General features: G+C 57.9%; 11 protein-coding genes across 14 annotated transcripts; 7 read left to right on the top strand and 4 right to left on the bottom strand.

Annotated features, from left to right (window-relative positions):
* Positions 1-2,980: 2,980 nt before the first annotated feature.
* Positions 2,981-58,590, bottom strand: ACSF3 (acyl-CoA synthetase family member 3). The gene is made up of 10 exons (XM_084294680.1): positions 58,369-58,590; positions 55,748-56,479; positions 54,200-54,355; positions 44,698-44,852; positions 44,036-44,181; positions 38,393-38,505; positions 28,007-28,133; positions 7,085-7,219; positions 6,298-6,409; positions 2,981-4,186 (listed from the first exon to the last, which is right to left on the bottom strand). The coding sequence occupies exons 2-10, from the start codon at positions 56,447-56,449 to the stop codon at positions 4,069-4,071; spliced, it is 1,764 nt and encodes a 587-aa protein (XP_084150806.1). The 5' UTR covers positions 56,450-56,479; positions 58,369-58,590; the 3' UTR covers positions 2,981-4,068.
* Positions 58,591-80,233: 21,643 nt separating this feature from the next.
* Positions 80,234-103,081, top strand: CBFA2T3 (CBFA2/RUNX1 partner transcriptional co-repressor 3). Of its 3 annotated transcripts, none has more exons than XM_084294677.1 (12): positions 80,234-80,423; positions 96,351-96,497; positions 97,402-97,479; positions 98,292-98,533; positions 98,934-99,023; positions 100,034-100,215; positions 100,365-100,615; positions 100,724-100,809; positions 101,029-101,224; positions 101,382-101,450; positions 101,590-101,780; positions 102,389-103,081. In XM_084294677.1, exons 1-12 carry the CDS (start codon positions 80,354-80,356, stop codon positions 102,677-102,679), a joined length of 1,893 nt encoding a protein of 630 aa, XP_084150803.1. In that variant the 5' UTR covers positions 80,234-80,353; the 3' UTR covers positions 102,680-103,081. The 3 variants fall into 3 exon arrangements, with proteins under 3 accessions (XP_084150803.1, XP_084150804.1, XP_084150805.1); XM_084294678.1 differs by having other exon boundaries at positions 101,593-101,780; XM_084294679.1 differs by lacking the exon at positions 80,234-80,423 and adding an exon at positions 87,108-87,299.
* A 3,504-nt stretch (positions 103,082-106,585) lies between these two features.
* PABPN1L (PABPN1 like, cytoplasmic) lies at positions 106,586-109,492 on the top strand (the record flags this gene model as incomplete). Its single annotated transcript, XM_084294812.1, has 8 exons — positions 106,586-106,605; positions 107,094-107,268; positions 107,425-107,533; positions 107,883-107,947; positions 108,430-108,536; positions 108,917-109,004; positions 109,089-109,234; positions 109,453-109,492. 8 exons carry the CDS (start codon positions 106,586-106,588, stop codon positions 109,490-109,492), a joined length of 750 nt encoding a protein of 249 aa, XP_084150938.1.
* A 3,108-nt stretch (positions 109,493-112,600) lies between these two features.
* Positions 112,601-115,845, bottom strand: TRAPPC2L (trafficking protein particle complex subunit 2L). Its single transcript, XM_084294801.1, has 5 exons — positions 115,791-115,845; positions 114,732-114,904; positions 113,649-113,736; positions 113,449-113,528; positions 112,601-112,776 (listed from the first exon to the last, which is right to left on the bottom strand). The coding sequence occupies exons 1-5, from the start codon at positions 115,821-115,823 to the stop codon at positions 112,731-112,733; spliced, it is 420 nt and encodes a 139-aa protein (XP_084150927.1). The 5' UTR covers positions 115,824-115,845; the 3' UTR covers positions 112,601-112,730.
* Positions 115,846-115,887: 42 nt separating this feature from the next.
* GALNS (galactosamine (N-acetyl)-6-sulfatase) lies at positions 115,888-160,232 on the top strand. Its single transcript, XM_084294439.1, has 14 exons — positions 115,888-115,992; positions 118,609-118,732; positions 119,935-120,009; positions 121,051-121,153; positions 123,870-124,013; positions 125,483-125,549; positions 125,669-125,796; positions 126,619-126,758; positions 127,983-128,086; positions 134,142-134,278; positions 136,918-137,020; positions 145,280-145,401; positions 155,208-155,325; positions 157,785-160,232. Exons 1-14 carry the CDS (start codon positions 115,903-115,905, stop codon positions 157,869-157,871), a joined length of 1,542 nt encoding a protein of 513 aa, XP_084150565.1. The 5' UTR covers positions 115,888-115,902; the 3' UTR covers positions 157,872-160,232.
* A 5,316-nt stretch (positions 160,233-165,548) lies between these two features.
* On the top strand, positions 165,549-169,225 carry APRT (adenine phosphoribosyltransferase). Its single transcript, XM_084294399.1, has 5 exons — positions 165,549-165,642; positions 166,307-166,410; positions 167,261-167,394; positions 168,042-168,120; positions 168,407-169,225. The coding sequence occupies exons 1-5, from the start codon at positions 165,566-165,568 to the stop codon at positions 168,547-168,549; spliced, it is 537 nt and encodes a 178-aa protein (XP_084150525.1). The 5' UTR covers positions 165,549-165,565; the 3' UTR covers positions 168,550-169,225.
* Positions 169,226-170,722: 1,497 nt separating this feature from the next.
* Positions 170,723-174,646, bottom strand: CDT1 (chromatin licensing and DNA replication factor 1; the record flags this gene model as incomplete). Its single annotated transcript, XM_084294613.1, has 10 exons — positions 170,723-171,215; positions 171,332-171,533; positions 171,637-171,771; positions 172,157-172,345; positions 172,571-172,674; positions 172,794-172,939; positions 173,237-173,434; positions 173,752-173,963; positions 174,088-174,195; positions 174,323-174,646. 10 exons carry the CDS (start codon positions 174,644-174,646, stop codon positions 171,052-171,054), a joined length of 1,782 nt encoding a protein of 593 aa, XP_084150739.1. The 3' UTR covers positions 170,723-171,051.
* Positions 174,647-176,483: 1,837 nt separating this feature from the next.
* On the top strand, positions 176,484-199,805 carry PIEZO1 (piezo type mechanosensitive ion channel component 1 (Er blood group)). 2 transcript variants are annotated; one of them, XM_084294597.1, is made up of 51 exons: positions 176,484-176,661; positions 182,399-182,494; positions 183,542-183,655; positions 183,897-183,939; positions 184,036-184,198; positions 185,132-185,270; positions 185,419-185,632; positions 185,870-186,035; positions 186,162-186,254; positions 186,344-186,428; positions 186,528-186,619; positions 186,714-186,974; positions 187,053-187,164; positions 187,269-187,447; positions 187,517-187,665; positions 187,825-188,004; positions 188,079-188,173; positions 188,945-189,102; positions 189,190-189,366; positions 189,449-189,574; positions 189,672-189,872; positions 190,483-190,687; positions 190,780-190,884; positions 191,346-191,499; positions 192,035-192,278; positions 192,368-192,464; positions 192,581-192,749; positions 192,831-192,920; positions 193,050-193,132; positions 193,391-193,462; positions 193,766-193,875; positions 193,946-194,039; positions 194,325-194,408; positions 194,507-194,679; positions 194,758-194,882; positions 194,970-195,131; positions 195,215-195,473; positions 195,569-195,757; positions 195,890-196,178; positions 196,311-196,425; positions 196,510-196,657; positions 196,747-196,961; positions 197,117-197,275; positions 197,364-197,511; positions 197,601-197,789; positions 197,874-197,966; positions 198,056-198,228; positions 198,300-198,422; positions 198,504-198,583; positions 198,678-198,876; positions 198,960-199,805. In XM_084294597.1, the coding sequence occupies exons 1-51, from the start codon at positions 176,598-176,600 to the stop codon at positions 199,207-199,209; spliced, it is 7,503 nt and encodes a 2,500-aa protein (XP_084150723.1). In that variant the 5' UTR covers positions 176,484-176,597; the 3' UTR covers positions 199,210-199,805. The 2 variants fall into 2 exon arrangements, with proteins under 2 accessions (XP_084150723.1, XP_084150722.1); XM_084294596.1 differs by having other exon boundaries at positions 186,344-186,619.
* A 206-nt stretch (positions 199,806-200,011) lies between these two features.
* CTU2 (cytosolic thiouridylase subunit 2) lies at positions 200,012-203,602 on the bottom strand. The gene is made up of 15 exons (XM_084294566.1): positions 203,510-203,602; positions 202,930-203,004; positions 202,370-202,448; positions 202,233-202,292; positions 202,091-202,151; positions 201,883-201,992; positions 201,498-201,781; positions 201,285-201,420; positions 201,059-201,190; positions 200,859-200,950; positions 200,689-200,780; positions 200,550-200,601; positions 200,369-200,435; positions 200,210-200,268; positions 200,012-200,124 (listed from the first exon to the last, which is right to left on the bottom strand). The coding sequence occupies exons 1-15, from the start codon at positions 203,599-203,601 to the stop codon at positions 200,055-200,057; spliced, it is 1,461 nt and encodes a 486-aa protein (XP_084150692.1). The 5' UTR covers position 203,602; the 3' UTR covers positions 200,012-200,054.
* Positions 203,603-203,716: 114 nt separating this feature from the next.
* On the top strand, positions 203,717-207,709 carry RNF166 (ring finger protein 166; the record flags this gene model as incomplete). The annotated part of the gene is given in 7 exon segments (XM_084294941.1): positions 203,717-203,763; positions 203,765-203,923; positions 205,113-205,269; positions 205,903-206,015; positions 206,236-206,350; positions 206,781-206,888; positions 207,574-207,709. Coding segments are annotated over 7 exon segments (765 nt in total). The 3' UTR covers positions 207,640-207,709.
* A 3,226-nt stretch (positions 207,710-210,935) lies between these two features.
* Positions 210,936-212,316, top strand: SNAI3 (snail family transcriptional repressor 3; the record flags this gene model as incomplete). Its single annotated transcript, XM_084294813.1, has 3 exons — positions 210,936-211,110; positions 211,552-211,938; positions 212,135-212,316. The coding sequence occupies 3 exons, from the start codon at positions 210,936-210,938 to the stop codon at positions 212,314-212,316; spliced, it is 744 nt and encodes a 247-aa protein (XP_084150939.1).
* Between the last annotated feature and the right edge of the window lie 1,419 nt (positions 212,317-213,735).

A 213,735-nucleotide genomic window follows, 5' to 3' on the forward strand; every position in this document is an offset into this window, starting at 1 on the left:
GCTGCGAGGGGGGGGCAGCGGCAAGGCTGGGGCCAGCACCAGCCCAGCACAGTCCCAGCCCCATCCTCATCTCACCCCATACAGCTCCAACCCCATCCCATCCCATCCCCATCCCATATCCCCATCCCATCCCATCCCATCCCCATCCCATATCCCCATCCCATCCCATCCCATCCCATCCCCATCCCATATCCCCATCCCATCCCATCCCATCCCATCCCATCCCATCCCATCCCCATCCCATATCCCCATCCCATCCCATCCCATCCCATCCCCATCCCATATCCCCATCCCATCCCATCCCATCCCATATCCCCATCCCCATCCCATTCCATCCCCATCCCATCCCATATCCCCATCCCCATCCCATCCCCATCCCATATCCCAATCCCATCCCATCCCATCCCATCCCATCCCCATCCCATCCCATCCCCATCCCATATCCCCATCCCATCCCATCCCATCCCATCCCATCCCATATCCCCATCCCCATCCCATTCCATCCCCATCCCATCCCATATCCCCATCCCCATCCCATCCCCATCCCATATCCCAATCCCATCCCATCCCATCCCATCCCATCCCCATCCCATATCCCCATCCCATCCCATCCCATCCCCATCCCATCCCATCCCCATCCCCATCCCCATCCCATCCCATCCCCTCCCGCAGCACCAGGGGGCAGCATCGCCCCGGCCACCGGCTCCGTGTCCCCGCACCCCGGGGGCCGCACCGGGGAGCGGCCGGGGGGGGGGCCGGGCTGCAGCGGGTGCCTCCCCCCCCACCCCATCCAGCCCCGTTCCCATCCCTGGGGACCCCCCGGTTCCCTCCCGCGCACAGCATCTGGAGAGCGCTGCGGGGCTGCTGCAGGGGGGGCAGCCCAAAGGAAATAAGGCTGGGGGACACAGGGGGTCTTCTGCCCCCCCCCAGCTCCTCACCGAAGCCAAGTGGTGGCAGGGCTTCAGGTGGCCAGGGGACAGCAGAGGGGACATGGAGCCGTGCCACGAGTGGGTGAGCGTCGGGCACCGGTGACCCCACGGCACAGCTCAGCCCTGTCCCCATCCGTCTGCCCGACCCCATTTATCCGCCCATCCTCCTGCCCTGCCACCCCACATCAGTGTCACAGCGGGGAGCAGCCCCGGTGGCTGTGGCTGGGGGTCCTGGCAGCTGACCCTGACCCTAATGCGCCGTGGCAGCGGGGCGGCCGAGCAGATGTTCCCTGCCACTGGCACCGCGGCGCGGGGGCACGGGGCGCAGACGTGATGGGCTCTGACAAGGTGCCAGCACCAGGCCGTGGGCTCATCCTGGTGGCACGGCTCCATTCCCAGCAGGGCAGCACAGCCCCTGACCCCCCAGCCCCCAAAACCTGCCCCTCAAACCCAGCCCAGCACAAGAGTTTTGGGGCTTGTGCCCAGCTGCGTCCCCAGTGCGGCACTGGGACCAGTCCTGCCCTAACGTGGGTGCAGTGGGGGAGCGAGCAGCCGGGAGCGTGGCGCTGAGCAGCGAGGTGCCAAATGCCGGCGCAGCAGCCATAAAGCCACCGGAGCTTCGGTTTTATACGGCCATAAAAGATAATGTCAGCCATAAAGCGTGAGCGTGGGGCCCGGCGTGCCGAGCCGTGCTGAGCCCAGGGCAGGGATGAGCGGATGGGAGCACCCAGGGGACGGCCCCCAGCTCCCCGGGGACACCCCAACAAGGGGTGACCGGCACCGCAGGGTGCTGGCAGCTCGGGGCAGTGGGCCCATGGGTGCCCCGGGGTGGCTCCGGGCAGGGGGAGGCTGCAGCGGGGTCGGGGACGCTGCGGGATGGCCCCGTTGGTGGTGCCCGAGTTGGGTGGCGGGGCGGGCGCATTAAGGAGGCTACTTTGGGTTGTTGTTGTTGTTTTAATGGTTTTATTGCACGGTGCCGGGCCGGGCCTGGCAGGCCTTAATGAAGGAGATTGATGGCTTAATAGCCTGTAGCCATTACGGGGTAATTGAATGGTTGTGTACATATGATCAGACCGTCAGCGCGGACGTGGCTCGCAAGCAAAGTGACTGGAGCATCCCCGACGGATGTGGCACAGGGGGAGCAGAGCCCATGGCCTTGGGGACCCCCATTCTGTCCCCAATGTCCGGGCTGTGCTGGTGTCCCAGGGCCACATCCAGCAGCGAGGGGAAGCAGCGGGGTCTCCAGGTTCCTCCAGCGGCACCAAGGCACCCAAATCTGTCCCTGGCCAACACAGCTCCAACCTGGGGCGTGGGGCACGGTGACCAGGTGCTTTAACGAGGCTCTTAATAAACTGCTGCCATCTGTAGGGAGAAACAAGCTGGAGGGGCTGGGAGCCAGAGGCTGATCCCAAAGCCGGGGGTGCCGTGGCCACCGACCACCCTCCCTGCAGCAGCCACCCCCGGGGAGGAGACCCAGCGGTGTCGCAGCCAGTCCTGCGCCGGGGTGCGAGTCACACTACTCATTTCAGTGTGTGACAGCCAGGTGTTTTACAGTATTTGCTACCTGTGATCATCCATCAAAGCAATCGATAGCGTTCCTGCAGAGTTTTATTAATGATCTTGTCACCAGGCTGGTGCTGGGTGCCTGGGGTTGTCGAGAATGATAGATCATTAAGAGCTTTTGCTGCTATTTATTCTCCAGTGACCTTGTCTCTCTCCATTGTTGCTTGCTTAAGAGTTATGAATGTGAGACATGATAATTTGATATTGATCTATTTGCTAAGTTAAAAAATTTACTGCATCGGTGATGTTTTAACAAAGGATCCGCTCGGTCCCTCCGCGGACCGGCGAGGGCTGACGGAGCTGGGCTCTGACACCGCAGCGCACGCTGATCGCCCTCCCAGGTGCTCGGGGCTCCGCCGACCCTAACGAAGATATTTAATCAATTACCCACGCTCCCCATCCCTCCCACCCTTCCTGGTGCCCCATGGCTGGCAGGATGAGCTGCGTCCCCCGCCCCGTGCCGGGGATGGAGCCGCAGGGCACGGCCGTCAGCCCCCGCGGTGACATCGATCCGGCAAAGCGTGCGTGAAGTCAAACAGGGACAAAGCTCCGTTTATGAAGGTAGGATCTATCAATACTGCCCGTCCTCCAGGAAATCGATGACCTTCAGACATGGGCGTGCACACACAGGCGTGCACATGCAGTGTGATTTGTGCCGCAGCTGCTCCCCACTGCCTCCTGCTCCCTGTCCCCACAAGCGGTGGTGCCAGCACCCCGTAATCGCCCCGTGCTGGGACCCGGCTGCTGTGGAAGCACCTTTGTGGTAGAGATGCTGTGGGTTATTCAGCATGCCCTGTATTTATTTGTGCTTCTTATTACTGCTTCAGTTCTGTGGGGAAGCGGGAGGCAGCATTTGTTGGAGGCTGGAGGCACGGGGCGCTCGCTCGCAGCGGGTTATGGGGTGTCCCAGGGCACCCAGCCCCTCCAGCTCCCCCTCTGTGAGCCAAAGTTGGTGAGCCCGTGGGAAAGGGCAGAGAGGGAGGCAAAATCACCAGGCACTGCCACAGCTGGCTGAGGACAGGGGTTTAATGTGAGGAGTGATTTCAGCTGGTGATGAGCAGCACGTGGCCCGAGGCAGGGCTACAGCAGGAATGGGGACGAGCACCCAGCAGAGGTAACGGGGAGCCTGGAGCCCTCCCAGCCAGGGTTTGGGGTGTCTATGGTGCAGAGAACTGAGCCCCACGCTCAGCCCTCACCTTTCTGCTTCTCACCTGTCCTACACGTGTGTTAAATGGAGCAGCTCTGTCCTGCGAGTGCCTGCTGGCAGCACTCAGACAAGGGGGGCACTCCTGGCCTAGGAACCCCCCCAAATTCACCCCATTTCACTTCTACGGGCAGGACAGCCCTGGTCCTCCTGCACGAGGAGTGAGCCCTGCAGCTCTTCAGCCAAGGAGAAGAGCAGGCAGGGTGAATCTCGCATTTATTGGGCTTGGTTTCATGGGCAGGAGCGCAGAGAGCCCAGACCTGCCCCCTGCTGATCCCTGCTGGCACCCCACCAGCACCATTTCAGCCCTGGAAGTGAGGTGGCAGTGAGTGGAGCACCCCCAGGCTCCTGGTCCTGTCCCGAGGCCGTGTGCTAGGCCGGGTAAAAGCGCTGCAGCAGCTCCTTCTTGTTGACTTTTCCCATCTGGTTGCGTGGGATCTCCTCCACCACGATCAGCTCTGTGGGGATGGTGTACGGTGCCATGGTGTCCCTGCAACACGGAGGTGCAGGCCATCAGAGCCGACCGAAATCTGTGCTTCCAGCCCCTCCTGAGGCCTCACAAACGCTGCTGGACCCACAGGGGATCTGCTCCGAGGCTTTGCATCCTGCCTGCTGCATCCAGCCCCGTCGGCGTGGGTAACCCCTGTGCTGGGTTGCCCTTGGTGCTCGCACCCTGCCCATGCCCCAGGACACAGCGGGTACCACGCACCCCAGCAGCACCCCAAAACCCTGCTCACCCCTCACAGGGTGCAGGAGAGCCTCCAGCAAGGAGGCAGTGCTGTTAACGGGGACTCCTCAACCCTCCCCATTAGATGTGGCAGGGGAAAACAGCACCGTGGCACTAAATTGCTGAAACCGTGCCTGTCCCTGGTCCTGTCCCCGGTCCTGTCTCCGCACAAAGCCCCCCAGGGGCCAGCTCTGGGCCGTGCTGGTGGCAGGGTGCCAGGCTGTGTGACAGCCCACAGGGCTCTGCCTGCTGCAGGAGGGAGGCTGAGTTCGGCGTGCCATCCCCGTGCCCTTTGTGGCACGCAGGGGGAGGCTCTCCTGCCTTCTGTGCCATGTGTCACCAGCCTGGGGCCGTGCCCAGCCCCAGCACCGCGCTGGCAGCGGCTCTAAGGCGAGGTGCCAAGTCTGCAGAGCCCTCTCCCGCTGCCACCAGCACCCCCAGTACTCCCAGTACCCCTGGCCAGATGGATGTCTCCAGCTCGGGGTGGTGCCGGCAAGCGCGGCTGGGGGCCAGAGCTGTGAAATGAGTCACGCTGAAGGGGGACATGTGTCTCCTGCCAGGATGTACGAGAAAAGGGCCAGGCAAATGTTAAGTGGCATGAAAAATAAAGGGGAGAGACAGGGAGAGAGGGAGAGGCAGACGGGGAGAGCTGGAGAAGTGCCTGCAGGGAGTAGGGCTAGGGCTGGGCACCCAGCGCTGTGGTCACCTCCTCGTAGCCTCGAGTGGGTTTTGCTTAAAGGGCTCTGGGGACTGCCACAGCTCCAAGGGTAATGAGGGCCATGGCCACAGAGTGGGGATGAAGGATCTGCCGGAGACCCCAGCGTCCTTGCTGTGAAGCTCAGGGGTGAGCAGCCACCGTGGGCGCCGCATGGAGAGGCCACGGTGGCATCCACACCAACCCAGACAGACCGAGCCTGGCCACGAAGGGGAATCTCTGCTTGCAGGAGGACATCAGCGTGAAGAAACAAAAGCTGCTGCTGGATTTGGCTGCCTTGGAGGAGCAGGAGCCCCGGAGAGCCAGCAGCCAGAGGGTTAAGGCGTGCACAGCACGCAGGGGTGGCAGCAGGAGGGACGCCCGGTGGGGTCCTGGCCCCTCTGCCCAAGCAGCGCGGGCGCAGGTTTGGTTTCTTTGTTCGCCTCTCTTCCCCCCACCACGCAACTGTTTAATCAGAGCAGCAGCCGGCCAGCCAGCATCTTCCCTGCATTTGCTAAATCGCAGTCCCCCAACTGTGATTTTTGCAAATCCAGGGGAAATCTTTAATTGGCTGGCTGTGCAGCCCCTGATGAAACAAGTGCTCCTGCCGCTTGCAAAATAGCGCCAGCCTCGCCAAAAATATCCGCAGCCTGGAGGAGGGAGTTGCCAGGAAAAGAAAGAATCTGCTATTAAATATTTTGCTAATGGAATATTAGCGATAAACCTGGCGATTCTGCTTCCTGGCTCCAGCTTGTGCTCTCCTCCTCCTGCAGCTGATGCCCCAGACCTCGTAGCTCTCGGACTGGTGAGCAATGGGGTGTGCCGGCTGACACCGTGCCGCATGGCCAGCTGCTGTCTGTGCCCTGCTCTCCAGAAAGGCTCCGTGCAAGGCCAGTGAGCCCCAGTGTCCCCCCCATCTCCAGGACCATGGGAGGGGTTTCTGAGGTTAGCTGGGGCCCATTTATTCCCATTATCTCCCATGCTTTGCAGCCTCCTGGTAGAAGCTGCATTTCTCCCGTTCCCAGGACCCAAGGCACAGCGTCACTGCTGCCACCCCTTGTTCCTCCTCTGACACGTCCCCAGGTGAGGGTGCTGAGCCCTGAGGTGCTGTCCTGGCCCTGCTGCCTGCCCCAGCCCTGCCTGCAGTGCCCTTGCTGTGCACGGCCCCGCTGCCTCTCACCTGGCCCACTCCTTCAGGGCGCTCACCGAGAGCATCTCGCCCCTGCGCAGCTGCACCACGGCGCTCACCCGCTGGCCCCAGACCATGTCTGGGGGCCCGATCACAGCCACGTCTGCAGAGAGAGCACAGGACTCGAGGTGAGGAGCACGAGCAGGTCCTGGGGGCAGGAGGGGGCTCAGCACCATGGTGTGCTGGAGGAGCAGCGTGTGGAGGAGGATGGCACGGGATGCTGCGGCAGGAAAACACCAGGGGCTCCTCTGCTGCTGCCATTTCCAGGAGCAGAGCTTTGCCCCATGGAAAGGCAAGAAGCCTCAAGAAAACCAAGAAGCCTCAAGAAAACCAAGAAGCCCCATAGAAAGGCAAGAAGCCCCACGGAAAGGCAGGAAGCCCCAGGGTTGGAGTGATTTGGAGTCAGCAGGGGGATGCGATGCACGCAGCGGTGTTGAGCCAGGGGCACTGCTTCCACCCCCTCGCGCAGGGTCAGGCACAAGGTCAGCACAGATTTAATTACAGCCTCATTTCCAACCTCAGATGAGAGCTGCTGCTGACTTGGCACCCAGCGGTGAGCTGCGTGGCTTCAGCCCCGAGAGATGACTGGGGGCGGGTTTCAAATCCCGCCTGCTCCTCGCCCAGACACAGGACTAATGATGGGAAGGCAGGGCAGCAGCCTCGGGGCACGAGCCCTGGGGTGGCCCCATGCCAGCACCTCGGGGCCAGGACCCCACACAGCCCCGTGCTCCTCATGGGGCACAGCCCCGGGACTGTCCCACGGGGCCCCCACACGTACCTGTGATGTGCGGGTGCGCGAGCAGCTGCCGCTCCACCTCCAGAGCGCTGATTTTGAACCCTCCGTTTTTGATGATGTCCACCGAGGTGCGGCCCTTGATCCAGTACACGCCGTCTTGGTAGGCTGCTGTGTCCCCTGGGAAACAAAAGGGGCTGTGTCAGGACCGTGCCACCACCTGCCCCCTGTTTCTGTCACCTCCCCATCCCGCACCCCAGGCTCAGATGGTGGCACCGCGCACAGGAATCGCGCTCAGCATCTGCAGAGCCCCCCAGGGTGGGTGCCAGCCTTCCCACCCAACAGCCTGCACCCCGGGATGCACGGAGGGGAGCGGGCATTACTTTTTTTGCTGGGGGAAAGGGAAGAATAAGGCTGTGCAGCCACAAATCCTTTAAGATGGAAGCAAAAAAGGAGCCACCACCGCAGGCGGACACACGTCCCAGCGCGCTCAGCACGGCGCACAGCAGCAGGATCAGACTGTCCCCAGCTTCTGCCCGGCTGCTGGTGACACAAAATAGGGTGGGGGACGGTGTCAGGAAGAAGAGAGGGCCCGAAGTGAGACTTTGTCCTTCCTGCGGGGCGGGAGGTGGGGGAGAAGGCGCGTGGCAGGTGTGCTCCGGTAATTAGCCGCTTGCGCCGAGGCTGGGAAGATTGAGGAGAGAGGTCATGTCAGCACAACCTGGCTAAATGCTTAACAAGCTGTTGCACTTTGATAGCTACTTAAGATGATTACTCACATCCTGCTAATAGAGCCTTTGCCAACCGGGGGGAGGTGGGGGGGGGGGCTCGGGACCTCGCATTTCAATTTCAGAGCCTTGATGGCAGCGCCGGGGGGGCCCTCGGCACTACCCCGCGCAGCCTGCGTGCCCTAATGACATGCACCACCTCTGTGTCCATGCACCCGGCATGCTTCCCTTCTGCAGCTTTGAGTGCTGCTGGCTGGGGCGTGCAGGCACGGCGACGGCTCTGGCAGTGGGAAAAGAGCTCCCAGCAAAGGGTCTGTGGGCACCACAGGGCTGCGGCGCTCACCCCGGAGCTGTGGGTGCTGCAGGGGGGCACCGAGCCTGAAGGACCCCTGAGGCTCTGGTTAGGGTGCACAGCAGATCACTGGGTGGGCTCCAGGGCAGTCGAGACCCGGGGACTTTGTTGGGTAGCCCAGGGAAAAGCCTCCCCAGTGCCCTCCTGCTCCCTGAGCCCTGCTTGCTCCCCAGTCCCCCTCTCTCAGAGATGAGCTCCCCTCTCCTCTGGGGCCTCACGGTGTCACCCCGCAGGTGATGCAGGTGCCCACTGGCTGTGCAGCTTTACAAATCTGGCTCCCAGCTCATCTCTGACACTCCACGAGGACTGCACGTGGTGCACGCAGAGGCAGCGAACGCTTGGAGATCTGCGGTGGCAGGGCAATGAAAAATCACAATCAGTTCTGAAATTTGGGCCGTTCCCCAAAAGTTGTGTCCCCATTCAGCTGGCACATGCCAACTGCTGAGCAGCTCCTCTCGCTCAGGTCAGCCAGGAAATGATTAATTGTTCGTGTAGTTGCCTGCCTTCCTCTTGGCACTCACGCAGCCGTGGATGTTGGGAGCTGTCTGGAATATTTTAAAGTTGTGGGAGAGTTCGAAACCAGGACTCTCTGGGTATTTGGCTGCTTGGGGTTGAAAGGAATTCGTGACTGCTGTGATAAACTGCCCTCTGTGTCCGGTATCACTGTGGCATGTGTGACTGACACAGGGCTGGAGAGCGAGCATTAATTAAAACGTGGGACGGGGGAGCCACAAGCTTTCAGCAGCGAGCTCGGGAGCTGCTTATGCATGCAGAGGAGACAGGGAGAGGAGAGGGAATTCAGCGCTGCTTCAATGACATACAGTGCCCGTGCTGCTCTTCAATATTTAAGCACACCAAAGCTGCCACATTTGCATTTTTCTCCGTGTCAGGATGGGGAGAACGGCCCAAGCAGCGGGCTGGGCGCACGGGCGGTGGAGGTGTCCCCACACCAACCGCTGTGGCTACCCGGGTGGCTCACTCCCTCACCTTTCCTTACACCCAAATTCACGGCTGCACGCCCTTGAGGGGGTGGTCTGTAGGTGAGGTGTCAGCCATGGCTGATTTCTCTGCTTTTTAAAGCAAGCTGCTGCGGGAGCAGCTCAGGCACCAGTGTGGCAAACATCTGGGGCCGTGCGTTTCACCGCACAAAGCGGCACGCGCGACCCCGCGCACCGCCTGCTTCAGGCACTATTTCCAGCTCGGGAAGTCTCTGTGTTTTGCTCACAGCAGAGGGACCCCGGCAGGATTTTGGGGCACGTCAGCACCACAGCAAAACCCCGAGCTGGCAGCAGCCCGAGCTCCCAGCCCCGCGGACTACCTGCGCCGGCTGTGCCGCGCGAGGCGGGCGCTGTGCCAGGGGTGGCGCAGGAGCAGGCTCGCTGTGCCGGGCGCCGTGCCAGGCTGGCTCAGCTGGGCAGCAGCTGGCTCCGGGCTGGCTGATGCCAGCGTCCCCGCATGGCTGTCCCCTGCTGTCCCTGGCACGAGCATGGGCAGGGGTTGGTGGCAGCTGCCCCCGGAGGTGTGTGCCCTGTGCTAGAGGTGTGCCGCTGCCGACTGCAAAATGTGCTCCCTGTGCGCTCCCCAAGCTGTCACATCCCCCCCAAATGTTCACTGTGCAGCGAGGGGAGGTGACAGGTGACAGGTGATGGTCACTTCAGATGGAACATGGGAAGGGGGAGCTCAGCTCCCATCTCACCTTGGTCCCTGTGCCCCCCCAAACGTGGATGCCCTCCAGCCCCATCTGCAGCACTCCCAGCCCTCAGTGCACGGCAGGCGCCTCGTATCATTACCGTGCTCACGGGGAGCTCCTGGATGAGCTCTGTAACCCCCCCGTCTCTCGTTTTCTGTCTCCTCTCTCCTGCCCTCCGAGCGCCAGGGCCCTGCTGTCAGTCCTGGCACTGACAGGAGGGAGCTGGCTGCGCGTGGCGCCGCAGGGGCCGCCGTCCGCCGAGGACAGCCCCATTACCCTCTGCCCTGCACCATCTGCCACCAGCCGAGCACACCAGGACGGCTCCAGCGCTGCGCAGCCGGAGCGACAGAGCTTCCAGGCCAGCAGGGACCTCCCGTGCCAGCCAGACTGGTTAAAAGGATGCTGCTGTTTGCTTAATGGCTCTCCCCCACGTGCTGCCTCTGAACGGGGTGAAGAGCAGCGTTTCCAAGCCCGATGCTGCTCCAAAGTGCCGTGGCAGGAGCTGCTCGCTCCCCCCAGGTGTCTCCGTGCCCGGCGTGCCCAGCCCTTGCTGCCAGCATCGTGCTCTGTCCCCACGGCTCCCCGCATTATTCTGCTCCATTATGCAGGCTCCTGGCTCTGCAGGGCTGCAGCTTGCTGCTTCTCACCCTGCAGCCTCCAGGCGTTGTGTGGGTACCTCCTCCCGGGCTGGTGGGGGACACCGGAGGGGACGGGTGGCGTTTCTGAGCGCAGGATGGAGCTCTCCTGTCGTGAGACAACACCGCCTTCCAAACCACCTTTCTGCTGACCCTGCTTTCCAGCTTGCCATGCCTGTGGCTCCCAGCACGGGGACATGAGGGGCATGTGGACATGGTTGTTAAAACACCAGGCTCAATACCTGCGTGGTCCTGCTCCTGAGCCACCCGTCACCTCTGTGCCCATGCGGCTGAACTGCTCCCAGATCCTCTCCTTTTCCCCCAGCCCTGCACAGGGATCACCCCGAGCAGCACCCAAACATCCCCATGCCCAGAACCCCCCCAGCAGGGACACAGCAGCAGCCAGCTGCACAGGGAAGGAGCTTTTGGGTGACAAGAAGGCTGCAGCCTGTGACACCACCACGTCTCCACCTCTGCTCCCCCGGGACACCTCCACCAGGCCCCTTCCACCCAACAAAGCAGCAGCAGGAGCCTCTGTGCGCCGTGCAGTGCCAGCACCCGGGCGCAGCTGATGCTGGCGAGGCCACGGGATTATTGTTTCCCTGACAGCAGCCGTCACTGCTACCTTTGGATGTGTTTCAAGACGCCCAGCGGGCATCTGTTCCGCGAGATGTTAAAGGCTGCGCCGAGCTGCATGCTGAGGAGGCTCCTGCACCAGTTGAGCCGTGGCGGGTGCCGTGGCGGGGCAGTCAGAGGGTGCTGTGTGTCACAGGCTGCAGGGCTGGGAGCCACCGGGAGGGACGTGCCCGCTGGCACGCTCAGGAGCCAGCCGTGGACATCCCCACCAGCCCACAGCCCGCGCTGTGACCACCTCGCACCGGCACGGCTCAGCCCCTGGGGGCCACAGTCCGGCACAAACCATGCCACTGGTGCTGAGAGGCCTTTCCCAGACTGCCTTTGTCTTAAAAACGAGGCTTTTGGGTAAAGCATTTCTATTTATAGGGAAGGGCTGGCTACGGAGAGTCACTTGGAAATGTTCCTGCACTTCAGATATGTGCCTTGCCCAGGCAAACTCTCCGAAGTGGCTGAGCTGCAATGAGGACCCTATTTCCCAACCCCAGCCCCAGAGATTTCTGCAGCGTTCCTTCAAGTTGCAAAATCCTTGTTGCAAAGACAAAAGAGCCCCTGTGGCCCTGCCAGCAGCGTCCCTACAGCCTTCGGTCTGCTCACCTCCTCCTCCTCAGAGCAGAGAGGTCTCAGTGGCTGACCCGGAGCCCGGGCAGCCTCCCCAGGACACGCTGAACAAAGGCTTTTTGCTCCCAGGAGAGGAGCTACAGCAGCAAACGCTCCCCAGAGTTTCTGTGCTAACACCTTGGCACGCTGGTCAGCTTGTTCCTGGCAAACACCGCACCGCTTCTACATCAAAGGTGTCCAGAACAAACATTTGGACTAACTATTGACCAGGAGAACGCTCGGAGCAATGAAACACTTAGCGACCTGGAGGAGTTCTGAGAGCAGGAATGCACAGAAAAAAAATGAGAGGCTTCAGGTTAACACGGAGGACGGCGATTTAAACCCATGCTGGATGCAGAGCCAGGACTGTGCTGGGAAAAAAACCTGATGCTGAGGCACAGGCACTGCAGAACAGCGGTGGCATTGCCCTCGTAAGGGGTCAGGCTCCGGAGAGGAGAGGTGCTTGGCAGATCTCAGCCCTGCAGGTGGGTGCACAGAGCCCCTGGGGACAGGAGAGTGACCAGGGTGAGGAGGGTCTGTGACGCCCCTGCCCCTCCTGCTCGCCATGCCGTGGCGCTTTGCAGATCAAGGGCAGCCCTCTGTAACCCATCAGGAAACAGCAAAAGGTTTTGAAAGGGGATTTTATTTTGCTGAGGAACCAGAAGTGGGTTATTTCACCCTCCTGCCACGGGGAGCTGCAGAGCCTTGATCAGCTGCCACCGAGCGTCCCCCTGCGTGGGGCACAGCCCTCGCCCCGAGCAAATTGTGCTCCACGGGCCTCCTCCTCCCACCCCATGGTACCTGCAAAGTGATTTGCTCCTGGTGGAAGGTGCCTGCTGACCCAGCAGGTCGGAGCTGCTTGTTTAACAGTTTCCTGGCTGCCGGAGTGGCTCCTCCAGCTTGCAGAAGTGGCTGCACGCAGACGGCAGCGTGGAGAGCCCGGGAGGAAAGCAACGCCTGCAGGACCCCGGGGGTGCGGGGAGGGGGCTGGCAGGCTCTTCCCTGCCAGCAGGAGAGCGGGGTTTGAGCACTTTCTAATATTAATTAGACCTTTTCCTGTTAAGGAATCATGGCAGGTTTTGCAAATTAGCCTCGCCTTGCTGACACTTTGTGAAGAGCCCGGGCTGGTGCTCCTCGGAGAGCCAGGCTGGAGCGCGGGGACTTCCCAAAGCCACTTTCCATGAGCCACAGGGACACAGAAGGGATGGGGACAGCCCCCACACAGTGCCCCTGGATGGGGTGGGATTGGGACACCCCGCTGCTAGGGGCGAGGAGTTTGCTGGGCTGGTGGCAGGGCTGCTCCTGCCCGAGGGCTGCCCGCACAGCCGGGCTCAGGTCCCAATGCCAGCTGCTCTTCAATCCACTCCCGCTCTTCAAGGAGCCTTTCAGCCTTTTTTTTTCCAATCCAAGGGAGGAATCCCCTGCCTCTCCTGCACAGCAACTCCTGATCCTGAGAGAAGAAGGGCAGAAGGAGGCACTCTGCCCCCTGCATCCCCCTGCACAGCCCCGTGCCTGCAGAGCCGCCGTGCCACAGGGACGGGCAGGGGCCAGGCTGCAGCCCCTTGGGAAGCTTGTGTCGAGGCAGGCAGAATAAGCAGTCTTTGCCCTTCTCTGGTGCCTTTCAGCCGAGGTTAATTAGGCAGAAACGGCACAGCTGGCAGGACAGCGGCAGGATGGGGGGAGCAGCCCTGCTCCCGCGCTTCTCAGGGTTGTGCATCGGCTCTGCTCTGCCTCGGAGTATCTCCCGCGTGTCTCTCCCTCCCCAGAATGGCTGTCGATGCTCCTGGTACATCCCAGGCCAAGGCAGAGCTCACTCTCTGGCAGCCATACATCAGGGATTAACCCGATGATTTATTTTCCAGGCAGCGAAGAGCCCGAGCTCTAATCCTGACACCCTCATCGGTTTGGAGAGCAGAGCAAAACCTGTGGGCTCACATCCCCTTGGCCTGAGCCGTGCCTTGCAGGCAGGCAGCATGGAGCTCTGCCCCAGGGCAGGACTTTCAGCAGAATGAATGCAGCCAAACGTGCACAGAGGCACGAAGGGGCACAGCCAAGGCTGTCGTGGCCATCCTGCAGCCGTGGGAGCAGAGCTGGCAGGCAGGGTGCTGCCTCTGGGCACAGCTCTTCTGGAGAAGCTGGGCAGGATCAGGCTCCTGCCCATGGATCAGGTCCATCCATGCTCCTTCCCTCTCCGACCACCAAGCTCCTGGCTTTGGGAGCATCCTGCAGCAACGAGGTCCATGCGCTCCTCGTGGACAAGCATTTCTTTTCTCAGGTTTCAGGTTTCCCTGCTCTTCCCAGGGCAGCTCAGCGTCTCCCAAATTCACACAAAATGTTTATGTAGGTAAGGAAGCTGCAGAGCACGCAGTGACACCCCCCAGCCTTTGTGCCATGTGCCAAGGAGAGGCAGGAGGGATCCTTCCAGCCCTGCCGGCACGAGCAGCCTGCACAGCTCCAGCCCCAAATGCTCCGAGAAATGGTGTCTTCCCTCTGCTGCAGGCTTCCCGTGGTTGGGAGAAGCCGTGGGAGGAGATACGGGGTGGACAAACACGTAGAAGGAGAGTGCTGAAGGACATCTATAGGCATTAGACAACCCGTCCTCCCTGCAGCGAAGCGCCCACCTTGAGGGACAGGGGGGAGGCTGCACGAGACGCGTGCGTTGCGGACACAAACCCTTCCCTCCCCTCCACACAATGAAAACCGCATCAATAGATCCCCCATCTGCTCACATACATCACACACTTCACTCCAGTTTATTAGCTGGAATAAATCATAAATATTTCATTATACATCAACGACGCTCGACTCCGGGAAGGCGCAATCCATCACCTCGACACTCCTTGCGACCTGCCGCCATGCAATAAGCTTTCCAGTCTATTAAACAAGATTGATACAGTGTGCTGGGATGGACTAGGGGAATTTATTTATGGAGCGCTGGGAGAGGGAGGGCACCGAGCGCCTGGTGCCGCACGGACAAGCAGGAACCGCTGCCGTTAACCGCTTGGACCTGGGCAAGGGTGGGGAGCCGAAAATCTGCCCCCTAAAATCTCTGCTCAGCACCACCACGACATCAGCATGGTGAGAAAGGCAGTTCCTGCTTTTCTGTGGCAGTGCATGGGTTTTTCAGTATTACAAGGGCTGTGTGTGCCCAGAAATACTTCCTGTAGTGCCAGGGTTTTGCTGCTCTGTGTGGCCTCTGGCTCCTTTTAATGCCACCCCTTCTCCTTTACTTATATGTGAAAATGAGATGTTCAACAGCTCCGTGAAAGCCAACAGCAAGCAGAGCAAAGAGCAACCAGGAGCAAGCCCCTCTCGGCCTCAAATACAACCTGAACACAACCAAGCCTTCCCTTCCCTATGTGCTGCTGCTGTTTCCATGCTGGCGCTCACGGAAAGCCCAGCACCAGCCCCGCAGAAACCTTCCCTGATACGCACCTTGCGTGCAGCTGCGGGTCAGCCCCCACTCTGGGGACTTTTGGGGACTCAGTCCGATCTACCCGGGGGAGATCTCCCCTCTCTGAGCCTCACCTGCCCTGGGGAGCAGCAGCAGCAGCCGTGGCCGTGAGGCCGTGGCAGAGGCTGACGGATGCTCGGCACGGCGCTGCCTCGACGCGCGGCGAATCCCCAGCCCCTCGGCGGCACGCCACGCTGCTGGGATTGATCGGAGGCAGCCTTCCTCCTGAGGGGGATTGACACAGCCTCAGCAAGGATGATGTATGCGTGCGTATCTATTTAATGAAATGCTAAATGATAGGCTAAATAACGGAGGCAACTTTAGCGTGATTTATTGCGGGGGGATGGATAACGTTTGTCACTGCTGACAGCCATCTTGGCTAGGAGCAGGCTGCTCCCGAGGTCACGAGCGCAAATTGTAGCTAATTAACGGCAATTAGCACTCCTGAAATTCTGGATTTTGGCCCGGTTTGCCTGCTGAGCAGCAGTGTGTGTCCTGTCTCACGCAGGTATCGGCCGTGGGTGCAGAGGGCTCTCCGCTCACAGCCCTTACACCCGCTGGGCCAGCAGGCACGGCAGAGCATGGACAGAGCCCTGCAGCATCCTGCCCTTCCAAATGCGGAGCAGAACTGCCAAAAGATCAGCAACTGCAGCGGAGAAGAACTGGAGGATTGAGATAAAGCACCCCAAAAGCCAAGCAAAGAGAAGCCAAACCACCAAAGCCAACCACAACCAACGCCCATCCCTACTCTCACCGTTGTTTCCTTAGGTCCTTGGACACTCTCTTGAGCTATAAGAGGCCTCCAAAAGTTCCTGTTCAGCCTGATCCCCTGTGCGAAGTTCAAATCTCTCACTTCTGCTTTTTGCACACATTTTCCACCCTGCGCAGAGCTGCTGAGTTCCCGGGGTGCGGCTCGCCGCAGCTGCGGGTGGCTGTGCGGAGCTGGCCGAGCCCATTTATCCTCACCCCTTTGCTTCAGCTGGTGAAACGCCTTCCCCATGACCAAAAATAAATGAGCTGCCTCTGCACGAGGACTTGGCGAGCTCCAAGGCACCGCTCTCGCCTCAGCGTACCGAGGGCAGCGCTGGGTTTGCGCCGCCGTCATTAATAAAGCTTCAAATCAGCCAGGGGGGGCACGGAGGGAAGACAGAGATGAAGAGGGAGAGTTTGCAACTTCTTTAAAAAACACATGCATATTAACAAAGCACCAATTATTCATGAGGAAGCCATCTCCCCTCCCCAACACCTCCCAGGGCTCCCGTTTGCCTGGGCGAGGCACGAAGCCGTCGCACCGGGAGCAGGTTTCCGCAGGGAGAAGTGCCGGCACCGTGCTCCTCCGACCACAAACCCTGGGGGTGGCACAAAATCTGCAGTCAGGAGCAGCATCTCTGCTGGCACCGGCAGCCCTGACAGCCTCAGCGCGCTGGCTGGCAGCAGCCCTACCTATTTACCATCCTTTTCGCTGCCAAAAACCTCCGGCGGACCCGCAGAGCGGAAGAAAGGAGGGCAGAGCAGCAGCTGCAGCCCGGAGATACGTTTCTGTGGTTGAGAGCAGGAGAAGCAGCTTTCAGGAGCTGGCTGCTCCACTGCAGGTCCTGACCATAGGTACACGGTGTCGGGGAGCCCCAGCACTGGTGCTCTGGACACCCCCTTGATGGATCTCCTTGCAAAACCCATCCCAGAGCCTCCTCCAGGTCCAGAGCAAATCCTGAAGCTCTGCTTCACCCCCCTGCAGGCTTCATCCCCTGCTCGGAGGAGCTGCCCTGAGGGGTCTGGATGGAGACTCCTTTTCCAGAGGTGGCTTTCACGTTCCCCAAGCTCAGCCCAGCACCAGGAGGCTGCTGCCTGTATTGCAAGCAGGATCTGGCAGAGTGATGGTGGGAGCCCTGGCGCAAGGGGTAGACATCCAAGGTTGTCCTTAAACCTGGAGCACGATGCAGGCTGCTCACAGCCTCCCCCCGAAGCAATATCTGAGAGTAAGAGGTGGCTGTCACGCTTTGCAGGCCACTGTCCGCTGAGGCAGAGCGAGATTTCGATGCTGCTACAGCTTTGTACCTGCATGAAATCTGGAGGTAATTTAATGGCTCACAAGAAAGGAAATAAATCTATTAGAACGGAATCGCTGTTTGTTTACGTATCTTGCCATGAACATCACCACGAGCAGCAGCAGCAGCAGGTGTATGTGCAAGCACCATTTATTTACATAATAAAATTGCCAAGTAGATTTGTAGCTCAGGGGCATCCTTGCCTCTCCGTGCACGCGCCTAACTCCCATTAGCACTAATGGCAGCCGCTGTGTGCTCAGCAAGCCGAGCACAGACCCTCCGACTGCCCTAACGGCTCGTTCGAAGAGATGTAAGGCTGCAGACGTCTCGATGTGTGGGCTCCTCTCCCCCTGACTCTGCCAGGTGATGGGAATTGTGAAGCAGCTCGGAGCTGCTTCGTGGTCCTCCCCATCTGTGAGAGCTGGCAGGGCCGCTGCCGAGCTGCATGTCCCGGGAGAGGAGAGGTTAAGCAAGCGCTTCCCCTCTCTCAAAACTTCTGCAGAGACCCCTGGAGCATCCAGCGCTGGGGAAAAAAAAAAAAAAAAAAAAGAAAACCAGAAAAAAAAAAAAGAAAAAAAAGCCTGGAATGAATTCCTGTCATGCTCTGCACAGGGAAGTTTGTTTGTATTCCGCACGCAGCAGAGCTGAGCCTGCTGTCAGAGCCACGCTGGGAGAAAGGGCAAAACCCTGCCGAGATGAAAGAATGCGAAGCACTGGTACAGCCTCCCCTGGCATTTACACCTGGAAAAAAAAATCACTCAAGGGCATCTCACAAAGAGCTGTGCTAATAAGGCACCGCTCGCTGACGTGCTGGGTGGCTGTGCAGCACGAACGGAGCTGTAGCGGTGCGGGGAACACCGGCAGCATCTCCAGGTACCTGGGAGGCAAAAGCTGCAGATAAGACAAATTTGATTTCCAACCAGAAATCCTGAGCCGTGCTCTCCCCCACGCTGCTCCCAGCCAGGGGCAGGGGGAGTCGGGGACCTGCTGTCGGACCGACAAGGAGCGCAGCTACTCCTTGTCTTGGCTGATAAATCAGCGATACCTTCACCTCTTGGCTGGGTTTTTAAAGGCTTCCTGAGCTTAATGCATCTCCCTGGCAGCAGGGCGAGAAGCCAGGATGATGCTCAGTGACCCTGTCAGGGTATCCTTGTACATCTCAGCTCCTTCACTGTCCTGAAGCCCATTCACTGCCAGTTACCCCTTGTGCCGTGCCCTACAGCCCCAACCCAACTGCAGGTAGTGTGCCTTGTGCCATCATGCAGATCTGCCTCTGCTCACCTGGGGACTTTTCTCCTGGAGCACCTGATTGATTAGAGCACCCTGCTTGGCACAGGAGAGAAAGAAAGACAAAGGAGAAGAAAGAAAGACAAAGGAGAAGAAAGAAAGACAATATTTGCAGGCAGGGGCGGACTGACCTGTGGTGTCACCGAGTCCTGTGGCACCACGCCTCCACAGGATTCACCCCCAGGGTGCATTTTCTGGTAACTCTATTTTGAAAGAGCAGATGTTCCGAGGAGAAAAAAGCACAGGAAAGATGCAGGTCAATTTTTGTCCACTTTGAGTGAAAATCGGCTCTAAGCCCAGCTGTGGGACTGCGCCCAGGTGGACATACAAGGTGGACCCCGGGTTGTACACCCAAGTGTGAAGCCTCGGGCTGTGCACTGGTAAGTCGAGGCTGTAGGAGGGTTGCTGATGGCTCTCACCAGAAATGCTCCTCACGCCCACGCTGACCGCAATGGGCAGGGGATGGGCGCAGCACTCACATGCACCATCCTTCTTTGTGCCCCGCAGTGCTCACCCGCTCCCAGCACCACCTCGTGTTTGCTGATGGACTCAGGGGACTCTCGGTAAACTCGCCAGGCTCATCTGAGGCTGGCAGCTCTCTAAAACCCGCAGATGAATAGACCCAGCAGCTTCAGCTTCAGCTGCAGACACGCTAATGGAGCTTGGAAAGCATCACCCACTGCACCTCCTCCAAATTCAAAACCCTCTCCCCCCCATTGAGATGGGCACCCCAGCGGCTCCAAATGGCCAGCGGGCTTTGGCTGGGGAACACAAAGGCCCATCTCCAGACTGTTGTTTTGGGGCCTTGGGGACTGCTGCATATGGTCCCCTTTCCAGCCTTGGGCTGGCATCCGACCTCGTTACACGACATATGCCAGCAGACAAAGTCCTGGGCACCAGCTTTCGGCAGGGAGAGGAGAGCACCAAAAGGATTAGCAGGAAAGCCAGAGCTCAGCGGGGTCTGGTGGCCTTCTGAGGCCCATCTGCCCCTTCTCATTTCTGGGCCTTCCATGCCTGACTGCCTCAAATAAGGGGAGCAGTTTTGGGAGGGTTTTGGGGCTGGGACCAGGATGGGTGCACACAAGCACAGTGCTCCTGAGCGCACGGGAGCCCGAACACACCGATGGGCCTCACCAAGACACCCACGATGGTCCCAGTTTTGGGTGGTGAGACATTTCTAGTGCTTGGACCTACTGAAGGGACTTGTCCACGCTGCCCAGCTCCATCAGCTGGTCCCCAAAGACCTCACTGCTTGTTCTCTCCACCCTGCTGTGGCTCTCGCACCACCACCACCAGACCGCGGCTGCACGCCCTGCTCAGAGGGCACCACATCTCCGGGACAGAAAGCAGCAGATAAAACAGCCAAACCTCTGAATGCTCCCACAAGCCAGACAGCCAAGACTTTGTAGGTTCACTCGTCATTAGCAGGAACTCATGGGTGACTGATATGACACAAGTAGGCTGGGCGGAGGGAGCCCCCCCGCTGCTTGCAGCCAGAATTACTGCAGATGGGTTTGCCCAGAGGACAAGCCAGAAAAGAAAATGGGTAAGTAAAAATGAAAAACGTTTTTTTTTTTTTTTTTCACATTAGCATTTAAATATTTATAGAAATCCCTGCAGACAACAAGATGAAAAAGAAAACTCAAAGAGTAATAAATAAGTAAGTGCTCCAAGGTGTGGCAGCCCCGCTGAACACGGCTGCCACTCAGCTGGTGGAACTTTGAAGAGCACGGCAGCCATGCGTGCATGGCTAAAAATAATAATTGTAATAATGAAAACCTTAGACTAAACCCCTTTGCTTTGGCTTCTGCCCTCTGCAGAACAGCTGAGGGATCAATTACACCTCAGCCAAAGACAGTGCTACCTCTTCTTCTCAGCGCGGTGACCCGTCCCAGTCTCTCGTGAGACGAATTATTAAATAAAGCGGAGATAACGATGGGAGGATGTTGACTAAGAGAGGCAGTGGTGGGATACGGGGAAGGATATCTGCCTTAAATTGTTTGCTTAACTATCCAGGAGCCCATAATTTTGCTTACAGCATGATGCCATTAGTCGTAAGTAAATATGCTCTCAGTCGTCTCGAGCGAAACTCACAGGGATGACTTGTGGAAAGGAAAGAGCCCGGAGCGATCACGTCCTAGGATGCTCTGTCCCGGCTAACAGAGCGGGTGCAGAGCAGCAGGAGCCAGAGATGCTCAAAGAAAAGATGCTCAGCCCTTCTTCAAGCGTTACGGCCAGCCTGAAGTACAAACACCGACAAAAACATCACCACTTAGCAGAACCTGGGCTTGGGTCGTGCTGAAAATGAGCCCTCGCTTTCCTGGGCTGGGGAAAGAAGGAAATCGGGCCGCTGACTGCCCGGCTCACCCTGTAATCAGTTTGTGTGATTCCACCACCCTGCTCTGTGCTCTGCCGACGGCGAGGCTGGGGTATGTAAATCAAAGGCCAAAAGTGTTCAGCAAGCTAAACAGACTGCGTGGGCACCAGCAGAGTGCCTCAAGCAACAGGAAACAAGACAAACGAGGGGCGAGAGAAGGCCGGGGACACAAATCAGGCTGAAAAATGATAGATGGGCCGGGTGGAAGGAAGGTGTGTTTTCAACAAGCTTTTGAAGGGCAATTCCACCTCTGCACGCACCGCCAGCTCTCCTCGGCAGCACGGAGTGGCCAGGCTGCCCTCTGCAAACCTGAAAAGAGTTTGGATTTGGGGTGATCGCTTCAAAATCTTGTCTGTGTTTTACTCCTTTCCTACCCCGATGCTCTCCACTGGAGTTCTGTAAATCCACCCCCTCGGTCAGCTCTGCAGACAGCTCGGCAGCGTTCACCCTTCCTGCTGAAGGACTTCCCAAAGCCCTGTGGTCACGGCTCGGTGTGACAGTGAAGACACAACAAACCCTCCTCTCCCTGTGCCTGAACCATGAGCACGGATCCAGTGAAAATCCCTGCGGCCCCGTTCCAGCCACGCTCAAGACGAGAGGGGTTTTGACACCGCCTGTAATAGGACCACGTCCCGACCTCTGCCGACTGCTCGGGGATCTCACTCAGATGCTTTGACGCTGACCTTTCCCTACGGGGTTTTTAATTTGCCCCGGAGGAGACACGCTATTTATACAGCAGTAAGTAGCCACTCGAACAAAAGCTTTGCCAATGAGCCAGGAGGGTCTGCCAAGTGCCACGAGGAAGATGATTGTTCAGCCCATTTCTTCCCCACGTCCTGTGCTCTCTCCTGCTGCCACAGACTTCCCCTCTTCGCCCCCTGGCAAGCCTGCAGTCCTCTTGCAGGAACCTGCTGTTCCCACGGACTTTCAGGTGGGGTGCAATCGCTCCACGCCGCTGGAAATCGGACTCGGTGCACTGGAGGTTCTCTAAAAAGTGCAGGGTTGGCATCCACGATGTTTGATAAAACTGGAGCAGGGCTTTGTAGGAGAGTAAACAAATTCTGTGCCAAAAGCTGCTCTCATTTACAGCTACAAAAATCCAAAGTCACTCCGAGCTGCTGAAAACATCGGTCTTGCGAGCAGTCAAGGAATTACACGGGCTGTGTTTCACTGTGTTCGAATGATGCTTTGACTTCCAACCATCAGACAAAACTGACAACGTTGTCTCCTTATTGCTCAAGAAGAAGGAATAAATATCTTTACGCTTTTACTTACAGAAACACCTTTTAAATGAGGACTGGGTGGATGTGATCCCACCTCGCTGCTGGCCTGACTTCACTGGGCAGCACGAGGCTATCCCGTGGGTGCCTGCAGCCTCTGGCCCCATCCCATGCAGACCCAGGGGGATATCCTAAATCAGCACAGAGAGATGTGTTTGGGGTAGGTTTGGGTTTTTTTTTTTTGGTGTCCTTTCATGTCCCTTCATTTGTGGATCCATCACTGAAAAGAGGAGATGGAGCCTCGCACGCCTGACTCACGGGCTTAAACTACAGCACGGCTTAAAAAGAAGCTCCTTAAACCCAGCCTCAGAGGGAGCCAGCGCTTCATCCGATGGGCTTACCGAACTGATAAGTCACATCATCTGCAGCACATTATAATTAAGGCATCGTTTTTTTTAAAAATAGAATTTGCATTAACTGAATTTATGACTAGGAGAGACACTGCAAACAAACAGAAAACCTGCAGATTAGGATGCTAATGAGATGCATTTCTATTTATAACCTGCCTTGATCAGGCTAAAGTATTTCTGTTTCAGGTGTCAGTGCTACTCCCACAAATGTAAGCAATTCCCTTGGCAGGGAAACACCTGCTTGTCTCTGGAGACAGGCAAGTGCCAGGTACAAAAGTCGGTGCCAGAGGGATGGGGTGGGAGCTGCTCGCTGCTGCTCCTGCCCCTCTCCTTGCAACCTGAGGGCAGGAATGGGTCTGGCCATCAGCTGCCCAGGGGGTTTACTACAAACACCAGATTTCTTTGGGTGTTCCCCTCTGCCCATGGGGAGCTCAGCCTGAAAGCAGACACGAGCAGGTCCCTGCAGCCAGCCCGAGAGCTGCTGGGCTTCTTTGCCTGCTTCGAGGGCTTCGATGCTGCAGCAGGAGCAGCACCGCAAGCTGCAGCACTCCGCACGATGCTCCCAGCTACACCAAGGCTTTTCCTGGCTGCTTGAGCTTGTAGAGCATGGCTGAGAGGCCTGAGCTGAGAGAAAGGTGTCTGCAGCAAGCACACACACGCAGCGTGCTGCTGCCCAAGCCTGGCAGCATTTGAAAAGCTGGCAGGACTGATGGGCGCTTCTCGTTTCTCCTGGTGATGTCTTACTCCAGATCTCCAGATGAATTTCTCTTTCTTTCTTTCTTTCTTTTTTTTTTTTCTTTTTTCTTTTTTTTTTTTTTTTTCCCTAGATCTCCCTCTTTCACTGCAGAAATCCAGAAGGAATAAAGATACAGAAATAAAGGTCTACCCTGCTCTTCAGCCTTCGACACTGCCATGTGGGAAGTCTTTGGGGCAGTAGGGATTCTGGTTAAAGTGAGCCTGGAGGTTTCGTGACCTGCACAAGGGGATCTAGCCCAAATTCAGTGATAAAACAGAACTCAGCAATGGGAAAAACAGCCACAAAGTTGTTGTTTTAAATGTGTCTTAAAGAAAGAAACTTAAAAGACATGAGTCATCATTTTGAAGTGTGCATCAAACAAGTTAAATAACTCTTACTTTCTTAACGACATATTAATCAAAGTGCATTGATTCCTGAATCAGATGCTGTGACCAACAAGCTTTCTATCTTCTCCATCCTGATGCATGCATTAAGAGAGTTTTACTCTGACAGATACAATATAGCAATCAATAAAATCTTATTATATGGGGCTGAGATACATGGATTTGTTGCAGGATTTATGCACTGCTTTCAAGCCTGGTGCTATTTCATGTCTCAGCCTTAACCTGTAATTGAAAATAAATCTCCCTGAATACACCAGATTCTAATTTTCTGGATGTGTGGGCAAACGTGAATGGAAGCTGGCCTTCCCTGGGGGAGCAGGCTGCTCTCTGAGCCTGTCGTTCCCTGCTGAGCACAGCACCGTGCTGCCAGATTCCTCTGCAGGCAATGCTCAGGATCCCAAATCCTCTGTCCCCTTGCTCACAGCTACAAGCAGCTCGCTGCCTCTTGGGCAGGAAAAACTCAAAACCTGCCAGCACCAGAGCCTGGCAATATGATGGGACAGAAGGACAAAGATTGGGGATTGGGATGACCGCGGTGCTGGGAGCTGGTGTTTGTCTGCTGCCTTCCTCCAGCTCCCGGGGTGTGCTCGGTGATGCCTCAGGGGCACCCAGGTTTGCTCTGAGATCGCCTCCTGCCTCGCAGGGCAGCTGCAAAGGGGTCTCAGCACAGCAGACAGACGGCTGCAGGCGTTTCTCCTCCGGGTCTGCCTCACCCTCGGTGCTGCGGAGATGCACGACAGCAGGTGGATACCCAGCAGTCTCCCTGGAAATGGCCGGAGGGGACTTTGATCCAAGCAGCTCTGTCAACAGCGTTAATACAATAAAAATAATCAAATTCACTCGAATGGAAATGAGAGCCACGGAGAGATAGGCAGACGACGGTGCGAACCCAAGGAAATAAAGGGGAAGGGAGCAACAGTCAATCACCGATGCCACACCAGGAGCTCGGGTGCTTCTGAGAAGAGCTGAGATCTTGAATTCATCAAAAGGTCACGGCAGCACCATGCTGCTTTTCTTCCTGTAACACACACACACATATTTGGTCCTCCTCCAACTGCAGGCACGGAGCAGGCACATTGGCAAAGGGATCTCTGCACAGGCTCCCTGCTCGAGGCACACGTGGTGTTTGCCTCTGGTCCCCAGGGGGAGGAAACAGGTCTGTGATTGTTTCACTGAGCTCCTCGTCTCTCCCAGATTTCCCCAGAAGCACAGCAGGGTGTGAGTGCTGGTGGCCAGAGCCTGCCCCGTTCATTTTTCCTCCTGTCACGGGGGGGAACGGCCATCCCCAGTGCTCAACCTGATGTCGCTTCCTTTGGTAAGACGGTTTCGTGGGAGAAAAAGAGATTTTAATAAAAGAGCTGTCAATCGAAAAGGAAAATGACTGCTGCCATGCGAGTGTTGGGTCTTTTTTTATTTTGGTTCATGTATTTTCTGAAACAACACTCGATGGCTTGATTTACAGGAACTGCAACCAGAAACAGAACTGGCCTGAGGAAGGTACCGGGAAATAGATGGTCTGCAGCCAGAGAGGACTTAAAAATGAAAGATCCCTTTGTGAGTCTGAAGCTGCAGAAGGCAGCCTGGAAAATGACCTGATGGAACACTTCAGGTGGTTCGCAAGTTTTGAGCATGACCTGTCACTGCGGGAGCACGCCTGGAAGGGGAGGAAGAGGCGATGGGGGAGGCAGGGAACGAGCTCTGGTGATGCATTCTTGGCTCTGTGTGTGTGCAAACTCTGAGTGGAGGTGCCCCAGGGTGCTGACCCTCAGGAAAAGCAGTAATACGTGCCCCAGGTGTGGCCCTGGACCTTCCCAGATGCTGGGCACCCTGCCCTCATGCCCCGTCTCCATGCGGTGCCACAGCAGCCAGCAGCCTTTCTGGTGGCACAGGCACCACGAGGCGCAGCACGAGCAGCGCTCGTGGTTCCCTTGCGGTAATTACTCTTCATTTGCTGACCCGCTGCTTTTTCGGAGTGCCATTAGCAATCAGCAGAGTGCTAAATTCCAGCTGGGGAGTTACCCACGCTGCCTCCAAGCTCGCTCTCTCCAAATCTCGTCCCTGGTGCTGAGCGCGCACCTCTCTGTCCTTGGGGAGCGCAGGGGACCTGCACCCTGCCAGCTTGGTCCCCTCTCCAAAATTAACCACCTGAAGGCTGCCAGCAGGGCTGGGGGCAGGCAGGGCGAGCTGGCGGGTTTCTCTCAGCACCACCAGCCTTTTTTTCTTGGAATAAAACAGCCCTGACGGCCTGGCAGTGAGGAAAGATGGAACAAGCAGTCAGGAGAGAGGGGAAAAAAAAAAGAAAGAAAGGCAAAAAGAGGGGGAATAGGGTGGGGAAGAGAATGAAGAGGCTGTCCTCCTCCCGAGGCTGCTACCAGGGGTACCAGAGGCTGCCTGCATGGGGGCTGCTGCCTGTGGTGTGTCCTCAGCACCCTCCGACCTGGTCCCAGCCCCAGGCGAGTGCCTCCGCTCTCCTCTTTATCCCCAGCTCTGCGTCTCCGCTCGGCGAGTGAAAGGGTTAAGTTTAATTTATACTGATTTCTATTTAATATCATTCTCTCCCCGTAGGAGCCGGCAGCTGTGAGCTGATTGTACTCTCTCATTATGCAGTCTGTATCACTAATGGCCTGTGACAAAGGCATGCCATCTTCCAGGCCTTACCCCCGAGAGCCAATTAAACACACATACTCCCTTCCTGTTTGCAGCGCATTACAATGAAATTAAACTGAATTTCAAAATCATTTTCTCCTAAAGACATCTCTTTGCAATAATTAATGCATGCTATTCCTTTGCATCTGAAATATTCATCAGGAGCGTTGACTACAAAAATTTTTAGAGCTGATTGCCCCGCACCCGGCGCTGTCTGCCCCTGCTCCGGCACCAAACGTGGCCCTGGCCTGGGATCAGGACCTGCGGTGACACCCCCGGCAGGGCAGCCCTGTGTCTGGTTCAGAGCAGCCGTGGTAATAAATCACGGCGTTATCACAAATTCTCAATAAATACGATTACAGAGCGGGCATCAGAAATCCACCCCGGTGCCCCTGGCTCGATGGCACCGCTAACACGGGGTAAAAGGGGAATGGGAATGTCAGGGCTGCTTGTCCGTGAGGGCTAGGCGGACAGCAGGCATCCCACCCTCCTGCACTGCCAAGATTAGGGGACGGTTGGGCTCAGCACCACCAGACAAACGCGCTGCGGGAGTTTATCCCAGCGTCCAAACCGCTCGTGGCCAGTGGCAGAGGTGGCAGGAAGAAGGGTGGCCAGAGATACGAACCGACCGCTCAAACGCTGGGACCAGAGCCTGCAGAGCCATCTCAGGGCACCGCCGTGCTCGCTGTGGGCACGGGGCTAGTTTATAATTTAATCCGACTCGCAGAGCTGTCCTGGGGGACTGGAACCTCTGCCCGAGGAGGCCAAGCTCTAGCGCTGCGTGCGGCGCGCTGCGCGCAGAGCGGGAGGCGTAGATCGAAGCACATCACTTATTCATGGTCTGTCACGTCTGTTCCGCTTGGGAAAAGCCTTCAGCACAGTATCCTCCTGAATTTGTTATCCCACATTACGGACAGGATCAGCCTCCAGAGTTCCCCTTCGAGGCCTTGCTGCCCCAGCCAAGGCTGCTGCAGGTAGGGGCAGTCGGGGCTACACCCGCTGCTAGCAGAGCTTGGGCATAACAGGATGTTTTTTTTTTTCTGTTTGCAAGCATTAGATAAAATCTACCAAGGTGTGCCACAATGCATATTATTGCTATCTGGATATTATCTTCTGGTGAAATCTGGTGAAATTTGATCCGAAGGAATCGAACACCAGAGGTGTTCCCGTTCCTGGAAACGTTAAATGTCTCAAAACCATTCCTTATTCCCAGTCCAAAGGGAAAGGCAAATCCCAGGAACATCCAGGAAAATAAATAAATGAATAGATAGATAGATAGATAGATAGATAGATAGATAGATAAATAAATAAATAAATTATTTTCCTTTGCAATTCGGAAACATACCATGTAAAATAAAATGAGCCCCAGATTCAAAACAGAAGGTCTCTATTTGGAAGCCGCAGACCTTTCACTCAGAAAACTTTCAGAAGGCGACATCCTGGCAGTTCTGACACCTTCCCAAACTGTTCCCCAGTTGGGGACACTCACCGTGATTCTCCTCCAAAAAGCTCATTTAAACTGGGCCACACCACGACCTGTTATCAGGTGCTGAGGCCGCAGGGCTCAAGCCCCCAGGAAGTGTGGTGCCACTGAGCTGCATTTCCAGCAGCAGCCCCGAACATCCCCCCTTCCTTGGCTGAATAATTAGGGCCAGTGCACATGAAGAAGCGAGGTGAACCCAGATCCCGTTCTCCAGACCCAGCACAGAAAACAACCCACCTCCCTGGTCCGGGCAGGGCAGCACAGTACCTGTTTTGAACCAGCCATCGGGCGTGAAAGCGTCTTTTGTTTCCTGGGGTCTGTTCCAGTACTCGCGGAACACCGAGGGCCCCCGGACGAGCAGCTCCCCTTCTTGGCCTTCAAGACCTGGAGTCACCTGCAACAAAGCAGGAGGGAATGTGAGGGAATTCCGCCAGGGAAATCAACCCATGTGGCAGCCCTAAAAATCCCCTGTCCCTGCTCACTGCCCTGGAGCCCAGCGTGGTGCAACGAGAGGGATGCTGGCAGGGGATCAGGGTGGAGGGCAGGGGATCACTCCAGGCTCCCTGTTTGGGGCATGCACCCCATTGGGAGCCCTGTGGCCATCTCAGTGGCAAGACTGTCCCTTCCCGTGGCAATTAGGATGAGAGAAAGTCACAGAGGTTTCATCCTGAAAGGCTCCCACGTCCCAGACAAGGACACGTCCCGTCCCCAGAGCTCTGCTGCCCCCCAGGCGTGTAGCTCCAGCCGTGACAGCAGCAAGCCAAGGGTTAGTGGCCGGCTCAGCCTTGGGAGTAGCAGCCACAGGGGACGTGGCCACCAGCTGCAGCACTTGGCCCTTGCAGCAACCTGTGGCCGGGCTGGCAGCGGGGACAACCCCTGCCCTCCCCGGGGGAGGCAGCACAAATAGATCCCCTGCTGCAGAAACGGGCTGCGGCGTGGCGAGGGGAGGGCAAAGCCAGGCAGAGCTCCAAAGCGAAGCCAAAACTGAGCTTCCCGGGGAGCTGCTTCACCAGCTGAGGGAGGGTTTGGCCTCCCCAGCTCTTCTAGAAATATAAAATGGGCTAAAAATGGGCTACAGGCTCAAAGTCACGGCTTTCCCGCAGCAGCTGGGAGATCGGGTGCTGGTGGTGGCAGCATGAGCTCCTCGTGCCCCTCGCGGCTCAGCACCGTGCTCCTGCAGGCAGGAGGAGGCAGCAGGACGAGGCACAGCTTCTGCTGTGTTGATAGAAACCTTCGCTTCCCCAAACTGTCAATCTGACACTATTTATTTATTTTTTTCCCGAGGAGGTGGCAGGAAACACCATCTGATTTGTTCTCCGGGACGCGCGGCTTCTTTCGGGCGCACTGCGAGGCGGCGGCTTCTAGTGACAGCTCAGCACCCTGCAAACCTGCACGGGGAGGTTTTCTATGGCAACAGGACCGAATCTCCTGCTGTTATGGAAACTAGAGAACCACGGGGAGGTCGCAGACCTGCCTGACATGGCACGGTGTTCCTCCCTCCTGCACGTACGCTGCTCTGCAGTTCCCAGGCTGGGAGACGAGGCAGTAGCGGCGCGGGTGTAGCAGCGCCCGTGGGACCGTGTTAAGCTCAGGTCCTTTGCAGGGAAGATGTGCAGAAACCCCGCTGTGAGAGGAGGTCACTGCCAGAGCTGCTGCAGCCCCTCGTGGAGCAGGCACCTAGCGGCAGCTCCCTGCCCCTCTGCACTGGGGCTGCTGCAGCACCGAGGTTCCTCTGGGACCCCGGAGTGAGCGGTGCCAAAAACGCGGCCACGAGGGAAAGCAGTAACAGCAGTGCTGGAACACCAAGCGGAACCACGGAGCAGGGCAGGCTTTGTATCTCCGCAGTCTTGGATGGGAACAAAGCTTTCCTAACAGAAAATGTTCAGAAAGCTGCTTTTAAGGCACCGTTTGTGCTTTAAGTCACGTCGTCCTGATGTGCTGTCTTGGAGGACGCGGTGACACGGGGCTTTCTGCACCAACAGCCCGGGCACTCTGCGGAGCTGCCACCTCCTTAAATGCCAGGAGCTGGACCAAGCCCCCAGAGTCCTCGCTGGGTTTTATTTCCACCACCGAGGAGATGCTGCGGGATAAAAAGCCTGCTACTGCTGACGAGGGGAGCTCAGCTGAAATATGGCAAGCTGCGGATGGTGCCGGACCGGGGAGCCCCAGGGGACCTTGGAGAGGGAGCCTGAAGACCAGATGATGCACGAGCACAAAATCACTTGGGGTCTGGAGAGCCCAGGGCCAAACCTCAGCACCTGCATTGGCAAAGGGGTGCGAGGCACAAAGCCTGTGCCCAGGGAACTTGCAGGAGCCGCAGTGGATGGGGCACGCCAGCTGTTTTGCCACGTGGCCCTCCTTTTCCTGCTGGCCTGACCATGGCACCACAAACCAAGCAGCTTCCCTGAGCAATTCCGTGAGCTCAGTGCCACCGGTTTCAGCTTTTCCCCCTTGGGAAGCACACCTGGGGAGCACTCCCCAGGCCAATCCCACCCCGTGCGCCCTCCAGCAAGCCCCACTGCACCCCACTCACTGCACCCCAGCTGGAGAGGACACACTTAAATCCTCCTCACACCGCAGGCATTTTAATCACCAGTGTGAGCTCCAGCACCATTCCCTGGAGCCCTCAGCCTGCCTCCAGCTCCCCAGAAAGGGCTGGGAAGGGGGGCAGCAGAGGTAAGCACCCACGAGGACCTGCCGACAGCTGCCTCGGATTCCTCCACATGCCCTGCCAGATTTGATGTCTCGCTGAAGGCGAGCAGGGATGTGAACGTGGCCATGCCAAACACCTCCGTGCCCCCAAGGCAGGGCACGGCACCACCACTGCCCCGGGGACCAATCCTGCACGGCGTTTACCTGCCCGCCGCCGCTTCTGCTGTGAATCAAACCTTGAACGAGCTCCAAATTCCCTGTCAGATCTACTCGAATTTTGGCAGAGGCTCAACCCACGTCTTATCTAGAGCAGAGCTCCTTGGCAGCAGGCACCTCCCTGTTGTGTAATTTAATGATGTTATGGCTGGCTTGCAAACAGTAAAACAGAAAGGCCGTGACGTTATCTTAATAGGATTTTGCTCGCTGAACTCCGAATGTCACTGGCGTTGCTCCCCGGCGTAGCGGAGAGGACACAAACCGCCCCAGTGCCAGCAGCCCGGCTTGCCTGAAAACAGCATCGGTAAAAATTCAGGGTTCGAGGCACTTTTCTGCTACTTTTACTTCTCTCACCCCTGCTAGGACCACGGGTACGCCCCCAGCCAGCCGGCTGCATGGCAGGGAAGCGGGCGTTTCGGCGGCAGCGGCGTGGCTAGCTGGTTTGTTTCCTTTCTCCTCCAAATCTCAGCGGTCCCCGTTGTTGATACACTGCAACCGCGTCACAAGCAGCTGCTGAAAAGCATCAGCTTGCTAATTGCACTGATATCCTGGTCTCCGAGTGCCACATCGCAATGCACGTTTCGACTGCTTCCATGCACTCGAGCAACTTTAACAGGGAGCCCCCACCCCCGTGCCCCCGGCAGGCTGCTGCTGCCCCAGAGCTTTCCGCTGCAAAATGCACCCGGCGAGCTGAGCCGGGCCAGCCGGCGTGCCGGATAAGATTACATTTTCCACGCACGAAAATAAAAGGTTGTAATAAACCCTTTGAAGGGATAAATCCGGGCGATTATGAACTGCAGGTTTTCGCCGCTTCCATTTTACCTCTTCATTAGCAGGAAGCGAGGGTGGCTGGTAAATAGCTGGGAATCCCCACTTGGCAAGCAGCCCTGCGATTTGTTCAAAGTGGCCATTTGTTTTCTTGTGGTCTCTGATCTGTGCTGTGCCCCTCTCCTCCGGGAGCTGCAGGAGAGGAGTTTCTAATGGACGGTAATGGAATTAGTAGCTTTTATGGAGGCAGACGTACGGCAGCACGGCTTTCGCTGGGAAGGAGGGGAGGCACGGCAGATGCCTGAGCAGAAACATGTGGGAGACAAAGCGAAAGTTGAAAGGCAGGTCTGGAAGGAGAGGTAATAACTTTTTATTAGACTGATAGAGCAGGGAGGAAGACAGACACGCTCGTAGGGAAAAAGAAAAAACAAAAACAAAAACCCTTCTGCGGGCTGGAAACAGCAGCAGGATGCCACCGGTCGGCGTCTGGAGGAAACGGCCAACTTCCACCAGACCTCTCCTTCCCCCCAGCCCCAAAATAATTACCTAAGCCTCTTCCCTGGGTGAGCACGGAAGGCTCAGGGCTGCAGATGAGAGCACCTGCTCTTAGGGGTGCCCACCAGGGATGGCACAGCCCTCACCGAGGGGAAGCACGGGGCTGAGTGGGGTGGGGGCAGGATGGCAGCGCACGGGGACCCTTCATGCCCTGAGGGTCTTGCATCATTTTCCTTTCATTCCTCCCTGCTTTTCCTTCTATCCTTGGGTCTCCATTCCATGTTTCACCCCTCCTACCCAGCCAGAGCCTGGTTTTCCTTCACAGCCCTCTTCCTCCACCAGCAGGGCTGCCAGAGCAGGAGGGAAGAGCCCAGCGCGCACGGGCTGGGCACCGTCACTGACACCAGGAGGAAAAGCAAAATCATGGACATTTGGGGGGAAAAATTGCTTTTGCAACGCTGCCTCCTCTGCCACAGCCGGTACCGTGCTCCTCAGCTTGGAAATACTTGGCGCTTTCCCCACCTTATAAATAAGTGATTACTGTAATCAAAATAATTAAGCAACCCAGCCTTTTAAGTGACTAATAGAAGACAATAATTTATACGTGCGAGGTTTATGGAAGTGATGGAGCCCTTTCAGCAGTTCTCACAGAGCAGTAACTTTTTTAAAAGCAAACAAGCAAACAAAAACCACACCAAAGCATGGAAAATAGGGGAACAAATCCCAGAGGAGCAGCAGGAGATGGTCTCACCCGGGGGCACGCTTGGCACCAACTGCTCCCATTTTCGTGGCCACTTCTGCCTGCTCAGCTCGATGCTGGCAGCCTGGGGAGCGATGCCTGTCCACAAGCCATAGCTTCACGAACCCACATCCTATTTTTTCCCTGTCTTTCGCCACGCTCAGCCAAATCAACCGCAGCGCTCGTGCACGGCTGGGGAAGGCGGAGGATGGATGCCGTGCCATGTCTTGCCGCCTCCGAAGCCACCAGAAACATTTCCAGATGTTCTCTGTCCCTCCGAAGACCCCTCACTCGCTCCCTGGGGATTTTGGTGGCCACGAGAGTCCTGGTGACACAGCAGAGCCTTGCCACAGCGCAGCCTCCAGCAGCTCAGCCCCCATAAACCAAATGAACCAGGGGAGCTCCTGCTGGGACCCTGCTTCTCCAGCACAGGGGCTGGTGCTGTGCCAGTCCGGGCCTCTGGGACCAGGGAAGTGAGGATGTGTTTACCTGCCTCCCAAAAGGAGGCTGGAGACCAATAATCTGCTCGACACCCCCTTTTAATCGCTGTCTCCCTGGGTCACATTTGTATGGATGTCCTCGAGGTGCGAGGCTTGCTAGCGCACTACCAAATTACCAGGCAATCTGATCTCTCATGCACATTCATAATTAAAAATTCCCTGCTAAGTTGCATGTTTTTGTAAAAGCATTATCTTTCCTATGAGCTCTGTGTCCTGCAGCATCCTGCAGAAGGCAAGCAGGAGGCAATTTAGACACAGAGCAATTTTCCTCCTGCTGGAAAAAGGCAGATTTCTGCTCCTCAGGGACACGGCGCAGCGCAAGAAAAATAAAAGCAAAAAACAAAAACCCCAAGCCCAGACTGTAATCTACAAGGCCACATTGCACATCTGTTTTTGTAACGTTAACTTTTATAAAAGGGCTGGGAATAACACAATCAATTTACTTTTCATTTTGGAAGGTTATAAATTTAAAAGCAAGGCTGGTGCACGGCGGAGCTGGAACGCTGAAAGTTATTCTCAAAAAACCCAACCCTCTACTTACAGCAAATGCTGCTCCACTGAAAATGAAACTGACTGTATATATTTTGGGGCAACACTGATTTTTAAAAGTTACCACGCTGATTAAGTCCAGATGATTCCAAAAGAACCATGGAAAGCAACCCAAGTTTGGGAGAGGTCAGTCCTCCCTGCCGTTGCTCCACGGACCCCAGACTTCTTGCTCTATATTCACACCATAAATTAGCAGCGTAACGCCATTCCAGAAATGCCAACAGCTCTCCACTCTGCTGCTCTCATCCCTCTTGTTTGCAGGCCCCAGAAGATAATAAACGAGGCGAGATGTCAGCACATCTTCCCACTCTCTCGGCTCTGTTCATTAGAGGCAGGCTCCCGACGTGCACTCGCAGCGCCCGCTCTGATTCCGGGCTCGGGGGCAGGCAGGGTACCAGGCAGGGATTCAATTAGTGTCCCACCTCTGCTTCGTTTCTCATAAACCTCACTCAAAAGTCGAGGTCAGCGAGGCTGTGACGTGCTCAGACTGCAGACAGCCGTGCTGCCCAGCAGCCTCTAATTGCTTCCTGGTGCTAAGCAGCCCCGAGGCGGCCGCTGCCTCTCCTCCTCCTCGGCTGGAAGCTCTCTGGGGCACAGGCTGCCCCTTCTGCTGGGCTTCTTCAGCATCTCCCCCACCTCGTCCTTCAGCAGATGTCCCCAAGATGTGCTACAGCAGCTGCAGCCTCTGCAACCTGATGGAGAAATACAGCACGGGACGAGGCAGGAGCGCAGCCCCTTAGCACGTGGCTGAGCCCACAGAGCAGAGGGATTCGGGGGTGAGGCTGCAAAAAGGGAGCAGAAACAGGCAAGGGGCTGCACGGGCAGAGCTGCTTCCATCCCACGTCTCACAGCATGGGAACAGGAGCTCCCCAGCTTCCCAGGCTGGCCCAGTGGCAGACGGCTCTGATACAGAGAGAGAGAGAAGGGCTGAAGGCCAAAAACAGCCACGATGGGAACAGAGAGGAAACCAGCCCTCATCCTTCATGCTGGGACAAGCAGGGTGCCAGCCTGGTGGAGGGGACCAAGGAGACATCCCAAGGCAGTGGGAAGCCAGGGGGAAGTCCTTCTCCCCCTGCAAGGGGGAACGGATGCATAAAATGGTAATAAAGAGATTAATGGACAGCTTGAGGGTGCTGGGACCAAGGTTAGCCCAAAGGAAGCACTCGTGGAAGGAGGGTTGTTCTTGACAGATGGACTCAATTTGAATGCAGGAGGAAACAGCCTCCTGGGATGGAAGCTGCTCCTGTGATAAGAGGCTTTCAGCTGAGAAACGCAGGGACGTGGTGCTAGCGTCATCTCTACCTCCACCTTTACCACCAGGAAAAAGAAAAATACAGCTGTGGCCTCAAAAAAAAAAACCATCAGACAGACAGGGAGGAGGCAGGAGTATAAATACCAGCAGGAAGGCAGTCACCGACTGTGTTGACTAAGGAACTGGATGTGGTCAGTAAGGAGCAGCTCAGATGTTTACGCAGTACTGAAAGCAGCCCGGGTAACCAAACGGACACTGGGGGGATGAGAGGAACACGGGGAAACAGAAATCATGGCTGGAGTATACAAAACAAGCAGTGTCCAACGCTCGGAGGGCTCTGGAAGGAGTTTTTGGAATAAATAAGGGCAAATGGAAAACAGGATAAATGTAGTGCTTGTTTACCTAAGGTGGATTGTGCCAACGACCTGAGGACTGATGTTCCAGCTGGAGGAAAAGCAGCAGACCTAATCCCAGCTGCCTTCCACAACGTGTTCCCCACACCGCCTGCCTGGGAGGTGGTTCCTGGTGGCAGAGATCACGACCTGAGGGCACGGTTTGTCAAAATGGCAAAGCCCTAGGCGGGGAGGACAAAGCCTGAAGCATCCTGCGAGCCCCCGTGGTGGCGAGGCAGCCTCGCCAGCCACTGTCTGCAGCTCAGCCTGAATTTCACCCAAGTCCCACGCAACAATTTGACCCTTGGTGCAAGCATCCTGCAAGGCTTCGGCACCGTACAGCCCATCCTGCACGGGCAGCAGCAAGCCCCCGATGGGAGATGGAGGTGGGGTGCTGGAGGTGATGCCCAGCACCTTGGAGCAAGCCTGACTTTCCCTGCACCTCGGTGGTGACCACGCACCTCCCTGCTGGTTCTAGGAAGGTCTCAGCAAACCGTGAGCGAGGTGGAGCCGCTCCTGGTGCCCTCTCCAGAGGATCCGCAGCATCTCAGAGCCCTGGCTCTGGTATAGGGTGAGGGACTGGCTGTCCCCATGCCGTCGGTGGCACGGAGGGGCTGGCGAGCAGCAGAGAGCTGCTGGCAGATGGCGGAGACGCGGGGGGCACGGGAAGGAGGGGCAGGGAGATGCTGGTGGCTGCGGGGAGGAACGGCCGCAGCAGAGCCGGTTCCCGTCCAGGACGACAGCTTGCATATGGATAAACAACGAGATAATTACAACCTTGAAGGAGGGGGATGAGGGAGGGGGGGGGGGTGGAGAAAAGCCCGTGGCTGCAGCGTCCTCCTGCTGCCAGCTCCTGCAGCCCATACGTCCTGCACGGCTCCCCTCGCAGCCTCGGCGCAAGGAAATTACTCGCCATAAAAGCCCTGGCTGGAGCACGGCATCAGATACAGCTGTGAAACCATTTATCTATTGACAGACCCCTATTGTCGGGGACTGGGGCTTGGCTTTCGTGCGAGCGAGCAATTTGGAAAAGCGAAACATAAATAAATAAATAAATAAATAAATAAATAAATAAAAAATCCAACAAAAATGACAACCCCCCCCAAAAAAAAACCTAGCAGCCAACAAACAAACAAATAAAGAAGGAGAGAGAGACAATACCCAACAGCTCGCAGGGTTTGCAGGCCTCTGCCAGCTGGGAAGCTAAGCGTATGAAATATGCATCGCACTGAACAAAGCGAACTGAAACGCTCAGCGCCGGGAAGCTGTAACCCTTTCCTGCGTGCAGGAGCTGGGCACAAGGTCCTGAGCTGGAGCTGGGATTCCAAAAAGTGAAGGGGAAAAAAGGTGAAAGGCATCGGGGTGGTGGATAAAGAGGGGCGCTGATACCTTGCTGCGCTCAGGCTCTGGGGTTAAATACTTACTGGGGTGCCTTTATGGTCAGGTTTGGTGTTTAGGGACTGCTTCTTAGTGAGCTGGGGTGGCTCCGAGCAGGCGAAGCTGCTGCTGTCCCCTGATGCCTGCTCCCACACCTCCCAGCTCCCCGGGGAAGCAGGGGAGGAAACGCTTCTCCGAGCACTTGAAGAATGGGATCTCATCTCCCCAGGGGACCTCGCTCTGCACTGAACACCCCAGAGCTGCTCTCAGACTGAGGTGCAGCAATAATAAGCAGGTATTTGGCATGGCAGCACCTAAAAAAGCTGAGCAAACTGGGAGTGAGCGAGCACGGGGCTCCTGGGTGCTGCAGGGAGATGGGAGGGCTGGAGCACGTGGGTGGGAGGCATCCAGCACTCTAATCAAGGGATGGGGAAAAAAAAAAAAACAACAAATTGAGGCGCAAAGAGCTCCAGCAAACTTTCAGCTAAGTAGATTATTGATCTTCGGGGCGTGCCAGGAGCCAGCTCTGCAAATTGCACCAGTCCCCTGCCGCGAGCTCGCGCAGTTACCGGATGGTGGGGCACAAAACGCTCCCCGCCTCGCCACCGCCACGTCCCCGGGGTCCTGTCTGCACCTGGCTGTGCAGGATGGCGACGTGCCCCAGGGGTGGCACGTAATGGCAAGCAGAGCTGTCCCAGTGCTTAACGGGAAAGGCGGCGTGAGCAGCTCGGAGCGGGTCTGTTGTGTGCTGCTGTCAGGAGGGAGCAGGAGGCTGGAGCCTCAGCCCAACGCGAGCGGGGAAGGCGCTGACCTTGTGAGGCTCTCGCTACAGCTAAGCAAATAATTTCCTTGGCAAACGCAGGCGCTCGCAGGAAGAGGAGGGGGGTTTCTGGCTCCTCGCAGCCCAGGCGAGGTGTGAACGCCTCGCAGATTGCCCTGACAATGTGCCTGACCCCGTCGCCGAGATCAGCTCCTCGTCACCGAGATCAGCTCCTCGCGGGAGCCGCAGGGATGCTGCGAAGAGACAGCTCAGAGCTCAGCTCTTGGCAAGGTGCTCAGCTCCTCACCGCATCCCGCAGGTCCCACCACACTCCTCAGGGATGGCCTGCCCCAGGGCATGGCCCCGTGTCCCCCCCCACGGCCAGGACCTGCTCGGTGCTGGCAGTTTCGTTATTATCTGGGCAGGAGGAGCACAGATGTGCACCGCGCTCCCTGTGTACGGAGAGAGGTCCCTGCCCTGAAAGTGGTGTAATTGAAGCAGACGGCAGGCGTTTATTGCGCCGGCCAGGCTGCTGGGAGGTGTTTATTTCCTACAGGGGAACCAGCAAGCCATTACGTGACATTTGGTAATTTTTCATATCGTCGCTACCAAACCACACAGAAATGCCCGGAGCAGGGACACAGCCACAGACACGCTTATTGCAGGGCTGTGTACGTCCTGCCCCGACCCTGCTGCCACCTTCCTTCTTCCACCAGGACCCTTCTTCCATGGCAAGTCCACACTGCAGCTCTCACAACCTCAACCACTGAGCTTTAAGCCTTGGAGCCCTCCTGCAGCGGAGGTATGACACGGTGTGAACTTCTTACACCATCACCCACCGCCCTTGCACCATTGCCCTCACCTCCCACCCTGTGCGGGGAGCTGGAGCACTTCAAAGGCTGGGGAGGAGGGAACTTTTTGTGACACGAGCAGAGAACACGGCTGAGCACTACCTGTGTGCCGTCTTCATCTCCCCGAGCATGGACGGTGTAGGAGCGACCGCCACTCCTCAAAGTCTCGGTGGCAATGCACACCTCCACGCCGGGCAGCGGGGTCCCCACGGAACCTGTGAAGGCAACGGAACACGAGTGAAGCAGTGGACGGCCCCTGGGGAGCAAAAAGGATGCAAAAGAGCAGCTGCTCTTCTATCCATGGCATCTGCAGCCTGCGCTGGCACTAGAGAACTCCCTAGCAGGGGTTACCCTTCAGGAAGGCTTCGATCACATCGTATGTCTGCATGCAAATGTCACAGCGCTGCAATCCTCTGTTTGGTCGCTGAGCAGGCAGTACTGGAAATGCCTAGGAAAACAAATGTGTCTCCAGCCCTGAACAGTCTCTCTTGGCCAGCCTTTGAAGACATGAGCACAGTTTCGTAGCTCAGTAATGAAGCTGTCTTTAAATAAATAAATAAAGAAAAGAGCACCGTGAAACCTACACAAAGATGAGAAAAGAAAGAACACAATGATTGCTACAGTGGCTCACTGCTTCCCTATAGCCAGGACCTGACAGAGAAGGCAAAGGCTTAACGGGGTAAGAATTGCAAGGGATTATCTCAGTTTTATGAGGCATCAATACACTGTATAGAAAACATCACAGGAAGAAAGCAGAGATCAAAGCCACCACATTCTTCCACTGGGTTCAATTCTCAAAGCCAGGGTATCTGACACGGTGGCACAAACAACTGCTATTAAGCTCCAAGACAGTACTGTGACCACAGGCTCCCAAACCTGCATCCTGCAGGGCTTCCACCCTTGCTTTCATGTATGCTCCTCGTAGTAGGCATCTGAAGACCCAGCCCAAGGGGCAGCTTTGTTCCTGCCACCTCTGTGTGCCAGGGGGCTCCAGGCACAGCAGCAGCCAAGAGTCTTGGGCATCTGCTGGCTCAGCAGGTTTCACTCTGCATCTCCATGGCACAAGGTGGCTCTCGTGGCAAGATGAGGCTCGTGGCACTCATCCCTGTGAGCTCAGCCCCAGTGAGTGTGCAAACCCGCACTGGGCACAGAGCATCAGCACCGAGCAACCTGTGGCTTGGGAGGGCTGGACAGGTTAAACTGGGAAGTGTGCTCTTTATTTTGAAATGATCAATGTTTCCATCTGCTTTCTAACTCTGCTCATCAGGCAGCATGCTCAGCCCAACACAGCGTGGTTGGGATGTCCCTAGAGCAAGGTGAGCAGGACCTGGAGCCTGGCACTGCCTGCCCCTCGTTACCTGCATTTAAGGTGTTTGGGCTCAAGGGGCATTTTCCGTGTCCTGGTCTCGTTCTCCCATTCAGGCCCTGGAGGTCTGGTGTCTGACATCATGGTTTAGTGTTTGCTACATTGGTCAGTTGCCATGGAAATAGATGTGTCGTCGTAGCCCAGATTTATGGCATCCCTGCAGGATCAGCTAAGAGCAGATGGGCTATGAGGGAGTGAGATTTTATTGCAGCGAAACTACCCTAACAATTAGCAAATCTGGCAAGAAATAAACAGAAGCTACATGGCAGTTCCGTGATGTGTGTCTGTTCAGCTCGAGCTTGCCTTCAGCATTTGGGTCAGCTAACACGGACGGCCAGGTCCTTCCCCTGCCGTGAGCCTCACTCAGGCTGCTCTAGTACAGCCAGAATTGCTGCCAAAAGTCCAAGACAGGCAACTGCAGCAGAGCAGGGAGGGAGAGTGGGCTACATTCTTCTCACCAGGAGTTAAGTGCCACCTGAGGTGCCGTGGAGAGGTATTTATGTATTTTAAAGAGTCTGGTACCAGCCATGAGACTCCAGGACGACTCCAAGCGAGTTATAATTCATGGAAAACGAGCCAAATGTTTGCACGTCGAGCTTGCCAGAGCCACCTTCTAGAATTCTATGGGAACATTTTCTCCAGTGTGAAAAATACCTTGTGCTGACAGCCTCAAACCTAGATGAAAGACGCGGCAAGGGACAGCAGGCAGACACGGCAAGTAAATGAAGTCAGGCTTACAAGGCGCGTGGAGGGGAGCAATAGCCAGCGCAGTGAACTGCCACAGATTTGGCAGCTCTGGAAGCCTTCAGATCATGATCAGATAGATGCAGCATCCTTCTTCACTGTATGCAGCTATCCTCCTCAGTGCAGAAAGGTGATGGGCAGCACTGCTAAACCATCAGTGACCGCTGCTGGTCTTGGTCGTTGAGAATCAAACGTCAAAGATCAGCCAATGCTTTCAAACACATCTGAAGCCACAGAGAAGTCAACATATCCCCCATACAGCGCAGGGCTTTGGATCGCATTTACAAGTACAGCTCCATCAATTCATTTCTTATTTGGCTAAAGTAAAACCAACATGTAAAATAAGCCCCTCGTGGGGAGCTGTTTCCTTATGTTCTGTCTGGAGAAGTCTTTTCGGTAGTTAGGAAAAATGACAAACTTGGAAATTGACATCTGTAAAGGCTGAAAATGCTCACAGCATTGACTAGAGCTACACGAGCCTGACAGTATTAATAAAAACTGTGCAAAGGCAACGACTAGAGCTCCTCAAGACCTCTGACACATTAAAACACACTCCACGCTGACTCCAACAGGTCGGTGCTTGGCTGAGCGGGTCCCAAAGGCACAGCCCCAGAGCTCCTGTCTTTCTTGAGACCTGAATCAGAACGGGGTCAGAACTCAGCCCTGCCTTCCTTCTGTCAGCAGCCACAATTCAGGGGGGGGGGGAACTGGGGAGAAATCCCTGCTTTCTCCTCTGGCTCCCTCCCCCTGCCCTTCCAGCTCCCTCCAATTTGCGCGCTGCCGAATGTTAAGAAATGCTGGCGGCGTGCCCACGGTGTCAGCTCAGCCAGCCTCCGCCGGGCTGCAGTCAGCAAGGAGTGACACTATTATTCTTCCACCGGTTCTCCTCTGTTTAAAAAAGTTGTCAGCTCTTCCCAGATAAATTTAATTGGCCCTGCGGTCTGTGTCCTTCGGTATCGGGGGACCTCGATGCTGTTATGTGCGGTGGTGTCCTGGGAGAATTGAAACAGGCCAACGATAAGGCACTCAACGATCTCACTGTCAACAATACACGGAGTCCCCGCTGTAGGAGCTATTAGCCGCCTCTGATCTAAACCTCCAATTAAAGTGGTGATTAGGCCCAGCGAGGCATTCTCTGTCCATGAATTATTCATCTCCCTTCACAGTAACAGCACCAGGGGGATTAGAATGAGAGCTGGTGAAAACAGAGGCATTTTAAGCAGGGTTTTAACCGTATACAAGCAAACATTTATCTTTCGAATCTTTCATCTTTTCTTCTTCTGGAAATTAAAGGCTCCCACCCTGCCCTGCTCCTTCAGATCCGTGCTCCAGTAGTGCCCCGTTGTCCCGTGGGGACGCGGGCGGGCGCTGAGGCCTCTGCCCTTCCCCAGCCACACCGAGTGGGTGTAAGAGGACAACGGAGGCCCTGGACCTCTCCTCGGAGGCAGGAGCTCACGAAGGAGAGGAGCAGGACCATGAGAAGACGTGAAGAAGAGATCACTTCTGCTCTGAGTGTGAGGATCTTTACCCTGAGACCTGCCTCTGCAGGCCGGGATGGATCACCGCTGGGACAGGCACTTGGAGCACAGCCACGTTAACTGCTTGGGCTGCTCGGTGACAGGCAGTGTCATCGTTCTGAGACAAATTTCTGAGCTGTCCACAGTCATCCCCGTCAATTTCATTATCTATTTGCTGGCCCCTTCAGCATGGTTTAAGGCACTGACGGCTGCTGAGGCCCAGCCTCCACCACGGTGAGCTGCTGGCGGAGAGGGGCAGCCACCAGGCTGCTGCAAACGAGGACTCCTCTGCTGCTTAGCCACATTTATGGCATTATTTTTTTTTTAAATAAAGCTTTGGGCAGCGCGTGGGGCTGCGGTCAGCCACTGGCTAGCAACTTTCCTGTAACACTCAGTGTTGTCTGAGGTCTTTTTTGCAGTAAGCTGTCTGTTCCTCCTGCTCCAGGCGCTGTCCCCAGCCGACTGCTGTATTTCTCAGCTGAGTCGTTCACACTGGGTACTCTGCTGTACCTGGTGACCTTACATCCTAGTCTCTAATGGGGTACTATATCAAAAGCTTTTCACAGCTCTGGTAAATTATGCCTCAGCTTCACCCATCTGCTTCCCAACTGACAATTCCTGAAATAAATTAATCAAGCCTATTCAATTATAGCCTTCTGCCTGTAAGGTCTCTGGCTGATCCACACCTTTGTCAGATTCTTCCCTCTCCCTTCTGAAGGAAGGGCAGCCTTTATACGAAGCCCCTCTGCTCACAGCTCTATCAGGTTATTTGTCCCCAAGTCCCCTGCAGACCCCAGTACTGCCAGAAACTATGCACTGGCTTTGCTTGGGAGCACATGGACCCAGCTCCAGAATAAAGAATTTCCTGCCCTTCCTTCATTTCTGACTTGCCACCTTCAGTCTTATTTGCTTTCTTCCTTTGTCTCCTGGGAAATGTATAGAGCCTCTACTCATTGCCCCTACTAAAGATAAAGAAAAAGCAAACATCACCAGGCTGTGGGGACGTTTGAATGATCTCAAACCACACCATGACCCTGCAGCATGGGGTCACAGAGCTCATGCAGGTAGGAATTGAATTTTACCTGTCTGCTGCCTTCTCCAGCCTGCAGCAAGCATTGGCTGGGCTGGGGTGGGAGCGTTACAGTCACTCTGCAGAAGTTTACAGTTCATATTTCATGCTGCCCCCAAGCTGTTCTCAGGTTCAGAGCCAGTGCTGGGCGAAGCTCTGGCTTCTCCTCACCCTGTGCAATCCCTTCAGGGGCACAGGTGCCACAAGCAGTCAGGACAGGGGTGCTGTGGGAAGCCACAAGGCACAGGACAGGCCCCCCGGGTAACAACAGTCCCCTGAGAGACCAAAACGATGCATATGGTGCCATGCGTGTGCAGACAGCATGTGGGGAGGAGAAGGTGGCATAGTGGTGGGCTGGGTTGCTTGGCAGACAGATGGCCACGTATTTAACCAAAGGGAGGGTGGGGGCATTTTATATTTTTAATGTTTTAGATCAATTTATTTCTAGGTTACATAAAACTACAGATATTGAGGAGTCACCAAGTGTAGCTAGGAGAAGTGAGGGAAGACAAGGAGAGAACAGAGCCAGGGTGTACAACGAGGTGTGACAATTTCTAATTCTTGAAGAGTTAAGGCACTTGCACTAAAATAAGAGTGAGCAGACATCCTATTTTAAATGTTCAGTACTGATTGGTAGGACATGAGCTGCTCTGTGGAGAACCCTGTGTCAACACCCCACACAGATACAACTTCATAAAGCAGAAGCTGAAGATGCAGACCCATCACCGTGCTTGAACTCACGAAGACTTTGGAAATCGTAAAGCATCCAATATGGACCCTGCTTCTAGAACAGACCTAGCCTGGCTGGTTGGGCCGACTTCCACCACTGTGAGCTCTGCACGCACAGCTTTGCCAATGCACCATGGGCAGTAATCCCAGGGAAAGCTGCCAGCTGCTTCCCACACACTCATGGCCTCTCCTGGCTTCCCAATGCCAGCTCCTCTACCAGCACCATTGTTCATACCATAGCCCACTCCTGAATTATGGTAAATGGTGAATAATTCACAGCAAAACACCTCTGAACTGAGTCACCCTCTTGAGACTCCTACCTGGGACACGGACTCCATGCAAAGGGTTAGAAAGCGCCATCCCAATCTCCGTCATCCCATACCTCTCCAGCAGCGTGTGCCCAGTGATGCTCTTCCACTTCTCCAGGACAGGCACAGGCAGGGCTGCAGAGCCCGATACCATCAACCTGCACAAGAAACACCACATAAGAAAGCATCCAAGATGACCTTTGCTCCAGGGAATTTGCGTTCGAACACAAGGCTACATGAAGAACACTCCTACATAAAACCTTAAGACACAAGTTCCCAAAGCCTTTAACCAGTACCAAAGACATTCCCCACATACAGAAGATTCTCTGTCTGATATGGATTTTAAATTTAGATGGGACTGACTCCTAAAAGAGATGCTGCAGCACAAGCTTGGTTTGCGGGATGAAGTCCTTACTTCTGTGTTACATAGGGTGACACATACAGTAAGCATGCAGACCCCTTCTGGCTTTATCATGCACGAGTGGCTCATAATTAAATAATGTCACCCCCGTTCTTGTCAGGGAGACACTAAAGCACTCCAACCTGCCTGGAAGTGCAGAGAGGTAAAGCCAAAGAGAAAATTTGTAGACCCCCTGGTACTACAGCCACCAGCAGCCCCTGCCGGGTGCAGAGCTGAGAGGTGGAGGTGGTGCAGAGGGGCAGCGCTCACCTACCTGATGTTCTCCTGGCAAAAGGCACGCACAAAGTCCTGGACCTGTGGCTGAGAGAAATGCTTGTCGTAATACTCTATCAGCTTTGCATAGATGGTGGGCACTGCCATGAAGACGTTGACACGGGGAGCTTGGGTGCTTAGGAACTTCTTCCAAACCTAGAAAGGAAGCAAAGACATATAAAAAATGCACCTCGATGTAAAATGCAGAGGGAAGTGATGGTCATGGTGATTCCCATTTCATGGGAAATGAAATACAGGAATGAACAGACTTGTCCACAGTAAAGCCACCCCGAGCTGGTCAGAAACAGCCAAACCTCTAACCCAGGATGCTGCCAAGGGATTCTGGCAAGTACAAACATCTGTGCCAGGCACCTCACCCACATCCAGAACAAAAGGAACCATTCCCAAAAGGGAGCGTCCCTGTAGGACTAGTTCCCCAGCTACAGCTCCTGCTAAACCTGCAGGAACCATAAACTGGGTCAAATTCCAGGAGCCAGCTCTGCTGGAGAGGAATGAAGAACCAGTGACCCCTGGCCCCTGCGCTGGCTGAGCAGCTCCACCTGGGAGCAGTCAGCAGCAGGGAGCGGGCATAAATATTGCAATCAGGCCCATTTCTTCCACACACCGTCGCTCTTCCCCCTAGGTAAGCTCTCCCCAGGACAGGAACGCTGCAAAGCCATCAATAAATAAAAGACTACGGCCCACTCAGCCTCAGTGCTGGCTGCCTCCTTCCCTTCTCCCTGCTCCTGCCCCGCTGGTGACAAATGTATTTCCTAACCGCTCCTGACACCGCGGCCGCCTCTCTCCTCCCTCCCGGCGCACGCTCAGCTGCACACAGGCACGTGCGGCGGTGGAAAAAAGCCTGAATTGATTGAAGGTGAACAAGTGCTTCTCCTTCATGCTGTCACCCTGGCTGCTGGTGCGCTCTGCCCCTTTCCCCTCCGTCCTGCTCGCTCGGGCTCCATTTCATCGCTTTCTACTCCACCGCGCCGGCGCCTCCTCTCCCCGCGCGCCCTCTCTCCCCGTCGTCTCTCACTTGGCTGCTTCAGAACAATCAGCTCCTGTGGAAACCCGCCAGCACCACGGTGTTATTCTTAATGCAGCAGGACACGTCCAACAAAGGCACCATCCCACCCAAGAGGGGAGCGCCTGCTGCCTCCCAGCCCAGCCAGCCCCTGACGGGACCAAATGGCACGGGTTGGGAACCCGCCAGGCACAAAGGGTTGTGACCTAAGGGCACCTCCAGCCCCTTCCAGAGTCCCAGGAGCTGGGACACAAGTGGTGTAAGCCCCGCTTGGTGTCAGGGAAAGCAGAAGAGGGATGCAATTTGCCCAGGTTGATGGGATGGCGTGCCCAGAGGGGAACATCGCACTCCGTGTTGGAGACGCATTGGCGCAGCCGTGCCCTGACACTGCAGTGCTCCCGAGCTGGGAGCTGTGGGATCTTCAGTGCAGAGCACCATGGGCTGTGGTCCTGAGCTCCAGCAGCAAGGCCTGCTGCTTTTCTTGCTCTGGGAACCCAGAAGGATGGTGCCAGGCAGTGCGTTTCAGAGCGTGAGAGCAGCTGAGAGTGGCTGGTGCTGGCAGTGGGCTTGAAAATACCCCACCTCCCCAAAACATCCCCTAAAGCAAGGCAGAACAGGCAAAGTTGCATTTAGAAGGATCCAACGCCTGCTATATTCCTTCCAGCCTGTTTCCCCAAAGATGTTTTTCTCTTCAATCCCCCTGGTATTTCTCCCATCTGAGGCAGCAGTACGGACAAGGACATCTCCAAAGCGGGGATCTGAACCCGGGGACCCGCTCCGCTCCCCCTGGTGGTCCCGAGAGCCTTGCCTCGGGCAGGGAGAGACAGGTGATGGCAAGCAGGGATCAGGACCGTGCCAAAGGGAGACAGACACTTGGGGCTGTTCGATCCTCACCGTGTGATTTGCCTTCAGAAGCTCAGAGCAGCTGTGGGGAGAGCGGGCAGCCTTCCAGGCTGCCTGGCCACGCAGCAGAATTATTTTCGCATGCGTTTGGATTTAAAAAAAAAAAAACAACAAAAAACACACAAAACCACACACAAAAACATCACTCCAAAATACGGCAGACCTCTCCTGCACCCCAGAACTCCCTGTCCTCGCACATCTGCTCAGCTCCTGCCCCAGATAAAATCCTCTGTAGGCCCCCCCAGCCATGGGAGCAGCTCCTTCTGTGTCAGTCCGGCTCGCCCCAGCAACAGCCCCTTCCTGAGGATAAGCAGCTGCCTTTGGATTCGTGCCACCAGCCACTGCTGGGGCGATCTGCTGACAGCCAAACATCTCCACCTGTTCTGCTGCTGCTCAGCCAAATCTGGATCCCAAGCATGTGTTTTAACGGCACTAATCACCACGCCGCGGTACAAAGCTGGCACTCCCGAGCCCTCCGCAGACCCAGAGGCGTCCAGAGGGCTTGTCGCTGCCCAGCCAGCTGAAACAGCTATTTCTGTTTTATAACTATAACTTCACGGTTTAAGGGAAGGATCTGGGAAAGCCTCGTTACCTGGGACTAATCAATCAAGCCTGGGACTTGGACGGCCTCCAGCGAGAGGCCAGCTCTGCCCTCCCCGCACGCGGCACCCTCCGACGCTGTCAGGTCTGGAGCAGCACGCTCCATCTCTCCCTCTCCGTTACCCTACGTGTCACTGTCACCACATCCATTACCTGTGGATGGGATATTGGCAGCCCATCACTCTGTTTTTTTTTGCTCACCTGATACTGTCTGCTCAGAAATGCCAGCTCCAGCTGGATGCCCACCAGCCTGGGACCGGGCACAGCTCAGCGGGGTTGGGACCGGGGCTGCAGCTTGGCAGAGTCCTCTGGGCTAATGCTGAGCCTTCAAAACCATCAGGAGAGCCCGATGTGCAAGGGAAGCACCAACCTTCAGATGGAGGATGTTCAGGAGATGGTGCAGAGCAGACCAGAACTCTTTTTATAGTTAAAACGGGCTATAAAACAAAATGTTTCTCACTGCAATAAAGGGAATAGCTCTCTATCAGCAATAACAGGAGCAAAAGCCCAAGGCAGGCACACAGCACTGTTGGCTCACAGGTCAGGGCTGCCCGAGCCAGCAAAGAAGCAGAGGACCTTCTGTTCCCAAGAGCCTCCTGACATTCCTGATTTTCCTCCCCTCCCACTGCACAAAAGCATATCTGGGCGATTCCATGGGCTGGCCAGCGGGATTTTGCCATCAGTAAGTGAAAAAAAAAAAAAAAAAAAAAAAGAGAGAGAGAAAATGACACCAGCGGGTACAAAACAATCCCAGGGAGGCGAAGCTGCAAGATTTTCCCACGTATTTCTTACAGCACGCAGATGGCACGATGGTGAGTGAGGCCGGAGGAGCAGGCAAGCTGCTGCTCCAAGAGATCGCCCTTCCCTACAGCAGCCTCCCAAACCTGCGTCCAGATCTGCCAGCACCACCTGAAGGAAGAGATGCAAACAGGGTAGAAAAGGAAGAAAATAATTTTCTCTTCCTTTCCAGAGCCCTTGCCTTCAGAGAGAAATGTGCAAGCACAAACTAGCCAGAAAGCACCAAATCTGTCAGTACCTGGGCACCTTCTAATGGTGGCAATGACCGTAAAACGTGCTAAATCCAGCCAGACTTTGCCTGGTACAGGGCTCCAGAAGCAGCTGGCAGAGATTCACACAAAAATGCCTAAAAGCTGCAAAGAAAGTGACTATCAGCATGGATTTTCCCATCAACCCCAAGCAGATATCAGACAACGTGTGCCACTACCTCTATTGACACAAACGGCAGCTCCCCTTCTATAAAATTACAGTATCATTTTCAGTTGTTATCGGATTTTTTTTTAAACCTTTTCAGGAGTAACAATATCCCTAATGCAAGGTTCAATCGTCCCTTTGCTTCCCTCTCGAGCTGGGAGCTGGCTCTGTGCTCCGCATCGATCCGTGCCGCGCCAGCCCACACCCACATCCACGGGACCCCGGCCCTAATACCGGGGGCACAGAGCTCCCCCCCGAGCCTGCAGGGGCACGGGGAAAGGAAAGCAGGGCTGCACACCCCCATCCGACACCGCTTTCCCCCGAGTGGAGGGCAGGCAGATGCAGCAGAAGCCCGCAGAGCAGCGGTGGGAGCTCTGCCTTCTCCCCGCCGCCGCCACCCGGGCTGCGCAGGAGCAAGGTGCAGAACGGGAAACGTTCCTCTCTTCAAAGGGAAATTGGGCCCTCGGTGGCTTCAGCTCCTGTTTGTTATAACCCCGAACTGTTTGCGCTCCGCATGACTCTGGTTTTAATCATTTATTCATCAGCGTGGCTTGATGGCCCCTCTGCATTCCAGTCTGAGGCTTTTAAACCCTCGCTACGCTGTAGGCATACTGAGAGGAGCAAGTGCTTTCCCTGGGACCCGGGAATATAAGTAAATATGACAGGCTCTGGTTCCATTTTTTTTATTTTTCCCCACACACATCAAAAGACATTACTCCGTAACAGATGCTGAGGACAGACGGCAGATCTGGGGAGACGTGAAGAAAAACTATAACTTTTTAAAGCCAGGTCTGCGCAAAGCGATCAAACATAATCCGTTCACCAGTGACCCGCTCCTCCCTCCACCTACTCCTCTTTGAGTCTGCAATAAAATTACTCTTCTGAAGCCTCCGATTAATGGATGAAAAGACAATTGCCTTCCTCCAGCTGAAGCAGGAGGGAAAGCACAACCCCCAGCGCCCCGAGAGCACCACCTTTTCCGTGCTTGGTTACTGGAGACGGGCGTCCTGTGCTCGGATTTTTTTTGCCTTGATTTTAAAAATAGACTCGGGAGGGCTGATGCTTGCAGAAGTGACAGATCCGGGGGAGAGGCTCGGTGCTGTGCTGTGTGCTTCTCCCTGCAGGCGACGGTGACTGCCGTGCTCAGGATGTCCCCGCGCAGCCCAGAGAGGCTTCCCCTAATCTGGTTGGCACGGATAGCAGCAGCTAGAGGGGCAGCACCCTGCTCACAGCTGTACCAACCCGCTGGGCTTCAGGAGGAAGTCTGCAGGTGTCCGAGACAGGGCGTAACCCTACAGTGCTCCAGTGACCCCGCACACAACGCAAAGCCTCAGGGCATCGGGGCTGCAGCACCCTCCCACCGCGTGCAGGAGCTGCCACACATGAACGCGTCGCGGGGGACGCAGCCCCAAACCGAATTCACAGGAAAGATGCACGATTTTGGTAGCTTTGCATGTGCCAGCGAAAAGCAGGACAGGATTTTCAGAGGGCTCGTTCCTTGGAGGCGCCTTAAGTCAGACGTGCCGTGGTGCTGGCACCGAACCAACAGCCCCTCTTGGAACTGCAGGGCGAGAAATCTGCATCCCGGCACGTTTACCAGCCCAGTGGCTGCGGGGCACAGCCACGGTTGTCATCCTGCAGGAGGCACATTGCAGCTCAGAACCTGCCCAGCAGAGCCCAACGGGCAGCCCACACCACCACGAGGTCACGCAGAGTTGAGGTTTGTAGAAGCTCACTGGAGTATGCTTTTTTTTTTTTTTTTTTTTTTTTTTTTCCGTCGTGGTTTTGAAGATTTTTATTCCACCCCTACGCCGAAGACTGAAAAGAGCCACCAGGAGCTGAACTCGTGTTCAGCACAAATTCCTCCGAGGCTGACTCAGAGGTGGCCCAAGGCAAAGACAAAAAGTTTCTGTTGTCCAAACCCGGGATGGATCCTGCAGAGCAGCAGCTGCAGGATCTGGGGGGGGGATCTCTGGGGAAGTGGTGCCCTGGTGCCTGCCGGGTGCAAACCCTGAGTGCAGAGAGGTCTCCAAGGAAGAGTGCGTGCTCATGGCCCTCCTCTGCTGCCCGGTGGACAGTGGGCTTGTGGAGAACCCATTCCTTCAGCACAGACATCAGTAACCTCCCTGCTCCTCTGGCCACCAGTTCAGACACACACAGAAATATCACTGCCTTTAAATTTTCTAGCCCTGCACAACACAAACGAGGCAGGCCTTTGAAAGTGGGAAACGCCGGCTGCCTGCAAACAGCACGGTGCAGCTGGAGGAGTAAATTCAGCCTGGAAGCCAGTTCTGACGGGAGGGAGGACCTTTTAGGGCCGCTCAGGCTGCAGCCCTGGCTTCAAAGCGCGTTTCTGCCCTCCCGGTTCTCACGCTTTGCCGAAAACAAAAATAACATCAGAGCTGCCTCTGCCCCACACAGCTGCTGGGAGGAACGAGCTCTCAGAAGCCGCTCTCCTGCCTGCTGCCAGTCCACGAGCCCACGGCAGCAGAGACGTGGCCGTGCTCTGTGATTTTGGGTGATTTTGGGGTCGGGGCTGCCCTTTTTGAGCAGCAGACATGCTCCGGGAGCACTGAGTGCTGCTCCCACGGCCCCAGGGGGCACCCAGCAGAGGCACGCTGCAGCCTGAGCAGCACCAGAGGACTTGTGCACCACGTATGAGACTGTTGGAAATTAAGGGTCCATTTACAAGCCCGTTATTAATAAATGATTAATAGATGCCGCCGTATTTTTTAATAACTTACAATAAAAAGATGCTGCAAAAAGCTTAAGCAAGACAGTCCTAACAGATGGTGCTATAAAGTGAATTATAACATGTACAGTAGCTAGTGCAAAGTAATGGATGTCCTCATTTAATAAAAAGAATCTGATTTTATGCAGCAACTTTCACGCTTGAGGCATCTCAATACGCTTTAATGAGCCCTCGTGGCCTCGGCAATAGCTCGCATGCAGCCTTGGACATCAGGTGCTGTTTTAGCACGAGAGCGGCTGTTGGTCAGGACTCGGGGGTTATTCTGCAGTCTTGCTTTTTAACCTTTCCTTGGACGGCTCCCAAAAGCAGCCGGGACTGCCTGAAAGATGCCACCTCCTAACACTGCGCTGCAGGGGACGACAAACAAGCCTCGGTCCGGGGCTCGCAACGCCTTCCAACTGAGAAAAAAAAAAAAGAGCGCTGTTACTGCCACCGAAACCAGACTGGCATCTGTATCTGCCTATAAGGCACGCCACAAATTATGTAATTTAATAAACACTGTAATAATAAAGTATTTATTTTGTATAATGAAGTGTTAGTGATTAGAAACCAAACACACATTGGGCATGCTGCTGCGGTTTCTCTTGAACCCATGCCAGTATCACTCAAGGCTAAATATGTCTGCAGCAGGTTGAGAGTAAGTTCCTAGCCTTGTTTTGATCAGCCTGTCAAGTGTTTTAGCTGCCATTCGGGTTTCTTTATATCACACTATAATTGGCTGCTTTCTCAAGGTGCAACGAAGAGAAAAAGCACACAGCAAAACTCGGGCTCCTTTTGCAAAATCCTCCACTGAAACTCCGCTGCCTTTCTGAAAGCTGATTTCGGCAGCAAAGGGCATTTTGTAAACAGCTGGTGGAAATAGACTGCAACTGAAAGGCAGCTTGCATTAAACTCCACAAGAAAGCCTTATTTACCCTCGTGTGCTTTCTTTGTAGTGCCGATCAAACCACTTTCGGCTCCCAGGGGAGGCCCTCGGAAAAAAAATAAAGGGAATAAAAAAAAATAGAAAAGCAAGTGACGTCCTTCAGAGCTCGGACGCACCCAAGAGCCCTCGGCACGCTGCGGCGGGGGCGCTTACCCTGTGCCCTCCCTGCCCAAGTTCATCCCCCAGGGCCAGCCGGGCTCCCTCCAGCTCTGTCCTCGCTCGCCCTTGGCTGTGGGTCCGGCGGAGATGCTTTGATCAGAGGCAGCTCACATGCATCCCGCTCCCCATCAGGCACCTGAACCCATCCTTCAACGTCAGCTCATTGATTCGCGGATGTCAGGGAGAGAGCAGAGAAAAACACAAGGGGTGGAAGGGACAATCCATCACCGGTGGCACAGGACGTGGAGAAACGCGCCCTCCAGAGGGCTTGGCTTTGCTTCCAGGCTATCGGCACGCTCCTCCGCCACCACACCAGCTGCCTCCGAGCATCGCCGGGGGTGGACAAGGCTCTGAGCGCTGGGTTTGGAGGGGCACACACACCTCCCTGCTGCACCCCGGGCTGCGAGCACGGGCAGGGCTTCTTGGGCTGACACCCTAAAGATGAGGGAAGGTAAATGTGGCGGTGATTATCGAACAGAGTGCACTGGCTGGGGCTGCCAGGAGACCTTGCTGCCCTTCTCTACAACAGCATCCTACCCAAAAAAACATAAATGTAGGGCTGCCCCTCAGGGATCCTGGGGCTGCTCTCCTCAGAAGGACCGCTGCTCAGCCAGCGGTGGGGTTTTCAGGTGTCAGGGCCATCTTGCAGCGAGAAGGGAAGCATGCCTTTTCTGTGGTTGCTTCTCTGAGAGGCAGAAATAAGCAACCAAGAATCACGTGGCCCTGCAGCCGCTCAGATCAGAGCCTGGGCTCGCTGTAGAGCAGCATCAAAGGCTTCTGGGTGTATCCTTCACACTTGCACTTTGTCCCTTTGGCGTGACAAGGCTGCCTGGCACATGAATAAATGTGAACAGGTAAAGCAGCCTGTTGAGTCACAAAGCACGGGATCTTCTCACTTTTCCAAGCAGTTCTGTACCAACAAAGGCTTCCTTTCTGCTGCGAGGTGGCATCAGCACCTAAAAACCCAACTGCTCACCTGTGACACCGCTCAGCTCGGAGCAAACTCCAGCATCTCTCACCACCATCAGCACCAGGAGACACAGCGCCAGATCCCAGGGGCCAGCAGCTGTAAAAGCTGTTCCCCTTCGCTGTCGGCTGCCCTGTTTCCAGTCCCACTTCATCCTCTCTTTAGCTCAGCTATCTGCTGCCGTGGGCAAGGAACAGAAGGGAAGGAGAGCACCAAGCCTGGAGTTTCCTGCCTCAGCTGGAGAACATTCAGTGCAGCACAGGCGTGCTTATACGTAAGGTTTCCCTCCTGCCACCTTTCCTTCAAAGCTGCAAGCAGCTCTCAATTTGCAAACTCACACTTCCATTGCCATGCCTAAATTGACAGATCTGTTAACACTTGTACCTCTGTAGATGAAGAGCAACATTTCTACGTTGACAAGTATTAGTATTTCTCTTACCTGGGCTGCAAGAAATTCTAAAGCCCGCGTGCTGTCATGTAAAGTAATACAAACATCGAGGACAGAAGATTGGAATGGAAAACGCAAGCTACTAAAAATGAAATATCCAACAAACAGCATAGCTCCAGGCAGCACGGTGCCAACATGCAGGGGAAAAATCCAATATTTCCACCTTTCTTCTCGGTGCTAGAAAATTAACAAGCCCTATTCCAGGTGCTGATGCTCTTAGCGGGTGTCTGGAAGTGCCCCCCCACGACCCAAGACCCCCAGCACATCGAGGACGGGCAGCGCGGCGTTACCATGACGTATGTCACACTCAGACAACTTGTAACCTCCAAAGAGCGCGTTTACCCCAGACCGAGCATCCAACTGAAAGTGGTTTTTAACAGTTTGTGAACCGCATGCAGCCGGTAGCTAAAGAGGCTGGAATTGTTTAGGAACTTATCTCCAAAGTTGCTCTAATTACAATGCATGGGGTCTTGCTGCTGAATCTCAAAGACAACACAATCCCTCCAGGCTTACCATCTGTGCGCTGAATTCGGGTAACATGATGCATGTCGCTCCCACCCAGAGAGGACAGAGCAGCTTATTGATCACCCCGTGGACATGATGTAAAGGCAGCACGTGCAGAATCACATCCTCCTTCTTCCACTCCCATTTTTCAACCAGCCCCGTGGTCTGCAGAAGAAGACATACAAAGCAGCGTCAGGGCAGGACAGCCTCTCACAGCCACGATCCCCCGTACGCAGCTGGTGGCAGAAACCCCAGAACAAGGCTTAGGCACAGAGATTTATTCGTTAGGGTCAGCAGGAGCAAAATTACCACCACAAACAGAACACCAGAGGAACAGCTTCTGCATCTTTTTGTTATATGTGTTAATTTACATCGATGGCCTTCCTTGCTGCTGAGGAAGATAAGTTGTAAATGTGTAGGACCCACAAAATTATTAGCCTGCTGCTGCACAGCCAAGGATGGCAGAAACATTAACCCAAAACCTAAGTTTTCCAGAAGGCAGCTGACATGGTTTGGACACTGATGACACTGCTCTTCTAGCATGTGTAAGGGATAACTAGTGGGAGCAGGAAACCAGTGTCTCAAAGAGAAAATAGGCTCCGTGTTAGTAAAATAATAATAAATCAAACGTCTAGATAATTATCCCTTCATAACAGGGCATTTTAAAGTGTTAGGCCTCACGCTTCTGCGTAGAACAACGTCCTTCAGAGCCCAACATCAGCAACTGGAGAGCTTATTTCCAGCTCTCTAAAAATAAAAAAAGCATTCAAAGGGTGGAATTCAGCCATGCCATTCACAGCCCTCTCCCACAGGGCAGGGAGCAGGTTTCAGCCTCTCCACGAGGCAGCACAAAAGACAGCTCTCGCTTCGGCTGCCTCCCAGATGATCAGCATATTTGTGAGGGAAGGGATTCTTCGCCCAATATAGCCGAGTGCTGCCTCTATCCATCAAGGCTCTCCCACCACGCCCGGCGCTGCAGTATCTGCATCCGGAACGGCGCGAGCTCGAGGACGTGTCCGTGAGGCCCGGTGTATTCCCTGCCCTTTTTCCCTAATGGCATGAGCCTCTCTGTTGCAGGCAGCGATAACAAACTGGTGAGGCAGTCAGCAGGCTCGTTCAAACTTTTAATTCCTCTTGGCTCGGAGAGCTAATGGATTTTTTTTGCCTTGGGGATATATAGCTAAATAATGCACAGACTTCACGCGGTACGGTGCTGGGCTGGGCTAAGTTATACCCCAATTATGGGCAAAGATACTTTCTTAGTCACAGGGAAGAAAAGAAAATTGCAAAGAAAGCAGTCCTTCTACAACAGGTCTCACCCCTTCTGCTTTCCAGGAAAGGAGGGAGGCCTGCCCCTGGCTGCAGCACGAGGGTCAGAGCCTCAGGCACCAAGCTGCGTGTGCTTACACCAAAAGCATTAAGGACTTTGAAGACACAGCCCCTGTGCAGAAATTAGGTCACACTCGGGTGTTTTGTGCCTCACAGCCCCAAATCACCTGTGAGGGCCAAGGCCTCTGCAACTCAGCATGAGCACTGCAGAGAGAAAGCAGCACTCACCACGGCCTGCACGTTCTCATGGGTGCTGAGGACCCCTTTCGGTCTTCCCGTGGTCCCACTTGTGTAGATTATCATGGCTCCCCTGTCTTTCCAGGAGGCACAGGACGCCAAGGGCACGTCTTCCACCGCTGCGTGACTTGCAGACCCATCGCCACCAGCCTTAGGAAGTGGCAGAAGTGGGACTCCCAGCTTCTCTGCACTGGGGGCTATTTTCCCCACGTATTCCTCTGCTGCGATGACGAGAGCGCTCTGCGAGTCCTGGATCACGTACTCCAGCTCCTGCACGGGGTGCTTCTTGTAAAGGGGCACGGCTATGCCTCCGCTCATCCAGGAAGCCCACTGGGCAACCACGTACGAGGCATCATTGGGGCACAGAAACGAGATCCTCTCCTCCTCCAAGTCTCTGCTGGAGCACCCCAGGACCCGACAGATCTCCTGCGACAGGCGCAGGCTCTGGCGGAAGAGGTCCCTGTAAGTGTGCTCACCGTGTTGGTCAACGATGGCGATTTTATCACCAAAAGTCAAAGCCCTAGTGAAGACGGGGGCAGTGTCACGGCTGCTGGCTGCCCGTGAGGTTCGCAGCCCCCGGTGGGGACAGGCAGCCCCCTTCTGCCCACGCAGCCACCACCGGCACCGCTGCAAGTCACGGCCGAGGCGTCGGACGGGCCAGCTCGCCGGGGGGAAGAGCAGGGAGCCCAGCATCCTGCCAGCAGCGCTTGTTTTGAAGTGATCCTGCAGAAAGCAATTATAGGAACAGATAAGTCTGAGCAGCAATTACCCAGGGGTTCATTCCCACCGAGGAAAAGTGGCAGCCTTCATTTGAATAATACCCACTGTATTATTAATGCTTCTGCTTCAGCCTGCTGGATCCCCAGCGTGCTAGGCCCTGCCCAGATGGAGCAGCAGGCAGAGCCCCGTCCCTCCGCAGCCTCCACATCCCCAAGAAACACTTTAACTTAAATTATGAAGCAGTTTTCATCAATCAGTAATATCAGAACACTGAATAATGGCTACTTGAGGTGCCGTCCTAACTCGATTTCACCAACATTTAAGGAAATTAAATTACAGGATTAATCAGCTCTCAATTTGCACTTTTCATTGTTTTAGTAAACCAATGCCCAGCTCAAGTCCAGCAGCACAGAGCCAGAGACAAAATCCAAACCTCCTAAATTCTAGCAAGTGGAAACTTGCTGCCCTCAATTCACACCGAGGAACAGGCGAGCGCTCGAGCCCTGCGACCTGACAGCTCATCCATCACAAACGCCGCTTCAGCTCGGGAGCTTTCTTACCCAACAGTCCAACCAAGAGGTTAAATTCACGGGCAGCAGGAGCCCTCGCCACGCAGCTGGTGTTCCCAGCAAGCAGCAGCTGCAGGTTTGTCACCGCGCTGCTCACTGTGCAAGACTTGTGGCATTTGGAGCCAGGCTGAGCATCGGGACAAGCTCAGCCACGGCACCAGCTCCAGCCAGAGCTCGACCCAGGCACCCAGCCTGGCCTCTGAGCCACAGCAAGATTTATCAGTGGCGAAAATCCCCAGAAGTTAACTGGAGGGAGAACCGGTGCTGTTAGAGGCTGATCTTTATTAGAGGCCTTCCTTACAGGAAGATCAGGGGCTGGCACAAGCGCTGTGCGTCCTGCCTTTGTGCAGAGGCATCGATCTGCTCGTGAGAGATGGTGTAACTGGGGAGAAGCGCTCGAAACCTGCTCTTCACCTCTCTTTTCACCATCCCCTCCCTTTCCAAGGGAAAAGTCTGCAATAGCATCAAGTTATTGAGCGACAGAGGGCTGAGGAGCTGCCTCAGAAGAATCTCAAATACCCTCTGCACAGGGCCTGGAGCTCACCCAGAGCAAGCAGAATAATTCGTTTTAGCTAACACATCTTCACCGTACAGAGACTGTCACCACCACCAGCAGGGGAGCAGAGAAGGGGAAAAGCAGGGCCGGAGCAGAGGTTTTACTCCGTTGTTTGTCCAGTGGCTACAATTAAACTCCACCACTGAAGTATATCTCGAGAGGTGCTACGAGGAAATAGCCAAGGACAACAGCTTCTCCTTCCACGGACGCCCTGGTGACAGTACGTGGTGTTTCCTTGGTGCTGCCAATCGTGACTTGATTTTCATAAAATTTTGATAAATATCTGTTAGCGAAATGGCTCGACTCGAACAGCCTCCCAGCTCAGCTTCCCACCATGGGGAGGAGCTGAAACAAAAAGGATTCAGAGAGCCGGCAGCTCCTCAGGGAAGAGCTGGGCGCAGCTTTGCTGAGCTCAGGCTGCTCGGATGCCTCCGCTGACAGCAACAAGTGTTGGCTTGTGCAGAGACGTAGCCGTGAGACCCGCAGACTCTCCCATCCACGTTCAGAGCATTTCTCCCATCGGAAACTGCTCTGCACGTATTTTCTTTTGCATATCAACCTCAATTTCTGCTTCTGCAAAAGAAACTTGTGATTTACTGCGGAAACGTGGGGGGAAAAGCTTTAAACCCAGAGGGTGTTAACCGTGTGTACTCATGACTTGTACCACCAGGATGGAAAAAAACAAAAAGGTCATGACAAAGCTAGCATGACATCTTTCCATTTCTCTGCAGAGACTAAAATATAAAATAGAGAACACGGCCTGAAACCTCAACCGAGTCACCTCCACCCAAGCTGTGCCCAGGGCTGGCTCGCTGGCGAGACGTTCACGTCCCGGACGTTTAAGAGGGGCACTAATGGGAAGTGACCGAGTGCCAGGACCGCGCCGTGCTCCAGGCCAGCGCAGCTAAGTGCACTTGGCACGCTCGCTTTTCCTCGCCAGGCTCCAGAGCAGGTGTTAGCTGCTGCTGCTTCAGAACGGCGGCTTCCAAAAATTGCATTATCCCTGTTCCACCGCAGCGCCAGTCCAGATTTAATGGAACAATAAACGGCAGCGCCTTCAGCCGGGCCTGGGCATTTAGGGGCTTCGCAGAAGTGGTGCTGACTGCGTGTGTGTGCACAGCGACAGGCGCTCGGGATGGCACGAGGAAGGTCGCACTGGGCCTTCTTTCTTCACTCTGCTCAGCAATAATCAGCAGCACAAACGTTCCCTGGCTGTGAATATGTGAATTAGGCACCTGCCACAGATGGCAGAGGATGGCTGTAGCACAGCAGACGGGCGTTTGCTGCCCTAAAGAAGTCGGCTCAGCCCCAATCCCTCTGGGGTGAGGGCAGGGTGGGGAGCTCACAGCACCGTGCAGCCGCTGCTGGGAGCTGTGCTGGTCTCCAGGCTCTGGAGGCAGCAGGGCTGGGAATAAAACCCAAACCCTCCTCCAGGAGGGGAGCACATTACACCTCCTGCACCCCGATGACGACCTCTTCCAGCACTCTGGGAGAACCCCCCCACCTTGCCCCACAGTTCTCCAAGAGCAGAGAGGGGGGGAATGAAATCCCACCGCACACAGCCAGGACCAGCACAGGGCCCGGCCTCACCCCATGGGAAGCCCTGAGCTGCAGGCAGGGATGGGGGCGGTCGTCACGGTGCCATTAATGCCCTGCCAGCGGCAACGCTGTGCCCGCAGCCACTTCCCGAGCGGCACCGGTGCACCCCCGCCTGCAGGCCCCGACCAGGCCCGGGCCCTGTGCTGCAGAGCGGGGCCGTGCCGTACCGGGCCATACTGGGCCATACTGGGCCGTACTGGGCCATACTGGGCTGTCCCCCCGTCCCCCCGCAGCCCCTGCGAGGCCTCACCTGGAGGCTGCGGCCCCGCGCCCCGGGGGAGCGGTCCGGTAACGAACGGGCGCCGGCGGAAACGCCGCGCCGCAACCCGCTCGTTCCGCACTTCAAACGTTCCCCCCTCCTCCCGCCCCGCACCCGTTTTATGACGATTTGACCCCAAAATATCCCCGGGGGGGGTGTCACAGCGGGGCTCTGACGGCACCATGTCACCCAGTGTTATCAGCACGGGGCGCGTGATGTCATGGCGGGGCCGTGACGTTGCGGCCTACAGGCGCCATTTTGTGCAGGCCGCGAGAGGGCTGGGGCTGGGGAGCAGGAGCGGGGCTGGGGTGTGGGGTGGCGTCGGCGGGGGCCCTGCAGCTCCCCCCTGGGGCCTTCCCCTGCGCCACGGGGCCGTAGCGGGCAGCGGGGCCGACCCCCGCCCACCCCCAGGTGTGTTTCCACCCGGGGGCCGCAGCGGAAGCCGGGCTCCCAGTGCTCGGCTCCTCATCACCACACCAGTCATCACCACACCACCATTTGTCACCACACCAGTTGTCACCACACCAGTTGTCACCACACCAGTCACTCCTTTTTGCACAGCCCCTTCCCCGCTGCACGGCTCCCTCCTCGCCGTGCGGCCCCCTGCCCGCTGCGTAGCCCTGGCCCCACTGCACGGCGCCATCCCCGCTGCACGGCTCGCTCCACGCAGCGTGGCTTCACATCACGCAGCTCCTGAGGGAAAAATCCCTGCCTATTGCACAGCTCCCCATTGCAGGTCACCTTCCCCAGTGCACTGCTCTCCGTTGCACGGCTCCCCAGTGCACGTTTCCCTATTGCACGGCTCCATAGTGCGCAGTTCCGCATCGCACAGCTCCCCATCGCACGGTTCCGCATTGCACGGGTCTGCTTTGCACATCTCTCATTCCGTTGCAAAGCTCTGCCTTGCACAGCTCCACGTTGCATGGCCCCATGTTGCACAGCTCCCCATGGCACAGCTCCCCATGGCACAGCTCCCTTCCCATTGCATGGCTCCACGTTGCATGGCTCCACGTTGCACAGCTCCCCATCGCACAGCTCCCTTCCCATTGCACAGCTCCGTGTTGCACGGCTCCACGTTGCACATCTCCCCATCTCACAGCCCCCCCTGTGCAGCGATGCTGCTGGGGGGCCCCAGTCACCTTCCCCCCCCGGAGGGCTCACAGCCACCATGCCCACGTGCCTCCCTGCAGCTGCACCCGCTCCCCACCACCCCGGCCCTGCCGCCTTGCCTTCATTCTCCTTTCTGTACTCACCATCTGTCACTGCCTTCCCTCGGTCCCCAGCCACTGCACGCTGCAAGGATTAACCCCCCCGACCCAGGGGAACAAAGGGAGGGCTCTGATGGCACCGGGGTGCTGCTGGCCCCAACATCCCCACGATGGCACGGACAGGGTGCACAGCACGGGGACAGACCTGTGGCAGCCGTGGGGATGTGCACGGGGCAGGATGTTCCTCTGCCCCTCTGGTTTGTGCAGGGACCCCAATTCAGGGTGGGGGGACACAGCCAGCTGCCCACACGCACAGCAGATGTCCACCCCGCGCCACCCTCTGCTGCTCCGTCCCCCGGCACCTGCTGGCCACCAGCCATCTGGACCCCCAAGTCCCTGGGGACGATGCTCAGCGCTGTCCACCCACCTCCACCCCCACTGGGGGCCCCGTGGGACATGTGGGGATTTTCAGGGACCGGCCGTGTCCCCACGCAGCTCCGTGTCCCCAGGCAGGCGTCCCCGAGGCCACCACGGTTCTCCCCACCCTCCCCGCGGTGGCTGGGGCTGAGCCGCGCACCCCGCGCCAGCGGGAGCATCCTCCCCATCGCATTAAGCAGCTTGCTGATTAATTATGGATCCAGCAGAAAGCTTTTATTACATTAGAGTTTACTTGTGGCAACATCCGTATTTATTAAAAAAAAAAAAAAAGGAAGAAAAAAAAAAAAAAAAGGAACGTAATTACTAATGTGGTGTAAACAGCACTATTTTACGGGGAGGTTAATGCCTGGGGGGAGCTCTGCGGGCGGTGCTGGCTCCAGCCCGGTGCCCTGCGGTGGGGACGGGGACATGGGGGCACAGGGGGCTGCCACCTCAGTGGTGCTGGGGGTGAGGACGAGCTGCCCCAGCTAAAATATGGAGAGGAGGGGGTCAGACACACATCCCACCTCGCTGGGATGCCCTGCGGCCACGGGCACTGTGTCCCCAACCCGCGGGGGGATGCCCACGAGTGCCAGCGGGGCTCCCTGGGGACGGGAGCAGCGCGGAGCCACTCGGCGTGAAGTGCAGCCGTAAGTGCCTCCCGCGTCACGTGGAGAGGATAAGTGCAAAATGGCCCTATTATGATAATTGTGCGAAATTATGATTGATGGAGATTAGCTGCTTATTTGAGGAAATGGCAGGCGCACGTGTGGCGTGGCCGGGCTGCAGGGTGGGAGCCGGGCCCGGCAGGCACCGGTGATGGGGACACGGGGAGGGGGGGTGCAGGGACGGCCCCTGGGGCTCTGCCTGTGGGATGCCCCGGCCCCACCATCCCAGAGCTGCTGTGTCTGTGTCCGGTGGTTCTCACCACCTCGTTAAATACATCCCCAATTAGAGGGAGAACCCGTTCAATGGGGATGGCACGCGGGAGCTGTGCTGCGGGGCTGTACCAGGGGGATCTGCAAGAGTAGAGGGCAGCGGGGCAGTCCCAGCACCTCCATGGCCCCCAGTATACAGGAGCTCCCAGTAAAGGTGGCTCTCAATAAATGCTATTTTCCATGAAGCCAACCAGGGAGCTGTGCTGGTGCTGGGCTCCCAGCCCATCCCTGCCCGGGTGTCCCCGAGCGCGCCCCTCAGCCTCGCGTGCTGAAGCCACGCTCCCACTTGAGCCTCATCTCTCTTCAAAACTACACCAAGAGTAGGAAATTAGGGAAGAAAATCAAAAGCGGAGAGGCGTGAAGGGCTGCAATGCCATCTCCTGCCCTGCCGAGGGCCGGGCTGTCCATCCCAGCTGGGGCACAGCTCGGTGCCACTCGGGGAGCGGCGTGGGGACTCCACATCACACCAGGCCGCGGTGGCCGTGCAGGAAGGCACACGGCCAAGGGGACCCCAAAGCTGCCCACCCCTCGGCACCGAGTCCCTCCTCCGCTCTCCCCTTCCCAATTTCCTGGGCCCCCCTCTCGCAGCAGGCGGATGCTGGGTAAGAGGTGTGTCTGCAGGATCCATGCTCGCCACGCAGCATCGCCGTGCCGGGGCTGCCGGCATCGCCCCCCGCTCCTCGGGAAGGGCTCGCCCGCATGGGATGGGGATGCGGGTGGGGACACGGGGACAGACGGGGCCCAGCCTCCCCACGAGGAGCAGCAGGGCCGCAGCAGGGCCCCCGCACCCTCCACCAAGCGACGAGGACGTGGCAAAAGGAAGGGTCGCCAGCGGGTCCCCCATGGCCGGTGATGGCGGCGCCGCCAGATCCTTTCTCTGCCTTTTTTTTTTTTTTCCCCTTTTCATCCCCCCCTCGTTTGGCTTTTGGCAGCGGTGCTGGGGAGGGCTGGCGAGCGGCAGCAGCCCCCCGCCGCCCCGGCCCCGTGCCAGGGCGGGTGATGGCAGAGGGGCTCCGCTCAGCTGCGGGAACGTCCCCGCGCCGCGCTCGCTGCCAATTTCCCTGCGAGCTGGCACCGCAGGCGGCTCCGGAGGCAGCGGCGCAGAGGCTGGGGATGGATTGTGAAAGGGAGCGAGGAGGAAAGGAAAAAAAAAAAAAAAAAAAAAAAAAAATGGACACATGCCATCGCTGGAGCGGCGAAGCTGCCAAAATGCCAGCAGGCAGCGTGGGGCCGAAACCCGCCGGAGGGGAGAGGAGGGTCTGAAGCCCGTCCCGGCGCGGGTGGCGGTGCATGGAGGACGGGCAGAACGGCGGAGGCGCCGCGTGGCCGGGGCAGGACAGGTGTTGGACGGTGAAGCTGGCGAGGAAAAAGGTATTTGCCTTCATTTTAAAGACTGCTCGGTGCATGCGTGAGGGGCTGGGGTGCCGTGCGGGCTGCCCGCGGCCTCGCCGCCCGTCCTGCGGCGCTGCCTGCACCGTGTGCCTCCCGGTGCCTACGGAGGCAGGCGAGGGGCCCCGGGTGCCGGGGGATGGCTGCAGGATTTGTCATCCCCTGGCCGTGCAGGCGGGGAAGCTGCCCAGGGGCCAGGGCTGCGGCTTTGTCTGGTTGGGCTTTGTCTGCCGGGATGGAGGCGGCAGGGCTGGGACACACGAGGGGCTGGCTGGATCCTGCCTGGCCGGGAGCAGGGCACGACAGGAGGCAGGAGGCTTTCCCTGAGACGTTTGGGAAGGGGGAGCAGGGCGGTGAGACCCCCTCGGCCCCGAGAAATGCAGCCCGAAGGGTCTCTGGCACCCAGCGAAGCTCTGGGCATCGCGGAGGCAGCGAGTCGGAGCCGGCTGCTGGGAGCAGGGCAGCACGTGCCCGCTGTCCTGTGGGAGCTGTCCCCAGTTCCCAAACTGGGAGCAGGCTCAGGAGGGAACTGGAGAGCAGAGCTATGAGCCCTGGCAGAGCAGAGCAGAGCCGTGGGGATGAGGCTGAGGTCCCCAGCCCAAAGGGGACAGTGGCCAGGGCACTGCCCTCACCCCCTGGCCAGGCTGGGTTTGGGGCCACGGGGTGGACGTGTCAGGGCTGTGGGTGCGTGTTTTGGGGTGCGGGCTGCGTGCCGGGGAGGGGGCTGTAGCACCGATGCTGCCTGGTGCTGAACCCCTCGCTCCACCCTGGCTCTGCCTGATGCTCTGCACCCACGAAGGACCCTGGCTCTGTCCCCTCCGCTCACACCCCACCAGGACAACCTCCTTCAGGGTCCCCAGCCCCGAGGATGCCCCATGCGAGCCTTACGGGGCCATTGTTCACAGCAGGATGAGGCTGCGAGCCGCCACCACGGGGCTGAATCGCGCCCCATGCTGCGGGACGCCTCCCCCGTGCCCCCCTCTCCCTCGTTTTCCTCCATATTTCACAGTTCCTGCTTCCTGCACAAGCCGGGGGTCTCCAGGGACTCCAGCCAGATGTTCTCTGCAGCACACCACATTGCTTTCCTAATGAAATATTCATGCAGCCTCGCCGCCTTTTGCCATGAAAGCCTTCAACAGCTCCCAGCCGTGGAAGCCCGGGGCAGGCAGCGCTCCTGCCACGTCCCCGGCTCGGCGCTGGCCCCTTGCTTCATCCCCTCCATCCTCTTCCTCCTCCACCTCGGGCTGAGCCTGCTGGCACAGGGGCTTCACCCCTGCTCCCCTGAGACCTTGCAGCAGGACATCACCAAGGGCACTCTGCCGTGGGGACAGCGGTGTCCCCAGCCGGGGTGGCCCTGGTGCCGGGTCCCCGTGGTGGTCACCAGCCATGGGGCAGGGTGTGGGGGTGCCCCGGGGTGAAAAGGTGGCAAAAAAGTGGCAAAATGGTGGCAAAAGGGGGGAGCCAGCGCCTTGTCTGCCCCTGCAGCTCCCCGCCAGCCCGCAGCATTAGCGATGCCGTGCGCTACAATCCAATCAGGGTGTTTATGCAAACAATCAGGTTTTATGTTTGGGTTAAAAGCTTAAATAACCTTAATCAAAGGGGAAGAGCTGATATTGTCACCGGCGGGGTCTGCAGCTTGTCAGGACACCCTGACCTGCCTGCTCCCCACTCCCCAAGGGGCTCAGCCCCGGCCAGCACTGGGGGCACGGTGCTGGGCCCCCCCTGCCCGCAGCCACCCATGCAGCGAGCCTGGCACGCCTGCCCCTTCCTTCCCCTTGTCCAGAGATAATTAACTGAAACTCCAGAAGCGTTAATCAGCTGCGGATGAGCAGGTCTGCCCTCCTATCTGTCGGCACCCAGGCAGGGCCGTTAGCAGCGTGGTCATTGTGGCTCCCATCGCCCAGGGAATAATCACCAGAGCAGGGAAAGGGCCCGGCGGGGAGCATCCCTCTGCGCCCAGCACGCCAGAGGAGCAGCCTGCAGCTCTCGGGGACACCATCCAGAGACACATTCACCCACAACCTCCCCGCACGGTGCCCAAGGGCTCATCAGCACCCCCATCCCGTGCCTTGCGCCATGCCACGCCGCCCTCCTCCGCTGCGCCCTCCCCAAATTCCTTCTTGGAGAGCTCCCAGCGCCGCCACCATCCTGCCTCGTGCCACCATCTGGGCTGGACCCACGGCACCAGAGCCTCCTGGTGCTGGGAGAAAATCCCCGCAGCTCCAGCTGGTGCCTCGGGGGCTGTGCCATGCCCCGGGGGCTGTGCTGTGCCATGGGGTCTGTGCCATGCCACGCTGTCCCTGCGCCTTGCTCTGGAGGGCCGTGCCCGCCGGCGCTGCCTCCCCGCACACCCCGAGTTTGTCGCGGAGTAATAAGCTATGCATGTAGTGTAGAAATAAAACATGTTCTGCAGAACAAATGATGTTAATTTGCTGAGAGGCTCTGAAGCTGAGTATTAGCGAAATGCCTTGAGGGAGAGAGCGGCAGCTGTGCTGGAATTAATGGCAACGTGCCGAATTAGCACCGCTATGCATCATAGTCAGAGGGAAAAATTACCAGAGAGAGGGGGAAAACAGCCCCCCCTGCACACCAGCCTGGACCCTGCGAGTGCCACCGAGTGGAACCAGCCCCAGTGGTCCCGGTGCTCGCGGTCTGCCCTTGTCCCCAGCCCACCCAGCACCACCGGACCCGACAGCCTGGCCCAGGGAACCAGCAGTGAGCTCCTGCTTGCTCTGAGCTCCTCAGCTCCTCTGTGAAGGTGTTGTCAGGAGCTCTCAGCATCCCAAGGGATGTGCAACATCCCCCCGGGGTGCTCAGCATCCCTCTGGACCAAACCGAGCCATTGCACCCTCCCCAAGGGACCATCCCCAGCAGGGGCTGCACCTCTGCTGCTCCCCCACCCCTTCCCCTCCTTCCTGGGGAGCTGTTTCCTTCTATTCCTCATCTATTTCCTTCTATTTATTCCTGGGGGCTGAGCACCCAAGGTCTGTAGGTCCCCACTGATCACTAAGAGCACATCTGGCTCGTGGAGCTGCTGCAGCTCCTCCAGGCCATCCGTCTTCCGTCCGCCCGGCGTGCCCCGGCTACCAGGAGCACGCTGCAAATTGTGCATTACCTCCTAATGGACGGTTCCAGTAAAATCCACGCCTCTGATGAATATTTAACACCCACATCCGCCTCTGCTGCCCGGCAGGGGTTTTGCTTCGGATATTCCCTCCGCGGCTGCCAGCCCGGGGCTGCAGAACTGGGTGCCAGGAGCACCCCAGAGCCGCTGTGCCCACGCTCCTGGGGGTCTCATGGGGATACCGGGCTGAGGGAGGGGAAAGTCCCCATGTACCCGCTGTGCCAAGCCCCTCTCCTGCACCACCACCTGGGTGTATCCCCTGCAGAGCTGAGCTGCAGCCCGTGTGTGTCCAGCTGTGAGCCTTTGGCCAGGTGGACACCGGGGCTGGTGACATCCCCTATAAACCACCTGTGTCCATCACAGCCGCACGATGCTCATCCCCAGCAGCTCAATAAATTCTTGCCCTGTTTTTGTCACCCTGACCCTTTTCTTTCTGCTTTTTGGTCCGCAGATCCCCAGCCCCATGGGCACCGCCTCCTGTGGATGAGCCCCGCTGGATGCAAGAGCCACATCCTGGCCCTGGATGCCACCGTGCCACCAGCCCCGCTGCAGCCCTGGGGTGGGACATTTCCAGGGCAGGGGCTTGTGTCCCCTTGTCTGTGTGTCCCCCAGCCCGAACAGCAGCAGCAGCATCACCCGGCCATGCGAAGGACCACGGAATATGATGGAAGTGCCACCAGTCTGGCTCTTGCTGGGACGTGCCAGCAGCCACCCGTCACCAAACACGCTGGGACCCGGTGACAGCAACTGGAGGTCCCCTGCCATGAGCTCATCGGGTTTCAGCATCCCCAGGAGCGTGTCTGGACAGAAGGAGAGGCTCACCCACCCACCACGCATGGAGCTTTACCACGCATGGCTGTCTTGGCACAAGGATTTGTCCTGGGGACGATGCCAACAGGAGCGTGGAGGCTGAGAGCAGCATCCCCCAGCGCGACCAGCCCGAGAGACTCCTACCCCGTGTCCCGGTGATGCTCGGGGGTGGCCGCCCCATCCCCACCTCACCCAGGAGCTCGTCGTGCTCAGCTCCACGGCACCGGGGCCATCCCGACCCCGTACATCCCAGGACGGGGCTGGAAAACCCTGCGGCCCCGTGTGGAGGCTGGTGGGGCGCGGGGCGCCCGGCCGTGGGGGCTGCCGGTCACTGCCAGGTTACATCTGCCGGGGCACGCAAGAGTGACTCCAGATGCATTAGAAGTGCCGTGCTCGAATTTCAATTTCATCGTCTCACAATCATTTTCAGGCTCCTCTTAGTGCCACATTAACGAAGCCTGCTCGTTTGAATGCATAATTAGCCCGAGCATTCTACCTCGCTAATTTCGAAGCAGGAGCAGAGAGTGAGGGGGGGGGGGGGGGAGGAGAGGGGGGGGGGAATTTGCATATTAATTTAGCAGAGGGAGAGAAAAATTGTTTACCACTTGCTTCTTGCTGTTGATCACAGCGGACTTAACTCTTTCCCGGGTGCCATCTGGAGCTGCGGAGCCGGGCGCCCGGCCGGCACGTGGGACGGGACGCAAAGGTCATGCAGCAGCAATTAATTAAATCCTCCCCGCGGCGCCGTGGCCGCCTGGACCACCCTGGCTGCTCTTGCTACTGGGAGCCAACTGGGAGCACTGGGGCTGCAGCCTGGCTGCTCCTGGAGAGGTGGCTGGGATGGAGGTGCGAGCTCCAAGCTGCGCCCCAGCACTCCTCCCGGTGCAGCTCTGGGGGGGAAAGCGTCATTGTCACCTCCCCAGGAGCACCAGGGAGGTGACAATGTCCCTGCTGTCCTCAGCACGGTGCTGGGCACACACAGGGGTGCCCAACAGCAGCACCCATCCTGCCAAGGGTGGCTGGGTCTTGGTCTGCGCCACGGACACCCTGTCACCTTCATCGTGTCCCCTCAAGGGGATGGCTCTGTCCTCGTTTTTTAGCATCACCCACGCCGAGCACGGAGCTGGATGCTCACAGCTGCTGCAGGCCATCCCCAAAACGTGGATCTGCCCTGTGGGTATCTCCATGCCCGTGGGTATCACACCCACAGCCTGCACACCCATGGGGCACCCACGGCACGGGGGGAGCACCCTCGCCGAGCGCGGACAGCTCGCTGCACCGCCGCGGGCTGCCTTTGTTCGGAGTCTGTGGGCGTCTTGAGCCGGGGCTGGAGGTAATTTGTCTGTCTCCTGCAGCGGGGCTGTCATCTCGCATCTGCGAGCCGGTTCCATTTGCACTGCCATTAAAAAATCGCAGGTCTGACAGGTAGCAAAAAAATAAAACAGGGAAGAAAAACCTAAAAAAAAAAAAAAAACAAACAAAAAAAAAACAAACAAACAAAAAAAAACAACAAGAGCATTGTGGTCTCGCTATATCTGGAAACAACCTCAAATCCAGGTATCGCTGGATTTGAGGATAGTCCCAGGTGTGGCAAGCCATCCTCTGCTCCTTGGGTCCGTGTCCCCATTCCACCTGGGCTCTCCAGAAGGGTTTGGCCACCCCAGAAGGGTTTGGTCACCCCAGAAGGGTTTGGTCACCCCTGGAGAGCCGCTGCCCAGGCCATCCATGTGCTGTCTGACCACACGGAGCCCTCCCAGTACATCCCATTTGGGGAACACCCTCCACCACTGGCATCGGGTCTGGCTCCAGCAGCACTGCACGGGGAGGCACTCGTGGGGATCACCCCACCGAGGCCAGGGGACGCCCTCACCATGGGCGTGGGGTCCCTCGGTGTCCTTGTGGGGTCTCCTGGTGTCCGTGTGGGGTCTCCTGGTGTCCGTGACGCCGTGCTGGTGAGTCCCACATCGCGTGGGGCCGGCCCGCAGAGGGTTAACAGCTGATTACAGCCTTTGTCTCTGCATCAGTGTACATAATGCGCCCCGCATTTGCATACTGCAGTGTGCGCTCAATTAAAATGAACTTTTAATTTCTTCTAAGTAAATTACTTCTTCCCGGTACGTGACGCGCACAAATGTCAGAATAATGGGAGAGCCTTAATGAGCTGGGAATGAGGGGTGGGGAGGGGAGCGCGGGGCCCCGGCCCCCCGGGCCATGCTGCAGCCCGTGGTGTCCCCGAGGATGAGGATGGGATCGGATCCTGCTGGGGGACGGGGCCTTCCTCTGCCTCCCGGGGCCATCCCTGCTGCCACCACGTCCCCAGGCAGGGCAGGCCCCGGGTGTCCACCTCCTCAGCATCCCTGCAAGGCTGACCTCGGGGTCCTGCTTCCCTCGTGGTGCATGCTCACCCTGGAGCATCCCCAAAATGTTCCCCTGGGCAGTTTCTACACGGGGTACCCCCAGTGTGTGTGCCCCTGACCCCTCTGCCCTCACCACCATGGCTCGGGGGATGCTCGGGGTGATGCTTGGGGTGGTGCTTGGGGCATTGCTTGGGGGGATGCTTGGATTGATGCTGGGGGGATGCTCAGGGAGGGACACCAGAGCCCTGCATCCTGCCCCTGCCCCCTGCACGGCTGCGGGTCCATCCTCCCGTGTCCGAGGGCCGCAGACGCAGGGCCATATGGCAGGCGAGATTACTGGAATTTGATTTTCAGATAAATCACAAACCTGGATGAGCGAGCGCTGCTCCAGATGCATTATCCATAATCCCCTGGAAGGGAACCCTTTTGGAGGAGACGGTCCCGGGGCCAGCTTGGGAGCAGCTGGGTAATCCCAGCGAGGGATGCGGGGCTCTCCGCGTACACCCCGGTGTCACCGCGCTCGCCTCGACCCACATTTGGTCCTGCCGAGCCCGGGAGGGAGCAGATGGGGCCAGATGGAGTCACACCAGGAGCAGGCGGGCAGCAGGGCCAGCCCGTGCCGGGGCGCCCACGGGGCTCCGTGCTGCTGGAGGAGGCAGGAACGGGGCTGGGGGAGGCAGGGGGGTGCTGACAGAGGCCCTCCTGCTGCCAGCAGTGCCCGGAGCATCCCCACGCTGGCCCTTTTGGGGATGTGGGCACCATGGGGAGCCCTTTGGAGCATCCCCACTGTGCCTGCACGTCAAGCCAGAGACACCTTTCTGCTTGCTGCACCTATTAATGCCTGGGCTTGGTGCACTTGCTGTCCTGGATCCATGCCCTGGGGGCACGCTGAGCTTTTGGGGGTCTGCAGCTTTCCCAAACCCCAGGACTCCTCCTCGCCTTCAGAAGCAGCCCCCTGGAGCTCCCCTTATCCTGCAGAAATGCAAATTTAGGGACCACCCAACTTCTGCAAATAAACACCCCCCCTTGCTGGGGGAAGACGCGGAGCCCCCTCATCCCCACTGTTTGGGTACGAAGCCACCTATTCCCCCGTGCTGCTGCTGACCCCGATTTCCAGCCGCAGCACCGGGTCGCGCTGGCCCCAGCCGGGCCATCCATCACGGCTGCACCACGGTGGAGAGCGAGCTTAACCAGGGGCTGGTGCCGATCGATAGGCGCATTAACCTGCGCCCGCGCTCCTCCTCCCCGGGGGCCGAAGGTGGCCGGGGCAGGCAGCAAATATTAATTCCTCCCCGGCTCCCGGAGGAAGGGGAGATGGGGAGAGCGAAGCTTTGTCTGGCCGGGCACTGCTGACCCAGTGCCGCTCCTCCGAGGCCACGAATTTCCCCCCACGGTGCCTCCCCCGGGGCTCGGGGCTCCCCCCGGCCCCTGCTGCTGGCGTGGGAGCACGCGGGAGGCGAGCGGAGCCGCGCGTTCCCCCAGCGCTGAAATTTACATTGAGCCACAAATTAATTTCATAATTTTTTCCTCTCTAATTATGCCAACATCTGCTGCGAGGCCCAAGCTGTGCACATGCATTTTAATACATCCCTCCCCCCCCTGCCCACCCCCCGAACCCCCCCCCGTGTCTCTCCCAGCACTGAACTTTTCGGTAATTATCGGCAGGAGAAGGGCTCCATCCGCGGGAGGGCGAGGCAGAGCGCGGGGAAGGCTGCGCCCTGCCCTGCTCCAAAGGCTTTGGGGCTCCTGCGTGCCATGGTGCAGGGAGCTGCAGCTTTTTAGGGGCTTTTCCTGCTTGTTAGGGGCTGTTTCCATGGCTGGGAGAGGGGAGGAGGAGGAGGAGGGGGTGGCAAGGGGAGGCAGCCCTCGGCACGCTGAGCCCCGAGGATGCTCCAAGGCAAGGAGCCCCGTGGCCACTTGTCCCCTTCCCCTCGGGATGCACCAGGACACCTCGGTCCTGTTCTCACCCAAATACCTCCAGCTGTGCAGCGGGGTCATGGGGTGGCCCCCCCTTTACCTGCAGCACCCTGGGGAGGTGCCTGGGGGCTGGGGGTGTCCCCATGCGCAGCCCCCTGTGCTCTGTCCTTGTCACCGGCCGGTCTGGGTGACCCCAAAGCCCTGGCAGCCCCCTCCTCGTCCCGCTGCACGTCTGCTCCCACTCGGGGAGACATCTCACGGCCTTGCCAGCAGGTGCAAAAGGTCACTGGGATACCGAGTAATTAAAACCTGGCAATTACCAATTTCCAGCAGCGAGCTCCTGGCCCGCCGAGCGCTCAGACCATCCCCTGCGAGCTGCAGGGGGAACACGGGGGGGAAGGGGGGACACGGGGCAGGCACCGGGGAGGGGACACGGGGATGCTGGGGCTTCACCTCCAGCACAAGCAGCTCGGGGACACCACCAGAGAGCTCCTCACGCCTTGCCTACGAGGCAGGGGCTGTGCGTGACATTTCGGGGCGCAAAGCCCCCGCGCACCCCAACCCGTTTGGGGACCCACGCAGCCGAGCTCCCCCCTGGGAGCTTCCCCTTCCCGCAGCGAGCCCGCGGGTGGCGGCTCTCGCAGCAGCCCAGGTGTGACAGCAGGAGTGGGGCCGCGTCAGCCCCGTTAGGCTGCTGCCGCCCGCCTGACTCGCAGCCGGGAACAGATGGCAGGCGACAGAAGCTGCCGATGAATAATCCGCGGCTGATGAGCGCCGCTCCCAGCCGCCCGCGCTCCCCGCGCTGCCCCGCGCGCTCCATCTGCGCCCAACGCCTCGCTCGGGGCCCCACGGAGGGCGCCCCGGCCACCCATGGGTGCTGCCCCATAGCCGGGGCACCTCATCATGCTCCTAGCACCCATGGGTGCTGCCTTGTACTCAGGGCACCTCGCCATGCGCGTGGCACTCATGGGTGCCGCCCCATACTGGGATGCCACCCCCTACATGTATGGCACCCGTGGGTGCTGCCCGTATGGGGATGTTCCCAGCACCTGCACGCCCCCACGCTGGGGTTGTCCCCAGTGCCCCGTGGGTGCTGGGGCAGCAGGGTGGCCGGGGAGGGTGCTGGACCCACCCATGGGGGATCCAGGCTGGGAAGGGGCTGCGCTGTCCCACAGGACCCTGGTGTCCCCGTTGTATTGGTGCAGGTGACTCAGGGCGGTGTGGTGAAGGAGAGGGGCTTCCCTCCTCGTCTCACTGATGAGGTCCCGGCTAATTAGGGCTCAAGGGGGGCTGCTGCTGGGAAGGCAGCATCCCTTGGAGCCCCGAGCTCGCTCCTGGTGAGCAGCACGTGGACAAAGTCCCCATCGCCCCTCTCCTGGGATGCTCCCGTGCCAGCTCCACAGGCCCTGTGCCCCCAAACCCCGGTGCCCAGCCTGGTCCCCGACCACCAGCACCATCCTGCAGCTCTGAGCCACCCCGGTCCTGCCGGGAAGGGGAGGAGGAGGCCAGAAAACAAAACGGTGATGGATGGCAAAGCTATTGAAGCGCCGGCGAGTAAACTCCATATTTTTAACGGCATTTAAATGCCTCCAAGCAGATTAATAAGGTCTAGGTAATAGCAGAACCAGTCTATATTTATTCTATCTTAAACGCCAGTTTGTCAGGCTGTATTAATATTGATGGTAAGGCTTGGATTGAGGACAGTAAACGCTGGGACTTCACTTTATCTCTCCCAAACAGGCTGCCTCAGACCCTTTATCAGGGCTGCGGCTGCCGCAGCAGCTGCCTCTTCAAGGGCTCAGCGCATCCCCTCTCCTCCCCCCGCTCTCTCTTTTTAATCAGAGGAGGAGAAGTTGCTGGCTTGATCGTTCCATTTTTATCTCTTTTATTTACTCCATTTTCATGTCTTTCAGTGCATATTTTATTCCCATCAAGGCAGGACCATTGATAGCTTAAGCTGTCCCCCCCCACACACTCCTCCCCACACGGTGTGACAGGGAAGGACGAGGGGGAATCACGGGGGACTCGCCCCTCTGCCCTCCCCTCCTGCCCCTTGGAGCATCCCAGACCCACTGCCTGATGTCCCCAAGCACCCAGGACCACTTCCACCACCCATTCCAACCCCCCAGCACAGCACGGGGCACGCAGGCACCCCAAAAAGTGCTCGGCAAGGAGCTGCAGCCCCGCGGGGCGCACCCACTGTGCGCGGTGGTGGCGATGGGACGAGGGGAGGCTGACAGGGGCCTTTCCTTGTGCATTCCCCAAAGCCCAGACTCCTGCCTGGCTGTTCCCTGGCAGCATTTGAAATTCAGGGCTTGCTCTGCCTCGATTATTTATACAAACCACCCAGCTGGGCGGCCGAGGGCAGCGGTGCCTCCCCGCTCGCAGCCCCGCGCGTGCACCTCGCCCGCCGCGCACGGCACGGGGGAAATCTGCACGTCGGCTCTCAGCTCCGCTGGTAATGAATGCTAAACTATCACAATAAATGCTAATCGCACGAGGAGGGCTGCAGCCTGCCACAGGTTTGGTGAGGATGTTCTGTAAAATGGTGTGGTGCTGGGGGGCTCCGTCCTGCTCCCCGGTCCTCACCCCATGCCGGCGCCCGCAGCCCCTCGCCCGCCGCAGTGCCCGGGAGCAGCCAGCAGCCCTGCCAGCATCAAAGGGCCCCTCTGCTGGAAAATGAAAATCCTCATTAACTAATAAAAAGCCCATCGCTCGCTCTGCCTTTAATATAATTAACGGCAGCCAAGACTTCAATTAAGGTTTTATCCAAACTTCAAGACGCCACTCTCGCTCCGTAATTACGCCGGGCGGGCGCAGCCGCTGCAGCCTTTACTGGGGCTCCCCGGCTGTGCCCACGAGCACCGGGGCTGCACGGAGCTGCTCGTCCCAAATAGGAAATGTTTGTGTGATCTCTCCTTGGCAGGACTCGGCCGCTTTGCCGGGCGGCTCTGACTTCAGCAGGGAAATATGCTGCCGGCGAGGGGAGGTGGCGCGGGGTGCTGGGAACGGGCCCGTTCTCACCGCCCTTGGGGCCGGGTGGGAAGGGCGAGGGGCTGGGAGATGTGGTCCCGAGGCAGAAGCAGCCCCAAATTTCCCAAAATGAGCAGCAGGGTTTGGCTGTACGGGGTTGAGCTCCTGGTGCCCGCAGGAGGATGCTGTGGTAGGGTCAGTGCCTGGCTGGGGCTAACGGCATCGCCTTCGTTAACACGGTGGGCAAGGGGAGCACTGGGGGGGGTGGGAAGTGCTGGGGGGCTCAGCCTGTTCCCTCCCTCCCATCCATTTTCTTCCTAAGGTGGCACCTCTCAGGGCGAAGAGCAGGGGCTCTGTGGCTGTGGCACCAAGCAAGCCCCCAGCCCACACCCTCACACCCTGCCCGGCTCTGTGCCAGCGCTGCCATGGCCGCGGTGTCCTTTTCCGTCTTTATTGACCCCAAAAAAGCATCCCTGGGTTTCCCTTTTGCAGCACGAGGCATTGCCACGCTACTCCCCCAGCCCCGCACCGGTGCCACAGGCTGTGATTTGCGGTGCACGGGACCCTGGGCTGTTTTTAGGGCAGGATCCGGGAACCTCACCCATTTTCCCCACGCAATGGCCTCAGCGCATCTCCGGGGATGCCAGGAGCCCCGGGGACGTGCAGGGATGCTGGGCACTGTGCGGTGAGCAGGACAGCACGGCTCCTGCCCCACATGGCCACGGGCCCCTGAGATCAGTGCCACTGCCCCGGTGCTGGCCGCAGGCGAGGGAGAAGCCGGGCCAGGAGACGGCCACGCAGATGGCAGCGCTCTTGGAGAGCCGGGGACGGTAATCCTCCCTCCGGGCCCCATTATCATCCCTATCTGGTGAAAAAACTCCCGTCCTGGATGCATCTAATCCTAATCGCTCCCTATCGCACGGGGCCACTTCAGATGGGCCAGACGGGCAGACGAAGCCCCCCGGCCCCGCATATCTGCACAGGCAGCCCGCGGCCGGCCGGGGGGGGAGAGGCCACCCCTCTGCTCCTAATCCCTCCGCGAGGGCTTCATTTAAAAGGGGATTTGCTGCTTATTCCCTCCGCGGGCTGAGCGATCATTACAGGGGTCAGCATCTGATCTGGGCGAGCCTTGTTAAAAAATAATAACGGCACGTTAATTTGGGGGGGGGGGGGATGGGGGAAATGCACCGGCGAGTTTCCAAGCGCAGAGGTTTTCCTTCCCGAGAGCGTGGCTGGGGCTGCACGAAGGGCTCCCTGGGGCTGGGGGCGCTCCCCAGGACACACATTTCCCCCCCCTGCAAGCGTCCCCACCTGCACGTTTTGCTCAGACCTCTCCGTGTTTATGGGGGAAGCCAACGGGGCCGGCACGGGGAGGTCTCCCGGCCCCGCCGGGTGCCTGGGGCTGCTGGGGGCTGGCTGGGATTAAATCCAGCAGGGAAAATATCCTGCAGCAGGTGCAGCTTGCGACAGGTCTGAACGGCTGCCAGCCGGCACTGAAATCCCGAGCACATCTGCGCTCCTCACTTGGACACCAGATGGGCCCCGCTTCGTATTTTTGGGACGGGGTTGGCTCCAGGGGGGGTGCTGGGGCGACGATGGGGTCCGGCTGCCCCAGGACAGCAGCAGGGCGCGTCCTGGGACGCTCACACACCGCCGGCATTCCCGGGTATTCTTAGCCCTGTATTTTTAGCCTGTTTTGCCAGCTGGAAGCCAGACACTGGCTCGGGGAGTGGGGCAGCTCGGGGCTGCACCACAGAGCCCAGCGATCCCTGCCAGCCTCTGGGTTCCCCTGAGCCCCGAGGGCACCCCACATCCCACCCATATCCTCACCCGGATGGGGTCTCGCCGGGCTGAGAGCTGCAAACCCTGCAAAAGGCCTGAGTCAACCCAACCCTCTGCACCCCAACCCCGTGAACCACAGCCCCGTGCACCCCAACCCCAATGACCCCAGTCCCACAGGGGACCCCCCAGCCAGCAGCCAGCCCGCGGCTGCTCCGCTCCCTGCCCGCTCCCCGGCGCAGCAGACGCTGCTCGCCAGCCTCCCAGCTCCCAGCTATTTTTAGGAGCCTGTCGGTGGCTAAATCTGGCACCATGTGGGCCCGGGGCAGCCCCGGAGGCGTGACGGCTGCCGCCCTGCTCTCTCGGGGCACGGTGTTTCCCGGGGTTGAAGAGCAAGCCCTGACACTAAGCATGGGCTTGACCAAATTTTGCTGCAGGGTATTACCCCACCTGGGACTTGCACACCACGAGGAGAGGACGAGGAGGAAAAGGAGGAGGAGGAGGAGTTGCCTTCCCCCAGCCCTACCCATACCCAACAGGGCTGAGCAGATAAGCCATAGGAATACAAGGGGCCTGCTCCCTACATCACCCTCCATTCCCACTGCCCACACTGACACAACCCTAATGCTGGTACCCATCCCCATCCCATCCCATCCCATCCCATCCCATCCCATCCCATCCCATCCCATCCCATCCCATCCCATCCCATCCCATCCCATCCCATCCCCATCCCCATCCCCATCCCACCCCATCCCATCCCCATCCCCATCCCCATCCCCCTGCCTGTCCCTGTCCCCATCCCCAGCTCTTTTCCCTGTCCCAAAGCCCCACAGACCCCAGCGCAGCCCCTGGGGACGCTCAGGGTCGGTCTGTCCCAGGCGCAGAGCCCATCCCAGCACCCCGGCTCAGGGTGGCTGTGCATCCCCAGGGCTCACGGCAGCGTTTCTTCTCCTCGTTCCCCCTCCCCTCTCTCCCCCTTTCTGAAAATTGATAATTAACCTTTTGTCCATGTGGCTGTTGTGTTTATTTGGTGCAGGCGGCTGCAGGACGCTGATATGGAAATCGCAGCCGGCAGGCAGCTCCGCGTCCTCTGCGCAATCTGCAGCCGCGCACAGCCGTTGGGCAGAGATAAGCAGGTGCTTATTCACAGCCCTGCAGCTGCCTGCGAGGGCAGCCCTACCTGATCACTCCAATCTCAGTGAAAAACTACTTGAGGTTAGGCTACCGTGATGGAGAGAGCCGATAGGGACCGCGCGAGACAGCTCCCCCGGCTCCCCGACTTCGCCTCCGCCTGCGCCTCCTGCCTCCCGCTCCCCGCGTCCTCTCCACTCCGTGCGTCTCACTGCTCTGTCTTCCTCTTATCTCCCTCTCCACATCCCTTTGATTTTTTATTTTTTCTTAAAGAATTCGTCTTTGTGTTTCATGTGAACTCTCGGCGGCTCCCTTCTCCCCAGCTCGGCCGCGGCTCTCCCTTTCATTCCCAGCTCCCTGCCTCGGCTCTCGCTTCCCCTTCCTCCCGTCCTGCACCCGCGTTTCCTCGGGGTGGAAGAGGCCGATACGGGCACGGGGGGGCACGCCAAAAAGCCCCATCCCCTCACCCCCCTGCTGTGCCCACCCCAGGAAACGGCTGCATCCGGAGAGCGCGCGCCCATGGCCCCGCGCACCCTGTGCCACCCGCCTTGGGACGCAATCACCGCCTTGGGGTTGAGAAGATGTTATTATTTTGCTCATGGGTTATGGCTGCGGCTTCCTCTGACCTCGGGTTTCCCAGCCGGGGTGGCCCCATCGCCCCCGCTGTGTGTCACACCGAGGGGACAGCGTGCCGTGCCGTGCCGTGCCGTGCCGTGGGGGTTTCTTGCTTCCCTTCTCACTCCTGCTCTGAGTGTCGGGGCGGGGAGCGCCGCGCCTGCTTCTCCTTTACCACACGGGAAGTTTCTTCTCGGCCCCAAAAGCTCAGCTCTGACTCAGACAGAAAGCACCCAGCAGCACCGTGAGGCTCCACGGGAAGGGGTCACCTGCGCCGGGCACAGCCCAGGACCCCCGGGGTTCCCCCGGGTGGGGGCAGACCCCACGGCCCCGCGTTGGGGCATTCCCCACGCTGCTGCCCCACGGCCCCTGCAGCTGCCCAGCAGGTGCCTGCTGGAGAAAACTCTGCTGCTGCAGGTGACGTGGGGGACACGGGGCCGCAGCTGGCGGGGATTTTTCTTGCTGGCCCTGAAAGCCTCTGGCTTTGACTCAGTGCCCCGGCACGCGCCCCGGGAGCAGCCCCTGCTGTGTGATCTCCTGCACGCTTTCGGTCTCTCTTTGCCTGTGCCCTGCCGCAGGGCGCCTTGGCAAACCCCCCGGGCTGCTGATGCCGAGCCCACCTGGGGCCACAGGAAATAAAAGGGGAAGAAGTGGGAGCCCGAGAAGGGGAGGGAAACCCTCCGGCCCCAGCATCGTGCCCCACGCAGCCCCACACCACCGAAACCTCAGGCAGCCCTCAGTCCCCACGAGGTGACTGCGCTGTCCCTCCTGGCAGACCGTGGGCATCCGGGGGGGAGCAGGATGGAGCTGAGCCCCCCGAAATCATGGGATGTGGGTCCGGGGCTGAGGCTGTGTCCCCCTGAGAGGCAGCAGGCTGGGTGCACGCCGTCCTGCCTGCCATGGAGCTGTGTGTCCCCTTGGCCCCATGCTGGGGCTTCCCCTCACCCCCCAGCAGCACGCAGAGCCACATGCACCATCCCCTGGGGCGCCCAGCACCGCAGAGCTCAGCCCTCCCCGCCCCGCTGGCAGTGATGCTGCAAACCAGTGGCTTCCCCTTCACCCTGCTCTGTGCAGCCCCAGCATCCTCCTCCCCGTTTGCACCCCACCGTCCCCTCCCCGTCCCCCCCCCCCCGGCGGCCCCAGGGCTGAGGGGAACGGAGCGGGGAGCCCCGGGAGCCATCTGCGGGAGCCCAGGTGGCCGCCGAGACACGCCATCTGCTGAGCCACCTTCGGGGACCGTGCAGGCGCTGCTGTATTTTTAGGACACGTTTCCTCCCTCCCACCTGCAGCCCGGAGCAGCCTCTCGGTTTTCTAACAAGTCGCTTCTCTCGCTTGCGGCTGCTCTGCCCGAGAGCGGCTGTTGGAGAGCCCCAACCCCAGCACTGGGGGGGCTGGCCTGGGGGTGCACGGATCCACGGCGCTGAAAGGGGGCTCAGCACCCACTGGGGGGGTCGTCCTGTGCAGAGAGCAGGCAGGGAAGTGCGTGGAGCAGGCACCAGGATAGAGCAGGCACCAGGATAGAGCAGCCAAGGGAGATCCCTGTCCCCACAGCCAGGCAAAGTGAGCAGTGTGCTGCAAGGGGGTGAGCCCCTCGTGCCACAGCGTGCACTGGGCATGCCGTGCCGGGCTGCACCACGCTGTGCTGGGCTACACGACGCCGTGCCAGGCTGCACCGTGCCATGCCGGGCTGCGCCACGCCGTGCCAGGCTGCACCACGCTGCCTGTGCCGCCGTGCACCTTGCTGGCCGTGCCGTGCCACACTGTGCCATGCTGTGCCGTGCCTCGCCACCCTGCTGCGGTGCTGCCCATGCCGAGCTGCACCGCGCTGGCCCCTCGCAGTGAGGAAGTGAAGCCGGCGCGAAGGGGAAGTTGTTGGAAAGTCAGACCGGAATGGCTGATAGGGAAGGCAGAGCTGGGCTTGGTCGCAGATGGTTCCTGTTGGGGAAGGACACGGGCGCAGCTGCCCGGCCTCCCCCCACCCGCCGCATTATCACTGCCCGGCAGCTGTTCACCTTCCCCCTCGCCATGGGACACGGCGCTGCTGCCACCCCGGCCCCGGCAGTCACATGAACGGCCCTCACGGCAGGGCAGGCACCGTTCGGGCAGGACGCCCCGCACCTCACCGCGCCGCACCGAGCACGACGGTGCTCAGCATCCTCTTCCCCGGTGCAGAGACTCGTGCCTGCACCAGGAGCGGGCTGGCTGTGCTGGGCACCGCTGATCCTGCACCCCTGGGATGCCCGGGGGTCCCCCCAAGCCCGACAGCCACCCCTCCAGCACCAGGGCACCGGGCAGGACCGGCCAAGGTAAGGCCGAGGCAGCGGTGGGAGCAGGGAGGCGGGGGGCTGTGGGCGACCCACGTGCACGTGGCGCGGTGCAGGTGACTTGTCCCGATGTCACACGCAGCCCTGGGGCCAGGCAGGTGCTGCCCGAGTGGTGCGTGGGGGTCCCCAGTGGGGTGTCCCCATGGGGCCGGTTGGAGCTGGCAATAGGGCAGGGGGTTGGGGCACAGCCGAGCTCGTAGCACCAGCAGGATGGGGCACGGGGACCCGTCCGCAGCCCGCTCTGCAATTAACCTTTCTGTAATGAGCAATCAGCCGCGATTAGGTTTTATTTGCAGGGCTTAAATCCCCTGTTTACCCAGTGCTTTCTTTCATTATTGGGTCAGCAGCTCACGTGTGGCTCGGGAGCACATTCCCACGCTCGCTCCCCGGCAGCAGCCAGACCCTGCCCGCAGCAGCTCCATCCCACCACGGTCAGGATGCGGCCCCGAGGGCTCCCCAGCTGCTTCTGCTGCTCCCTTGCAGCGTGACAGCATTGGGGCCAGCTCCGGGGGCTGGGACATCCCCATGCCTTGTGCTGGGCATCCCTCAGCACCCCGTGCAGGGACCCGGTGGGGCCGTGCCGGGCGCGGGAAGGAAAGCGGCGGCCGGCTGAGTCACCGGCGTTTGTCTGCCCCGAGCGAACAATGCTGGCCCTCTGCCGTGCTTCCCCTCACACACCCCTTCCCCCGGTGGCTGCGAGCCCTGCGGCACCATGCACCGGGCACAGCACCCTGCCCCGCTGCCCGGCCCTAATATCCACCGTGCCGGATGGGGATGCGGCCGGCTTGGGTTTGAGGACAGGGTTTGGGCAGCGTGGGGACCTCCCAGGTCCCCATCCCGGCTCCATCCCTTGGCAAAGGTGGCGTGGCCGGGGGTCAGGATGAAGCCCTCACTGCTGAGCCTGCACGCTGGGCTGGGGACAGGGACATGGGGTGCTCCCAAGCTCCTTCTCCTGGGTGCTGCATCACTGTGTGAGCACAGCAGGTGCCAGCGCTGCGCCCATCTGATGGGACACCAGCACCCGAGCTCCTATTTGAGGCAGAGACACCCAAAATGCTGAAGCCTGGGAGTGATCCCCTTGTGGGAGCAATGGGGACACCGGTCCCTACCCCGTGCCAGCACACAGCACCCCGCTGATGCCCCCAGCCCCACAGGGTGAGGGGAACCCCCCGATAACACGCGGGGCCAGCGGGCGCCGTTGACCGGAGGGGCGCAGCGAGCGGAGCCGTGCAGATTGCTGCGGGCTGGCGGAGGTGCCGGTTAGGTGCTTGGCAGGAGAAACGTTTATTTTGTTGGCCAAATATCTCGGCAAACTTCCTGATTTACTTGCAGCCAGCGAGGCAGCGATAGGGTTGGTGAGGCCGTTGCCTGCTCCTCGCTCCGGCTTCAGCGCGGAGAGCTGTTATCTCAGATGCACAGCGGGCAGGGAAGAGGTGGAGAAAGGGAAATGAAATACAACAGAGGTGGCACATTTTTTGCTCTTGATAACGAGCCCTGCTTTTAGCCTGGGAACTTGGAAACGATGCAGGTGGCCAGAGGCAGCCGCAACGTCCCCTGCTGCCACAGTGCATCTGGACCTTGTAACGAATCCCAGACCTCTGGGATGGCCCCGCCACGAGGCTGGGGCTCCCCATGGCACGGCGCGGCACGGCATGGCACGGCACAGCACCAACACCCTCCTGGTGCTGCTGTGCTGTCCTGGACAGAGCTGGAGCAGGGGCAGGCCGTGCTGGCCCAACTCCTGCTCGTTCCTATTGATTTTTGCAGGGACCCAAGGTGCTGGAAGAGCAGTGCAAACTAATTAAATTCCCACCGTTAAAGAGCACGGCGCAGGCAGCTGCAGCCCGTCAGGCGGGGAGCTCTGGCAGGCAGCCGGTACCTGCAGCTCAGCCAGGGGAGCAGGAGCTGCACAGAGCTGGAGATGGGAGGGCAGCCGTGGAGCTTCAGCAGGGCCAGGAGATGCTTTCAGCTCCCCGGGCCCCTCTGCTGCAGGGGGGTCTCGCAGGGAGCGCAGGGACCCCACAAGAAGGACGGGGCTCTCGGGGAGGCTCAGCTGGGGACGTCACCGGGACAGGGAGTGGAGGAGCTGAGGGATCCTGTGCTGTGCTCCCAGTGTGCTGCGTGTGCTGGGCACCTGCTGGGGTTCTGCTCAGCACCTCTGGCACCTTCCCTCAGGCCAAGAAGGGGACGTGCTGCTGGCTGAAAGCTGCTTACACCAGGGTGGCAGCGGTGTCTCCGTGCACCCCCAGGCACCAGGAGGCAAGGGGCACGAGACCATCTCCACTTAGGACAGTTTTCAGGCACCCCATGGCAAAGAAAAGCTGCGAACACGGCCCCAGCAGCCCCAAAACCTGGAATTTTAAAGCATCCAGAGAGACGGTGACATATCCCAAAGCCTCCCAGTGTCTAAGCCAGGACGGAGATTTTTTGGAGGCTGCGGTGCAGGGCGCGCCGGGATGATAAGCAGTAGGGCCCGGTTTCCCTTTGAAAGGGAAGCAGGAACGAATCTGTCAGCCAGGAAAACATGATTTTTTTTTCTTTTCATGTTCATGGAAGTTGTGCAGAAGCCGCAAAGCCCTCAGCTCACTCCCCACAGGCAGTGACAGGCAGGGGCTGCTCCCACCAGCCTTCATCCCAGCAGCAGCGAGGGCCGGGGCAGCAGCGGGGCGGGGGGCTGCGACGCCGGGAGCCCCCGCGAGCGGGCGCAGGGGGAAGCCAGGCACAAACGAAGCCCCTTTCTTAAGAAAAGCTGGCGAGAGGCGCTTCCTGAGCAGCAGATGTCCCCACGGCGGATGCAGCTGCGGCGGGCGATAGCCGGCGCGCGGGCGAGCTGTCTTCCCCGGCCGCTGGCTCCCCACCAGCCCCTTATCTCCCCCGCGCATTCCCTGCCAAATTGCCCTGCGGGGAAGGGGAGCACCAGCCTGGGCTCCAGCTGCAAGCAAAATGCCAAGGGGAGAGCGCTAGGGGCTGCAGGGGATGGATTTAGGAGCTGGGATTAAGGCCACCACCTCCGTGCACGCAGCCAGGGTGAGGGGCTCTGCATCACCAAGGGCTCACTTGGTGCTGCGCCGGGCTGGCAGCCCTGGCACGGCCAAAGCACCGCAGAGAGGCACCCGGGGATGCTCAGCTCCCTGTGAGGCTGCGTGTAGAGACGGAGAGACCCAGACGGGCAGCCAGACTCCTGGGGGTGACACAGGAAACCTGCGGCACGCCGGGGCTGAGCGCGGGCACGGCTCGGTGCCTTCGCCCCCAGATGAGCCCCGGCGCGGCGGAGCAGGTCTGCGCGGTGGCACGGGGATGACTCACGGCACGGCGAGGGGGAAGGTGCGAGAAACCAGCAGCGAGGGCTCTCTTACAAGGCTTGAGGCTTGGGAAGGGGGGACATCCTCCTCTGTGCACCCACAGCGGGCAGCACCTGCGAGCAGAAGCGGTGCCCTGCGGTGCCATCACCGCCCCAGGGGGCCACGGCACCTGGAGGGCAGCGCTGGTGGGCACAGGGCTGGTGCTCAGCAGCAGGAGATGCCATCTCCTCGCCACAAAGGGAGCACAAATTGACACAACACGTGCGCTTCATCCCCACGCCAGCCGGCTGCACGCAGGTCTTGGGCTGCTGTGGGACCCACGCGTGTCCGTGGGGTGCGTGGCAGCGGCGGGGAGGGCTCCGGAGTGGGCTAAGGGGCACGAAGGGGTTAAGGCGGGGAAGTTTGCTCACTCTCGGCAGTGATTTAAACCAGACAGAAAGGTTCTGTCATCCATCACGCTAACAGCCAGATCATTGTGTTTTAAAGTGTCTGTAATTGCAGCAATACAGAGACTGGGAGGAAGATAAAGGCTGGGAAGATGCAAATGCGGAGGGGAAAGCACCAGCCCCCAGCGCCAGCACCCAGCACCCGCTGCGAGGGGAACCCAGCCAGGGACAGGGCAGCCCTGCGCAGGGTTGGGGCTGGATCGGAGCACCTGGGGGTCACCTCGGTGCCCCCCTGCCCTCGCTGGGGACAGTGCAGCCCAGGGAGCACCCAAAAAAGTACACACACTGACCCAGGGATGAGCGCAACGCTTTTGGACATGCCGCAGGTTTCATCCCCAAAATATCGCATTTTTTTGAGCTGGCCTCGCCGCCAGCTCCATCGTCATCCCTGGTGTAGCACAAGGTGACACTTCCCTACCCATCTCCTGTCTGCTGGGCTCCAGGGATGGCACAGGACGGCAGGTGACAGCCTGCTGCAGGCGAGGAGGTGGCACGGGCACGGCCGCGGGTGCCCGGGTCTGTCCCGGCGGCCGAGGCCACGTGCGAGCGCGCCGGCAGGGCATTATTAACATTCAGACGAGGCCCGCCGAATAAAGCGAGCTAACACAAATGTTTATTTTCTCAGCGGTGAATTATGACTTCAATAGACCAAAATTACAGGCTGCGCGCGCGGAATAGAAACGAGGCAGACCCTGCCACCCAAACGCCGCCGGGGGGGACGCGGCAGGGTCCCCCCCCTGCCCACGGTGCCCCGTGCACGTCGTGGTGCCGCTGCCACCGGCTCGTCCCACCACGGGACTCAATAGCATCCTGCATCTACACCCAAAATGAACCAAAGCTGGCAAGGTTGCAGCTGGTACCTGCAGGTCGCTGGGTGCGGAGCCAGCGCTGGTCACCCTTGGGTTCTGGCTGGGCTTCACCCGCTGGACATTTACTGGTGGGTTTCAGCATGAATTTAGCAGCTTGCAGGGCGTGGGGCGCACATGCCCGACAGCATATTTGGCTGAGAGCGTGGCCACCCCAACAGCTCCCTCCTGAAATTGGGGTTCAGCCTCGGGAAGCGCTCTCGGGATGCCTGGGTGCTCCAAGAACTGGGGACGTGTGCGCCAGGGGGGGTTGCACCATGCACCACGTGCCCAAATTCACCCACGCCGTTGCATTTGCATGTGCCAGCCGGGGCTGCTGCTGCACGGCGTGCAGCTGTGCGCGGGGGCGGATGGTGCTGCGCCCGCGGGGCCTCGATGGTGGGGCCGTGGTGCTTCCAGTGAGGGGCTCCTGGGGCAACCCCAGCGCTCGGGGCAGGGAGATGCAGGGCAGGAGGAGGGCTCCATGCACGGCAGCAGGAGCTGAGAGAGGGTGACCCTGCCAGCACCTTGGGGTGGGATGAGGCACCATCCTGTGACCCGAGGTGATGCAGGTGGGAGCTTGGACACGCAGTGGTTGTTTACTGGCCATGCAGCATTATTTACTAGCCACACAGCGGCCATTTAGTGGCCACGCAATGGTCATTTGGCAATTGCACAACGGCCACGCAGCGACCATGCAACGTGCACGCCGTGCAGTGCCTGTGCCCTCTGCAGAGGTGGTGCCATGAGTGCCCCGGCAGTGGTGGTGCCCCAGTGGAGCCCCATTGCCCGGCAGGGCCCTGCCGTGGTCCCCAGCGCCCCGCGCCCCGGGGAGAGCAGCGGATGAGTAATGCAACAAGCACCCGGGCGCAGGGGCTCCTGGCGGCAACTCGCAGAGGGAAGGCAGCTGCCAAGCCGAGTAATTACGCAAAGAGGCAGGGCTTCAGCTCGCAGGGAAATTAGCAGGGCTTGCGCTAGCCAGCAACAACATCGTAGTAGGGTTTGGGGGGTGGGGAGGGACACTTTTAGTGCCCCCCCAGCCGGCACAGGGCACGCAGGATGGGTGCGCTGGGCACCCAGCGTGGGCAGGGGGCCACCTCCGTGGGTATCCCCGTGGTGCCGGTGCTGTGCGGCCACCCGGGGCAGCCTGGATGAGGCCGTGTGGGGTGGGGGGACCCCGAGGCCAGGCTGCGTGGGTTGCGGGGTGCCCGTGGGGCTCGCCCTACACAGATGTTGCAGCCACACGTGGGGCTGCTCCCACTGCAACCCCGGCCCGTGGGCATCCCCGGGGCAGCCGGGGACGGAAGCAAAGCGAGCACAGCCCCAGCCCCTCGCAGCCCCCCCAGTTCTTGGGGTGCCAGCCCCCTGCCAGCCCAAGCCCCACGCTGACACCTCCCAAACCCTGCAAACCCCCAGCCCCTTGTTGCCCCCAGAATCATTTACACCCCCCAACCCTCATCAAACCCCAAACCTTTTGCACCCCCAACCCTCATCAACCCCCCAACCTTTCCCACCCCCCAACCCTCGGCATCCCCCCAACCTTCCCCACCCCCCCGCAGCCCCCAACCCCCGCGCACCCCCCCCCACCCCCACCCCCACCACATCCCCGTGTCCCCGCGCAACCCCCTCTCCCTTGTCCCCCCTCCCTCCCCCTAACCCCGGCTCCCACCGCCCCCTCCCCGACCGCGCACCGGGGGCGCTCCCCCCCCCTTCTCCGGCGGCGGCGGCGGGGCGCCCCCTGCCGGGATCGGCTGCGGCTCGGTGTAAGGCGGCGGCGGGGGCGGGCGGCGCTCACTCCGGGGCGGGCGGGCGGCGGGGCGGCAGCGGGGGCTGCGGGCGGCCCGGCCCGGCACGGAGCTCGGCCGCGGGCGCCCCGGGGCCGGGGCGCGGCGCCGGGGGATGCGCAGGGGGTGAAGCGACCCCCGCGGCTCTCCCCCGGGCTTCTCCGCCCTCCCCCTTCCCGGCGGCGCCCCCCCTTCCTTCCCTTCCCTTCCCTTCCCCTCCCCTTCCATACCCACCCCTTGGTGTCCGTCCCCGGGGGGGGGCAGCGCCCCGACCCCCCGGGCTGGCGGCCCCCGGCGGCGGTGGCGAGGGGCGGCGGGCAGGTGCCGGGGGCGGCAGCCGCCGCCGAGGGGCCGCGCTCCGGTTCTGCCGGCCTTAACGGGGCCGGGGCCGTCGCCGCCGCCGGGGGCCGCCGCCGGTTCTGCCCGCACCGCTCGGCTCTGCCTCGGGACTTAGCGCACGCCGCCGCCGCGCCTCAGCACGGTAAGGGCCGGGCACGGGGCGCCGGGGGCGCGGGGAGAGGAGAGCGGGGGGCTGCCGGTGGTGTTAGGGGGCTGCCGGTACCCGGGGGATGCTGCTGGTACTCGGGGATGCTGCTGGTATTCGGGGGTGCTGCCGGTACCGGGAGGTGCTGCCGGTGCGCGGGGGACCGGGATGCTGTCGGTACCCGGGGGTGCTGTCGGTGTCGGGGCGCTGCCGCCGCCTGCAGAAAGCCCCCGGTGCGCAGCGCTCGGGGGATGCTGCCGGTGCCCCGGGGGTGCTGCTGGTACCCGGGGAACGCTCCCGGAGCCCGGGGGTGCTGCCGGTGCCCGGGGAACGCTCCCGGTGCGCAGCGGTCGGGGACGGGGACGGTGCCGGGGAGGCTCCCGGTGCCCCAGCCCGCTCCGGTCCCTGGCAGGGCAGCGGGGCCCGGCCCGGTTCCCCCTCCCCGGAGGCGACAGCAGCCGGGGCGAGGGCGCACCGGAGCCTCCAGCCGTGCCCGGGGGCGCTCCCCGGGGGCAGGGGGCGGGCGGGGGGCGAGGGTCGGCGTTGCCCCGCTGCGAGCTGCCCCCGGGGGTCCGGGGGGAACGGGGAGGCTGCAGCTCGCCCGCCGCGCCCAGGGCTCCCCCCGCGCTGCCCCCGTTCGGCTGCTCACGGGCACCTTTTGCTGGATTTTTCTTTTTTTATTATTATTATTTTTTTATTATTTTTTTTTCCCGTTAGCCGAGAAAAACTTTGCAACTTCCCTTCGGTGCCGGAGAGCTGCCGCCGCTGCTGCCGGGTTTCATTTTGTTTTTTTAATTCGGGGTCACGTGCGCCTTGACAGTGCCTTTGGATCTAAGCGATGGTCTCGTCTCTCGCTTAGAAAGGAGCTCCGGAGCTCTTCCCTCTGTTGTTTTCTCTCTGTTCAGGAACAAAGAGATTTTTCTGCCTTTAATTAAAAGGAATATTAATCCCGCGCTCCTTTGTCGAGCGCCTCGAAGACGCTCTGCAGCCGTTCGCCTGCTCGGCACCTCGGCGGGGTGAGCTCTGCTGCGTTGCACGGAGGCAGCCGGGGCACGGAGATGCTGGGGATCCATCCCGAAAGCGCACAGCGAGTGCAGAGCAGCAGCCGGGCAGGATGCTGAGGGCCCCGGCGCCCACCGCCCCGCGCTGGTGCTCGGGTGAGGAGCTGCTCGTGGCCCCGCGGAGCCCTGAGGCGCACGGAGAAGTTTAGGGGCTTGCTTTTGGGGAGCCTTGGGAAGGAGACCGGAGATGTGCTGGGCTGTGTGCGGCTTTTTCCCCTCCTGCAGCCTCCCGGCAGGCCCAGCTGTATGGGAGACGCGTGGCTGCGGGCGTTGGGGTGTAGGGAGGAAAAGCCTGGGGGGCGCGGGCAGCAGGGGCCGTGCTCCCGTGGTGCTGGGTGCTGGCGCGGGGCTGGCCGCTTGTTTTGGGTGCGGTAGCAGCCAGGCCTCGCGTGGATGCAGGATTTGCCTCTTACAGCGAGGACTTGCAGGGTGAAGGATGCAAAAACGCTCTGGTGTTGTGTAGGTTCCGTGGGTTCGGAGGGTCGAGCAAGCTCCAGGCTCTGCCTGTTTCTGTGGCACGCGTGGGAAGGGGGCTCGGGGCTGCGCTGGCAGCTCGGGGACCCCGCGGCGTGGCTGGGGTGGGCTGCGTGCGCCCGTCCTGGGTTTGCCGTGGAAATGGGCTCTCGGCTCCGCTCGCTGCATGCAGGCAGCTCAAATCCCCCTCGGGCTCTCGGGGTGGTGCGGCTCCCTGCCTGCAGCCGTGCAGCCTCCCTGCGCCCCGGGGAAGAGGTGCGGGGTGCTGTGAGACCCCCAGGGGTGAGAGGCACCCCGTAAACCATTAAACATCTCCTAACGGGTTCAGGGCATTGCTGGCGAGCTGGACCCGGAGCACAGGGATACTGGCGAGGTGTAAGCGTGTGCTGGCAGCGGGATGTGTGCTCCTGTCCCCACGGCACAAGGGACACCAACCACAGCCACCAGCACTGGTTCTGCCCCCGGCTGTGCTGGCACCGTCGCGGGGTGCGCAGCATTCGGGCAGATCAGGGCCTGATCCTGCAGCCGGGCTGGGAAGGAGCAGGGAGCTCGGTGCAAAGACGGGGTGAAATGGGGCGACCCGAAGTGGGGGCACTCAGTGGGGGCTTTGTGATGGACTGGGCAGGGCAAGGCCAGGCTGGGGCACAGAGGTGAGAGCCCACCGGGTGCCGAGCTGGCGTTAGTGCCCCTGCCCGGCTCTGGGCTTATTTTTAGATTTCCTGAAGCTTGTTTTCTGCCTTCCCTCCCCGCTCGCTCAGCCTCCCCAGAGGCAACCCCACCTTGACAAGCCCACAGCTTTCCTTCGGAAGATGCTGACCAATGTTTCCAGAAAGCATCCGAAGGATTTCCTGTTTATTTTTCAAAATTCTCATTAATATTTTTTTTATTATTTTTTTTTTGTCTCCTGCGTTATTGCATTAAATCTCGCACGGGCAAAATTGCCTTGAAATGGAGCCTGTGGTTAAAAAGAGACAAAGAGTCAGCGACGCAGCAGCCCGGAGGCTGTGGGGATGCACCGCTGGATTCGGCACCCCCTCGGAGCCGTCACCGTCCTGGCGCCTCCAGGGCAGGATCTGGCCCGGCGTCCCCCGGGAGCCGGCGGTGCCTCGGCGTTCCCACGCTGCAGGGACCTGCACGGAGCTCCCCGCCAGCTTTCGGAGAGGGACTGCTTCCCTTCCCAACTGCTCCGTGCCTCTGAAGTGCCCCCAGCCCCCTTGCTGCTCGTGCCACTTGTCCCTGCTCGAGGCCACCTCCGGACACAAGTGTCCCTGTGCATACGTGGCTGCAAAAATGTCATGGAGCGTTTCAGCCCGGGGCTCTGCCTGTTTGAGGAGCGCGTGGCTCTGCAGCTTGTGCAGGAGCCTGGTTTTGGGGTGCCTCTCCTGCAGCTCGTCACCAGATCGGTCGCCCTTTCGGCACGGACGCCGTGGCCTGGTGGCCTCATGGCACGCCGCTCGCTGCTGCAAGGAGGATGTGTGCGCAGAGCAGGGCAGCCCCGAGCCTCGCGCCGCCCTGTGTGCCCACGCAAAGCCTGGTGCTCAAGCCCTCTGTTTGCTCGCCGTGTTTGGAGAGCATATTTAATTTCCAGGTGCGCGGGACAGCTGGGGAGCAGCGAGGGCGTGTGCGTGCCCACCTCCTCCCGCGCCCACGAGCTGCTGGTGGGACGGGGCAGGCACAAAGCTCATGGTCGTGGATCCATCCTGTGCTCCCCCAGCACCTGGGGAGCGAGTCCCACACTCAGAAAGATGTAGAGGGGACGTGGGGACCCCACTCGTGGCTTTTCTCCCTCATGCTGCCCGGTGGTGTTGTCCCACGCCGCCGTCGGCTCTTGCGCCCCGGCGCTCGGTCCCGAGACGGTTTTACAGGCAAGGCTGAACTGCACAAAATGTTCGACTTGTAAAATATGTAGCGTGAGAAAATAGCCTTTTCTGCTCTCCTCCTCGCCGCCGCGGCTCCCCCTGCCCCATCTGCTTGCTTGGAAAGCTTCCCGCAGCCGGGGAAAGAGGGAGGGGGGGGGGGGGTGCGAGGCCGGCGCAGCTGACGGCACGAGGGTCACCCGGCGATCGCTGCCGGGACGGCCGGGCTGCAGGATGGTGCTCGCCCCGTGGGCATCGTGGGGACACCCAGGGTGTGTTTGGTCCACGATGCGCGGGCAGTGAGTCCTCTGCAAGTGGCCGTGTGGCTCCGGGGGCTGCTGTCCCCCGGGGATGCGCCGTGGGGACGGCACCGGGAGAGGTGGCCGGGCTGTGCCGCGGTCCCGGAGCGATGCAGGCACCTCTGGTGGGGTTCCCAAAATGGGGGGCGTCACGGGGAGGGCAACGGGAAATACCCCTGTGAGGCGCCCGGCCGGGGGGCGGGGAGGGAGCCGAAATCCCCGGAGCTGGCGACGAGCCATTGTTTTCACCAGCCACCTTAATCCATCATTATCTGGGCATATTTCGGATCCTTGCCAAGAGCAAGGTGGGAAGGGGGGGGGGGGGGGCTGTAAGCATGCTTTCCCTATTCCCCTGCCATCCTTTTTGCTGCCTGTGTGTAATTAACAGAGTAATTAAAAACAGGATGAGTTAATTGGTATTCATTTATGTGGCAGATGTTTTTAATTGAGATACGAAACAATTTACCTGTTTACATAAACAATAGCAAATGAAGGCTTGTAAAACAGAGAGGGCTTTTTTTTTTTTCCTTTTTTTTTTCTTCTTTTTTTTTTTTGAGGAAAATCAGAATAACCTCCCTCTCCCTCCCTCTCCCTCTACCCTGGCTCCAGCTGACCGGCAGCTGATGGCTGTGGCCCTGGGGGGGCTGCAGGTCCCCGGGGGGCTCCTCAGGGCAGCGGGCAGGGCTCCGGGGTCCCTGAATCCCCGGGGAGCACGGGCACCTCTGCGGTGCCCACCCAGCCAGGGGCTGCAGGGAAAGGGAAGGAAATTGGGATGTGCCAAAGGGAAACCCACCGTGCTCCCCGCGTGGGGTGGCTGAAAGTGTCCCAGGTTAGGGCACGGCTCAGGGCACCCATGGGTGAGGGCTGCCCAAATCCACCGGCTGCGTGGCGTGGTGCATGGCGTGGATTTTGGGGGAGCAGGGAGTGTGCTGCCCGTGGTGTGAGCATCTCTGAGAGCAGGGGATGCCCGAGCACCATGGGGTGCCCGCAGTGCCGGGTGCGTCTGTGTGCTGCCCGGCTTCCTGGCGGCGGTGGCTCTGCAGCCACAGCTCCCCGTTTGCAGGGCGCCTGCAAGTGCCTCGCCGGGCCTGGAGCTGCCAGAGGCCAGGTTTCGTTTACATCTTCTGCAGAGGCTTTAATTAATTTGATTTCCTTTTAAAAGGCTTCATTTGTGCTGACTGGTGCTGGGGCTTGCATCGCTTCCCCGCTTCCCCCCCCCCACCCTCAACTCCTCCCGCACCCTGCAGCCCGGCTCCCCAAAATGTGCTGCTTCAGGGAAACCTCAGAAAGTTGTCAGAGCGAGGAGGAGACACCGGTGCCACCTGTGTGGGGTGGTGGGAGCCGTGGGGGGTCCCCGTTTCCTCCTGCACCCCTCGGCTCTGCCTGGATCCAGCCCTTGGCAGAGCAGCCTTCCCTCAGCCGGGCACCGCCAGCACCTCGCCGTGGGGTTCCCCATGGGTCCAGCGCCCCAGCCCCCACTGCTGCTCCTTCTCCACCCCGTCACCTCTTTGCAAAGCCCCCTGGGGACATGGGACACCCCAGCCGTGGCTGTGTGATAGGCCTGGGGGTGCGCAGCATCCTTCTGGCACACCACCATCCTGTTTCCCTTCCCTTCATGCGCAATTTGGGGTGAGCCACGTCCTCCCCGACCGTGTTCCTGACATCGTCACCATGTCCCAGGGGTGGGGACCTTTCCCCACGCTGGGGCTGTCCCCAGGAGCCGACAGCAGGGTGCTGGGGAGGGTTTGTCCCGTGCGCCATGGCCTCGGGCGTACGGCTCCGGCTGCTCCTTGGGGTGCCCACGCTGGGATTTGGGGCATGGGCACCCCCACAACACCCCCGTTCTCTGCTCCAGGAAGGCACCGGGGTGGCTGGCGCTGCGTGCGCCCACCCTGGGGTGCTGGATGGAGCTCGGGGGCGCCGGCGCCCTGTGGTTTTCCCCCACCCGTGCCCGGCTCGCACACGTGGGAGTGCGGCCGCCCGGCTGCCGGCGCGGAGCGCTGCCCTAACGCGGTCCAGATGGAGCGGCTCCGGCCCTCGCGATCTTATCGGGGAGTTGTTCTTGGCCCCCGTGGCACCAGCAGCTGAGCAGCAGGAATGCTTTCCTTTGTTTGGGAGGCAGCCTGGCTTCGGGGAGACGTCGCCTCCAGCATCTGGATTTCATTTGTGGCCATTTGGAGAGCATGAAGGATGCTGTTCTTTTAATTCCCTTTTAACCCCTTCCTCGATGGCAGAGCCTCGCTGGGAGGCTCGCAGGCAGCCGGAGCTTTCCGACAGCCTCTGCTGCACCGGGATGGCTCCGTGCCCACGGGAGCAGAGCGGGCACTGCCTTTGGGTGCCACGCAGCCACCCTAGTGCTAGCATGTCCCTGTCCTTGTCCCCAGCCACCCCAAGGCCTGGCTAAAGGGTTCAGAGAGCAAGGGGCACAGCAGGGGGATTTGCACCCCCAGGCTTGGGAAGCTGGCTGGCGCACGTGGTGCCCTGCTTTGGCACCCGCAGGGGTGGCAGTGGTCACGGTTGTGGCCGTGTGGCACCAGTGGGCACCATCCCCAGCCAGCACGTGGGGGGTTAAGGCCTCCGGTGTGACAAATCGGGGTCGGGGGGTGCGTGGGGTTCGGCATCTGATTCCCACCGGGAGGCAGGGCGGGGTACGGCCCCGCTCCGGCCAGCGGAGGAGAAAATACTAATCCTTTTATTTTTATATTATTACTTATTCATCTGGGCTGCACAGGCCTAATGGAAACCAGATGTAGGAAAACAGACACAGCCCCGAGCGGCTGGGACAAATTACCCCAAAGAAAAAGAAAAAAGAAAAAAAAAAAAAAGGGAAAAAAAAAAAAAAAAGGATTCCAGTGGAGTTTGAGCGGTGCCGGGGAATTGGTGCCACGCTCGGAGGCGCTGCCAGAGGGGGCAGAGCCTGGCCACGGGTTGGCGACCGCCTGCCACCGACGGGGAGGGAAGGACGGACAGAGGGACACGTGGCAGGACAGCAGGACACGGCCAGGCTGCTTTCACCGGTGCTTCAGAGCCTCACAGGAGCTTCGTGGGGCTGGAGGCAAAAGCTGGGGTTTCCAGGGTGGTTTGGCGAAGCGAGGGGCAGCGCCCTGCTGCTGGCACGTGTGACGCCGCGGGGACGGTGCCACCGGGGCGCACGGGTGTCCCAGCAGCCTGGCTCTGTTTGCTTTGGGCTTTTCTGGGCTTCGGCACCGAGAAATCCGGCACTTCGGGGGCTGCCTCCTGCTCCTGTGCCCGCGCGGTGGTGTTTGGATTGCAAACGCAGCAGGAAAAACTTATGGCTTCAAGAGATGGAGGAGGAAAAAAAAAAAAAAAAAAAAGTGAGAGAGAGAGAAATAACACACCCAGACGCAGTTTCCCCTGGTGTTTGTTCAGCTTCGTGGAGACTTTCCTCCTGATGGGAAGCTGCGGAGCAGCCGTGCCGGCGCCAGGATGAGCGGATTTGTGCTTTTTCCCCCAAGCCCAGGCAGAGCCAGGCCCCTCTGCTGCAGCCCCTTGGAGCCGGATCCGTGCCGGGAGCGTGGGGCAGGTGCCGTGGCACAGGGTCCCCAGGGTGCCACCTCCTCACCTTCTCCTCCAGCTGGATGAGCCCCTGGCCTCAGTGCCGTGCCCCTGCTTGGGGGGACGCTGGCCAAGGGGAAGGATGCCCGGATCCGTGCTTTGCCAAGGGGCAGAGGGTGATGTCCAGGGGTGCTGAGCCGAGAAGGGTTTGGCTGTGCCCTGTTGCATGCTTTATGGATGAAGGGACTGGCTGTGCTCACACCCACCTCGTGGTGGGCTCGTGGGGGCCACGTGGACGGCAGCCCCCCGGCCGTGCCAGGGCTCCCCCCCATCTCCATGCATCCTGGGGACACTCAGCAGGGGCTGGGCTTGGCAGCATGAGGGCACCCGTGGGATGTGGGCTGCAGGCCGACCTCTCCTTGTCGCCCTTTTTGGCCTCGGGGCCGGATCCTGCTCTGCTGGTTGGCACAAAACCCGTGCTCTGCGTCCCTTCTGGTGCTGGAGCCTCGTGAGCCTGCGGACACATCTCCATGCGGGCAGCCAGAGCTGGTTCCAGTCCGAAGCACTGGACCCACCACCTCTCGTGCCTCCCCCACGCCGGGGCTGTCCCTGGGGCTGTTACACCTGACGTAAAGCTGCAGAGCCACACAACGGGCCCAGGAGGTGGGAGGGAGGCTGCAGGTCGGGGTGCGAGCCAGGCACCTCGCGGCATCGTTCCCAAACCCCCAGCATCTTCCAACAAGTCCCTTCTGTCCTGCCTGCAGGAGCCGTTCCCGAACCCCGTGGCAAGGAAAAGCAGAGGTGTTTTTCAAAGCATCCCGTTTATTTTGGCAGAGCCCGCAAACAAACTGCTGCTCCGTGGCAGAGGTGCTGTTTAGCCTTGGGGTTTCTCCTGTGGCTGGAGAAGGGAGAAGGGGGCGCAGAAAGGCAAAGCCCAGCACGCAGTGCCAGGGTGGCCCTGCACACCAGCCAAGGACACTCACGCGGTGCCAGGGATGCCGTGGGACCGCGGTGGTGACCTCCAGCCCTCCTGGCTCCCCGCTCCTCCCCACGTGGCATCAGCTGCAGGATGAGCCCTGCTAGCATCTTGCTTGGGACGAGGCCCCGGTTTTATTTAGCCCGGACCACGTGCTCTCGCCGGGCTCGATTAATCTCCCGACAGTTGCAGCGGATTAGGCGTGCGCGTTAGATGAGCGGGTAGCAGCCGTGCCTGGTGGCGAGCCCGCTGCGTGCAGCGGGGACCCTGGCCAGGATGGTGACAGACCTGTGCAGCTGGCGTGCTCGTGGCCACCTGGCACAGCACGGCATGGCATGGCACAGCATGGCACAGCAGCCTCTGGGCTGTGGGTGACACAGGGAGCAGCATCGTGTGCCACCCGTCGTGCACCCAGGATTTGCTGCCCGTGCGCAATCCCTGCCCGGCGCCACGATGCCCGCAATCGCCCTGGGGCTGGCGAGGTGCTAGCGGGCAGCCTGGGCACGGGATCCCCGAGGTAGCTGCTGGCAGGCGGGTGGCTTTGCAGGGATGGCAGCTGTGATAATGCTGTGATAATGTGCCCAGGCTGTGCTGTGTGCAAGGTGTGGAGCTCACGTGGCACAGGGCAGTGCCTACAGAGCCGTGCCCTGTCCCTTCTCCAGTGCCACACATCCGTGGAGGATTCAGGGCACCGTCCCCACCACCCCACAGCGACACAGGGCACCGGGCACCATCCCCGCTTGTCCCTGCGCTCCCACTCCACCTGGGGACCGGCGACACCCGAGGTCCCCGAGGCCTTGACCCGCCGGGTAGGGGCTGTCCCCCGCGGCGCTGCCCCGCTCACCGCGCGCGCCCTGTCCCCGCAGATCCCGCGGCGAAGCGGGCCGCCACCATGCCCGACTCGCCGGCCGACGTCAAGACGCAGCCCAGGTCCACGCCGCCCAGCATGCCGCCACCGCCGCCGGCTGTCACGCAGGGAGCCACGCGCCACCCCTCCTTCACGCCCAGCACCAGTGAGTACGGGGACGGGGAGGGGACGGCGGGCAGGGGGGCTGCCCGGCTCCCTCGGCCACGCGCTGCCTTCGGGATCCGTCGCGACCTCGTTGCGCTGCGCGGTGCTGGCCGTGCCGTGGGGTGGTGATCCTTGTTGGTGTGCTGGAGAAGGGATTTGGGCTGCGTGTGGGCTCTGCCTGTCCCCAGCGAGGTGCTTGGGGACAGGGACACCCTGGTTTCCTGATGCGTGGTCACCAAACGGGAGCACGGAGCAGCTGGAGGAGGCTGCAGGGCTCGGAGCTGGGCACGGCCACGTGGGTGCGTGTGGCACCGGGCGGTGCGGGGCAGTGTCACGGCTGGCTGTGGTGGTGGGGACCTGCTGGCTGTGCCCAGGTGACAGAGTGGTGGCATCAAGGTGCTCTGTAGGGACTGCAGCTCTCTGCACGCTGGCTGCCGCGGCCCTGCTGCACTCCCAAGCAGATGTTCTCTAATTAGAAATCGGATTGTGCTCTCTGCGCTCTGATGGGTTTTGCTTTTTAATCCGAGCCCTGCAGCGGATGCAGGGCTCTGGGATCCGTGTGCGGGGCTGGTGCGGGCGTCCCCATCCCGCCGGTGTGGGGACCGCGTGGGCAGCCTGCTGCCAGCCCCACCAGGGCTCGGGACGGAGTTTCGGTTGTTCTTGGTCTCGAGGAATTTCCACAAGCTGCCCCTCCAGCTGGGGCTGGGCAGGGACTGTACGAGGAGGGGGGCATCCTCGGAGCCTTTCCGTGGGCTGCGTGGGGTCGATGGACCCGGTTCCATCCCCGGTATGTCGGGCTCCACGCGGCTTCGCCTGCAGGACGAGCGGGCCGTGCCCAACGGGACCCCCGGCCGAGAGCTGCCGCCTCTGCTCTCTCATCATAGCGTGTTTTATTTTGCTTGCAGATCGAGACGCTGGCCCTCCGACGTTTCTGCCTCGCGGCCGTTTTCATGGTTGCTTGAAATGGTCGATGGTCTGTCTTTGTAAGTAAAATGAAACGTACGCTCTAATGAGAGACCCGAGACGCAGCCTGAGCCCCCCTGGCCGGTGCCCCGGGCAGGGCTCTGCCCCCCCAGCCCCTCTCCTTGCCCCGTCCCAAGGATGCAAACCCCGTCCCCGGCCCGGCCGAGGGACACGTGCGGCGTCTAACTTAGTCACCACCTGTCGTGGGAATAAAAGCAGTTGTGGCCGGGGGTTATTTTCGGCACCTCTTTAGCGGGCGGCTGGGACCGGCCGGCCGGAGAGCGAGGGGGGAGCCTGTGGAAGCAGCCAGGGCAGGCAGGGCTGCAGCACCCCGCAGCACCAGTACCAAAAGGTCAGGGCGATGGTGGGAGCAGCACGGTGCGTGCCCGGGTGCTGGCGGAGGGGTTCGAGGCTGTTCTGCACAGGGGGGGACGGGCTGCAGGGTGCTGTCACCCGTGCTGCCCACGGAGAGGTCGCTGTGCCGAGGGCTGGCACGGGAAGGGGGTGCGCCCTGCTGTGCGCCGGGGTCCTGCCCACCCCCTGGCGCTGGGTGCTGTGGGCAGCATCCAGGTGAAGGCTCCTGGATGGGCAGCGTGGGGAGCGCACAGCTTCTGGCAGCTCGTGGCTGCCGGGATGGCAAGGAGCAGGATCAGGCCCTCATCACAACCCATCCACCACCCCTGCGTCTGCCCCAGGGGCGCAGCAGCACCCCCGGGCACCCCAGGCCGTGGGAGGACGCTGGTTTCTCGGTGCCTAGCAGGATGCTCGGGTCCCCCCAGCCCAGCGCCATCCCCGCAGCGCCGTTCTCACCTCCCCTCCTCTCCGCTCGCAGTGATGAACGGCAGCAGCCACTCACCCACCGCCATCAACGGGGCCCCATCCACCCCAAACGGCTTCAGCAACGGGCCGGCCACCTCCTCCACCGCCTCCCTCTCCACCCACCAGCTCCCACCGGCCTGCGGTGCCCGCCAGCTCAGCAAGCTCAAGCGCTTCCTCACCACCCTGCAGCAGTTTGGCAACGACATCTCGCCCGAGATCGGGGAGCGGGTGCGCACCCTCGTCCTGGGGCTCGTGGTACGTTCGCCGGGCGCGGGGAACAGTTTTGGGGAACCCCTGGGGCTGGCGGGTGATGCTCCAGCCGTGTCGCCGAGCGGGGGGCTCCTGGTTTTTAATTTGGGGATGGAGGTGATGCTAAATGGGGAAGAGGAGCCTCTTGGCGCTGGGTTGACTTAAATTCGGGAAAAACGGGGGCGTCTTGCAGGGTCTGCATGGTTCCCAGGGTGGGAGATGGATGGAGGGGATGCCACCAGCGTGGTTGTGGTGTGGGGCTGGGTCCCCAATGTTGGCACCACCAGCAAACCCTGCGGGGTTTTCCCAGAGCCGGTGGGGAGCAGAGCAAGGGAGCAGCACCAGGGGGCACAGGGTGGGCTGGGGGCTGCGTGCGGCCGGCGCTGAGCCCGGGCTGTCCCCGCAGAACTCCACGCTCACCATCGAGGAGTTCCACGCCAAGCTCCAGGAGGCCACCAACTTCCCACTGCGGCCCTTCGTCATCCCCTTCCTGAAGGTGGGTGCCCTGCACGGCCCCGGGGCGCATAAATCCCCCCCCCCACGGGCAGTCCCGTCAGGCCGAGGCGCTCGTGGAGCTGTTTGCAATAACGCACGGGGTTAGGCCCATCTGGAAACCATTTGCAATTCATTAAAAATCTCCCCCCCCCCCCTTTTTTTTTTTTTTTCTTTAATTTTCCTTCTGATTTCGTGCTGACTCTGCACTGCCACCCTGCTCCGGAGGGATTCGCTGACTGCTGGCAGTCCTGGCACCACGGGCACGGGTGGCAGATGTTTGAGCCTGGCATCGCTCACCCCTCGTTAGCAGAGGAGTAAAAAAAAAAACGTTCCCCCAGCCACCTTTGCAGCCCTTGCAGCAGGAAGCCACCCCGCAGGGAAGGCAGAACCGAGCAGGGCTGATCAGGGGGGGCACGGAGCCCCCCACCCCCTCGCCAGAGGGTGTCCCCGAGGCCAGCAGCACTCCCCGTGCCGCCGGCCGCCCCGGCACCCTGCTCCAGCTGCTTCCACCTTGGGCTCCAGCTGCTTCTCATTACCCTAAGTGCAAGCAGCCGGGCGCGGCGTGCTTCCCAGACTCAGGGGCTTTTTTGGTTTTCGGGGTCGTTCCCTCAGCCGGGGAAGGGGCGGGAGCTGCAGCGTGCCTCTCCTCCCCGAGCGCTAACGCGTCCAACAGATGGGGCCTTGGCTGCCGATCAGCTGCCTAAAGAGAAAAGCAGAGCTGGCAGCAGCAGGGCCCGGGCAGAAATGTGTTTCTGCTGCTTCAGGGACAGCTCTGGGGGGAGCGCACGGGTGCGTGGGCAGCTCACGGCACCCTGGTGCCCCGTGGGTGCCAGGAGGGTTGGGGGTGGCCCCGGTGCCGAGCGCGCACCCCAAAGGGCTCCCCAGAGCTGGGGGCTCAGGTCCCCAAAGTGAGAACTGGAGGGATGGGGAGATCGAGGGTGGCTGGGGTGGATGATTTTTGGGGAGCGTGGCTGTGCCGTGGTGGGCTCTGGACTCCTGCTCCCCTCGCAGGCCAACCTGCCGCTGCTGCAGCGCGAGCTGCTGCACTGCGCCCGCATGGCCAAGCAGAGCCCGGCGCAGTACCTGGCGCAGCACGAGCAGCTGCTGCTGGACGCCAACGCCTCCTCTCCCATCGACTCCTCCGAGCTGCTCCTGGAGGTCAGCGAGAGCGGCAAGAGGAGGACACCAGACAGGTGAGGGCGCACGGGGCGCCGCTTTTCGGGGCGCACCCCCCGGCACGGGGCGCTGGACGCGGGAACGGGCACCCGGGCGCGGAGCTGCGCACGGATGCTCGGAGACCCCGCGGGGACCGACCTCTTCTGCACCCCCCCCTCCCTCCCAGGACCAAAGAGAACGGTTTGGACCGCGACCCCCTGCACCCCGAGCACCTCAGCAAGCGGCCGTGCACCATGAGCCCCGCGCAGCGCTACAGCCCCAGCAACGGGCTGAGCCACGCGCCCAACGGGCTGCCCCCCCCCGCCGCCCCCCTGCCCCAGCACTACCGCCTCGAGGACATGGCCATGGCGCACCACTACCGCGACGCCTACCGCCACGCCGACCCCCGGGAGCTCCGCGAGCGCCCGCGGCCCGCCGGTGAGCTCAGCACCCCCCGAGCCCCCTGGTTTGGGGAGGTGGGGGACACGGCGTGGGGTTGGGGGCGATGCCGGGGTGACCCCCCCTCATCCTGCGCTCGTCTTGCAGCGGTGCACGGGGCGCGCCAGGAGGAGGTGATCGACCACCGGCTCACCGACAGGGAGTGGGCGGAGGAGTGGAAGCACCTCAACAACGTACGTAGAGCCCCCAGCCTGCCCCCCCAAATTGCTGCATGCACGGGGCAGCCGTGCTGTGCCCGCCCCGCTTTGCTCCCCGCTCCCACCGTGTCCCCCTGTGGTTTTCCTCCCAAGCATCCTCCGCTCCCACAGCCCCCAGCACCACCCTGCACGGCCCGGATTTCCCCCCAGCGCCCAGCACTGTGTCCCCCAGCCCCTCCGTTGCCCCCCCCACAGCTGCTGAACTGCATCATGGACATGGTGGAGAAGACGCGCCGATCGCTGACGGTGCTGCGGCGGTGCCAGGAGGCCGACCGCGAGGAGCTCAACCACTGGATCCGGCGCTACAGCGACGCCGAGGACATGAAAAAAGGCAGCCCCCCCTCCGCCCGCCCCCACAACAGCTCCTCCAGCTCCGAGGCACCCCAGTTAGGTATTGACCCGGGGGGGCTGCAGCCCGGCCCCGGCCCCTCTCCGGGGTGCCCGTGCCGTTCCCCTGGGACCGGCTCGGCCGGCGGGTCGGGTCACGGGGGGGGGGGGGGTTGCCTTTTGCTAACGGCGTTGTCATCTCCCCCCTGGCTCCTTCGCAGACGCTCACCGGGACTTCGCACCGCGGCCCCTCTCCGGTTACATGCCCGAGGAGATCTGGAGGAAGGCTGGTGAGTGTGGCCCCGCCAGCGTGCCCAGCCGGCAGCGTCCCCGCTGCGTCCCCTCCCCGTGCCCGCGGGGCCGGAGGGGGCTGGGAGCCCCCCAGGGTCCCTGCACGCCCCGTGCCACGCTCGCCCGCCTTCCTTCCAGAAGAAGCTGTGAACGAGGTGAAGCGTCAGGCCATGTCCGAGCTGCAGAAGGCCGTGTCGGACGCCGAGCGCAAAGCCCACGAGCTGATCACGACGGAGCGAGCCAAGATGGAGCGAGCCCTGGCCGAGGCCAAGCGCCAGGCTTCGGAGGACGCCCTGACCGTCATCAATCAGCAGGAGGACTCGAGCGAGGTGGGGCTGGCGGGCACGAGGCCGGGGGGGGGGACGGGGTGGGTGTTGGGGACCTGCTCAGCAGCACCGGGGTGGCTGCGGCACCGCTGGTGGGGATGGGATGGGGAGCGTGGTCTGGCATGGGGTGTGCGTGGTCTGGGATGAGGACGCATGGTCCAAGATAAGAAATATAAAGTCAGGGATGTGGCACATGGTCCAGGATGTGACACAAAATCCGGGATGAGGTGCACGGTCCGGGATGGGTTATGTGGTTTGGGATGTGGTGCATGGACAGGGTTTGGGTGCGGGGTTTGGGACATGGTGCACGGTCCAGGATGGGGTGTGTGGTTTGGGATGTGGTGCATGGACTGGGATGGGACACATGGTCCAGGATGGGTCGCACAGTCCAGGAATAAGTATGTGGTTTGGGCTGTGGTGCAGGGACTGGGTTTGGGTACATATTTAGGGCTGTGGCGCACGGTCCGGGATGGGGTATGTGGCTTGGGATGCGGTGCGCAGCCTGGGTACGTGGTTAGAGCTGTGGCTAACGGTCCGGGGTGCAGCACCCAGCCCAGGAATGGGGCTCTGCACGCCCCAGCACTGAGGTTGGCCCCCCGCTGTCCCCGCAGAGCTGCTGGAACTGCGGGCGCAAAGCCAGCGAGACCTGCAGCGGCTGCAACACCGCCCGCTACTGCGGCTCCTTCTGCCAGCACAAGGATTGGGAGAAGCACCACCACGTCTGCGGGCAGACTCTGCAGGGGCTGCCGGCCCCCGCCACCGCCCCCACACTGCCGGGGGGCTCGGCGCAGCCCGAGGGGGTGCCCCCCATGGCCAGCAGCCCCAGCGAGACGGGCTCGGGGGCCGCGTCCCGCGCCGGCACGCCGGCCACCCCGGCCCCGTTGGAGAGCGCGTCCCGCTGAGCCGCCCCCCCCCTCCCCACTGCCGCCACCGCCGCGGCGCGCCAAAAGAACCAGACTGCACTCGATGCAATTTCCTCAGCTACCTGACTCGTGTGACCTCCAAAACGACCTCTCTATCTCTCACAAATAATCCTCACGGATCCTCAAACCGGGCTTTAAGTGGAGTTTAAGGCAAACGCCGGTTCTTCTCTGTTCTCTCTTCGGTCTTTTGTTTTGGCTCTTTTTTTTTTTTTTTTTTTTTTTGGTTGGTTTTCTAGCGTTTGGGGGATTGCTGTTCGTTGCTACCGGGTGTTTTTGTTTTTTTTTTTTTTAATATATATATTTTTATATTTTTATTTTTCTCCTCCTTTCTGGATGAGGGATTTGCCGCAGGCTGGCCGCGCCATGCGGCGCTGCCCAGGAGCTCGCTCGCAGGAGGAAGGAAACTTCTTTTCTTCGTCTCTCTTTCTCTTTTTCTTTTTTTTTTTTCCTCTTTTTTTTTTTTTTTGTAAAAAAAAAAAAATAAAGAAAATAAAAATGAAAACGTCGGACTCTTTGGCTTTAAGTAAGATATTGTAAAAAAAAAAAAAAAAAAGGAAAAAAAAAAAGAAAAATCAAAAAAAAACAAAACAGACACCGCCAAGTCAAGCGGCGTGCCAGAAGCTCACCTGTAAACTACCTTGCTAGCTAGCCAAGAACAGACCAGACTCACCTCTGCTCCAAAGGAAATCCAAAAACGAGAAAGATCCAAACGTCTCTCCACTGCCAAAGTTCGTTTCGTTCTGTTGTCGCTTGCTCCGACGCTTCCCGTCCTCGCTGGCCGGGGGGAGCCCGGCGCGCCTGGGGGTTGGACGAGTTTCTATCCTAAAATAAAGCAAAAAAAGAATTTTTTTTGTTTTGGAAATAAACAGAGGAGCGCTCCCCAAGTGGCATGGGGGGCACGGGCAGGAGCCCCCGGGTTTCCCTACCTCTGCCCGCCGCCGGAGGAGAGGAACGAGGAGCGCGAGGGACGAATTCTGCTGCTCTCCCAGCGCCCGTGCGCCGACACCCCGGGGTTTTTGTCCTTTTTATCCGCTCCCCGCGTTGGATTATAATTTTTAATATTTTTTTTTTTTTGCAACGATTTCCAGGAGGCAAGAAAAATAATAAAAAAAAAAAGGCAAGAAGGCACCACCTCCTCCCTCGCAGAGGAGGCGGACAAAGACGATGTAGGAGATGCTGTAACTTCGCGCAGCGTTGTACGAAGCGCAGAGGACGGGAGTGCAATACGGAAAGTCCCACGGCTCCGGGAGGAGGGAAGGAAGCCAGAGCGTGCCCCGGCGTGGCCGGGCAGGAGTGCTGTACGTTAATGTGAATGTAAATAGCGTCCGCAGAGGTCCAAAAATAATAATAATACCGACGGCGATAATAATAAGAGACACTTTGCCAAATAAAAGGGTGATGAGAAACCACGGGAGGATGTGGTGTGTGTAGGAGCTAGGCTGAACCGAGAAGAAGTCGTGTGCTCGATAGGAGCTGTAGTTTTCCGCATTTGCAAAAACCATCCTGTGTGTTTGCTGGAGGCAAGGCGGGAGGAGGACGGGCTCGGGGCCGCTCGGATGGCATCGCGGGTGCCCTCGTGCCACCCTCCTGCAGCAGGAGCTGACGTGGGGCTGTGCCATGCCGTGCCGTGCCGTGCCGCAGCAGGGCCTGGTGCACCCCGAGGTGACGTTTCCTGCCCCGTGCCACCAGCACCGAGCCCTGCTGCAGGTCCCTGCGCACCCCGAGACCTCGGGGCGTCCCCTCGGGGAGCGGGGTTCCCGCGCGCCCCGCGCTGGGAGCGCTTGGCCGGGTGCCCCTCGAGCGAGCGTTGGCTTTATTTATGGTGTGACATATGTAATATTGTCTATTTTTCTTACGTTTCCTGAGAAGAGGTAATATATAAGGGTTTTGCAGATGCTCCTGCTGCGGGGCCGCCTGCTGCCCTGGGTGTCCATCCCCTCCCTGCCGCGTGCCCCCTGTCCCCCCCGCACCGGGACCCTGCCTCTCTACCTCCGCCTCGCCGGGAAACCGCAGACGAGAGCATTTACACAGAGTCTGCTCTCGTTTCCACTCCTTTCTGTTTTGCTTTTATTTTATTTTTCTGTTTTCCTTTGTGTTTTTTTTTCTTTCTTTCTTTCTTAATAATAAAAATTCCCTAAAGAACCTTGCATTGAAACCAAAAGCCGAGGGAGGGAGGGGGCGGGCGGTGCGGCGCTAGCAGACGTCCAAACCAGAACGACAGCTTTAACGTGTGATATTTCCAAAAAATAGCGGTGCGGGGAGGACGGCGGCCGTGGTGGCGGCCGGGGAGGCTCTGACCGGGTGCTTCCATGGTTTTTTTTTTGCCCCACACCGGTGCTGGGACGTGCGTGGGGCTGGGGCGTGCGTGCCCGGCGCGATGCCCAAGCCTTGTTTTTGGTGGCTTTGTGGCACCGGGTGCTGGCAGAGGGATGTGCCGCGTGGTCCTGGTATAGCTGCAGGGCTTGGGAACACCCCGGGTGCTGCGGGGCAGCTCGGGGACACGGGGAACAGGGTGGCACAGCCCTGTGCCGGATCAGGTCCCCGTGGCCACCCGCAGCGCCCGTCTTGGGTTTCCTGGTGGGGGGACAGCCTGCCTGTGGTCCCCAGGCATTCCCAAATGGAAACCCCAGCTGAAACCAAAGTGCTGCCTCCCGGCAAGGCTCTGGGAACCCCAAATCTCCCCGGGATGACCCCTGGCACCGCCTGCCACGGCCGCCCCTCACCCACCTCCTCCTGGGCATCCCCAGCTCCTCGGGGGTCCCTGCGCCCGGGTGGGTTTGGGGTTGGGGACACGGCGTCGCCTTGCTCCCGGAGCAGCTCCCGGGTGCTGTGCAGGGTGTTTGCAGTGGCAGGGCCGCCCGCAACACCCGGCAGCACCCTGGGGTCTCCCCCAATGCCACCAAAAGGCACAGCCCCGGCAGGGAGGCGTCGTGCCCCCGACCCCCTGATCACGGCTGCGCGGGCAGCACCGGTTCCCAAACCCTGCCAGCCCCGGGGACGGGGACACCGGGGTGCGGGGGTCCCAAGGGCTGGGGGCTGGAGAGCAGAGCCCCCACCAAGGGCCGGGTGGGTTGGGGGGCGCCCACCCTGCTCTGCTGCCTGGGTTTGCAGGGCCAGCACGGAGAGATGACGCGGTAGGACTTTCCTTCGGCATGCTGTCCCCCCCCCCCCCCCCATCCCACCCCAACCCCTCTTTGCTGTTTCCTGCTTTCTCTAAGTGTACTGTATGTTTGACCTGTGAAAGATGTAAACTTTATGATTCAGGTTATGTCTGTTCTTTACTCTGTATCTGTGTAATAAAGACGATTTAATATCAACCCCAGGTCTCCCTAGCATGGGCTTGCGCTGGGTGCCCTTGCTCCTGCTGCCAGCAGCACCCTGCTACCCCTGTCCCGAGCCGGGCACGTTGGACCCCGGGGTCATGCAGTGGCCCCCACCCAGCCCTGGGAAGGGGGGTCCCAGCGGGGTCTCCCCCCAATTTTGCACCCCGCAGCCTGGGGCAGGCAGGCGGAGCTGTGCCCAGTCCCCAGCGGGGTCAGCAGACAGGAAGGGCCGGGGGTGTCCCCACACCGGGGGGGTGTCCCCAAACTCGGGGGGTGTCCCCACACCGGGGGGGTGTCCCCAAACCCGGGGGGTGTCCCCAAACCCGGGGGGGGGGCGCCACGCGTGGCTGCCGCCGCCCGCGGGACTCGAACCCGCGGCCTCGGGGTCCCAGCGGGGCGGGGCGGGGCGGGGCCGCCCCCTCCCTTCCCGCCCAGCCGGCGGAGGGCGTGGCCCGGCGGCGCGGCGCGGCCCGCGATTGGCTGCTGATGTGTGAAAGTGGCGCGCCGGCGGGAAAAGCGCACGTGGCGGCGGGGCACGGCGTGAGGGCGAGCAGGGAGCAGCATGTTCGCGGGCAGGGTCAGGTAAGGGGCTGGGGGCCGGGATGGGGCTGCCGTGGGGCTGCCCAGGTTTTGGGGGGCTTGTCCTGGGGTGTGCCCATCCCTGGGTGTGCCTGAAGCATAATTGAGTTGGGATCTGGAGGGCTGTGGGTTTTCCCTTCGCCCTGTGCAGCCTGGGGGTGATGCCTGTAGGGTAGGTCCTCCTTCCTGTTCCTCTTCCTCGGTGAGGTTGGGGTGTTTCCCACTTTTTTTTGCCCGTGGGAAGCTGCTCCCAGGTCCTCTACGTGGTTCCCTGAGTTGGGCAACGATTCTGGGAACTGGAGGTGTCTCAGTAGTTCTCCCTGCTGCAGCTCTGGGGTTTTGCTGCGAGCCTGCCCACAGCACTGAGAGCTTTACTGGTGGTTACTCCTCCTGGAAGTAGCCTTAAAGCCCTTGTGGGGCTGGCATTCTGTGTTGGCTTCTGTGTTGCATGGCTGCCTGTTGAATTGCTTTTTACCTCTGTTCCTGCCCAGTCCTCTCTTCCTGGACACTTCTGGGATCTGGTGGCAGGACCCGCCATCCCTGGCAGCAGAGGAGGCATCATGGGGCATGGCAGGGATGGCAGCTCCGCACAAAGCTGTGGATGAAGACTCAGACCTGAGCCACCTGGAGGGGGACAGCGTGGAGGAGCTGGGCGTGCAGGACCCGGTGAGCATTGGGCTAAATGTGGAATTGCTTTTCCCCCTTTCCATAAGGAAACAGGAAACTTTCTACAGCTCTGTCCAAGTGCAGGGCTGCATCACCGTGGTCCGCAGGTGTCCCCACGCCGTGTGCTGCTCACACGAGTTGTGCTTTGGGTTTCAGGAGCTGGAGGCCATCAAAGCTCGAGTGCGGGAGATGGAGAAGGAGGATGAGAGGCTGAAGGCGCTGCAGCTGGAAGCTGAGAGCCGCCTCATCATGAGCTCGGAGGCAGGTACGGGCTGTCCCTGCTCCCAGGCTGGTATGGGGCTGATGCCTGTCATTACCCACTTGTACCTCCCACCTTTGCCAACCAGCTGAGATGCACTGAATTAATTAAAGTCAATTAAGTAATGGAGTTTAGCACAAAAGCCCTATAAAGCAGTCACCTGGTGTCATTCTTTTTGTATGGAGAGATAGGGCAAAGGGGTGGAGGAGGCTGGAGTGGTGAGGTTTGGAAGTATGTGATGGGACTGTGGAGCTGGCAGTGTGGCCATGCACCAGCTCAGTGCCAGCTGTGCTGAGAGCCACCACGAGCTGGTCCCTCTGCTGTGGTTCCATCCGTGGTGACCTCATTTCTGCAGGTCTCTTCCCAAAGACAACAGAGGAGAAGATGGAGGTTGACCAGCGGTCCATCTACGTGGGCAATGTAAGTGGGACACCCTGGGGCAGTGCCCACCTCCCTGCTCAATTCCTGGTGGGTGTTCGCTGTGTTCCCTGCCCCGGGGACCCGTCCCATCTCCCTGCTAGAGGCTGGTCCCAAACTGGATGGTTTGCTCCTGCTCAGCCCACACAGAGAACATGGTTTAAGCCTCGCAGCTCAGCGCCTGCCCGTAATCCTCAGCCACTTGCAGGTAACATGCTGCAAGCGTCAGCCACCCCAAATACCCCGCTGGAAGCTGTGGGTCGTGCAGTGTTCCTTGTTCCCTCAAAGCGGGGCTCTCCCTTGGATTTGGGGTTTGTGGGCTGGGGGATTCAGGTGGAAGGGTCTCCTGAACCTCAGGAGGTGGTGAGGCCGTGGTGGCACAGCGTGTGGCCTGGGGGCACAGTGTGTGGCCCCTTGCTGGCTCGCCGAGGCGTGATGGTGAGCAAGGAGCTCCCTTGAGGTGCTCACGGGGACTGTGGTTGCAGGTGGACTACGGGGGCACGGCGGAGGAGCTGGAGTCTCACTTCAACAGCTGCGGGCAGATCAACCGCGTCACCATCCTCTGTGACAAGTTCTCGGGGCACCCCAAAGGGTCAGTGCTGGGTGTGGGGTGCCGAGGTTGTGGTGGGTCTCAGCCTGGCTGCCCTGCAGCATCGCTGCTGGTCGTGGTGGAGGACGTCTCCTCCAAAGCCAGTGGCTCTGGGACTTGGCTGAAGCTCAACTGGAAACAGGTGCAGGGAACGGGTTGGTGGTGAAGGGGCATTCAGGCTGGGAGCTTGGCTTCAGCCCTACAGCAGCATCCTGCAGGTGCCTGCTTCCTAAAAACACAGAGGATGGGGCTGTGTGTGCAGAGAAGGCAGGGATTTATTCTATTCTTGGTGTGCCCTCAAGAAGGATGCTGCTGTCCCCAAGCAGAGCCCGTGCCGGGCAGCACGATGTCCCTGGGGCTCTGCTCACCCCTTCCCCTCGCAGGTACGCCTACATCGAGTTTGAAGAGAAGAGCTCTGTGAAAGCTGCTGTGGAGCTGGACGAGACCTTGTTCAGAGGCAGAGTCATTAAGGTAGGAGCAGGATGAGACCCTGGGATGTCCGTTTGTCCCTGCCCTGCTGTCTGGGGCTTGTGCTGAGCCCCCGCTGCCTTCCAGGTGCTGCCCAAGAGGACCAACATGCCAGGCATCAGCAGCACCGACCGAGGGGGCTACCGGGGCCGCTTCCAAGCCCGGGGAGGGCTGGGGCAACGAGGGGGCTTCTACGGGGGGCAGCAGGCGAGGCTGCGAGGGAGGATGTACAGGTGAGGCTGGGGGGGTGTCCTGGTGCGTGGGGGGATGGAGAAGCCCTCTGGCCTTAGAGGTACCTGGGTTTGGTCGAGGTTAGCTGGGGCCAAAGGGTAAATATCTGCTCTGGGGGGGCTGTCAGCAGGTAGCCGTGCTTTTTGGCAGCACCCGACCCCTGGCACCTCGGGCTGAGCGATGCCCTGGTGCTCCAGGACACCCTTTTGTTCCTGTCTAGGGGTCGGGCAAGGCTGTTGCCTTGGTATTTTCCATACTAGAAAGGAGGACTGCGCTGCCCCGGAAGATGCCAATGGGACTGGAACGAAGAGATGGGATTGGAGAGACTTAAATGTGCCTACCCGAGCCAAAAAAAAAAAAAAAAAAGATTAATTTTTAAAAAAAAAAGCCATCTGCCTGGCTGCGAGGATTACTGGCGAGGCAGCTGTGTGCAGTGCAGCTGGAGCTGGGCTGCCAGGGGGAAGACTGGATCTGCTCTGTCCATGCTTCGGCCGGATCCCTGCTGGCATCCCAGGAGGGGCTTAGGGGATGGGGTTTGTGCAGAGAATGGCCCTGGTCCAGGGAACAGTGTGCCCTGGGATGGGAAGTGCTTCCCCAGTCCTCCCTTTCGTCTTTATCCCATGGGGGCAGAGCTGTGTTGGGGGGTTTGTAAGCCTTGTTTGGGTTTTAGGTGCGTGAATGCTGTGCACCCCGCAGCGGGGGGAGTCCTGTCCTGCTCGGCCCCTGAAGAACCCTGCTCTGGGTGCTTTCAGATCCTCCAGCACACGAAGCTTTCCTCTCTGGCACTTCCTTCCTGGCTATTTCTACAGCAGCCGGGCCCTGTTTTCTCTTGCCCATAAGAAAATCCTAAAGACCTTTCCAAAGACCCCAAATCGGTGGGGAGAGCCTTGGGATGCAGCTCTAGGTGTGACTGCCAGGGAGCTTTTCTGCAGCTGGAAAGACTCGGATCTGGAAAGACCCAGCACTGTGGATTTCTGACCTCTTGGGAGGAAGATCGAGCCTAGTGATGCATTTTGGGGTCTAGTTTTTTATCTTGCTAGCTACTCCACCTCTTAAGAACCAGGGCAGGGAGAAGGCACCCCTTGCTGTTTGCCTGGAAGCCTCTCTCTCTCTTCTTTAACCAAGACCTGGGTGTCAAAAAAAAACAAACCTTCCCCCTCCTGCTTTGATTCCAAAGCCACAGGGATCAAAGTGTGCTGCTAATGCATCCTTTTGCTTCATTCCTAGCAATAGCAGCATTTCAAGATGATCTGTTTTTGCAGATTTGGCCTGATCTTGCTCTTTATTCCTGGCTCTGTTCCTGCTCTCTGTTTGGGATGGGTGTGAGCTCACCTGAACTCGAGGCTCAGCACTGCCTGGCCCTTGCCCTTCCTGCTGATCTTGTGTTTCTGAGCTCTGAATCTGCTCGTTTTTAAAGGCAAAACTTTGTTAAAAGAGGCGGGCTGGGACACCAGCAATCAGCATTACCGCGTGAAGTTCTGCATTGCGATGGGTTTTATTACGTAATTCTCACGCTAATCTTTCAGGATCCTTGGTTAGGGTTCCCCTAACCCAGATGCAACTGACTCCTAAAGCAGCTTTTCACAGCTCAGGGGGCACTGCCAGACTGAAATCCCACTGCTTTTCTTTTTCCTTTGGACCTCAGGATTTTTTTAAAGCTCGGGGCTTTAACTCTTCAGTTGATTTTTGCCCTCTGCCCAGTGCGGGCTGTGCTGCCGAGGCTGGCCTTAGTTTCTCAATCTGAGCTACCCTTGGGCTCAGGCTACAAAACTGGCTTTTTCTCAAGGGCTTTAAACCTTCTATGAGTAGCTTTTGTAAATTACTGAGATTTAATTTTTAATAAAAATTACTTTGGGGTGTGCTTCTAAGTGGAAAAAAATGAAGACTTTTTATGTGGAATTGTTTCAGAGTAACAGCATGCAGCTGTGCCTTGTTGAGATGCTGGGAGGGGCTCAGACACTTCCATCTCCCATCATTTGGCAGGTTGTTGTTGACTAAATGTATTTCTGTTTGAGAAAGAATTGTCAATGTCACTTATTTTTAAAAATAAATGATTTTGCTGTGTGAACTTGATCTGCAGTGAGAGGCTGGCTGGGAGCTGACACGCCATACTGACCTGGCTTTCTCCAGGTTTTTTGTATCCTTTGGAGCTTTGTAGCTATTTTTTAAAAATTATTTTTAATTGATTAGGTGCTCAGAGCAGACTGCTGTGTGCTGCTGGTGGAGCAGCCTAGGTTGCTGTACTTCTGATCAGGAGTGTGTGCGGGGAGCTGCTGGGATTTGCAGATAATCTGGCAGAAAACTCGTCCTGTTGGGCAGCTCTGGGTTTGCTGTAGCTGCACAGCCTCACTGAGTGTACTGTACAAGTAATTAAGAAGCTGGGATGACTTTCTAGTCTACTTTTTAAAATATAAATACCTGCTATTGATTTGGTAGTCTTTAATTAGATCAGCAGTGAGCTGCAGGAGGAGGAGATGTTAACAGATTAGGATGTGCAAGGCATCTGCAGTCCTGATGTCTTCATCTGGGTGTGGGTTTATCCCAGCTGCACTACCTGTGCTCCCTGACCTGGCCCAGAATTGCTGCTCAGTGTGCCTGCTCTGTTTCAGGGAGTGATAAAAGCAAATGCTGTCAAATCTGAGTCACCCACAGATCTTCCCCAGGAAGGTAAGATCAGTGCAGGGCTCCATCAGGTGCAAGGTGGTGCTGTGAGAGCAGCTGTTTGTCTGCCTGCCAGATCCTCCTCAAGCATGTAAGCAGTGGCTGACTGTAAAGAGACCTGGAGCCTTCTGATCTGTGCAGCTTTCTCTTTCCAAGAACTACTGAAGTAAGTACATGCAGATCTGAGCGTTCCCAGTTAAGGCAAAACAGGACGAGGAGGCCACATTTTTGAAATAAGCATTGCTTCGACTGTTCCTGACAGAACTGAACAGTCCTGAGCAGCAGCAAAGGGGTCTGGAAAACAGCAGAAGGGCTGCTGCTGCTGCTGTGCTCCTTCTGCATTAGGGAAGTGTTCTAAAACATGGGTACTTCTGAGGAACAGTGTCACTGTTTCAGCTGACTGAAATTCAGGCTGCCCCCAATAACAATCTCTTAGCTGTCTCTCGTGCAGCTGTGCTTGCTCTCATCACAAGCACAGCAGGAACTGCTGTTTTTCTACACAGCCCGATTTCTACAGAAACATCTGAGTTACAGAGGAGCACAGCTGTGTACATTTCTGTAGGGAACAGGCCTCCTCTGATGCTGCTGACCTTCCTGAAGGAAGAGCTGGCTACTGCAGGGTACCTGAAGGCACGAGGAGTTGAGCAGGGACTTCTGTGCTGTACTTTGGTTTGCTGGAGTAGGAACGCACGCAGAGCTTGCAGGTGCCGAGTTTATTTTACATAGAACAGCTTTAAAATATGACACAGAACAAAGACCATATATACATCACTTTGTAGGGCGCGTTCCTGTACACGGGGGAATGTTCTCAACACTTGGGTGAGAATGGGCAGAGCCTCAGCACACCTGCATCATCATGGAGTTCACCATGTTATCAAAAGCCCTGGGGAAGGAAGCGAACACAGCGTTAGAGGAAGCAGCTAGCCCTGCACACCAGCCCTCCTAACAATGCCAGCAGCTAACAATGCCTCTCGCTGGTTAATGAGCTGGCTGAATACGTAGTTTCACTCTAACTACAGCGTGTTCTGTTGAGTAATTACTTTAATTAAGCTGAAGTAAGGACAGGGCTTATCCTGGCAAAGTGTAGTAGTTTTCTTGCCTAGGCAATGCAGACTCCCAGCATTATTAAAATTCCCTGTGAGATTTCAGTTTAGAATTGGGGAGCACTGGTCCTCACACAGGGAGTTACAAGTGTTGATCCCAGCTGTTGTCACTCCAGGATAAACCCTGGCCAGCTGCAGTAATTTACTCCATTTAACCCCCTCTATTTACCGAAGTTCCAGCTAATCAGGTAACTCTCTGCCCCCAGTGACACCATTTTCTCTGTTTTTAACACCAGTTCTGAAGTGGCAGTGAGACAGCTCCGTGTGACTTCTCAGGGGACTTTCAGAGTTTCCTATTAGGCTGTAATGACCCAAAACCAATACAGCTGCTCTCCATCTGAGCAGTCTGAACTGGTCAAGCACAGGGGTTATGTTCCTGGTCCTGTTACACCACAGGTGTGCTGCAGGTCCCAGAGAGATGACACAGGTCAGCGTGGTCATCCCACACTTACCTGGAATGGATGCGGTCCCCGGGGTTGTAGAAAGGGTTGCACATTATGTCTGTGTATGAATTATGCAGCTTTCGGAACATCTGAAAAGGGAGTGCAGCTTAATTAATATCTTTTTCTTTTTGGTTCTCAGCACTTTATGAATAAGCGGAAGTAGCAAAAACACGGATGGGGCAAGTTGTGCTCCGATTTCCTGCACTTACGCTGCGGATCTCATTGTCTCGGAGCGCTGTGTTGGAAGAATCCACCACCATAACAAACTTCACCTTTGAGTTTGTCACGTAGCCGTAGCTGGGCAGCTGTTAAGGACCGTGCTCCTGACACACCAGAGGCTGGCAAAGCAACGTACAAGGCAGGAATACACTCAAAAAAAGCTGAGAGGAGAGGAAATATCTTGCTCTTACTGCACCCAGCACAGAACCAGGCCCAGGTGAGGTAAGCAAGACACCAGAGTGCTCCCTCTCCGCCTGATTTCTGCCCCCTTTGGTGACTCCTGATCCCGTTTGCTCCTCTGCTGGCCAGTAATGATGCCTTGCATTTTGCAGACAGCCCCATGTTAGCTGTTTGGTGAGGGTTTCTCTCTTCTGAAGAATGGTTTCATTGACCCAGCCACCTTATCCTCATTCAGGAGGCCGCAGTCAGAGGCCTGGAGGCCCTTTTAATATCAGGGACCCCAAAAGTTAACCCATAAATCAGGGCTGTTAGAGCAGATAACCTCTTAGGCATTCAGAGAACAAGCCAAAAAGCATTCAAAAGGTCACATTTTTGTGACAAAAACCCTGGGACAGCTGTGACCCTGGGTGTGGATCTGAGAGAGGCTGTGGGGTGCACCTGGGACCTCAGTCCTGAGAGCTGACCCAGTGACACCACCATGCTCCTGCCACATTCATTAGCGCTATTAAGGAGTCCCAGCCTTGTTGTCATTACTCACCTGCTTTAATTAAGCAGAGAATGAGGACAAAGAACCACGTTTATGAAATGGTGCTGCTTGATGTAGGCCGAATGCCCATAGGGGTGAGGCCTGGCCACCCTGTTAGCAACAAACAGCAGCAGCAGCAGCCAAACTGAGCAAAGCACCGAACCCAGCGCTTGAGGTGCCTGCAAACAAGGCTGTGAACCTCCTGCTGCTGCCTTTAAGGTGGCACCAAACAGCAAGAGAGCTTCCCCACAAGGTGCAGGCATAGCCTTGGTGAATAACAGCAAGTGGTGTGACTGCAGGGAGAGCGTGCCACGCAGGGGTTAGATCAGATGGTGTTGTAAAGATACACTTGGTGTTATAAAGATACACTTTGTAGTCCTCGGTGGGGTAGAGGAGCCCCAGGTACAGCTCCCTCTGATCCACCAGGGCCTTGCCCATGGCGGAGATCTTCTCATCCACCACATCCAGGGAGGTGTGCACCGTGTAGTGGAACTTCAGCTCGTTCTCCGTCGGAACGCTCCGGATGTAGAGGGGGTAGTTCTGAGGAGGATGACAAATTGTGCTCGTGAGGACAGGCTGCTCTGTTCTGGCGACCCTCTCAGGCCCCGCAGCATGACCTAGACCCACAGCCTCTCTTAGGGCCCATATTCCCACACGGCCCTGCTATCCCGTTGCCCCTCTCAGATCCCATAACACCACCTGGCCCCACTGCACCACCTCTCAGGTCCTACAAACTGCCCTTCTCACCCCTGCTCTGGCCCCACAATCCCTCTGAGGCCCTACAGTCCCACCTGGCCCCACAGCACCTCTGAGGCCCCATAGCACCACCCTGGGCCCCACAGCCCCTCTCCCCAGGTTGGGCTCCACAGCCTCTTTTGGGCCCCACCTTGAGCCCCACAACCCCTCTGAGGCCCTATATTCCCACCTGGCCCTATAGCACCACCCTGAGCCCCACAGCCCCTCTCCGCTCACCCCTGCTTGGGCTCCATAGCCCCCCAGCCCCTCTCAGACCCCACAGCACCACTTTGAGCCCTGCAACCCCTCTGAGGCCCTATAACCCCACCTGGCCCTACAACCCCTGTAAGGCCCCATAACCCCACCTGGCCCCATAGCCCCACCCTGTGCACCCAGCCCCTCTCTGCTCACCCCTGCTTGGGCTCCACAGCCCCTCTCAGACCCCACAGCCCCTCTTCGGCCCCACAACCCCTCTGAGGCCCTATAACCCCACCTGGCCCTACAACCCCTGTAAGACCCCATAGCCCCACCTGGCCCCATAACCCCACCCTATACCCCCAACCCCTCTCCCCTCACCCCAGCTCGGGCTCCACAGCCCCCCCGCGCCCCCCCATCCCCCCCCTTGAACCCTTAAATCCCCCAATATCCCCCCAAAACCCCCTCCCAGCCCCCCCCCCCCCTTCGCCCCCACCTCCTTGGCGATCACGGCCACGCACACCGCCATCTTGCCCCGCCCCGCGTCACGTGACGGGGGAGGGGGGTCACGTGAGGCGGGCGGGTCACGTGAGGCGGGCGCCGTTGCCATGGCGAGGGCGGTGCTGGGGCCGCTCTGCCTCTGCTGGGCCCTGGGCCGCGCCGCCCCCCCCAACCTGCTGCTGCTGCTCATGGACGATGTGAGGGGGCCGGGGGGCTCGGGGGGATGTGAGGGGATGTGGGGGGGGCGGTGGAAGCCGCCTGGAGGCTGTTATAGGGCGGGGGGGGGCGGTGCTTGCCTCCAAGGGGGTGTTTGTGGGGTTGGGGGGGGGCTGTGTGGGGTCAGAGGGGGTCATTGGGGGGTCTGTGGGGTCGGGGGGGCCTGTATGGGGCCAAGGATGGCGTTGTGGGGCTGTGGGGGGCTGTATATGGGGCCGAGGATGTTGTTGTGGGGCTGGGGGAGGGGGTATATGGGGCTGGGGGGGTCTCTGTGGGGTCCCGGCGGCGTATATGGGGACGGGGGGGTCATTGGGGTGTCTGTGGGGCCGGGGAGTGTCGTTGTGGAGCCTGGGGGCCTGTATGGGGCTGGGGAGGGGTCATTGAGGGGTATGTGGGGCCGGGGGGGGCTGTATATGGGGCCAAAGATGTTGTTTTGGGGCAAGGGGAGGCGGTATATGGGGCCATGGGGATGTATATGGGGCTGGGGGGGGTCTCTGTGGGGCCCCGGAGGTGTATATGGGGCTGGGGGATGGTCATTGGGGTCTCTGTGGGGCTGGGGGATGTCTATGGGGACAGGGGGTTCTCTGTGGGGCCTGGGGGTCATTTTGGGACCGAGGCACTGCTGCCGGGAGTAGGGGTCTGGCAGGCTGGTCCCGATATCCTGCAGGGATAGAACTGGGGAGAACAGCCTCAAGTTGTGCCAGATGAGGGTCAGGCTGGAAATGAGGGGCCGTTTCCTCTCAGAAAGAGCTGTCAGGCGTTGGGACGGGTTGCCTGGGGGGTAGTGGGGTCACAGCACCCGGCCCCGATCACTCGGCCGCTGTGCGGGGCAGCAGGGGGGCAGGGGCAGCGTCCTGAGTCATGGCCACGGGGCTGGGGTGCAGTGATTCAGGCTCGTGTGTTGGTGGCACGGTGTGGAAAGGTTTGAGTGGAACAAGCAGAGCATTTCAGGGGTTGGAAGAACTTACCGAGGGATCTGCCACGCTCGGCTGCTTTCCTTCTCAAGTCCTTTCCCAATCTTATGTAAAAAAGTAAAAAGCATTGCTGGTTTGAAGGCCCTGCCCCTCCCGTGGGGCACAGCTACCCCTGGGGACGTTTTAGTCCTCGTTTGTGGATGTCCTGAGGAAAACACATGAGATTTCTCAAATCTTTATACATTTGAAAGCCTGCATTGAGGTCTTGTTGCTTGCCACCCTATGCCCCTTACCAAGAAGCTAAGTCGCCTCGTCAGCCCGTTCCTAATGACTGAGCAATTAAACCAAGGATCGGCCTTGCAGTCTACAAAAAATAATAGTCCAACGCCTTCTAATACTGGAGATGGACGTGGTTTCGGATGGGGAATATTTCCCCCCGAGAATCTGTCGAGATGATCAGCCCGCTCCAGGAGTGTTGGCGGGGCACAGGTCCTGGTGGGGCTTCCGCGGGCTGTTTGTGGATGTGTACGCTGCTCGTGAAACCTGCAGCTCCCTGCTCTCTTGCCTTTGATCCCTCGGTAACTCCCGTGTGAATCAGAGCCCCCCAGTATTCCTTTTTTAATTTCTTTCATGTCGATAAAGACACCGAAGAGGTGAGAGCCAAGGGCTGATCCACGGAACCCGATTTAACTCCACGCCCTCCGTCAGGTCCCACCGTTTAATTGCCCTTTTTTCAAGCCTCAAAACCGGGCTCTGCAGCTCTCCAGCAGTTTTCTTTTCCAAACTGGAAAAGAAAATGCAAACTGGAGGCTCTCAGCTGGGCCCAGGCAGATGGTTTCCTACAGCTCTGGATACATCACCCCTCTCTGTTAGCTGCTCACCTGACACACACCTGCGTTAGAGCCAGCTTTTGCACTTTTTAAAGCACGATATAAGCTCTAGCAGCCGTGGGGCCTAATTGCTCGTTAAGCTGTTCCCTTCCAGAACCTTCTGTTTGAAGTCGCTGGCTGTTATTGGTGCTATTACCCACCAGCATTCTCAGCAGCGAGCGCAGGCAGCACGGCGGTGGCTTTATGGCCCTCCTGGGTAGGGATGCACGGCCCTGCTGTGCTGGAAAGGCACAGGATAAAACCCCTGGCTCGCACACGATGCCCCCAGCAGGCTTTTTTTAGAGCTGGCTTTTAAAATAAGCATTTTTTTTTCCTTTTTGAGCTTTTCCTTCCACGTAGTTGAGTACACGCGGGTGGACAGGCAGAGTGCTGGGCTCCAAGACAAAGACACGTGGCCAGGGACTGAGCAATTTGGCTTTGCAGCTGTGTAACACTGAGCAGGTCGGGTGCAACTTCCTCCTTGCAAGTCTTCGGGCACTGCAGTAAGAGAGGAGACGTTAGGGTTCCTTATCCAGTTCCGCTGCAAGCTTTTAAATGTCCTCCAGCAAGCCAGTTATCTCACATGTGCCTCAGTTCCTTGTTTGCCAGTGAAAACTCGAATAGTTCCCTGCTTCACGGGGCTGGGGGAGACCGTTTTTATGACGCTGGTGAAGTGCTCCCTGAGTAGGGAGATGAGCACTATAAAGACAGAAATGAAGGGATAAAATAAAGGTTTTATGTGAGCCCAGAAGCACCGGCATTTATGGAGGAGTAAAAGTACTTTTACGTCTTGTGCTGTGTTCTTTTTTTACAGATGGGTTGGGGGGATTTGGGAGCTTTCGGAGAGCCTTCGAAGGAAACTCCTAACCTGGACCAGATGGCTTCGGAAGGGATGCTTTTCATGGACTTTTATACTGCCAACCCCCTCTGTTCGCCATGTAAGTACGCTGGATGTGAGGATGCCACCTTCTGAGAAGCTTGGGATATTTGCCAGCCTCTGCCATCAACTAGCAACCAAACCAGTGATTACCCTGGGGGCAGAGTTGGGGTTCAGTGCTTTGATCTTTTGTTTTGCCTCCTTTTTCTTTACTTTTTGAGTGGGAAGCCTACAATCGTAAGTTCATTCAAAGCGGCGTTGTAGCGATCGAATCAGTGCAGTTAAAGGATTTTATAAAATGTTCTGGTTTGGTTTTCTAGCCTCAGTCATTGCATTTTTAATTCTTTCTCATTCTGGAACAGACCGAGCAATATTTAAGTGATTGCTGAGCAGAAAGATACGAAGGTTGTCTGATTCCACTGACATTGGTGAGACTTTTGTGCAAGGAAGGCAGCAGGTCCTGTCCTGTTGTTGACCCCCATGGCTTGTGAGATTCCTGGGGAAGGGACGAGTGACAAAAGAAACAGTTCAGTTTGGGAAATAAAGGTTATTTACTTTTAATCCTTCTTTGTGTGTGTGTGTTCCCAGCTTTATTGGCAACCAAGAACTGAAATGAAAATGAGGAACAGAGGCTTTCTGTTTGGGTTTTCATTTAGCAAATCATTTGTCAATGTGCTAATGACTGTCCTTGCTCAGAACAGGCATTTAATATATGCTGCAGTCCTGCTAAGTCCAGTAGTACTTCAGCATCTGTTTAAATGTTTGCACAGTTCAGGAGCTGATTTTTATTGTCAAAGCTGGACAGCTTCTTTTTGTTCACTACTACGTGGCTTCCATTCAGGCAAGTTTGAAAACTTAGCCTTAGATATGAGCGTGTAATTGATCTGTGCTAGGATTCCCTCTTAAATACACACACCAGGTATTCCTTTTTATTAATTTTTTTTTATTAATTACTGGGGTAGGAGGGCTGCTTTGGTTACAGTTGGAAATGGTAACTTCTCAGCAGTGGGTAAAGTAATTTAACAGAGGGGCCAAATTTCAGTTGGGTTCATCCTGGCATAACTAATGGTGTTGTATCACAACCTGGCCATCACCTTGGCTCCCTTGGGAAGGGTTTCTTGTTGAGTTCTGATGTGAGTGATCCTAGCAGCTGGCTGTGGCAGGACACTGACACGCTTCGGTTGTTGTGTCCTCAGCCTGAATACAATAGTGCTAACTGTAACCAGAGTGCATGGAAAAAAAAATGTTTTTTGTTGTTTGTAGCAAGGGCAGCGCTGCTGACGGGCCGGCTCCCAGTCAGGAATGGTTTTTACACCACGAATGGACATGCCAGAAACGGTATGGGCTTCATTCCCGATTCCTCTTGAGCTTTCTCTCCGTGCTTTGTGCAAAGTTTTGCTTTGAACAAAGGCTTGGCTCGGTTATCTTCCCTTATGGGTCTTCCAGAGTGGCACAAAAAGATTACCATGTTGACTGCTGGTAATAAGCGTGAAATTTATTGCTTCCTCCTCATCAAGCAGTAAAGCTTCTCAAATGAAGAGACACAAACAAGGCTGGTTGATCCGTTTGCTTCTGCTGGCAGAGAAGTGTTTCCTCTGCTTGGTGTAATTGGTGTCTGGTTAAAGAAAATCACACAGGGTGTGTGCTAACGCCCAGAGTAAAGAACAAGCTGCTTACAGTTTTATTCAGCATCTGGTTTTCTGCCCGTTTCAGAAAGGGCACTTTTACAGCCCCGTGGTGCTCCCAGGAAGGATTACCAGTACGTAAAGTCTCTGGGTTGATTTTTGGTTCTGGAATGCCAGAAGCTGCGTGAGACCACGCGTGCTTGGGCAGGAGGCAGCAGCTGCGTGTTGCTTCACACACAGCTCGGCCATCTCCACCCTCACCAAAAACACACCAGAGAGCTGCAGACTGGGAGAGACCTCATTTCTTTCAGCTCTTGCAGCCTGAGCAAGTGTGTCAATCGTTTCATCTAGGAAAAAAAATGCCTTTGTTTTGGGAAATATAAGGCAAATTTGCAGAAGTAAAGGCAGCTCCAATGGATGCTTAAAGCACTTGTTTTCTTTATGATCCTCACCCCTCTTTCTGCCCTATTCATGGGCCTTGCCTTCCTTCTGTGATAGCAGCTCCTTTTTCTTATTGGTTGTGGTGTGCAAGCAGATGGAGATTTTCCTTTACTTGAGGCGTGTGTTTGCTGAATCAACTTTTCCTCTTCATCTCCTGGTCCGGGAAGACTTCCAGAGAGCGATATTGCTGGAACTTCAAACTAATTGCTATTTCTGATCCAGTAATAATGCTTCTAATGCTGGGTGGCCGTGAGCTGTTTGCTGTAGTGCTCGTAAGAGACTGAAAGACTTCTTGTTTGTTTGTTTTACGCAGCGTACACACCACAGGATATAGTAGGAGGAATCCCAGATTCTGAATTACTGCTTCCGGAGTTGCTGAAGAAAGCTGGCTACGTCAATAAGATCATTGGCAAATGGTAAACTTGTTTTAAGATCTCTTGCTTTGAGATTTCAGTACGTGTGTGTATGTATCATGAAAGAGCAGCAGGGCAACCAGAAGCGTAGGAGAAAGCCTGTTTTGAAGTTCAGACGTCTGCCTTTTGAAATTTGTGGTGGATCTTCCCCCCTGCTGTGATCAATTTCCAAACTGAGTGTTACCATTACAAGTACACGCGTAGATCCATGCTTATATATCAAGCCTGCGGCTCTTTGTGCTTTCATCCATGTACCACACTACTTAATTTTATCAAGAAGTGCCAAGAAGTTTTCTGTTGGAACTTGCCTTCAGCACCTATGTGCTTTTTGTCTTTGGCAGGATGAGTGTATGGTACAAAAACAGAGATGCAGATGCTTGAGGACGAGCAAATTGATATCAGAGCTATGCTGAAGTCTGTTCACCTGCTGTAGAAGATCAGGGCGGGTAGGGAGGGACTTAATGAGGACAGCTGATACTTCTGGGTGTTTTAAAAGAACTAGAGGGCTGAGCCAGTACTCTCTGAACGTCGTCCTTTGGCTTTATTGACTTGCATGATAGTACAATAAAATCTTTGCAGATCTTGTGCAATGGCTGTGAAGGATTGGGAAGGAAACGCCTGAGAGGTATTCAGTTCAAACAAAGACCGAATTACGGGTGTAGTAGTTGAAGCTGGTACATTTGTAACATTCGAAATTCAGATGCGCTCGTGGGCTGTAATGGAATCCCACGGTGTCTGGAGATCTCCAAACAGTTAATCCACAGTTTGGAACAGTGCTGTAATAAATAAATGTATAAATAGCAACTTCAAAACTACATAGACCCCCGACGAGTACTGCTTGGTTAACAGAGTAATTGTTAATGAAGAGGCTTCAGACGGGATTAGTACCAGGGGGATACTGTTTAGGAAAGTAATGGGATACATTTTATTTAGCAGTTTTGCTAACAAGTTAGAGAAGAGTGAGATTGAATTGTGGTTGGATTCACCCATGCTGCTGAAATTGGAAAGAAAGCAAACTAACCTAAGACAGTGAATTATTTATTACCACGAATCCAAACAGCAGAGTGGCCATGAAGAATCGGATCAGTGGGCTGAATGTAATAAGATGCAGTTCAGTGCTAATAAATGCAAATTCATACACCCAGGGAAAAGAAATAAACAACGCAAATACAGATTGGTTCCAGGCAGTTATTTGGAAAACAGCAAATCTGGAAGGACCTGCAGCTGTTAGCAAGCAGCAGCCTAAATATGGATGTGCAGTGTGCTATCATTACAGACCCAAGAACTGTTGTACCGGAGAGGACTGGGGAATGATACCGTGCAGCAGGAGTCTCTGGCAGTTGTGAACATCACCTGCTTCCCAGAAAGATGTTTAAAAGAAAAAGAAAAAGGCAGCGTGCAATAGTTAATTTGGAGTCTCATCCCAGCTCCCTGTAGAATTTTGGGGCTTGTAGAGATCTTAAAGTTTTCTGGCAGAAGATTTTGTATCTTTTTCAGCATCCCTTTTAAAAGCATCTCAGAGTGACAGTGAGTTCCACAGTTAAATTATACGTTTGCAAGTCAAGTATTTTCCATGACCTTTTTAGAATTTGTTGCATCTATTTATTTTTGTATTGTAAAAGGGAGAGAACAATCTACCTTCTGTATCTCAGTAATTATTTGATACGTTTTTCATGTTTCTTCCTTTGTAAGTTCTCTTAGGGCTTTCTTAGAATATTTTCTCTTATTCCCTGTTCTTGTGGAAACAGCCAGGAATAGCTTTGTAGTATTGTGTATATAAATGAGGAAACAGGAGAGTCCTGTACTGGAGATTTGCAGTTTTAGTTACATCACCAAGATACGATCATAGCTGGAATGATGATTATTTTATGCTTTAACTCATTTTGGAATAGCTCAAAATGACATCACGGATCGCTTTAGTTCAGGTAATGTATTTTATGTCCCTTATGTTCAGAAAGCGTGCAGACAGCGATAGCACAAAACGGACAGGTTGCGAATGCAGGCTTGTGAGTAGAATCTGCAATGATTAAATAAACACTTGGGTACGAAGATCTAGAGTCTGAAAGGACGGGCATTCTTTCTTTTCAAGACAGAGAATTTGCAGTTGAGAAATTGGAGATTAGAAAGGAGCGTCAGCTTGAAGTTAGGAGCGTTTTCAAGCAGCGTAGATGAATGCAGCTGTCATCAGGAGTAGCTAAATGTGCTTTAGGTTCACACGTGTGTGTAAAGAACTCGTTCTCATTTACATTCAGGTCTCTCTCTACCGTTTTGGCCACATAAAGACTCCATAAAGGGAATGCAAATACAGTGGTATGTTTCATGAGTTTTCCCGTGTGTTTTTTACAGCTTAGTGGTATAAAAGTGACTTGTAGATCAGAATCCTCCACAAAACATTACCTGCAGCTTTGCGGTGGCTTTGAGCAGTGTAGTCCATCAGTGCAGATCATCAAGACAGCATGAGAGAAGGCACTGATAGAAGCAAATAACAGAAAACAGACTGGACAGTAGGCTAAAATGGGATGCATGGGTCTGGCATGGTCTGCATGGGTCCGTTTGCAACAAGAAAGATCAAGACAATGCTCTGCAGTCATTTATTTAATTAAAATGCTTGAAGTTTTTCTTCTTGGGCAAAGATTGTTTTCTTGCATGCCATTCTGATGAGATTACGGCACTGAAGCAAAAAATAGAACTTAAATTCATCTATTTCTTTTGTTCCTAGGCATCTGGGCCACAGGCCCCAATTCCATCCCCTGAAGCATGGGTTTGATGAATGGTTTGGATCCCCAAATTGCCATTTTGGACCTTATGATAACAAAGCTGTCCCCAATATCCCTGTGTATAGGGACTGGGAAATGATTGGCAGGTAATTCAGCTGCTTGCCTGCCAGTTGTTTTCCAAACCGTGACCTCGTTGCTGGTAATGCTGCTCTCCTTGCTCTCCCTGCTGATACTGCTGTGTTGGAATACAAGTACTGGCATAGCAAACCAGTTTCAGTGAAAAAGTGTTGGCAAAACCAGAAGCTGCTTCAGAATCAGGCAAATTTCCAGGCTTGGTTAGATGGCCAGTGACCTCCAGGTGCTTCACCCCGAGCAGGGGACTTTTAGAGCATGTCACTTATTAAGAACATCCTGCTTCGGATGTGATCTAAGATGCTTACTACTGAATGCCCCCTCTGCTCTGCAGCTCAGCAGTAAGCTGATGCAGAAAAGATGCTTGTAAAAGCTCATGAAACATAGAATGGCTCTTCAGAGTCCAGCACAAAGCTGATTTAATCCACTGTGCTCTGCAACAGCTACCTGCAGTGGGTACCTAGAGGAGGGGTATAAGAAAACAAACATGGAATCGTCTTTTTTTTTTTATGTGGCTGTCCATCTTCCTGAACTGAAGGTTGTCTCCAGGTCTTCAAGTTTAATAGCCACTGCTTAACATCCATGAACCAATCTAAGGGTGGTCATTTCCATTGGAGCTAGGGCAGAAGGGGGAATACCTTGTGGAAAAATGCTCCAGGTAGATAGAAACAGGAGTCTGAGTGCCAAGACCAACCTGCAGGTTGCACACAGACCGTGTAGGGATTGTGGCTGCTCTAGAGAACCTCTCAGAGATGTTTGCTTATCCTGTTGCGTCCTACAGGCTTCCTGTGATGATTTCATTCCACTACTTCTCTTGGAAACTGGTTCCCTTCTGTACTGAAAGAATGCTTTATTCCTCCTCTGCCTGTTTTGTAGTAACCTTTTGTCTGTTTGCCTAATACCATCCTAGGCTCCAAGCGTGCAGTATGTACCATTCTCACCCATTTGGTTTTCTGCTTGGTGTCATCTCATTTCACATACTGTCATTCTCACGAGGTCTGCAGCCTGCCCTTCTTTGCATAATTGGTGTCTGAAGATGCTTCCAGCACGACGTTCTCACGGCAGCCCAAGTCCTGATTCCAGGGTTGCTCTATCTCAATGAAAGTTTCTGTGCTCTTCTGAAAATATCACATACCAAACAGCTCTCTATTGAAGGAGCACTGCCTTATATCCATGTTCTAATAGCTTAATATTGAAAAGCTAGTGTAGTGGCTCACATTTGTCCAAATCTTGCAGTTGTGATTCATTCAAATCTGGCCATTTCACTGCTTTCTCCCATAACAGAAAAATAAGATGACATTCTTTTAAATATCTGAAGAGAATTGGCTTGTTATGTAAGTTATGTTTTCACCTTTTTTGCTAAGTAGCAACAGTGCCTTGCTTGTATAAATAATGGGGGCAGGGGCAGCCTTTTTGTGTTGTGTATTCCTTAGGTTTTATTCTTTTTTTTTTTTTTTTTCTCTCTGATTTATTTTATCTTAAGATATTATGAAGATTTCAAAATCGATCTGAAGACAGGTGAAGCCAACTTGACTCAGATCTACCTACAGGTACCGTTTATTTCAGTACTGGTTTCTGACCCACAGTGACTTTATGCTTCTTTTTTTTTTGGAGAGACTTAGATGGCAGAGGATGATTCTGTTAAATTCATTTTTACTGTTGTTTACAGGAAGCTCTCGATTTTATTAGCCGGCAGCAGGCCAGTCAGCAGCCATTCTTTTTATACTGGGCAATTGATGCTACCCACGCTCCTGTTTATGCCTCCAAACATTTCCTGGGCTCTAGTCAGAGAGGACTGTAAGTCTTGTTTTTGTGTGTTTTGGTGGTTTTTGTTTATTATTATTACTATTTTATTTATTTATAATTAATATCTCATGCTGGAGAAATGGAAAATCTAGGCTGCATTCATTAGATCCAGCTATATAGATCAGTTCTCAAAGTGTGGGCTGAAGTACATGACGATATATATTAGTTAGTGAGAACTTTGGTTCTTTATTTTTGCTATAATCTGAAATGAGGATCATGAGACCGAAATGGAGGGGAGAAATCTAAGCTCCTTTGCCAGTTGTATGAGTAATGAAGTGCTGTATGTGGCATAGATGAAGTTTTGGAAGCCCTTTGTATGGTTTGTGCCTGTTGTAAAAACTTATAAATCAGAGGGGCGAGTAGAAAAGCATGCATGAAAAATGCAGTTTACAGAAGGCAAGAGTAGCTGTGTAGGTACTGTGAGCCTTGCTTCTGAGAGCGTGATTTCAAACCAGCATCTATAAGAAAAATGGTGTAATTTGCTTCAAGACAACGGCAAAGTGGCGTTGCCTATATCTGAGAACTTTATAGCTAAACTTTTATCCATTGCTGGTCTCTGTCCAAGCGTAGCTCAGATCTGAACAGATTCTGACTCCTAGTATCCAGGAGAAGTTGCTCCATACAGGAAAGAGGTTTTGCAGTGACCTGGCAAACTTTAATATGGTACCTGATGCATATGAGAAGTATTTCCTTCTGCAGGCCAGGTGTAAATTGTGTTCACTAAAAGCATCGTGGCTTATTGCAATACATTATGCTGCATCAGATTGTTCTTCTTTTGCTGCCTTTAATGTTTTGCATCTACTTTTGCCTCAGATATGGGGATGCCGTACGGGAAATTGATGATAGCATTGGAAAAATCCTAAAACATCTTCAAAAGCTTGGTATCAGTGAGAACACTTTTGTGTTTTTCACCTCTGATAACGGGGCTGCTCTCATTTCAGCTCCTAAACAAGGTGAGTCTCGAATGAACAAACCTGGACTGCGATTGTGAAATCTAGGTTTATATTTCCATGTGTGAACGGGGGGATGGAAAGAGACCTGTACCTGTTTTTTGGTGGGTTTTGTTTTTCTTTCCTTATCCCCTGTGCAGTCAGGAGAAGCCTCAAAGTTCAGAGCTCTCATGTTTAGTGGTACCTCATGAAGGATCTATTTATGTTCATTACTTCTGGCCACTGGTGGAGGAGGTAACCTTGGCCAAGTGGACTTTGGCCTAACCCGGTGTAGCTGTTCACCTGTGTGCATTTCCACTTCGTGCTCCTCTGTCAGGGGGTGAATGTTTTTTTTTATTTTATTTAGGCCCACCCAGGCACAGAAACTTCACAGGATTTTTATTCTCCAGCTGCCAAACGCATATCTGAACTTTCTGAGTAATTACAGTTTGAGTCTCTCCCTCTTTAGATCTCCTGAAAAATTATCAGGAAGAAATAGTATTTTTATTGTTTCTACTCACGTTTTCCTTTGTTTAAATGATTTTTTTCTCTCAGAGTCATTGCAAATTGATTTTATAACCCACTCTCTTCTCTTTGGAGGCAGGCTGTCTAGTGGTTATTAGACCACAAAGCAGGGAGTATCCTGAGTTCTGATTTCAGCTGAGCCACTGTGTTTGACTTTGTGTGACCTGGAGTCAGTCATAGCCCTTCCCTGTTTGCTCTTCAGTAAGCTCAGCTGTAAGAGTGGCTTAAAAACACCAATATTCTTGCAAAAAAACAACTTCCTAGCTCTGAGAGGGAAACATTCAGGGAATGTATGACTTATTTTTTTCATTCTCGTATCTGCATCTCATACTGGTCTGGTACTTTAAAAGGTTATGAAAAAAAAAAAAAAATATTTCTTCCTGAAAGTGTCAGATTTCTCTAGTTACAAACAGCAGTTAACATCCATAAAGGGAAGGAAAATGCTGCAGTCTTATCTGTTTTGTTTGTTTTGTTTTGTCTTTGTCCAGCTGACAGCAAGTTGTGTTTAATTGTCAAGTTTCTCTCTGTGCTGAAAAGACACTCTTAAAATTCATCATAAAGGAATATTTAAAGAAAACAGCTCTGGACATCTTACTTGAAGTAGGATTCGTGCACAAATGAAAACTCATTTAAAACTAGCTTAAAATTTTTGTAGTTGCCAGTGTCCCTTTGAAATGCATTATTGGCATATCATGGGTTTTATGGGTTTTCTTCTTTCTCTAGGAGGAAGCAACGGTCGTTTTCTCTGTGGCAAACAAACCACCTTTGAAGGTGGCATGAGAGAGCCAGCGATCGCTTGGTGGCCTGGACATATTCCTGCAGGAGGGGTGAGCATCTGCTTTTAATGATTCTGATCAGTCGTGAGTGAGCTGAAATGAACAGAAAGGTTCTTGCTGGATTCAGTGGGCTTTGGATCTGACTTCTAATGTGTCAGTCCAGCCACTTGCCTAAATAAGGAGCTGAATGCTACCCCTCAGAACAATGCCATTTCTGTTCATTAGCACAAATTTGCATCTCGAGTGTCTGTGATCAGCACTTCTGTGAATACCACACAGCCTGGTTGTTTTGTCCTCGTGGTCTAAACCCTTTATTCTTCTGGACCACAGTATTTTAGCGGGTTACATAGCTGAACAAGTAGAAGTATAAACACAGATGCGTGTCCCAGTGTGGAGCAGGAGCGTGGTGAAAATGCACTCTCTGTGCTTTGAAGTATCAAGTGATTTGACCCTTGCAGCTCTTGCTTTGGTGTTCAATAAAAGTTCCTCTCGGGGAGGTCTAGATACCAGAATATTGCTCTTTCCTGCCTGTAGACAAATTCAGATATGATCCCTTCAAAATAATCCTCTGGTGGTACTACCAGCCTCTCTCGTCCCAGTTCTCATTAAAGAAAGATGCAATCAATTCTTCTGCAGGGAGGGTTCATAGTAAATAACACAGATTTCCTCCCCTTTGTGAGCACCTCTCATCCCCGAAGAATGTGATCCTTCATTAACTGGGCACTGTGCTTAAGATTGCAAACTATTCATAAATAAAACATTTATTTTTCTGAGTTGCATTCCTTTTCAGTGGTTTAATTGAGTCAGGATAATGATAATGTATCATTTGCATTTAGGAGAATACCATCAGATATCTTAGATCTGCAGCTGAGGGTACGAGGGTAGTTAGGTTTCATCGCTTTTTAGAGTCCACAAAACCTACTAAGGATATTTTATTATTTTTTTAATTTGAAATGAAAACAATCTTTTTGTTTAAATTTAAACATTTCCATAAAGTCTTTACAAGCCAAGTACAACAGCCTTGGGCTAGCATATGAGAACATGAAACTGAAGCCGACTGTTTTGTTTTCCATGTCCAAACTGAATAATGTGCTAAAAGTAAACATGCATTATAAATGAGGACAAGTAAATACCAAATTTTTAAATTCTTTCCATTGTAGTAACGCTAATGGTAATTAGGAACATGAGCAGAGAAATCCGTGTGCCTGTTCATTTTCTGACTGTAACTTGCTGGTACCACTCTTACAGGTAGTCTTTTGCATGTAGCCAGAGTGTAGCAGATGAAGCTTTGCGTGGTGAGAAACCTTCTCGGTAGCTTGGTGTGATGCATGGCTTCCTGCTTGAGGTTACAGCTGAAGCTGCTCTCTGAATTTCTGTGAAACAGTCATTTCTGTGCAGAGCTGACGTGTCTGCATATGCAGACGGACTGACCAGGGCTGTGCTGTGAGGACCACGTGCATGCTCAGCGGCCTGGAGAGCGTGTGTAAGGCTTATGGGGCACGAAATTCCCTCCTGCTCCACCGTTGGTATCATCTTTGGCACTTAAACATGTGCTTAACTCCAAATTCTTCCTATCCTGGGCTCCAGTTTGTGCCTGCCAAGTGCCTGCGTGTGCAGGTGTTCGGATCCCAGGTGTCCTCTTGGACTTGGCTCAGGTACCCCGGGAAGCCTGTTCTGAACCGTGGCCCTGGGATGCGCTGCTTTGCTCCGAATTGAACCCCCAGTGTGATGCTCCTAATAAGAAAACATGTAACAGCTACTTACCTGTCTTTTCTGCTTGTATTCTTGCTGTCGAGGCTCCAGCAGTGATACCCACAGCAGCACTGACTGCAGGTGAGAGGTATGGCATTGCTTCTGTGAAATAGTTTTTGCTTCTCTAGCATGTAGGGTGCCTGGGGTTGCTGCTTCTTAATCTCCTCTTTGGACCTAGTAAGTGAGGAGACGTGTTTGCTAGTACATTTCTGGCTTCTTTTTGATATCTTACGGAGTCTGTAGCTTCAATACCTTCTTGACTGCAAGTTAAAACTAGTCTGTCTAAGTGGTGCGGAGTCCAAGTAGCTGTAAAATGTGGAAAAACTGCTTCAAAGTGTCTCGTTGCTTTTTCTTCTCAAAAGAGTTGATGGAAACAAAGGGTTGGGTGCCCCGAACCAGGGTGGAAGCACAGAGCTTCTCAGCACTGCCAGATGCAAAGCTTGAAGGGGCAGCTCATCCCTCCTGCACTGGGGCTGCTCCATTCCAGCCACGGAGGTTTTGGAGCCACGGAGATTTTGGAGAGCAGGCAGTGGGCCAGCCCCCATTTCAGCTGGCACAGCTGCAGCCAAAAAAAAAAAAGAGAATTTTGAGGCCAGTGAAATCCAGTTATTGGCTGGAAGGCTCATCCTGCTGATGGGACCTGGCAGCCTGGTAATAACCTCATTGATGTATTTATGTTTTGTTTTGTTGCTGTTAAAGGGTGCGTGAGTTTATTTGAAGGAAGGAGCACCTTTGTACATAAACAGAAGAAGTCAGGTGGCAGGACCGTGAGCACTCGACAGGATATCGATAGAGGGGAGGATAATTGGTGCAGTCGGCTGACTTGCAGTTATTTTGGGGAGAGGGATGCCTCAGGAGCCTGAGTTGCTCTTGGCATCAACATTGAGTTAATTCTGGTCCCCCATCAGGAATATTTATTCGCACACAAACAGCCTTTCTGCAGTTTCTTCCTCGGCTGTGTTTTCCAGGTGAATTCACAACAAATCAGCATTTCAGCATTCCCCACATCACATCTGCCTTCTGGAAGGATCCAGCTGGAAAAAAAAAAAAAAAAATCATATTCTGTTGGTATTTGAATCCTCCTCCTCCTCTTTTCCCTCGCCCTCCTCCCCTTCCTCTCTCGTGCCTGCTTCCTGAAGGAGAAAAGAACATATCAACCCAAAGACAGCATTGCAACCTTTTCTTCGCTATCTCCCATGGGGCGCAAATTGAAATTGAATTAGACAGGGATATCAGGTCTGCTCGCTGTGATAACTGTAAAAGGATTTTATTTAAAAACACCCTGACATTTGTTCACCCAGTTTCAAATATTTAGCTTTCCTCCTTTCCATTCCTGGCGGGGGCGACTTTATTAATTGTCGCCTTTGATTCAGAGTTAAAGCTTGAAAGCACTGATAACAGCAGTGGTGACTATTTCTTCTAGCGACGTGGCCCACAGCAAAAGGATTTCATTTTCTTAAAGACGTTATGTGTATACTGAGAGTTTATTAAAAAGAAGGGGGGGAAGGAGGGGGGAAAAATCCGTTCTTACGTGCGTAATACCGGCTGTTTCTCACTGATACGAGCAATATCTGATCTCACTCTTTTTTTTTATATATTATTTATTTTCTCTGGGCTGTTGCCCTCTCTGGATTTTTATTTTTCTTTAAGAAAAGAAAAAGGAGGAAAAAAAAGGGAAAGGCAACTAGAATGAAAGAGCACTGTTGACAGGAGAAAATGGTAATTTTTTTATTTTTCTCTGAAAATACTTCAAAGTTTTATATAAATATTAACCTTTTTTCCCCACCCATTCTTCAGCGTGGTGCTGCAGAGCACAGATAAATCCAAGTGGCTGTGGCATGGGCATTTAATTTCCTTAAGAAGTTTTCTCTGCTTCATGGAAAAATGTTGTCTGAGACCAGAAACGTAATTGGATGATTAAAGAGAGTCATCTACATCTGGTTATGGTTAATAAGGGCCAGTACAAGAAGACTGGGGTGGCCCCGCAGGATTGTCACAGCGCGCTCTATAAATTAGGTGATATTAGAGGCACGAGTCTCAGGTCAGTGGTTGCCTCTCGCGGCTTGTTATCAGAAGATTGAGGCGAGGGAATGGGGTGACAACAAGAAAAGTGCCTTTTGGATTTGCTGTCTGAATTGTGAGAGGCCTAATTACAAAAAGTCTCGGGCACCAGCCTGCCTGTGCCTGGCGTGGCAGGAACCAGGGAGCAGGCGTGTGCCGGATCTGCTCCTTATTAGACTCCGAGCTTTGCATATGGTGTTCTGCTGACCCCACGGCTCTCCTAAGACATGCTTGGGGGAAATTAGCCAGCAGATGAGCCTACGAGGGCCTGAGCATCTTTGCTGAGACCCTGAGCTCTTGTAATCCCCTTTGACTTCAGGCAGAGAGAAGCGCTCCCAGCACCAGTGTTGTCCTGAAGCTGTCCTGCTGTGAAAGGAGCAAGCTGATTTATTTATTTTTTTGGAACATGTGTGCACTGATTTGTAGGATTTCATTCTTTTCTGAGCACGTGCCCAAGAGGAGCCTGTGTAAGGAGACAGTGGCAGGAGCATGCAGCAGTGTCTGTGTCCCACGGATGATCCAGCCAGCTTCGGTTCAGTTTGGTTTCCCCCCTGGAGGGCTCAGTTGTGTTTCTTCCCCCACAGCTGTAAATCAGAAGATCCCGATCCTCTTCTGCACATGCAGAGAGAGAATTTCATGTGTACATCTGCTTCTTGTGAGGGATCTGTGGGTTCATCTCTGCTCATTGCTGCCTGATGCAGCAAGGCCCATGAACAAGGCTTAACTTTTAATGCCCAAGACCTTCCCCAAGACTATTGATTGGGGTCCACTGATCCAACTGCCTTCCTGGGTAAGGCTTTTCGTGGTCAGGGCTTCCTCTTGAGCTTCAAGCTTTGCACTTGGATTGCTTCGTAGGAGTTGTGAAAGCATTCTTACATGCAGCTTTAATATTGTGTGTTTCTGCCAACACTTTTTGATGAATGAAAGCCATTACAGTTTGAAATTGCTGTAATCAAGTAATGTGATATTGTAATGTTAAACTTGTAATCAGTTCCCTGCATGTTGCTCTCTCCAGGTTTTTTTAACTTGCTAATTCTTCCTTTAAGTGTTCATTTTGTTCAGCCCAGCCCCTTAATGAAAGGCTTAGTATCCCAGCAAAAATAGCATTTTCCCTTTTTTTTTTTTTTTGTTTCTCTAGAGCGAGGGAAACAACATCTTGCCAATATTCATTTATCATGTTATCAGTTGTTATCATTTTCTAATAATTAGTATCAGCCTCCAGGCTGGGGGGTCTGTTTGTGACTAGAGAGAGGATTCAGAGATAAAAAGACTTTGATAGTCTCAGCGTCGTAATGTTCACACTGACATTAGCGAGGCTGCTGGTAGGACTTGGATTTCACTCAGAATGTGCTTCTGAACTTACAGATGTGAGCTCGTATCAGATGGCTTCTTGTCTCTGAACAAGTGGTGTGGCTGAAAAGGCTCTTTTCATGTCACATCTTGTGCTGGTGCATCCTGGTGCTAAACATGCTTGCTCTTGCTCTTGATTTGAATGTATCTGCTTCCATTTACTGTGTCGCTGGCTAATTAAACATTCTACTGCAGATAACTGTAGCATACCCCAAGGAGGATGGGAGCAAAGCTTCAGAAAGAATCAGAAGAGAGTTTTAGGTTTTTAAAACATAAATAAGACCAGAGAGATAAGTATGGCTTCCAATTAAAGCAAAAAACAAACAGGAAAACAACAACAACAAAAAATCTTTGTAAATCTCCTTTGGAGCCAAAACCAGATGTTTTTCTCCCTTATTAAAATATATACTAAAAATACCACAACTTTATAGTTCTTGAATTGTTGGAAATGGTTTGCAGATGAAGTCATTGGGCTCTTTTTGTTGTTATCCATCTATCCTTGTGCTTTCTGCAAACCCTCTCAGGGTATTTTGGACTACAGAGATGATCTGGTGAGGGAACAAATCAAGGACTTTTTTTTTTTCTTTTTTTCCTTGTTTTAAATGTTGATTTTTCAATTCACAAGTGACTCAGAATTTGCTAAATGAGGTTGAACTCTGCAAAAAGATGCTCTGGTAGGTGGCCACATGGAGAGAAGTGAGAGGAAAGAGAAAAACGAAACAAAATGCAAATGCTTTTTGGAAACGAAGAAATATTAATCATCTCCTTTCGTTTTTCTTTTAATGTGAGGTTTGCTGGTGACTGCAGAGGGAGGTATTCTTAAAAGATGCTTAGCAGGGAAGGCGGATCAGGAAGCAATACTGCTGCCTGGGAGGAAACCAGCCTCTCATTATGGCTTTTACCGAAGGTCTTTTTGCAAAAAGCGTTTCTGTTGATGTTTCAGGTCAGTCATCAGCTGGGCAACGTGATGGATCTCTTCACTACCAGCCTCTCCCTGGCGGGTCTGCAGCCTCCGAGTGACAGACAGATTGACGGCATCGACCTTTTACCTGCCATCTTGCAGGGCAAGCTAATTGACAGGTTAGTTACGAGCCCAGAGCTACGACCCTTGCCTCCTAACTGAAGTGGTGCCAAAGTTTGGATTATTTTTTAAAAAAATAAATTTACAGGAATATTTAATAAGCTGAGCTGACACATATTTGCTCCTACTCAGTGAAGTGAGGTAGCACCAGAGATTTACCCTGTGAATTAATCCTCTGCTGGAGCAAGCGGAGGTGACATTTCCTGACACGCAGCGTATGCCATTCAGTGGAGTCTGGGGACAGATGCAAATGTCAGGGGGTTAGCAGGGATCCCTGAAATAGCATATGGCAACAAGGGAGATAGGTCTGGGAACTGTAGCCAGGGTAGGGGCAAAGATATCATTTTTAATACTGGAAAAACATCCAAGAGTTTGGCTCTTTGCAGAATATAATTCCAGTTTGAGAGAGGTTGAAGTTAAAAGCTGGGCTGCTGCAGGTAAGCCAGAAGCCCACCTCTTCCCAGGGTCCTGGTTCTTTGGTTGCTTTTAGAATCAGAGAATCATTCAGGATGGAAAAGATCTCTAAGGGTATATTTGGATTAGAGACCTGGGATCTTTATGAGCACGGAGCAGTACTGTCAGCAGTTGGGTAGAGGCGCTAAGATTTGACAGCAAATATCCTTGATGCCCTCTTTGAAAGGTTTGGGGGTCAAGAGAAATCTTTTAGTTCTGATTTTGGTAAGTAATTTGGCACCCTGGAAATCTGAATACAAACATATTCTTTGTCTGTGACACAACAAGGAAACATACACATGCAAAACATTCTTTTCTTTGTTGGATGTGAGCCTTTGTTCCATAAAATTCCTCTTTGTCTGTTAAAGCAAGAAATGTGTGCCAGTTACCTGAGAGTTCATCCAGTGGCTGCTAGGAGGTGTTGCATGTTCCTCAAACACAGCCTATCACCATCTTTACATCCAAAAGTTTGTGGAGCTGCTGTGTCTTATAAAAGAGAATTTCACTGCAGCCACCAATCTCTTGCAACAGTGCCATTTGTGTTACAATAATAGTCACTTAGATAGCGTGCTTTTTTTTTTTTTCCCAGACCTGAATGGGAGGTCACAATTCCAAGAGCCTCCAAAATGTTGCAGAGGATGCAGTTGTAGTGTTGTTGGTTTTGTTTGTTTGTTTTTTGTTTGGTTGTTTTTTTAAGTTTTAAAAGGTTAAAGCAATCAAGGAAGAAGAAGTTGGTAACAACAGAATTTTGAGTATAAGGTGTAAGCCTCTTACAGAGATGGATTTTGATGGATTTTTTTATTTTTTTTTAAATGCAAACCTAACCCCCACACCTTCAGTTCCATGGGTACATGCAGCTTGTCACACAATCAGTATTTATGGGAATGAAAAAGGAGACTAAAGTGTTTTCAAGCGTGGCATATTTGTTTGGACACTTTATTTTGTTAATGGGCCTGGTTTAGATCAGGTTCTGCATTTTGTCACATTTCTCAAGCAGTCTTTATTTCACAGGCATTTCAGGTGTCAGGATGCAGGACTGGGCACTGTGAGCAACAGCATTTCCCCTTTCTTCAGGAGCAGTTCCTGCTGACAAAGGACAAAGGCTCATTTTTTGTGCAAGGAACCTGCAGGGGAGGCCACAATTTTGCAATAGAAGAGATCTAAGGCCACTCCTGTCGTTCAGACGTGGAGATTTTAATCTTATCTTGTGTGTAGGGACTGTTTTTTTTCAAGGTGGCATCACCGGAGAGGAGTTCTTGCTTAGTGCCATCTGAATCAAAGACGAAGATGTCTGCCCTTACCACTGTGATAAGCAACTTTGTGGTCTCATCCTGTCAGCAGCCTGAAGCAGCTGGAGAGAGCGATGTCTGATGTCCTTGTGTGAAGAGCTGCAGCAACAAATCAAACCTCTCTCCTGCAGATAGCCCATTTCTGTAAAAATTTTTTACTGTTCCCTCAAAAAAACGAGAGCACGTTATCAGGAAAACCAACGAGTGTGATGCTGGGATGCCCGGGTAGTGCCCGTACTTGGGTGCAGACTGTGCTCTGCACGGGGGATCTCTAATCAGGAGAACCGTAGGGAAGATTTTGGAGGTTTCAGTGATGTGTTTAGGCGATGCAAAGGGAAATTCAGGGAAAGCAGACAGGAGTTCAGTATGGCTGGTTGCCAGTTTTTTTCACATGGGATTTTTCTGAGCTGACACCCAGAGCAGGTCAGCAGCTGGTGTCCTCCCCAGCCATCCTGCCTGTCTGACAGGAACGGCATAGATCTCGGTGTTGCCATAAAGAGGAGTCTAAGCATTGCATATTCTGTGAATCCCTGTGTGGTTTTTTTTCACTCTCTGGCAGACGCACGCCACTTCTGAGACATTTGGTGTTTAAATCGGCGTGCTCTATAGGAAATAACAGGGTCTGATAGTTCAAGGATTAACAATCACTGGCAGCCAAGCTGTATAATGTTTCATTCTTGCGCCGTGTGAGCTCTCAACTTGATGAACACTTTAAAAAATGTTAATTGAAAACCTTGCAGTGGAGACTATTAGGAGGCAGCCTGTTTCTGACTGATAGCTGGATCGGAAGTCAGACGCCATTAAAGTGTTTGTCTCCCTTATCAGCAAGGCTGCGGCGGCAGCTGCCCAGGCCCGGCGTGTTGGTGTTTCTCATGCAGTTCTGCTCTCCCTTGCAGGCCCATATTCTATTATCGGGGCAACGAGATGATGGCCGTGAGAGTCGGGCTTTACAAGGCTCACTACTGGACCTGGAGCAACTCCTGGGAGGAGTACAGCAAGGTAACAGGACGCTGACCCTTGCCTCGTTCCTTTTCCCCTTCCCTGCTCGTTCTCCTGGGGGGAATAACCATTTACAGAGGAGTTTTAAACTGGGGAATGTCACAGAGCTCTTGCAAACCAGCCTTTTATCAACAGCTTCTGAAGAGCTACCAGATCTAATGGTACTGGTGTCACCAGCACCCCTGTACTGAAGTCAGAGACAAACAGAGGAAAATGAGCAAAGCCTTGAGTTGTTTTACGTGGCGCTCTCTTTTAGCAGCACTTAAATTTCCTTAATGTTAAGCTTCTTTCCCTGCTGAATTCTGAACTTTCCTGTGTATCCTTACAAAGTCTGGAAGCAAATTGGTCACGTACCTTGCAATATCTGGTGAAAAAGACTGAGTGTGCCCTGAACTATACAAATGGAGTAGGGCTGTGATTTGTGGTTTAATTGTGTTTGTTTGTTTTGGTGTTTGTTTGGTTTTTGTTCCTTTTTCCTAAATGGGAAAAGGAAAGCTGTAGGGACCATGCAGTGGAAAGAACAGCAGTCACTGAAAACAGTAGAGTACATGTGTTTAATCTATTACCAGCACTCTTTGCAAGCCCATATCACTCCAGAAGATGTTTTATATTTTGTTTGCCAAGTAGGCACTGCTTTTGTAATTTCCTCGCTGATCTTCTCACAATTAGATGTTAAGCGCTGTTATTTTTCTTCTTTTGTGTCTTTCTTGCCTCAGACTTGGGTACTAAACTCTGGGGCATTTCTTGAAAGGCAGGTTCACACATGTGCCTTGCTGATTATACCGTTAGCCATGAACTAAATGTATTATGGCACAGCTCTCAGCAATTTTGACAGCAGGCTGGTATTGGGGAGGAATTGTTTGTATGATTTATTTTTTATGTCTTTCTTTTTTTAAAAAAAACTTACGGTGGCTCCTCAAGGCATCACAGGTGCAGAAATAAGTGCTGATGACATTTGTAGATGTAAAAGTGCGTGGTTTCACTGGGAAGTCCTGGAGGTAGAAGGAAGCACCAGCTCCGAGGGAATCATTTACACTCAGGGCTGTAAATGTGTGTGTTTGTCTTTTTTAGGACTGTATTGCTCCGGGAGTCAAAGTTTGTTTTATGTGGAGTAGGAAGGAAAGTTGACTCAAAATGCCTTGCACGCTCTGTGTCAATGCTAATACTGCCCGGCTAAAATGAGATAATGTATTTGTCGAGGTTTGTACGTGAGCAAAGCCCACGTGTCATATGTGGCTCAGCGTGGAGGATTTTCCTGGGTGAGAGCAACTGGGAGCTTCTATGTTCGTGTGTGTGAGTGTAGGAATGGGCTCAGGCATGCTTTTCCCATGTGCCTGGAAGATAATGTCACACGTGACTAATTGCTTTCTCTTGTAATATATGCACATACACACACCTACACACCTAGTTTGGAAATAAATAAATGCCTGCATTGATCTGAGCTTATTTGTAGATGTCTGGGTATGCGTGTGGCTGTGATAATGGGGAGCGGTTCCTCATTTCCAAAGCTCTCCTACTGTGAGAAATGGCAGTTGTGCAATTAAGGAATATTTATTTCTTTCTGAGTCTTTGTTTAACTGCTGTCTGATAAAAGTCAGCAATTATACTGTACATCAGAGAGATGATTAAAAATTCACTTGCTTTCCTGCAGCTTGTATCACATGTGGTTGATGCGGGTAAAATTGGAGCACATTAGTGGACAGACTAGCCATTAACAACACGCAGAGGAAGCTGAGGCTGAAATTTGTTCCAATTCTCCTCATGTCCTCGAGCCATTAATTACAAGCCTTGCAAGTTTAAAAATAGAAATAAATCAGAATGCAGAGCAGCTCCACAGTTCTGAGCCTTGGTTGAGGAGTTTTGTAATCTCACCTTATGATACGGTTGCCTCTCTCAGTGCCTCGTGTTCTCGGCTGTTTTGGTACTGGATTAAATTATTCTGCCAGAACCAAAAAGGCCAATTTGTTTGCTAACCAGTGAGTTTCTTTTGACCAGTCACTTTTGACCAGTGGGTTTCAATCCATGCACGTGTGGCATTATGAATTCTGCCTGTCGTCAGGTTTGCCGTTCGATAAATTTGATTTGCCATCCCATTAGAACTCCAGCTAATGAGGCCTCATTAGTTGTGTGATCTTCATGGGTGCTTATCTCGGTGTGAATCCAGTTTAAAGATTTATTAAACTTTCAAACGTAAAATTCTTCCTGTCCGAAGGGTCCCAACTCAGAGCTGGGATAAATAGCTGTATCTGGCTGGCATGTCAGTCGTTTGGAAGAGGGCTGGAGTTGGCCAGATGTGTCAAAACAGCTGTCTGCAGTTTTTTTTCAAGGTTTGTTTTATGGGTAGTTGAGTATCTAATTATTTTGACGGATACAATGCACGTTTTAGCCAAACCTCCTTTTGCTTTCAAATTCCCTTGTTAATTGGCAGTGTGGGAAATCGGTGATTGATACAGAAATCGTGCACTGGTTTTAATCCATGCATTGTGCATTTTTGTGTGACTTTTAGATGAGATTATACCCCAAAAGCATCCAGAATCACATTTTCATGTTGATATTGGAAAAAACGTGCAATTGTTGCATGCCCTGGGTCTGAGCACAGTCGTGTCACTTTAGGACTACCAGGCCTTTGAGGATTAACTAGAAAGAATGTGTGCAATGTTGGCCTCTAACCTGGAAAGCTATGTGCTCGAATGTAGTGTAAGTTCGTTAAGTAATAAAGTATGTATGTACAAATAAAAACTCGACCAGAGAGAAGCAGCTTCTAGAAAGCAAAGCCTTGGAAAGCATAACAGGCATGTGAGTACTTCTCTCTATATGGCACATGGAGTATTTACACTGGAAAGGTCCCACACGAGCAGTGCGCAGGTTTACGGTCGTCCTAGACTCCCATGACATTAGCATGCCCTTACTGGTCTGCGTCCCCTGCCTTATGGCTTGGGATTAAGATCTGTTATCTTTCACAAAGCTGAAGTGTGCTGTTCTGTTCCTCCCATTTCTTATTTTTTAACCCCCAAGCGATTTTTCCTAATTGACTCCTCTCATAAGCTCTTCCAGTCTTTCTCAGTGCTGGAGGACGCCCTGGTGCCATCTTTCCTGCTGCTTTAACGTGATTACTTAGGCAACGTGCGTGCTTGAACGGTTTGTCTCCTGGAAGCATGAAGGGAACACTCATCAGAAGTGAGAGTAAGCGCTCTGTGGGGCATTGTTCCAGCAGATTTTGGGACAGGTGTGTCCTCCAGTGTTCAGGAGATACAGCAAATGCCCACAGCTGTATCATAGCTTCACACTGCACCCTGGCAGAATTCAGTGATGTGATCAGTCTTTTCCCAGCACGGGGCAGAAGGGAACGCAGAACTAAGGATAAACCCAGAGAGCTCCCCTCCTATACAGCACAAGACATGTGAGCCTCTTACTGGGTTGCAAAAAGGGTGATAAATAACGTGTGTGGACGTGGTGTTTCATGCACTGCTGTTTTATCGCTGCTGGTGCCCGCAGCAGTGATGCTGGGTGCACAGCTTCCCGTTCCTAAACTGATTGCTCAGGGTTTCCATTGTTTTGTCCAGCTGATGGAAGGGAGAGGGACGTTTGATCGTCCTTGTTTGGACGCTGGGGCCTGAAAGAGGAAAAAATAGGTGTTCTCTGTGGCTTTACCTGAGTAGCCAGCGAGCCTTTCAGGAACTGAACTGCCTCATTTAGTGCTGTGTGGAGGAGGCAGGAGTACGAGCCAGCAGAAGAAAGGAGATCTCCTCTCTACCTGCCGCAGAGATTATCCAGCAGAGAATAGCTCTTGTGCCTTCCACGAGCAGTGAAGCACGAAGGGAAAAAAAAGTAAATTAAAAAAAAAATCGTGGTAAAAGCCCCCTGGTTCATTGGAGAGTGGCTGATAACATCAACCTTGCTGCCGTCAGCTGAGGATCTTGTTAGTAGTCGACAGCGATTTTTCAGAAGGGCCCCTGTGTCTGTAAGTGCTTGGGGTAGGTGCCGGTGAGAAGACCCCATTGTTTTAATGTGAAATGCCAACGGGGTTATTCCTGCACGGTCTGTCTGATTGCCCTTCTCGGCAGCGTGAAGGGATCGATAAAGCCTTTTCTGCAAGGGGGATGTGAAGTCAAGTAGAACCTCACAAATAATGACAGTTGATTGTGGTCCTCCGAGCGCAGGAGCTGGCCATTGATCGCTTCTGCTTGGAGGCTCGCCGATCTGCCCATCTTCTGGGGGCTCTTCCAGACGGTTAACACATTAGGAGCAATTTTTGTTCGCCAGGGTTGAAACTTGGCAGTCACACTCGGAGGTGTCTGGTCCATCAGAGCTCCGGCCTGCGAGGCTGTCGCTGGGAATTGCCAGGGGAGCGAGAGCGGCCGCTTACCAGCGCCGTGGCGAGCAGCAAGAGGCAACGTCCCTGGCTTTAATTAACTGTTCTCTCCCTCTGATATGAGCACAGCTCAGCCGCTCCAGGTCTCGTGTGGTGGGACGAGGAGACGTGAGCAGGAGACGGACCCCGGATTTGCTGCGCCGCTATCGAAATCCGCAGCCGCTCGTCGAGTCGGAGCGATCTGGGATAGCGCCAGGGTGACGAATTGCCAGAGGGCTGACGTTGACACAAGTGGTGATTCCATCGCCTGGCGGAGAGCCCAAACTGGCAACCGGCTGTATTTGTCTCATGTCTATATTGACATAGCATCTGTGGTCCATTTGCTCTGGAAATTAAAGCATAAGCTGTGCAACCGATTGCCACTAGGTCTTACGAACGGAAAAACGATCCAGGTTACACAATTGCTGGGAAGAAGAGCAGAAAGACGTGCTCGCTGAAAGGTTTACCTGATGTGCAAGAAGGTTTTTTTTAATTTTTATTTAAAAAAAAAAGGATTGCTGGAATTTCTCCTACAGCAAACAGCTCTGCACGGTGGTGCAAAGCACTGCCTGTGCGAGAGCTCTGGTGCAGAAGCCGAGATCCTTCTGGTTGCCATCTGATGCTCTTTTATTGGTTCCCAGAGAAGCAGAGCTGATGTGCTTTAGATAGGATCTTCTGGTTTGGCTTTCATGCTTTTATAGCTGAGGAGGAAAGCTCCAAGAAAAAGCTTAAACACAGGGTGACCTTTCTACTTTGTTTGATCAGTGTTACTGTAAACATGCAAATTACCTTGGACTGTGTGCAGAGTGAAATATTAGGCATGTGCTTTAACTGGCTATTGATCCCCTGCATATTGTTATTAACAGCCTGCCAAAGAAAGAGCTTTGAGTAAATAATAACGGGCAGAGTGGGGTTTTGTTATCCTGGTGGGCAGGCAGGCGTGCCCACCTACCTCTTTGCTCTTTGCCACATAACATAACTTCACTTTTGAGGGAAGTTTGCAGTCCTGTTGGCAGTGGTAGAGAAGCTGAGCCAGCCCCTTGCCGGTGTAAATCAGGGCAGTTCCCCTGCTGCCCGTGGAATAAGGTGGCTTTTCTCCAGCTGAGAATTTGGCACATCTGTGTTTACTGGTAAAGCCTGCAGTGTCCTTAGAGGCTATTGGGCATGTCGGGGGGGGGAAAAAAAAAAAAAGGGAAAAATTTTAAGGAAGAGCAAGAAATGATTGAAAACGTTGATGTGATTTAAAATGGTCATCTAGTGACCATCACCAACAGGAGGAGACTGCCCTCCCTCACCAGGTCTGTTGTCCTCCACCCTTACAGGGGAGCAGAGCTGGTTTCCCTTCTGCCCTGCTGGAGGGCAGCTCCAGCTCTCCCAGCAAAAAGGGCTTTGGCACATCCCTTCCCCATCTCTCAGCAGCACCCCTGGCCAAATCTGCACGCTTTCCAAGCAACTAGAGGCATTATCCAGATGCTCCGGAGTGTGGGTTGTCTCATCGTTAAATGCTGCTCACATCTCGGGCAGCTTTAGTGTACACTGGTTTGGCTCCAGAAAATAAAAGCAATCCAGACTCGAGGATCCCAGACTTGCAGCTTGCTGGTGGAGCTGACTTCTCTTTCCATCCTGAGAACCAAAAATGCTTTGAGATAAGAATCAGAAGAGAGTAGAGCTTGTGAATGATAAATTAAATGTTCTTTTCTGTCAAATGGGCAGAAGACCAAGCTCCACCAGCTGAGGCTCAGTGCGTTGCTTCCTGGGATGCTGGGCAGGGGAGTGAGGGTTATAATTTTATATCTTGTATTTTGCTCATTTGCCAATGACCAACTAGAAAGCATTTTGAGCTGTCTCTGTTGGTTGGATATTAGCAGCCACACACTACATAAAGATAATAACAGCCTGTTACATTTGTGGAGATGAAGTTGAAAAGCCTCGGAAATTCAACGTGTGGTTCCAGCAGCGCTTGAGGAGAGTCATTTCTGCGTCACAAAACAGTCGGTTTGGTTATTGCTTTCCCCAGCAGCCTACCTTTGAGCAGGGCATTGGCTGCTGGGGTTAGGGGACAGCTTTTGGCTGGAGGCACCAGGCGAGGAGTCGCAGCACCTTTCCGAGCATCCCCTGGGACCTGGCCTGGGCCGTGTTCTGGAGCCTCAGCCACGGGGAGCAGAAGAGGAAATGCAAACAGAGCAATGGATAAACAAATACCCAGGAGACTGAAATCTTTCAGACTAACGCATTTGCAGCTGAAGAGTATTGTACCAATTAGCAGGCTCTTAATTAAATTGCTTGTTTGATTTGCATCCAAATTATAATTTGGATGTTATGTAGGCTTTGATACCTTTTCATTAACGGTTCCTTTTGGAAGAAAAAAGAAATAAATCTATTTTTCACTCAGTTTCAGAGGCCTGTGGCATCAGAAGGTGGGAAGGTCAATCATTTTTGTATCCATTTAAAGTCCATTATTGGTCGGTCACTACAACCTATCAAGCAACTCTCTTATTTTTCCAGTCAGTGAGTCAGGAATCTATAGCTGTGTGCAGATAAATGGGATTTTATGGGCTTCTAACCTTCTTGCTTTATTGAAAAGCAGAATATTAACTGCTCCACTGACCAGCTGTCCATTAAAAACACGGGATATTTTTAGAAAATTGTTTGCCAATCAAATCCTACCCACATCTGTAGAGAGCCTTTCAGTTTGTTTGTTTTATAAGCAAATCCTGCAGCTGCCTTCCCACCTCCATTGAAATATTCCCACTTACCTTCTCTCCACGTCTCTGTCCGTGTCTCGGGGCATTTTGAGGCATTGTAAGGGCGCAGCGTGGCAGCTGGAATTGTAAAACCCAGCTTTAACAAGTCCGCTCGGTGCTAGCCCGTGCTGGTCTGTGGGGCCCCCTGCTTTATTTGCTGTTCAGTGAAATGAGCGCTTTACATTTTTTGCAGTTCCCAGGGCTAAATGAGCTCTGTTCGCCCCCCAGCCCAGGCTCGGGGTTATTAGGGAGCTTGGCATCTGGCTAATCACCCGCTGGAGCTGGGGAGACGCAGCCTGGCGAGGCGTGCGAGGGCAGATCTGCATCTGCTCTGGATCTGGGAGCAGACAGCTCGCTCTGTCCCTCGCCGAGCACTTGAACCTGTTGCTGCTGGCAAGCAGCGAGTCCCAACCCTTGTGCCCTTCATGCTGCTGGGGAAATCCCAGCCTCTCACCCTGCAGATTTAAATGTTAGCAACAGGAATCTCTCCAGGCATAACGGGGTTCTTTCAGCACAGCTCTCGATCCCAGGTGAGTGCCTCAGTGCCAGCTTCGAGATGCTGCAAATCAGGTCAACAAATGCACCCCCATTTCTTTAAAATTAACTGGATTTTCTCTGCTCTTCCGTGAAGCAGATCCTTCAGGCCTGATGGCATGACAGGTTTTCAGGGAGGCTGGTGGGTGCCCACTGCCTCTCAGGGTGATGCCCCTCGGTTTGGCCAGATCTTTCCTGGGAAACTGCTGCTTTTTGGTGAGAATTGCCACGTGATCTGAATCCCTGGTTATTTCCAAGCCATGGAAAACCAAAGAGAGGAGATGCTTTCCCCATGAAAAATTCTTATGATTAAATGGTTTCATGTTTTTCGTCTTCTGTTGTGCCATTTCATTTTAATGAATATTTTATAGAGATTACTTTTTTTTATAAGGCAAAACTATGAGGCCTGTTTCAGCTTTTATGTCAGTACAGTGCCAATGTTGTCACCTTGTTTTACCTCATCAGATCAGAATACGTTTTGGAGACTAGAGTGGACTCTCTGGGTTTAAAACAAATCTGGTGTTTGTGGGTGTGTTGGAGTAAGATGCTGAAGAGAAAGCAGCACCAGCTAAAATGTTGCTCCCTCACCTGCTTCACCCCTGGTGACCTCTTTTCTCCTCTTCACTGCAGGGCATTGATTTCTGCCCTGGGCAGAACGTCTCTGGAGTGACAACGCATACGCAGGAGGAGCATACCACGCTGCCGCTGCTCTTCCATCTGGGGAGGGACCCTGGAGAAAAGTACCCATTAAGGTGAGCAGTTAACAAAGATGTGCAAACCCTCAGCACCATCAGCGTTTGCTTTATGTGATTCATTTGCCTCAATAGCTGGTTTTTACAGTCTGCTTGAAAACTGGCCCAAAAAGCTATCGCTAGTGAGAACAGTAAATAAAAAGGACCAAATATTTTCAGTTGGTCGAGCTTAGATGGATGTGCACATGTCCGTGGCTCCACTTGTGAGTCTTGTTCTGTGTCCTAGCACCCCTGATGGAGAAGGCAAAACGTTTGCTTTTGGATAGAACAGAGGAACTACGTGAAGGGTAGGTGTGGAACGAAGCAGTGGTGAGGAATACGTGCACTTGAGCTAGTCTTCTGCAATTCCCAGTGTGTTTTGGGGCTAGGGAGGAAGCATCTAGTGATCTTTCTTGCCATGGTGTTTTTTCTACACGCTGCATTGGAATCTGGGAAGGCAAATTGGGTAATCTTCCAATTTCCTAGCCCCTGCTAGAGGAGCTTCTCCAGAGAGTCTTTGCAAGAGGACTTTCTGCCCAATCCTTTTCCCTTTCTGAACTCTCCTGGCTATCTAAATCCATTTTCCTATAAGCCTACTATTGTAATATTTATCTCCAGCACACACCATGCCCTGAGAGATTTCTGTACGGATTTATGTAGCCATCAGCCAGCGCAGTCCACACATCAATCTGGCATCTCCAAAATAGCTGCCAAGGTGTCCCCACCTCCCTCCCGCCTTCTGCTGGCTTCAGTTTTACCCTCTGGCAGGACAAGATGCAGCCAGAGGCCTTCAGCCTCGTCCCTCACTAGTGGCCCTGCCTCAGGGAATGTGGAAATAAATAAAGGGAAAACCAGTGCTGCTGTGCCTGCCTGTGCAGAAATGGTTTTGTGCAGCAGCTTTACCAGAGAGATGTTTTCGGAGCTGACAGGGCTGCAATTACTCAACTGTTTTAAATAATTGAGTGGATAGACTCGCTCCATTACTTCCAAAAGAACTGAGCCTGTGCTGTCCACTAAGTGTTTTCACTAGAGAGAGAAGGGGAGGAAAAATATTTTCACTTCTCTCTCACTTAACAGACGAGCACCCTAGAGGTACATTATACAGCGTATAAAGCTCTTCAGAAGCCCAGCACGTTAGCTCTTGCTTTCTATTGCATTTCAGCACTAATGAATAAAGCAACTCTGCAGCTCCTGTATTTTAAATTCAGCTCAGTGAAATGATGCTACTGGGTTGAGATTCCAGATGAGATTATGCTCTATTCAGTTTAACAGCTATTTTATTTTAGGAAGATGGATGGATAGAGAAAGACCTCTTTTTCCTAAAATCAAACAAATGGTAGTGTTAAGTAAACTGTAGTTTCTCTTATTTGTGTACTCTCAAATTCTCCCAAATGTGAGGGAGAGGAAATCTTGCTTAAAGGGTGTTTGCAGGACACATGCTTCCCTCTTATTAGACGTTCCTTACAGCCACCGTGGGCTGAGCATTGAAATAAATTCCAGTGTTACATCTGCAGTCACTTCGTATATGGCTTCATTGATTTTTTTTTTTTTTGTTATTATTTTTTGGACACTCAAAGCTGTTTCCTTGATTGAATTTTTTTTACCAAGATGAATACACGATTGTGGAGAGCTGCGATGTTGGTTAATATACAGACCGTAATAGAAAGCTTCTTCTAGTAAATGAATCTTCCTTTCTGCAGCACGTTATGTTGCTATTGTCTCCTCTCTGGTCACAATGGAAAACTCATGGGAAGTGGGTCTCCTATATCCAACGCGGTAATTAAATTATCCTCGTTTGTGGAGCTGTTTCTGTTGTGTATTTTTATTTAGCTTAATTATCCCCCTTGGCAGCCAGCCTGTTGGGAGTCCCGACACTGATGTTTCTCAGAAGGGAATCCAGCATTCCCCTCCAAGCATGTATCTGTCTGTCCGTACACGCTGGCTGTATTCGGATCGCTTCAGCTCCAGCCTGAGGTTTTTGTGTGTTCGCAGTCCGTGTTGGCCCCGCTCCTCCCTTCGTCCTCAGGCAGCCGTGGAGGAACAGGGTGTATCGTACAGCTCTTCCACCAGCGTGGCTCCTCTGGAGAGTCATTACGTTGCCAAAGCATTTAGAAAAAATTGTGTCGCGTCCCTGATTTCTTGGTACCTTCCTCTCTTCTATTTAATTTACTTTTACTACTTTGCCTCGTGAAATCCACACCGGGTTTCGTTATTTTATTTTTGCTGCTGTTCTGAAGACTGGGAAGAGGCAGCACGGTACACTGATTTCCTCTGTTTCTCTGTCTGTTTTCAATCATTTATTTATTTATTTATTTCTTATTTTAGTGCTACCTTTCCTTCTCCCTAAGATGATTTTAGTCATCTGTTACGTCTCTTGGTTTGAGTTAGTTTGGCACAGGGTCGCATGCAAAACCACCCGTAAAGAGGTTTCATTGCTTCAGCTGAAGGACAGTTGTCTCACACACCTCCAAAGAGATTTTAGTGCTTATATATTTGGGCTCCTTTTAGGATCTTAGGAGATCTCAGAGCCAGGGCATCCTGGAAATCAATCAGATCAGTCAGCTGTGGCGACGCTCTTGGTTTACACTCAGGCAGTCTCATTTGAACAGGCTTTGGGTCGTGACACTGAGCACCAGGTACTGTGTGGCTTTTTCTAGGCTTTGATTTCAGTTCATCTCCGAACGTGGGGATTAGCTTTTTCAGTCTTTCCTGGAGAACTAAAGGGATCGCTGCAGATTCAAGCCCTTTGAGATCTAGGGACAACACGTCAAGTTCTCAGCTCTCTGGGTCTTGTGGTGAAGCAGGACAAGTCCTTCCTCTTCCTGACACAGCTTGCTGGATTTCCTGGAGTTTGCCTGGAAACATTATCAGCAAAAGCTTCTCTCCCCCAGGAGCACTTTTCATGCGGTGGAAAAAATGGTCAGGCAATTACAAGCAGCCCCTGTCATCATGTTGAGGACACGTCTGGCAGTCCGGGGCCATATGGCACCCTGCACTTCTGTTCCTTGACGTGTAAGATCGTGCACGCATCCCTGTGCATGTCTCTTCCTTCCTGCTCCTGCCCCTCTGTTTTGGGCTGGATCACCTCCAGCATCTCGGCTGCTGCCAAGGGGCATAATTGTGTTGGTCCCTGTTGCCTTGAAAAGATAATTGCTGACATTTCTCTGTCTGGTTTGGGACTTCACCCCGGCAGCCCAGCAGCTCCACCAGCTTTGCGTGTGGTTAGTCGGAGCTCACAGCAATGCCAGAAGCACGTTATGAATTCTCACGCTGCCTGAGCTTGCCCAAGGCATATTCACATCAGCACGTCAGTGGGCTGCATGGGGCAGGATCCCTGTCCTGTAGCAGACCTTCAGGACTCGTGTGTTCAGCATTAGCATCAGAGACATCCACTACCAAGCTTTTATCCCCCTCTCTTCTGCAAGGAGGAGGATTCTTCTGACAGCTGTGGGGTTCTGGAGTTGAGAGGAGCTTGGCAAGCTCTACGTTTGTATGGCTGCAGGATGAGGTAGGGCACGAACATGTCTACAGGTACTGATAAGGCAAAATTGACATCTGGAGAGGTACCTGGAATAAGAACACCTGCAATCTGAAGGTATATGTGGGCAGTCTGTTTCAAAGAAGGGTGGTTACTGGTAAATAATATTTCTTTTGGTTGCCAGACATGGTAATGTAACTCTTATATAAGTAAGTTACCTTGTTATCTAGTCCTTGTCTAGAGAGAAGTGAACTTTGTGTGTCTTGTCATCCAAGAGATTGACTAGATCTGTGTAGGCTGTGTGATAGAAGGGTTTTTTTGCTCGTTTGTTTTGTAAGCTCTCAGCTTTTAAATCTAAATGAGATTGTGCGTTAAGCACCACACAAAGCAGAAGTGTTTCTGTAAGCCTAAGCAGTATTTTGCTTCTTCCCTAGATGCAATGTTTGTTTGGTTTTCTCTTCGTATGAAAGCACTCCAACTGTGGGGTGCCTCTGGTACCAGATTTATCGGAATGCAGGGCTAAAAGATCTGATCACTGCCTTTCTTTACCAAAGTCTGTTACGTTCAGGGGATTGTGTGGCTCCTAAATCACACACAGGGAATTTGTTTCTCTATCCAACCTGTATTTGAGAAATTCAGTCAAATTACCTGTTGGTATCTTCACAACCAATTGCCAGCTTTACTACCCACATCAAATATTGTTGGATTTATACGCTTTTAGTAAAATACTCCATGCCAGTCAGGAAGAGGACAAGCAACAATACCTAGCAAAATCTGGCATTGCTAAAAATACAGTTACCAAAAGACACCACACAAACGGAAGGACAAAGTGCAGTTCAGGTCAGACTCCGAAGCTGCCAAAGGAGCTCATACCAGAAAGCTCTGAAATTGTCAGTTTGCACCAGAGGTACAAAACAAAGCCTTGATAACAATTAAGTGCAGCTCACACCTTGCCGGTACTCCAGGTTAATAGCGACTTCTGCTTTGAACTATTGGCTCTGCTCAGAACCGAGTTTAATAAATTGTGAATGTCAAAATCCCTATATTTTACTTAGGGCAATAGATTTTACTATTATGGAGGGAAAAAATGGAAGTGATAAGGCTTGGTTGATGAACATAATGATTTTAGAACACATTAATTAACAAAAGAGCTCACAAGTGCCTATTTTGAGCAGATGGAAAATCCTGAAAATCATCAGAGAGGTAATTGCACTGGTTATGGAACCAGAAAAGACGGGGAGAAGCTCCTGAAGGGAAGCTAAAGGGGAAAGGATCTGATAGGAAAGCTGCCAGTCTCACCTTACCCATCAGGGCAGAAACCTCTCTGTTGAGAAAAGAGAGAGAAGGTGCAAAACAGGGAGAAAAAAAAAAAAAAAAAAGTGTAACAAAGCCGGAATTTTGCCCAGGGGAGATGCTGACTCCTCATCTTGTTGAAAACAGAAGGAAATGGCAACAGCTGCATTGCAGGAGCGAATTCACTGCTGCCACAGGAGAAGTGGCTTTGAGGAGAACTACAACTGTGGAAACCGTGGTGAACGGTGGATAAAAAGCCTCAGCAATGAACCTGCTGTCCGGTGCCTTACAGCATGGGCTACCCTGTGCTTTTCTGTTTGATTCCTTTTTGTTTTTTCTGTGGCTTTGAGTCTCTCCAGTAACTGCAAGTTGCCACGTTCTGGAGTCCTAAACCTGTTGTCTGTGTCATCTATTGTACAGACTTTACATTCCAGATAAATTTGATAATAGGAAAGAGGAACAGAGGAAGACTGAGTAATGGGACAAGATCAAAACTTGGATACCATACTGCGGAGCAGCCTCACAGCACTGATAACAGATAAAACCAAATTACCTGAGCCTGGGCGTGAGTATTTCACAATTACAAACCAAAGTTTAATTAAAATAATTCAGTGAAGAAGGAATTAAAATACACAAATCGTTAGCCAAGTTTTGTGTGCTGCCCTGACTTCACGTGTGTCTGGTGAAACATGCTGCAAATCCGAAAGCTGCTGTGGAGAGCCCGCTGTCAGATTTCAGTGAATTGCTCTGCAAAATAACCACTGGTACGTTCTTCTGAATAATAACGTGGTCCTGTCACTGCCAGGGCCGAGATATGGTGTTGTGGCCCTATATGAATCATCAGGAAGAGCTAGAAATTAATACATCAAGATCTAGATTTAAAAAATGCTGAAAGCGCTCTTTGATTTCCTGTGGTTTGGGTGTATTCATTAGGTGGAGAATCGCCCTGTCCTCCTCCTCCTCGCAGCTCAGGATGTCAGAAGACCTAAAGGCAGAGGACTGAAACGCTGCTCCGACACCGGAATCAGGGTGTCAGACAAACCCTTCTCCTTCCAAACCCGAATTTCACCGGAGGGCACGGTGGGGTTAATAGCCGAGCAGGTTACACTCGGAGCTGTTTGGCGAGGGAGGAGATGGGAGCAGATTGCCAAGGCACAATTACACTAAATGAACTAAGCACAGGCCACACCTGTGCCTGGGACCCCGCGCTCGCCATCCAGCCCTGATTGGCTCCCCAGAGACTTCCCGGAGGTAAAGTGTCAATTAGTGTAATGACCCTGGACTTTGTCCACCCCGCGCGCTCATTCTGAGCGTGGAATAATTCTGTGTGCGCTGGGGGATCTCTTTTAGCAAACTCCTCACAACACCACCTGCTCACCCGCGCTGCTGCGCTCTCATTCTTCCAGTGATATTCCCAGCTCTCCTTCCGCAGGATTGTCGAGCTCGAATAGAAAGCACGGCGTGCCCTGGAGGCAGCGAGGTCTGGATCCTCGTTCAGGCAATAATGCCTGAACACCTGTATAGAGAACATTATCTTTTCTTGTCGTGGAGAATGCAGCAAGCCCTGCCCTTGCAGCCCAGTTCGTGTGCACTCAAGGAAAGGATGGGACTCTGGTGTAAGAAGAGGAGAGGTTCTCGTCTCCATTAACAACTCAGACTGATTACCATGAAGCAATTATCCCCATCTTACATGCAGATTAAAGGCGTTCTTCCCTTGCAGATTTTGTCACGAAACGCATTTCTTTCATAGGGCTGGAGACAGCTTTAACCCACTGCATGCAGTCAGTAAATAATTCACAGAACATTGCGTGGATGCTGGGGCTTGTGAGGCGTTGTGGAGCTGAACAGCTTGGTCTGAGCAAGATCCGAGCTCCTCAGAGTGAGGAACGGGGACTCTCCAAGTGCTGTGATCCTTCAACAGCAAAAACAGCCCTGTTTCATCTCGATGCTGGCTCCGGTGTCACTGCAAATGCAAGCCTCGGGTGAGTGCCATCCTGCAGGAATCGGAGACCAGACGTGCCTCTGGGTGAGAGGCACAGCTCCTGTGATTAACTGAGCCATCTGAAGCCGATCTTTGGTGATCTCCCAGCCTTGAATGACACCTTACGGCACTCTGTCGCTGCTGTGTACTCGGACACCAGGAAGACAGCTGCAATCGGATATGTTTTAAGCTAGTGTCAACAGGTTTAGTCAGCTTAAGAGCATGTTAAGCCCTACGGAGACAAGGTTTATAGGTTAGCAGTGTGACTCGGAGCATAATCTATACATGTTCTTTAGCTTGAGCCAGCTTTGTGCTTATGTGAGAAGTGCAAGTCTTTTATACGTGCCAAGCCATTTCTAGCATGCTTTGGGGAAGTCATTCAGCCTATGCTAAATGCTCAAATAATCTAAGAGTGGAGGAGCCGCAGGGGAGAGCAGTTCAAAACCACCAGGAGCTGAGGTTAGGCCAAGATTTCCTGTCGCTGCTGAGCTAGCTGAAACAGCCGGGAGCATCCCCAACACAGGAATTAAAGCAAGAGGATGATTTAAATGACGTGAGCCTACTTTGTTATGCTGCAGCGTTCACGTGGCTTAGGTTGCTAATGAGCAACAATGCTGTGAATAAATGTGGTATTCAAGATTACAGCAAAAAGATTTTATTTTTTTTTTGCACTGCAACAGGACTGGCATATTTGGAGCAAAAACCAGCAGTCACGACAACATATTGTTTATCGTTCATCCAGACCACAGCTGTGTTTTCCAGTGGTCTGTCCAGATTATAGCTAATTTGGAATCGTATGTATGAAAAGCCCTTTCGAAGGATGAAATTGGGCTCTTTAGCACTTAAATATTTGCAAAGATGCTGTGGAGCTTAATTAGTTAGCAGCAACACTATCTTATGGGTCCACTTCCAAAAGATCTTAAACGCTGGAGAGATGACACGAGTATGTGACAAAAATACACACGTTAGGTGGTTACAAGAGCAGCAGCAGAAGGCATTAAATGATCAGATATCTGCGATATCTGTTAGACTCCAACAATTGATTGAAGTCTGTATTAATTCACATTAATCCTTAATACGAGGATTTTAATGAAGGGTGATTAGCTAGGGGCTTGGAAGAGCTTCCCAACCCCGAAACAATAAGTGCGTTAGAAAATCTGAAAACGCTGCAGCACGCGTGTCTCCCTAAGCCACGTTTTATCACCATTTACATCCCTCGAGCGTGCAGGCTCTGAAATAAAGCCTGTGACACCCCCGTTTCCTCTGGTCTCAGCAGAGCAGGCTGCAGCTCCCATGTCCAACACGCTGCGTGCACCCCTGGTACTTGCCCTGGTTTTGGGTACGCTCCCTCGGCGTGCCTGCCTTTGTTGCCTTTTCTCTCTGCACGCAGGCTCTCCCCTGTTGGCCGTCCTCTGTGTGTCACCAAGGGTTAGCTTGAAATGCTCTCCGCCTCTTTGAAGGATCTGTTTTGATTTTTTTTTTTTCCCAAGCGTGCTGCTGCGCTGGCAGTCCTGCGCATCTGAAACGCGAGCGGAGAGCTGCCAGATAAAATCTTGCCGAGCCGAAAGGCCGTTGTGCCACCAGGATGCAACGCTCCCACCTCACTGAGCCAAGCCACTGCTGCCTCGAGTGTCCTCAGCAAGGGCGTGAGTCACAGCTGGTCTTTGGCAGCTCCCAAACTTCTGCAGCCCTCCTTTTTCAGCTGCCTGCCGTGGGAGCTGAGGTATGGGATGCGCGGGAAGAGGAGCGCGCAAATTCGGGAGCTTCGCCGCAGCGATCTTTTAGGGTGATCCACGGGGATCTGATCCTGGTGATTCCCTCTCCCTCAGGATCCAGCCAGCTGGGTGTGAGAGCAACAGCTTCGTTTGCTGGAGCTTGTCATTTCCAATTCCCTTCCGGTTCTCTATCAGCAAAGCTCAGGCCCATCCCCGCAATCAGCTTCTCCCTGGACGGCTGCCGAGATGCGATATTTATAGGGCTTACTGGAAACTGTTGGCACATTGCTGGGCTTCGAAATGTGATTGTTTTTTAAAGAAGGAAATTAGCTGGAGTATGGGGCTGGTGGCCAGCTTGGACTGGAAGCAAAGGGAGCCTGAGGTCAGGACCAGGCTGCATTGTTCCTCTTTTATCTTCAGAAGCAATTTGCCGCTCTCTGTTTTTTGAAGTGGCTCTGAACGTGATGGGCAAAATGAGATCATTGGGAAGCCGTCCTCCGTTTTAGGAATACTTGAAATATTAGCAGAGTGCACCCCGAACTGCTTAAACAAGTGCCTACCGGGGTAAGAGTTTGGATACAAAGCTGGCAATTTATAACGTGGTATGAGGGCTTGGAGCATGACAGATGGGTCCCAGCTTGGAATAATAAAGCCCAAATGGAAGAATGTAGAGGGGCAGAACCCCGGGGTGGATGTTGCGAAACGGAGGAGGTATTCTTGTCTTGGACAAGTAACTTCTATTCTTCTCCATCTTCCTGTTTGCATAACGTTAGTTCTTTTTACTCGGTGATTGTGAAGTTTTACTGGCTAATGGGTGGTTGTGTTTGAAAGCCTTCGCTTAAGAACACTCTTGAAAAACCAAGCATTGACATCGACTCCCTTTCCTTCCCTAAATGCCTCTGTGCTACAGAAAAGCCCTCGAAAGAGCAGAGGATGAAAATATCCAGAACTGGGTGACCTCACACGTGGCACAACCCCAACACCCTTCCTTGCTAGTGGCATCCCCCAGGGAATCAGGCATTTGGGGCCGTGGGGCAGGCAGTTTTCCAACCTGAAGCCCCAGGCTGATGACCCGCGGGGAGCCACGTGCCTCTGTGCTGTGCTCCCCCGGGCTGGGCAGCTCAACCCTGCAGCCTCCAGGCCCAGCCAGGATGGATTTTGCCAGCTCAGATGCTTCATTCCCCCACGGACCCGTGGGCGGTTAGCGTCGGCTGCGTGTTTACAGGCTCTCCTCCTTTGCTATGGCCCAGAAAAAGGCTGACGTAGCTGAGCGATGTGGATGCTTTAACCATGCTCTGTCTCCAAACAGTTGCATTCTGGAAGCCCCGCTAATAACTTCCATCATTTGTTCCCGTTCTAGTTTTGCCAGTGAAGAATACCAAGGAGTTATGGAGCGAATATCGGCCGTGGTGCAGCAGCACAAGGAGACCATGGTGCCAGGAGTGCCACAGCTTAACGTGTGCGACAAGGCCGTCATGGTGAGTAGCTAAAACATCAAAAAAAAATCTCATCTTAAACTATATTTTGCATTTAAAAAGTCACCTGCTGTCGGGAAGGGATGGAGAAGAAGGAGGCTGTCCTTCCACAGAGGGGAGGGCTGGGCAATGTCTGCCAAGTCCCTCAGCACGCTGTGATAAACTGTGAGTTCCTTCCTTCGAGATATCGACAACTGCAGATGCTTCTCCTTTCTAGTCCCCCCTCTGCAAATCTCACAAGTCCTCTACATTTCGAGTGGTGGGACTGAGACAGAGCCTCTTGTCTTTTTTTTGTGCTGTATCAGCGAGTATCTGTGGTGTAGCTCAGTCCCCTCCAAGTCCACCTGTGCCTGTCTTTTCCAAAGTCCTTCTGGCTTGAAGCAGGCCAAATGTGTTTGCAGGTCTGCAGGCCAGTTTGAATTAAACACTGGAAAGTCACAGTTTACCTTTCCTATCAAACGCCACTTGCTTTGTTGTGAACCTGGAAAAAACCTGGATGGTCCATATTAGATAAAGCTGTCGGATGACAAGAGGTTGTGTAGTTTTAAGGGGATGTGCCTGTAAAGACTGACACGAAATAGTAACAGGCAAAGTCTTCCTGACACCGAAATAATCTCCTCAAACAAACAGTGAGTACCTGCTGCCTGGGGTCTGTCTCCAGACAGATAGAAAAGTTCAAAATGTGGAGCTGTCTGTTCAGTAAGAAGGCAAAGATCTTTTTTAGTTTAGTAACATCTTTTATTTTTGGATGTTAAGCAGCAAAAAAGATTTGAAGTACCATTGTTCCTGTGTTATTTTGTTATTCAACATTTCCCTTAACAAACACTGTTCCGTGCACCTCTGGGACTTTCTGGGTTCAGGGACTCTCCCCAGTGCCTGCCAGAGCCCTTCAGTGGAAGGGCATTTCTTCTGGGTGGACTCCAGCTCCAAAACTGCTTCGTAAAGTGTAGGCATACACTGAACATCTCCTGGACTTCATCCCAAATCCTCAGCTCTCAAATTGGGGCTGCTGACGGTCAGTTTTCTCCCTGAACACATCTGGTTCTTTTCTCAGCTGGGCAGAAGTTTTGCCTTTCCTCTCACCAGACCACAAGCTGCCTCTTCTGCTTTGGCTGTGGCAATGTCCTGGCTGAGCCTAGGCCAGTCGTACCTGCCATCTATAAGCAAAAGAGGTTAAAGACTGCATCAAACCAGGTCATTCAGGCTGTCTGAGGGGGAGAGCCCTCCCCAGTGGGCTGGGTGATGCTCTAATCTCGGTAGAAATGTTCAAATCTCAGCAGGAAGCTTTTTTACATCACAGATTTTCTATTCGACGTACACTTCTAATTGGCTGATGACGCAGTCACAAAACTAAAATAAACAGGCACCAAATTATTGTCTGCCTTTTGAGACCAGAACTAAAGGTAACCAAATCTTCTTGGAGCACCAGGATTGGTGGGGTTGGTTGGACCCTAAACCTGTCTTTGGGGGGTGCTGGGAGATAACCATCGCTTCTTAAAGCCATGCCCCAAAACGTCTTTGAAATTCTGCTGGCCCATCCGTAGCATAGCCCACCAGCAGTGGAGATGGAGCTCCTCGGGGCTCTCAGCTCTTACAGCCCTGATCCACAAAAGCTGACTTAGACTGCGAAACTGAAGCAGATGCAGTCTGTTTTTCCCAAAAAAAAATGAATATTTTCTTTGTTTCTTTGAATCTCTGTTGCCTCTACAGAGTGGTCAAGCATCTGAAACTCCCAGTGGTGCTTGCGCGTTTTAAAATTGAGGAGCAGAGTTAGAAATCAGCATTAATTGCTCCTGAATCATCTGAAGCCCTTCACGCAGCGCTGTGTGCTGCTCTGCCTGGCAGATAGCTGGTGTCTCACTGCCATCTGTTGTCAGCTGGAGGGAACAGAAACCTGCTCCGGCATTTTTTCTGGGGTTAAGCTTTCCTTTCCCTCCATAGGAATTTAATTCCACGCAAACGTAAATGACTTGAAAAAATAAATAGAAGGCGATGGGTCAGGGCTGAACGGACCTTTAGTAGTGATAAAAACTCGCCCGTGGATGGGTAGACCTGAAGAGGAAGAGGGTCAGAGAAAGACCATAAAAGATTTCTGAAGGCAGAATGGGAAAACAGAGTTCCACCAAAACCTCATGATCTGTTTGCTCCTACAAGAAAGAGAAGAAATCACCAGAGTCCTGGCAGGCTGCATTTGTACAGGAGAGCCCACGGTACCCCAGCAAAGGGAATCGTCTGCTGTGTAACCATTTGAAGTCCTTCCTAAAGCCTTTGTGAACAGGATTTGGAGTTGGAAATGTGATGAGCCCAGCAGCATCAGTTGTGAGATGGGTTTTATCTTTCAAGGAGGACATAAGAGCATCTTTGTGAGAACTGAAAGGGGTTACTTAGGGTACAGGGCTTAGCACATACCTGATATGAATGCTTGACTTCATTTTTCTCTATATTTTGTTTGTTTCTAACAGAATTGGTCTCCCCCAGGCTGTGAGAAACTAGGGAAGTGCCTGCAACCACCCGAGTCGAATCCTAAGAAGTGCTTTTGGCCTCATTGACCTTTTATGCAGCCCTCAGGAGCTACTCAGAAAAGCCATAACCAGCTGGACACGGCGTTTACAATGCATGTCTTCTCATGTTGGCACTCCTGTTTACACGGGAAGGGTGTGATGTATATGTGATATCATCATTTGCTCTTCCAAAAGGGCCAGTGTTTATATTGCTAGTGCTCAGGGTTTAGCCTGTACTCCCCTCTTGTTTTAGTTCTTTCCGTAAATGGTAAATTCTCAGTGAAGACTACTTCAACTCTAAAAGCTCTCTGGACAAGCACAACTTTGCTGTTAGCTCAGAACCACCACGGATGCACCTTTCCTCTGGCTCCTTCCACCCAACCTCTCAAATCAGTGCTCATGCGGATGCCCCAACGGCGGCCACGGGGTGCAGGAAATGTACAGTAGCCAGAAAACCCTGCCCAAACTCCCCGTGTTTTCTTTGCCTATCGCTTGTTGTTTTAACATTCGATTTCCATTGTGCACTCTTTGGACACCAGCCTGTTTTTTCCCCGTTCTTCCTAAATTTGCAAGTACTGGGTGCAGCTTTACTGCTGAGCATCGCTGAGTGTGCACAAGTGCTCCCTCCTGTCCTCGACCAAGGGGTTGGCTCCAGGGACAACGCACACCCTGTGTTCGTGCCATCTGTAGCTGCAAACGTTCAGTAGGTCAAGTTGTAAAGAAATTTGAAGACAGTGTTCCTGTAAGTATTGCCTTGTCGGTGGCATGCAGCATGTTCTTGGGGAGCTGCGGGGCAGTTGTTCAGTTAAGGGGGTTTCTTCGTTTCCAAAAATCTAGGTCCAAATATGGTTTAAGTCACGCTTCTGGCCTCATGATCTGGGCCTAGCCAACTGCAGGCTCAGAAATGCCCGTTTACACCAGATGTTAACTCTTGACCCTGTTTGCAGTCTATGCTCTCTGAGGAATTCTCCTTGTGCAAACTTTCCAGGGTCTGGGTGCAGCACTTCTCTAAACAGAGTTCACGGTAAATGCAGATTCTTCGCATAACTTCACACTGCAAATTTCACCTCTGATTTTGAGCCGTTTTTACACTCCTCACTACTGCTAATAAACATCTCTTGGACAGAACAGAGCCTAGCCAGGTTATTGCGGGTCTGCAAGAATGGCCAGAAGCAATCATGAACGCGCCGTTTGCACCAGTGACGGGTTCACTTCCAGCCCTCCTGTGTTTGAGACAGGGCACATGCCCTTTCTGCGTGGCATTTTGCTGCCTTGGGACTATAAACAGTCCTGCTTCCATCCCAAGCAAAGCCTGGGGCTGGCGTGAGACGTGCTGAGAGTTTGTGTTAACCGCTCTGTTCCGCCTGCTGCGGGCTCCTCCACTTTGTGTTCTTACCTGCCCTGTAATCCCGAACGCTTTCTCCCCGTTCCCATGATTTATGCTACCTGTAATCTCCTCGGCAGTAATTCCTCCTGTACGTCTGATGGAGCTGGATAATCCTGTAAGATTGCAATGAGTACAGCCCCTGAGTCAGCTCCTCGCACCCCATCCATCAGAATCCCAGCCAGCAGCGCCGGCTGCCAGCCCCTCGGAACCTCGCTGCCTGCTCATCTGCAGATGACATTTGTTTGCAGTCCAAGCGTCTTAGCTGCTCTGCCTCGTTCCTAATTGTCCCCGCTGGCATCTCAAGGCATTTTTCAGTTCACTCATAACATTTCTCCCTGTTTTGGCAGGGTGTCATCAGTTTTGAGACTCGGCTCCCCCTGTTCCTGGTGGTGCTGTTTGGTAGGAGGGCTGCCAGCAGCTGTGTGTCTGTCCACACACGAAACCCCCAGCTTTCTATTTTCTGGGTCTGATCCTCCTCTGCGTTAGTGCTTGTGTCACAGAGACGTGTTCAGAGCCCTGTTATCAGCAGATAAAGATCCCACCAGACGAGGGAGTCCGTCACTGCAGCTCCCTGAGAACTGCTGGCAGCTCTCGCATAGCTCTGCCCGTGTCTGCTGCAAACTTCACCAGCACTTTGTCTTTCCGTGTGCTTATTGAGAGATCCCAGCACAGGCTCACAGCTCACCAGAGCACTAGCCTGGACACGTTTCTTCTTCTTACCACTTGCAGCGTGCACATTGTGAGCATACTGAGCGCCTGTTGCCCCGTGTCCCCTGCCTGCCACTTCATTCTTTTCTTTTTCCCAGCTTGCAGTTTTGCAGCTAGGGCTTTTCGCCCCGTCTGCAGGGCTTGCTCGGACAAGCCGTCCTGTTCTCAGCCTGCTCGGTGTTTGTCTGGTTACCCAGCACCCGAAGTCGTCCCCCCCTGCTGACACAGGCGCTCGGTGCATGGGTGCTGGGTGTAAACTTTGCGCTTCGAAGGCTGGCTGCTGCCACAGAGCTGACCCGGTGCTTGTTTACTCATCTGCTTCGTGTTCATTTATTATAAAAGATCAAAGCTTCGCATGAAGAAGCGACTGCTTTAAATTTAAATAAGCGTAGTAGTTTTACAGCTGGATGGCTAGGAATTTTAAGTCCGTTCCTTTCCCAAAGATGTACAGATTTTAGAGTTGTGAGATAAGGAACTGATGAAAATAAACTAACTTATCAGCAGTGCACGATGTGGTTTGTCTGCACACACCTGTAAAACAACTGACTGGCACCCTGCTTCGGGGTAGATTCACGGATGTGCCTTGCAGGTCATGGGACTGACTTGGGTTTAAAATAACTTGTTTTGTTTTCCCTGTATTATTTTTACCCTGGATCAATTTCGCAGCCCACACAGCTGCCCGAGCACAATTGGGAGGCTGGTGTGAGGACCAGGGCACCGAGTGGCTGCCAACAGCAGCACAGCCGCAGGGATAAACGCCTGGCAGCCTGCAGCTCTGCTGGGGGGCAGCTAAAAGCCCCCCAGGCACACCCTGGGGGACGAGGCAGCCAGCACGTGTTCCCACATCTGCCCTTAATAATTACCCAGAGCCCCTGATCCGCAGTTGGTCCCGTTTTGGGGGCATCCCGTGCTGGGGAAGGTGGTGGCATCCCAGGGGCTGCCTGGGGTTGCGCACACGATCGCTGTGGGTCTGGCAGGATTTGCTGACCGACAGTGGTGGCTTCCTTCCCCGAGCTGCAAGATACAGGGGCTGAGGGGAAGATGATGTCGGCCTCACTGCTTCTTTGTGGCATTCCTTCCTTTGTATTGAAATGCATCTCCAAAATGCTGAAAGCTTAATATCTGCTCGGGCTGAGAGTCCAAGGAATTCCTCTCCGGCCTTTAATTTCCAATTAGCTGAGTGACTCTCCCTCCTCTGCCCCTGAGGCTGTGTTATCATCCAGCCCTCCACGCAGAGAAGCTCCTGAAATTGATGTAACTAATAATCGTGGCCAAAGTCCCCCTGCATTTACAGGCTGTGGCTGCAAAAACGGAGCCCTGATGTAAAAACCGGCAGCGACAAATGGATTATTTCGGTGGCAAATTAGTCCCTGCGGACCGGCAATTTGGGGATCTGAACAGTGGAATTGGAAAGCAGAAGATCAATTCCAAACACTTAGAGCCGAGGTTAATGCCCTTCAAGCAGCATTGAGTGCAGCGATGAGAGATAACGCGCCTTTGCATTTCAACTGCGGAGCCGGGGAGCGCGGCTTGAAAAGTGAAAACGGGAAAGTTCGGAGCAGAACAAGAGCGGGAGATGCCCCGTGGTTGCTAATAAAACCTTTCGCAGTGTCTGGGGACTGAGTTTTCGGGCAAGTATTGAGGATGCCAGCGGGCTTTTACTAAAGGAAGTGGAACTAATGGTGCTGAGAAGGAGGTTGTGGAACTGGGGACGGTGGCTGCCGTGCAGAAGCTTGGCAAGCTTGGCGCTCGCAGCTCTCAGTACCTGCCGAGTCGAGCCTTGCCCAACCGTGGTGGATGACTTCCAAAAGCCTCCTGGCTTTGTGCAAAGTGAGGCAGCTGAGACGAAGCTCTCCTGGAGGTTTGAGAGCGCTCCTCCTTCCGCTGAGGGCATCTCCGCAGTCGTCACGCGAAGTAATTCCAGCAGCTGAAGGAAAATGTTTGAAGGTGAGAATGGTTTCACTCGGGGACTTGGGGGGGAGCCAGTGCTGGGAGGCAGCTCGGTGCAGAGCTGCAAGCAGCCTCTCCAGCACTGCTGGATGAGAATCTCTGAGAATCTCTCCCCAGGGATCCTGCTGTGGTCCTCAGCACTGGGAAGCTTTACAGCCTGCGCTCCAAGAGTTACTCCGAGTGCTTCTTCATACCCAAATAACTGTTTTGCAGCTGGAGTGCCTTGTTTGCTGTTTTTCTTGACAGTTTTAATACTTGGAAAAAAACTTTTGCTTTTGTTTTCTGATGCTGTTTGGTGTTTTTCATTTGTTATCAGAAAGCGACACAGTGGTGCCTCTTGAATTAAACTGTTAGTATTAAAGAGCAACTGCAGGGGAAGGACTGAAATCCCATTTTTAGGTCCCTTCTTTTCGCTGGAAAATGTCTATTTTAGACACGGCGAGAAGCCCCTATTTGCTGGTTTTCTTCATATCCCCTGCCGCAGTTTAGAGTTTTGTTGTTGCTCGAAGTCTAGTTCGGATTATATAAATCCTAAATAAAGGGGGAGCCCTAGCCAAAAGCCTGTGGTCGCTTAGAAGAGCAGAAAACCCTCTGCCATCCAGCTTCTCGAGAGCCAATCTGGCAGCTGATGTGTGATTCTCTCTGCCTTTTTTCCCTCCTGGAGTCACTTAACACCCTTCTGGGTGATACGGGGGCTGGTGGGGCGATTCCCATCCAAAAGGGATGGGGGCAAAAAAGCCCTGGGCCTCTTTGCCAGCGCAGCGAGGAACGCGTGCCAAATCCATTTGCTCTGGATCGGGCTCCAAACCCCCTCCTGGCCGGCTGGGGAAGGGAGATGAGCTCTGTGCCTTCTCCCAGGGCCTGATCCTGCCTCCTGCAGCGGGCAGGGGGTGCTGGGCGAGGATGCTGCGGAAGGGCAGAGCTGGCTGGCGGCGCCTTCGCCTCTGCTGGGGGAAACGAAGCTCGCTGCTCGGAGCTGGAGCGTCGGTCCGGGGAGCTGGCTGGGGAGCCGCATTCTTGGGCTGTTGAAATAAGATATTTCAAATTCGATTTAAAAAAAAAAAAAAGAAAAAAGAAAAAAAAAAAAAAGAAAAAGAAAAAATGGTTTTAAAGTGCATGCGTTTCTCAAGCTGAAATTGAAATCGAGCGTTCCAGCGGATTCGAGAGGAAAGTTGAGTTCCCGTTTCCCCTTGCGAGGCGTGTTGAAATTTCGGGCACTTTGTTCCACTTCACGCTGAAGTTTCTCAAAATCCCCTGATGGAACAGAAACTTCCGCGCTCAGCACAGCCCCACTGACTGCTGGGGTAGGAGTTAGCTCCCCAGCCTTCACGCACCCCCTTTCTGTGCTCATAACCTCAGTACCATCTCTCCCAGCAGGATCCCAAAGCCCTTTTAATCTCTGCGTCAGAAGGAGAGGCGAGGACGGCGTTTCCCCTGCCCTGGAGCCGTGGGGGGGTCCGGCTGCGAGGCTGTGGTTCCCTGGCAGGCACCGAGCAGCCCTGAACCTCCCCGAGCCGCAAGCGGATGCTGACACCTCCCGGGTGATATTCCAGAACTGGAGCCCTTTGACATCACATTTGGAAATTGGTTCTAGGAAAGTTCTTTTTTTCGGATGGAAAACTGCGGTAGGAGTCAGCGCTGCTGTTTGAAAGGTTGAACAATTACAGGGAAACTAATTTAGCTCGGATGTTAAAACCAGTCTGTGCTGGTAGGCGCAGTCCTTCGAAACGGGGGATTAACGAGGTGAAGTCCTGACAAAAGGTTTGAGGAGAGTTTTTAAACCCGAGCTGGCGTGTGAGGTAACTCCTGGCAGCTGAAGCCTTACAAGTAGGACTTGGTGTAACCTCCCACGGGATGGTTTGGGGTGGAAGGGACCTTACAGATCACCTCGTGCCAACCCCTAGGGATGTCTCCTACTAGATCAGTGATCCTCTCTCTGGCAGAACTGAGGTGTTGGAGATTCCCCCCAGCTCCTCCTTCACCCAGCTTTGGGACGCCAAGGGAGAGGTGGGAGCCCTCGGCAGCCCATGCTGGTGAGAGCTGCTGGTTTGGTGGGGTCAGGAAGCACAGAACCCAGGAACCTTGCTTAGAAAACCTGCTGGTGGCTGCCTAGGAGGGTCACAAAAATGAATTCAGTTGCATCTCAGAAAAAAAAAAGCATGATGAAGCCCCCAGCTCCTCCAGGGGTGCGAGCAGAAGGCAGGGCTGCCTGGCTTGGTGCTCCGGGAGGCTGCAGAAGGGCCCTGTCCCATCTCCTTGCTCGTTTCCATGGGTAGGCAGAGTAATTCCATCGCTTCCAGCCATCAGGAAGACGAGGAGCTGCTGGCCTAGCTCGCTGTCCGGTGTTGTGCTTGGGAAGCTCACAAGAAAATCCCTTCCAGGTCCGCGGGAGCACGGCCGCGGCGAAGCCCCCGTTCCAGTGGACGGCCGCGTGCCTCAGCTGTGGCTGCTTCTCTGGAACAGCTGTCGGGATTCTTCTGGTGCCAAAGAGATAATCTGACTTCAGGGAAAATCTTGCTTTTGGAGGGAATGGTTGTGAAAGGAGGCACGCTGACCTGTGTGGGCTGGCTCTGGCAAGAGAGCCTGATGAGAGGGAACTGCTCTGACCTTCGGATGGCTCCTCAGCAGCCGTCCCTTACGCAGGAGCCCCGTGCCAGCAGGCCAAAGAGACCCACAGCCACCTACAGATGGAGTGGGAAGGAAACAGAGCAGCAGAGGATTCAGCTGCAGCGAGCAAAGAACCAGAGGCTGCCATGGGATGGGATGTGCGAGGTGTAGAGCAGGCCACCTTCCCCTCCTGTCGGCTTCTCCTGCCGTGCCAGACCTCATCTGGGAGCTGGGGGGACCCGCAGGGTGTTGGGGGGACCCACAGGGTGTTTTGGGGACTGATCCAGATGGAGCAGGGGAAGGATGCTGTGTCCCTTACCCCGCTCACAGCCCTCGGCACCCAACCTGTGGGGTCTGCACCAAATCACTCCAAAACGGCAGCTGCTGGCTCGTCACCCCGTGGGACACACACCACAGACGGGCCCTAACGGCTGTCCCAGGGGATGTGGAGCTGTTTTGTCCCCTGGCTGTCCCCGGGGACGTGGAGCCCAGTTGTCCCCACGCAGCTCCCAGCAGCGGGCACCCAGCTCGGCCCTTGCGGGACCTTTGCTGCAGCAGGGGCTGTGCCCATCTGTGCCTGGAGCAGATCCAAGCCCCAGCTGCTGCCCCAGGAGATGTGGAACCGTCCTTTAGGGCTCCCAACCGCAGCGCAGGGCGCAGGGGAACACGGGGAGCGGGGAGCACCCTGACCTGCCCCACCAAAGCCGAGCCGCTTATCTCCCCCGCTGCCAACCCAAACCACACACAGGCTTTACAAACACACGGGAGACAGAAAAAGCAAAACAACCCAGCCCAAAAAAAAAAAAAAAAAAGGTGCTAACCGGGCAGGGGGAAGGGGCTGCAGGGGCTTTTTTGGGCACGGGACCCCCTCCGGAGGGTCTCGGCGCGCCGGCTCCCGGGCACAGCGGGCAGGGGCTGCGCGCCCTGGGGCGCACCGGGGCGCACCGGGGGGCGCTGGGGCCGGGACCCCGGGGAAACCCGGCCTGATCCTGGGGAAATCCGGCCCGATCCCGGCGCAGCCGCAGCGGGGAAGGCTCCGGGAGGGGGCACCGCCTGCAATCGGCGGCGGCTGCGCAGTGCTGGGGAGGCAATGGAGGAGAGGCTGAACGCTGTGCGCGCACGGGTGCGCTCCTTCCCCGACTTCCCCGTGCCCGGTGTGCTGTTCCGGTGCGCGGAGGGGCTGGTGGGGAGGATAAAGGGGTTGGAGGGGGAGGAAAGGGGTTGGGGATGGGGCAGGGGTTGGAGGAGAGGGGCTGGAGATGGAGCAGGGGGCCTGGGAATGGAACAACGGGGTTGGGGATGGAGCAGGAGAGCAGGGGGTGGAGAAAAGGGGATGGAGGAAAGGGCCTGGGGAGGGAGTAATAGGGCTGGGGAGGGAAGAAAGGGACTGGGGATGGAGGAAAGAGGCTGGGGATGGAGGAAAGGGGCTGGGGAGGGAGAATAAGGGGCTGGGGATGGAGCAGTAGGGTTGAGGATGGAGGAAAGGGGCAGGGGATGGAGGAAAGGGGCTGAGGATGGAGCAGGAGATGGGGCAGGGGTTGGAGGAGAGGGGCTGGAGATGGAGCAGGGGGCCTGGGGATGGAGGAAAGGGGCTGGGAATGGAGCAAGGAGCTGCTTAAGGGGTGATTCAGCAGCATGGCAGGTCTGGGCGTGCTTCATGGCTGGGGCTTTGGTCCCTCCCCAGGAAACCACAGATGCCTCTGCAGCAGCCCCGCTACCCGTCTTCCCCCGTGCCTGCACGCCTGCTCTGCTGGGCACGCTTCCCCTGGGTGCAGCGGCTCCACCACGTGCACCTCTGGGTGCTGGCTAAGCGCTCTTCCTGTCTTTGCAGAGACATCAGCCCCTTGCTGAAGGATCCCGTGGCCTTCAGGGCTCTGATTGATCTGCTGGAAGATCACCTCAGGGCGTCTGTGCCCCCCATCGACTTCATTGCAGGTGGGTGTTCACTGGGACAGAGCACGGTGCGCTGGTGCTGCCCGGGTGGTCGGTGTGGGGAGACGCCTCCCCGAGGGGCCAGGAGATATCGTAGCCCTCGGGTGTCATCCGAATTACAGCCTGTGTCATAGGTAACACCAGCAGGGGCTCTGCCCTTGCCCCAGTACTGTGGTTTCCTGAAATACTGGTTTGGGATGTGGCAGACGTCATCTGATGACGCTTCAGTGCCAGTTTTGTAATTCAGTCCTTCCCTCAATAAGAAAAGAGGCATTCACTGAGCACCGAAGCCCAGTGTGCCATGGCTGGAAGGTCTCACGCAGTCCCCAGGGCACGGAGCTCCTGTTTCCAGCATGTTTTCCTTCTCGGAGGGTTTTATCGAGCCAACTGAAACAGGCTTTGTGGTGATAACGCGCTGCAGCACGCATTTTAAAGAGGCTGAGAATGAAAGTGCTCAGGAAGGTGCTGCTTGGACTGGGCGATAGCCCAGGGCTCGGGGAGCCTCAACCAAACCTAGCCAAGTGGCTCGCTGATAACCAGGCTCTGCCCCTGGAGGTGCAAAGTCCCTGGGTGCGTGGCCGGACTGATAGCGGGGCTGAGCTGAGCTTGCTGCTGTAAAGAAGAGCTGGGAGGGAGGCAGAAAGGGCTGCCGAGCTGCTGGGGGAGTCACTGCCGTGCCCCACGGGTCCCCAGCAGCCCGTCTGGGTGAGCGCGGTGCCGTGGTGCACATCTCAAACCCCATGAAGGCAAAGTGCTCCTGGAGTAATTGTAGATGGCTTGCTTGCAGCACGGGAGGATGAACCCGGGGTGTCGCACGGTGGCTCTGCTGAGTTTTTCCTGCTCTGCCCCCCAGGTCTGGACTCCCGCGGCTTCCTCATAGGCCCCCCTCTGGCTCAGAGGCTGGGGGTGGGCTTCGTGCCCATCCGAAAGAAGGGGAAGCTTCCCGGGCCGACCGAGTCCGTCTCGTACACCCTGGAGTATGGCAAGGTAACGCCTGGGGGGGGAAAAAGGGTTTTCCAGGCTGTGGTTGGGGCTGTGAGTAGAGGGGGCGATGAGGCTGGTGGAGGATGCCCCGGCCAGCCCCGATGGGTGCTGAGCCCAGGGGCATGGCACAAATTTTGGGAGCTCCCCGGGGCTTTGTCTCCACGCCACGCACCCGGGGTTGGTGTCGGCGAGCCGCGCTGTGTGGTTTTTTTTTGGGGAGGGCAGGATGTGGGATAAGAGTCGGTGCTAAATTGCTTTCTTTGGCTTGAATTCAAGGGCATGACCATCGAGCTCCCCCTCTTCCAGTAAGTGCTCCGGGTAAATGCCTTTACTGCATGGCTTCGGGGCCGGGCGCTCACCCCGTAACACCGCACCCCTTTGGGATGGCAGAGCCCTAGGCCCCGTAACCCGCTACGGCTGGTAACTAACAGCAGCAGGAGCTCCACGCTGCCACTACTCACGAGATCTGTTTGGGCCAAGCCCCAAATTCATCCGACAAAGGACGTGCCTGCAGCTTTTCCCCACTCCAGCCCTCTGCAGCGTGCGTTTTGGGGCTGATCTCGCTGAAGACGTGTCCGCGTTCCTCGCCGTGTGGGAGGTGTTTCCCTGGGAGGCAAGGCTAAAATGAGGCTGCTCTTTCCACCCTGCAGGCTGAACTTGAAATCCAGAGCGACGCCGTGGAACCGGGACAGAAAGTGGTAATCGTGGACGACTTGCTTGCGACTGGAGGTGAGCGAAACGCGGGCAGAGGGCACGGGGAACGCGCACGAGAGCTCCACGTGCGGGTCTGCCTGCCATCGCCCTGATTTCCCCCCGGGGGAGTGACTTTAACCGAGACCTTGTGCATGGAAACTGCCACCCCGTAACGCTTTGCAACAAGGGAGAGGGCAGGAGCAATGCCTGTGGTGGTTAAAATCGTTGTGGGTGCTAAAACTTGGGCTGTGCGAGGCGCAGGAATGCGCTTTGGGGTTAGCCCCGGGTGCTGCTCCTTCTGCTGACCCTGTGTGTCCTGCAGGTACGATGCGGGCAGCCTGCGAGCTGGTGAAGAGGCTGAAGGCGGAGATCCTGGAGTGCCTGGTGATCATAGAGCTCAAATTCCTGAAAGGGGTGGAAAAGCTCGAGTCCGTCCCCTTCTTCTCCCTGCTCCAGTACGACTGAGGCTCAGGCCGCGGACGGAGGCTGCAGGGTGCTCGCTGCCAGCCCCGGCCCCCTCCTGCGTTGGAGTTGTCGCTGGCTTGATGCCACGAGGGGGTGGGCAGGGGGGAACCTACAATTTCAGTCTGAACTCTGGGCCAGATGCTCCACGAGAGTAAGTCCCAGCCGTTTTCCAAGCCACAGATCAAAGCATATTTAGCGCATGGATCCTTTTTTGGGTTCATCCCGTTGGAAATAGGGAACAGACTGCCTGGGGGGAGGGAGACCACAAAGGGGTAGATTTATTTTTTTTATTATTATTATTTTTTAGGATACCAAAGTGAAAATGTTGCTGCTGAGGCAGGGCAGGGCTGAGAGCTTTTTAGGGCCCAGCACGTGCTTTTGTTTGAGCCGTACCTGGCCAGCCTCCTTTCAAGGGGTTCCTAAAAAACTCAGAAGGTGGGCACAAAGTGATGATTTGTCTCAGGGGTGACCTGATGTACCTGCCAATGAAGGAAAAGCTGCCAAAGCACCAGCTGAGGCATGGTGATGGACTGAGAAGGGTTCAGCAGAGCCCATCGCATGGTTCGGGTCAGCCCCAAGAGCAAGCAGGACTCAACGTGCCAAAATTTGCACCACTGAACACAGCACAGCCTGCGGCCCCGCCTCAGCAGGGGCTGAACCCACTGGTAAAATAAACATCGACTTCTTTTTATTTTTTCTAAACGGTCTCAGAGCTCTCCTTGCCGTAGCTGAAGCTGTTCCATACCCTCCTGAGCATCTCCCTCCGGTCCCGAGCCATCAGCAGAGGCTGTGGTGTGCGCTCCCCATGGCCACCCCAAACGCTTGGAAGGAAGCACCAACCAGGGAGGCAGGATTTGGCCCTTCCAGGTATTTTTTTTCTCCCCACTCTGGCTGCAGGAGGGGCACCCAGGCTGATCCTGGTGGGCTTTCATGGAAATAATTTCCCTGCGCTGGGGATGGAGCGCACCCAGCCCCGTGCTTCCAGCTGTCGGGACCATGGGGGCTATTTTTTATCCCCGTTTTCCCGAAAAGCCACTTCAGCGCTGCTCAGGGAGCGCTGAGGAACATCAAACATCGTTCCCCCCCCCGGGGGAGAAACCTACCCCAGGGCACTGGGATTTACAGCCAGCCCCTGCGTGGAGCCGGGCGAGGCAGAGCCTCGCACGCATTCTTGGCACGAGGCTGCGGGTCCCCGCTGCGAGGCAGAGAGGGGAAAAAAAGTCGGTTCCACCCCGAAGAGCTGTGGAAAAGCAGCTGCTCACCGTGGAAGCGAGCGCGAGCCCCGGCCGGTGCCAGGGCTGGCAGCGTGTGAGGCCAAGGGGTGACATCAGGGAACGTGGGGACGCTGCCTGCGCCTGGGCGGGCAGGGAGAGCCCCCCCCTTGGTGCAGGCAGGAGGAAGATTTTGGGTCCCAGCGGCAAACGGGAGTTCCCAAAGGGGGTCTTGTGCTGAGCCCAGCCCCATACCCTCACCCCACAGCCTCTGCAGTGGGTTTAAACCCCCCCCCGTGAGCCCCCAGGGTTGCTCCTGCTGGGAGCGGGGCTGGCTGCAGGCAGGGTGCTGGAGGAGGCTTCCTTGGGGCATCACAGGCAGCAGGATGAAGGATGGGCACCTCCCTGCTGCTTCTTCCACCTTTTTAACCAAAATCTGCGATTCTGAGCAGCCGAGCTGAGCGCACCCAGCACCAGGCAGCCCCCTCCTGCCCCACAGCAGCTCCCCAAGCTGGGTGCACCCCGGGCAGGCACCTCTTGCTGCAGCCGGGACCCTCCTCAGAGCACCCATCGCTCCTCCCCAAACCCTACAACTGGTCCCCAGCAGGAGCAGCCGGAGCTGGGACCTGCCCCAAACCAACCCCCCGCTGCCTCCAGCCCTCTCCCAGCTCCCGTCCCGTCCCTGTGCCGCCCGGGCCCTATTGACAAAAGCTGCATTCAGCTCTCGGCGAGCCCACGCTCACTTTTTCCAGTCAGTTTTTCCCCAGGAGTTGGCCGGGGACCCGGCCCTTCCCTGCGTGAGCGGCCGGGGCCCGGTGCCACGGGAGAAGCGCGGGGCGGACGAGAGCCGGCTCGATTTAAAACATTTAATGCAAAGATGTTTGGACAAAAGTCCCGTCGTCGTTTCCAGCCGGGGCTGGAGATGCGCGTTGCCCTCGCCCTTAAAAACACAACAAGGCCCCGGAGAGCCAAAACAGCAATTGGGGACTTCTCCTCTCGCTCCTTTCCTCCTCGTCACCCTCTCTCCCCTTGCCTCCAACCCCAACACCGGTCCCTGGGGGGAAGCTCCTGCCTCGAGCCTTCAGGAGAAGGACCAGGACAGGTCAGAAACTCCTCGTCACCACCCCAGGACTGCCTGCCTTCACCTTGGGGTTAACTACAGCCCCCCGGGGACCCTGGCAAAGGAACTAGTTACAATTAATGCCCGCTCTCCTCTTCCTCAACCACCCCCGGGGCTCGCTACGCCTACGGAGACGATTGCACAGGGGAAAAGCCCGGACCCTCGTCGGGCTCAGAGCGCTTCAGCCTCCTTGGCCACCTTGGTGAGCCTCTCCACCACGAGCCCGACGTCCTTGTTCTTGTCCAGCTTGATGTAGGTGTCCGTCCTGATGGCGTGGATCCCCACCCAGTCGGGCAGCAGCTCGGCGAAGAGGCGCAGGTGCTTCTCCATCTCTCCTACAGAGGAAGGGGGAAAGCAAAGCAGCCGGCTGAGATCCCCGCACCCCATCCCACCCCAAACCAACCCCCCCCGGGAACCATCCCAGAGCCCCGGTGCGCTCCCCGTTTCCTACCCGCCGTCATCTGCGTGGGGAAGCTCTCGGCCATGCGGGCGCACGCCACCTCCAGGGGCAGCGCCGGCTTCTTCTCGGCCACGAAAACGTTGCGCAGGACGCGGGCCATGGCCGGCAGCCTCCCCAGCAGGGCCAGCCGCTCCTCCTGCCCCGCGTCCCGGGTCATCAGCGCCTGCAGCCTCCTCGCCTCCTTGGCACGGATCTTGGGGGGGGGGGGGGGGGGGGAGAGGAGGGAGGAGAAGGGGGTCACAGGTGCAGGCAGGACCCCTCCGGCCACGTTTTGGGGCCAGGATGGAATTACTCACCCGCTCCAGCAGCTCCTGGGACACCCCCTTCAGCGCGCTGGAGGTGCTGGCAGGGGACGGTGCTTTGGAAACCACCGGTTCCCCCGCACCGGCTTCAGCGGTTCTCAGGGCCAGGTTGGCAAGAGCTTTTTCCATCTGCTCATGTGGAAGAGGGAGGAGGAGTTGGGTTGCAGCTGGGAGGAAGGAGAAGTTTCCCCTCCGCCGCCCCCCACCTCCAGGGGCCACCCTGCAGCAGCCCGGCACCCCCCCACACACCCCTTTGACCCATCCAGGGGGACAGCTTGGTGTCCTCCATCTCCTCTCCCAGCCCAAATCAGCTCCTCCAGCCCCAAACCAGCCCCGTGCACAGCCCAAGGTCACGATATCCAATCTGGGCTCCCCCCTGCCTCCATCTTCCAGCTCTCCAAGGCAACCCTTCCCCACTCCTACCCATTAACATCCTCCCAGAGGAACCAGTTTGGGGTCTGGGACCCCCCCCCAAAAAAGGCAGCAGTTGGAGCCAGACCCCGTCCCCGCTCACCTTGGGGATCATCATGCCCCGAGCTGTGCTCAGCAGCTCCTGGGCCGTGGTGATCCTCTCCTCCTGCGGTGGCCGCGGCAGCTCCACGGGACTGATGTCCGGCACCTCGTCCACGTTGAAGCGGGGATGCCAGCGGGTCAGCTTGTCCTCGGGCACCACCATGGGGGGCGTCAGGCCGGCCAGGAACGCCTGGAGGGGGGCAAGAACGGAATCACTGCACCCACGGGCTCGTGGCCACGCTGTGCTCCCAGGAGAAACCCCAGGATTTTCCCTATTCTTCATCCCACAACATTGCCTGCCCGCCACGAGCACCCACAGAGCCCACAGCCCCATAACATCCTTCATTTTGGGTGCCACCCCAATGCTGTGGGTAGCACCCAGAGCCCCCCCGAGGCAGAGGGAGCAGGGGCTCACCGCGTGGTGCTGCTTGACGATGTTCACCAGGCTGCGGTTGAATTCCCTCCTGCGCTCCAGCAGGCGCGACGCCGAGAGGTGCGGGCGGCCGCACAGCTTCTCGTCTGCCAGGAGAGGGGAAAGCATCACCTGCAGCGCGCCCCAAAAGCATTTTCCAGCCCTGGCGACTCGGTGGAGGGAGCACAGAGCGCGCCGGGGACCCGCAGCTCCCCCCCGGACCCACCTTCCCCCAGCACGGGCTCCAGCGTGAGCTGGTAGTCGGACTTCTTAACGCCGCTGCCGAAGGTGGGGATGTTCTTCTCCTGGCGCAGCCGGTACGAGGTGGGGTACACCGCCTTGATCTGGCCCACGTGCCGCTCCTCAAACTGCCTGCAACGGCAGCAGGGAGCTCAGAAACCCCAAGGACGACACCAGGGAGCTCCGAAACCCCAAGGGACGATGCCAGGGAGCTCCAAATCCCCAAGGGACGATGCCAGGGAGCTCTAAAACTCCAAGGGATGATGCCAAGGAGCTCCAAAACCCCAATGGATGACACCAGGGAGCTCCAAAACCCCCAAGGACGATGCCAGGGAGCTCCAAAACCCCAAAGGATGACACCAGGGAACCAGCCCCAGCGCCTGAAGCTGGGAGCCCCGAAAAGACCCATCCAGATCCTCTCCGACTCACTTGCGCATCATGTCCTGCACCCCCTGCTTGACCTTGGCGAAGGTGATGGTCTCGGCGCGGTTGAAGAGCATCCCGGCGATGGTGTCCACGCTGCGGAACATCTCGGCCAGCACCTTGTACTTGTAGGGCAGCGTGAGCCCCGGCGGCTGGTCCTGAGCGAGGGCGTGGAACCGCTGGTACGCGGGGAGCTTCTGGCCCCTAGGGGAGGAGGAGAGGTGTCAGGGCACCCCGCTCTGAGTGGGTGCAGGGAATGGGGCACGGGGACAGCCCCGAGCATGCACGGGGGGGACTGAGACCCCTATAGGCTGGGACTGGGGTCTCGGAGAGCACCCCGCTGCCAGCAGGGCTGAGCTCGGAGCCGTGCGCCCACCCCGGTTGGGGCAGGTCCCCTCTGATCCCGTTGTCTGAGCACCCCAACGTGGGTCACAGCCTGCCCTGTGCGCCCTGGGGACGGGGTTTGGTGGTGGGGAAACATTTTTTGTGCTTTTTTTTTTCCCCCCAAAGCCTCTCCTCACCCATCTCCTGCTGCTGCCGGAGCTGTTGTCTCCTGTGCCTGTGCTCCGCTCGCCGCCACCTTGTCGCGGAGCCGCAGCTCCAGGCCCCGCAGGGTCTCCAGGCGGCCCCGCAGCTCAGTGCCAGCCCCGGCGGGGATGGGAGGCAGCTGGGACGGGGCCTTCATCTTCATCTTCATCCTCTGCAGGCGGCTCCGCAGCGCGGCCAGGTCCTCCTGGGGGTGCGGGAACGGGGTCAGGACGGGCTGGGAAGGGGGCAGGGGACGGGCAGAGACCCCGAGCCCACCCACCCCATAACCACCCCCACCCCAATCCCAATCCCAATCCCAATTCCCGTACCGGCTCCATGCGCGGGGCTTTCCGTGGCACGGCTCCACCGTCCTGCTCCCGGCTGGGGGATCGCGTCCCGCCCACCGGGGGGGGCTCAGCCGGGGGGGGGCTGGCAACCTGCGGGACACCGGGGCTGCGTTAGGGACCGTGCGGGGAACCCCCCCGGGACCCCCCGGCCTCACACGGGGGGTGCCGTGGGGGCACACCGGGGATGCTGCCACCCCCCTCCCGTGTCCCCCCGTACCGCAGGCAGCTCCAGCCTCTTCCGTGCCGATTTCCCCCCGCGCTCCCCGGTGCCGGTCCCGGTCCCGTTCCCGGTTCCCTGCTCCGCTTCCATCTCCCGGCGGCTCCGTTTCCTGCCCGCCAGCCCCGGCACGGCCGGGACAGCGCCGCGGGACGGGGTGCGGGGCGATGCAGGCAGCGGCGGGGGGGCTCCATCCTCGGCCTCCCGGTGCACCGGGGCTCCCCCGGGGGGTGCCTTCAACCGGGAGCCGCCGCCGCGCTTGGCTGGGACGGTGGCGGCCGCCTTGGCACGGCCGAAGAAGTCGGTGAGGCGGAGCTGCGCCATGGCTCCGGTGTCGCTCCCGGTGCCGCTCCCGGTGTCCCGCTCCCGCTCTCCCGGTGCCGGCGGCGCGCGCGCGCCAAATCCGCCGCTCTTGGCGGGAACCCGCGCGCGGCCGCGGCTCCGCCCCCTCCCCCCAGGCGGGTCACGTGGGGCGGAATTGGCGCCACGGGGCTCTTAAAGGCGCCGCGCTCCCCGCGCGCGTAGGGGCTCCACGTGGGTGGGTGGGTGGGTTGGTGGGGAGGGGGCTCGGCGGTGCGCAGCGTGTGTGGGGTCGCAGGGGGCTGCTCGCTCGCAGCCCCTATAGGGTGGAGGTGCCCAGGGTGCTGAGTTTTGGCCGTAGGGACCCCCCCCAGGGGTGCTGAGCTGGGTGCAGCAGGGGTGCGTGCCATGGGGCGCAGCGCATGGCGAGGGTCCTGCCCCAAAATAGGGCAGGGAGCCCTCAGCCTCGTTCCTTCCCCAAAACTCATAGGGAACCAGCCTGTAAAAGCTGCTGCTGCTTGGTGGCTGCGCCCCATAAGCAGCCCCGGCTGCAGAGGCTGGCTGTGGGGTCCCCATCTGCATGGCTGGGAGTTAATTATGGCACTGCCCGGACATGGAGCAGCGTGCCCGCCCGGAAAGCTCCTTGCCGGGCACTCAGGGCCGTGCCCGCAGCTCATTATGGGGCCGCGCTGCTCTCAGCATGGCTCTTAGCACCATGAGCCAGGCCGGCAAAGTGGAGCGGGGCCGGATTCGGCTGCGCGAGGCAGGGCTCAGGGGTGCCGTTCCCCGCGCCCATTTACTCCCGCAGCCTCCGCTCGGGGTGCTCGGGGCTGGGAGCAGGGGGCTGGGGTGGGCACCGTGCGCCGCCCCTTCCAGGATCTGCTGCGGGTTTGGGGATGCAGCCTGGGGCTCGTGCAGTGATGGTCTCCAGTGCCATGGCCGTGAGATTTACAGCCTCGTGGTTTGGTGCTCACGAGGGTTTTATTTGTATGAGTGAATTTTCCTGGGTGCCAGCCTCAGAGGTGGCTCAGGTGCCTGCAGCCCACCCCAGCTTCCACACGGGGCTGTGCCCCCACCGAACCCATTTAGGGGGGTCCTTGGCTCTGTGCTGCGCATGGTTTGGGGGCTGTAGTGATGTCCATATGGACGGGGCTCCTGTGGCAGTGGAAAGAGCCCCAGGGGAGCCCGGGATGGAGAGCGGAGCCCACCGAGGCAGGGAGCAGGTCGGCAGGGAGCCAGCTGGATGCCCGGCCATCGAGCGAGCGCGTTCGGAAAACAGAGGCGGCGAAGCCAAAGAATGCAGAGAATTTTACGGGCTGATGCTTCCTGCTCCCGGCAGCTTCCAGCACTGCCTGGGTGCCGCGGTGCTGCCCTCGTGGCTGGGTGCGATGGTGGGACACGGGACGGGGCACCCGGCCCCACGGGGACACGGCTGCTCGGGGGTCCCGGGGGCTCCTGCCCCAGCTCCAGGACCCTGCATGGGCATTCCCAAACCCTGTGCAAGTCGTTCAGCCTCAAGAATCCCTGATCGCACTTTTTTTTTTTATTATCATTACCCCGAGGAGCAAACGGGAGCCGCGTCTTTTTGCAGATTTCACCCTTTTCTTGCAATTTCCCCGCTTCCAACGCCCCCCTACCCGAGGGCTGCCTGCGGGGCTGAGCCCGGCCAACTCGTGCCAGCGATGTCCGGGGGCTGCAGTGCCCACGGGCGGCGCTAGGCGGAGCGGGACCGGGCCGAGCCGTGCCGGGCCGAGCCGTGCCGTGCCGGGCCAGCCCGCCGAGGGGGCCGGGCGGCGCCGCTTTATAAAGGCGGCGGGCGCGGGGCGGGGGAAGCGCGGCCGCTCGCAGCGCTCCGGGACCGGCCACCGGGGCCTTGCCCAGCCCCGGCGGGGCGTGAACGGCACGGAACGGCACGGCTCGGCCCGGCACAGCTCGGCTCGGCACGGCATGGGCCGTCCCGCAGCCCCCTGAAGCCATGGAGCGGCGGGCGCTGTGCGCGGGGCTCTACTGGCTGCTGCTGCCGCTCGCCCTGCTCGCCGGTGAGTGCACGTGCGCCGCCCTCCGCGCTTCATATTTTTTTGGGGAGGGGGGTCCCCGGCTGATGGGGGGTGCCCCGATAAAGGGGGAGCTCCGGGGGGGGGTCCCTGTCCCGGCTGGGTGCCGCGCGGGGGCTGCGCTGTGCCTGGAGGTGCGCCCCCCCCGAGGGGTGCATGGTTTGGGGGGGGGGGCGGGTGGTGGTGCCCCCCCCTTTGCCCCTCGTTTTAACCCCTCGTTTTAACCCCCTCCGGTGCGGTTCCCACGAGCAGCCCCCGGGTGAAGCGGGGCCGGGACGCTCCGGGGTTGGGTTGGGTTGGGTTTGGGGGGGGTGGGCAGCACCTCGGGGTCCCCTCGGAGCGGGGGGGAGCCCCGATCCCCTTCCCCACAACTTTTTTTTCCCCCCCTTCGGGACTCCAAGAGCCGCGCTCGGCTCCGCGCAGCCCCGGGGGCGCGCCCGCTGCTGCCGGCCCGGGGAGGGGGGGGGGGGGGGGGCGGAGGTTGGAGCGGCCTCCGCGGAGGGGCGAGGATGGAACCGGGCCCCGGGGACCCCCCCCGTGTACCCCCCTTTCTTATGCATCCCCCCGTGGGTTTGGCAAAAGCCGGGACCTTTTGGCAGGGCGGGGGCCGGGAGCGCCACCGCCCCCCTCCAGGGCCGGGCAGGGGGCGCGCACCTCGGCTGCAGCCCCCGGCGGTGCGGAGCCGGGAGCCGCCTGGCTGCTGGCCTGGAAAATGCCCGAGTGCCGGCTCTCCCCGGGCAAAAATCATCCCTTTGAACCTGGGAAGCGTCTTCGGGGCTCTCCGTTTACCTTCACGTAGGCGCAAAGGAAAAAAGAAAAACCTCGCCGGGCTCCGTAAACAGGATTGTGCCACGGCCTCCTGGTGCCCGGCCGCGGGCTTGTGCCACCCGGAGAGCTGCGAGGAGCTTTTTGGGGGTGTCACCCGCTGCGGGGACCCCGGGACGTGTGTCCCACCGGGGTCACCTGCAGCCGAGCAGCTCCAGTCCCATCCCGGCTGCGTTTTGGGGAGCCCGGTGAGGGCGCACGGGGTCTCGCCGTGCCTCCAGGGGAGGCAGCCCAAATGGGGCGAGCCTCGCTGGCAGAGGAAGTCGGCGAGCGTTGAAAAAAGCTTCTGTATTTGCTCTCCCTTGCGAGTGACTCAGTGCATCGTGCAGGATGTGAGGAGGTTAATTATAACCCTGCCTGCAAACCGGGCTGGGAAGGTGGCCGGGCGCTGCTTGCACAAGGCCCTTCCAGCCGGGCGCATCCCCGGGGGGGGTGACACGTGTCCTCTTGGGTGCCACCCCGGCGCCGATGGCCCTCGTGCCCTGCTTCTGCTGCTTTTGCCCCGTGCTTGTCGCCCTGCTCCCTCGTGGCACGCCGCACCGGGGCCGGCCGGCTCCTGCAGCCACCGGGGGGGCATGGCACGGCGTTCCCTCCGCTGCATGCTCCGGGGGGGGGGGGCTCGGTTAAATTTGGGGCCCCTGCTCGGGCAGCGGCTGTCCCGGGAGATGAAACCCGCCCTGCTCGAGGCGCGAGTGACTCAGCGGGCGCCGGGGAAGCGGCCGTGTCCCAACGGGTCCCACGCCGCAGGGGAAACTGAGGCACGGGGCTGGGGCTGCTGCCCCCCGGCTGGGAGGAGAGCCCGGAGGCTGACCTGCCTCCGGCCCTGCTGCCTTCCTTCCCCTGCAATTAGGCTTTTCCCCAGCGTCCGGAGGATGTTTGCTGGCGGCTCCCAGCCAGCTCCGTGCGGGTGGAGGCGCCGGAGCTGGGCCCCCGCGGCACGGCTCGGGGCACCCCCCAGCTTCCCACGGCCCCCACCTCGCTCCCAGCTGTGCCTTGGGCCAAATCCTGCGCGGCGTGGGGACGCAATAAACCTCAGCTCCATCCTGCCTGGCTGGGGTGGGTGGGGGGCACAGCCTGCTGCCCCCCCTCGCCATTTATCCGGCTGGTGCTGCAGCGCTCGCCGTGCCGGTGAGCCCTGAGGCACCTAGGGAGCACATCCCTGGGGGTGTCCCCCAAAAATTGGGGGTGCTGGGCTGGGGTGAGGCGAGGACACTGCCCCTCCTGCCCAGCTGAGCCCCCCCCCATACCCAGCACGGGGTTTTGGGGGTCCTGGTGCTGCAGGGAGCCGGTGCCCAGCTGGGCGCGTGGGCTGCAGCCAGCTGCCTCCTGTGGTCAGGTGCTTTTTTTAAATGAGGGGAAATAAAGGGAAGAGAAAAAAAAAAAGTAAAAAAAAACACACGCACAGGAAAAAAAAAATGCCACCAATGTCTCCAAGAGCAATAACTCCATTTCCTCCCAAGGGCAGGCCGGGGGCTGGGCTGCGCAGGGGCTGGCGCAGAGCCTGTGCGGTGCCCGCGCTGCCCTGCAGCTGTGGGGTGCTTTGGGGGCTCCCGGGACCCCCCCATGGAGCCCCCCGGGGAGCAGCATTGGGGCCTGCCGGTGTCCCAGCTGGGCTGGGTTTGCAGGGGGTTGGTGGTCCTGGGGAGCTGGGCACGGTGGGGTTAACCCGTGGGGTCCTCACCGTCCCCCCTCCCCAAAGGTCTTGGGATGCCCTAAAACATTTGGGATCCCCGTGGGGGCTGGGGGGTGTTGTTTTGGCTCCAGCATTGCCCTGTGGCACGAGCCACGCGTGGAAAATGTTACGGTGGCTCCAGGACCCCCCCCCCGTGCCACGGCAGCAGGGATTTGGGGGTCCCCGTTTACAAGTGGGGTGCAACCATGAGAGCAGCGCAGGTGTCCTGGTGCTGAGCACGCGGCTCTGGGGCCCCCAGGACGGCTCCGTCCCCATCTCCTGCAGCCCTGGTGCTGCGAGACGTGTTTGGGGGGGATGAGGGGCATGATTTTGGGGGCACCCTGCCTGTGTAGGGGGACAGATGGCACTGGGGGACCAGCACAGCACCACAGCTGCCTGCTTAACCTCTCTGCTCTTGCTTCCCTCCGTGCAGATAAGGATTTGGGGCTGGAGGACCTCACTGTTTGTCCAGCAGCACTGTGGGGTCGTCAGGGCCGGCCCCATAACCCCGGGCACGGGGCTGGCATCGGGCACCCACCCCGCTGGTGCTGCGCTCCCCGTGCCGCTGCGTCCCGGGGCAGCTCCTGCAGCATCCCCGGGGAGCGGGGCCGGCCTCGGCTGCTGTGCTGGCAGGACTGGGAGCTGCTTTCCACACAAACAGGATGCAGAGGGTGAAACGGCCGGGCTGGTCCCTCTTCCCGGAAAGAGGAGCCGGGGTTAGGAGGGATGGGGCTGGGAATGGGAACGTGCCCGCGGCCGGTTCTCAGTGGGATGGGGCCATAGGGCACGGGGAGCCGTGCGCCCGGGGGCGTCCCTCGTTCTGCAGCTGGTTTGCTGGGTGCGAGGTGACACCATGGGGACATCATCCTGACCCCAAGGGTGCCTGTGGGGTGGGATCTGGCTGCGGGACACGGGGCTCAGTGGGGTCAGGGGAGTACAGCAGGGCGCGCAGGGAGGTCAGGAGTTTGGTTAATTAATCCTGGGTGGCCACGGGTCCCCGCAGAGAGCTGGTGGCTGCGTCGGTGCCGAGCTGCGTGTGGCCGTAGTGTGTGGTCATGGGGGAGTCTCCATCACTGGGGGGGTCCGGGGAGCCCCCTCGCCATGCGGCTGGGGGCGTCTCCATCCCAACTGAGCCCCTTCGACCCCTCCTGCTCTCCCCAAATGCCTCCCTGCTGCTGAAACCTGCTGCTGCTGCAGCCCCCCACATGGAGATCCCCTCCCTGGGGGTCTCCCGGGACCGATCCAGCCCGGGAGGGCCCCCAGGAGACCCCCAGGGGCGGCTGAAGGCCGGCGTGCATCGCGCCCAGCTCCCCGGAGCTGGGATTTCTCTCCTCCTGGCACATTCCTGCTGTGAACGCTGCGAGTGCTCCCGGCTGCCAGCTCCAGCCACCGTGACGGATCGGCAGCGTGGGAGCAGGGCTGGCTGCTCCCGCGTCCCCTGGAGGGGGGGGATGCTCGGGAAGGGAGGGCTGGGACCACGGAGCCAGCGTAACCCAGCTGGGGGGTGCTCAGCCAAGCCAGATTCTGCCCCCCAGAGCCAAAACCCCATGGGCAGTGGGTGCTGGGGAGCAGTGGGTGCCGTGCCCTGCACCCGGCGGGCTCCTCGCAGCGGGGAGGAGCAGGCTCGGTGCAGGAGCGGCCGTCCCGGTGCCGCGGGGCAGCTCGCCCTTGGCTCTCCCTGCTCTGCTCAACTGGTTTTTCCCCCCTCGCCGGCACTTTCCCCCGCACCGTCAGCACCGCAGGGAACCGGTTTCCTCCTCCGACAGGGCTGGGAGCCACCCCGGTCCCATGGGAGCCACCCCGGTCCCATGGGAGCCACCCCGGCCACCCCACGGTGCCGGCTGGGTCCCGGCTGCTCCCCTGGCATTTGCTGGGCACTTTTTTGTGCCAGCTGCAGGTGACCCCAAATCCCTGCCACCACCACGGCCAGCCCAGGAGGGATGTCCCAAGCCAGGGCTGGGATGGGATCTGGGGATATTCCCCCCCCAGGGACTGCTCAGGGTGGGTGCGCAGCGGGTGCAGCCCCGCTCGGGGTCGATCCCCGGCCCGGGGAGGGGGCTGCCTGCCCCCCACGTCAGCCCGAGCGGCAGCTCGCTCCCCGCCAGGCCAGCTCCTCTCGGCCCCATCGCCCGCTGGCGCGGGAAGAGGAATATTTGCTCCATGAGATCATGGCTTGCGAGACGCAGCGAGCAACCCTCGGCGTGCGGGGAGGTGACGCGCGCCGGGGTCACCGCCGAGAGGCGGCTGGTGGGATGCGAGGTTCCCCCCCCCCGGGCACGGGGACAGGAGCCCACCCCGTGCCCCACAACCCTGCCCGGGGGCTGCTGGAGCCCCCTGGGATCTTGGGGGGCTGGTGGAGACCCTGCGTCACCCCCAGACGGGGTGGTGGGGAGGCTCCCGCACCGCTGCAGGATGCGCCGTCCCATTGAAACCTCGTAAACACAGGAAGGGCCGTGCCTGGCTCGCGGTGTGCAGCACGTCCCCTGGCACCCAGCCCGCCCCCCTGCATCCCCAAGGGACCCTATACCCACAGCGGGGTCCCCCCCGGGGCTGCCCCAAAGCGGGGACGTGTCCCTCGGGTTTGCAGGAGAGGGGACAGGGATGCTTTGGGATGCCCCCATAACGTCGTTCCTGGCCAACGGGGACTTGGGGGGCGTCCTGCAGCCACTGTTCCCATCACCGTGGCCTCGTGGCAGCTCCTGTACCAGGATTGCTGCGTCCCCAATTCGGGGTGGAGCTGCCTCGGGGTGTCCCCAGCCTGCGCTCCCCGTCCCTGGGGGTGGCAGCTCCGTGGGGCGCTGGCTCAGGTGCGGGGTTGGGGCCGGCCCCGGTCCCTCCCCAGCTCCTCCGATGGCTTCACGCCTGCAAGCAGGCTGTAATTTGGGTCTAAAAATAAGCCAGGGGGAAGGCGGAGAGCTACTGGCGTGCCCGGAGCGGGGCCGGGCTCAGGTGAAGGGCTGTGGGTGGGGGTCCCAACCCGGTTGTGCCACCCCCGCCAAGCTCAGCACCATCCTGCGTGGAAATGCAGCGGGTTTTCACATCGTTTTTGCGTCCCCATCACCTCAATCTCTAGGACTGCCCTTTGTTTCGGCATCCCTGTCCTTTTCGGGGTGTCGGGGCGATGCCGCAGAGCATCCCAGGGATGCGAGGGGGGGGTCCTCGTGGGGTGGGGAGCCCCGGGTGCCGTCCCCGTGCCTCTAACCCTGCCCGTGCCTCTGTCCCCAGCCTGCCTGTTCCGCTTCAACGTCCTGTCCCTGGTGTACCTGCTCTACCTCCTGCTCCTGCCCTGGTTCCCGGGGCCCGCCGACCGCGCCGTCTCAGGTGAGGGCACCACAACCGGGGCTCGGGCAGGGGGTTTTGGGGCTATTTTTAAGGGGCAGGGGGGGGAGCTGCCCTCCAGCAGGTACCTGCCCTCATCCCTCTGTGGTTTCCCCCGGGCCGGGCGGCTCCGTGCAGCAGCCTCGTCCCGTTAATTATAGCCCGGTGCGGCTATTAATAGGCCTCCCGCTACGGAGTGGCCAATTTTGAGCCCCGGCCCGATTAACCAGAAACCTCAGGGCTGTGCCAGGCGGGCAGGGACGCACAGCACCCAGCCCTGAGCCCTGTTCCCAGGTGGAAACGAGGGGTGCGTCCCCCTCGGTGGGCGCAGGGGACGCCTCCCCCCCCATGGCAGGCACCCGGAGGTGCCGTGCCTGTAGCCCTGCTGGCTCCCTGCCCTTCAGGCTGAAAGGTGGCCCTGGCTAAAAGCTCTGCCCTCTGAATATTTCATGGCTTTCCACGGCCTCCGAGCCCGGGAGCTGCTGAGCAGCAGCACGGTGGTTTATAGGAAAAAAAAACAAGCCAAGGGAGAGCTTGGCACGCGGCTGCGGGGTGGCCGTGGGCTCCGCGCTGCCCTTCCAGCGGCCAGGAAAAGCGCACGGGGTGGTGCCTGCTCCCCCTGCACGATGGGATGGGGATGGGATGGGGATGGGGATGGGGATGGGATGGGATGGGATGGGATGGGATGGGATGGGATGGGATGGGATGGGATGGGATGGGATGGGATGGGATGGGTGCAGGAGCCTGGGGCGCGCCGCACCCCGGTGCCGGGGAAGCGCCTCGTGCCACTGGGGCAGCTGGGGCAAGGAGAGGGAGCATGGCCCTGGGATCCCAGCTCCCTGCATCGCCCCGTGCCTCAGTTTCTCCAGGATTTCAGCAGGCAGGATGCTCCTGGGGAGGCTGTGCGGGGTGCAGGGTGAGAGCTGGCATCGCTGGCATCGCTGGCATGGCGGCAGCGCACCCTTCCCAGCTCCGGGGGTGCTTCCCGGGGGTGCTGGGGGTGCTGGCAGCACCCGGGGTGGTGGGTGATGGAGCACCCATGTCTCCCAGGTCACACCGGCCGCCTCCTCAAAGCTCTCCTGGGAACCAGCATCCTCTTCCTCCTCGCCCACTTCGTTTTCCAGATATGCCTCTACACGCTGCCCGCCCTGCTGGGGCCCAGCAGTGAGTACCCGTGGGTGCCGGGGGGTGCCCGTGCCTCCCCCCCTGCTCCTGCCACCCTGTGCTTGCAAGGGAGCCCCCAGGGGGGGGGTGACAGGGGGCAGGATCCCACCCTGCTGGGTGCTAAGGGGCTGCTGAGACCTGGTGGTGCTCTGGGTGCTGTGGGGCAGCGTGGCCCCCGGTGTGGGGCGGTCTCCTCGTGGGGGGCTGGTGCCAATCTCAACGCCTTTGTGGTTCCCTGCAGACAGCAGCTGGGAGGTCCTCGCCCAGCACATCGGGGTCACCAGGTAAGGGTTTCCCTGGTGCCGGGGGGGGGCCGGTGACGTGGTCACTGCTAAGGGGGCCCCCCCTGAACCCTCCCCCGTGCCCGTCTCTTCCCCCAGGCTGGACTTGGACGACCTCCCCAACTCGGTGCGCCTCGTGGCGCCCGACGTCGGCATCCTGCTGGTCTCGTCCCTCTGCCTCTGCCTGTGCCGCCGCCTCGTCCCCAAGGCCACCGCTGCCACCCGCGGCCGGCCACCGGAGTCCCTGGAGCCCCTTGAGCAGGTGAGCGTGACGCCAGTGCCCCCGGCAGCATCCCTCCTGCCACGTCCCGCCAGCCGGTCCCTGGGGATACAGTCCCGTGGGACATGTGGGATGCTCCTGGGGACCCGGGTTTCGGGTTGGGGTTGCAGCCCGGGAGGGGACTTTTGGCTGTGAGTGGTCGGGGACGGACCTCAGCCATGCCCCGGGTCGTCCCCTGCGCCTCCCCCTCCCCGGGGCCGGGGTGACTCAGCGGCGGAGGAGTGCCCGTGTTTGCTCCCGCGTTACCATAGGGATCCCACAAACAGCCCGGCCCCACGGAGCTGCTTTCCGTGGGGTGGCCGAGCCCACGGGTGGGGACGGAGCCAGCGGGGTGCAGGGCTCGGGGGCAGAGCCGATGGGAGCCGTGCCGTGCCATGCCGGTGCCAGCGGGGCACCGGGGCGCCGTGCCCTGTGCGAGCAGCTCCGGTGTCACCCAGGCAGACAGCCCTGTGCTGATGGCACCCCCCAACCCTGCTGGGACCCCACACCAAGGCTCAGCTCCATTTTTGGGGTGAATCCCACTGGTTTAGGGCTGTCCGACCCCACTCCGGCCACGGCCACAGGGCCGGGCTGTAACCAGAGCCAGGGCAGCAGCGAATGCCTTTGCTGTGAGCGCGGGGCCAGCGCGGGAGGCAGCCTGGAAAAAAGCTCAGTGCTGGGAACCTGGGTGCGGGTGCCAAGAAAAACAGCCGTGTTTCGGAGGCGCTTTCCAAACAGCTAATGAGATAAACACGGCCAGGTGCAGGGCCGTGCGCCCGCGCTGCTCCGGGCAGGGCGCCCCCACGGCCGTGAGCCCCACGCAGCGGGGAAACTGAGGCACGGCGAGCAGCGGGGTGAAATCAGAGGGGATCCAGGCTGAAATCAGAAGGAATCCGAGTCGGGCTGGGGCTCACGCCGTGTTTCCTCTCCTGGCAGGGGGGAGAGGAGGACGTGGAGCGGCGCGGTGGCGCGGCCGACGGGGACACGCCGCTCAGCACCCGGCTGCGGGTGACGGCGCACTGGCTGCTGTGGGCAGCCGGGAAGGGGCTGGCCATCCTGCTGCTGGCCTTGGCCGGTGGGTATGGGGCCTGGGGAGGGGGGTGCACGATGGATTTGGGGGTGTCTCGGTGATTCTGCTCGCCGGGGAGGCGCTCGGCTGGAGGACGGAGGCGCACGGGGGTGCTCGGCCGCGCACTGACCGCCCGCGGGGCGCTGCTCCCCAGGGATCACCCTGCCCTCCGCCTCCTCCAGCGTCTACTACCTGCTCTTCGTGGGGCTGTGCACGTGGTGGGCCTGCCACCTCCCGGCCAGCCGCAGGGCTTTCGACACCCTCTGCATCCTCGTCGGCGTCTACGCTGCCGTCCACCTCCTCTGCCTCTACGCCTACCAAGCGCCCTTCGTCCAGGGGGTCTTCCCGCCCCCCACCATCTGGGCACGGTGAGTGGCACACGGGGCCGCGGGTCCCCCTGCGTGTCCCTGGCTGCGTGCCCACGTCCCCGGGGATGTTTCACAGCCAGCACGGCTCCTGCTTGGCGCTCAGCCCGCTCCCGGCTGCGGACGGTCCCCGGGGAGGGCGGCTGGAGGCTGCCCCGGTGCCGTGCCAGGGCTGCGCGCGGGGACGGGGACAGTGCCGTCCCCAGGCAGGAGTTAACACCCCCCACCTCATCCCCGCAGGGTGTTTGGCTTCAAGGACATCATCCTGCACCGCAACGGCTCCCGGCCCAACGCCCTGGTGCTCAACACCAGCCACCCCTGGCCCGTCTACGCCAACCCCGGCATCCTGCTGCTGCTCTACTACACCGTGGCCACGCTGCTGAAGCTGCGCAGGCTGGACGCCAGGGTGAGGGGCTGCGCGTGGCCGTAGGCACCCTGCTGCTCCGGGCAGGGGGTTTCGGAGGGATATGGGGCCGGGGGACGGGGCACGGTCCTGCTCCTGGATGCTGATTCTGGCTCCTTCCCCTCGCAGAGAGCGGCGGTGCCGGCGCAGCCGCCGGTGAGGGAGCTGGTGGAGCTGGAGAGCTGGCCCAAGGACACCGATGGCGTGGCTGAGGACACCAAGGTGGGGCTGGGGAGGCGGTGGGGGCAGCGCCCCGGTGTTCCTAGCGAGAGGGGGAGCCCCGCTCAGCCCTCTCTGCCCCCCCCCCCCAGCCCATGCTGTCCCCCAGCACCGGGAAGCCGGGCAGCGGCACGGAGAACTGCACCGTCCACGTCATGGGGGATGCGACGCCGCCGGGTAAGCCTGGCCCCAACGCCTCCCCCCTCCCTAAGCCTTGCCCTGCTCCCCCCTGCCTGCAGAGGGGCTCAGGGAGGGGGCTCACAGCTCCTGCTCCAGGCAGGAAGAGTCCGGCGGAGCGGCTGCCCCTGCAGACGCTGTGGCACGTCATCATGAAGCAGAGCTACGTCTGCGCCCTCATTGCCATGATGGTAAGGGCAGGGGGGGCACGGGGGCACCCCCAAACCTTTCACACCTCTCCGGGCAGCCCCGGCGAGCAGCCGCGTCCTGCTTCACCCCTCCCAGGTGTGGAGCATCACCTACCACAGCTGGCTGACCTTCGTGCTGCTGCTCTGGTCCTGCCTCATCTGGATCGTGCGGAGCCGGCACCACTTCGCCATGCTGTGCTCGCCCTTCCTGCTGCTCTACGGCGTGGCGCTCTGCAGCCTGCAGTACGTCTGGGGCATGGACCTGGCCCCCGAGCTGCCCACCCGCGTCGGCCTCATGAGCCTGGAGCAGCTGGGGCTGGTGCGCCCCAAATACCCCTGCCTGGACCTGGGGGCTAAGGTAAACCCCTCTGTTCCATCCCCGTCCCCCTCCCCGCGGTGCCCTCCTGTCTCCTCCGCTCACCGCCTGTCCCCGCAGCTCCTGCTCACCCTCACCTTCTGGCTGCTGGTGCGGCAGTTCGTCAAGGAGAAGCTGCTAACGAGGACGTGCCCGGCCACCCCGCTGCTGGAGGTGACCGTTTCGGACACGGGTGAGGGGTCCCTCGGGGACGTTTCGGGGGGCGGCAGGGGTGTCCCGTTTTCCCCCCCCTAACCCCAAAGCTGAGCACCCCCGGGATGTGCCCGTGCCTTGCAGAGCCCAGCCGGCAGCGGGACGTGCTGAAGGCGCTGGGTGCCCTGGTGAGGGATTTCTACGCCAAGTACTGGATCTGCGTCTGCGCCGGGATGTTCATCGTGGTCAGCTTCGCCGGGCGCCTCGTGGTCTACAAGATCGTCTACATGTTCCTCTTCCTCCTCTGCCTCACCCTCTTCCAGGTCAGGGGGGGACACGGGGAGGCTGTCACCGGCCCGGTGGCACCGTGCTCACGTCCCTTGTCCCCCCAGGTGTACTACAGCCTGTGGCGCAAGGTGCTGAAGGGCTTCTGGTGGCTGGTGGTGGCGTACACCATGCTGGTGCTCATCGCTGTCTACACCTTCCAGTTCGAGGACTTCCCCATGTACTGGAGGAACCTGACGGGCCTCACCAACCAGCAGTGAGTGCCGGCATCGGGGCGCAGCCAAAAGATGGGGAAACCGAGGCACGGGAGGGTTGGGTTGAACCCCCCAAACCCTTCCGAGGGGCTGCCCGTGCCGCACGGGGGGTGTGCACGGAGATGTCCCCGAGCTGACCGGGCTGTCCCCTCCCTGGCCAGGCTGGGTGACCTGGGCCTGGAGCAGTTCAGCGTCTCCGAGCTCTTCTCCAGCACCCTCATCCCGGGTTTCTTCCTGCTGGCCTGCATCCTGCAGCTCCACTACTTCCACCGCCCCTTCATGCACATCACCGACCTGGAGCACGTCCCCGCCGCCGAGCCGCGGCCCCGACACATCCCCAGGTAGGGCCCCGTGCACTGGGGTGTCCCCCCCCCGTGTCCCCCGTGTCCCCAGTGCTGAGCCTTTGTACCCACAGACCCGAGGAGCTGCACGGGAGCCGCCTGCTGCGGGGCGCAGCCGTCGCCGAGAGCGCCGGGACCGAGGCGGGCGATTCCGACACCGCCTCGCAGGGTACGGGTGGGATTGGGGTGTCCTCGGGGACTGGGAGAGGGTGTGGGGTGGGCTGGTGTTCTACAAGCCCAGGAGGGGCCAGGGGATGGGGATGGGGATGGGATGGGATGGGATGGGATGGGATGGGATGGGATGGGATGGGATGGGATGGGATGGGATGGGATGGGATGGGATGGGATGGGATGGGATGGGGCATACTCGAGCCAAGGAGGATATGGGGATGGATTGGGGTGTCCCCTGAGACAAGGAGGTTATAGGGATGGATTGGGGTGTCCTCGGAGCCAAGGGGGATATGGGGATTGATTGGGGTGTCTTCGGAGCCAAGGAGGTTATAGGGACAGATTGGGGTGTCCTCGGAGCCAAGGGGGATATGGGAATGGACTGGGGTGTCCCCTGAGACAAGAGGATAAAGGGATGTGTTGGGGTGTCCTCGGAGCCAAGGAGGATATAGGAAAGTGTTGGGGTGTCCTAGGAGCCAAGGGGGATATGGGGATGGATTGGGGTGTTCTCAGAATCAAGAAGAAGGATATAGGGATGTTTGGGGATATCTTCGGAGCCAAGGGGGTTATAGGGACGTGTTGGGGTGTCCCCCGAGCCAAAGAGGATATAGAGATGTGTTGGGGTGTCCTCGGAGCCTGGGAGGGTACTGGGGTGGGTTTATGGCATCCTCCAAGCCATGAAGGGACCGGGTGGGCGCAGGGCTGGGTTGGGGTGTGCTCCCACCCAGGGATGGGTGCGGGGGTGTCGGTGACTGTCCCCGTGTCCCCACAGTGCCCACCAAGTGGGGGCTGGTGCTGGAGCGCCTGATCGTGCTGGGCTGGACCTTCTCGGACACGCTGACCCGCGGGCAGGTCTTCGTGGGGCGCCTGCTGGAGCTCCACGTCCTCAAGCTGGTGGCTCTCTACACCGTCTGGGTGGCTCTGCAGGAGGTAGGGGCACCGGGACCCAGGTTTTTGGGGAGTAGAGGGGGGCTCTGCTGGGCACCCCGGGGTGCTGACGGCACCTCCCTGCCCCAGGTGTCGCTGATGAACTTCTTGCTGGTGCTGCTGTGGGCTTTCGCCATGCCCTACTGCCGCTTCCGCCACATGGCCTCGTGCCTCTCCACCGTCTGGACCTGCATCATCATCGTCTGCAAGATGCTCTACCAGCTCAAGATCGTCGATCCCAGCGAGTACTCCAGCAACTGCACCCAGGTGCCGGGGCGCCGGAGGGTTCGGGGGGGCCCTTCCCGGCTCCCCAAGGTGGGTGCTGACCCCTGTGTCCGCGCCCTCGCAGCCCCAGCTCAACGGCACCAACCTGAGCCCCGAGGAGCTGGGCAACTCCACGCTGTACCGCGGCCCCGTGGACCCCGCCAACTGGTTCGGCATCCGAAAAGGCTTCCCCAACCTGGGCTACATCCAGGTGGGCTGGGGCGGGGGGCGGAAAAAGGGCAGGGTCCCCTCTCCCCGTCCCCATCCCAAGCACGGCGGAGCTGAGCGCCACCTCGCCCCCTCCCCAGAACCACCTCCTGGTGCTGCTGCTGCTGGTGTTCGAGGCCGTGGTGTACCGGCGCCAGGAGTACTACCGCAAGCAGCACCAGCTGGTGGCCCCCGTCACCGAGACCGTCTTCGAGGACGTGTCCCGCGAGCACCTCGACCAGGGCCTGGGCAGCTGCGCCAAGTATTTCGTCAACTACTTCTACTACAAGTTCGGCTTGGAGGTGGGCGGCGGGGGCACGGGGCACGGGATGGATGCGTTGGGGTGTGGGGTGGACGCGTTGGGGTACAAAACGGACACATCAGGGTGCAGGACAGACATGTGGGGGTACAGGATGGATGTGTGGGGTGCGTGGGGGTACAGGATGGACACGTGGGGTGTGGGACAGGCATGGGGTGGACGTGTGGGGGTATGGGACGGGCACGTGGGGTGCATGGGGGTACAGGATGGATGCATTGGGGTATGGGATGGATGCGTTAGGAAATAGAACGGACACATGAGGGTACAGGATGGATGTGTGGGGTATGTGGGGTGTGGGACGGGCACAGGATGGATGCATGGGAGTGCAGGACGGGCATGTGGGGTGCGTGAGGGTATGGGATGGACACGTGGGGTGTATCAGGGTATGGGATGTGCACAGGGTGGATGCATCAGGGCACAGGATGGACACATGGGGTATGGGATAGATGCGTGGGGTGCATCAGGGTACAGGACAGACATTTGGAGTACGTGGGGGTATGGGACAGGCACATGGGGTGCATGGGGGTACTGGACGGACACGCGGGGTACAGGACGGACACGTGGGGCTGAGCTGCCACCCTCCCACTCTCCAGATCTGCTTCCTGATGACAGTGAACGTGATCGGGCAGCGGATGAACCTCATGGTGATCCTGCACGGCTGCTGGCTCGTCGTCATCCTGACGCGGCGGCGGCGCGCGGCCATCGCCCGCCTCTGGCCCAAATACTGCCTCTTCCTCGTGCTCTTCCTCCTCTACCAGTACCTGCTGTGCGTGGGCATGCCGCCCGCCCTCTGCGTGGGTAAGGGGCGTGCTGGGAGGGGTCCGGGGGATGGAATTTGGGGGTCTCGGGGGAGGGTGGTCACCCCGGTACCCCCCCTCCCCTCTCCGCAGACTACCCGTGGCGCTGGAGCCGGTCGCTGCCCATCAACTCGGCGCTCATCAAGTGGCTCTACCTGCCCGACTTCTTCGTGGCCCCCAAATCCACCAACCTCATCAGTGAGTGCCCCCCGCTGGGGAGGGGGCTGCGGGGGGGTCAGGAGGGGCTGTCTGGCCACACCCACCGGTGGGCGGGGCTATAATGTGGGCGGGGCTTTGGGAGGTGCCACGCCCCTCTTGGATAACGCACGGGTCAATGGATACCCAACGGGGGAGGGGCTTGTAGCCATTTGGGGAGGGGCTTGGTTGAGACCACGCCCATTTTGTAGGATGGGAGGGGCTTTTGTGACCACACCCATTTTGTGGGAGGAGCCTGCTGAAAGCCACACCCCTCCAGGAGGAGGGGCTTGAGGTTGACCACACCCCCTTTTGGACGCGCAATGCGCCCACATCCACATCCATGAAATGGGACCGCCCAAATCGGGGGGAGGAGCTTTCTGTGACCCCGCCCGTTTATTTATCGAGGGGGCGTGGCCTCTGGAAGCCCCGCCCTCCTTTTGGCTGAGCCGTGTGCCCCGCAGACGACTTCGTGCTGCTGCTGTGCGCGGCGCAGCAGTGGCGGGTGTTCGTGGCCGAGCGCACCGAGGAGTGGCTGCGGGCGGCGGGCGAGAACGCGGACAGGCTGGACCTGGGCAGGGACCCCCACAACCCCACGCCCAACTTCATCCACTGCCGGTGCGAGGGATGGGGGCCCCGAGGGCGGGGATGGGACCCGGTGGCACTGGGACGGGGACTGGGCTGGGACGGGACCCGTGCCACCAGGATGGTGCCACCAGGATGGTGCCACCAGGGTGGTGCCCCTACATCTGGGGTGGGAGCACCCCGAGGCTGTGGGGGGACCCTCTGGGGAGATCAAGTAGTCAAGGGCATGCTTGATCACGCATGGATTTTGGGATACCCATGGACTGGGACAAGGCACGTTGTACCCCAAGACTGGTCTGAGATGGGCACCAGGGTACCCAAGGGCTTTGGGACCCCATAACGTGATCGGGACCTGCTGGTTTGGCTGGGGGTAGCACCCCAAGCTTTGGGACCCCATAACATGATCGGGACCTGCTGGTTTGGCTGGGGGTAGCACCCCAAGCTTTGGGACCCCATAACATGATCGGGACCTGCTGGTTTGGCTGGGGGTAGCACCCCGAGCCCAGGCGGTGCCAATTTTGGTGCTGGGAGGAGGCGGGGACCCTGCCCTGAGCGCCCCATCCCGCAGGTCGTACCTGGACATGGCGAAGGTGGTGGTCTTCCGCTACCTCTTCTGGTTCGTCCTGGTGGTGGTCTTCATCACCGGGGCCACCCGCATCAGCCTCTTCGGCCTCGGCTACCTGCTGGCCTGCTTCTACCTCCTGCTCTTCGGCACCGCCATGCTGCGCAAGCCGGCGCGGGCGCGCCTGGTGCTCTGGGACTGCCTCATCCTCTACAACATCACCGTCATCATCTCCAAAAACATGCTGTCGGTGAGGGCACCAGCCCCCAGGGGTTGCTCCTGGGGTCACCCCGGGTGTCCCCAGGGGTCCGACCCCGTGCCGTGCCCCTTTTCCCGCAGCTCCTCTCCTGCGTCTTCGTGCAGCAGATGCAGAGCAACTTCTGCTGGGTGATCCAGCTCTTCAGCCTGGTCTGCACCGTCAAGGGCTACTACGACCGTGAGCACCGGCAGGGGGGGGCGAGTTGGAGGCTGCCCTGCCCTGCGTTGATGGGGCTAGGGGGATTTTTTGGGGTGCTGCCTTACCTGCTTCCCCCCCACACTTCTCCCTGCTAGCCAAGGAGATGGGCAAGGACCAGGACTGCTCGCTGCCCGTGGAGGAGGCTGGCATCATCTGGGACAGCATCTGCTTCTTCTTCCTCCTGCTCCAGCGCCGCGTTTTCCTCAGCTACTACTTCTTGCACGTCATGCTGGACCTCCAAGCCTCCGCCCTGCAGGCTTCCAGGTGAGCCTGGGGGTCCCCGGGGGTCCCCAGGAGTGCCGGGTGCGGGTGTCCCCCCCCACCTCACCATCTCCATCCCCGCAGGGGCGTCGCGCTGTTCAAGGCCAGCATCCTGAAGAGCATGCGCTCCCACCGGCAGGCCGAGAAGAAGTCTCTGGCCCAGCTCAAACGGCAGTGAGTGGGTTTTGGGGGGGCACCCGGGAGCCCCCTGCGCCCCCCCCCAAGCGCCCCGCAGCCCGGCATCACGCTGGGGTCCCTGGGGGCTTTGGGGAGCTCTGGAGCAGCCTGTGCTGCGCCCCGCAGGATGGAGCGGATCCGAGCCAAGCAGGAGAAATACCACCAGGAGCGGCTGCCCGCCGGCGAGGGCCAGGATGAGGCCAGGCCAGGTGAGACCCTACAGGGGGCGTCCCAAGCCCCCAGCCCCTCCTGCCCCCCCCCGTAGGGGTGGCCTCGACCCATCGGCGACGTTTTGCCCCCCCCGGCTTTCCTCGCTGAGCTGGGGGGAGACCAGCGGAGCCTGGTGGAGCGCAGCGGTGAACACCCCCCCTACACGCACAAACAACACCCCCTTACCCAAAAAAACGTCCCCCACGCCGGGACGGCTCGCCCCCCAGCCCCGCTCAGCCCCTGCTGCCCTTCCACAGCGCCCGGTGGCCCGGCGGACCCTTCCCGGCAGAGGGAGCGGTGGTGGCGGCCGTGGTTAGACCACGCCACAGGTACTGCCCCGGCACGGGGCGCGGGCAGGGAGCAGCGGTGACGGTGCTTTCGGCGAGGTGACACCCTGCATGCCCCCCCCAGACCCCCACGCTGGGCATTAACCGGGCCGTTTTCTGCTGCTGAGCACTAACGGGGGGCATGGATGTGGGGTGCCCGCAGGGCTCGGCGCTGGAGGGACCCCTCTCTGGGGACCTTGGTGTCCCCAGCGGGGATCCTCGGGGGTGTCCGTGGCACCGAGCTGTGCCAGGTGGAGGGGACACGGTGATGGGGACACCCCGTGACACCCCGTGCTGCCCCGGTAGTGCTGCATTCGGGGGAATATTTCCTCTTCGAGTCGGACAGCGAGGAGGAGGAGGAGGCGGCGGCGGCGGTGCCGGAGGAGCCGCGGCCGGGCAGGCAGAGCGCCTTCCAGGTGGGCATGGCAAGGGGCTGGGGGGGCCGTCCGTGCCCGCCGGGTGCTGATGGCCCCCTCCCCAAATCAGCTCGCCTACCAGGCCTGGATGACCAACACCAGGACGGCGCTGCGGCAGCAGGAGCGGGAGCAGCAGGAGCTGCCGGGGGATGAGCTCGCTGCAGGTGGGGCTGGCGGGCCCCAAAATGGGGCTGGGGGCCACCATGGCGGGGTACGGCTGGTGTTTGATCCTCGGGGTCCTGTAACAGGGCGTCATCTCAGCGGGGTTCCCAGTGGGTGTGTGTGGATTCTCTGATGTCTAAGATGGGGTTGGGTGTGAGCTGTGCATCCCCCTTGGTTTTTTAAAGTTGGATGGAGAGGATGGGGGACCGGGAAGCCACAAAAAGAGGTCACAAATAATGTCCCGTCCCTTTTCGTGGAGGGGCCCTGACCTGCTGCCTGCCTTGCAGGGGACAGCAGAGGAAGGGAGGAGGCGCTGGAGTCGCCTGGAGAGGCCGAAGGCCAGGAGGAGGAGGAGGAGGAGGAAGGATCTGGTAGGTGCTCAGCAGGACCCTGCCAGCTGTAGTGGGGTGTCTCGGGGGGGTGCTGAGCGGGTGCGAAGCCGCGAGCCCCTCTCTCCTCGCCCCGGCAGAGCGGGGCAACGTGCTGCAGCGGGCGCTGAACACCCTGCGCTTCCTCTGGGTGCTGTGCCAGGCCATGGTGGACGGCCTGACCCAGTGGCTGGACGCCTGCACGCGGGAGCACGCCGACATGTCCACGGTGCTGCGGCTCGAGAGATACGTCCTGACGCGCCGCCTGGCCAAGGTGACCCCCCGGGGAGGGGACATTGGGCATGGGGGGGACGGTGGCACCGCGCCGGCGCTCACCCCGTGCCCGCCGCAGGGCGAGGACGTGCACCGAGGGGTCCTGGATGAGCTCTACCTGCTGCCCCCCGAGGAGCCCCCCCCCGAGGAGCCGAGCCAGAGGGTGTCTGGGGGTGCGGACCCCCAAAACGGCGTCGCTTCCAGGCAGGTGCATAGATCCCCCGGGGGGTGCCCGCCCGGCGCCGTGGGGCTGGTGAGGAGCGCGCTCACCCGGCCCCGTGCCGTCCCCAGCGGGCGCGACGGAGCCGAGCGCGGCCGAGGGGCTGAGCCCCCCCCTGGCAGCCAGGAGCAGGGGACGAGCTGGGGGTCGCAGGAGGACGTGGCCGGCTCTCGGGAGCTCCTGGCCCTGCCGCAGAACCGCACCCGGACGGCCAGCGAGCTGCTGCTGAGCAGGTATGGGATGGACACGGGGACAGCGATGGGGACGCGGTGGGTCGGGGGCGCAGGCTCAGCCCCTGTGCCCCCCCTCTCCCCAGGCGGCTGTACTTCGTGGAGCTGGAGGGGTCGGAGCAGTTCTACCAGTCCCACAACCGCTTCCTGAAGCTGCTGCTGGCCCTCTACCGCTGCGTGGCCGCCCACTCCGAGCTGCTCTGCTACTTCGTCATCATCCTCAACAACATGGTGACCGCCTCCGTCATCTCCCTCTTCCTGCCCATCCTCGTCTTCCTCTGGGCCATGCTCTCCATCCCCCGGCCCACCAAGCGCTTCTGGATGACCGCCATCATCTTCACCGAGGTGGGCAGGGGGGTGGCCGGGGAAGGGGGACGAGGACACGACGGCACCACGACGGTGACCCCGGATGCCACCCGGTGACCCCCGCGTCCCCGCAGGTGATGGTGGTGGTGAAATACCTCTTCCAATTCGGTTTCTTCCCCTGGAACGGCTACGCCATGCTGGTGCGCAACGAGGGCAAGCCCTTCTTCCCACCCCGCATCCTGGGGTTGGAGAAGACCGATCGCTACATCAAGTACGACCTCGTCCAGCTCCTGGTGCTCTTCTTCCACCGCTCGCTGCTGCTGGTGAGCCCCGGGGCACCCGTTTCTGGACGGGCCCTCGCCGCGTTGGGCGCGCCCCATGGCCCCAGCGGGGTCTTGGAGGGCGTGCATGGGGCTGGGGGTGGCAGCAGCCACCCTGACCCCCACCCTCCCCAGTGCTACGGGCTGTGGGACCACGAGGAGGACCCCTTCGCCAAGAAGAAGCCGGAGGCAGAGCGGGCGGAGGAGGAGGAGGAGGAGGAGGAGCGGCGGGAGGAAGCAGGACCCCCGGCGGTGGGCAAGGAGGGGACGGCGCCGCCGGCAGAACCGGGGGCACCGGGCGCAGCCACGGGGCCAGAGGGCGATGCTGGGGGGGCAGAGGAGGGGGCCGGGGATGCGGCCACCCAGCTGCGCTTCAGGAGGAAGAGGAGGAAGAACAAGGAGACGAAGGCTGCGCTGGAGGAAGGTGAGCGCCACGTCCCATCGCTGAGCTTCAGGGGGTGCTGAGCGCCCCAGCACAGGGCAAGGCTCGTGGCCCCCCAGGCAGGATGCCGCCCCGCAGGGCCCCGAGGTCACTCGTGCTGCGTCTCGCCCACAGGGGATGGCGAGGAGGAGGAGGAAGAGGAGGAGGAGGAAGAAGAGGTGAAGCAGAGCCACTCTCAGAAGAAGCTGAAGGCGCTGGGGCTCCGGGTCAAGCTCTTCTTCCTCACCGTGTGGGTGCCCTGCGGTGCTGGTTGGGGTGGGGGCTGCGGCTCCCAGCCCCCCCGGTGACCCCCCGTCCCCTGTCCCCCCCCCAGGGCGCAGAACACCTACCAGCCCGTGCGTGGCTTCTTTCGGGACATCCTGCACACCCGCTACCGGGCGGCCACCGACGTCTACGCGTTCATGTTCCTGGCCGACGTGGTCGACTTCATCATCATCATCTTCGGCTTCTGGGCCTTTGGGGTGAGCTGGGGGGGGGGAGCTCTGCGGGGTGGATCCCGGCCACGGGGTCAGGCCGGGCTCTGTCCTCACCTCGCCGCCGTCGTCCCCAGAAACACTCGGCGGCCGCCGACATCACCTCCTCGCTGTCGGACGACCAAGTGCCCGAGGCCTTCCTGGTGATGCTGCTCATCCAGTTCACCACCATGGTGATCGACCGCGCGCTCTACCTCCGCAAGACGGTGCTGGGCAAGCTCATCTTCCAGGTCATCCTGGTCTTCAGCATCCACCTCTGGATGTTCTTCATCCTGCCGGCCGTCACCGAAAGGTACCGGTCCCACCGAGCAGCTCCCAGGGCGCTGCGTGCTCCTTGGGTGCCTGAGGCCGTGGGGTGGTCCCTTCGTGGCCCCAGCCCTTCGTGGTGGCCCCGTATGGCCGGGGAAGGGCTGGGGTGGCCGGAGGGGTGACACCTCCCTCCCGCAGGTTGTTCAGCCTCAACACGGTGGCCCAGCTGTGGTACTTCGTCAAGTGCATCTACTTCTCGCTCTCAGCCTACCAGATCCGCTGCGGCTACCCCACGCGCATCCTGGGCAACTTCCTCACCAAGAAATACAACCACCTCAACCTCTTCCTCTTCCAGGGGTAGGGGACGCGGGGTGGCACAGGGGGGACACGGGGCCCCAGGTGGGCGCACGGAGCCGTAGCAGCCCCCTCTCCCCGTCCCCGACAGGTTTCGCCTCGTGCCCTTCCTGGTGGAGCTGCGCGCCGTCATGGACTGGGTGTGGACAGACACCACGCTGTCCCTGTCCAACTGGATGTGCGTGGAAGACATCTACGCCAACATCTTCATCATCAAGTGCAGCCGCGAGACGGAGAAGGTAGGACCCCAACGCGCCCGTCCCCATCGGGGTGGCCCCGGCTGGGTGTCCCCTTATCCCCCTGGCACCCCTGCGCCCTGTCCCCGCAGAAATACCCGCAGCCCAAAGGGCAGAAGAAGAAGAAGATCGTCAAGTACGGCATGGGGGGGCTCATCATCCTCTTCCTGGTGGCCATCATCTGGTTCCCCCTGCTCTTCATGTCGCTGGTGCGCTCGGTGGTGGGCGTCGTCAACCACCCCATCGACGTCACCGTCACCCTCAAGCTGGGGGGGTACGAGGTGAGGAACGGGGGGCAGCCTCGGGGCTGGGGCTGGATGCCGGGGTCCCCCACACGTCCCCGCTGACGCCACGTGTCCCCGCAGCCCCTGTTCACCATGAGCGCCCAGCAGCAGTCCATCCAGCCCTTCACCCCCCAGGACTACGAAGCGCTGACGAACCAATTTGAGAGGCAGCCGGTAAAAAACAAATCCCCTAAGCAACCCCCCTGAACCCTCCTGGTTCCGTGCCACCCGTGCCGAGCCGCGTGCCCCCGTCCCCTCCGCAGGTGGCCATGCAGTTCATCACGCTGTACGGCTACGAGGACATCGTCACGGCGCGCATCGAGGGCAGCTCGGGCTCGCTGTGGAGCATCAGCCCGCCCAGCCGGGAGCAGATGCGGCGCGAGCTGCAGAACGGCTCCTCGGACATCACCCTGCGCCTCACCTGGACCTTCCAGAGGTAACGCTGGGGTCACCGAGGGGGGGGACACAGCGGGTAGCCCCCCGAGTCTGAGCCCTTTCCGCCCGCAGGGACCTGGGGAAGGGCGGCACGGTGGAGCACACCTTTGACAAGCACACCACCGACCTCCAGCCCGGTGCGCCCGAGCGCGTGGAGCTGGCCCAGCTGCTGCAGGGCACCCGCGACGCCCCCGTGTGAGTGTCCCCGGGCACGGGGAGGGGGCTCAGGGTTGGGGACACCACCTGTGTCCCCGATTAATCCCCGCTTCATTGCAGCCAAGTGCCCAAGCTCTTCCCCAAATACATCCGGGCACCCAACGGCCCCGAAGCCAACCCGGTCAAGCAGCTCCTTCCAGGTGCTTTTTTGCTTTTTTTTTTCCCCCTTTACGCATTGGTGGGGGGGTCTCAGCCACCACACCGTGCCCTGACCCCCCCCTGTCCTCCCCACAGATGGAGAGGACAGCTACCTGGACGTGGAGGTGCAGCTGAAACGGGAGCGCGTGGGCTCAGGGCAGGGCAGCGACAGCTTTTTGGAGTGGTGGGTGGTGAGGCTGAAGGACGCCCCCCCTCGCGACGGCAACATCCTGCCCATGGTCATCTTCAACGACAAAGTCAGCCCCCCCAGCCTGGGCTTCCTGGCCGGCTACGGGTGCGTAAGGAGGGCACGGAGGAGCCGGGGTTGGGGGGCGGGGGGGGACACCAGTGGGATCCTCACCCCGAAACCCCTTGCAGGATCATGGGGCTGTACGTCTCCATCGTGCTGGTGATCGGGAAGTTCGTGCGGGGTTTCTTCAGCGAGATCTCGCACTCCATCATGTTCGAGGAGCTGCCCTGCGTGGACCGCATCCTGAAGCTGTGCCAGGACATCTTCCTGGTGCGGGAGACGGGCGAGCTGGAGCTGGAGGAAGAGCTCTACGCCAAGCTCATCTTCCTCTACCGCTCCCCCGAGACCATGATCAAGTGGACGCGGGAGAAGGAGTAAGGGGGAAGGGGGCTCCGGCCCCCTCCCCGGGGGGACATCACCGCCAATGCCTTAACCAGCCCCGCGGGGGCCGCATCCTGCCCGGGGGGGGGGCACGGGACGGCGCGCTGGGCGAGCCCAGGCTCTCGCTTTTAAAAGGAGGAGCTTTTTGGTGTTTTTTTTTTTTTTTTTAATTTTTTTTGCCTTCCACGATGCTTTCAAGCCGGCTGACCGGCCGAGAGCACCTCGTGCCTTCCTTGGGGAGCAGGGGGGGGGCCTGGCCCCATGGGCACCCCGGTGGTTTTTTTTTGGGGTGGGGGGGGGTCCAGGAGCTGGTCCTGCACCCACAGGGCACCCCAGCTGCTGGGGGGGGTGGCAGGAGCCGGCCCCTCCCTGCTCTCCCCAGCCCCACAACCAGGTTGAACTCTAAAGCAATAGCCCCCATCCCCAAATCGGGGAAGGGGGGGGGGGCCACAGGGCCACAACCTCCCCCCCCAACCCAGTGGGGTGGATGGCACCCCCCCAACCGGACTGAAAACACTTGTGACTTTTTTTTTTTTTTTTAAATCCAAATGGTTTATTTATACAGATATCTAATAAAAACAAAGCTGAGGCCACCCCAGCTTACGTGGGGGGGGGCAGGAGCGGGGATATGATGCCCCGGGGGTACCAGCACCCCCAAAATAGGCACCCAGGGGGTCTCCTTGCCCCTCTGCTGTTATAAAAAAAATTAATTTGGGTGTAAAAACAGCATTTTGGGTGCCAGGTGTCACCATGGCTGGGCAAGGAGCTCCAGTAACCCCCCCCCCCGACCCCACAGGACCCCCAACCCCAGTGGCTCGGGGCTCTGCGCCCCCCCAGCCCCATCAGCTCGTCCCGGGCTCCTCCTCGTCATCCTCCAGCAGGAATTCCTGGATCTGCTCCTTCATCCGTGCCCTGCGAGGGACAGACCCTATGTGGGGGCCCTGCAACCCCCCCCCAGGAAGGTGGGGAACCCCCTCCCCAGCCATCCATCCCCTACCTGCAGCTCCTGTGCCGGGCTTCGGTGCGCACGTAGGACGGCAGCGTGGTGGGGGGGCCCTGGGGACAGCGGGACAATGGGGACAGGAGCCCCGTCCCCGATGCTCCCCGTCCCCAATGCGCCCCCCCGGGTCCGGGGGGGTCACCCCCGATGGCTCACCATTTCCTTGAAGGTGAGGCGGCAGCTGTAGCACAGCAGGGGGATGAAGGCAGCTCTGCTGTCAGCCCTGCGGGGAGAGGGGTGGTGAGCGGGGACGGTGGCACCAACACCAGCACCGTGTCCCCAGTGCCACCACCATGTCCCCAGTGCCACCACAGCATCCCCAAACTCGCACACTCACCCGTCCCCTGTCTCCTCCGTCACCAGCGTGGGCTCCAGGGCCAGCTCCTCCTCTGCCAGAGAGCCACATGGGGACGTGGTCACACACTCGGGGTGCACGGCCACCCCCCCCCGTGTGTCCCCAAAAGCCCCTCACTCACCCCCGTCGATGTCCAGGGCGCAGAGGCAGAGCAGGCAGCGCTGCAGCTCGCTGCTTGCCTCGGCGGGGGCCGCGCTCAGCTTCTCGCCTGTCCTGTGGCCATACAGAACGGGTGAGCGGGGGCACCCTGCCTGTGTGTGTGTCCCCCCCCACCACCCTAGGGTGCCGTACCTGTAGACGGTGCTGATGGTGGACGGGAAATCCGCCTGCAGCCCCAGGAGGAAGCTCTCCATCAGGCGGTGGATGCTGGTTTTCTCCCGGCGCTGGGCGAAGGGAACGGAGAGCGCACGGGTGGGATTTTGGGGATGGGGAGGGGGGAATCCCACAAATCAGTGCCCTATAGGGCCCGGCTGGGGGCCTCAGCACCCTACCTTGGTGCTGAGGGGCGGCGTGATGACGGTGGGGACGCCGAAGAAGTGGTTGTAGAAGGCGATCTCCTTGGCCATGTACTCCCGCATGGGCCTCACCAGCGTCACGTCGCCGTGGCGGCTGTCCACGAAACCCTACAGGAGCGTGGGTGAGGGGGTGCTGAGGGGCTGCCACCGAGCCGGGGACCCCCCCCAGGTGGCCGAGCAGCCCCCTGGGGGCTGTGCTCACCGTATCCACGGCGAGGAAAGCGCCGCGGCCCAGCGCCAGGTTGGTGAGGAGCTTGACGGCCACGCGGGTGCAGCTCTCGCCCGTCATCACCTTGGGGTAGCCCCGCGTGCGGGCGGTGTGCAGGATGAGGTGGCCCCTGGGGACACGGCGACACCGGCTCAGCCCCGCGGGTGCCACCAGGCCGTTAGGGCAGGAGGAGCCCCCTTCCCTCACCGCAGCATCTGCAGCAGCTCCTCCTTGGCCGTCAGCGTCTCCGCTGCCTCGAAGAGCCGCAGCAGCTCCGCCGTCAGGGCGGCGGGGGGCAGGCGGGGGGCTGCCGGGTGCCCCCCGGGGCCGTGCTGGGTGCTGGGCCCCGCGGATGAGGTGTCCCCGTCCCCGTCGGCCGCCTCCTGCCTCTGCTGCTGGATGAAGCCCTCCACAGCCTCCTTGTAGGAGGGACAGGGCTCGCCCGCCGCCCCCGGTCCTCGCCGCAGGACCGAGCCGGGCAGCTCCAAGGCCTGCAGGAAGAGATGGGGGGTGTTGGGTGGAGGCGGGCATGTCCCCCCCCCACCTCATTGTCCCCATTTTGTGTCCCCTCTGGATCCCAGCACGTCCCTACCTGCTCCAGCGAGGCCAGGTAATAGGGGAAACCGGTCTCCTGCAGTAGGGCCTCCATCCGGGCCAGGTTCTGCTCCCGCTGCGCCGGGCTCTGCCCGCACACCGCTCCCTCTGCGGGCACACCGGGCGCGGGTGGGCAACGGGGGCACCCCCATGGGGGGCCACAACCCCAAAACGGGGATGGGGACAGGGACAGGACCGTGTCTTACCATCGATGTGGATGAGGCCAGGCACGAAGCGCAGCCTCTTGGCCGTCTCGCGGCTCAGCCCCTGGCACGGCAGTGGGGTCAGCGGGATGCCCTGCGCCCCCGGCCCCCCACCCCAAGCCCCCCACCCCGGCCCTATTCTCACCTCCTGCACCTGCCGTAGCATGGCGCTGGATGCCGGCCCGCCCGACAGCGCCAGCAGCACCTGTGGGGACAAAAGGGACAGTCACCGGCCTGGGGGTGCCCCCCGTGTGTCCCTCCTGTGTCCCCCCCACCCCGTACCTTCTCGCCGGGGAAGATGACGCGGTTCTTGCCCAGCATGGCGCGGAACTTGTGCACGAAGTACTCGCGGAAACAGGCACTGCGGGGACAGCGTGGCACGGCCCTGAGCACCCCTGTCCCCAAGCCCCAAAGTCCCCAGACCCCGTGTCCCCAAGTCCTGATGTCCCCAGACCCCATGTCCCCAAGCCCAATGTCCCCAAACCCCATGTCCGTGAGCCCCAATGTCCCCCAGACCCCATGTCTCCAAGCCTGATGTTCCCAAGCCTGATGACCCCCAGACCCAATGTCCCCGGACCCCGTGTCCCTGAGTCCTGATGTCCCCAGGTGCCATGTCCCCCAGATCCCCTGTCCCCCGTCCCTACATCCCCAAACCCAATGTCCCCAGACCCCATGTCCCCAAGCCCAGTGTCCTCATACCCTGTGTCCCTGAGCCCTGATGACCCCAGACCCCATGTCCCCGGTCCTCATGTCCCCTGTCCCCATGACCCCAATCCCCGATGTCCCCAGCCCCTGGTTCTCAGTCCCCGTGTCCCCTGTCCCCATGTCCCCGGTCCCCTCACCGGCAGAACCCATCCCCGATGCGGATGACGACGGCAGCAGCGCTGTCCCCGCACTTCACGCATGGCCGCGGCTGCCTGTGGGACATGGGGCTGGTATGGGGGGGCACAGGGGCAGCGACCCGGGCCCCCAGCACCGGGACCGGGAATGGGAACGGGACTGGGACTGGGAACGGGGTGGGGACTGGGCCAGGGACTGGGAATGGGTATGGGACTGGGAATAGGGAACGGGATTGGGACTGGGACCGGGAATGGAACCGGGACTGGGAACAGGACCGGGACCGGGTACGGGATCGGGACTGGGAATGGAGCCGAGAACGAGATCAGGACCGGGAACGGGACTGGGAACGGGAATGAGAATGGGACTGGGACTGGGACTGGGACTGGGACTGGGACCGGGACCGGGTACGGGTACGGGATCAGGATCGGGACCGGGACCGGGTATGGGAACGGGATTGGGACCGGGAACGGAACCGGGACTGGGAACGGGTACGGGATAGGGATCGGGATCGGGATCGGGACTGGGATCGGGTACGGGTACGGGACCGGGACCGCAGCCTCTCCCGTTCCGCTGTCCTCCCACCTGCACACCGCAGCAGGACGGCGCCGTGCGGCTCCCAATCCCAATCCCACTCCCGCGGCGCACTCCCCGCACCCTCGGTTCGCCTCACACATGGCTCCCCCTTCCCTTCCCCTCCCTTCCCCTTCCCTTCCCCTTTCCCCTTCCCCTCCCTTCCCCTTCCCCTCCCGGCCCCTTCCCGTTGCCGTGCGGTGACGTCACGCGGCCGCCATGTTCCGCAGCCTGCTGGTGGCGGCGGCGCAGCGGCCCCCGGCCCCCCCCCCCCGGCCCCCCCCGGGCTCCGCCGCCCCCGACCCCGACCCCGGCCCCGGTGACCCCGCTCCCCGGTGGTCCCGAGGCTCTGGAGGCTCAGTTCAGCTGCCCCATCTGCCTCGAGGTCTTCCACCGAGCCGTCGGCATCGCGGGATGCGGACACACGTGAGGAGGGGGCAACGGGGGGATTAGGGGGCACCGGGGGGGTCAAGGGGTAACGGGGGGATTAGGGGGGACCGGGGGGATCGGGGGGTAATGGGGGGATTACCCATCCCCATCCCCATCCCATCCCCATCCCATATCCCCATCCCATATCCCCGTCCCCATCCCATATCCCCATCCCATATCCCCATCCCATATCCCCATCCCCATCCCATATCCCCATCCCATATCCCCATCCCATATCCCCATCCCATATCCCCATCCCATATCCCCATCCCATATCCCCATCCCCATCCCATATCCCCATCCCCATCCCATCCCCATCCCATATCCCCATCCCATATCCCCATCCCCATCTCATCCCATATCCCCATCCCATATCCCTATCCCATATCCCCGTCCCCATCCCATATCCTCATCCCCATCCTATATCCCCATCCCATATCCCCATCCCCATCCCATCCCATCCCATATCCCCATCCCCACCCCACCCCATCCCATCTCATCCCATATCCCCATCCCATAGCCCCATCCCATATCCCCATCCCCATCCCATCCTATCCCATCCCATCATGCTGCTGTGGGGCAGGAGGGCTTGGGACACCGTGATGGGGATATGGGGTCACCCAACAGGGGCTTGGGGTCACCCAACGGGGATCTGGGGTCACCCAACAGGGATCTGGGGGCACCCAACAGGGGTCTGGGGTCACCCAACAGGGGTCTTGGGTCACCCAACAGGGGTCTGGGTGCACCCAACAGGGATATGGGGTCACCCAACAGGGGTCTGGGGTCACCCATCACCGCAGCACACCCCTGACACCACCTCTGTGCCCTCCTCCAGCTGCTTTCTGGGCCACCCCGGCCACACATCGAGGACGTGGCTTTGCTTGGTGCCACATCCTGGTGTCACCCATCCTCCTCCCCAGCCCTTTCGGGGTTAGGGAGCTCAAGGAAGGGACCCCCCACTGCAATAACCCCCCAAACACGCTGCAGGCAGCCCTAAATGTGTCCTCTGAAGCTCCTGGGACCCCCGCACCCCATCCCAATCTGCCAGCCTGGGCAATTCCTCCCCGTGCAGCTACTCCTCGCTGGGTTTTGGGGTTCCCTGAGGCGTGTAGGAATCCTTGGGATCCCCAAACCCGTCCTGCCCCAGTTCTGGGGTCTCACTCCCTGCTCTCCCCGTGCCCCCCAGGTTCTGCGGGGAGTGCCTGCAGCCCTGCCTCCAGGTGCCGTCCCCGCTCTGCCCGCTGTGCCGCACGCCGTTCGACCCCAAAAAGGTGGAGAAAGCCTCCGGCGTGGAGAAGCAGCTCTCATCCTACAAGGCCCCCTGCAGAGGCTGCAGCAAAAAGGTAACGCGGGCAGGGGGGCTCAGCACGGCCCCAAATTGCCCTGCGAGACCACGGGGAGAGGGCTGCTGCCCCCCGAGGTGAGCGGGGCTGTGATTTGTGGGGTTTTCCTGCACGCTGAGGTTTCCCTGCAGTGCAGGAGAGGCCGAGACAAAGCAGCTCTGCTGCTGCTCCCAGCCAGGGTAAGGATTTGGGTTTTGCTCGAGGTGCTTGGGATCCCAGCAGCTGGGGCTGGCTGTAAGGCCGTGCCGGAGCAGTTTGGGGTTGGCGCCTGTCAGCAGTTCCTCTTTTGGGAAGGAGAACGGAGCTAACGCTGCGATAACGCATTTATTTTTTGGTGTATGAACCCTGGGGACTCGTGCAGGGAGTGTGCGACCCCAAATCTCCCTGTCCTGCAAGGAAGGAGGGGCTGGGCAGCATTTCCACACCGGCGTGGGTCATCCTCTGCAGCCCAGAGTTTGCTCTGATGTTGGTGGGCCAAAATGTGGCCAAAACGTGGCCAAAATGTGGCCAAAACGCGGCCAAAATGTGGCCAAAACGCTCTGGTTTGGGGGAGCGGAGGCTCCGGTGCTGTGCCTGGCAGGGGGAGGTGTTCCCGTAACCCCTGAGAACGTTTCTTCTCTCCTATTTCTCCAGGTGACCCTGGCCAAAATGCGGTCTCACGTCTCATCCTGCGCCAAGGTGCAGGAGCAGATGGCCAACTGCCCCAAATTCGTCCCCGTTGTCCCCACGTCCCAGCCCATCCCCAGGTACCATCGTAGGGAGGCACAAACCTCACGGGCGTTCCCCTCCATCCTCTCTAAAAACCCTAAAACCCAAGCGTGGGCTGGGGTGGGACTGGTCTGGCTTCTCCCACGGGCAGGGGGGACGCAGCAGGAGGGGGAGCAGCGTCGGGGGTGGCCGGGGGAGGTTGGATGAGGTCGATCCCGGTCCTTGGCAGGGCTCTGAGCTTGTCCTCGCTCCCTCCAGCAACATCCCCAACCGCTCCACCTTCGTCTGCCCGTACTGCGGGGCCCGCAACCTGGACCAGCAGGAGCTGGTGAAGCACTGCATGGAGAACCACCGCAACGACCCCAACAAAGTGGTGAGCGGGGCTGGGGAGAGGGGGGAGAACCCCTGGGAATCTGGGAATCCAAATCTACCCCATGACAGATCCTGCCTCCTGCGCCACCAGCACGCGGAGCCGCTGCTGGAGGGAAGGCACAGCCGGGTTTCGAGCTGGTTGAGTTGGTTTTAAACCTTTAAATCTTTTTTTTTTGATGGGATGAGCCAGCTCTGTCCTGCAACCTGCTGGTGCTGGGCTTGCTCTCCCTGCTCCTGATGAGGTGGGGAGCTCGCAGCTCCAGGGTCGTGCTCCTACTCCTGCATTTAACCCGTCAGCGAGCTAAAAGCAGCCTGGCCACGCACCCAAGGCTTTGTGCACGTGCTGTGCCCGCACAGAGAAGCACCCTGAAGGGAGCTGGAGGTGGCTCGGTGCCCACGGGTCACCCTTCTCCTGTCCCTGCCCTCCGCAGGTGTGCCCGGTGTGCTCGGCCATGCCCTGGGGGGACCCCAGCTACAAGAGCGCCAATTTCCTCCAGCACCTCCTCCACAGGCACAAGTTCTCCTACGACACCTTCGTGGTGAGTATGGCTGCGAGGAGGAGCAGCCGCCTTCCCCGCGTCCCACACACCGCCCCTAGAGCTTGGGAGAGCTCCCGGGTGCTCAAGCTGCTCGCTAGCACACACAGACCCAGAAAAAAACCATCCCAGGAGGAGCAGAGAAATGTTCTCGCTCTCTCTGAAGATGTTTTTTTCTTCCATGTGCTCTGTTAAACTCTTTCCCTGAGGAACTGTAACACAAAAGCCCTTTTCTTCGAGGCTTCACGTGGGGGGGACACGAGGAAGAGGGATCAGGGGTCGCCCTCTGGGGGGTACAGCCCCTCTGTGTGTGGTCGGGGTGCGACCCTGCAGCCTCGTGGGGCCCAGCGGGTGGTTTTCGTAGCCTCCTGGATTTCGTAGATAAGATTTCAGAAAAAGGAACCTCTGACTGTTTACGGAGAAGTACCCGCAGCCCAGGAAGTGATTAATGCCGTGTGACCTGCCTGGGGTGCTCGAGAAGCCTGTGGCTCTGTGGAGAGCTCTGCCTTTGGCCCTGTTTTCTCAGACAGGCTCCTTCGATCCCTGGCTGAGAGCAGGGGCCATGTCAGGAGGTTTAACCCAGGGACTGGGGCACAAATACGGGGTACCCCAAAGAGCGTGGTGTTCCGGGACCTTGCAGCCCTGTCTTCCAGCCCGCAGCTCCTCACCAACCCTTATTTTTTTTTAGGACTACAACATCGACGAGGAGGCGGCACTGCAGGCTGCTCTGGCTCTGTCTCTCTCCGAGAACTGAGGGCTGCCGCGGAGCTTCTCTTCCCTTCGGCCCCCCCCTCACGCCCCTTTTGCACACTCGACCTTCCCGCTGGGGCGGCACGGGGCTCGTGGCCCCCCGGGACCCACCGCCTCTCTTCCCTCTTCTCTCCGGGCTGATCCCACCTCCCTGAAGAAGGTGGAGACCCCTCGGCCTCACGGCGGGGCGAGCGGAGACGTCGCTGCCGGGAGCAGAGAGGCGTCCGTGCCGAAGGGCTGGGATCCTTCCTCGTGTCCGTGCCCGGAGCATACGCACCTGTACCCAGAGCTATTTATCAGTAGATGCTTTTCGGCACCGTTCGTCTTCATGCTCTTTGTCGCAGTTCGATAGGCAGGTTAAAAAACAAACAAACAAACAAACAAACAAAAAACGACACCAAACGAGGCGTTTCGTGCAGAAAATGCCCCGGTTCTCAACCACGCCCGGCCACGGCCCTTTCTGAAAAGGAAGAAGACAGCACGGAGCGGTTTGGGTTTTTTATAAACCCCGCGAGGTTATTTCTGGAGCCGTCGGTCTGTCCCGTCCCCCACGCCGCAGGCAGGAGGGAGCTGCCTCTTTTTCCTGCAGCCCGGAGCAAGACTCTTGCCCTCGTGTGCCCCGTGAGAGCAGCGGGCTCGGGGCTGTCCCGACGCCCAGGGGAGCTCCCCAAACTCCCACCCTCCTGGTTTTGTACCGCCTCTTGCCCTTGCGTTTTTCTATACGAACTGGCAGGCTGCCTTTTCCACGTTTTGTAGAGCGGGAGCAGGAGCTCTTTCCTCTTTACGCTGCAATATCCGTCGCCGGGGACGAGAGTATTTTTATGGAACGTTATTAAGAAAGTCTATTTTTTAAGAAAAAGAAAAAAAAAAAAAGACTAAAAACGAAAACCAAACGCGCTGTGGATTGGGAACCGGGTGGGAGGGAGGAGCTGGACCACGGCGAGCGTGCACGTTTCCTCCTCCATCACCTCCGGGCTGTCCCCTTCTGCTCTCAGCTTCCCTGCAGGAGGTGGTCAGCGCCTCGTCGCTCAGCCCCACGGCTCCTAGATGGGAAGAGGAGCGGGCAGCAGCGTGCTGGGAGCTGCCTGGTGCAGGACCAGCTCTCCTCTTTGGGTTCTCCGAGAGCTTCTTGCGTGGCTGTGGTCCCCGAGCTGCTACCTCCTGGCTGGGCTCTGCGGGATCTCGCCGTGCTCGGCGGCTGGAGCAGCTCTTCCGAGCTGGCTCCTGGCACTGCTCCGGGATTTCCTTCCTCTCTCTGTGCCCGCTGATCTCTCAGACGCTTGTAATTAAAACACGAAGCGCTGCTGGAGAGCCAGGACCATGGGGTTCGTCCCGCTGGGCTCGCACAAACTCTGCTGGGAATCGCCCGAGTTGGATTTTTTTTTTCCTCCAGAACTGCAGCGCTGCTGGAAGCCCGTGGCCACAGAGATGGAGCGTGGCAGGAAAGGATTTCACCCAGCAGCTTCCAGCCCCTGCATCCTGCAGCAGCAGCACAAACCCTTGCAGGCAGGGCTGCTCTGAGGGATGCGCCGTGGTGTCCCCGTGCCAAACGTGGCAGTCCCCACGCGGTGCCCAGGCACCCTGCCGCCCTTTTGGGGTGGCACCGAGGGGACCGAGGCTCACGGGGACATGCCCATAAGGCTGGGCAGTGCTCAGGAGGGCAGCAGCCCCCCACCCCGTGCGCTGAAGGGATGCTTCGGGGACCCCAAGGTGCCCGTTTGGGGCTGTGCCCTCATGCCCTAAATGTCGGGGTGCTGCCGCTGCTGCGCCCTGGGGCTGTGGGGTGCCCGTGCCATTGGTGTACCCTGGGTTCTGCTGTCCCCATCCCTGCTCAAAGCATCCCTTTGTGGTGTATCCGAGTCCTGGCTCCCTCCAGCTCTGCTCTAGCAATACTGGCTTTTTCCTACAAGTCGTCCCGAGTCTTTTGGGGTCCGTGGGGTCCCTTTGGGGCAGGCACGGACAGCGTCTGCTCCCCTGGCAGAGGGCAGGGAGGAACGGGGGCTTCCCTTCCCAGCATCTGCCCAGCTTGGGGGCTTCCCCTGCTCCCAGTGGGACGGAGCAGGGGGATCTGGAAGGGACCCAGCCGCGTTTCCCCGTCCCCTTTTTTTTGGCTCGGACTCTCAGGTTAGAGGGCTCTGGCCCGTGCCGCTCTGGAGGATCTGGGGCAGCGCCGTGACCGCCTCCATCTCCCTCCTCCTCTTCCTTTTTGCCCCAAAAATGTCAGAGCAGGGGCAGCAGCGGCTGCTTTCCTACAGCACTTTAAGGCCGTGCAGGCAGCTCCTGCCTCTCGCCCCCTTGGCACGGGGTCGGGTCCGGCCCCGGCCGTGCTCACAGTGCTCCCCCCGACTTTTTGCATCAGGACTAGGACTTTTACTGAGACACACCGTTTTGGTTTGTTTTTTGAAGAAGAAAAATAATCGACGATGTATTTGTAGCAAGCCATTTTTCTCAATAAAGGCAGTTTCATCCACGGGTGCTCTGGGTGCTTGGGGCTGCTGGGACGGGGCTGGGGGTGCACGCCACCGAGGGGTCCCTTCTGGGGGCTGCTCCCTCCGTTTTTACGGCCCCATCCCCTGCCTCATTAAGTGCTGCTGTTAATTGCAGGGCTTGGTGATGCTGTTACACGTCCCTACTGTGCTCGGTGCTGGCAGCGGGTCCTGGAGCACACAGGAGGTGCTGTCCCCATCGCTGGCACCGTCCCCAAAGCCCCGCTGGGCGCAGGCCAGGGCAGTGCCGCGGGTGTCCCTGCCCTGGGTGTCCCGGGGAGGGGTCCTGGCTCTGCGCCCCCGCCAGCCGCCCGGGGTTCCCCAGGGCTGCAGCACGGCCGGGTGCCCCTGCCCAGTTGCTTCTTCCAGCCCAGGCACCGGCTGCGTGCAGCCCTACAAGGGCTCACCCCGTGCCCTGCTCGGGGCAGAGGCATTGCTGCAGCTCCTGGATGCAGGGGAGACCCCCACCCCCCGGTGAGCCCCGAGGGTCATTGGGGTGGCCAAGGAGGGAGCTGGACCCGGGGATTGCTCCCTGCTGGGGGTGGGTTTGGGGTTTTAGCCGCGCACTGGGGGTTAAACTGGGGTGAACTGGTCCTTGGAGAGGTGTTTGTGGGTCCCCACAAACCAAAGCTGTGCCCTAACCCAAGGGCAACACCCAGGGGGATGCTGTGGGCGGTGGGATCCCATTTGGGGGATGTGTAGGGTGGCCGTGCCAGGGTGGGGGACGGGGCTGTCCCCACCACGGTCACCGTGCTGGTGGCCAAGGCCAGCCCTCGGGCAGCGGTTGGCGCCGGGGCTCCCCGGGGGGCTGCCCATGCTAATGAGCCCCGGGGGCCTCGTGGCACCTGCTGGCACCCGCGGGGACACGGCGGGGGACACGACGGGGACACCGAGCTCGCCTGCTGGCCCGGCCATGCCCCGTTCCTTCCTGGTGAAGAAGAAGCCCCCCAGCACCCATGGCCCCAACTATGGCCAGCTCCACACCTGTGGTGAGGCTGCCCCAGGGACCCTGGATCCGAATTGGTGCCTTGTGGGGGGGGAATTCCCGGGGCTGGGGGTGTGGGACCCTCCCCGCCATCACATCCCACCCGCATGGGGGTCCCTGTGCTAATTTTGGGGGGGCTGGAGGTGGTTGCAGGGTGCCACGGTGCCCCAGGGGATGCGCAGATTTTTGGTACCTCCAGCCCCAGATGTGCTGGGGGGGGGGGGGGGCTGTGGCATCCCCATTCCCTTTTTGTTTTTTTTTTTTGGGGGGGGAAGGACCATTTCTGCCCAGTTTTGCAGTGCACAGGGGTGGGCATGGGGGTGGGGGGATAACAATTAGGGGGGGACAACTTGGTGTGGACATGCCCCAAGCCAAGGGCAACCCTGGGGGGGGATCTGGTGACCGGGAGACCCCCCCCCAATTCACCCCTCGCCTTGCCCCCCAGAACCTGATGGCTCGTACTCCTCCTGCTCCACGCCCCCCCTGCCCAACCACGACCCCCTCCTTGCCCGCCTCTCCCTCCCGCTGCCCCCCACCACCAAGAGCCCCCCGGACCCCGCAGGCACCCGCAGCCCGGGCACCCCCTTGAAGGACAACCAGACCCTCAACCGGCTGGGGGGGGCAGCCGAGCCGGGGGTCCCCAAGCCCTGCTGCCCCTGCCCGGCCCCCCCAAGGCGCTGGTTCAGCTGCGGGCGCTGCGCCAGGGCGTACGGCAGCCTGGGGGCCCTGAAGCTGCACATCCGCACCCACACCCTGCCCTGCGTCTGCAACCTCTGTGGCAAAGCCTTCTCCCGGCCCTGGCTGCTTCAGGGCCACCTCCGCACCCACACAGGTAAGGATGACCCCCCCCGGGTGCTCGCTGCTTCATCCACCCCCCCCTTTTTCCAGCCCCCCCGCCTCAGTTTCCCCTGGCGCACAAAGCTCTCCGGTTGCGGGCACCCACCCAGCATCCCCATGCAGCACCCTGGGGCTGCGCGGGGGGATTTGGGGTGGGATGGGGGTCCCTAAACACGTGTCCCCCCCCCCAGGGGAGAAACCCTACGCCTGTCCCCACTGCGGCCGAGCCTTCGCCGACCGCTCCAACCTCCGTGCCCACCTGGGGACCCACTCGAGCACCAAGCGGTACCGGTGCCGTGCCTGCGCCAGGACCTTCTCCCGCATGGCACTGCTGGCACGGCACCAGGACGGGGGGTGCTGTGGGGCGGCCTGAGCCCCCCCATAACCCCGGAGAGGGCTGCGGGCACTGTGCTGTGCCGTGCCACACCGTGCCGTGCCACGCCGTGCCAACACAACGCCCCAAGGAAGGACTGGAGAGCACCACGGATGTCCCCTGCGGGTCACCGAAGCCGCCTTCTGCTCCCCAACGGCTCCACCGCGGCCCCCAGGACTGGAGGAGTCTCTTGGTTGTGCCCCCCACCCCGTGCTGTGGGAACCAGGGAGGGTTTAGGGGTTTCGTTTGCAGTCATTAAAAGCGGAGCTGGGCGCTGCGGGTGTGAGTGGCGAGGCTGTCCCTGATCGCTGCCCAGCTGGCATCGTGTCCCACCAGCATCAGAGCACCCCCCAGGGACCCCAAAATTATGGGGACCACGGTGTCCCCATAAATGTGTCCCTGCCCAGCTTTGTGCCCCAAAATCAGGGACTCGGTGGCTTTTTTGGCTGGGGTCTGTGCTGTGGAAGGGTGGGGGCCAAGCCCAGCAGCACCCCTTGGACAGTTTTTTGGTTGGAAACCCTAAAAATAGGAGCAGGGAGGTTGTATTTTTCTGATGGTGGATTTAACCCAAACACGGGGGCTCCGTGTGCTCTGGGGTGCCCCTGGGGGGTGTCACCCCCAGCCCCCTGTGCAGGAGGGGACTTCTGGCCTGGATGCTCCTGCAGCATTTTGGGGAGGGGGGGGACAGGACACACCGCTGGCTTGTGCACCCGTGCACCCCCCAGGGACCCCAAAATTGTCCCCGAGCATCCCCAGCAGGGGGATAACTGGGCTCTGTGGGACCCCCCCACCCCACAGCGATGGGGACAGCCCCGTCACCCTGGTGGCTTGGGGCAGGGGAGGGGAGGAGGTGGGGGCATTTTTGGGGGGGTGCCAGCAGGAGGGAGCCGCGCATCCCTCCCTGTGCTATTTGCGGCCCAGCCTTGCTAAATCGGGCCCCCACCTGTCCCGGTGGCAGGGGAAAGAATCCCACACCCCAAAATAGCCGCGTGCCTTCCCCGTGCCCATGGAAAATGCTTAGACATCCCGGGGGGGGGGCTGCTTGCACCCCGGGGTGGCCCCCGCTGTGCCTGCCAGCACCCATGGGTGCCAGCGGGGAGCCCCTGCTGTGACAGCAAAGGGGTTCCCCAAATGCCCCCCACTATGGGGAGGGGGGATGCTGCCCCCTCTGTCCCCAGTGGGTTGTGTTTTGTTTTTTTTTTGGGGGGGGGACCCCACCAGAGCTGTCCCCACAGCGTCACCCACGTGCCAGGCCCGGGCCTGCTGTCACCTCCGGGCACGGGGACGTGCGGGATGTTTTCCACTGCGGCCCCGGGGACAAAAATACCCTGTGGAGGGTGGGGGGACACCCGTGGGGCCCTGCTGGGGGATACTGGAGCTCCTGCTGCTTGCCAGCCCCATGGGGTGCGGCACTGGGAA

The sequence above is a fragment of the Netta rufina genome (assembly GCF_964035555.1).
Source record: "Netta rufina genome assembly, chromosome: 13".
In the NCBI taxonomy this organism is placed as follows: Eukaryota; Metazoa; Chordata; class Aves; order Anseriformes; family Anatidae; genus Netta; species Netta rufina.

What these genes read in the sequence shown, in the direction of transcription:
- APRT (XM_084294399.1), top strand. Translation starts at nt 165,566, where the DNA reads ATGGAGGAGAGGCTGAACGCTGTGCGCGCACGGGTGCGCTCCTTCCCC. An exon ending in CCCCATCGACTTCATTGCAG is followed by an intron (nt 166,411 to 167,260) that starts GTGGGTGTTCAC and finishes TCTGCCCCCCAG; the next exon opens with GTCTGGACTCCCGCGGCTTC. An exon ending in ACACCCTGGAGTATGGCAAG is followed by an intron (nt 167,395 to 168,041) that starts GTAACGCCTGGG and finishes TCCACCCTGCAG; the next exon opens with GCTGAACTTGAAATCCAGAG.
- CTU2 (XM_084294566.1), bottom strand. Translation starts at nt 203,601, where the DNA reads ATGTGTGAGGCGAACCGAGGGTGCGGGGAGTGCGCCGCGGGAGTGGGA. An exon ending in ATCGGGGATGGGTTCTGCCG is followed by an intron (nt 202,449 to 202,929) that starts GTGAGGGGACCG and finishes CTGTCCCCGCAG; the next exon opens with TGCCTGTTTCCGCGAGTACT. An exon ending in ACCATCAGCACCGTCTACAG is followed by an intron (nt 200,781 to 200,858) that starts GTACGGCACCCT and finishes GTATGGCCACAG; the next exon opens with GACAGGCGAGAAGCTGAGCG.
- GALNS (XM_084294439.1), top strand. Translation starts at nt 115,903, where the DNA reads ATGGCGAGGGCGGTGCTGGGGCCGCTCTGCCTCTGCTGGGCCCTGGGC. An exon ending in CAGGGCAAGCTAATTGACAG is followed by an intron (nt 134,279 to 136,917) that starts GTTAGTTACGAG and finishes TCTCCCTTGCAG; the next exon opens with GCCCATATTCTATTATCGGG. An exon ending in TGTGCGACAAGGCCGTCATG is followed by an intron (nt 155,326 to 157,784) that starts GTGAGTAGCTAA and finishes TGTTTCTAACAG; the next exon opens with AATTGGTCTCCCCCAGGCTG.
- ACSF3 (XM_084294680.1), bottom strand. Translation starts at nt 56,449, where the DNA reads ATGCTGGGCTCCCTGCTCTTCCCCCCGGCGAGCTGGCCCGTCCGACGC. An exon ending in ATGAGAACGTGCAGGCCGTG is followed by an intron (nt 54,356 to 55,747) that starts GTGAGTGCTGCT and finishes CTTCTTCTGCAG; the next exon opens with ACCACGGGGCTGGTTGAAAA. An exon ending in GCCCTGAAGGAGTGGGCCAG is followed by an intron (nt 4,187 to 6,297) that starts GTGAGAGGCAGC and finishes TCCGTGTTGCAG; the next exon opens with GGACACCATGGCACCGTACA.
- TRAPPC2L (XM_084294801.1), bottom strand. Translation starts at nt 115,823, where the DNA reads ATGGCGGTGTGCGTGGCCGTGATCGCCAAGGAG. An exon ending in TGGCCGTGATCGCCAAGGAG is followed by an intron (nt 114,905 to 115,790) that starts GTGGGGGCGAAG and finishes CATCCTCCTCAG; the next exon opens with AACTACCCCCTCTACATCCG. An exon ending in CCCACCGAGGACTACAAAGT is followed by an intron (nt 113,737 to 114,731) that starts GTATCTTTATAA and finishes ACAGCTGCCCAG; the next exon opens with CTACGGCTACGTGACAAACT.
- PIEZO1 (XM_084294596.1), top strand. Translation starts at nt 176,598, where the DNA reads ATGGAGCGGCGGGCGCTGTGCGCGGGGCTCTACTGGCTGCTGCTGCCG. An exon ending in CAAATCCACCAACCTCATCA is followed by an intron (nt 190,885 to 191,345) that starts GTGAGTGCCCCC and finishes TGTGCCCCGCAG; the next exon opens with ACGACTTCGTGCTGCTGCTG. An exon ending in CGTCAAGGGCTACTACGACC is followed by an intron (nt 192,465 to 192,580) that starts GTGAGCACCGGC and finishes TCTCCCTGCTAG; the next exon opens with CCAAGGAGATGGGCAAGGAC.
- CBFA2T3 (XM_084294677.1), top strand. Translation starts at nt 80,354, where the DNA reads ATGCCCGGGGGTCCCCCCAAGCCCGACAGCCACCCCTCCAGCACCAGG. An exon ending in CGAGCGCCCGCGGCCCGCCG is followed by an intron (nt 100,616 to 100,723) that starts GTGAGCTCAGCA and finishes CTCGTCTTGCAG; the next exon opens with CGGTGCACGGGGCGCGCCAG. An exon ending in GGAGATCTGGAGGAAGGCTG is followed by an intron (nt 101,451 to 101,589) that starts GTGAGTGTGGCC and finishes CCTTCCTTCCAG; the next exon opens with AAGAAGCTGTGAACGAGGTG.